We start from the raw sequence: 288,358 nt of genomic DNA, 5'->3' as shown, positions 1-288,358 counted from the left end.
TTATATAGAAAGGGGAGAGCAGTCTACGGTCACCTGGGACTATGGTGACTTTAGCTATCTGTAAGTGACAACAATCTATTGCAGATTCATGTCCTCCCTGCCTGAACAATACACCTGTTGACACCCACACTACCCAGACTAGGCAGCTTCTCTAACCACTGAGAAAATAGATGCGAGATCAAATTCATCCACAAAGTATCTCATCACTATTTTGTCTGCGAATGAGAATATTTACTGTGAAAATACAGCGCTGCCATGGGGCTGAGCCTGGACCCAGCACCTCCTGAAGGACTATTATTTGCCCAGGTCATGCTGCCTGCTAGGAATAGGCTGCAGCAGTGCACAACCTCCACAAGATGTATTGTGTAGGTTGGAGCAGAGAAGCCACAATCACAGTACAGCGAATGTTAATAGAGAGCAACTAATTATATAATTATAGAATGAAATGACACAGAAGGAAACCAGTTGAGAGGAAACTGGTCGGGAGGCAATAGCGTATAGTATTGTCATTGAACTACCCAGGGTAATCCTCTGGGGACCCGGGTTCGAATCCCACCAGAGCAGATGGGGAAATTTGAATTAAATAAAAATCTGGAATTAAAAGTCTAATGATGACCACGAAACGATTGTCGTAAAAACTCATCTGGTTCACTCCTTTCTTTAGGGAAGGAAGTCTCCCGTCTTTACCTGGTCTGGCCTACATGAACGAATAAAAATTAAAACCGACACATTGTGACCTTTCGAAACAACTATCCAATTAGTCTCATTAACCATTGCCTGCAATTTCTTTTCCTGTCAAATATTTATCCAACTCCCTTTTGAAATTACTTTTGAACCTGCCTTGACCACCCTTGCGTTTTCAAGATCTGAACAAAAAATTATTAATTTCCCCTCATGCTCTTTTTTTAAAAATCCTTCAATCTGAGTCCTCTAGTTACCAATCACTGGAAACAGTTTATTGCCATTAACTCTCAATATCTTTCATGATTTTTGAATGCTCTATCGAATCTTTTCGTAACCTTCTCTGCTGAAGATGAATAAACTATGCTTCATCAGTGTAATATCCTAACTATGTTAGGTGTTGTGGGTTTTAAACAAAAAGAAAAGATATGGTTTGCACACGTATTCAAACTAACACCAAACAGATTTATTCTCTGCCCTCTGACCTGTACAAAGTACAAACTGAAGCGAAAACCTGTGAAACACCCAATAACCGCACGATCAAGTCATGTGACCTGCTCTTAAAGCAATTATACAACTACTTCAGTACATAACTTTCAGTATCTCCCATGAATCTGAAGTCCCACTTACATGATGTCATGATGGTGTAGCTCCCCTGGACTCTTGCTAAGGTCTTAAAATGTTTCCCCAAGGATCCTCAGGATCAGACACAATACTGCTGGGGGCTGGTCAGTGAACTATAAAGTGAATTGTAAAGGTCAGTTTCCATTTTCCCCTCTGCCGTCTGAAAAGGATCTGATGCTTCCTCAGAGTCTATTACCATGATCTTCCAAAAGCCTTTCGGTACCTTATCCATAAGGCCATTCTTCATGGGTGGCAGGTCGCGCCGTAGACTAATCCACCCCAGCCGATGTCATCAGCAATTACAATCCTGTTGTCAGCTGCCATGCAAGAAAGAAAGGGTGAAAGACTTGCATTTATATAGCATCTTTCATAATCTCAGGATGTCCCAAAGCGCTTTAGAATCATTTAAGTACTTTTGCAACATAATGACTGCCGTAATATATGGAATGCAGCAGCCAATTTGTGCACAGCAAGCTCCCACAAACAACAATGTGATAATGGCCAGATGTTTTGTTTTAATGATGTTGATCGAGGGATAAGTATTGACCTGGATATCCCCTGCTCTTCAAAATAGTGCCATGGGAGATGATGGCCTAGTGGCATTATCGCTAGACTATTAATCCAGAAACTCGGCTAATGTTCTGGGGATCCAGGTTCGAATCCCGCCATGGCAAATGGTAGAATTTGAATTCAATAAAAAATATCTGGAGTTAAGAATCTACTGATGGCCATGAAGCCATTGTCGATTGTTGGAAAAACCCATCTGGTTCACTAATGTCCTTTAAGGAAGGAAATCTGCCATCCTTACCTGGTCTGGCCTACATGTGGTTCATTGAGGTTTACAGCATGGAAACAGGCCCTTCGGCCCAACTTGTCCATGCTGTCCTTTTTTGAACCCCTAATCTAGTCCCAATTGCCTGCATTTGGCCCATATCCTTCCACACCCATCTGGCCCATGTAACTGTCTGAACGTTTTTTAAAAGACAAAATTGTACCCGCCTCTACTACTACCTCTGGCAGTTTGTTCCAGACACTCACCACTCTCTGTGTGAAAAAATTGCCCCTCTGGACCTTTTTGTGTCTCTCCCCTCTCACCTTAAAACTATGCCCTCTAGTTTTAGACTCCCCTACCTTTGGGAACAGATATTGACTATCCAGCTGATCTATGCCCCTCATTATTTTATAGACCTCTATAAGTTCACCCCTAAGCCTCCTATGCTCCAGAGAAAAAAGTCCCAGTTGATCCAGCCTTTCCTTATAACTCAAACCATCATGTCTCGGTAGCATCCTAGTAAATCTTTTCTGCACTCTTACTAGTTTAATAATATCCTTTCTATAATAGGGTGAACAGAACTGTGCACATTATTCCAATTGTGGCCTTACCAATGTCTTGTACAACTTCAAAAAGATGTCCCAACTCCTGTATTCAATGTTCTGACCAAAGAAACCAAGCATGTTGAATGCCTTCTTCACCGCTCTGTCTACCTGTGACTCCACTTTCAAGGAGCAATGAACCTGTACCCCTAGATCTCTTTGACCTATAACTTTCCCCAACGCCCTACCATTAACTGAGTAAGTTCTGTCCTGGTTCGATCAACCAAAATGCAACACCTCCCATTTATCTAAATTAAACTCCATCTGCCATTCGTCAGCCCACTGTCCCAATCGATCAAGATCCCGTTGCAATCCGAGATAACCTTCTTCACTGTTCATTATGCCACCAATCGTGGTGTCATCTGCAAACTTACTAACCATGCCTACTAAATTCTAATCCAAATCTTAATATAAATGACAAATAACAGTGGACCCAGCACTGACCCCTGAGGCACGCCGCTGGTCACCGGCCTCCAGTTTGAAAAACAACCCTCTGCAACCACACTCTGTCTTCTGTCATCAAGATGTGGAGATGCCGGCGTTGGACTGGGGTGAACACAGTAAGAAGTCTCACAACACCAGGTTAAAGTCCAACAGGTTTATTTGGTAGCAAATACCATAAGCTTTCGGAGCAGTACTCCGAAAGCTTATGGTATTTGCTACCAAATAAACCTGTTGGACTTTAACCTGGTGTTGTGAGACTTCTTATTCTGTCATCAAGCCAATTTTGTATCCAATTGGCTACCTCACCCTGGATCCCATGAGATTTAACCTTATGCAACAACCTACTAGTGTTACCTTGTCAAAGGCCTTGCTAAAGTCCATGTAGACAACACCAACTGCACTGCCCTAATCTACCTTCTTGGTTACCCCTTCAGAAAAACTCAATCAAATTTGTGAGACATGATTTTCCACTCACAAAGCCATGCTGAGTGTCCCTGATCAGTCCTTGCATCCCTAAATGCCTGTGTATCCTATTTCTCAAAATACCTTCTAACAACTTACCAACTATAGATGTGAGGCTCACCAGCCTGTAGTTCCCAGGCTTTTCCTTGCAACCCTTCTTAAACAAAGGCACAACATTTGCCACTCTCCAACCTTCAGGCACCTCACCTGTGACTATCTATGACTCCAGAGCCACAGCAATGTGTTTGATGCTCAACTGCCCTCGGGCAACTAAGGATGGGCAATAAATAAGAACATAAGAACATAAGAAATAGGAGCAGGAGTAGGCCATCTAGCCCCTCGAGCCTGCCCCGCCATTCAATAAGATCATGGCTGATCTAAAGTGGATCAGTTCCACTTACCCGCCTGATCCCTATAACCCCTAATTCGCTTACCGATCAGGAATCCATCTATCCGTGATTTAAACATATTCAACGAGGTAGCCTCCACCACTTCAGTGGGCAGTGAATTCCAGAGATTCACCACCCTCTGAGAGAAGAAGTTCCTCCTCAACTCTGTCCTAAACCGACCCCCCTTTATTTTGAGGCTGTGCCCTCTAGTTCCAGCTTCCTTTCTAAGTGGAAAGAATCTCTCCACCTCTACCCTATCCAGCCCCTTCATTATCTTATAAGTCTCTATAAGATCCCCCCTCAGCCAGCGATGCCCGCATCCAACAAATGAATAAGTTAAAAAAGCTGCATTTGCGCATTTCCTTGCATTGTGATCAGGAGTCTGGCAGCCCATTCGAATGTCTCCATTGAAACCAGGGTTGAGATCGATTCACTAAAGCCAGGAATCAAACCTCTGACTCATTTTTTTTCCCAGCTCAATCCAGATGAATAATTACTTTGTCTCTTATTCAGGTCAGCACAAAATTGCTTCAGTGTTGGATTACTCATGGAGATAGATACAAACATACAGATTAGGAGTAGGAGTAGACCACTCCTCAGCTCTCTCTTAAATGGGCAACAACTTATGTTTAAACAATGACGCCTATTTCTAGATTCTCCCACAAGAATCCTCTCCACATCCACCCTGTCAAGAATCTTCACAATCTTATATGTTTCAATCAAGTCGTCGCCTACTCTTCTAAACTCCTGTGGATACAAGCCTAGATTCTCCAACTTTTCCTCATAAGGCAATTCAAGGTTTGAGCTTCCTTAAACAAGGAGACAAGTACTGTACTCAGTGTTCCCAACGTGACCTCATCAATTGCCAGTAAAAGTGAAGCATGACCTCTCTACTTTTGTAATCAATTACACTCACAATAAATGATAATATTCCAGCAGCTTTCCTAATTACTTGCTGTGCCTGCATACTGGAGCGGCACCGTAGCACAGTGTTAGCACTGCTGCCTCACAGCGCCAGGGATATGGGTTCGATTTCCAGCTTGGGTCATGTGTGCAGAGTTTGCACATTCTCCCTGTGTTTGCATGGGTATCTTCCGGGTGCTCCGGTTTGCTCCCACAGTCTGAAAGACCTGCTGGCTAGGTGCATAGAGTCAGAGAGTCACAGAGGTTTACAGCATGGAAACAGGCCCTTCAGCCCAACTTGTCCATGCCGCCCTTTTTTTTAAACCCCTAAATTAATCCCAGTTGCCCGCATTTGGCCCATATCCCTCTATAGCCATTGTATCCATGTAACTATCTAAATGCTTTTTAAAAGATAAAATTGTACCCGCCTCTACGACTACCTCTGGCTGCCTGTTCCAGACACTCATCACCCTCTGTGTGAAAAAATTGCCCCTCTGGACACTTTTGTATCTCTTCCCTCTCACCTTAAACCTATAACCTCTAGTTTTAGACTCCCCTACCTTTGGGAAAGGATATTGACTATCTACCTTGTCTATGCACCTCATTATTTTATAGACCTCTATAAGGTCACCCCTCAGCCTCCTACGCTCCAGAGAAAAAAGTCCCGGTCCATTCAGCCTCTCCTTATAACTCAATCCATCAAGTCCCGGTAGCATCCTAGTAAATCTTTTCTGCACTCTTTCTAGTTTAATAATATTCTTTCTATAATAGGGTGACCAGAATTGCACACAGTATTCCAAGTGTGGCCGTACCAATGTCTTGTACAACTTCAACAAGACGTCCCAATTCCTGTATTCAATGTTCTGACCGAAGAAACCAAGCATGCCGAATGCCTTCTTCACCTCTCTGTCCACCTGTGACTCCACTTTCAAGGAGCTATGAACATGTACCCCCATATCTCTTTGTTCTGTAACTCTCCCCAACATCCCACCATTAACTGAGTAAGTCCTGCCTGGTCCAATCTACCAAACTGCATTACCTCGCATTTGTCTAAATTAAACTCCATCTGTCATTCGTCAGCCCACTGGCCCAATTGATCAAGATCCCGTTGCAATTGGCGATAACCTTCCTCACTGTCCACCATGCCACCAATCTTGGTGTCATCTGCAAACTTACTAACCATGCCCCCTATATTCTCATCCAAATCATTAATATAAATGACAAATAACAGTGGGCCCGGCACTGATCCCTGAGGCACACCGCTGGTCACAGGCCTCCAGTTTGAAAAACAACTCTCTACAACCATCCTCTGGCTTCTGTCAAGAAGCCAATTTTGTATCCATTTAGATACCTCACCCTGGATCCCATGAGATTTAACTTTCTGTAACAACATTGGCCATGCTAAATGCATGGTGGCACAGTGGTTAGGGTGACATGGTGGCACAGTGGTAGCACTGCTGCCTCACAGCGTTAGAGACCCGGGTTCGATTCCCGGCTTGGGTCACTGACTGTGTGGAGTCTGCACCTTCTCCCCGTGTCTGCGTGGGTTTCCTCCAGGTGCTCCAGTTTCCTCACACAGTCCAAAGATGTGCGGGTTAGGTGGATTGCCCATGCTAAATTGCCCCCTGGTGTCAGGGAGGTTAGCTAGGGTAAATGTGTGGGATTATAGGGATACGTCGTGGGTGGGATTGTGGTTGGTGCAGACTCGATGGGCCGAATGGTCTCCTTCTGCGCTGTAGGATTCTATGATTCTATGACATTCTCCCTCAGTTTCCCTCAGGGTGTGGTGACCAGAGGATTTTCACTGTAACTTCATTGCAGCATTAATGTAAAGATATTTGTGACTAATAAAAATACTAATCTTTTGTGATTCGTGCTTAAGGATTAGATCAAAATGGAGCAAGAAATAAATCAAAGTTTACTGTTTAGCAAGAAGTAGTTACCGTGGCATGTTACAGACGGGCCTTTTAATGGCTGGAATTGTTACTTTAATGTCAAATCCAATTACTCATTTACTGCTGAGTCAAAAACTGCATTTGAAAGCAACAGGTTAGGACATGTTGCAAATAATATTCACTTCTGGTCCCTTCGAAGCTTTGATATCAGTCCACCTTGAAGAATGATTTCCTCTCTGTTAAGGTCAAACTGTTTTGTCGTTATACTGTAGAGTGCTGCATTCCATCCCACCGCACGAAAGGAATATCGGCCTTGGAGTGTTTAAAATGCAGCGTTAGACACTGTGGATAAGATAGTTAAATTGCCAGAACATTTGACATAGACTGGGTTTATAAGGGGTGATTCTCCCATCCCACTGCACTGATTGTTTAGCGTGATTTACTTCAGTTTTCACACGAATTCGACACTTAGAATTCTTTTGGGAGAATTGCTCCCGTCGTCTTTCGAATATAGAAAATAATGGGGCGATCAAGTTGAAATGCTTTAATAATTAAAATTACTGATAGGGTAGAAAATAGCTTCAGGGACTGAATGGTCTACTCCCATTCCTATAAGTGCATCTATTGAGTTGAATTACTGTGTCTGGTAGAGAGACTCACATTCCAGTCAGTCACTGAGTAAGAAATTTCTTTTGTATTTTTTATTGAATTTATTAGTAACCCTTATATTTATGACCCCAGTTATAATCTCCTTCACAGGTAGAAACATCTGTTCCTTGTTGACTCCATCAAGCCCTTAGCGACCTCTATCAGGTCACATTCCAGGGTTTCCAGCCTTTCACGCTGGATCTTCCAGTCCCACCGACGGTGCACCCTCGTCATAGGTTTCCCGTTGATAATAGCGGGACAAAAAGATCCGTCGCCAGCCAATGGCGGGCTAATGGTTGTGTGGAAAATCCCACCTCAAGTATTTTCTTCATGAGATAAAATCAAGCCAGTCTGTTCAATAACCAAAAGAGAAAATGCTGGAACATCTCAGCAGGTCTGGCAGCAACTGGAAGGAGAGAAAAGAGTTGACGTTTCAAGTCCAGACGATTCCAGTCTGTTCAATCCTTGCTGATCAATGAAACCTCTCAGATGTTGAGTGGTCTTGAATAGTACCTCCTAAATCTGGTATCAAATCCACTTGGGGACTCACATGACTACATGGTTGCACATCAAGACAAACATCTCCTGCTCCTGGTGAGCTATCAGCTCAGCGCGAGTGGCTCTTCAGCTGTCCAAATTTGCTGGTCTTCAAATGAAAAGAACAATCAACAACTGAGTTGAAGGTCCAGAAATACAGGTTGAGGAATACATTAAATATTGGGACAGACACCGCTACTGATCTTACTTGATTTCCGAGCAGAGATTGGAAACTACAGGTCCCGACAGGCCCCCGGGTGTTTCCGCGGAGGAATTGGGAGTGGGCTGCACATTCAGGCTGGGAATAAGTGCCCAGTGGCCAGGCAAGCAAAACTACAGCACAAAAACCCAAGGATAGGAGCCAGGAGTTGGGGCCATAACACAAAGGAACCCTGGGACAGGGACAGGAAGAAGGGACAAGGGACAGAGAGAGGGGTCAGAGAGAGGTCCCAAAGAGAGAGAAAGGACTGGGAAAGGAGATGACCAGGAGGGAGAGACCACTGGGAAGAGGAGACAACCTGGGGAGGGGGCAGGGCAATAGGAGGAGACCTCTGGGGAGAGTAACCACTGGGAAAAGAAGCAGAGAAGGAGGCTTCAAGGAGAAAAAGTGCTGCGGTTGAAAGGCTCCCAGTAATAAGAGCTCAGGAAAAGTCCTGGAGATCTGAAAAGGCGATGGAAGGTTGGTTACTCCCAAGATACAGGCTGTTGAGGTGAAGGTAAGCCTTTGGAAAAGTGGGCTGGAATTCTCCCATTCCGCCCGCCACTGGAATTTTAGCGGATGGGTTGTGGACAATGGGCCCAATTTTACCAAAATTTTGCGCCCGTTTTCGGGCGCGAAATCATGGTAAAGTTGGGCGTCGGGCCTAAAACGCAGTCCAGACCCGACCCAAGGCCAATCGCGCCTTTACCAACGGCCGATCCATGCATGCATTTAAATCGGCATAATGAAGCCCACGCCCAACTTACCCAAGGATTCCCACTTTACGAGGCTCCGATCCGATCGGCGCCCGCGCATTTACCGTGTTGCTGAGTTCAAGTCCGATAGGGCTCCAACTCAGCAACTGAACCGCCGAATCGCCCCCAACCACCCTTCGCGGACCGCCCCCAGGAACCACTCCGGCAGCCCACCCCCAGATGTGACATCTCTTCTCTGAGGGGGGGATGTCGGGGGGGGGGGGATCTGAATTTCGTCCCTGAGGGGTGGGGGGGGGCGGGGTTAGGGGGGATCTGACGTCTCTTCCCTGAGAGGGGGGGCTAGGAGGGGGATGTAATGTCTCTTCCCTGGGTGGGGGGGGGCGGGGGGGAGCGCGGCGGGGGGGGGGGGGGGGGGGGGCAGAGACGTCACATATCCCCCACCCCCCCCCCCAGGGAAGAGACGTCAGATCCCCCCCCACCAGGGAAGAGACGTCACATCCCACCCCTCCCCCACCCCCCCCACCACCCCCCCACCAGGGAAAGTCAGAGGCAGCGCAGATAGCAGTGCTGTCAGCACTGCCTTTGACTTTTGCGCTCGGGCGCGCTGAGTGCTGTCGGCCCCGAACTGCGCATGCGCAGGTCAGTGCTCCGACAGATGCAAATGCACTAGGCCCCGCCCACTGGACCTGCGCTGAAAAAAGTATGGGGGCGCTGGAGCGCGGCTGCCGGGCGCGGGTCTGATTTACGACCGCACCCGGCACTTAGAGCCGATTTGGTAAAATCGGCCCCTATGAGAAACCCCACTGACAATCGGGCGGGAATTTCCGGCTTTTAGACCAGCGCGGCTGGAGAATTCCCCCAGTGACGTTCTCTTCAGCATGGTTGAAGGGTTGAGGTTATGCCTGTGGGTTGGTGCTGCAGTGCAGACAAGGAGATCTAGGGAAACATAGTCTTGGGAGATGAGATTGAAACCCCAGGAGGGAAGCAGTGGCTGAGACATTCCAAATCAGAGCAACTTTGAGGAAATTCAGGAACTCCATCTTTGACAGTGAAAAATTTGGAATCACCCATGAGGGAGAGAGAGTTTTAGTGAGATTACTTAACTCTCAGTGAATACTGATGTCTTGGTGGGTTGCTGTGAAATCCATGGCAGCTGTCTCAGTCACATCTGCCAATTACTGTGCAGTGTGGTGTGTTCCATTACGATTTAATTCACATGTGCCTCATGTTGATTCTGAAAGCTGGAGTATAAGATAGTTATTGTAAATTGCTTTACTTTTCTGATTGTGTTAAGTAGTTTATTTTGTTTGCTCAAATATTGTGAAATCTTGTGGCTTCATTCTCTTAGCAAATAACTGGGATCTCAAACTTGACTGTCTTAAACAAAAGTTACTTGCCCTTAGCCAGATTGGAACATAAATTTGGGGCTCTGGTCCCGGATCATAACATTGCAAAAGCTTAATAGGGAAATCCACAATCTAACATCTTGCCATCAATGTACAGGGGCTGGAATCTGTGGAACTGTATGCATCAGAAAATGTTTGACACGTCCAAAGATGTGCGGGTTAGGTTGATTGGCCAGGTTAAAAATTGCCCCTTAGAGTCCTGGGATGCGTAGGTTAGAGGGATTAGCGGGTAAATATGTGGGGGTAGAGCCTGGGTGGGATTGTGGTCGGTGCAGACTCGATGGGCCGAATGGCCTCCTTCTGCACTGTAGGGTTTCTATGATTTCTATGTAATGCATATTGTAAATCTAACCTGTAAGTGTGAGTGTATTGAGGCATCTCAGAGTATCACATGCTGTGCTGAAAGAAACTGGAATATGTTGCATTTCAGGCAATGTCAAATTCGAACTGTTACATAATGTGTGTTTGCAGAATTTGGTGAATAAAGTATATTTTTCTTCTGCAGCTGTCTCCAGGTTTTGTGTAGGTCCCAGAATTATGAGTCCTTCTACCAACATATGAACATAGGAATTAGGAGAAGAAGGAGGCAAGTTCAGCCCTTCAAGCCTGCTCCGCCGTTCAATCAGATCATGGCTGATCCCTCCCTGGTCTCAAATCCACCTTCCCACCTGTTCCCCATATCCCCTTATCCCTTTTTTTTATTAGGAATATATCCATCTCCCTCTTGAAATCATTCAACGATTCAGACTCCACCGCGCTATAGGTGGAGAGTTCCACAAATTTGCCATCCTCTGCGAAAAATAGTTCCTCCTCATCTCAGTTTTAAATCTACCGCCTCGCAATCTATACCTGTGACCTCTTGTTCTATATTACTAAGCTTAAAGTTTATTTATTAGAGTCAGAAGTAGGCTTACATTAACACTGCAATAAAGTTACTGTGAAAATCCCCTAGTTGCCTCACTCTGGCACCTGTTTGGGTACACGGAGGGAGAATTTAGCATGGCCAATGCGCCTAACTAGTACATCTTTCGGGCTGTGGGAGGAAACCGGAGCACCCAGAGGAAACCCATGCAGACACAAGGAGAACATGCAGATTCCACACAGACGGTGACCCAAGCCAGGAATCGAACCCGGGTCCCTGGTAGTGTGAGGCAGCAATGCTAGCCACTGTGCCACTGTGCCACCGTGCAGCCCATCCTGATTGCCCCACAAGAGGAATCATTTGGACTACATTTACTTTATCAATCCCTTTTAAAATTTTATACAGCTCGATCAGATCCCCTCTAATCCCTCTAAACTCCAGTGAGTACAGCGATGCTCTCCTACATCTCTTCACTCTAGCATGTCCTAGAGTGACAAGATGGCAAGCCCCCTCGCACACACAGCAGCTTGCCTACCTCGCCAGCCATTAAATAACTCTACATAATTCCAATATTTGCCCACAATGGCATTTTCTACCCTTACATTTATTGTGGTAACCCTTGGTTAGCTGCTTTAATGTGTTTCCTAACAGAAAGACTGAGAGCTGCTGAGAAAATTGGTGAAGCCATTTTGAAGGCTGACACAAAGGTTTGCCTCCACATGGGGTCACTTATCTCCAATAAGTGAGCAGATCTTTGAAGAAGAGGCACCAAATATTTCAACACAACAGTGCTCACCAAAATTCCACACAGGGTCAGAACAATTAATGCAACTTCTAACACAAGACACCCATCAGAATGGATCTGAATGCCTCGTCAAAGATCTGATCATGACAAGTTCTCTTTCACTTTACTGGGCACTTTCACTGAATAGGCACTGATCAAACCCAAGTCCTTTACTGACACTTCTAGCCCTGCCGACGTGTGATAATATCGTTGAAAGAAACCTTTCTAATTGTTCAATCAGTTATTTTGTGGTTTTATGATCCCAGTCCCTCCCTGTTACTTTATGTCTCAACGATACACATTTGGCCATGTTAATTCACAGCTCACAGCAGCATAGATTCATTATGATGTGACAATGCCCAGTCATCCATGAACCAGTCAGTCGCATCCCTTCGCACACCATCCTACTAAAGGCTGAGAGATTTTCTGATCTTCATGAAGACACAATATCCAAGTTTGCCTTGTGCAGCAAAATAGGTCTGGAGACACACGATTAGATCTTGACCTTACTGCATGGATAGTAATCTGAAGAGCAGATAGTTAAAGTTTTAAAGTTTATTTATTAGTAACAAGTAAGGCTTACACTGCAATGAAGTTACTGTGAAATTCCCCACAGTCCGGCACCTGTTCGGGTCAATGCACCTAACCAGCATGTCTTTCAGACCGTGGGAGGAAACTGGAGAACCCGGAGGAAACCCACGCAGACATGGGAAGAATGTGCAAACTCCACACAGACAGTGACCCACGCCGGGAATCGAACACGGGTCCCTGGCGTTGTGAGGCAGCAGCGCTAACCATTATAGGAAAGATGTGGAAGTGTTGGAAAGGGTGCAGAGGAGATTTATCAGGATGTTGCCTGGTATGGTGGGAAAATCGTATGAGGAAAGGCTGAGGGGCTTGAGGTTGTTTTCGTTAGAGAGAAGAAGGTTAAGAGGTGACTTAATAGAGGCATACAAGATGATCAGAGGATTAGATAGGGTGGATAGTGAGAACCTTTTTCCTCAGATGGTGTTGGCTAGCACGAGGGGACATAGCTTTAAATTGAGGGGTGAGAGATATAGGACAGATGTTAGAGGTAGGTTCTTTACTCAGAGAGTAGTAAGGGTGTGGAATGCCCTGCCTGCAGCAGTGGTGGACTCGTCAACGTTGAGAGCGTTCAAGTGGTTATTGGATAAACATATGGATGATATTGGAATAGTGTAGATTGGAGGGGCTTTAGATTGGTACCACTGGACGGCGCAACATCGAGGGCCGAAGGGCCTGTACTGCGCTGTAATGTTCTATGTTCTATGTTCTAACCACTGTGCCACTGTGCCACCCACAGCCCAGATAGTCCAGCCATTATAGAACCTACCCCATTTTCATTCTACTCACTTCAATGGAATGAAAATCACAACGGACTAGTGATCAGCTCCGACTGATTACCATCCAGATTGTAACAGTGAAACTCTGCCCAATGCCGACTGAATTATTCACATTCTCACCTCCCCCACTCCAGAGAATTAATCATAAAATCTGCGCTGACTGTTGTGGGGCCTTTATTTGCTGTTCGAGCTTTTAGATTTAGTACAACTTTGTTCCCTTTAAGTAGCCAGACCAAGCCACAGAGTTTTCCAAACAGCTGTTTATAATGGGGGCAGCACAGTGGCACAGTGGGTGGCATTGCTGCCTCACAGCGCAAGGGACCTGGGCTCAGTTCCCAGCTTGGGTCTGTGTGGAGTTTGTACATTCTCCCCGTGTCTGTGTGGGTTTCCGCCGGGTGCTCCGGTTTCTTCCCACAGTCCGAAAGACATGCTGGTTAGGTGCATTGGCCATGCTAAATTCTCCCTCAGTGTACCCGAACAGGTGCTGGAGTGTGGCGACGAGGGGATTTTCACAGTAACTTCATTGCAGCGTTAAAGTAAGCTTACTTGTGACTAATAATTAAACTTTAATGCGAGCTATATAGCAAGGACCCTAGAATGCCAGCTAGTGGCCAGCCAGAGTACAGGGCACATATTTACACAAGCAGATATAATTTCCGATTCAATTACAAGTAGTTAACATATACCAGTAATTAGCAAGTTTGCAGATGATACTAAGATTGGTGGAGTTGGGGATAGTGATGAAGATTGTCAGAGAATACAGCAGGATATAGACAGGCTGGAAAATTGGGTGGAGAAATGGCAGGTGGAATTTAATCTGGACAAATGCGAGGTGATGCAGTTTGGTAGATCCAATTCAGGTGGGAGCTATAAAATAAATGGCAGAACTATCAGGAGTTTAGACACACAGAGAGACCTGGGAATACAGGTCCACACATCCTTAAAAGTGGCAGCACAGGTGGAAAAGGTGGTGAAGAAAGCATACAGCATGCTTGCCTTCATCGGATGGGGCATCGAGTATAAAAGTTGGCAAATTATGTTACAGTTGTATAAAATTTCAGTTACGCCGCATTTGGAATACTGTGTCCAATTTTGGTCACTATATTACCAGAAGGACATGGAGGCTTTGGAGAGAGTGCAGAAAAGGTTTACCAGGATGTTGCCTGGTATGGAGGGTATTAGCTATGTGACGAGATTGACTAAACTGTGATTGCTCTCCCTGGAAAGATGAAGGCTGAGGTGCGACCTGATAGAAATCTATAAAATTATGAGGGGCATAGATAAGGTGAATAGTGGAACTTTATTCCCAGGGCAGAAATGACAATTACATGGAGGCACAAATTCAAGGTAAGGGGGGAAAGGTTCAGGAGAGATGTGCAGGATAAATGTTTTACACAGGGGGTGGTGGGGGCCTGGAATGCGAGGTGGTTGAGGCAGACACGTCAGCGACATTTAAGACTTATCTGGATCAACACATGAACAGGCAGGGAATAGAGGGATTCTGGCAGTTGGTCTAGATAGGACAATGCGATCAGCACAGGGTTGATGGGCCGAAGGACCTGTTCCTATGCTGTACTGCTCTTTGTTCTTTGTTCAGTCAAGGTATGGGAGTTTTCTCTATCCACTTACAACTATCGATTAAGATTACATCATGCATAGGATACAAATGTTAAAACCAGTCACAACCATTCCACACCTGTTTAATTATAGTATCTAATCTATGTAAAGGTTTGAAAATGTTAGCTGACTTAACATATTATTATTCCAAGTTGTCCTTAACATCCCATCTTTTTTAGGGCATCTGTAGACATCAATTAACTCCCATGTCCGGATGTCTGATTTAATGATTTTTTTCAGACTGAGCCATGGATAGATAAATAAACTGAGGGAGTTCCACTCCCTGTATTATTTGAAGGCCACATCTACCATTTGGATAGGCTCTCATTGCCTCCTTGTGAGATTTCTGTGTGAAAACAAACAGTCCACAGTTTGGTGCCCTGGTATACATGTCTTGCACTTTTCTGTGCTCGACAGTATCTTTTAATCTTTCTCTGAGGATGATCATTAATATGGCTACTCATCCCTTTCAAGACGCTCTCAAGTGCAGTATAAAGGGAATGCTGAACTGTTGGAGATGCTCTTTTTTACTGATGAGACTTTACACCAAGGCCCTGTCTGCCCTTTCAGGTGGATGTGAAAGGCTCAATGGCAGTATTTGGATCAAGAACTTGGAATTTTCCACAGCATCCTGGCAAGTATTTAATCCCACCACCAACGTCACTGAAACAGATCTGGTCATTGCCATACTGCCGATGCCAAAACATTGAATGTACTCAAGAGGCGGCTAGATATAGCACTTGGGGCAAATGGGATCAAAGGTTATGGGGAAGAAACAGGATTAGGCTATTGAGTTGGATGATCAGTAATGAATGGCAGAGCAGGCTCGCAGGGCCAAATGACCTCCTCCTGCTCCTATCTTGTTTGTTTCTATGTTTCTATGCTGCTTATAAGAGCATGAAGTGTATAAATTGGCTACAGTGTTTCCTACATTACAACAGTGGCTACACCTCAAAAGGCAGGTTATTGGCTATATTGGCTTTGGGCTGAAGGAAGGGATGAAGGGATGAAGAAAAGAAGGAAGGCAGGAAGAATGGAGGGAATAAAGGAAAGACTAGATAAATGTGACAGCTAATTAGCATACAGCAGGCATGCCTTTCCTCCGGGTGCTCCGCTTTCCTCCCACAGTCCGAAAGATGTGCTGGTTAGGTGCATTGGAATTGTGAACTAAATGGTATAAACGAACATGATACACCACAGGAACATGAATTTGGGGAGAAGGCATTAGGTTGATGATTGCTCTTTCAGAGAGCCAGTGGCTACATAAAGGGCCAAATGGCCTCCTTCTGTGCTGTGATTCAATATGGTTACATTTAAATTTTTTTAAAACATTTTAGTCCATTCTTTCAGTTACAAAGCCAATGCTCAGAGTGGACCAGGCAAGCCTGAATCCGTCACGTTAAAGTTACTGTGAAAATCCCCTAGTCGCCACACTCCGGTGCCTGTTCGGGTACACTGAGGGAGAATTTAGCCAGGTCAATGCACCTGACCAGCACGTCTTTCAGACTGTGGGAGGAAACCGGAACGCCCAGAGGAAACCCATGCAGACACGGGGAGAACTTCCAAAAACGAAATTCAAATTGAATCCAATTCAGGGTCCCCACAAGAGAGAAACACAAGATCCAAGCTGACAAGAAAAGGCATTGCACCTGATCTTGGATTTGATCTGATGCTTGACCTCAGCCAAAAGGCCGAGAAGTGATTCCCCTGCCAACTAAGTATCATTGAGTCTCTCCTGGCAGGTGGGGCCATTTGCATTAGTGTGTAATGATGGTGAATAAGGCAAATAAGTTATTGACTTCAAATGTGCGTGGAACAGACAAAAACATGCATCAACTATCAGAGATTTTGAAGACCCTAACATTAACTGAAAAAAAAATCAAAGTAAAAGTTGCAGAATTCCTAAAATATATTCAGGAGAACATTTTATCCAGTTTGTAATAAACCCAACAAATCAAAGGGATGAACCATTGAACCCCTAAAGAGCAGAGGGAGGTAATTCGGCCCATCGAGTCTGCATCGAATCTCTGACAAAGCATCTTTACCCAGGCCCACCCCTGCCCTACACCCATAAACCCCACACATTTATCCCACTCATCCCCCGAACCTACACATCTTGGAAGACTAAGGGACAATTTAACATGGCGAATCCACCTAACCTGTACATTTTTGGACTGGGGGAGGAAACCAGAACATCCAGAGAAATTCCTCGCAGACACGGGGAGTACATGCAAACTCCACACAGGCATCACCCAAGGCTGGAATTGAACCCGGGTCCCTAGAGCTGTAAGACAGCCGTGCTAAGCACTGTGCCACTGTGCCGCCCTAAAATGTTTAATGTTGGTGTCCCCCATGGCTTTTGTCAACCTGACTACTCCCCTTCTCGAGGCCACATGAACCGTGACTTCTCCCAAGACCACACTCCCATGAAACCCCCACACCCCTGCATGAAACCATCCAATGCCTCCTTGACTTTACAACTCCTGATTTACATGATACAGTTGCCCTCTCCTCACTGTGAATGTGCCATCTGCCTCCCAGTATAAGGCCTCCAACCTCCAAGACCAAAATCTCTAATGAGTGACCATGCTGTGCACACCATACTGTGCATGACCGTCATTGTCCAGAGAGGTCTTCCCCATCCCTGGGAACAAGGCAGGCGTGCCACGCAGAACCCTTTAACATGGCTCATTCAGCCCCAGGACAGTCTCTAGAATCAGCCCCTGACAATGTGCCTTCAACTGCAGGACAGCTCCTCAGACAGTCCTAGGATGGTCTTACTCTGCTCTGTTCCTTTAACAACCCCCTCCACCCATGCAGTCATGTCTTGTTTCCCCCCCCCCCCCCACCCCTCGCCACCCCCCACCCCTTCCCTCTGGTCTTGCCTGACGGTGCTGGCTTGGTGCTGAGTCCAAGGAGCAGTGATATAGGGAAGCATCTCTGTGAGGGGTAGGTCAGAGCAAAGTCTCCAAACCCCAAAGTCACTGGTGAAGTGAAGGTCAGCAAGATGACACCACTTACCAATGGTCAGGAAGAAGACTGGTCTAATAATCCGCTGGCAGGTCATTTAATTTGGAAGGTGGAATGTGATTCCCGGGAGTTGGCCTTTTAATGAATATGAATGATATGAAAATGAATGCAACTGTAGGCTCCCAACATTGATCAATAGGAAAGTCTACCAGGAAAGTTGGGGGGGGGAACAAAATTCCAAACCAATTTCCCACTGGGGGGAAACTGACCTTTGCCATTTCACCAAGTCCATGCAGTGTGAGATTCTCAAGGCAAATATAGTTACCACATTGTTTTATCCAGAGGTGAGATAAAGGAACCTTCAGACCAGTGATAGGGTCTTACAGCATCAATGGAAGCATGTAACATGCTTCATTCAATGGACATTGATGAATGGCGAAAGAGCATCTAATCATTGGTGATGTGCAAACACAATAATAGATTGCAGGAGTTCTCAGAAGTCATATTGTGCCCAAATCTCCCACAAGTTCCGTGGAACTTACCTGAAAAAATATTTGAACACTGAATCTTCAAATTGCTTGCAATGTTTTTGGAAAACCAGGCAATCTCATAAATCCTCATCGGATGAATCAGATGTCCATATAACCATAGAAATGTACAATGTAAAGCAGCTGAGTCAGCCTATCATTTCTAAGCCAGGTCCTTTCTAGAACATTCCAAAACTAATTTCACTGCCCAGCTCTCTCCCCATAACTTTGTTTAATATACGTCATATAATATTTATCAAATTTCCTCTTAAAAGATGTACAGTCTCTCTACCTTGGTCACTCCCTATGATAAAACATTCCATGCTTCAACAATCCTCTGTGTAAAGAACTTTCCCCTAACTGTTCTCCTCATTCTAAAATTGTCATGGCAATTTTCAGTTAATGAACCGCTCAACAGAGGTGAATTTACATTTGACTGCCCAAGGCAGAAAGTGAAAAATTCTAAAGTAGAAGAGGTCTCAGGACAGTTTTCTTTCCGATCACTAATTATCCACAAGCCTGGAATCCTGGATGAATATAGCTTAATGGAGCTGTTAAAAAACATTGCCATGGTGGGATTTGAACTTGTGTTGGCTGCAGGGTTCACCCAGTTTTCTGAATCATTAGTCCAGTAACATTGCCAACCATCCAGTTACCTAGGTTGGAAATACTGGGTGGTTGTTTATATAAGACCCGGTTCAGGCAGATGGCCAACTGGACCAGACAAGCCTGTCAATGATGTTGTGAAGTTGAGTAGAGTAATAGTAGACTGCTGTTGGTAAAATTGTGAAACGCCAGGAAAAAAACATTGCATGGTCCCTTTAAATGGTGGTGCTTTTTCTGTGCTTAGAGAGTTAAAAAAAAATGCAAGTACATAAGGAACCCAAAATGAAACATTTGTATCGAAAGGCCAAGCAGCAGTGTTACCAAGGCAACATGCTTTTAGGCTTTTAGAATTTTCCAAATGCAACCAATCAATTTGAATTAGGCACTTAGATACCAATAACCTATTAAATTTAAATCTGATGTTTTTGGCAACCTATTGTGGGGGATATTGATATGTCATCACAGGTATAAAAAAAGAGGGCAGTGGGACAAGGACAGAGAGCAACTACTGCCTGCCACAGGTCAGGGCTCTTAACTCAAAGCCTCATCTAGATAGCAAAGAAGGAAGAAAAAAGAAGAATCAACAGAGAAGGCCCAGAATATTCCGTGAGACACAAAACCTGGTTGTAACTTAGAGAGTGACTAAGATTCTAGTCTTTAGTGTTAATAAGTGGGAATTGTATTTATCTGAACAGCGTTCCATTAGAATCATGTTTTATTCAGTTTGTTAATAGTTTAGTTAAGCTGTTCACTGTTAGTTGGATAAATAAAGTGTTATTTGTTGATTTTAGAGAGAGTGTCAGGGAGTTATTTTGATTTAACCACTATAAGTTGCTGAAGAGAAGATGGTAGGGAGGCCATGGAACCTTTACAGATTAAAGGGGAGGAGGTGCTCGCTGTCTTGAGGCAAATCAGAGTGGATAAATCCCCAGGACCGGACAGGGTATTCCCACGGACCTTGAGGGAAGCTAGTGTTGAACTTGCAGGGGCCCTGGCAGACATATTTAAAATGTCAGTATTCACGGGGGAGGTGCCGGATGATTGGAGGGTGGCTCATGTTGTTCCATTGTTTAAAAAAGGTTCCAAAAGAAATCCGGGAAATTATCGGCCAGTAAGTTTGACGTCGGTGGTGGGCAAGTTATTGGAAGGTGTGATAAGGGATAGGATCTACAAATATTTGGATAGACAGGGACTTATTAGGGAGAGTCAACATGGCTTTGTGCGTGGTAGGTCATGTTTGACCAATCTATTAGAGTTTTTCGAGGAGGTTACCAGGAAAGTGGATGAAGGGAAGGCGGCGGATGTTGTCTACCTGGATTTCAGCAAGGCCTTTGACAAGGTCACTCATGGGAGGTTAGTTAGGAAGGTTCAGTCGCTGGGTATACATGGGGAGGTAGTAAATTGGATAAGACACTGGCTCAATGGAAGAAGCCAGAGAGTGGTTGTGGAGGATTGCTTCTCTGAGTGGAGGCCTGTGACTAGTGGTGTGCCGCAGGGATCGATGTTGGGTCCATTGTTGTTTGTCATCTATATCAATGATCTGGATGATAATGTGGTAAATTGGATCAGCAGGTTTGCTGATGATACAAAGATTGGAGGTGTAGTGGACAGTGAGGAAGGTTTTCAAAGCTTGCAGAGGGATTTGGACCAACTAGAAAAATGGGCTGAAAAATGGCAAATGGAATTTAACGCAGACAAGTGTGAGATATTGCACTTTGGAAGGACAAACCAAAGAAGAACGTACAGGGTAAATGGTAGGACTCTGAAGAGTGCAGTTGAACAGAGGGATCTGGGAATACAGGTACAGAGTTCCCTAAAAGTGACGTCACAGGTGGATAGGGTCGTAAAGAGTGCCTTTGGTACATTGGCCTTTATAAATCGGAGTATTGAGTATAAAAGTTGGAGTGTTATGGTAAGGTTATATAAGGCATTGGTGAGGCCGAATTTGGAGTATTGTGTACAGTTTTGGTCACCTAGTTACAGGAAGGATGTAAATAAGATTGAAAGAGTGCAGAGAAGGTTCACAAGGATGTTGCCGGGACTTGAGAAGCTGAGTTACAGAGAGAGATTGAATAGGTTGGGACTTTATTCCCTGGAGCGTAGAAGATTGAGGGGAGATTTGATAGAGGTGTATAAGATTTTGATGGGTATAGATAGAGTGAATGCAAGCAGGCTTTTTCCGCTGAGGCTAGGGGAGAAAAAAACCAGAGGGCATGGGTTAAGGGTGAAAGGAGAAAAGTTTAGAGGGAATATTAGGGGGGGCTTCTTCACGCAGAAAGTGGTGGGAGTGTGGAATGAGCTGCCGGATAAAGTGGTAAATGCGGGGTCACTTTTAACATTTAAGAAAAACTTGGACGGGTTCATGGATGAGAAGGGTGTGGAGGGATATGGTCCAAGTGCAGGTCAGTGGGACTAGGCATAAAATGGTTCGGCACAGACAAGAAGGGCCAAAAGGCCTGTTTCTGAGCTGTAATTTTCTATGGTTTCTATGTACCGCTTCACACTCTCTTTTTCCAGATTATAGGGCGAGGTACTCCTCTTTGAGTGGTTAGGTGTTAGTTCTCAGAGGGGGGATCAACCTCTGCTTTATAACAGTGGGGACTAAACATAGCATGTGCAGAATGAACATTCATTCATGCTGTTATTGTTGTTATTTGTCCATCCTTCAGTATTGAAGACCATCTTCACTTGTCATCCAGGCATTGGCCTGTTCCCTTGTGGGTGCGAATGTGGCTGATGAATCCTACCTTAGCACAAAATGTTCTACTGCAACGGGCTCAGGACAATGAGGCTGGTAGGTAGCTGATGAAGGGCCATCCTGACTCAAAACGTTGGCTCTATTCTCTCGCCACAGATGCTGTCAGACCTGCTGAGTTTCCCCAGCATTTTCTGTTTTAGTTTCAGATTCCAGCATTTGCAGTGTTTTGACTTTATTTAAGTAGTTGGTGGCAATGCTCTCATGGTGTTTACGTGCATTGCATTTGTTTTGGGCTGACACTATCCGTTACTCTTCGTCTGCTGATCCGCCTGCCTTTGGCAATTGCACTCCTCCAGGCTGAGCGATCCTGGATTGACACTTGATGCAGTGTCAATTTTACAGTCCTTGAGGGAGGTTATCAGGATATCTGTGAAGCATTTCTTCTGGTCGCCATGAGACCACGCTCCGTTCTGCTGTTCAGCGCAGAATATTCACTTCGGGAGTCAGTTGTCAGGCATTCTGGTGGCATGTCCACCCATCGGAGCAGTTTTTGTTGTAAGATTGTGAAGATGTTGACCATGCTGGTTCTCCTGAGGACCTCTGTGTCTGGGACTTTCTTGCCAGTTGATGTTGAGGAGCTGGCAAGGCAGCAAAGGTGGAAGCAATTGGTTTTCCTTGCGTATCACTGGTGGACAGTCTAGGTCTCACCGCATGGAGAAGAGTAGAGAGGACGACTGCTCAGTAAACCTTGAGCTTGGTTTTTCAGCTTGCCGCTCTACATTCCCATACTGAACAGCAAAGTCGTTAGAAGGACACACTGGCCTTGGTCATTCTGGCATCGGCCTCATCATCAATATGAACATAGCATGAGACAGTGCTGTCTCGGTAAGTGAACTGGTCAGCTTCTATTCATTTACTCCAGCTATCGGCTCCTAATAGTGCTTTCCTGGGGAAGGTTGGAACAAGGCTTCTGTCTTCTTTGTGCTAGTGGTGAGACCGAATGTAATGTCCTAACTGGCAGTTGTGGATTTTAAACAAAAAGAAAAGCTGTGATTTACACACATGGATTCAAAGTAACAGCAACAGGTTTTATTGAAAGAGATATTCTCTGCTGTGCATGGAGTACAAACTGAAAATAAAACAGCAACATGTGGCAACATCCTAATGACATCGCCATCAAGTTATGTGATCCGCTCTTAAAATAATTGTTCAAGCCTTTTAAATATATAACAGCAAAGTTATCACAGGTTACAGAGAACAGGTCTATAATGTGCTGCATGTCTACCTCACTTCCAGTGCTTAGCATGCAATCATCAGCAAATAGAAAGTTACGTTGTCTATCAGCGATACATACATACAAACATATCCATACACACATACATACATATGTTCACACAAATTAAGACTCTGCTTCCACCATCTTTTGAGGAAGACAGCTCCAAAGACTCACAACCCTCTGAAAAAAACATTTTCTCTTCATCTCTGGGAGACCTCTTAATTTTAAACAATGATCCCTAGTTCTAGATTCTCCCATAAGAGGAAACATCCATCTATCAAGACTCCTCAGGTCACCTTTTACTCTTGTCAACTGAAATGGTAAAAGCTTAGCTTATCCAACATTTCTTCATAGGACAGCCCAGTGTCAGTGTGATGCTAGGTATCCAAAGATTAAATCAAACAGCATGTCACTTCTGCTCTATACAACAGGTAAGATATAGACTGTACCCAACTAACGCGTGCTTGTAAAGCTCAAAACACTGTCCAAAATTACATGCAATTCTGCGATTGGACAACATTTGCTAAATAATCCTCGTGTGCTAAAAATTACGCTGACAACCAATTTAAGATTATTAAACGAGTTTGTAGTGTGGCGACTCTTAATGTACTGGAAGCTGCATGTATTAATGCACAGGGCCCTGTCCTTTGCAGACAGAAAAAACAGGTATACACATTGCACCTGTTTCAGCTGAACAAAAACAGTGACAGTAATTCACTGGTCCATTCCTCAGGACAATGTTTTGACCAATCAGAGTCAAGCTGCCTGGTTTAAATTTCAAACAATCTTTGCCAGTTAACCGTCAGTCACCATCAACTGGTGTATACTTGATGGAAATGCCCCTACCAATTTGGAGAACATTTTGCCAACCAATCAGCAGTCTTTCCTTGTACACTTTAAACTTGTTGATTTCTCTTAAGTTGTCCTGATGAGTGCGAGATGAAAAGCTTTGACAAATGATGTCTCTTTTTTTCCTATTGATCTTTGTGTCACTAGTAAATTTATCTAATTTGGCCCCTTTATCCAAATCATTTATATGAATTCTAAAAAGTTGAGGTTCCAGCACTGATCCTTGTGGCATACCACTCACTGCATCTTGATAATAAACCTAAAGAATATGTATTGATGTGCAAAATAAATTATTGCAGCTCTCCTAACCACTATAGAAGCTGACTACTAGCAGAAAGTAATGACTTATTAGATTTAGTTGTTGATCATACAGGTATATGCCCCACAGTTTTCATGTCACAATTCTCTGCAGTCTAACCCAGGGCTATTGTGAACAGTGCCAAGAATGTATTGTGTATTTATTAATTAATATAAGAAGTGTGTGTTGAGGGCAGCACGGTGGCACAGTGGTTCGCACTGCTGCCTCACAGCGCTAGGGACCCAGGTTCAATTCCAGCCTCAGTCATTGTCTGTGTGGAGTTTGCACGTTCTCCCTGTGTCTGCGTGGGTTTCCTCCGGGTGCTCCGGTTTCCTCCCACACTCCAAAGATGTGCAGGCTAGGTTGATTGGCCATGTTAAATTGCCCCTCAGTGTCAGGGGGCTAGCAGGATAAACAATGGGGTTACGGGGATAGGGCCTGGGTGGGATTGTTGTCCGTGCAGGCTCGATGGGCTGAATGGCCTCCTTCTGCATTGGAGGGATTCTATGATTCTATGACTCTAATAAAATATATTGATCAGATGATTAGATGTAATTGGTTTTATGACATTAGTTGAGGGTTGCATGTTGGCCAGGACACAATCAGAACTTCCCTGTTCTCCTTCGGAAAGTCATGATATGGAGATGCCGGTGTTGGACTGAGGTGGGCACAAGTAAGAAGTCTCACAACACCAGGTTAAAGTCCAACAGGTTTATTTGGAATCACAAGCTTTCGGAGTGCTGCTCCTTCTGAAGTGGATTCACCTGATGAAGGAGCAGCGCTCCGAAAGCGTGTGATTCCAAATAAACCCGTTGGACTTTAACTTGGTATTGTGAGACTTCTTACTTGTGCCTTTCGGAAAGTGCCACCTACCCTTTGCCACCAACTTGAGAAGGCAATCAAGACTTTGATTTAAAATTTCATCCAAAAGGCAATACCTCAGAGAGTGCAGCACTTCCTCAGTGTCAGCCTGTGCCTCAGTTACCGGAACGGGACTTGAACCTATGACTTTCAGAATCAGAGGTCAGACTGCCCCGGTCAGACAATGCTGGTATTTAACTATGAGCATGTATTTCAATTTGTACTTCAAGGGTTACTGTTTACGTGTCTGCAAATTGCCATCAAACCTGGTGAGATTAGAGTAAGTTTGCATATAATTGGACCCGCATAGAACAGAGTGAGGATGACAGCTCAGAATTATAGACAGCATTCTAACACTTGCCCCCAAAGTTCATGCAGATATAACGGCTGGTAGGGACTGACCGTGGACCCACAAGGATTCTACCCCGTCCACAATGGGAGGAAGTGGGGGAGAAGGTAAGACAGTAAACGGATAAGAAGTGGTTCAGACGGAGCTTTACCGAAAGCATTCCCTGGCTTGGCACTGGCTCGCCGTGTCCGTTGAACTGACATGAGGTTTTCTGGGAAATCAGGATGCGGTGAAGGGCAGTGTGCCAGTGATGATGGTTTAAATAGATGTGCACACGATGACAGGTACTACTGCCAGTAATCAGCACCGTGGCTTCCGCTAAAACAGACTGACTGGCGGCCCACAACAAAAAGCACGTTTAACTCAAGTGACATTTTCTCAATGACCGAGTCTACTTATGTGGTGACTTATTTTGACGTGTCAGTTTACACAAAGGGCCACAATCAGACACATTTACATTTCACATAAATGCTTCTTCTGAACCCTTGACATGCAAGCTGTGGCGATTGGGGAAAATCCTTTCTCCTTCGCTACTTTATTTTCACTTGCAACAACCGTAGCCTCAAAAATTTATTTATATCCATCGTCTGCCGTTTTGAAAGTGTGAGACATATTTTGGAAATACAGCACCGCACAAAAGATTTTCCACTCAGATTTTGAGAACATAAAAATGTAAGAAAGGACAGCCAGAGTTGGCCGTTTGACCCTTTGAACATTCTCCACCTTTCAGTGAGACCGTGGTTGATCATCAACCTCATTTTCACTATCCTGTACCATTCCCATATCCCTCCATTTCCTTTCTGGTGGAAAATCATAGAATCATAGAATCCCTACTGTACAGAAGGAGGCCATTCAGCTCATCGAGTCTGCACCGACCACAATCCCACCCAGGCCCTATTTCCACAACCCCACACATTTACCCTGATAATCCCCCAACTCTAGGATCAATTTTAGCATGGCCAATTAGGCCCAAGGTCCGAAAGACCACAGTGCCACCGTGTCACTTATAACAGATTTCAGAGGTAAGAACCAGTACAAAAGCTTTTTGGGAAAAAAGGAGTGTAGGGATGTTGCAGTAGCTTGCGGATAAGTTGAGAGTGGGCTTTGAGGAAAGGGGTGACAACAACAGATTGGAAAGTGACAGATGATGGTACCTGAGGAGAGAGGCTTTCAACATGGCCTTGAACGGTTAGCACTGCTACCTCAAAGCGCCAGGGATCCGGGTTCGATTCCCGGCTTGGGTGACTGTGCGGAGTTTGCACGTTCTCCCCGTATCTGCGTGGGTTTCCTCCCACAGTTTGAAAGGCATGCTGGTTAGGGGCATTGGCCATGCTAAATTCTCCCTCAGTGTACCCGAACAGGTGCCGGAGTGTGGTGACTAGGGTATTTTCACAGTAACTTCATTGTAAGCCTACTTGTGACACAAAAAATGAACTTAAACTTAAACTGAAAGGAAGATGGGGGTTGAGGGAGCAGGCAGAGAGTCGTGTCGATATGGTGAACCTGGAGAGAGAATTCCAGGAGGTGGAAGAGAAATTAGAGGGTTAATATAGAGAGGGCCCCAGCAGGACGATTTGCTTTCTGAGCAAGGGTAAGGGGAAAAGGCATGTGCCAAATAGGCTCATGAACCCCTCCCCTGTAGTGCTGGAGGTGAGGTTGGAGGAGGTGAGGGAACAGAGGTTCAAGGAGATAATTTGTTGTGGAGAAAAGCTAGGAGTTTATCTTTGCTCTCCAGGATGGTTCGAAGGTGATAGTCATAGAGTCAGAGGGCGGGATTTCACGACCTCGCTCATCCCGAAACTGTAAAATCCTGCCCAAGGTCAACGGACCTTTCCAAGGTCCGCCCCTCACCGCTCCAATTTCCATGGCGGGCAAGACACTAAAACTTTAGCCATAGAGTCCTACAGCACAGAAGAGGCTCTTTGGCCCATCAACTCTGCACTGACAATATCTACCACTGAAGGTGTGCTAATCCCATTTTTCTACACTTGCCCCACATCCTTGAATATTATGATATTTCAAGTGCTCATCCAAATATGTTTTAAAGGTTGTAAGGTTCCCAGCCTCCACTACCTTCCCAGGCAGTGCATTCCAGGTTCCCACCACCCTCTGAGTGAAAAACCTTTCTCAAATTCCCTCTGAACCCCCTGCCCCAGTACAGCATGACGGCACAGTGGTTAGCACTGCTGCCTCACAGCGCCAGGGACCGGGTTTGATTCCCGGCCTGGGTCACTGTCTGTGCAGAGTCTGCACGTTCTCCCTGTGTCTGCATGGATTTGCTCCGGGTGCTCCGGCTTCCTCCCATACTCCAATGGTGTGCAGGTTAGATGGATTGGCAGTGCTAAATTCTCCCTCAGTGTACTCGAACAGGCGCTGGAGTGTGGCGACCAGGGGATTTCCACAGTAACTTCATTGCAGTGTTAATGTAAGCCTACTTGAGGCACTAAACTTAAACCTTACCCTAAAGCTATGCCCTCTCGTGATTGACCCCTCAACCAAGGGGAACACCTGCTCCCTGATCACCTTGTCCATACCCTTCCTAATCTGATACACCTCAGTCATGTCCCTCCTCAGCCTTCTCTGCTCTGGAGAAAACAAGATGTGGAGATGCCGGCGTTGGACTGGGGTAAACACAGTAAGAGGTCTCACAGCGCCAGGTTAAAGTCCAACAGGTTTATTTGGTAGCAAAAGCCACTCGCTTTCGGAGTGCGGCCCCTTCATCAGGTGAGTGGGAGTTCTGTTCACAAACAGGGCATATAAAGACACAAACTCAATTTACAAAATAATGGTTGGAATGCGAGTCTTTACAGGTAATCAAGTCTTCAAGGTATAGACAATGTGAGTGGAGAGAGCGTTGTGCACAGGTTAAGGAGATGTGTATTGTCTCCAGACAGGACAGTTAGTGAGATTTTGCAAGCCCAGGCAAGTCGTGGGGGTTACAGATAGTGTGACTTGAACCCAAGATCCTGGTTGAGTCCGTCCTCATGTGTGCGGAATTTGGCTATCAGTCTCTGCTCAGCGACTCTGCGTTGTCGTGTGTCGTGAAGGCCGCCTTGGAGAACGCTTACCCGAAGATCAGAGGCCGAATGCCCGTGACCGCTGAAGTGTTCCCCAACAGGAAGAGAACACTCTTGCCTGGTGATTGTCGAGCGGTGTTCATTCGTCCGTTGTCGTAGCGTCTGCATGGTCTCCCCAATGTACCATGTCTTGGGACATCCTTTACAGCAGCGTGTCAGGTAGACAACGTTGGCCGAGTTGCAAGAGTAGGTACCGTGTACCTGGTGGATGGTGTTCTCACGTGAGATGATGGCATCCGTGTCGATGATCCGGCACGTCTTGCAGAGATTGCTGTGGCAGGGTTGTGTGGTGTCGTGGTCACTGTTCTCCTGAAGGCTGGGTAGTTTGCTGCGGACAATGGTCTGTTTGAGGTTGTGCGGTTGTTTGAAGGCAAGAAGTGGGGGTGTGGGGATGGCCTTGGCGAGATGTTCGTCTTCATCAATGACATGTTGAAGGCTCCGGAGAAGTTGTCGTAGCTTCTCCGCTCCGGGGAAGTACTGGATGACGAAGGGTACTCTGTCCACCGTGTCCCATGCTTGTCTTCTGAGGAGGTCGGTGCGGTCTTTCGCTGTGGCGCATCGGAACTGTCGATCGATGAGTCGAGCACCATATCCTGTTCTTATGAGGGCATCTTTCAGCGTCTGGAGGTGTCTGTTGCGATCCTCCTCATCTGAGCAGATCCTGTGTATACGGAAGGCTTGTCCGTAGGGGATGGTTTCTTTAACATGTTTAGGGTGGAAGCTGGAGAAGTGGAGCATCGTGAAGTTATCCGTGGGCTTGCGGTACAGTGAAGTTCTGAGGTGACCGTCCTTGATGGAGATGCATGTGTCCAAGAATGCAACCGATTCCGGAGAGTAGTCCATGGTGAGTGTGATGGTGGGATGGAACTTGTTGATGTCATCATATAGTTGTTTCAGTGATTGTTCACCATGAGTCCAAAGGAAGAAAATGTCATCGATGTATCTAGTGTATCACATCGGTTGAAGGCCCTGTGCGGTGAAGAGGTCTTGTTCGAAACATCTTGTTGAAGATGTTGGCATATTGAGGTGCGAATTTGGTCCCCATGGCTGTTCCATGTGTCTGGATGAAAAACTGGTTGTTGAAGGTGAAGACATTGTGGTCCAGGATAAAGCGGATGAGTTGTAAAATTGCATCTGGAAACTGGCAGTTGTCGGCGTTGAGTACTGAGGCAGTTGCAGCAATGCCATCGTCGTGGGGGATGCTGGTGTAGAGTGCTGAGACATCCATTGTGACGAGGAGTGCTCCTGGTTCAACTGCTCCATGTGTGCTGAGTTTCTGTCGGAAATCCGTAGTGTCGCGACAAAAGCTGGGGGTTCTTTGTACAATGGATTTCAGGATGCCCTCGACGTAGCCGGAGAGGTTCTCGCACAAGGTCCCATTGCCCGATACGATGGGACGGCCGGGTGTGTTTGCCTTGTATATCTTCAGGAGGCAGTAGAGATCTCCAACGTGGGGACTACGTGGGATGAGAGCACAGAGGGTGCTCTGAAGGTCCGGATCAAAGGTCTTGATCAGTCTGTTGAGTTGACGGGTGTGTTCTTTGGTCGGATCTGCGGGTAATTGTCTGTAGTGTTCCTCGTTGTTCAGTTGTTGGTACACTTCTTTGCAGTAATCTGTTCTGTTCAGTATGACGATGGCCCCTCCTTTGTCTGCTGGTTTGATGACAATGTTGCGGTTGGTCTTGAGAGCGTGGATGGCATTGCGTTGTGCTTGGATGATGTTCGGGGCTGTCTTGTGAGTGCAGCTGATGAATCTAGTGTTGACACACCTCCTGACGGCTTGGGCATACCTGTCAAGTCGAGGGCAGCGGCCTTCCGGAGGAGTCCAATTCGACTCTTTCCTCTTAGGTTGCTGCACTCCGGATCTCTCTGTCAGCTGTTCTGGTTCATTGGCTGTCTCATTGTGTTCACTGTTGGCCTCTTGGGGTTTGTGGAAGAACTCCCGCAGCCACATTCGCCTGATGAATTTCTCTGTGTCCGCTGCGAGACTGATGGGGTCTATTTTGGTGGTGGGGCAGAAATTGAGCCCTCGGCTGAGAACTTCGATTTCATCTGGTTGAAGTGTGTAGTCGGACAAGTTGACAATGGACTTCCCTGCAGTGGTACTGTTTTCTACTGTGGAACCGGGGGAGGCTTGGTTGCTGCTGGTGGTGATGCCGAGTTTCTCAAGTTTCCTGTTCTTGGTGTGCATGTAGATGGTGTAGTTCCTTTGTCTCGTCTGCTTGGCAGAGTTTCGCAGCTGGTCTGCGTCCTGAGCGCAAGTTGAGAATATGGACTCTATCTTGGTTTCCAGGCTGCGGCGTTTGCTGTGGAGCTGGTGTATGAGGTGATTGAGGAGTGTGAGAGAAATGCGACGACAAAGTCTCTCAGCGTAGTCTATGTTATAGGTTGACCTGAGTGGGTTCGTGATCTGTAGTCCTTTCGGTATCTTGTCTGCTTTCTTGCATCTTTGTAGAAACTTGATGTCTCTGTCAATATGCACGATCTTCTTGGAGATCCTCTCCACTTGAAGCAACTTAGTGGACAATCACTGAAACAACGATATGATGACATCAACAAGTTCCATCCCACCATCAGACTCACCATGGACTACTCTCCGGAATCGGTTGCATTCTTGGACACATGCATCTCCATCAAGGACGGTCACCTCAGCACTTCACTGTACCGCAAGCCCACGGATAACTTCACAATGCTCCACTTCTCCAGCTTCCACCCTAAACACGTTAAAGAAGCCATCCCCTACGGACAAGCCCTCCATATACACAGGATCTGTTCGGATGAGGAGGATCACAACAGACACCTCCAGACGCTGAAAGATGCCCTCATAAAAACAGGATATGGCGCTCGCCTCATCAATTGACAGTTCCGACGTGCCACAGCGAAAAGCCGCACCGACCTCCTCAGAAGACAAACACGGGACACAGCGGACAGAGTATCCTTCATCATCCAGTACTTCCCCGGAGCAGGGAAGCTATGACAACTTCTCCGGAGCCTTCAACATCTCATTGATGAAGACGAACATCCCATCAAGGCCATCCCCACACCCCCACTTCTTGCCTTCAAACAACCGCACAGCCTCAAACAGACCATTGTCCACAGCAACCTCTGCAAGACGTGTTGGATCATCGACACGGATGCCATCATCTCACATGAGAACACCATCCACCAGGTACACGGTACATACTCTTGCAACTCGGCCAACGTTGTCTACATGATACACTGCAGGGAAGGATGTCCCGAGGCATGGTACATTGGGGAGGCCATGCAGACGCTACGACAATGGATGAGTGAACACCGCTCGACAATCACCAGACAAGAGTGTTCTCTTCCTGTTGGGGAACACTTCAGTGGTCACGAGCATTCGGCCTCTGATCATCGGGTAAGCATTCTCCAAGGCGGCCTTCACGACACACGATAGTGCAGAGTCGCTGAGCAGAGACTGATAGCCAAGCTCTGCATGAGGATGGCCTAAACCAGGATCTTGGTTAATGTCACACTATCTGTAACCCCCATGAATTGCCTGAGCTTGCAAAATCTCACTAACTGTCCTGTCTGGTGACAATACGCATCTCTTTAACCTGTGCTTTACGCTCCCTCCACTCACATTGTCTGTACCTTTTGAGACTTGATTACCTGTAAAGACTCGCATTCCAACCATTATTTTGTAAATTGAGTTTGTGTCTTTATATGCCCTGTTTGTGAACACAACTCCCACTTACTTGACGAAGGGACAGCATTCCGAAAGCTAGTGGCTTTTGCTAAATAAACCTGTTGGACTTTAACCTGGTGTTGTGTGACTTCTTACTGGAGAAAATAATCCAAGCCGATCCAATCCCTCCTTCTAGCTCAAATGCTCCAAGCCAGGCACCATCCTTGTGATGGACCGACAACAGTACATGAAATGATCAAATAGCATGTCACACATGAAAAGTTGCCAACTGGTACGTGTAGCAGACCGGTCTGGCCACGATGAACCTTCGCAAGATTCAATATTGGCAGGAAAATTCAACAGTCCCCATCTAATTTTGTGATACACAGAAATGAACCTCTAATGTTCTCGGATAATTTTATTCTGCCTGGAAGCTAATGAAGGCTATCCACATTCCTTGCTGAGTACAATGAACTGGAATGAACTCCACAGGTATCCTTAGAGTAATTTATGCACAAAAACTGCTGACATAGATCGATCGCTCACAGTTCATATCCAGATTTGGGTCTGCCCTCCCACAATGATCACAGGTAAAGCTCCATGTCTGGAATATGAATTGATAAAATTGCCTCCATTGTCCCAGGCTGCACATCTTGTCAGAAACATTTATGCAGAAGTAAAATGAACACCAACAGGGCTGAACCACTGCCGAGAGAGATCAGTGATGAAGTGTTTGATGCAAGTTAAGGTTTGCATGAGATAGACACGTGGCAGGGATCTGAAACATCCAGTCTTCCCTTCATTGGGGGATACCACCGCTGCGGCATGTACTGTCCACAGGAATGGTGTCGCGCGCAAAACCCAGAGAGAGCCAGAAAACGCGATTCGCGGCGGCGAGTTTCCGCGTTCCGATCTTCCCGGCCCCTCGCTGTTGGAGTGACATGAAACACTGTGCTGCAGAACAACTGAAAGCTCATTTGAATACATTATCATGTCATTAGCGGGCACATTTCCTGGGACGTCCCCTCTCATCGGACATAAACATGAATCTGGCGCCTTCGCTTCTGAGGCGGATTTCGGATGTGAACGCTCGGGAAGCCAGTACCCTCCACAGTGCTCCCGGACCAGAGGGCACCGGAGAGTACAAAGAACAAAGAAAATTATAGCACAGGAACAGGCACTTCGGCCCTCCAAGCCTGCGCCGACTGTGCTGCCCGACTGAACTAAAACCTCCTACCCTTGCGTAAGGCTGTGAATCACATTTAACAGTCGAAGAATATAGATCACAACCAATTGGTTAGGAAACCAATTACAAAAACTGGCTGCAAAGCCGCTTTGGTGTCTGAGAGCTGGGTTTGGCCAAATTAATGTATCTGTCTGGCTGGAGAGGTCCAGATACTCGATACCAAAATAAGGCCATTGGTTGAAAGAAATTCTTGCATCTTATCATGTTACTGAACCAGCTCAAAGAATTTCAGTTACAATGAATTACTTTGAGTATTGCTACAGAGACCAACAAGAGATGCAGCATGAGGTAGCCAGGCAGCATGAACAGATGAATGGGCAGTTCACCCTATATTTTGGTGGTTTTGGTTGGGGAGTTAGTTTGGACACATAGAAGCACAGAAACTAGAAGCAGGTCCTTCGAGCCTGCTCCACCATTCAAAGGACAAAGAACAAAGAAAATTACAGCACAGGAACAGGCCCTTCGGCCCTCCAAGCCTGCACCGACCAAACTGCCCGACTGAACTAAAACCCCCTAACCTTCCGCGGACTTTATCCCTCTATTCCCATCCTATTCATGCATTTGTCAAAACGCCCCTTAAAAGTCACTGTCATATCTGCTTCCACTACCTCCCCCGGCAGCAAGTTCCAGGCACCCACCACCCTCTGTAAAAAACTTGCCTCATACATCTCCTTTAAATCTTACCCTTCGCACCTTAAACCTATGCCCCCGGGTAATTGACTCTTCTACATTGGGAAAAACTTCTGACTATCCACTTTGTCCATGCCTCTCATAATCTTGTAGACTTCTATCAGGTCGCCCCTCAACCTCCGTCATTCCAGTGAGAAAAAACCAAGTTTCTCCAACCTCTTCTCATAGCTAATACCCTCCATACCAGGTAACATCCTGCTAAATCCTTTCTGTACCCTCTCCAAAGTACGCGGGGGACACAGGGAAATGCAATACAGGGCCGGGGTGGGGGTCGCACAACCACCATTTTGGGGAGAGGGGTCAGGGATGGTCACTTGCAGGCCTTACCTCCCTTTATGTCATTGCTCTAGAGGGATTGTGAAGGCTGGTATGCGGGCAGCACTTCCTGTTTCCTCATCCTGGGTTCCTGTGCATATCACAGCTGAGGGAGGGCTCTTCGTTAGTGGGGACTGGCCAGAAGATGGGAGGGCTTGTAAACAAGAGGCTCAGCATTGGGGATGATTGTGAGTTACCCAGCAGGGGCCCCATGAGCGGCCGGGCTATCAGGGCCGAGGGTATTCTGATGTCGGTCATCATACCTGCAGATGGCAGAGGTGCAGTGTCGTAGAAGGCTGTGCCTGTCCCAGGTGATGGTGGACCACCTCTGCCAGACCCTGCAAGAGCTGGCACAACACCCATTGCCTGTAGTCCTTAAATGCACAGCCACTCTGAAATTCTATACAAGTGGCTCATTCCAGGTTGGCATGGACGACCTGTGGGGCATCTCCCAGTCAACCACACACAAATGTACCCGGGAGGTTACAGATGCCCTTTGTGCGAGGGTTCACATGTATATAAAATTGGACTGGGACCAGGCAAGCCAAGATGCCAGAGCGATGGCCTTCGCCACCTTAGCAGGCTTGCCCCAGGTGGAAAATTTGATTGACTGCACCCACGTGGCTCTGTGCTCTCGATGGTGCTACATAGCACCATTCATGAACCATAAGGGATACTCCTCCCTCAATGTTCAGCTCACCTGTGACCACACAATGCACTTCATGCAGGTGTGTGCCCATTTCCCAGGGAGTGTCCATGACAGCTACATGTTGGGGCGCCCTCAGATTCCAGTCAACTTTGAGGGAAAGCATAAAAATTATCGCTATAAGGCATAAGATTCTGCCCGAAAACACGTCAGCGCCATTGGCAGGGAAGACCCGCTGGGACCAACATCCTACCATTTTTTGGTAAGATCGCCCTCAACACTATTAAAGCAGTAAAATGTTCCAAGACAAGTTTACAGGAGTGAATATCAAACAAAACCTGCCATTGAGCCACATATAGTTAGATTAGAGCAGATGATCAAAAGCACAATCAAAGGGGCCTCACAGTGCCAGGGGCCCAGGTTCAATCCCAGCATTGAGTCACTGTGATGTGGAAATGCCGGCGTTGGACTGGGGTGGGCACAGTAAGAAGTCTCACAACACCAGGTTAAAGTCCAACAGGCTTATTTGGAATCATGAGCTTTCGGAGCGTTGCTTTTTCATCAGGTGAGTGGAGAGTTTGTGAGGCACCTGATGAAGGGGCAGCGCTCTGAAAGCGCGTGATTCCAAATAAACCTGTTGGACTTTAACCTGATGTTGTGAGACTTCTTATTGGGTGACTGTCTGTGTGGAGTTTGCACGTACTCCCTGTGTCTGCGTGGGTTTCCTCTGGGTGCTCCGGTTTCCTCCCACAGTCCAAAGATGTGCAGGTTAGGTGGATTGGCCTTGCTAAATTGACACTTAGATGGGTTAGGGGGCTTAGTGGGGTAAATATGTGGTTTTATGGGGATAGGGCCTGGGTAAGATACTCTGTCAGAGACTCAGTGCAGACCCGATGGGCCGAATGGCTTCCTATGAAGAGACGTCAGAATTGGAGGAACACATATCTTGGGGAGTTGGCATATTGAAGATTACAGAGATAGGGATGGGTAAGGGAAAAGAGGGAAGGTAAGAAAAGAGAGGATAGACATCAAATATATGGATCTGACTCGGGATGGCATGTACAAGCCAAAGTAGGTTAGTAGTGTAGCAGTCAGTCAGTGTTGTGGGTATACAACACATGATATATCTGTTCATTGTTGACAGCTTTGGCTGTATCTGTTTGTACATCACTGGGAGTTTTAGTTGCTTTCAGAATTCAGTCATTCCAAAATGTAAAAGCTTTACTAGCAGTATGACTACGATTTTTGTGCTCTGACTTTGAACTGGATTTTCCAAAATATATGAATCATGGCGATTCATTTAAACAGAAACTTTTACACATAACTGACTGATCACAGATAATTTGGCAAATTGTTAACCGATACAGCTACTATGTGGATTTAAATTAGACAGAGCGCAAAGAGGCCAGAAAACAAAAGCAGCAGAGAGAGGAAGAGAGACAGTAAGTAGCAGAGACAGGCCAAGAAAAGAAAGGAATGGGGAAAACAAGAGTGTTCAAATGAAGAGAAAAAGGGGCAGAGGCAACGAGACAGTGTGGGAAAGAAAATAGCTAAAGAAAGAGAGCAGAGAAAGTGAAAGGAGGACTGATAGAGAAAGAAAAAGAGCAGAGAGATAAAGGCTGGAATTTTACCATCCCGCCCACCACGGGAGTCGGAGCGGGCGAGGGGCGGACCATGGAAATGTCTGTTGACCTTAAATGGGATTTTACAGTTTCGGGAAAAGTGAGGCAGTAAAATTCCGCCGAATGAATTTATTTATTTGTGTGGAGAAACAGGCCTTGCCCTGTTTCTCCACACAAATCTCATACCTTGTCCTCAATTGACCCCACCATACATCTGCCAGCCATTTTACTACATTGGGCTGGATTTTCATTCCAGAGGCGGGTGAGTAGGATTCGGGAAATTTCCTGACTTGTCCTGCAAAGTATCGATTTTCATTCTGGCGGGAGGAGTCGGGGGGATATTAACAGGAGTCGGGGGCAATCACAGAGCTGCTGGGTGTGGAGGCATGCTGTTTGAGAGCTCCACCTCTGCTGAATCTGGAACCTTGCCCCTGTTACAATAAAAATAACCGAAAACAACTCTCTAGCCCTCACCCCTCAAATACCCACACCTTCCCCACTCAATTCCCATGCCAACCCATGCTATGTCATGCTCCCCTACCCACCCCAATGTCCCCTCATACCCTCCATATCAATCTAGGGCACTTCAATGTCCATTTACCCAGGATACACCCTGTACAGAATCAATCAACTCAATCGCGACAATGTCTTTAAAAACTAATCATTCATTCATAACTTTCTTACAAGAAAACCTTTTGCTACATCCCTATAAAAGTGTATATAAACCAGCCGTTTAACCTATCAATAGCAGAAACAGCAAGCAACTGAATCTTCTTCATCTTGTGTAATTAAACATTGCACAATTAAGAAATATTTGATTTGCTTTATTGATTTGATTTGATTTATTATTGTCACAATCTTACTAGGGTAAGATTAGGGCCAGTCAAGGACAGTAGTGGGAAGTTGTGCGTGGAGTCTGAAGAGATAGGAGAGGCACTAAATGAATATTTTTCGTCGGTATTCACACTAGAGAGGGACAGTGTTGTTGAGGGGAGTACTGAGATGCAGGCTGTTGGACTGGATGGGATTGATGTTCATAAGGAGGAGGTGTTAGCAATTCTGGAAAGAGTAAAAATAGATAAGTCCCCTGGGCTGGATGGGATTTATCCTAGGATTCTCTGGGAGGCTAGAGAGGAGATTGCAGAGCCTTTGGCTTTGATCTTTGTGTCGTCATTGTCTACAGGAACAGTGCCAGAAGACTGGAGGATAGCAAATGTTGACCCCTTGTTCAAGAAGGGGAGTAGGGACAACGCTGGTAATTATAGACCAGTGAGCCTTACTTCTGTTGTGGGCAAGGTATTGGAAAGGATTATAAGAGATAGGATTTATCCTCACCTAGAAAGGAATGATTTGATTAGGGATAGTCAGCATGGTTTTGTGAAGGGTAGGTCGTGCCTCACAAACCTTATTGAGTTCTTTGAGAAGGTGACCAAAGAGGTGGATGAGGGTAAAGCAGTTGATGTGGTGTATATGGATTTCAGCAAAGCGTTTGATAAGGTTCCCCATGGTAAGCTTTTGCAGAAAATACGGACACATGGGATTGAGGGTGATTTAGTGGTTTGGATCAGGAATTGGCGAGCTGTAAGAAAACAGAGGGTGGTGGTTGATGGGAAATATTCATCCTGGAGTTCAGTTACTAGTGGTGTACCGCAAGGATCTGTTTTGGGGCCACTGCTGTTTGTCATTTTTATTAATGACCTGGATGAGGGCGTGGAAGGATGGATTAGTAAATTTGCGGATGACACTAAAGCCGGTGGAGTTGTAGACAGTGCGGAGGGAAGTGGCAGGTTAGAGAGGGACATAGATAAGCTGCAGAGCTGGGCTGAGAGGTGGCAAATGGAGTTTAATGCGGAAAAGTGTGAGGTGATTCACTTTGGGAGGAGTAACAGGAATACAGAGTACTGGGCTAATGGTAAGATACTTGGTAGTGTGGATGAACAGAGGGATCTGGGTGTCCATGTGCATAGATCCCTGAAAGTTGGCACCCAGGTTGATAGGGTTGTTAAGAAGGCGTACGGTGTGTTAACTTTTATTGGTAGAGGGATTGAGTTTCGGAGCCAGAAGGTCATGCTGCAATTGTACAAAACTCTGGTGTGGCCGCATTTGGAGTATTGCGTACAGTTCTGGTCGCCACATTATAGGAAAGAGGTGGAAGTGCCTGGTATGGTGGGAAAATCGTATGAAGAAAGGCTGAGGGGCTTGAGGTTGTTTTTGTTAGAGAGAAGAAGGTTAAGAGGTGACTTAATAGAGGCATACAAGATGATCAGAGGATTAGATAGGGTGGATAGTGAGAGCCTTTTTCCTCAGATGGTGATGGCTAGCATGAGGGGACATAGCTTTAAATTTAGGGGTGAGACAGATGTTAGAGGTAGGTTCTTTACTCAGAGAGTAGTAAGGGTGTGGAATGCCCTGCCTGCAGCAGTAGTGGACTCGTCAACGTTGAGAGCATTCAAATGGTTATTGGATAAACATATGGATGATATTGGAATAGTGTAGATTAGAGGGGCTTTAGATTGGTTCCACTGGTCGGCGCAACATCGAGGGCCGAAGGGCCTGTACTGCGCTGTAATGTTCTATGTTCTATGTATTAGCATACTGTGAAAAGTATTGTTTTTTGCACACCATACAAACAAAGCATACCGTTCATAGAGAAGGAAAGGAGAGAGTGCAGAACGTAGTGTTAACAGTCATAGCTAGGGTGTAGAGAAAGATCAGCTAAGATCAACGAGATCTAAGAGAGAAAGCAGTCAACCCAGCAATGTTTCATCTTGGGCATAGCTGTTCCAAAAATCTAATGTAACACTGGGCTCTTAGCCAAGAATACAAAATTAGGCTTGACTTAGATCCCAGACATCCATTCACCTGTTGAAACATTTATCGCTCATCCAGTTGAATATTTTGATACATAATTTTCTAAATGCTTCCCTATGACTAAAATACAGAAACAGTACTGACCATAATTGTCCAATTCCCCTTGGATATGGGGCTGGTGCCAAGAGGACTAAACAATAGAAAATATTCAAAAAAGGACAAGGATAAACCCAACAACTACAGGCCAACCTGGTGGTGGGAAAGCTTTCAAAACCAATAATCCAGGGCAAAATTAATGGTCACTTTGGCAAATGTTAATTAATGAAGGCAAGCTAGCATGGATTTATTTAAGGTAAATTGTGTTTGACTATCTTTTTTGGGTCACCAACAGAGAGGATTGATGAGGGTGATCTGGTTAATGTAGACTATGTGGACTTGCATAAGGTGATTGATGAAGTGCTGCATAATGGGATTGCCATCGAGTCAGTACTGACCACAATCTCACCCAGGTCCACTCCCCATAACCCCATGCATTTACCCTAGCTGGTCCCCCTGACACTAAGGGGCAATTTAGCATGGCCAATCTACCCAACTCATACATCTTGAGAAGAAGTTGAAGCCCGTGGAATTTTTTTTTCATTAATTCGTGGGACATTGGCGTCACTGACTGGCCAGCATTTAGTGCCCATCCCTAGTAAAAAGGGCATTTAATACAAAGTTGGTTGGGTGACAGGAAACAGAGAGTTGTATCAAATGGTTATTTTTCAAAGTTAATGAAGATGCACAGTGGGCTGGAAATTCCCGGGGTTATCGAACCATTCAATGGTTCCCATCAAACTTTCAATGCTGCCCGTGACGATTTCCATGGTGGAGCCCCGATCTCAGTGCAGCCAAGCTTTGCCAGCTGATTCCGGGAATGGTGGAACTGATGTATGAGGAGAGATTGACTAGGTTAGGATTGTTTTCGCTGGAGTTCAGATGAATGAGGGGGGAATCTCATAGAGACTTATAAAGTTGTAACAGGACCAGACAGAGTAGACGCAGGGAGGATATTCCCAATGGTGGGGGAGTCCTGAACCAGGGGTCACAGTCTGAAGATTCGGGGTAGACCATTCAGAATGGAAATGAGGAGACATTTCTTCACCCAAAGAGTGGTGAGCCTGTGGAATTCATTAGCACAGGAAGTAGTTGATGCCAAACCATTTAATGTATTCAAGAGGCGGCTGGATATAGCACTTGCGGTGGATGGGATCTAAGAGTATGGAAAGAAAGCAGGATTAGGCTATTGAGTTGGACGATCAGCCATGATCATGATGAATGGCAGAGCAGGCTCAAAGGGCCAAATGGCCTCCTCCTGCTCCTATCTTCTATATTGATATGTTTCTATGTTTAGGTCCAGCCAACCTACATGACAGCGTGAAACTAGCCGACCTGTTTTTTTTGTGACAGAGTGTAGGAAGGACTGGAGAGAAAACCAACCTGTTTCTCTGGAAAGAAATATACTGTTTTTCTCACCGGAACCAATACTTTGCCATTTTTTGGTAAGATTCCCCCAGCATGTTTTACTTGCCCCCACTTCATTCCACAGAAGTAAAACCAGTTCTCCTTTCTTTCTCTTGGGCTGGTAGCATGTTAATCAAGAAAGTTCCCTTCTAAACTTTTCAGAAATTCCTCCTGCTCTTTTGCTATGCATGGTTCTTTTTCAGAGACGCAATAGAAGAATTGGAATCCCCACTATCATTACTCTAAATGAATTCAAGATTAAAAACGTCAATAAAAAATTGTCACTTTTTCAGCAATACTCTAAAGCTCTTGCATCTTTCTGTAATTTCCTGCAAATATACTTCTCTATTCTCCTTCCCATTATTTATTTATTTATTATTTAGTGTCACAAGTAGGCTTAGATTAACACTGCAATGAAGTTAGTGTGAAAATCTCCTAATCGCCACACTCTGGCGCCTGTTCGGGTACACTGAGGGAGAAATTATCATGGCCAATGCACCCTAACCAGCACAGCTTTGGACTGTGGGAGGAAACCGGAGCACCCGGAGGAAACTAACGCAGACACTTTGATTTGATTTGATTTGACTTATTATTGTCACATGTATTGGCATATAGTGAAAAGGATTGTTTCTTGCGCGCTATACAGACAAAGCATACCGTTCATAGAGATTCTCTCCCTCAATGTCAACAAAATGAAGGAGATTGTCATTGACTTCAGGAAGCGTAAAGGAGAACATGCCCCTGTCTCCATCAATGGGGACGAAGTAGAAAGAGTCGAGAGCTTCAAGTTTTAAGGTCTCCAGATCACCAACAACCTGTCCTGGTCCCCCCCATGCTGACACTGTGGTGGACTTCAGTTGTGCCTTTGTCCTGCCTGGACCACCGTTGTGTGTTTGTTATGCCTGGACACATCCCCTGCCGGCTCGGCTCCTCACCTCGTCACCTAGTATAAAGGTGGCTGTCTGCTCCCCCTTGTTCAGTTCGGGTCGGTTACCTGTTGGGATGTGCTCCTGATTCTGTATGAATAAAAGCCTACAGTTGTATTGGCACACAAGTAGTCTTTTGCCTAATTGATAGCGCATCAATTTTATTCATAACATTTGACCGACATGGAGCAGCTTTTAAAACCCGACAAGTTAACATTAGACCCTCAAGAGGTCGGAGTCTCTGATAAATTTGACCATTGGCTCGACTGCTTTGAAGTATTCATCGCGCCGCTGCGGCCGTCGACTCCGACGGCGCTAAGCTCCACGTACTCCGCGCCTGGGTAAGCGATGCAGTCTACGGTATCTTCCGGGACGCTACTACATACGCAGACGCTATAGAACTCTTAAAAGGGCAGTTTCGAAAGAGCCCGAACGTGGTCTACGCCAGACATCTCCTGGCTACCCGCAAGCAGCAGCCAGGAGAATCGTGCACCCAATTTCTGCGCGCCCTGCGGGTCCTAGCTCGAGCTTGTGACTGTAAGGCGGTTTCAGCAGCTCAGAACACGGAGGACCTGATCCGGGATGCCTACGTTGCGGGCGTTGAGTCTACTTACATTCGGCAGCGCCTGCTTGAACAGGATGGCCTGGATCTCCAAAAAACGGCCACGATAGCTGAATCGCTAGAAGCGGCCTCTCGCAACCTCGGGGCCTACCCCGCGTCCCGTTCCATCGACGGTTCCACCGCGACGGCTGTTCCAGCGGGGCCCAAATGCTACTTTTGTGGCCTATCCAAGCACCCTCGGCGTCGCTGCCCGGTGAAGGATGCGATCTGCTCCGGATGCGGTAAGCTAGGCCACTTCGTTAAAGTCTGCCGGGTGAAGCCGATCCCGAAGTCTCGTGGCGCCACGTGTGTTCCGCGGGCGCAGCCATCTTTAATGCAGTCGGCAGCTGCGTGCGAATCGCCATCTTTAATGCCGTCACCGGAAGTGCGGGAGTCGCCATCTTTGATGCGGTCACCGGATGTGCGGGAGCCGCCATCTTGGATGCTGTCATCAAGACGTGCCGAGCAGGAAACTTTATCCGTGACGTCATCAGACGCGGACGAAGAGGGATTCTTCCTGGATTCGACGGTGGCATCGATTTGCCTGGACCAGTCGCAGCCTCACCAACTCTCCAAGTCAATAATGGAGATCAAGGTAAATGACCATGCAGAAAACTGCCTGTTCGACTGTGGGAGCACAGAGAGTTTTATACACCCTCGCACAGTGCGTCGATATGCCCTTCCCGTGCGACCCTGGAGCCAGACTATCTCCATGGCTTCGAATTCCCACTCAGTGGAGGTCCTCGGGTGCTGCTTGGTGACACTGACGGTACAGGGCACAGTCTACGAGCGTTTTCGGCTCCTCGTGCTGCCGCGACTCTGTGCAGCTGTACTGCTGGGGTTAGATTTCCTCACCCATCATAGGAGCGTCACCCTGCAGTATGATGGCCCTTATCCCCCGCTCTCTGTCTGCAAGGCGCCGTCACTGCAGCGCCCCCCCGCGCACCACTTGCAGTCTCTCGACCCTCAAGATTACCCCCCCCTTTATTCGATAATCTCACCCCGGATTGCAGGCCGATAGCCACCAAAAGTAGGCGCTATAGTGCGGAAGACCGGGCCTTCATTCGGTCCGAAGTACAACGTTTGCTCAAGGAAGGGATTATCCAGGCCAGCACCAGCCCCTGGAGGGCGCAGGTGGTCATAGTTAAATCGGGGGAGAAACACCGCATGGTGATGGACTATAGCCAGACCATAAACAGGTATACGCAACTAGATGCGTACCCTCTTCCCCGCATCGCGGAAATAGTCAACCGCATCGCGCACTATAGGGTTTTCTCTACGATTGATTTAAAATCGGCTTACCACCAGCTCCCTACCACTCGGAGGATCGCCCATATACTGCCTTTGAGGCGGACGGTCGCCTCTACCCAGTTCCTCCGAGTCCCCTTTGGTGTCACCAATGGGGTCTCAGTTTTCCAGTGGGCCATGGATCAAATGGTGGACCAGCCCGGGCTACGGGCCACTTTCCCGTATCTGGATAACGTCACCATCTGCGGCCATGACCTGCAGGACCATGATGCCAACCTACAAAAATCCCTCCGTACGGCCACTCTCCTGAATCTGACATATAATGAGGCGAAGTGTGTCTTTCGGACACGCCGCTTCGCCATCCTTGGGTACGTGGTAGAAAATGGTGTCCTTGCTCCCGACCCAGCCCGTATGCGTCCCCTTATGCAGCTTCCCCTCCCTACTACTCTCAAAGCATTGAGGAGATGCCTGGGCTTCTTCTCCTACTATGCCCAGTGGGTTCCCTGTGATGCGGATAAAGCCCGTCCGCTCCTAAAATCGACCTCTTTTCCCCTGGCGGAGGAGGCCCGTCGGACCTTCGACGACATCAAAGCGGACATCACGAAGGCCGCTGTGGATGAATCCATCCCATTCCAAGTGGAAAGTGATGCATCTAACTTTGCCCTAGCCGCCACCCTTAACCAAAGGGGCCGTCCGGTGGCCTTTTTTTCCCGGACCCTACAAGGCCCTGAGATTCGACACTCCTCGGTTGAGAAGGAGGCCCAGGCCATCGTGGAAGCCGTCCGGCACTGGCGCCATTATCTTGCGGGCCAACGGTTCACCTTAATTACGGACCAGCGGTCCGTTGCCTTCCTGTTTAACACCAGGCAGAGGGGCAAGATTAAGAATGACAAGATCTTGCGGTGGAGGATTGAGCTCTCCACCTACAGATATGACATCATGTACTGGCCTGGGAAGCTCAATGAGCCCCCAGACGCCCTGTCCCGTGGAACATGTGCCAGCGCCCACCTGGACCAGCTACAGTCCCTCCATAACGATCTCTGTCACCCGGGTGTCACCAGATGTTTCCACTTTGTCAAAGTTCGTAACCTGCCCTACTCCCTCGAGGAAGTCCGGACGATTACCAGGCAATGCAGGGTCTGCGCAGAGTGCAAACTGCAGTTCTACCGGCCAGGTGGGGCGCACCTTATAAAGGCCACTCGCGCGTTTGAGCGCCTCAGCATTGATTTTAAAGGCCCCCTCCCTTCCTCTAACCGCAATGTTTATTTTCTGAATGTCATTGATGAATACTCGCGTTTCCCTTTTGCCTTCCCCTGCCCAGACATGACCACGGCTACAGTGATTCGGACCCTGAACACGCTCTTCACCCTGTTTGGCTTTCCATCCTATATTCATGAGTGACGGGTGCGGCAGTACCTGCTCACCAAAGGCATTGCCTCCAGCCGCACCACTAGCTATAACCCCAGGGGTAATGGTCAAGTAGAGCGGGAGAACGCAACCATCTGGAAGGCTGTTCTATTAGCGCTACAGTCTAGAGGCCTTCCAGTCAGCCGTTGGCAAGACGTCCTCCCGGACGCATTACATTCAATTAGGTCACTCTTGTGTACAGCGACCAATACGACCCCTCACGAGCGGATGTTCTCTTTTCCCAGAAAGTCCTCCTCGGGTACTTTGCTCCCAGATTGGCTGATGTCCCCGGGGCCCGTTCTGCTTCGGAAGCATGTCCGGACCCATAAGGCAGATCCCTTGGTCGAGGAGGTCCAATTGCTCCACGCTAATCCTCAATACGCTTATGTAGCGTACCCTGATGGGCAGGAGGACACGGTCTCTGTCCGTGACTTGGCACCCGCGGGTGCCCCTGAGGCCACTAAGTCCTTCCGCCCCACTGTCCCTTGTGTTGTCCACTCAGAGACAGCTACGCCCCTCCCCCCTTCAGTCCCAGTCTCCCATATTGTGCGCCCAGAGCCGACTACGGCCCTCCACCCCCCAGCTCCAGTTCCCACTGTTCTCCATACACCACCAGGGCCACAGCTCGCTCCTCTCACCCCTATGTACAGCTCGCTTGAGTCGCCGGAGCCGTCGCCACGCAGTACCCGACTACTGGACGGGACGATGGATGGGTCAGCCTCACACCACCTGGCGCCTCCTCTCGATGCTCACTGCATGGAGCCTGGGCTGACATCGCTGCCTGCTCGGACAACTCTGCAACCTGCCCTACGACGATCGCGACAGTGGATCAAGCCACTGGTTCGTCTGGACTTGTGATATTGTTTCCGCTTCACCCCGTATTGTTTTCTTAAGGAAGGGTGAATGTGGTGGACTTCAGTTGTGCCTTTGACCTACATAGACCACCGTTGTGTGTTTGTTATGCCTGGACACATCCCCTGCCGGTTCGGCTCCTCCCCTTGTCACCTAGTATAAAGGTGGCTGTCTTCTCCCCCTTGTTCAGTCCGGGTCGGTTACCTGTTGGGATGTGCTCCTGATTCTGTTATGAATAAAAGCCTACAGTTGTATTGGCACACAAGTAGTCTTTTGCCTAATTAATAGCGCATCAGACACTATAGTTAAGAAAGCCCACCAACACCTCTACCTTCTCAGAAGACTAAGGAAATTTGGCATATCCGCCACGACTCTCGCCATTTTTTACATATGCTTCATAGAAAGCATGCTTTCTGGTTGTATCACAGCTTGGTATGGCTCCTGCTCTGCCCAAGACTGCAAGAAACTACAAAAAGTCGTGAATGTTACCCAATCCATCACACAAACCAGCCTCCCATCCATTGACTCCGTCTACACTTCCCGCTACCTTGGAAAAGCAGCCAGCATAATTAAGGACCCCACGCACCACGGGCATTCTCTCTTCTACCTTCTGCCATCGGGAAAAAGATATAAAGGTCTGAGGTCACGTACAACTGATTCGAGAACAGCTTCTTCCCTGCTGCTATTAGACTTTTGAATGAATCAACCTTGCATTAAGTTGATCTTTCTCTACATCCTAGCTATGACTGTAACACTACATTCTGCACTCTCTTGTTTCCTTCTTTATGATCGATATGCTTTGTCTGTATAGCGGGCAAGACATAATACTTTTCACTGTATGATAATACATGTGACAATATTAAATCAAGTCAAATCAAAAGGTCCTGGGTTCCTGAGGTGAAAAGACAACATCCTACCAATCCAAATGAAAAGAAGAAAGACTTTTTCATGACCTCAGGAGATCACAGAGAATATTTTAGCCAATGAAATGCTTTTAAAAACTTGTCATTCTTGCAACGTAAAAAAAGAGACAGCCCTTTTGTACACAGCAAGAACCCACAAACAGCAACCCAATGATGAACAGATGAGCAGGTACAGAATCTTCAGCTGAGAGGGGGAGGGGGTGTAAAAGAGGTGGTGTCGCAATATTTATCAAGGAGTCATTACTGTCATGAGGAGGGATGATATCTTATCAGGCTCCTCAATTGAGGCCAAATGGATGGAACTTAAAAGCAAAAAGGAAGGAATCACTTTGCTGGGAGGGCAATAACCATGGGGCATAGATTTAAGATAAGGGGCAGGAGATTTAGGTGGGATTTGAGGAAAGACCTTTTCACCTGGAGTGTGGTGGGAACTCTGCCTGAAAGAGTGATAGAGGTGGAAACCCTTACAACATTTAAGAAGCATTTTAATGAGCAGCTGAAACACCATAACGTACAAGGCTATGGACCAAGTGCTGGAAAATGGGATTAGAATAGATAGGTGCAGACGCAATGGGCCGAAGGGCCACTTTCTGTGCTGTAAAACTCCATGACTCTATAAACTGATAAGAGTCTTGTCAACCAATCGTACTAAGGGATGTGATGCAAAGACAGGTGCATGAAGTTAACTTGCATATCAGCCATGATCTCACTCAATGATGGAACAGGTCCAAGGAGATTAATGGCCTACTCTTGTTCCCATACGGAACATCTTTTTTTCTTCATCACTTTGTTGTGCGTTTTCAAATTTCAACAGTTTGGGATGGCAATCTTTTCTATTTAATTAAGAATAGTTTTGATGCATTCTTGCAAGTCATTTCTGTTACTTAAGATAAAATAAAAAGTCACACATCTGTAACCTCTTTACATCTGTCACCCTTTGCCTGCGTCCCATACTTAGTAGCTTCTTAAATTTAGTTACCTTTAGATTATTATCTCAGGAGAGACTTTACTCATCTTCTTCTAAAATAAATCTATGTTGAAGTTCTAAATTCTATGTTCTCTAACTACTAGAGATAAAAGATAAGAAATCCTTGAATGAGGTGCAGTTCCTGAATTAGAATCTATATGGTTTGAGGTGAGAAACAAGAAGGGAGCAGTGACCTTGTTTGGTATTTATTATAGATTTCCAAATAGCGGGGAGAAAGTAGAAGACAGCATTTATAGGCAGATTATAGAAACTTGCAGGACAAGTAGGGTTGTAATAGTTGGAGATTTCACTTACCCTAAGGTAAGTGCGTGCAGGAGAACTTTCTGGAACAGTACATTTCCAGTCCTAACAGGGAGGAACCTGTGCTGGATCTGGTCCTAGGAAATGAGCAGGCCAGGTAGAGAACATCAGAGTGGGGGAGCAGTTGGGAAATAGCGATCATAATATAATAAGGTTCAATATTAAGTTGGAAAAGGATAAAAACCCGTAACGGATTAAGATCCCAGAGTGGAAAAGGGTAGATTTTAGAGGTCTAAAAATTGAACTGGGGCAGGTTGATTGGAAACGCATTTTGGTGGATAAAACAGTGGATGAAAAATGGGAGACTTTCTAAACGAAAGGTGACTAAGGTGCAAGCTAGGTACATACCCATGAGAAATAAATGCAGAGTACCCTGGATGACGTTGGATATTGATGAGAAAATAACGAAGAGAAAAAGAGGCCTTTTTTTATTAATTCGTGGGACATGGGCGTCGCTGGCTGGCCAGCATTTATTGCCCAGCCTTAGTTGTCCTTGGAGGGCAGTTGAGAGTCAACCACAGTGTTGTGGCTCTGGAGTCACATGTAGGCCAAACCGGGTAAAGACAGTGGATTTCCTTTCCTAAAGGACATTAGTGAACCAGATGGCTTTTTCCAGCAATCGACAATGGTTCATGGTCGTCAGTAGCTTCTTAATTCCAGAAATGTTGCTATTGAATGCAAATTCCACTATCCACCGTAGCAGGATTCGAACTCTTGACCCCAGAATATTAGCTGAGTTTCTGGATTAATAATAGTGATAAAAACACTAGGCCATCGCCTCCCCAAATGACGCATGCCGGAATAATGGTGGCAATAGAAATCAGGAGATTATCTGAAATGCAGGAGAGAGACTAAGGCTGGAATAAGGAAAGCTAAGAGGAAACATGAGGAAAGGATGGCAGGCTGCACTAAAACAAATCGTAAAATGTTCTTCAAACATATTAATGTTAAAAGATTAGTGAAGGATAGAGTGGGGCTCATCAGGGTCAAGCAGGGTAAACTGCTGACTGAAGCAGAGGGTATGGCAGAGGTACTAAATGAATACTTTGTTTCTATCTTTACCAAATTAGAAGATGGTGACAATAACCCAGCTGAACAGGTAGGTGTTGAACAGCTGAGCAGTATAGTGATAGATAAAGAGGGGCTAAAAAGGCTGGTAGCACTCCAGGTAAAGAAGTCACCAGGCCCTGATGGGATGCATCCTCGATTGCTGAGAGAGGTAAGGGAGCGAATTGTAGAGTCATTGACAAAAATTTTCCGGGTCTCTCTGAACACGGGGACTGGAGGATTGCAAATGTTGTTTCAGAAAGGATAACTCAGGAAATTACAGATTTGTCAGCTTGACATCAATAGTGGGAAAACTGATGGAGGACATAATACAGGATAAGATAAAGACACACCGAGAGAAAAATAATTCAATACTAGACAGCAAAAATAGCTTTGTCAAGGGCAGGTCATGTATGACAAGTTTAATAGAGTTCTTTAATAAGCTGACACAGGCAGAGGGTAGTGCCATGGAAGTTGTATATTTGGACTTTCAGAAAACATTTGACATGGTGCCAAATGGCAGGTTAGTTAGCAAATTAGAAATGTTTGGAATTGATGGGTCCTTGGCAACATAGTTTAGAAGTTGGCTAAGTGACAGGAAACAGAAGGTAGGTATAGATGGGCATTCCTCAGACTGGAGACGAGTTGAAAGTGGTGTTCCCCAGGGATCAATGTTGGGACCCTTGCTTTTTCTAATTTATATAAACAATTTAGAGATGGGTGTTGAGGGCAAAATCTCTAAATGTGCAGATGATACTAAGCTAGGGAGAATATTGAATTGTGAGGATGATGCTGAGCAACTTCAGAGAGACATTGCCAGGTTGGTCAAATGGACAGGCACCTGGCAGATGAATTTCAATGCAGCGAAGTGTGCATTAATGCATTTTGGTGGAAGAAACATGGGGAGACCATCCAGGCTCAATGGTACAACTTTGAGGGGAGTACAGGAACAGAGGGAGCTCGGGGTTCAAGCACTTAATTCTCTGAATGTGGCCAGGCAAGTTGAAACAATTGTTAAGAAGATTTATAAGGTCCTTGGGTTTATAAATGGAGTAAGAGTTTTAACAACACCAGGTTAAAGTCCAACAGGTTTATTTGGTAGCAAATGCCATTAGCTTTCGGAGCGCTGCTCCTTCGTCAGATGGAGTGGATATCTGCTCTCAAACAGGGCATACAGAGACGCAAAATCAAGTTACAGGATACTGAATAATAATACTGAACTTTATAAATGGAGGCATGGAGTATAAAAGCAAGGGAGTGAATCTACACCTCTACAAATCATTGGTCAGACCACATTTGGAGTATTGTGTTCAGTTTTGGGCACCTTATTTAAGGAAGGTTGTTAAAGTCCCAGAGAAAGTCCAAGGGAGATTTGCTAGAATGATACTAGGAATGAGGAATTTTAGATACAAAGAAAGATTATAGAAATCGGGCATATTCTCTTTGGAGCAGAGAAGATGAAGAGGGGATTTTATTGAGGTGTTCAAAATGATGAACAATTTTGAAGAAGGATATTCTGTTTTTTCTAGTTGGTATGTCAGTGACTAAGAGGTCACAATTTCAAGATAGTCAGCAAGAGAGCTAGGAGTGAGATGAGGAGTAACCTCTTTACTCACAGAGTTGTTGGGATTTGGAATGCACTGCTGGGGAGCGTGGTGGAGGCGAATTCCAGAGGAGGTTTCAAAAGAGAGCTGGATGCATATTTGAAAGTCTTGATTTTGGAGGGCTACAGAAATAGGGCTGGAGAATGGGACTAGCTGAAAAGCTCTTTCGGGAGCCAATGCAGACTCGATGGGCCGAATGGCTTCCCTCTGTGATATAACCACAGGAGACAGACAACAGGTCTGTGGGCATCTGAAAAAAGTGTGGGTGAATATTTCGGGGCAGGGTGCATGCAACACTTCAAATACAGAATCAATGTTGGAAACCCAAAGCTCTTCCATCTCTGTTCGGATTTCTTGGTCCTCATGGATTCATGCAACATGAATAGGAGGCCATTTGTACCTGCACCTACCCATAGAAAGAACTATCCAGGTGGTCATTCCCCTATTTCCCAGTCCTGCAAAATGTTACTATTTCAGGCCCAGAGGCTGTGAATTTATCATTAGACAAAATGAAAACTGCTAGATTCCTATTCTGAAAGAATGAGATGAAATCATTCCAAAGGACTTCTTCATCGGATGTGTCTTGTGATCTAACTTTGATCCTGCCCATGATAATTCTCACCTCACAGTCGCATGTTGTCGTGGAATTGTCAGTTTAGATCTGAGACAGTTTCACTCCTTTTACTCCCAGGATCTGTGTCTCATATTTTGCTTTTTAAATGACTGTTAGTGGGCTACATGAGAGTGTTCTCTCTCCCCCCACCCCGAGTGACTTTCCCATTGAATGCTTCTTCTGTCTTCTTTCCTTGAGGTGAGGACTTGCTTCGGATGGAACATGGGTCACACATGGAGTGAGGGAGGCTATCCATGGCAGCAGGATCACTCTATGGACTCTGGATGAAGGTAATGGATTGAATGGTCACTGCTCCCTCTGACCTTTCTGACATTCCTTTGATAATATAGCTGTACTGCCCTGCTTGTACCTACTCCTACATGGAGATCTGTCGTCATGGTATGTTACCTGGGGACCTGGGGTGAAGGCTACTGCATGTAGCAGTCCCATACAAACGTAAACTGCAGTGGTTCACGGGCTCCCAAGAAACAAGCCCTTTTTGCGATGTTGCAGAGTCTGTGGTCCATGGCTACGTTACATCTTTTAGGCTGCAGTCCCTTTTCAGTTATTTGAAAAATCATTTATTAATATTTTGTTTGCACTTCAGTCCCACGTTCCTGATCTATGGGCACCCAGCGCAGAGTGTGGGGAGGTGGGGAGGGGGGGGGGGGGGGTGGTTAAGGAACCTGCTCCTGGGCCTGGCCAAACTTGCCATAAACAGCGGGCACAACCGAGGGAGTCGTCCAACCCGGCTGTCTGCCCCTCTACCACGGCTATAGGTGTCCCTGGAGAGGGACCATACAGTGTCCACAGGCACTGTTGGGGCCTTCTGTGCTTGTTGGTCTCCACAGGGAGTGGGGTGTATTATCAACCCCTTTAATCACATTTTGGTTTAACGCTTTAAGTTTCCTTTACGCTTTGTTTTTTGTTTTGGTCGGTTTCTCCCCTTTTGGGGCCACCCTCCTTGCCTTATTCCTTAGCTTGTTTGCTTTAGCTTAATGGTTTTACCTGAAAAGAAAGCTGTCATGCTGTATCAATAACTTTCCATGGACAGCTATTGAGCCTAATCTGCATGAGATCTCAGACTTTCCACAGGTGACTAGTCACATGCCTTACTAAACGTCTTCATAGAATTATAGAATCTTACAGTGCAGAAGGAGGCCATTCAGTCCATTGAGTCTGTACTGACCATAATCCCACCCAGGCCCTTTCCCCACAACCCCCCTTGCTAGTCCCCCTGACACTAAGGGGTGATTTAGCATGGCCAATCCACCTAATTTACACACCTTTGGACTGTAGGAGGAAACCGGAGGACGAGAGGAAACCCATGCAGACATGGGGAGAATGTGCAAACTCTACACAGACAGTGACCCAAGCCAGGAATCGAACCTGGGTCCCTGGCGCTGGGAGGCAGCAGTGCTAACCACTGTGCCACCATGCCATCTTGACAGTACACCAGCTGTGTCACATACCGAGCTGGTCTCTTCTTCTGAGCCATTATCCTACTGACTTGCTCCAATCTTCTGGTTCAACCACAGTTGCCAATCTTCATGCACTTAGAAGGGGTGACATCGTTACACCATACCAATCAAAGATGGTGGACCCCTCATTTAGTTTTGAATGACTGTCGGGTCAGGATAGCTGGGTATGGGGCGCTGCTGTGTACAACCACATCCCTGGCATCTTAAGTGAGAGTTGTTGGGTTGTGGGACACCAGTTTCCCAACACACACACACACACACCCCTTTTGACATGAGTGTGTGGCCTGGCAGGGGATTAATTGTACTAGCCCCCACAATCATCTTCCATATGTGCAGGTTAGGTTGATTGGCCAGGTTATAAATTGCCCCTTAGAGTCCTGGGATGCGTAGGTTAGAGGGATTAGCGGGTAAATATGTGGGGGTAGGGCCTGGGTGGGATTGTGGTCGGTGCAGACTCGATGGGCCGAATGGCCTCCTTCTGCACTGTAGGGTTTCTATGATTCTATGATTCTATATACCTTAATAATTGACCATATCATGTAAAACAGGACAGGCTACTTCACCGTGTGAAGAGAAATAGAATCAAAGGACACAGCGTTTTATAAATATTTATTCCAGGGCTTTGAGCATCTCTGCCCATCTTGAATTGCCCTTGTAAAGGTGGCAGTAAGCTACCATGTACCACTGCAGTTCAGACTGTCATCTGAAAGAGAGGAAAATTCAAAACTAGCCCACCGACACAGTGGCTGGGGTTTTCCAGCCCAACACTGACACAGTTGTTAAAAGTCAATGACTCTCCGAATTTACCCACCCTACCCGGGACGATCTCTGCCTGTGCCAGGGCCAGAAAATCCTGGCCAATGCCTGGAATATTGCCAACTGCAGCGTGGGCACCACCGACAGAGCCAAAAGCGGATCCCACACCCTTACGGACAGGCTGGGCGGCATTTCCCAGCTGAGGATGACAGCCTACCTCTCAGAGTTGAAGTCAGCCCAATCGAAGGGCGAGCAGTTCAGCAGCACCATCAATAGAGGCGATTGCGGCTGCACAGAGAAGAAGAGAATGCCTCCAGGTTTGGGGCCCTCAAAGGATAGGTGAGTTCATCATTTAATGTATCGGGGTCAGGCACAGGTGGAGGGTCTGTCCCGACATTGACAAAATGCTGACGGATCACATCTGGCACCTTACAAAGTGGCCTTTTCATTTCTGGAGTTCGGAGATGTCTGTCAACACAGTTCACAGTTGAACTGTGGGAGGTATTATAACTGAACCTGATGCATCTTTGTTTGCTGCTCTCACACACAAAAGGGTTACTACACAAAATGAGAGCTCATGGTTTAAAGGGCAACATGTTAGCATGGATAGAGAATTGGTTAGCTAACAGGAAGCAGAGAGTAGGGATAAATGGGTCATAGAATCATAGAATCCCTACAGTGCAGAAGGAGGCCATTCAGCCTATTGGCCACAATCCCACCCAGCCCTTATTCCCATAACCCCACATATTTACCCTGCTAATCCCCCTGACACTAGGGTCAATTTAGCATTGCCAATCAACCTAACCCGCACATCTTTGGACTGTGGGAGAAACCGGAACACCTGAAGGAAACCTACGCAGACATGGGGAGAATGTGCAAACTCCACACAGACAGTGACCCGAGGCCGGAATTGAACCCAGGTCCCTGGCACTGTGAGGCCGCAGTGCTAACCATTGTGCCACCGGGCCGCCCAATTCCATTTTGGAGTTGGCAGGATGTGACGAATGGAGTGCCCGATTCGAACTTTTATGGAGCATGTTTGTTTTGCGCTGATTCTGGATGAGCGAATGCAGTGGTAAAGGGGGAAGTGCTGGTAAAGTTGGGTGTGCAGCCCATTAAGTCAATTTAAATGCATGCAAATACATTTAAATGGCCGTCGTGCCCGTTTCAGCCGCGATCCCGATCGTGACCATTTTCAGGCCTTGGTAAAGAGGGAACCGATGCGGAGGCTGGTGCAGATGGCACTACTCGCCTCACGCCTGACTATACCAAGTTTTCATGCCTGAAAACAGGCACAACGCGATGGTAAAATCGGACCCTTTGGTTCTAAGTGCTGGGCGGGCTTGAAACTGGGAGTGTTTCAGATCCGACTTTTAGACCTGTTCTCAGGCACCCCCATACACACTGTACCTGCAAAAATATCAGCCAGTCCGAATCGCGCTGCAGCAGCCCGTGGGCGGGGCTTAACGCGCCCGAAACCCTGCCGCTCCGATCAAAGCCTCCAACTGCGCATGCGCAAAAAAAAGATTATAGAATGCGGCTCCCCTGCCACATCGCTCCCGGGCGGGATAACGCCTCTCCCTGGCCCCCATACACATTGCCCCACCCCCATAACATTATTAACCTTCTCATCCCCCACCCCTTCCGCCACCCAGACCGATCGTGGGCCGCTCTCTCCCTTCCCCCCACCAATCTCAAGCAGAAAGCCATCGGATGCTCAGTACTTACCTCCTCACTAACTGGAGCGCCCAAATCGGACTTTTGTGGAGTATGTCTGTTTCGCACCAATTCTGGATGGGCGAACGTAGTGGTAAAGGGGGCAGTGCCAGTAAGTTTGGACACGCAGCCCATTAAGTCAATTTAAATGCATGCAAATGCACGACTCACATCATGCCTGACTTTACCGAGTTTTCGTGCCCGAAAATGGGCGTAACTTGATGGTAAAATTGGGCCCTGCGTGTTATGTCTGCAATAGGAGGGTGCACAGCCTACCTGAGGACAACCAAAAATAATTCCGATCCCAGTACACAGCGCTGAGGATAATCCTGAAAAAGATATTCCATTTGTAACAACAATCTTCTGTACCTTCACACTAAATTACACTTGAAATGTGTAGTTGATGTTGAAGCATAGGAAACCACAGCTAGGCCCTTGCATTCCAACCCTGTCCACTGCCGGGATCTTCTGGTCCCACAGAAAGTCAAGGGACTTTTAGCTGGCTCACTGCATCCCCCATGATGGGTCCTACCACAGAGGGACTGGAAAATCCCAGCCCTCGTTCCTACAGCCAATGACTAGTTAATCGATTGTAGTGATGCTGGTTGAATGATTAATATTGAAGACAAGAAATGGGAGCAGGAATATACCATATGGGCTGTCGAGTGTGTTCCACCCTTCGATATCATCATGACTGATCTTGGGCTTCAACTCTACTTTCCTGCTCGCTCCCCATATCCCTTGATTCCTTGAGACCAAAGATCTGTCTATCTCAGCCTTAAATATAGTCAAAGATGGAGCACTAACAACCCCCTGGAGTAGAGAATTCCAAAGATTCACAGCCCTTTGAGTGAACTCATTTCTCCTCATCTCAGTCCTAAATGATCAGCGCTTTATCCTGAGACTGCCCCCACCATCCCCGTGCTATTGCTTCCCCAACCAGCGAGAACAATCTCTCAGCGTCCACACTATCAAACTCGCATGTCAGTGCAGACTCGATGGGCTGAAGGGCCTCTTCTGCACTGTATGATTCCATGATAAACCCGCCTCGGAATCTTGTACGTTTCAATGGGATTCATTCTTCTAAACTCCAGAGAATATGGGCCTAATTTACTTAGTCTCTCATCACGCGATAACCCCATAGGATGTTAGCCAAGACTCCAGGGATAACGCCCCCGCCTCTCTTTTGAAATATTTTCATAAGACCTTTTACGTTAACCCGAAAGGACACAGGGCACCGTGGCTTCATGTCTCAACTGACAGACAGTACTCCTGACATTGCAGCACTCCCTCAATGACGCATTGATGTCTCAGCCTAGATTTTGCATGAAGCAAGGCAGTGATAACACCTCATCTTATAAACATAGTATCTCACATTGAATTCCATAGAAATGTCTTAACAACCAGCTAGACTTTTCTTTTCAATGATCCCAGCTCTGAGGTAATGGAACAAGCCCGATGGGCTAAATGGTTTCCACCCGCTTTCCTATATTTCACTTTCGGTTTAAGTACTTAGCACCGATATCAGTGCGAAGCAGAAGTGAAAGTTATATAATTAATCATGGGCTCGCAGCTTTGCGATCAAGCTGTCAGAATGGTGCAGCAGTGTTTTTTTGGGGTATTTCCAAAGGTGCAGCAGTATTCGACACACCAGACACGAAACAAGTATCGAATGTGGCGTTCCAGAGAGGGGAAATTAATGTGTGTAAAACGGTAGAATTAGGGATATTCCCACACCCAGAAATCTGAATATTTGTCACTTTCACATCCTACATTTTAACGTAAATGTTTGCCACCGCATGCAAGGAAAGCAAATATTTCCCAGCCACTAAATCATTAACCCTGTACATCTCAACCAGACACTGGCGTGAAACTTTTACTGGCATGAGGGGGCTTGCAAAACAGCAAAGGGCAGTGTCAGGATGGCACCCCGCTGCTGGGCCGTTCTACCAACACCTGGAATGGCAGCGGCTTGTTCACCCACTGACTGCCAGCAAGAGGACCCCCTATTCCACCCCTGCCACATGGCCACCAGCTACTTGGAGGTCTCCACTCAATGGCCTCCTGTAGGGACCCATTGCATAGGGGAGGCAATGGCATAGTGGCATTGTCACTGGATTAGAAATCCAGCTCTGGACATGGGTTCGAATCCCACCATGGCAGATGGTGAAATTTGAATTCAATAAAAACAAAATCTGAAATTAAGAATCTACTAATGACCATGAAACCATTGTCAATTGTCGGAAAAACTCACCTGGTTCACTAATATCCTTTAGGGAAGGAAATCTGCCGTCCTTACCTGGTCTGCCCTACATGTGACTCCAGAGCCACTGCAAAGTGGTTGACTCTCAACTGCTCTCCAAGGGCAACTAAGTTTTTAGAGTTTATTCTTTAGTGTCACAAGTAGGCTTACATTAACACCGCAATGAAGTTACTGTGAAAATCCCCTAGTTATCACACTCCGGCGCCTGTTCAGGTGCACTGAGGGAAAATTTAGCATGGCCAATGCACTTAACCAACACATCTTTTGGACTGTGGGAGGAAACTGGAGCATCCGGAGGAAATCCACGCAGACAAGGGGAGAACGTACAGACTCTGCACATACAGTGACCCAAGCTGGGAATCGAACCCGGGTCCCTGGTGCTGTGAGGCACCAGTGCTAACCATTGTGCCATCATGCCGCCCGACTAGGGATGGGCAATAAATGCTGGCCAGCCAGTGACGCCCATGTCCCACGAATTAATTTTTAAAAATTCTTGTTAGCTTGCTTTGTCATTCGTCTCCCTCCACCCAACCCTCCCTCCCTCACTGGCATCCTGTTGACAATCCAACCAAGAAGGGGGCCACACTAGATTTGGTATTGGGGAATGGGCCAGGCTAGGTGATAAATATTTCATTGGGGGAGCATTTTGGGCTTAGCAAACATAATTCCATAACATTTCGTGTAGTCACGGAGATGGATAAGGACAAGAATGGCCTTTGGGTGAAGGTGCTTAATTGGGTGAGGGCCAGTTGTATCCAAATTAGACAGGAACTGGGGAATGTGGATTGGGAGCAGCTATTTGAGGGCATATCCACATCTAGCATATGGGAGGCTTTTAAAGACCAGTTGATTGAAGTGCAGGACAAGCATGTTCCCGCAAAAATGAAGGCTAGAAATGGCAGGATTCTGGAACCATGGATGACAAGGGAAATTGTAAGCTTAGTCATGAGGAAAAAGGATGCATGTGATAGATAGGTCTAGGCATCTAAAAACTGACGAAGCCCTTGAGGAATATAGTGAAAGTAGGAATGAACTTAAACGTTGAATTAGGAGGGCTAAAAGGGGCCATGAAATGTCTTTAACAAACAGGGTCAAGGAGAATCCTTGATTAGGAGCAAGAGGGTAGCAAGAGAAAGAGCAGGCCCACTCGCGGACAATGGAGGGAGGTTATGCGTAGAGCCACAGTAAGTGGGTGAGATCCTTAATGAGTACTTTGTATTGATATTCACCAAGGAGAAGGACATGACGGATGTTGAGGTAAGGGATAGGAGTGTGAACGCTCTAGAGAATGTCAATATATCGAAGGAGGAAGATTGAGTATCCTCAATTGCATTAAGGTAGACAAGTCCCCGGGGCCAGATGGGATCTATTCCCAGGTTACTATGGGAGGCAAGGTTCATTCAGGAAGGCATAAAACACATCGAAAGACTTTGTTGGGATTACTCAGAGGACAGGTTGAGGCATTGGAGAAAGCATACAAACCTCCAAACACCTCATCTACCCAACTCTTCAAGCAGCACCTGCCCATCCCCCATGTGGTAAAGTGCTATATATTGTAAACCAATATATCTCTGTGTAGTATGTCACATGATTACATGTGAGACATTTGGGAGATTTTCCCTCTCTTCCACCTTGGACTGCAAGCAAGCTACACTTATCTAATAAAGTTCCACAAACTGGTTAAGTAACCAACTTTACTTTTTATTCTTTTATCTTTGCTGTTAAACTGAATTGATCACTTTTGTATATCACACAAAGTCTACAGATAGTGCATTGGACTTATCAACCATCGCAGAACCCTTTGAATCAGAGTGGATGAAAGGCACCCTCAATCAGGGGGGACTGCCTAAGAAAAAGAAGGTTGTGGCTCTCAGTAAGGCTTAAAACTTAGCCACTTGATGAAAGAAAAATTGGATGAAAGACAGTTTTGTATTAGATAACCCAAAGTCAATAAAGTACCATGGAAGCAAAATGTTGCAATCCCCAATGAGCTCAATAACTTCAAACAAAAGACATGAATTCCCGAGTTGCCAACAGAAATGACCAAAGGGTAAAATTTCATGTTTTAAGATTTTTACTGCAACAAACCAACTAAAATCAATGAAGACTAAGCATTGCTTATAACTAATACACCAAACTAAAGAAACAGTACTTCCCCATTAGCTAACTAGCGCAACCAAAACACTTTTTTACTTTACGGCACTTTTCCAGCAGATATGTAACCTTTTTAGTTCCAAGTTCCTCTGACCTTTTCAGCGTGCTCCCTTGTCTCTCATGCCAAGGGGAGTCTTCTAGTGTCCTTGAAAATCATTCCACTCATCCTTTTATGTGTAATCCCAAACTGACTTCCAGTAGAAAGGCCCACTCTGGCAATACTTTTTACTTAAATCTCTGCAAGACCCATCTCCTCAAATAGAAAATCATATCTCATCATTGTCCTACCCAGTTGCTAACATAAAATAATATTTTCCTCTGCTCTTCACAGCAGATGTTTATCTCTGCCTCTCTCTCTCCCACCCTTTGTGTCCATGAGCCTCTGTGTCCAGAAAAACAGCTGTCCCTCTTATGTGTCAAGGTGTGAAAACTGTTACTTGATTTTCAATAGTTTTTGTTAAAGATCACATGATCTTGTCCGTGGGTAGTATTTGGTATGATCACCACCCCCTTATTCAGGACATTCTCTTTCATCTTAATTAGTAGAAACAGTTTAGAGCATAATCATCTAATAAAGTCCCACTTTAATTCCAACAGTCATTGCTGTATTGTTAGGAAACATAGCAATTAGTTGTTTAATTGTCCACCACAATTCACCACTGGATGTGGCAGAACTGCAGAGCTTAGAGTTGATCCATTGGTTATGGAATCACCTCGTTCTGTTTATCACTTGCTGCTTATGCTATTAGGAGTGCAAGTAGCTTCACCAACTCGGCACCTAATTTCAGGTATGCCTGGTGCTGTTCCTGGCCAACATCTGACTCCAGACACACAGCAATGTGGTTGACTCTCAAATGTCCTCTGAAATGGCTGAGCACTCAGTTCAAGGGCAATTAGGGATGGGCAACAAATGCAGCCCAGCCAGTGAAACCCATATCCCCTGAATGAATAAATGTTTGCTTAAATCTAGACCTTCATGTCTTCAGAACTGCAATTGGATCCTATTTGTCAAAGCGAAGTACCATGAGCAAATTCTGTGGATGCGAAAAGGTGGAGGAACTTGCAACCTAATAACACCTCAATAATGGGTTGTAACCATTTGAACTTCCATATATCCCTTTGTGGTACAAAAGGAGGCGACATATTTATGTTTCGAACTGAATGGCTACTCAGGCCATTTCAGAGTCAATCACATTGCTGTGGGTCACACATAGTGTGGAGATGCCGGGGTTGGACTGGGGTAAACACAGTAAGGAGTCTCACAACACTAGGTTAAAGTCCAACAGGTTTATTTGGTAGCAAACGCCACTAGCTTTCGGAGCGCTGCTCCTTCGTCAGGTGGAGTGGAAATCTGCTCTCAAACAGGGCACAGAGACACAAAATCAAGTTACAGAATACTGATTAGAATGCGAATCTGTACAGCCAACCAGGTCTTGAAGATACAGACAATGTGAGTGGAGGGAGCAATGTGAGTGGAGTGGTTGTAGAGATTCGCATTCTAATCAGTATTCTGTAACTTGATTTTGTGTCTCTGTGCCCTGTTTGAGAGCAGATTTCCACTCCATCTGACGAAGGAGCAGCGCTCCGAAAGCTAGTGGCGTTTGCTACCAAATAAACCTGTTGGACTTTAACCTGGTGTTGTTAGACTCCTCACTGTGGTCACACAGAGGCCAGACCAGATGGCAGATTTCCTTCTCTAAACGACATTAGTGAACCAGATGGGATTTTATAACAATTAATGATAGTTTCGTGGTCACCATTATTGAGACAACTTCCAATTCCAGATTTAGTTAATTGAATTAAAATTATACCTGCAGCTGTGATGGGATTTGAACCCATGCTCCCAGAGCATTAGTCTTGGCTTCTAGATTACTAATTCAGTGATATGATGCAACCATCTCCCCACCCTCCCACCCCCGCCATTGACAACTATATTCTTGATGTAACAATGGTTCAATGGTTAAATAATTGCTGTAATCTTAATTGCAGTTCAAGTGTCTGACTATCCCATTGTGTTTCTTCTCAAATAATTTAGCATTGAAAGGACTTCAGAGATAAGTTATTTCTATTTTTTTACTCAATCAGATTCAGTAGTTAGAAGGGCAGGTAACTAGAATCATAGAATCGTACAGTGCAGAAGAGGCCCTTCAGCCCATCGAGTCTGCACCGATACATGAGGCACACCTCACCTACTTACCTAACTACCTTACACCCTTTATTCTCACAAAACGCACTGTTGAATGTGCGCAAAATGTGGGCCGTTTCCTTCATTATAACGCTTTAACGAGAAAACAGAATGCTGCATTGGTGGAAATCCGAAACAAAAATAGAAGATGCTGGAAACACTTTGCATATGTGGAGCGAGAGAAAAACACAGCTGGAAACAGCGCTGTGATTTTTTAATTCTTTCCTGGGTCGTTGGTGTCGCTGGCTCGGCCAGCATTTATTGCCCATCCTCAATTGCCCTTGAATTGAGGGCTTTTAAGAGTCAACCACTTTGCTGACGATCCAGTGTCACATGTAGGCCAGACCAGGTAAGGAATGCAGATTTCCTCTCCTGAAGGACATCAATGAACTAGCTGGGGTTTTTTTTAATATGGTCATCATTAGACTTTTTAGTTCCAGATTTTTAATCAATTCAAGCTTTACCCTGGAATGAATAGTCCAATGACAATACCACTACACCACCACCTACTACACCACCAAATGAAAAGATCATTAACCTGAAACAATGGCTAAAATTCTCACATCCCGACCACCGTGGAAATTGTTGCGGGCGAGCCAGAAAATGCCACAGACCATTTAAAGGTCCGCTGAGCTTGGGCAGGAATTTCCTGTCTTGGAGCACGGGCAGACGGAGAATCCCGCCCATTAACTCTGTTTCTCTTTCCACAGATGCTGCAGAGGTGGGATTTTCCAGCCGTTCACGCCAGCGGGATTCCCCCGTCCTGCTGCAGTGAACAGAGATTTGACTGAGCACCAAATTCTCCATCCTCTCTTGCAACAGCAGCGGGGCATGAACAGCCGGGGAATCCTGTTCATGTTTAGCACTTGCAGCACTTTCTGTTTTCGTTCCATCTTAAAAGTAGTTCACTGGCTGTGAAGCACTTTGGGACGTTCAGAGGCTAAATTTTATTTATTAGTGTCACAAGTAGGCTTACATTAACACTGCAATTAAGTTACTGTGAAAATCCCCTAGTCGCCACACTCCGGCGCCTGTTTGGGTTACACTGAGGGAGAATTTAGCATGGCCAACGCACCTAACCAGGATGTCTTTCAGGCTGTGAGAGGAAACCAAAGCACCCAGAGGAAACCCACGCTGACACGGGGAGAACGTGCAAACTCTGCGCAGACAGTGACCCAAACCGGAAATTGAACCTGGGTCCCTGGCGCTGTGAGGCAGCAGTGCTAACCACTGTGCCACCATGCCACCCGCTGTGAAAGGCGCTATCTAAATGCAAGTTCTTTTTTCCTTCCTCCTTTCAATAGAATTGATGGTGTAAAATTTGCTCCACGTGCTTCATTTAGCACTGAAGGTGAAGTGAATATACAGTGAACCCTCCCCTCCAGAGTTTCAGCACGTCATTAAAGATGATCTCAATACTGAACTGAGGGAATGCTGCATTGACAAGGGCGTTATCTTTGGAAGGAGTCATTAAACCATGACCCAACCTTCTTTATGCCTGGCAGAAAGTACTGAATGGGCTGGGACTCTTTTCTCTAGAAAAGAGAAGTGTAAGGTATGACCTAATAGCAATCTTTAACATTATGAAAAGCTTTGATAGGCTGTGTGTGAGAAAATGCTTCCACTTGCGGGTGAGATCAGAAGCAGAGGCCATATATATATATATATATATATCAGTCACTAATAAATGAAACAGGAAACGCAGGGGAAACTTCTTTACCCAGAGAGTGGTTGGAATGTGGAACTTGCTAGAAGGAAAAACCAGTTCAAAATTTTCAAATACCAGTAAGGTCAGTAAGGGGGAGGCAATGGCTTAGTGGTATTGTCACTAGACTATTAATCCAGAAACTCAGCTAATGTTCTGGGGACCCAGGTTTGAATCCCGCCGCAGCAGATGATGGAATTTGAGTTTAATTAAAAACTATCTGGAATTAAAAATCTACTGATGACCATGAAACCATTGTCAATTGTCAAAGAAAAAACCATCTCGTTCACTAATGTCCTTTAGGGAAAGAAATTTGCTGTCCTTACATGGTCTGGCCTACATGTGACCACAGTAATGTGGTTGACTCTTAACTGCCCTCCAAGCACAACTAGGGATGGGCAATAATTGCTGGCCAGCCAGTGACGCCCATGTCCCACAAATGTCTCACTCAGTAATACTGGAGTCTATTTTAAGATATACACAACCAGTCTGGACAAGTTTCACCAGTTTTCCAAGTTTTAGAAGCCAATAAGGTCATGGGGGGACAGTGGGGGAAATCATATAATCACTGAACCCCACAGTGCAGAAGGAGACCATTCAGCCCACTTGAATCTGCACCGACCACAATCCCACCCAAGCTCTATCCCCATAACCCTATGTATTTACCCAGCTAGTCCTCCTGACACTAAGGGCAATTTAGCATGGCCAATCAGCCTAACCTGCACAGCTTTGGACTGTGGGAGGAAACTGGAGCACCCAGAGGAAAGCCACGCAAACTCCACACAGGCAGTGACCCAAGACCAGAATTGAACCCAGGTCCTGACGCTGTGAGGTAGCAGTGCTAACCACTGTGCCACCGTGCCAGAATAGAAGAATGTGATGGGGTTAGACGAAGAAAGGTTTTAGGAGACTCGCGTGGAACAGAAACACCAGCACGGATCTACTGAACTTAACAGATTGCAACTTTGCAATCTGCCATTCAATCATGGCTGATATGCTCCTCATTCCCATTTTCCTGCCTTCTCCCCATAACCCTTCAACCCATTACCAATTAAAAATCTGTCTAACTCCTCCTTAAATTTACTCACTGTCCCAGATTCTACTGCATTTTGGGGTAGTGAATTCCACAGATTCACAACCCTTTGGGAGAAGTAGTTTCTCCTCAACTCTGTTTTAAATTTGCTGCCCCTTATCCTAAGACTATGACCTCTCATCCTAGAATGCCCCACAAGAGGAAGCATCCACTCCATGTCTATTTTTTCCATACCTTTTACCATCTTTTATACCTCAATTTGATCTCCCCTCATTCTTCTACGCACTAAAAATGCCTTGCCATTATTGGAATATAAGGGACAAATCCTCCTGATGCCTTGGACAACATTTCTTGCTCAACAGGCATCCAGCAATTTATTTGCTGATGACAGGTTTTGGGATATCGCTCTGTGCAAAATGTTTGACATCCGTCGTCTCGTAAGAGATTCCGCAGTCTTGCAGCCAGCTTGTTTGTCAACCACTATAAAACATTTCAGTGGAAACAAAAAAAGTGAAGGCACCGTACGAATGTGAGTCTTTTTAACATTACCCTGTGTGCTAAACTTAGCATCTGCAGGAGGCTTATTTCTTTAACAAATGGTTCTTTCATGTATGGTATTGAGGAAAATTCTGAATAAATGCAAAAAAATACAGATGATGATAAGCACGTAAAACTGAAACCCAATGTAATTTTTTTAATTAAAAAAAGATTTATTTCAACCAACTCAATGAGTCATGCTAGTTTTGTTTAGAGGAAAGCTGTCAATTATATCACTGAAACTTCCCCACCTACACGTTGCCCTTTTCTATCTCATCCCTTTGCCCTAGTGGTGTAAAGAATTGGCACCATAGGGAAAGATGGCTTCCTTTATGAATACATTGCTGGTTGTGCAAAGAAAATGGGTAGCACACCAATGGGATGACTCTTGGAAAATAGTATGGGGCAAGAAGAACAAAGAACAAAGAACAATACAGCACAGGAACAGGCCCTTCGGCCCTCCAAGCCCGCGCCGCTCCCCGGTCCAGGATTGAATCCTGAATCCAGGATCCCCGCCCAATTTTCCAGCCTATCTACATACCAATATCCTATCCACCGAGCTGTCCCTCACAGCTACGATGCTTTGTTCATCACAAGAGAAGACTGATGTCTGGAAGTCCATTAATTCCCCATGATATGGCATGAGGTCAAGTGAGTTCTTCTTTGCTTTAACCTTTGTTGAGGTATTGCCGGGGTCAATAACCTTTGTTGAGGTGTTACCGGGGTCAATAAAAAGCAAGCAGAAAATTGTAATCAATACAAATTATTGCCATACAGATGAGAATTACGATTAGAGCATGGTTACAATGCCACTTTCACATTGACACAAAAGGTATTTTTGTGTATGAGTTCAAAGGGCGACTGTGTACCCCAGGCAACTATTAAACCCTGAGTTGTGCCAGGTGTCACATCCACCCACTCTGCCCACCTTCAGACGACTGCCTCACACCCATTTGTGCTCACATCGCATTTGATATAAAAGCTGCCTCAGCTCGGAATCTCACTGCATGAACACTGGTACCAGAGGAAAACCCCTTGCTTTTGCTTTTCAACAGATTAAAGAGACAAGAAGTTCCGATAAAACAACTGTTCAATGGATTTCTAGATGCACGCTCATTAGTACAAGGCTTGAATTCTTTATGGAGCATGGGAAAGTTAAGGTGAAGAGAAATTATTTCTCTGCCTAAATGAACATTGATTCATCAGCCATTTTCCTCAGTAAAGGTGCTGGCAATACAAAATGGAAACAGTCGGGTCACTGACTTCCAGCATTATTCCACATTTTAATGTGATTATGAATTATGTGAGGAGTTAAACAATGATTTTTATTTGCAAGCACAGGCCTGAAAATTGTCAGGGCTACACTCTGGCAGCATAAGTGACGAATTGCCAAACTCGTCCTCACCAGGCCCAAGATCCTGAGGGCAGGGCCACCCCCCCCCCCCCCCACCAGTCCAAGTGAGGCCGTAAGCCCCTGCAAGGGCAGATCAGAATTTTCCCTGCCCTCTGCCAACCCGTTCTGCCCTTCTGAGGTGGGACTGCATCTTGCCACACTGCCCAAAATGGCCAAATGGGTTTAAAGTTTAAAGTTTATTTATTAGTGTCACAAGTAGGCTTACATTAACACTGCAATGAAGTTACTGTGAAAATCCCCTAGCTGCCACACTCCGACGCCTGTTTGGGTACACTGAGGGAGAATTTAGCATGGTCAATGCACCTAACCAGCACGTCTTTCAGACTGCGGGAGGAAACCGGAGCACCCGGAGGAAACCCACGCAGACATGGGGAGAATCTGCAGACTAGTTTATTATCAAGTCGCTGCTGGCATGAGTTCTGCTGAGGACTTTCACAGGTATAAACACGGGAAAAACCCAGGAGCAGCCAGGAATGCTCCCCATACCCCTGCCCTTTCATGAGTAAGGTGACAGGAAGAATGTCCACCCATGGCCAGCCCCACTTGAATTTAATGTCAGTTTCGAGAAAACTAAAACTAAAATATTCCCAACCAAGGTGGAGTTTTTGAGTTATTTGTCACAGGGTGTGGACTTCGTTGGCTAGGCCAGCATTTATTGTTCTTCCCTAGTTGTCCTTGAGAAGATGGTGGTGAGCTACCTTCTTGAGCTGCTGCAGTCCCTGTGGTGTAGGTACACCCACAATGCTGTTAGAGAGGGAGTTCCAGGATTTTGACCCAGTAACAGCGAAGGAACGGCGATATATTCCCAAGTCAGGATGATGTCAGAATGCCCACCAACGCCTCTACTTTCTCAGAAGACTAAGGAAATTTGGCATGTCAGCTACGACTCTCACCAACTTTTACAGATGCAGCATAGAAAGCATTCTTTCTGGTTGTATCACAGTTTGGTATGTCTCCTGCTCTGTCCAAGACCACAAGGAACTACAAAAGGTCATGAATGTAGCCCCATTCGTCACGCAAACCAGCTTCCCATCTATTGACTCTGTCTACACTTCCCACTGCCTCGGCAAAGCAGCCAGCACAATTAAGGACCCCTCGCACCTCGGACATTCTCTCTTCCACCTTCTTCCTTCAGGAAAAAGATACAAAGGTCTGAGGTCACGTACCAACCGACTCAAGAACAGCTTCTTCCCTGCTGCTGTCAGACTTTTGAATAGACCGACATCGCGTTAAGTTGATCTTTCTCTACACCCTAGCTATGACTGTAACACTACATTCTGCACTCTCTTGTTTCCTTCTCTATGAACAGTATGTTTTGTCTGTATAGTGCGCAAGAAACAATACTTTTCACTGTATGTTAATACATGTAACAATAATAAATCAAATCAAATCAAATCAAAATCGAAGTGTGTGGCTTAGAGGGGAACTTGCAGGTGGTGGTGTTCCCATGTGTCTATCATCACCTGAGACTATGAAATAGCAGAAATAACAGAGAGCTGGCTGAAAGATTTTGAGGATTGGAACTTGATGTTCCTAATTGCAAAAGTGTTCAGGAAAGATAGAAAAGGATAGAAAGGGAAGGGTATTGATCAAATAAACAAATACAGCTCTTGGAAATGGTTTCGTTGACGGATCAAAGAAAGAATCTCATCTGGTTACAGTTAGGGAAGAATAAAGCCATAAGACCATAAGATATAGGAGGAGAGATAGGCCATTCTGCCCATCAAGACTGCTCTGCCATTCAGTGAGATCATGACTGATCATATCCTCAACTCCACTTTCCCATCTTATTCCCAAGATTCCCACAAAACAACCATAAAGCATAGGACTATTAAGCTGCAGAGTGAACACTATAGATCATCAAATTATGTGAAGGAGTTAGAGAACCCAGTATCTCGACAAATTACAGAAAGACTCAAGAACTATAATGGGGACTTTCAATTATTCTGATATAGACTGGCAAAGTTGGGGAGCAATTATTGAAACATGTACAAGAGAATTTTCCTGATCACTGTATTGCCAGATCAACAAGGAAGGAAGCTGTGCCAGATCCAGTTCAAGGGAATAAAGTGGGGCATTTTCAGTGGATGGCATTTGGAATAAAGGAATCAAAATATCATCAGGTTTAGAGTCATTATTGAAAAGGAGACAGGAAATTCAGGTGTAAAATACTTTAGAGAAGGAAGGAACAGGGTTCTAGGCAAAATAGCACAGGTCAAAAATAGTACGATGGGAGCCCTTCCAAGTGGAGATTGTTTGGACACATTCCTGCCGCGGGAAAAGGAAGGACATCCAAAGCTAAAGTCCCTTGGGTGACTAAAGATGGGAAAACACTGATCAAGGAAGATCTCTTGTACACCTTTCCCCTATCTGTCCCATGACACTGTTATTTTCCCAGCCTTTATTGAGATAACTGAAGCCTCTCATCATCACCACTTAACTTCCTTCATCTTTCTGCCACTTACCCATAAAATTGCTTCTCTATCTCCTTCCCATTATTTGGCAGCCTAGAATATACAGCCAGCAGTATAATATCTTTGCTATTATTCCTTCATTCTAATCAAATAGATTCCATCCTCAAGCACACTACATCTTTTTGGTGCTGTAACAGCACATCGATCATTACTACCAACCACCTTTTCTATTTTTTCTCCTTGTCTATCTCTTCCATCTTAAATTCAGGGTCTACATGGAGTTTCTTTAGATTTGCCAGTTACCCGAAGGATACCACCATAGACTGTTATTCATAAAAACCATTCTTGCTTATTTACAGATCTATGTTCATCGCTATGATGTTGAACTTTTGCTTCCCACCAGATCACAGATTCCAAGTTGTGTGACATTGCCTCATTGTTACATCAATACTTACATCTGCACTATCTCCAAGATGCACCGCAGAAATTCACCAAAAATCCTCAGGCAGCACTCTCCAAATCCACGACCACTTCCATCTAGAAGGACAAGGGCAGCAGATACCTGGGAACACCACCACCAAGGGCAACTAGGGATGGGCAATAAATGCTGGCCAGCCAGTGATGCCCATGTCCCACGAATGAATACAAAAAAAACATCAATGTCAGGTGCGCCTGATGGTTACCCTTTATACAATCTTTTCTGAATGCATTGTAGCCATAAACAATACGTTTGCATTCCTCCCACTGTTTCAGTCATGTTGACATTGTTACACTTGATCATAAGTCCATTTGCCCTCTGTGCCAGCAATTCATCAACCTTACCATGTTCTATGCATTTAAACACATGCATTCAAAAATCTTCTTTGTCTGCCTAAGGCTTTCTACCATAGAACCATAGAACCATAGAAAATTACAGCTCAGAAACAGGCCTTTTGGCCCTTCTTGTCTGTGCTGAACCATTTTTTGCCTAGTCCCACTGACCTGCACTTGGACCATATCCCTCCACACCCCTCTCATCCATGAACCCGTCCAAGTTTTTCTTAAATGTTAAAAGTGATCCCGCATTTACCACTTTATCCGGCAGCTCATTCCACACTCCCACCACCCTCTGCGTGAAGAAGCCCCCCCTAATATTCCCTTTAAACTTTTCTCCTTTCACCCTTAACCCATGCCCTCTGGTTTTTTTCTCCCCTAGCCTCAGCGGAAAAAGCCTGCTTGCATTCACTCTATCTATACCCATCAAAATCTTATACACCTCTATCAAATCTCCCCTCAATCTTCTACGGTCCAGGGAATAAAGTCCCAACCTATTCAATCTCTACCCTTCTAACTCAGGACTATTCTTTATTCTAATACTACTTGTCTCCCCATTCCTCTGTGCACCTAGTATCTAGCACCCTAAACCTTCCTCCCACAGTATTAATCAGCCTCACCGCGAGATCAGCGGTCCCAGCCCTGTTCAGTTGTGGTCTGTCCACCCCAGTGTCCCAGGATTTTGAAACCTTCCCCTTCCTGCTTCATTTCTCTTATATTAACTTGACTTATCTCACTGCTCCTATACTCACTAGCACATGACACTGGGAGTAATCTAGAGATGATTACCCTTGAGGCCCCGATCTTTACCTTCATCCCTAGCTCCTGAAAATCTGTCTCTAAGCCTTCAATCCTTTTCCTGCCTATGTCTGAAATGGATCACAACGATGCTGCGATTATTGGTCCCCACATTCTTTGCCCATCAGATAACACAAAGTTTTCCCAACAATTATACCGATTCAAAACTCTTTAATAGCAAAATGTCATGTATTATGTTACAGTAAGAAGTAAATGTAATATCACATATTACAGTTAGTGCGAGTCACTAAAATGGTGCTAAATCTCATGACTAAGTCTAGTCATTTGTAATGCGATTTGCTATCAGAATCTCACTGTGCTGAACATTATACATTTAGATGCTATTACAGCATTTGCCATATAACATACTACGGATCATAGTGGAATTCCTAATAAGAGTTATTTTTGGTGACACTCAGCACCATCAAATCATGAACGGTACCATTATCATCCATGGATAATTGTATTTTACAATGTATTTTATACGAGAATGCATCAATTATGCATCAATAATATATGTTCGATAACACATAATGCACCACGATTTCCTTTGCACAATTATTGGTGACCTTGGCTTCAGCTGTTAAGGCGTTAGATTCTGGAATTCGATCCCTAAACCTTCCAGTCTTTCTTTTCTCTCTTCCCTTAAGTTGCTCCTTATTACCCACATTTTGAACCCAACTTTTGATTCCCAGTCCTAATATTTTCTTTCACATGTGTTGCATAAAGTTGCTGTTTCTCCTGACATTGCAAATTCTGCGATTGTCCTGATGAGTGTAATACAAAAAACTTCAACAATGTGTCTTTTTTCAGCAATGCTCATGTTCTGTACTGCCAATCGACTATTAATCATTTGTTCTCAGGATGTAGTTCTGTTGGCAAGGTCAGCATTCATTGCCCATTGATTAGTTGCTCTTGAGAAGGAGCTGGTGCATCTTCTTCTTAAACCTCTGCAGCTGTCGTGAAGGTACTCCCTTAATGGCATCAGGTAAAGCATTTCAGCATTCCACCCAGTGACAATGAAGGGATGGCTGTGTGGTATTTCGAAGTCAGGATGGTGCATGACTTAGAGGAGAACTTGGAGATTATGGTCATAGAACATTATGGTGTTCCCTTTGCTCCTCTCTGTTGGAAAATACAAATGAAAAAAGGTTGGGGTGAAGCCCCCTTGCAGTCAAATAGCCTTCAAGCAGTCACCTGAATGTGTTCACACCTGAAGAGTAGTCACTAAGGTAAGATGGGAAGATTATCGATGGTTGGCAAATTGTCCAGTGGACATTTCACTTTCATTCTGTAAACTAAGGAGACCTGCATTTTGTAATGTGTTAAGATGATTTGTATATTGAAATGTTTGTAATTGCAGAATCCTTTTATTATTTTATATTTTATTTTTAGTTTAATGATTGGCTATAACTATGTTATGATTATAAAAAAAAAGAAAAACTACAGCACAATACAGGCCCTTCAGCCCACAAAGTTGTACCAAACATGTCCCTACCTTAGCAATCACTAGGCTTATCTATAACCCTCTATCTTACCAAGTTCCATGTACTTATCTAAAAGTCTCTTAAAAGACCCTATGGAATCCACCTCCACCACCATTCCATGTACCCACCACCCTCTGAGTGAAAAACTTACCCCTGACATCTCCTCTGTACCTACTCCCCAGGACATTAAACCTGTGTCCTCCTGTGGCAACCATTTCAGCCCTAGGAAAAAGCCTCTGACTGTCCACTCGATCAATACCTCTCAACATCTTATACACCTCTATCAGGTCACCCCTCATCCTTCATCTCTCCAAGGAGAAAAGGCCGAGCTCACTCAACCTATCCTCATAAGGCATGCACCCCAACCCAGGTAACATCCTTGTAAATCTCCTCTGCACCCTTTCTATGGCTTCCACATCCTTCCAGTAATGAAGTGACCAGGACTGAGCACAGTACTCCAAGTGGGGTCTGACCAGGGTCCTATATAGCTGCAACATTATCTCACAACTCCTAAACTCAATTCCTCGATTGATGAAGGCCAGTACACCATACACCTTCTTAACCACAGCCTCAACCTGCACAGCTGCTTTGAGCGTAATATGAACTTGGACCCCAAGATCCTTCTGATCTTCCACACTGCCAAGAGTCCTACCATTAATATTATATTCCGCCATCCTATTTGACCTGCCAAAATGAACCACCTCACACTTATCTGGGTTAATTATGATTACTTGTTTTATTTGTTTTATCATCACGACTTGCCAATTTTTAAATTATCTATCTATCTATATCTATCTCTCTCTCACTATCTATCTCTCTATCAATCTATCTATCTCTCTCGGTCTGTCTGTCTGTCTGTCCATCTGTCTGTCAATCTATTCATCTGTCTGTCTGTCTGCTTGTCTATCTGTCTGTCTGTTCGTTTAGCTGAGTTTGAAGTTTTAAAGTTTATCTATTAGTGTCACAAGTAGACTTATGTTAACACTGCAATGAAGTTACTGTGAAAATCCCCTCGTTGCCACACTCCAGCGCCTGTTCGGGTACATTGAGGCAGAATTTAGTATGGTCAATGCACCTAACCAGCACGTCTTTCGGACTATGGGAGGAAACCGGAGCACCTGGAAGAAACCCACGCAGACACAGGGAGAACATGCAGACTCCGCACAGATAGTGACCCAAGCCAGGAATTGAACCCAGGTCCTTGGAGCTGTGAGGCAGCAGTGCTAATCACTGTGCCACTGTGCCACTCTATCTAGGATGGCAGGGAGAAATCCCCTGCTCTTCGTAATGCATGGCATCCTTTGCATCTATCTGAGAGGGCAGACAGGGGCTCAGTTTACTGAGGAAGCAACACTCTCTCATTACACATTGGAATATCAACCTGGATGTTCTGCTCAAGTCGCCAGGGCCAATACCCAGCGCTCTGAAAGGAAAGGTCTAATACAGATAGGAAATATACAGTAAATGGCAGACTGGTGCAGAAGGTGAAGTCGCATGGGATCAGAGTTGAGCTGGCAAGGTGGATACAAAACTGGCTCAAAGAAGACAGAGGGTAGCAGTGGAAGGGTGCGTTTCTGAATGGAGGGCTGTGACAAGTGGCGTTCCTCAGGGATCAGTGCTGGGACCTTTGCTGTTTGTAATATATATGTAATTTGGAGGAAAATGTAACTGGATTGATTAGTAAGTTTGCAGACGACACAAAGGTTGGTGGATTTGCGGATAGCGATGAGGACCATCAGAGGATACAGCAGGATATAGATCAGTTGGAGACTTGGGCGGAGAGATGGCAGATAGAGTTTAATCTAAATAAATGTGAGGTAATGCATTTTGGAAGGTCTAATACAGATAGGAAATATACAATAAATGGCAGAACCCTTAGGAGTATTGATAGGCAAATGGATCTGGGTGTACAGCTACACAGGTCACTGAAAGTGGCAATGCAGGTGGAGAAGGTAGTCAAGAAGGCATACAGCATGCTTGCCTTCATCGGCCGGGGCATTGAGTTTAAAAATAGGCAAGTCATGTTGACACTTTATAGAACCTTAGTGAGGCCGCACTTGGAATATAGTGTTCAATTCTGGTCGCCACACTACCAGAAGGATGTGGAGGCTTTGGAGAGGGTACAGTATAGGTTTACCAGGATGTTGCCTGGTATGGAGGGCATTAGCTATGAGGAGAAGTTGGAGAAACTTGGTTTGTTCTTACTGGAGCGACAGAGGTTAAGGGGTGACCTGATAGAAGTCTACAAGATTATGAGAGGCATGGACAGAGTGGATAGTCAGAAACCTTTTCCCAGGGTGGAAGAGTCAATTACTAGGGGGCATAGGTTTAAGGTGCGAGGGGCAAGTTTTAAAAGAGATGTACGAGACAGATTTTTTACACAGAGTGGGGTGGGTGCCTGGAACTCTTCGCCGGGGGAGGTATTGGAAGCAGATACGGTAGTGACTTTTAAGGGGCGTCTTGACAAGTACATGAATGAGATGGGAATAGAGGGATATGGTCCCCGGAAGGGTAGGGGGTTTTAGTTAAGTCGGGCAGCATGGTCGGTGCAGGCTTGGAGGGCCGAAGGGCCTGTTCCTGTGCTATAATTTTCTTTGTTCTTTGAAAATGAGGGAAAGGGCGAACAGAAAATTGTGAAGATTATAGAAAAAGGCAAGAAGTTAAAGTGACAGTTTATTGTTTCGCTAAAGGTATAGGGTGAAACCAGCAAAAGTAAAAGTAAGATATTGTTATCCTAAATAGGTTTCCACCGAGGTTTATAGAATTGTACAGTATGATAGTGCAGTGGTTATATTACTGGATTTTGTAACCCACAGCCTAGACTAAGAGTCAGAAGATGTAGAATCAAATCGCTCCATAGCATCTGGGAAACTAAAAATTCTATTAACTAAATGTGGAATTATAAAAGCTAGATTGTTATAAGAGTGGTCTGGTTTGTTAATGCCCTTGAGAGAAGGAAATCGACTGTCCTTACTTGGTCTGGCTTCACAGCAACGTGATTGATTCTTAATTGCCTTCTGAAATAGCCTCATAAACCAATAAAATCAAATAGGCAGCTCACCACCCCCTTCTCAAGGGCAATTAGGGATGTGTAATAGATTCTGTCCTTGACAGGGACACTCATGGAATGTGAATGATTTCTTTTTAAATGTCAGTAAAGAGACAATTCAACAATTACAGGCTCAAACCTTCCTAACTTCCAAACTCCTTTGAGTTTTACCAATCTCCCTGAGATATTCCTGGCTTCTTGTCCAGGGCCATGTCGAACACTTGTCTGAATCCCGAGGTCATGAGCTTCGGAGGACTATTCAACTGCACAGCACCTCACAGCCAAGTCGATGCTGCCTGCACCTGACCTCCCCCCCCCCCCATCAGCTTTCACACAGGAGTCCTTGAACCATACCCAAAAAGGGACGTCATATTTTTGACCAACCACCCACCCCATTCCAATCTAGGCCACGCTTAGCCTTACCCAGTCCTGCAGTGCTGAGGTTATTTGTAATGCTGACCCCTGATCTGCATGAGACTAAAGTTGGATAATCATATAAACGTAAGCATAGAAACTAGAAGCAGGAGGAGGCCATTCGGCCCTTCGAGTCTACTCCACCATTCATTTTGATCATGGTTGATCATCAAATTCAATATCCTGATCCCCCTTCCCTCCCAAATCCCTTGATCCCTTTAGCCCAAGAGCTATATCTAATTTCTTCTTGAAATCAGACAACGTCTTGGTCTCAACTACATTCTGTGGTTGTGAATTCTACACATTCACCACCATTTGGGTGAAAACATTTCTCCTCACCTCAGTCCTAAAAGGTTCATCCCATATCCTCAAACTATGACCCCCAGTTCTGGACTCCCCCACCATTGGGAACATTCTTTCTGAATCTACCCTATCTAATCCTGTTAGAATTTTATAAGTTTCTATGAGATCCCATCTCAATCTTCTAAACTCCGATGAATACAATCCTAACCTATTTAAGAAAGGATATATTAGCTTTGGAGGGGGTACAGAGAAGGTTCACCAGGTTGATTCCAGGGATGAGGCGGTTAGCTTATGAGGAGAGATTGAGTAGACTGGGCCTGTACTCATTGGAGTTTAGAAGGTTGAGGGGAGATCTTATAGAGACATATAAGATAATGAAGGGGCTCGACAGGGTAGAAGCAGCGAGGTTATTTCCACTTACAATGGAAACAAGAACTAGGGGGCATAGCCTCAAAATACGGGGGAGTCAATTTAGAACAGAGTTGAGGAGGAACTTCTTCTCCCAGAGGGTAGTAAATCTTTGGAATTCTCTGCCCAATGAAGCAGTAGAGGCTACCTCGTTAAATGTGTTTAAGTCACAGATAGATAGGTTTCTAACCATTAAGGGAATTAAGGGTTATGGAGAGCAGGCGGGTAAGTGGAACTGAACCCACTATCAGATCAGCCATGATCTTATTGAATGGCGGAGCAGGCTTGAGGGGCTAGATGGCCTACTCTTGCTCCTATTTCTTATGTTCTTATATGACAGACCTCCCATCCCAGGAATCGAACCCAGAATATTTCTTCCTCCATCCTCCTTGGTTAAAAAAAGTCACATATTACATTTCTGTCAACCCCCTTGGAAAGGCTTCTCCAGTAGGCCATTCAGCCCTTCCGGTCTGTTCCATCACCCTGTTAAACCATGGCTGACCTGTATCATAGCCCCATTTACCCAGGCTGGTTCAGTAGCACTTTAATGCCCTTGTCTAATAAAGACCTATGACAATTTTCCATTGGCCCACAGATTCAACCAATTCTCAGTGAACATGAGCCAGTAACCTCTTTGCAAAGAGAATGGAATTTATTACCCCGCAAACTTTTAAAGCTGCCCTTTAAAAGAGGGCCAGGCTGGCAGCGTTGTAATTTGTGTTAATGCTGTTACGAGACCAAACAAAAAAAATAGGAAAAACAAAATGGAATTCACGCACTCGGGTGCAATCTGTTTCTCGATAAAACCCACTCTCCTGATGCTTCTGAGAATCCTCTCCGTCTTCACGAATGACTCATCGCTGCTGCACTTTGTATAAAGCGAGGCCAGTCATCTGGGAGAAGCTTTGCTGGTTGGCTGCCGTCCCTCGCTCTCCACTTTAACTGGAGCTGGCAGAGCTCGCGTGGGGACAATCTCACCACTGTCGCCAGATTGCAGTGATGCCATGCTCCAAAACAAAATTCCGTCCCATCGTTCAAAGCCAGCTGAGGGACTGACGGGGCATGAATGCAAGAAGGCTGACCAGTAGAGGTAAGTTTAGCATTGCAGGGGGTGACGGGTGAGGGAGAGGGAGGGAGGGAGGGGTGTTTGGTGGAAATCCAGCAGGGAGTCATCTCCAGAGGTAGTGCCGAAAGAATCTGATTGCATGCTGTGCGAACTCTTCTGAGCAGAAAGTTTGTGATGTGAATGTAGTTTCTCCGATCTATTTTAAACTGCATCTTAAGTTATTTCAGGCTGTCACTGACAATTGAGAGGAATAGACAGGCTGACAAACAGTCAGGGGTCCACGCAGGAAGCAGCATGTTGCGGTGGGTTGTGAGAGCAGAGTTGGGGGACAGGGGGTGGGGGGGGAGTGCACTGACGCAATGGAAGCTTAGCAGATGCCCAGCAACTGTGGCTTTTTACTTCTCTGCTTAAGATATTTCTATTAACACTTATGTGCTGCAGTAGGAAATCGTGTGGTTACTGTGATGCTTCCTGACACATTACACGTTAGTTTGAAAAACTCACCAACAAAGTGAAGTAGGATCAGTTTGAAGGAGCAATAATATAAATTAAGGCCACTTTTTCACTAAAGTGCATTTTGCAATTACAAGGGGATGGGCCGAATGGCCTATTTCTTACGGACTCATTTTCGAAAATATGCTTATTTAACTTTTACTAGGTATTACAATGTAGCTACAGCACAGGATCAGGCCAATCAGCAACTCAATTCCACTGCTAATGTTCTACACAAGCCTCCTCTCACCCTTTATTGAACACTTTAAGCATTTCCTTCTATTCATTTCTCTCTCATATGCTTATCTAACTTCCTCTTAAATGCACCTAGAACTATTCGCCTCAGTGACTCGATGTCCTAGCTACTCTTTGAGAGATGAAGTTGTTGCTGCTTTGGAATTTTTAGTGGTTGGTTAATATTCACGGCCCCTAGTTCTGGTCCTGTCCACATATGGGAATGTTTTCTTTTAGTCTAACCTATCAAACCCTTTCACGATCTTAAAGACCTTAAATCACCCTCCCTTTTCTGAAAAAAAAAGACAACAGCCAAGATTTAGTTACTCTCCATCAATCTGTTTAAGTTGATGTAACTCAGGCTGGGCGGAGGGTAGATCTTGACTTGCGTGAGTGTAAATGTATAGGGGGTGTAGGAATAGAGTTAAGAGAGAAATCAGGAGGGCAAAAAGGGACATGAAATTATTTTGGCAGATAGGGCAAAGGAGAATCCAAAGAGCTTCTGCAAATACATAAAGGGCAAAAGAGTAACAAGGGAGAGAGTAGGGCCTCTTAAGGATCAACAAGGTCATCCATGTGCGGATCCACAAGAGATGGGTAAGATCCTAAATGAATATTTCTCATCAGTATTTACTGTTGAGAAAAGCATGGATGTTAGGGAATTTGGGGAAATAAATAGTGATGTCTTGAGGAGTGTACATATTACAGAGAAAGAGGTGCTGGAAGTCTTAAAGTGCATCAAGGTAGATAGATCCCCAGGATCTGATGAGGTATATCCCAGGACGTTGTGGGAGGCTAGGGAGGAAATTGCGGGTCCCCTAGCCAAGATATTTGAATCATCGATAGTCACGGGTGAGGTGCCTGAAGACTGGAGAGTGGCAAATGTTGTGCCTTTGTTTAAAGAGGGCTGTAGGGAAAAGCCTGGGAACTACAGGCCAGTTAGCCTCACATCTGTGGTGGGTAAATTGTTGGAAGGTATTTTGAGAGGCAGGATCTACAGGCATTTAGAGATGCAATGACTGATTAGGGACAGTCAGCATGGCTTTGTGAGTGGAAAATCATGTCTCACAAATTTGAGTTTTTTGAAGGGGTAACCAAGAAGGTAGTTGAGAGCAATGCAGTTGATGTTGTCTACATGGACTTTAGCAAGGCCTTTGACAAGGTACCGCATGGTAGGTTGTTGTATAAAAGTTAAATCTCACGGGATCCAGGGTGAGATATCTAAATGGATACAAAATTGGCTTCTTGACAGAAGCCAGAGGGTGGTTGTAGAGAGTTGTTTTTCAAACTGGAGGCCTGTGACCAGCGGTGTGCCTCAGGGATCAGTGCTGGGCCCACTGTTATTTGTCATTTATATTAAATGATTTGGATGAGAATATAGGGGGCATGGTTAGTAAGTTTGCAGATGACACCAAGATTGGTGGCATAGTGGACAGTGAAGAAAGTTATCTCCAATTGCAATGGGATCTTGATCAATTGGGCCAGTGGGCTGACGAATGGCAGATGGAGTTTAATTTAGACAAATGCGAGGTGATGCATTTTGGTAGATTGAACTGGGGCAGGACTTACTCAGTTAATGGTAGGGCGTTGGGGAGAGTTACAGAATAAAGAGATCTAGTTGAAGTTGTACAAGACATTGGTAAGGCCACACTTGGAATACTGTGTGCAATTCTGGTCACCCTATTATAGAAAGAATATTATTAAACTAGAAAGAGCGCAGAAAAGATTTACTAGGATGCTACTGGGACTTGATGGATTGAGTTATAAGGAGAGGCTGAATAGACTGGGACTTTTTTCTCTGGAGCGTAGGAGGCTGAGGGGTGACCTTATAGAGGTCTATAAAATAATGAGGGGCATAGACAAGGTAGATAGTCAATATCTTTTCCCAAAGGTAGGGGAGTCTAAAACTAGAGGTTATAGGTTTAAGGTGAGAGGGAAGAGATACAAAAGTGTCCAGAGGGGCAATTTTTTCACACAGAGGGTGATGAGTGTCTGGAACAGGCAGCCAGAGGTAGTCGTAGAGGTGGGTACAATTTTATCTTTTAAAAAGCATTTAGATAGTTACATGGATACAATGGGTATAGAGGGATATGGGCCAAATGCGGGTAATTAGGATTAGCTTCAGGGTTTTAAAAAAAAGGGCGGCATGGACAAGTTGGGCCGAAGGGCCTGTTTCCATGCTGACTATGACTAAATCTGAACAATAATGAATGAGCGGGCTCTCCAGATAATGATGTAGGTTGAAATGGGGAAGTGTTTGATTCTCCAAGTCCTACCATCCTGCAGAGGGAAGAATTAATGAAACAGTGCACAAAAGGTGGCATCATGGGGGAATGAGACAGCTGGAAGAAAAGTGGGTTCAAGCAACAAGGAGAAAGAATTCCCGATACAGTCTCATGCGCGATGTCAGCAGGGTAGACGCTGAGAGGTTGGTTCCCCTATTTGGTGAGTCCAGAACTAGGTGGCTTAGGGTCAAGATTGGGAGGTTGTCCATCTGGGACTAAGATGAGGAGGAATTTCTTCACTCAGAGGGATGTGACTCTTTGGAATTTTCTACCCCAGAGGATCGCGGATGCTCAGTCGTTGAGTATATTCAAGGCAGAGACTGATAGGCCTTTAGATTAAGGAATTTGGTGATAGGGCGGGAAAGTGGAGCTGAGTAGATGATCAGCCCTGTGCCAGATGATTGACAGAGCAGGCTCGAATGGGAGGCTGTACTCATGCTCCCCTTTCCTGTGCGCATGTCCTACTTTTGAAGGTTGAGTCACAAGCAACCTTCTGCTGTGGTTGAACATTACTGAAGAGGTTGAGATTGAAAATGTAACAACCCACATGATATCAGTTTGCTGGAACACCTCATCTTTTTGAAGTTCATGTAATGGCACATGCAAGTCTAGGACTAGCATCTTTGACAGTTATCCTAGAGCAGGCCAATCAGCGAGGCAACATCACCTTAAGTGTGGTTTTGTTGCAATCTGACTCCCGGACTCAGGGATGTGAGAAATGAGGAATGCCTGGAAAATCCTGAATTGTTCAGCTAGGCAAGAAAAGAATCTGAGACTTGTTCATATAGAGGGATTAAGAGGTGTGAAAAATGAACTTGGAACATTACTTTAAATGAAAGAAATATAATAATACCAGGACACGCAGGTTTCAGCTGGAGAAGAGACTTTTAACATAAAAATTAGGATCTTCACAGTGACCAGTATGTGAAATAAATTTCCCATTAGAATAGTGGAGGCAGAAACCATGGAGTCTTGAAATGGATAGGTCCAAATTAAAAATATGGCACAGTTTGAATAAAGTATGTGGATTCAAGCCCACTCATGTGCATAGGTCCAGTTTGAAGTAGTCAGGCCTAGACCAAAAGGATAGGCCTATCCCAAAGTGTTTAAGCCCAGTTCAAACCTCAGCGGGTTAAAAACAATGTTTTCCCTTACTTACATTTGTGATTTCGAACATTTATGGGCGCAGTTAAATTATAGTGTAAACCATCCTTCTGTAACATGGTCAGGGGTATTTGCTGACAGTTCAAAGTGGTTTCATTGGTTTTAGTGGTAGCGAGTAGAGTTTTAACACTTCAAAATCTTTCCCCCGCAGCCCTCACTCTCTCTTCACATGCACCCTGTGATACAAATTAAGGGATGGGTTGAGCAGTGGGAGTTCCCGCCATGAATAAACGCTTCTTATTTTCCTCAAACTGAGACAAATCCTTTCTTTTCAAGTCCAATCCTGCAATGGCCATTCCTGCCTTGCTTTTCTTGCTCTCAAGCTATAGGTACAACATCATGAAATCCCATAGAATCCCTACAGTGCAGAAGGAAGCCATCTGGCCCATCAAGTCTGCACTGACCTTCAAAAGAGCAGTTTACCTAGGCCCACTTCCCTTCCCTATCCCCATAATTTACCATGATTAACCCAGCAAATCTGCGCATCCCTGGACACCAAGGGACAACTTAGCACGGCCAATCCACCTAACCTGCACATCTTTGGACTGTGGGAGGAAACCGGAGCACCCAGAGGAAAGCCACGCAGACACGGGGAGAACATGCAAACTCCACACAGACAGTGACCCAAGCCGGGAATCGAACCCGGGTCCCTGGCGCTGTGAACATCCTTCATACAATTGTTCCTCCCAGCAGCCTCATGACAATTCATCTCCTACTGTAGCTCATTCTTGCTCACGGTCTCCAGCACTTTGGAAGTTACCTCAATCTTTCCTTCCCAACACAGGAATTTTAGAGTTCTTGATGTCAGTTGACTTTACGCAGTGGTTGTGGTGCTCTCCAATCAAAGGTATAGTGAAATGGCATGAAAACCCCATAGAAATTCACCCCTTTGTAATCACTATCCATCACCTCTTGATTTTATATTATTCCCCTTTTCTTACTCTTTTCCACCTTGACAGTGTCTAGCTCTTTGGATCTTGATACTTTGGCACGCTCACTGGGTCTTGAATCTTCATCCTGCTCCTTTGGCCTTGACTCTTTGTCCTGCTCTATGGGCGTTGGATCTGCCGAGGCTCCTGGCTAACTCAGTTGTGCTACCCGTCAAGATAATATTCGCACAGGCGAAACATCAACTGACAGGGAGGGCACTGGATTTCACAGTCTCTGTCTACCCCTCAGATCCATCCAACTGAGACAGAGGGGTGGTGGAGGGCTGCTGTCTGCTCTGTGCCTCTCTCCAGCTGGAAGGCTGAAGAACTGGAGTCCAAGGAGAAAAGGATCAGTTCTGGAGCAAACGACTAACATTCCATAATAAATAGTCAAGATCCATAGAACAGGCGCCTGACCACTTACGCAGTTGGCCATTTTTCACAGCAAACTGACAGAGACTGAGGAAAGCGTGAGTGCTGGAGGTGGGGAGAGGTGTCCTGCTCATTAACCCAAGGGAGTATTCACACAAGAAACCAAGAACTTAATGGTAGATCTCTCAAAGGGAGGAGTTTGAAGAAAACATGTTTTTAGAAAAATGCTTATTTAAAAATTAAAATAGAATAATTCTGGTACTATATATAATAACTTCCTATTTGTAGAATTACCCACTTCCCATTAAGAGAAACCGCACTTTTTGTTTTCCTATACACACAAACGTTTAACTTCACTTCATAATTTCCACTATGCCTTTAGTAAGAAGCAATATACTACTCATCTTGGTGTGCACTCATTATTATTTGGTTACCATGGTAATGCGAAGGCAGGTGCAGCCTGAGTTTCAGATGGTCAATTCCTGTTCAGTGTTTTCCTTCTCGACAATCATCAATGAACTCAGTCTCTACTTCCTGCTGCACCAGAATAGAAAACAGATAAGGTCTGAATGCTTCTGTCCCCATTAAAGAAGATAGTAACAACAATAAAACTATAGCAAAGACTTCCGAGCTAGCTCTGTGAGTAATTGCGCTGTGATACAGAGCCGTTAGTGTCAGCTGTGGCTCCATGGTTAACACACCAGTTTCCTCCCACAGTCTGAAAGACGTGCTGGTTAAGCACATTGACCACGCTAAATTCTCCCTCAGTGTAGCCAAACGGGTGCCAGAGTGTGGCGACTAGGGGATTTTCACAGTAACTTCATTGCAGTGTTAATGTATGCCTACTTGTGACTGATAGATAAACTTTACTTCACTTTACTTTACATGTATGTGCCTTTGAAGGAGGAGGCTGTGTGTCCAAGTCCTGAGTATGAATTAAAATTCCTAAGGGAATGCTGCGCTGTTGGAGGTGTTTGTTAAAGTTTATTCGTTATTGTCACAAGTAGGCTTACATTAACACTGCAATAAAGTTACTGTGAAAATCCGCTAGTCGCCATTCTCCGGCACCTGTTCGGGTACATTAAGGGAAAATTTAGCACGGCCAATGCACCTAACCAGTGCGTCTTTCAGACTGTGGGAGGAAACCAGAGCACCCGGAGGAAACCCATGCAGACACAGGGAGAACGTGCAGATTCCACACAGACAGTGACTCAAGCTGAGGATCGAGCCCGGGTCCCTGACACTGTGAGGCAACAGTGCTAAGCACTGTGCCACCTTCACCTTGGAGATGTTAATCTGAAGCCCGGTCTCCCCTCTTAGTTAAATCTCTTGTTACAGTTTCAAAGAACTGGGCAGCTCTCGGTCAATTCGTAAAGGATCCTTCAAAAAGGGGTGGCACAGTGGTTAGGACAGCTGCCTCACAGCAGCAGGGATCCCGGTTCGATTCCGGCCTCAGGTGACTGTGTGTGTGTGTGTGTGGAGTCCGCACGTTCTTGTTGTGTCTGCGTGGGTTTCATCCGGATGCTCCGGATTCCTCTCTCAGTCCGAATCTGTGCAGGTTAGGTGGATTGGCCATGGAAAATTGCCTCTTTGTGTCCAAAGATGTGTAGATTAGGGGGATTAACAAGATAAATGTGTGCATTTGCAGGGACAGGGAAAGTTTATTTGGAATCACGACCTTCTGAAGAGTGGTGTAGACTCAATGGGCCAAATGACCTCCTACTGCACTGTACGGATTCTATGATTCTATGAACATACATCACTGAAAACTGGTCAGTATCACATTGCTGTTTGTGGCAGCTTGCCATGCACAACTTGACTGTAGTGTTTCCTATATTCCAACAGTGACAGAAGTACCTCAGTAGCTGCAAAATGTTTTGGGATGGCTGGAGGATCTAAACACAGTAAGAAGTCGAACAACACCAGGTTAAAGTCCGACAGGTTTATTTGGTAGCAAATGCCACTAGCTTTCGGAGTGCTGCCCCTTCATCAGGTGGAGTGGGAGATGTGCTCACAAACAGGGCATACAGAGACACAAACTCAATTTACAGAATAATATTCATTATTATATTCATCATTATTCTGTAAACTGAGTTTGTGTCTCTGTATGCCCTGTTTGTGAGCACATCTCCCACTCCACCTGATGAAGGGGCAGCGCTCTGAAAGCTAGTGGCATTTGCTACCAAATAAACCTGTTGGACTTTAACCTGGTGTTGTTAGACTTCTTACTGTGTTTACCCCAGTCCAACACCGGCATCTCCACATCATGGAGGGTCTAAAAACAGCTCAATATAAGCAATTGAGGAGGGTCCCAGGTCTGATCGAGTGTACTGAGTGAGGTGACGATTGGCTGAGTTGCTATTGTTCCTTTCAGCGTCTTGGGGTGGGGACTGGGAGACATCCTCTGGTTAGCGTTTGTTGAGGGCAACGTAAGTAAGGCAGGAAGATTTCTTTTGTTCACTATTTCAACTGAAATGGTTAAGCAGCCACGTGTTTGGTCTTGCAGGCTTAGGAAGGATTCAAACCCAAGTCTATATTGATTGACCTGGCCTTTCCAAAAGGAGAAATTCAAGATGGCGCCAGAGTGAGGCGACCTCTTGCAAGCTGTGCCCAGCATACCCTCTAATTATGTCTTTTACTCTTGTTCTATGTTTCTAAAACTCTATTCTAATTCTTTTAAAGTTTATTTATTACTGTCACAAGTCAGCTTACATTAACACCACAATGAAGTTACTGTGAAAATCCCCTAGTCACCACACTCCGACGCCTGTTCGGGTACACTGAGGGAGAATTTAGCATGGCCAATGCACCTAACCAGCACGTCTTTGGACTGTGGGAGGAAACCGGAGCACCCGGAGGAAACCCACGCAGACACGGGGAGAATGTACAAACTCTGCACAGACAGTGACCCAAGCCGGGAATCGAACCCAGGTCCCTGGCGCTGTGAGGCTGCAATGCTAACCACTGTGCCACCGTGCCACCGTTTCTAACAATGCTCTATTCGCAACACTCTAGCTATGACTGTAACGCTACATTCTGCACTCTCTCCTTTCCTTCTCTATGTACGGTATGCTTTGTCTGTATAGCGCACAAGAAACAATGTTTTTCACTGTATGCTAATACATGCAACAATAATAAAATCAAACCAAAATAAATAATGACAGTCTTTAGAGCATAGCAATTGATCTGCACTTGCCCCAAGGAACTGGGAGGGGAGGCAGGTGGGTTGAAGTGAGGAGACAGATTTCCTGGGTAGTTGGATAATCCAGTTGGTGGGCATAATCTGCAGATGCCGGCGTTGGACTGGGGTGGGCACAGTAAGAAGTCTCACAACACCAGGTTAAAATCCAACGGGCTTATTTGGAATCACGATCTTTCGGAGCCCCTGCTCCACACTGACCTGATGAAGGAGCAGCACTCCGAAGGCTCGTGGTTCCAAATAAACCTGTTTGGAATTTAACCTGGTGTTGTGAGACTTCTTACAGTTGGTTGGGGGGGGGGGGGGGGTGGTTGGCATGACAGGGGTGCCTACCACTGCCAGTGAAACCATACCCCACCATGAGATGCCACCTGCCAGATTGAGCTGATAAGGTAACGAGTATGATACTGCAGTGTGTTTATTGGAACGGCGATTGATAAATAGCAGCTAACACCTGCCTCACAACAGACGCTCCTACAAATGTAGTTTATTATTGAGTCATTCAGAAAAAAAAAAAAATTTCAGTCCAGCTGCTTGTTTTCCCCCTCTGTTTGGTTGCCTCCGGGAAAAGTTCAAACCACTAAATTCGACATTAAAAACCAGCATTTTTGTCAAAAATTTTTCCTCCGCCCCTATCTTTCAGGTTAGATATTTTTACTTTAACAGTGACTCAAACGGCAAGAATCTTTTTGATCTATTTCTCATTTTCGAAACGAGAAAAAAACCTGACCGCACACACAAATCACGGTGATTTCCCTTTTTGCCTCCCTCCTGCTCCCGCAATGATATCACAGAAGTATCTGTGTTGAAAGGGCACATTGTCGATACAACGATGCCTTGTAAGGAGCACTAAAGTTAGAAACTTCCTCTCCCTTTCTTGCTTTCTCTCTCTCTCTCACCCAGTTTGCCCTCTCCAACCTGAATATCTATATTACATCAGTTGGGTTATTTCAAACAAGAACATATCAAAACATGTGTCAGCAAGGGAGAGGAATAGGCACACAGAGTGTTTTCCTCAAACAATACTGTGAATCAGCACACAGACAGCTCATGGGGAACTCCATGGTAGATGCCCAATTGTAAAAATCCCTTCCATTACGGCAGTCACCCCCTCTCTTTATAAAAAGTAGGACTTCTAACTTTCAACAGTGGCACTTCCAGCCTCACACTGAAACAGGAGTGCTTGTTTCAGTCGTTCAACATTGCAGTGTTTGTTGTCTGTGGGTCCTTGCGTGAACAATACTTTCAAAGTGCAAGAGCTGGAGGAGGAACTTAGCTTTTACGAAAAAAGGTTGTAAGTATATTGAACAGATTGTCAACACTATGAGAGGAACTAGAAACTTTAATGAATTGCAAGACGGAACTAAATAATTCCTAGTTTGAGCCCAGAAATGGGATTCATGGTTCATAGAATTACACTAAAAAGAATGTTGTGAATAGGTGGACTAGGTCTTTGGTAGATACATTTCTTTCATTAAAATTTTTGCGATGCAGTATATGAGTAACTTGTGACATGATGTATGGTAAGTGTAACAACTTTGGAACAAGTAAATTTGCGGTGGCACACAGGGCTAGTAATCCAGAGACCCAGGGTAATTCTCTGGGGAGCTGGGTTCAAATCCCATTAAGGCAGATGGTGAAATTTAAATTCAATAAAAATCTGGAATTAAAAGTTGAATGATGACCATGAAACCCATGGTCAATTGTCATTAAAACCCCATCTGGTTTTCCCTCAATGCCCTTTAGGAAATGAAATCAGCTACCCTTACCTGGTCTGGCCTGTACATGACACCAGATCCACAGCAACGTGGTTGACACTTAAATGCCTCTGAAATAGCCTAGCAAACCAATCAGTTCAAGGACAATTAGGAATGGGTAATAATGCTGGCCCAGCCAGTGATGCCCACACCCCCTGAAATTTAGACTTAGGTTTCCAAAGTTCATCATCACCGGTGATTTTCTCACTTCATGTATGGGTCTGTTGTAGACTAATTGGTGGAGATTGATAGCTACGATTGTCAACAACTCCTTTGTTGTTGTACCAGGCGACTGCCACGATGGTAGAAAGTGAACTAGTTGGATGCTTGTTTGAGTTTCATCTGGCAATTCTTATGAACGGTCTTCTCCCACCTGAAACTGTTTCTACGCCGCAAAGGTGACCCCAATCTTGTAGGTCAAAGGAAGGGTCATGTTTGGCCTCAATGATGGGGAAAGGAAATAATTCAGGGAGCCAGGGGAGAAAATCAGCCCTGGTTCTTGCTGACAGTTAGCGCAAATGTATGATGATCAGGGCAGGGCAGAACTGTACATCCTCAGGATGTCCTCCATACTCAAATAGTTTGCAGACACAGGGTTGAGACACTGTGGGCATAAGCGCTAGAGATCTGGGGGAAACTCTGAAGCCAACCCCCAGTGAGAGACTCGGCAATTAATGCTGGGTGATACGAGAGATGAACCCTGTCCTGTAATCACTCAACATCCAGAGGCTTTCTAGCAGCACGCTCCTTATATAATGACAGGAAGTTGGAGCTTGCTTCACGTTCCAACCCCCTCTTTCATCCTATTGGACTTACAATCCAAACTGAGAGGTTGAGTGGCTGATAGTGAGTTATAGACCAGAATATAACAAGAGTCATGCAACAACAATCAAATTGCCAACACTGGATTCATAACCCATCGCACACCTCTTTCTCTTTTTCTGCAGGCACCGCACTTTCAAGGAGTGAGTGGGGACGGCTAATTCTTCCTACTGAAGTCTTTACGGACTTAATGCTAATTGTGATAGGGGTTTTGAGTTCTGACCAGCTCCTACATATTAGCATTAGCTCTGTGGTGTGACTGCAGTCAACAGCTGTGCCTTGGTGGAGGAGGGGGAAGTCGCACGGAGACCAGTGGGAGGACTGGGTGGAAAGCAATGAATCAGAGTTTCTGGGAACAGTACTCAGCCACCACACAGGAAACATGCAGCACGACAAGGAGGGCTGTATTGAGAATACAAGACTCATAGACACCTGTGCACAAAAGATGAGATGAACGCCCACTCGTAATGCGGATGCTTTTGGGCTTCCATACTGTGTGATATCACGAGAAACTTTAAAGGTGCATTTAAGGTTAACCGACCTCAGGAAGCAACATAAAAAATAGAAGCAGGAGTAGGCCATCCGCCCCTTTGAGCCTGCTCCGCCATTCATTTTGATCATTGAATTCAATATCCTCATCCCCCCTTCCCCCATATCCCTTGATCCCTTTTGCCCCAAGAGCTATGCCCAATTTCCTCTTGAAATCAGACAATGTTTTAGCCTCATCTACATTCTGTGTAATGAAATGCACACATTTATCACCCTCTGGGTGAAAAAATTCCTCCTCACCTCAGTTCTAAAAGGTTTACCCCTTATCCTCAAACTATGACCCCTGGTTCTGGACTCCCTGACCATTGGGAACATTCTTTCTGAATCTACCCTGTCTAACCCTGTTAGAATTTTATTAGTTCCTATGAGATCCCCCCTCACTCTCTAAACTCCAGCGAATATAATTTTAACTGACTTAATCTCTCCTCATATGATAGACCTGCCATCCCAGGAATCAGTCTGCTAAACCTTTGCAGTACTCCCTTTATCGCAAGGACATCCTTCTTCAGATAAGGACACCAAAACTGCACAAAATATTCCAGACTTTGCCTCACCAACACCCTATACAATTGCAGCAAAATATCCCTATCTCTATACTCAAATCCTCTCGCTATGAAGACCAACATACCATTTGCCTTCTTTACTGCCTGCTGTACCTACGCACTTACTTTCAGCGACTGATGCACGAGGACTCCAAGGTCTCGTTGAGTATCCACCTCTCTCAATTTACACCCATTCAAGTAATATTCTGTCTTCCTATTATTGCTACCAAAGTGGATAACTTCACATTTATCCACATTATACTGCATCTGTCATGCAGATGTCCATGTACTCAGCCTGCCTGAATCACATTGAAGTATCACTGCATCCTCCACACACAAAGAATAAAGCATGCTGTAAACTTTCTAAATGAGACCAGACTCTGATGCCCTTTGGTCATGAAATAAAAGTGAAAAGTATTTCCTCTTCCCTGACCACCACCGCCCCCCCCTCCCCCCGTCGCCTTTCAAATATAGAATAACGAAGGGCGGCACAGTGTCAGGGGCCAGGGTTCGATTCCCAGCTTGGGTCAGTGTCTGTGCGGAATCTGCACATTCTCCCCATGTCTGTGTGGGGTTTCTCCCACAGTATGAAAGATGTGCTGGTTAGGCATTGGCCATGCTAAATTCTCCCTCAGTGTACCCGAACAGGGGCCAGAGTGTGGCGACTAGGGGATTTGCACTGTAACTTCATTGCAGTGTTAATGTAAGCCTACTGGTGACACTAATAAATAAACTTAAACTTTAAACTTTAAAGAAAAATCCCAAAAAGGAGCAGCTGATGCCAGCTTCTTGCCAAAGGAATGCAGCTGGGCAAATACCTGCCACAATGCTGAATTTAAGTCCATCTTAGCTCACCCCCACCCCCAGCCCTAATGCATTTGGTATCTTGTTATGATGGATGGAGAAGGCTTCCTGTCTGAGATCTGTTGATGGAAGAACACTTCAAAGCAGCATGTAAGAGTCAAAATGTCTGTGCGTGGCTGGCAAATCATTTGTTGACGAGAAAGGTAGTATAGTGTCACTGAGATCCATTGAGAAACCAGCATTTTCACTGCATCTGTGACATTTCATACACAAAATTTCAACAGGGGCAACAGAACGCAGGGGACAAAAAGACAATTTGCCCCGTCCAGCTCAAGCCAACTGGAATCTATGTATGATTATCAGATCAAGTGAGGGGAGGACATCATTCAGCTTCTTAATCCTGTTCCCATGATTGTTAATCTGTATTTTAACCATTTACCTACCTGGGTTCCATAAATCTTATGGACATGTCTATCAAAAATCCCACCATGCCTGTTGAGTTCCTAGTTTAAGTAACACAATGCGCAAGCATGGTGGTATTGTCACTGGACTAGTAATCCTGAGACCTGGGACAAAATCCAGGGACCCAGGTATGAAACCCACCATGGCAAATGGTGAAATTTGAATTCAACAAAAAGAAAAATCTGGAATTAGAAATCTAATGATGACCATGAAACCATTATCAATTACAAAAAATCCACCTGGTTCACCGACGTTCTTTAGGGAAGGAAATTTGCCATTCTTACCCAGTCTGGCCTACATGTGACTCCAGATCCACAGCAATGCGGTTGACTCTCAAATGCCCTCTGAAATGGAAGGCAAAGGTGGGCAGTAAATGCTGGCCCAGCCAGCGAATAAAATAAATGCTCATTGCTCTCCCACCCCTGAAAGTAAGGTTGTCATTATCATCTCTACAACTCTAATTGCTTTTCTCAGCAATATCCATCCAGTTCCCCTTTAAAGCTAGTCAGTCTGAGCCAACTCATATGAACATACAACTAAGGAGTAGGATTAGCCCATTTGGCCCTTCGAGCCTGCTCCGCATTTAATAAGATCATGGCTGATCTGATAGTACCTCAAATCTCCATCCCACCTAACCCCACTGATCTATCACCCCCTTGCAAACCAAGAATCTGTCCACTGTGGCCTTAGAAATATTCAAAGGCTCTGCTTCCACCACCCTTTTCAGGAAGTGAGTTCCAAAGACTCACAGCCCTCAGAGAATTTTCTTTTCCCTCATTTCGGTTTTAAATGGGTGACCACTTATTTTTAAACTGTTCTAGATTCTCCCACAAGAGGAAACATCCTCTCAACATCCACCCTGTCAAGACCCCGCATGATTGTAACGCACGTCGATCACATCAGAAGGCAGGAAGCTGCAGCCCCCACTATCAGTCATCACATACTGTCCTTTCACACTCCGCGGTAATGAATCACACACTGTCCCCGCGCACAATCCCCATTGATCGGTTCACATGACCCTTAAAGGGTATTTTTTGTATTCAATTATATGTTTCAATACAGTCGCCTCTTACTTTTTTAACCTCCAGTGGATTCAAGCCTAACCTGTCCAACCTTTCCGCATGAGACAACACACCCATACCAGGTATTAGACTGATAAACCTTCTCAGAACTGTTTCCAAAGCATTTACATTTTTCCTTAAATATGGTGGCCAATTCTACACACAGTACTCCAAATGTGGTCTCGTTCATGTTTTGTACAAATGAGTTCCTACAAAACTCATCTCCAAACTTAGTGGCCTGGGGCTTGGCTCCTCCCTCTGTGACTGGATCCTGAACTTCCTAACTCACAGACTACAATTAGTAATGATAGGCAACAACACCTCCTCCACGATCATCCATGACATCGGTGCCCCACAAGGCTGTGCCCTCAGCCCCTTACCAAACTCCTTATATGCCTATGACTCTGTGGCCAAATTCCCCTCCAACTCGATTTTCATGTTTGCTGAGAACACCACCATAGTGGGTCGGATCTCAAACAATGACGAGACAGAGTACAGGAATGAGATAGAGAATCTGGTGAACTGGTGTGACAACAATAATCTCCCCCTCAGTGTCAACAAAACAAAGGAGATTGTCATCGACTTCAGGAAACGTAGAGGAGAACATGTCCCTGTCTACATCAACGGGGACAAAGTAGAAAGGGTCGAGGGCTTCAAGTTTTTAGGTGTCCAGATCACTAACAACCTGTCCTGGACCTCCCATGCCGACACTATAGTTAAGAAAGTCCACCAACACATTTACTTTCTTAGAAGACTAAGGAAATTTGGCATGTCCACTACGACTCTCACCAACTTTTACAGATGCACCATAGAAAGCATTCTTTCTGGTTGTATCACAGCTTGGTATGGCTCCTGCTCTGCCCAAGACCGCAAGAAACTACAAAAGGTCATGAACGAAGCCCAGTCCATCACGCAAACCAGCCTGCCATCCATTGACTCTGCCTACACTTCCCGCTGCCTCGGCAAAGCAGCCAGTATAATTGAAGATCCCACGCACCCCAGACATTCTCTCTTCCACCTTCTTCCGTCAGGAAAAAGATACAAAAGTCTGATCAGAACAGCTTCTTCCCTGCTGCCATCAGACTTTTGAATGGACCTACCTCGCATTAAGTTGATCTTTCTGTACATCCTAGCTGTGACTGTAACACTACATTCTGCACTCTCTCGTTTCCTTCTCTATGAATGGTATGCTTTGTCTGTATAGCGCACAAGAAACAATACTTTTCACTGTATGTTAATACATGTGGCAATAATAAATCAAATCAAATCACAATAACTGAAACCTAATTTTCCTACTTTTGTATTCAATTGCCCTTGCAATAAATGATAACATTTTATTAACTTTCTTAACTATCAGCTGTATCAGCACACTAGTCTTTTGCAATTCATGCACTAGGACACCCAAATCCTTCTGCATCGCAGAGCTTTGTATTCCCTCACCATTCAGATAATATGTAATCATTGATTCTTCCTACCAATATGGATAATTTCAAATTTTCCCACAGTATACTCCATTTTCCAGATCTTTGTCCACTCACAAGCTATCTATATATTTTTGTAGCCTCCTTATGTCCACTTCATGATTTATTTTCTTATCTATCTTTGTGTCAGTAGTAAATTTGGCAACCATACCCTTCATCCAAGTCTTTTATATAAACAGTTTGAGATTCCAGTACTGATCCCTGGCACTCATTGCATCTTGCCAACCTGAAAAAGTCCCATTTATGCAAACTCTCTTTCCTGTTAACCAGCCAACCTTCTATCCATGCCAATATGTTACTTCCCTACCATGAATTTTTATTTTCCACAACAATATTTGATGAAGTACTTTATCCTTCTGGAAATCTAGGTAAAGTACATTCACCGGTTCCCCTTTATCCACAGCACATGTTACTTCCTCAAAACCTCCAATATGTTGGTTAAACATGACTTTCGTTTCACAAAACTGCTTTGGCTCTGCTTGATTATCTGGGTGCCCTGTGATAGCATTTTTAATAATAGTGTAGTAGTTGGCTCCTTTAAGGGTCATGTGAACCAATCAATGGGGATTTTGCACGGGGACAGTGTGTGATTCATTATCGCAGAGTGTGAAAGGAGAGTATGTGATGACTGGCAGCGAGGGCTGCAGCTTCCTGCCTTCTGATGTGATTGACGTGCTTTGCAGCCTTGCGGGTCGATAATATAAGATACTGGGCCAGTCTTTCGAATCGTCTGACCAGGAAGCCAAAATGGCCCCATCATGGTTCCGGGCAAAAACCAAATCATTCGGGTCAAAAAAACAGCTGTAAAAGCGGTGCCATTTTTAGAAACAATTCCTTCTGGAACGCCACGAATTGTGAAAATTTGCCACAGCTTGTCTGCGGCAGCTGACGAGGTCGTGGAGTGCATGATTTGCACATCAGGCCACTTCGAGTGGGCATCCACCAGCATCAAAAACATCAGCTCCATGAAAGGTGAGAAAACTCAATGTGGAGCCTTGTCCCAGGGTGGCCAGGGCCACCCCCAGGGAAGTTTACTGCAGGCAAAAGGGTCCACTGCGTTTACGGATACATAGAAACTAGGAGCAGGAGGCGGCCATTCAGCCCTTTGAGCCTGCTCTGCCATTCATTTTGATCATGGAATTCAATATCCTGATCCCCCCCTTCCTCCCATATCCCTTGATCCCTTTAGCCCCAAGAGCTGCATCCAATTTTTTCTTGAAATCAGATGATATTTTGGCCTCAATTACATTCTGTGAGAGTGAATTCCACACATTCACTACCCTCTGGGTGAAGAAATTTCTCCTCACCTCAGTTCTAATAGGTTTACCCCTTATCCTCAAACTATGACCCCCTAGTTCAGGACTCCCCCACCATCGGGAACATTTTTTCTGAACCTACCCTGTCTAACCCTGTTAGAATTTTATAAGTTTCTATGAGATCCCCTCTCACTCTTCTGAACTCCAGTGAATATAATCCTAACCGACTTAGTCTCTCCTCACATGACAGATCTGCCTGTTTTGAGCCTCTCGGTTACTGTAGAGTAAAGGCGACACAAGTTCTGTTTCTTCATAAAGTACTTTCATTTCTTTGATCCACACACAATTCTCCACCAACAGAATAGTGCCACCTGTGACCCCTTTATATATCAGTGACTTCTATTGAATAATTGACATCAAATTAGGACTTAATTGCAAGGTCTGTTAACCCATTCCTAACAGTGTCCCCTTCTTTGGAGGAAAAAAATATTTTGATGAATATTGGTTTTCCACAGAAAACACAAAAAACACTATTTCCCCTTTCTCTCTCTTTTTAAATACATTTCTTGAAGAAAAGAAAATACTTTCACAGAAAGAGACGCCCTTCCTTAATAATGTCCAAAAGTTTCTTTGAACTAGCCCCTATCTTAGTAAAACAGTCGGATAACTGGTATCGACCCACTTAATTTTTGATATTTCCCCTTTGTCCAACATCTGTTTTAAGCTGGCTATGTTGATCCTTAACCTTTTCTCATTTACACTTTTTGTGGAGTGCACATTTTCCCAAAGGGATTTATTGTCAATGTGACACTCAATGGGTATTTTACCCGAATCCCCTAATCAGAACATTTCTGTTAATATTTGAGATATATAAAAGGCCATATCCACTGCCTCTACAAGTCTACAATTTACACCCATTCAAATAATAATCTGTCTTCCTATTATTGAGACCAAAGTGGATAACCTCACATTTATCCACATTATACTACATCTGCCATGCAGATGCCCACAAATTCAGCCTGTCCAAATCACAACGAAGCATCTCTGCATCTTCCTCACACATCACCCTCCCACCCAACTTTGTATCATCTGCAAATTTGGAGATAATACATTCAGTTCCCTCTTCCAAATCATTAATATATAATGTGAACAGTTGGGGTCCTCGCACAGATCCCTGCGGAACCTCACTAGTCATTGACTGCCAATCAGAAAATGACCCATTTATGCCAACTCTTTGCTTCCTATCTGCTAACCCAGCTTTCTATCCATCTCAATACATTACCTGCAATCCCATGTGCTTTAACTTTACATAGTAGTCTGTTATGTGAGACCTTGTCAAAAACCTTTATCTCCTTGTCAATTCCTGGCCACTAAATGTAGCTCCTGGCCAACACTTTGCAACTCCTGGAGAAGCAGCTGTCGCCCAGGGGTGGTACTTACGCTTGTCTCTGCCACAAAAGCACCCCGTCTTCACAATTGATTTCATCCCTACACTGCAAATAGGGCCGGACTTGCTCCGGTTTGTCAAATTGCCAGCTGGTTGAAACCATTCTCTTAACTTTTGAAAGGACTGGATTCCTTCTGGGTCCACATCTTGATGTGGGCCGACGAAATGGGCAGAGTGTCCAAAAGATTCAGAGCAAGGACTATCTCCTGTGGAACAGGAGGCAAAGAGAGGTAGGAGCTAAGTTAAAGCATCGGCAATGGAGATCTGTGTCCCTGGACTGTGCTGAAACGTGTAGCTGTACACAGCTAACAGCAAGGCCCAACCGATGCAATTGGTGGGTCTGGTTTGTCTTCACGGAATAGCCCTAGCAACAGCTTATGATCTGAAGTGGCAGCCATACACATACTGATGAAACTTCTTAACAGCGAATATAACTGCTCGACTCAATCTGCGAATACCTCTTTTCGGCATCAGACAAGGTCCTGAAAGCAAAAGTGACAGGCCGCTCCGTGCCATCTTCCGTCGTATGGGGAAATACAGTCCCTATGCCATAAGGTGATGTATCACACATCACTATGATCTGTTTGCCTGGGTTAAAATGAACAAGGTAGATGATCGCAGGGCCTGTTTTATTTGTGCAAAGGCTTTCTTCTGGGCATCTTCTCATTGCCAACATTGATGTTTTTTAGAAGATGGTGCCAAAATGGTAGACAAGTTGGGGAAAAAATCGGCCGTAATAGTTGACCATCCCTAAGGACTTCAACTCTGTTACGTTCTTCAATGGAGGCACCTCTTTTACTGTCTTTACATTTTCTTCTGGTGGGTGAAATCATTTTGCATTGACTCAGAATCCAGAGTACCTGCCCGCAGTACATTTTTCTCTTTTCAGGCGAACAGCTTCTTTGAATCTTTTGAGGACTTCCTCTAAATTGGCCCTGTGCTCTTCTCGTGACCCCCATCATTGAGACATTGTCCAGATTCACGGCCACTCTAGCGACCCCTTGCAGGATTCTTTCCAAGAACGATGACGCAGATGAAATGTCGATAGTCTCATATATTGGAATTAAACCTTTATGCGTATAATGGTGACACATTTCCTCGAGTCTTCTTCCAGCTCAAGCTCTTGTTATGCAAGAATTAATCCAATTTAATGTACTTAAGGCCTCCTGCCAGTTTATCCTAGGGATAGGATGTCTATTTAAGCAGCTTTGTTTACGGTCAGCTTGATCGCTGCAAATCCTCACTGTTCAGTCTGGTTTTAGCACTATTGGCACAACCTTCAGCTTTAATAATCTCTAGGTCTTCCAATCTCTTCAAGTCCACCTCAACTTTTTGATGTAGGGCATAAGGGACAGGCTGTGCTCTAAAAATTTTGATTTGATTTGTCACATGTATTAGTATACATTGAAAAGTATCGTTTTGTGCGCGCTATACAAAGCATACCATTCATAGAGAAGGAGAGAGTGCAGAATGTAATGTTACAGTCATAGCTATGGTGTAGAGAAAGATTAACTTATTGCGAGGTAGGTCCATTCAAATGTCTGATGGCAGCAGGGAAGAAGCTGTTCTTGAGTTGGTTGGTACGTGTCCTCAGACTTTTGTATCTTTTTCCCGACAGAAGGTGGAAGAGATTATGAGAAAATGTTGTCGTTGACACAGTGTTCACGTAAATTGTAGCCTTTACTCCCTGTATGCAGCTCTCTGAAAAACTTCTTGATACGTACACAAGAGCTCTTGGCAAACTCCATCGGTGATGCTGAATATTTCCAGCCAATTCAACTTCATTTGCTTCAACTAGTCTCATTCCAAAAGGTTGGGCTTCTGTCCTTTCACTACCATCTGCTGAACAGACTGGTGCTGGTAAGACACTGGTGTTGATGACATGCCCAATAACTTCAGCCCCCCCCCTCGCCCCCATATAGGTTGCTAACTTTGCCGAGGTTTTGCTGAATCTCATATATTGCAGACCCACAGCACCATGGCACGGTGGCACAGTGGCGGGCATTGCTGCCTCACAGCACCAGGGACCCAGGCTCAATTCCAGCCTTGGCTGACTGTGTAGGGTTTGCACATTCTCTCCGTGTCTGTGTGGGTTTCCTCCGGTTTCCTCCCAGAATCCAAAGATGCGCAGGTTAGATGGATTGGCCATGCTAATTGCTCCTTCACGTCCATCTGAAACAAATTTGCATCTGTCTTGGGGATGGTCTCCCCTACAACAATAACAATCATCAACCCTTGTGGCTTGCAATTACTCTTTCTTCTCTTGGTATCCACTCAATACTGGCAATCCAAGCGGCCACCGTTTCCCATCAAATTTTGTGCACGGCACCCTGCATGCCTTGTAATTAAAAAGCGCTTTGTTGAGCACACTCAGGCGCTTGAGCCAATTTATCCAGGGAAATTTTAGTTTTACAAGCAGCTTCTTTTGAGTGTTCAAACTGTTAATCCCACTTATGAGATGATCATGTTAACATGTCACTTGAGGATGGACCTAACTCTCAGCGTTTGGCCACAAAAGCAGAAACTGTCTCCCCTGCATCTCTAATAGCTGAGTGGAATTTATACCTCTGGATAATGGAGGTTCGGGGATTATGGTGGTCCCTGTGAGCGACTAGCTGGTCAAAGGATTTCATACCAAATGCCTCTGGAGATGCAAGGCTTCTCACAAGATTATGTGTGCCTGCAAACCGCGAGTAAAACAACTTTGATTTTCTTCAGATGTTATTTCATTGGCTGTGAAAAAATACCAAAGTTTCTTGACATACTGGTCCCAGCCTCTGGATTAAATGGATTAATTTTCCCGAACAGTGGCATTGCTACTCAACCATGGTTCGTACAACAACTTCCTACGTCCCTTGCACGTTTTTCTTTCAGGGACTCACCCTTCCCCCTCCAGCTGTTTGTGTGTTAGCGACTGTAGGCCGACTTAATCTCGCCACCAGTGTAGTAGAGTGAGGTATCATGATGAGGAAACCTTGAATTACAACAGTGACTGATTGAAGGGAAGGTAAACCATATACAAGTTCCCCTCCAAGTCATTCACCATCCTGACTTGGAAATATATCGCCGTTCCTTCACAGTCGCTGGGTCAAAATCCTGGAATTCCCTCCTGAACAGCATTGTGGGTCAACCCACAATATGTGGACCACCAGCTTCTCAAGGGCAACTAGGGATGGGCAATAAATGCTGGCCAGCCAGCGACACCCATGTCCCACGAATGAATAAAAAAAAAGCTCAATGCAGGTACAGGTCTAGTTCCACTGACCAAGCTCTCACTCAAGATTTCCTCCTACCAAGGCCCACGCCTTAACACCCAGTGGTGACAGTTTTCATGCTTCCTTGTGATAGGCTCCAGAAGCTTCCCGTGACCCATGAACACCCACCCCTTAAAGGGGCCACACTACCCAACCTGCCATTTATGGAACATCAGTTGTGGCTTCCCAAGGTCGAACAATTCCGCCTGAAAGCCAGGCAAATATCTGTGCTTACATTTCTGATTTGTTGGTTTATTCTGATTGAATTTTCTGAGGCTTGAGGCTTGTAAAGAGATGGTTTCAATGTAATTGGCTATGTTCATGGAACACTGTTGCCTTGAAGGCAGAGGGTTGGGGGTTCAGGTTACACTCCAGAGACTTGAGATCAAAAGTCTAAGCTGCCACTGCACAGAGCATTACACTGTCGGCAATACCATCTTTCAGATAAGACATTAACCCCAAACCCTGTCTGCCCTGTCAGGTGGTGTGACCCCACGGCACTATTTTAAAGAGCAGGGCACCTCTCCCCAATGTTCGGGCCAATAGTTATTCCCCATCAAACATCACTAAGAAAAATATATCATATTGTCTTTGTAGGAGCTTACTGTGCGCAAATTGGCTGTTGTATTTCTTACATTAAAACAGTAACTAAATTTCAGAAGTACTTGATTGAATGAAAAACACTTTTAAAATGTCCTGAAGTTGTGAAAAACTCAATAGAAATGTAAGTCTTTATTTCTTTATCATCTGACAGCAGAAGATCACTTCTTGTTTCTGATTTCCAGAATATTTCATTAAGACATAGGAACAGAATTGGGCCACTTGGCCCATCGAGTCTGCTCCACCATTCAATCATGGCTGATTTTTTTCTCATCCCCATTCTCCTGCCTTTTCCCCATAACCCCTGATCCCCTTATCAATGAAGAATCTGTCTATCTCTGCCTTAAAGACACTCAATGACCTGGCCTCCACAGCCTTCTGCAGCAAAGAGTTCCAGAAATTCACCACTCTCTGGCTAAAGAAATTCCTCCTCATCTCTGTTTTAAAGGATTGTCCCTTTAGCCTGAGGTTGTGCCCTCTGGTTCTAGTTTTTCCTACTAGTGGAAATATCCTCTCCACGTCCACTCTATCCAGGCCTCGCAGTACCCTGTAAGTTTCAAACCCTGAAGCGATTCAGCAGTTTAATTCTAACATGAGTACAAAAGCAGGAACACAAAAATAAAATCAAGGGACCTTACTTTACACAGCAGAAATAGAGAGTGTTCCTCTCAACTGCTCACACTCTGTGATAAGAATCTTAGAAAGTCACAAAGCAGATCCCAAAGAAGCTTTTGCATACAGGTAGTCCTGATCAATGCTATTCCAATTTACTCTGAAAAATGCAAATTCAGACCAGCTGCACAATTCGGTCCGTTTTAAATGGTTAATTGTCCACTACTTGCAACCTCCATCAACCAGCCAAGTAATAGGAATCCTCTCTGAGCTCATCACCCAAAGTGTTAATACATTTCTTTCTCAAAAGGCAATATGGATGAAGACATCAAAATTATCCACATCTCACTGGGTTTATCATTTAATTGAAATGTGAAGGAAATTAATTAAAAGTCTGTGACATTTCATTCATGTTAATAGGGGTCAAGGAACTGAATGGTGTAATGAGATAGTGAGACTGCCATTGAACCTTAGCGACAGTGGACTGAATACTGACAAAGATCTCCTTTTCCGATTTGCGATAAATGCAAAATGAGTTGGGGTAGCTTTAGGAAGCACGACACAAACTAACCTAACTTGATACTAAATTGTCATTTCCAGACCAGATTATGAGGGGCATGGATAGTGTAGATAGGAAGGCACTTCTTCCATTAGCAGAGGGGTCAATAACCAGGGACGGAGATTTAAGGTAAGAGGTAGAAGGCTAAGAGGGGAGTTGAGGAGAAACTATTTCACCCAGAGGGTGGTGGGAGTCTCACTGCCTGAATGGATGGTTGATTCAGAAACTCTTGTAACATAAGAACATAAGAAATAGAGGCAGGAGTAGGCCATCTAGCCCCTCAAGCCTGCTCCGCCATTCAATAAGATCATGGCTGATCTGATAGTGGGTTCAGTTTGCGGACGACACAAAGATTGCTGGAGTTGCGGATAGTGATGAACATTGTCAGAGAAAACAGCAGGATATAGATAGGCTGGAACATTGGGCGGAGAAATGGCAGATGGAATTTAATCCAGATAAATGCGAAGTGATGCATTTCGGTAGATCCAATGTAAGGGGGAGCTATACAATAAATGGCAGAACCATCAGGAGTATAGACACACAGAGGGACCTGGTTGTACAAGTCCACAGATCCTTAAAGGTGGCAGCACAGGTGGAGAGGGTGGTGAAGAAGGCAAATGGCATGCTTGCCTTTATTGGACGGGGCATAGAATATAAAAGTTGGCATATGATGTTGCAGCTGTATAGAACGATGGTTAGGCCACATTTGGAATACTGCATCCAGTTCTGGTCGCCACACTACCAGAAGGACGTGGAGGCTTTGGAGAGAGTACAGAGAAGGTTTACCAGGATGTTGCCTGGTATGGAGGGTCTTAGCTATGAGGAGAGATTGGGTAAACTGGGGATGTTCTCCCTGGAAAGACGGAGGATGAGGGGCGACCTAATAGAGGTGTATAAAATTATGAAGGGCATAGATAGGGTGAACAGTGGGAAGCTTTTTCCCAGGTTGGAGGTGACGAACACAAGGGGTCACGGGTTCAAGGTGAGGGGGGCAAGGTTCAACACAGATGTCGGGGGACGTATTTTACACAGAGGGTGGTGGGGGCCTGGAATGCACTGCCAAGCAAGGTGATTGAGGCGGACACGCTGGGCTCGTTTAAGACTTATCTAGATAGCCACATGAACAGACTGGGAATAGAGGGATACAAACGAATGGTCTAGTTGGGCACATGAGTGACGCAGGCTTGGAGGGCCGAAGGGTCTGTTCCTGTGCTGTATTGTTCTTTGTTCAGTTCCACTTACCCGCCTGCTCCCCATAACCCTTAATTCCCTTAAATGGTTAAAAAATCTATCTATCTGTGACTTAAACACCTTTAATGAGGTAGCCTCTACTGCTTCATTGGGCAGAGAATTCCAAAGATTCAAGAAATATTTAAATAGGACAGGAAGGAGGGGGGTGCGGGGGGGGGGGCGGGGGGAGCGTGCGGGGCACTGCAGCAGAAGAGTTATTCTTAATACATCAACAAGATGCTATACAATGACCGTTTAAAATAAAAAGGTATTGCACAGACTCTCGGCAAACATTCCGAAGGTATCCACCTCTGACAGCGATGCACTCAGTAGCAGCATAAATGAGAAATCATGTTCTTGCAAAATTAACTGCACAGATGACTAACTTTACAAGTCCTGGAAACATGACGATTCATTAAGCACAGTCCCAAACGACTCAGTTGAAAGGATGCTGACAATTATTCTCATTGCCCCTCATTTCTGACACACTATATCTTACGAGCCGTCCACTGTAATGGGAAATACCTGTCCCAGGTGAGATATACCAACCTGATTGACTTGGCTTCACCAGAACGGTTCTGATGAAAAGGTCAGTGACCTGAAATGACAACTGTCTCTCTCTTCACAGATGCTGCCTGACATGCTGAACCTTTTGGGCATTTCCTGTTTTTATTTTATAAACAGACGCATTGAAACAAAAATAAGGAATCGTGAAACTTGTTAGATTACTGGCTTGGCCTCGATTAGAGTATTTTGTTCAATTCTAGCATAACACTGTGGCAACAATGTCAAAGGTTTTGAACAGTGTGCATAACAGATTCACGAGAATGATTCTGGGACATGGGAGAAGCTGGGGACTTGTGTCTTTAAGGAAGATTTGATAGAGGTCCTCAAAATAATGATGGGTCTGGAGAGAGTAGAAAGGACTGATGAACAAATTTCAGAAAAATAAGGTTTGACCCAACGTTAAACGTGAATATCAAAGAAAAAATGTCACATCTAAACAATAATTTGATCATTTCTAAAAGGAGCATTTCATAAAAATGACATTAAAAAGGGCCAAGCAACAGATTGAACTAACAAAACCCCTTTTGCTTTAAGAAGCAGTGCTTGAGAGACGCAGGCTAGGCCCCCACTCTATCACCCTCTCCCACTCCCCAAGTCCTGGTCAACAGGGATGAGGTGGGAAGCAGGGCCAAGCTAAGACGTTGGGTTTAACTAACACTGACCTTGCGTTCTCCTCAGGCTGACACACACCTCAATCTGGCCTCGATGGAATTTAGCAATTTCTAGAGGTGGTCACCCTGGGGCTCTTTAATGTGCAAGCAAAGGAATGGGTGACTATCAGGCAATCAACGAGGAACAGGCAGATTACCCCCTTGCCAGGTGCATCTCACTCTCGAACCAGTTTTCAGGTTGGAATGTTGATGATTCCTCTAGGTAATGACATCAGAGCCTATCTATACTCTAGGGAACACGGGCCTTGTCTGTGCAATGTGTCCTCATAATTAACTTTTTTGGCCCTAGTGCAAACTGGTGCTTCAAACCTCCAGAACCAATACATTTTTCCTGAGGTACAGTTTGACTTTTATCTAGACGGCTGAAATATATTATCAAGAAAGCTCTCAATGCCGGCACTCTGAGACAAGAAGTGCAAGTAAGCTGGTTAGTATCTGAAATGCAAGAGGTAAAGTTAATGAATGACACAGTCATTGAAACATCAAGTTGCTCTGTACTAGCACCACTTTGTTTTAATCTAAGTAAAGCAAAAATGTTCTTAATCATTGTTGTAATTTATTGCACTAATATTCCAATTTTGAATGGTTTCTACTCAACTTCAGCGAGCGAAAGGTTTGAGAAAATGTGCTGTAACTTAAAAAGGAGATATCAATAAAACATTCTAAAGTATTTCTCTTATTTATTATGTTCTAAGATTGTAATTACTACTCCCTCTAGCATCGTACAGTCAACAGCCTTGTGACAACCATGAAATATTAAATTTTCCCAGTGCCAAGTGCTGATTTTTGGACCAGATGTACCTCAGATTTGATAACTGGCCTTACAGGATAATATGATATCAATCTAAGGGATCTCTTATCAACTTTGTATCATTTGGGCTAAGAAACAGACTACTAATTGTTGCAAGATTTGGGAATAATTCAAAAACATGGTTAGTCATTAGGAGAACATGCCCCTGTCTGCATCAACTGGGATGATGCAGAAAGGGTAGAGAGCTTCAAGTTTTTAGGTGTCCAGATCACCAACAACTTGTCCTGGCCCCCCCATGCTGATACTTATAGTTAAGATAGCCCACCAACGACTTTCTCAGAAGACTAAGGAAATTTGGCATGTCAGCTACGACTCACCAACTTTTACAGATGCACCATAGAAAACATTCTTTCTGGTTGTATCATAGCTTGATATGGCTCCTGCTCTGCCCAAGACTGAAAGGAACTGCAAAAGATCGTGAATGTAGCCCAATCCATCACGCAAACCAGCCTCCCATTCACGGACTCTGTCTACATTTCCCACTGCCTTGGCAAAGCAGCCAGCATAATTAAGGACCCCACGCATCCCGGACATTCTCTCTTCCACCTTCTTCCATCGGGAAAAAGATACAAAAGTCTGAGGTCACGTACCATCCGACTCAAGAACAGCTTCTTCCCTGCTGCTGTCAGACTTTTGAATGGACTTACCTTGCACTAAGTTGATCTTTCTCCACATCCTAGCTATGACTGTAACACTACATTCTGCACTCTCTCATTTCCTTCTCTATGAATGGTAAGCTTTGTATAGCGTGCAAGAAACAATTCTTTTCACTGTATGTTAATACATGTGACAATATTGAATCAAATCATTCTCTGAACAAAGTATTCTTCTGTTCCATTCTGATTCTGCAATGACACATAATTATAACTCCCAGATTCACTTAGCTCTGCCCATCCATCCTTCAGTGCCAAAGGTCTGCTTGCGCTGACGAATGAGACACAATAATCTACTGACTTGATAGATTAACCTTCTCTCTTCCACACTAACCTTTCTTCATCATCGTAGCAAACCTTTATAAGACCTTATCAGAAATTGGAGCAGGAGTAGACCATATGGCACCTCAAGCCTGCTCCACCATTCAATGCAATCATGGCAAATCTTTTGCCTCCGCTCCATTTACCCGCCCACTCTGGTGATTCTCTTGAGGGACCAAAAATCTGTCCAGCTTAGCCTTAAATATTCAATAATGTACCATCCACAATACTCTGGTGTAGAGAATTCCAAAATATTGCAAACCCAATGAGTGAAGAAATTTCTCCTCACCTCAGAACTGATCGGCCCCTTACCATAAGACTGTGCCCCCGGTGCTAGATTCCCCAGCTAGGGAAAACCGCTCTGCACATACCCTATCAAGCCCCTTTAGAATCTTCAATTCATTCAGAATCTGTCACTGATTGTGTCTCTGAACTTCCTGTCAATGTTTATACAAAAGCACAATCCCTCACACTTTACTGCCTGTACCTTTGCTGCACTGAAAAGTCATCTCAGCCTCCAGACTCCTTCCATCCCTTCAATCTACATGGCTTCAAACCCAAACTTAATATCAAGCCATTACATCCTAATCTAGCAAACTTTCACTCATTCCTTACAGGATTCCATTCAATAACACATGGACTCTCTCCCTTCATCCCCATTGCTTAATCATATTAAAATAGATGGAACATACTTGCTTTAGAGTCATCAAATAGGAAGCCATTGACATATCATTTCGAACTCATCCAGCATTTAAATGAGACATTATGCTCTCAAATACTTCATCACCATGATTTTAACTTGTCTTCTTCGTGACCCTCAAAACAAGAAGAAGAACTGAGAAATTCAATCATTAACCTTTCAACGATTGTGCACATGCACCACTGGAGATGCGCATTCAGAAGACTCCAAATGGAAGTTTCAATGCTGACATTTTCTCTAAAATGAACAAATTGCCCTCTTAGTGTCATGCAGATTATTACGCACATTATTTCACGCATCAAACAAAAGTCAACAGATGTGCGTGGGAGTAGCTGAAGTTTTTGACATTTTGAATTTGCATAGCCATCCTGAGTAGGTAGTCAAGGTTCTGAATCCTCCACTGTAGGTTGGCTTGCTGCCAACACTTCTATAGGACCCCAGCCCAAATCCAGCCCTGTGATCCAACAGCAGGGACAGGAACTGACAGCAGCATCAACTGCAATGCTGTATAAGATGGAATAGAGAAGTGATTATTAATCAACAATTGGCCCAAACTGAACGCATGGAATTCAGTTTGTTGTCCAATGTTCCCCATACTGTGTGGAAATTTCAGAAATAGGCCCAAGAGAACCAGGTAATTGCTGCACTTATTCTGATATACTTGACAACCATTGGCAGCATCTTCACAAACAAATCAGCTCAATGGAAGGAACAGTACGAAAGTAAGAGTGAAAGAAGGTGGCAAGTTCTTTTCAGATCAAATCCTGAAATATCTCAGCTAGGGGAGCAATCAAGACACTACAGATGACCAATAAGTCTGCAAACTTCCTGCTCACAACTGTATTTAGAGCACTATTGTTGGTACTTGGGTCAGCATTTTTGGCTTGTTGGGAGGGGGTGGAGGAGACGTGGCACAGAACTCAAATTAGCAATGGTCCTACACTTAATCACTATTCAGTAAAACCAGCTCCAAGTGACCCCATATAACATGGAGGATTAGAGGACAGCCTTGGGCTCCGCTTATTATCTGCTCTCTAATGGAACCCGATTATCCTTCCACATGAGAAGAATGGGGATTGAGAGAGACTGGAGGTCATTCAGAGCATGATGGAAAGTGTTCTAAGAATCAATGCTTTCAAGGGACAAGATACCTTTAGAGATGCATGATAGCATTAGCTAACCACAACCCATACACTGAACCCAGAAGTCAAACAGCAACCAATTCAGAGACATCAACAGCTGCTTGGCTGAATGGCCCAGACAACAGTCAGAAAACTGTCTTTCCAAACTCAGCAGATAATGGAACACACCACCAGGTATTCCTACAGACCACTCACAATTTCTACCATATGTACATAATTTACATGAAATACTGTGCTGAGACTTAGAGAGTAAAAATCATACTTGGGTAGGGATAATAAACAGACTGTAGCACATTTTCCACTAGTCATTCATCCAGTCCAAATATCTGCCTGTTTTGCATCCCTAAGGGATGGGCAGAGATGAAGAGTTTTTTTTAAACTCAGGGATGTGAACCATTGGAGCTCCCAACCCAAGGGCTTTGGAAGCTCAGTCACGGAGCACGTGTAAAGTAGAAATTGACAGATTTCTAAAGGCCAGTGACCTAAAGGGATACATGGATAGTGTTGGAAAAATGCACTGAAGTGGATGATCAGCCATGATAGTGTTGAATGCTGGAGCAGGCTCGATGGCCTCCTACATTCCTACAGTTTATAAACAGAGCAGCACGATAGTTAGCATAGGATAAAAGCAAAATACTGCAGATATTGGAATCTGAAACCAAAAGAGAAAACGCTGGAAAATCTCAGCAAGTCTGGCTGCATCTGTAAGGAGAGAAAAGAGCTGACATTTCGAATCCAGATGACCCTTTGTCAAAGCTAAAAGGCATAGAAAATAGGAGATATTTATACTGCAGGGTGAATGAATGAAAGAGAGTCACAATGCCTGGCACCCGAGTTCGATTCCCGACTTGGGTCACTCTGTGCGGAGTCTGCACATTCTCCCCGTGTCTGCGTGGGTTTCCTCCGGGTGCTCTGGTTTCCTCCAACAATCCAAAAGACGTTCTGGTTAGGTGCATTGGCTATGCTAAATTCTTCCTCAGTATACCCAAACAGGCGGAGTGTGGCGACTAGGGGATTTTCACAGTAACTTCATTGCAGTGTTAATGTAAGCCTACTTGTGACACTAATAAATAAACTTAAAACCTTAAACAAATTGCATTTATGTAGCGTCTTTTGCAATCTCATGGATCCTCAAAGCACTTGACAACTAAGATAAGGAACAGGTAGCATGCTAGAAGGACATGCATATTAAAGACAAAGGAAGTTAAGACGCTGCTCAGGAAAAAGCAGAACATGAAATGAGCAAAGCAAGGGAATATTAAAATAAATATCATTCATTTCTAGATCTTCACAATAATCCAAGAAAACAAAGAAACAGTGGGGTCAATAAAGGATTCCAACAATGACATTTCAAATGATCGAGGGATAGCAAACATACTATTTATTTTCTAGGTTGCGACACTTGTACAACTGTTGAATGTCCAGTAAAGGGGACAAGCGGAGGAAGCACTGAGGCAGGCAGAAATTTTGGATAAGCTGGGCGGTTTTAAAGACAGAAGGTCAAGATCTGGTGGACTTCATACAAAGGTTACCAAGGTCAGCAAAATAAATCAAGTCTTGGTTGCTAATCTTTAGGGAATCATTAAGAATTTTCAGGTCTGACGGAAGGCGCCCAAGTGAGGAACCAGAGATGGGTCAATACCTAAGGAACCATGCTGACTCCTTCAGGACTGGAGGGGAAAGTGTGGGTTTGAGGATTCCCTCTCCTTCCCACCGTGCTCTATTGATAGTGTATAGACAGCAAAATATTCTGACTATTATAAATTACAGTGGATATTATTTATTCTCTAGTCTAGAACGAAAGGCTTCAACTGTGACCAAAGTTACAGTCAATATCAAACCTGCCTTGAAAATCATTTAGTCTCAGAATGCATTGTGTAATTACCGCAAGTATGTGTGGGTTACACTAAATCCTGTTTCCTGCCTTACTTCTATTTCTACGCTTGCTTTATCCAACTCAAAAAAACTTCTACCTAGCCTCGGGGAGTCTGACAGCGTACTGTACAACATTCAAGGCAGAAGTTAATATTCTGCAATCCCTCACTTGGGAATTCAAACAAAAGGGCTTGGCATTGATCTAGCACCTTATCACATCACCTCAGGGCTCCTAATGGATAAATTGTTTTGAAGTGGGGTGACTTTGGGCATCGACACCAAAATGGCAGCTATTTCACACAGCAAGAGACTGAAGTTATTTTCTCTAGAAAAGCAAAGGTTTAGTGGGTAATCGAACTGGCAACTTAAAAATTATGAAGGGGTTTGACAGGGTAAACATAAGAGAAATGTTTTCTCTCGTAGAGGAGCCCAAAACTAGGTGCCAATAGAATAATCACTAATAAATCCATAAGGAGGTCAGGGGAACCTTTTTTACCCAGAGAATGATTAGAATGTGGGGCTTGCTGCCACAAAAAGCACTTGAGACAAATAACATAGATGAACTTAAGTGGAAGCTAAATAAATAGGTTAGAGGGAAAAAGAACACAAGGATGTGGCAATAGAGATAAATAGGTAAGTATCGTAGGAGGTTTATGTGGAACATGAACACGAATTTAGACCTGTTTCTTCAATTCTACGGTCAGAAATGAGATGGACAACTAATTTAATATGGCGGTGATAGTGCTGGTTGATGGAAGAATGTTGCCAGGGCAGGAGTTCTTCTTCAAATTGTATCGAGACATCTTTAAAAGGATTTAAAAGAAAAAATAGTATGTTTGCTATCCCTTGATCATTTGAAATGTCATTGTTGAAATATATTATTGATCCCGTTTCTATTTAACTTGGATTGTTGTGAAGATCCAGAAATGGATGATATTTATTTTAGTATTCCTCTGCTTTGCTATTAACACAGATTTACCAAAATAATTCCTGAACTCCAAGGAATGTCATTATACACATTGGTGGAAATGACGTAGATAGGAAGAGTAGGGGGATCCTCAGAGAGCAATTCAGGGAGTTGGGAAATAGGTTAAAAAGTAGGGTCACTAGGGTGGCCATCTCTGGGCTGCTCCCAATGCCTCGTGCCAGTGAGGCTAAGAATAGGGAGTTGGTACAAATGAATGCCTGGCTAAAGGACTGGTCCAGGAGGGAGGGCTTCATTTTCATAGATCAATGGGAAGTTTTCAGGAGAGGATGGCACCTGTACAAGAAGGACGGGTCACAACTAAGTTGGAAGGGCACAAATATCCTGGCTGGGAGCTTTGCTAGTGCAGTTCGGGGGGGTTTAAACTAGTATGGCAGGGGGGTGGGGATCAAACTATTAGGTCTATAAGTGTGGAGGCTGGGGACGAGCTTGGGGCTGGGACAAGGCTGGCAAAGAAGAAGAGCACTCTGGGGGAGGACGACCTCACTGAGCCTGGAGGTCTGGAGTGCTTATACTTCAATGCAAGGAGCGTAGCAGGTAAGACAGACGAACTTGGGGCCTTAAGCGCACGAGGAATTTGGATGTGGTTGCGGTGACAGAGACTTGGTTGAAAGAGGGACAGGACTGGCAGCTGAATATTCCAGGGTACAAGTGTTTTAGGCGAGACAGAGGAGGGGCCAAAAGAGGTGGGGGAGTAGCGGTATTAGTTGGAGAGCATATTACAGCGGTGCAGAGGGAGGACAATTCAGAGGGGTCGTGTAACGAGTCACTCTGGGTGGAGCTTAGAAACAGGAAAGGCGCAGTCACTATGTTGGGGGTGTACTACAGGCCCCCAAACAGCCCAAGGGAAGTGGAAGAATGGATATGTCAGGAGATACTGGATAGGTGCAGGAAAAATAAGGTTGTTGTAGTGGGAGACTTCAATTTCCCTGGTATAGACTGGAAATCGCTGAGGGCAGGGACTCTGGATGGGGAGGAATTTGTTAAATGTGTACAGGAGGGTTCGTTGGAACAATATGTAGACAGCCCGACTAGAGAGGGGGCTATACTGGACCTGGTACTGGGGAATGAGCCCGGTCAGGTCTTCAAAGTTTTGGTAGGGGAACATGTGGCAAATAGTGACCACAATTCTGTTAGCTTTAGGATAGTGATGGAAAAGGATGAGTGGTGTCCCAAGGGTAAGGTGTTGGATTGGGGGAAGGCTAACTTTATTGGGATCAGGCAGAAATTGGAAGCTCTTGATTGGGAGAGGCTGTTTGAGGGTAAATCCACATCTGGTATGTGGCAGTCTTTTAAGGAACGGTTGTTAGGGCTACAGGACAAGCATGTGCCTGTAAAAAAGGATAGGAAGGGTAGGATTAGAGAACCGTGGATAACCAGGGAAATTGAGGGACTGGTCAAAAGAAAAGAGAGGCGTATGTTAGGTCCAAGCAGCTAAAAACGGAGGGAGCTCTGGAGGAGTACAAAGAAAGTAGGGAAGTACTCAAACGGGGAATTAGAAGAGCAAAAAGGGGTCACGAAATGTTCTTGGCAGACAGGATTAAGGAGAATCCCAAGGCATTTTATTCATACATTAGGAACAAAAGGGTTGTTAGGGAAAAAATCGGACCTCTCAGGGACAAAAGTGGGGACTTATGCTTGGAGCCCAAAGAAGTAGGGGAGATCCTAAATGAATACTTTGCGTCGGTATTCACAAAGGAGAGGGATGTGGTGACTGGGAGTGTCTCTGAGGGGAGTGTTGAACCGTTGGAGAAAATCTCCATTACAAAGGAGGAAGTGTTAGGTTTGTTAGAGAATATAAAGACTGACAAATCCCCAGGGCCTGATGGAATCGATCCAAGGCTGCTCAGGGAGACAAGAGGTGAAATCGTTGGGCCTCTGACGCAAATCTTTGTCTCGTCACTGGACGCAGGTGAGGTCCCAGAGGATTGGAGGATAGCCAATGTGGTCCCGTTATTTAAGAAGGGTAGGAAGGATAACCCAGGTAATTATAGGCCGGTGAGCTTGACGTACGTGGTGGGGAAGTTGTTGGAGAAGATTCTTAGAGATAGGATGTATGCGCATTTAGAAAGGAATAAACTCATTAACGATAGTCAGCATGGTTTTGTGAGAGGGAGGTCATGCCTCACTAACCTGGTGGTGTTTTTTGAAGAAGTGACCAAAATGGTTGACGAAGGAAGGGCCGTGGATGTTGTCTGTATGGACTTTAGTAAAGCGTTTGACAAAGTCCCTCATGGTAGGCTAGTGAAAAAGGTTGGATCTCATGGGATAAAGGGGGAGGTGGCTAGATGGGTGGAGAACTGGCTTGGTCATAGAAGACAGAGGGTGGTAGTGGAAGGGTCTTTTTCCGGCTGGAGGCCTGTGACTAGTGGTGTACCGCAGGGCTCTGTATTGGGACCTCTGCTGTTTGTGATTTATATAAATGATCTGGAAGAAGGAGTAACTGGGGTGATCAGTAAGTTTGCGGACGACACAAAACTGGCAGAACTTGCAGATAGTGAGGAACATTGTCAGAGGCTACAGAAGGATATAGATAGGCTGGAAATTTGGGCAAGGAAATGGCAGATGGAGTTCAATCCTGATAAATGCGAAGTGATGCATTTTGGTAGAAATAATGTAGGGAGGAGCTATACGATAAATGGAAGAACCATAAAGGGTGTAGAGACGCAGAGGGACCTGGGTGTGCAAGTCCACAGATCTTTGAAGGTGACGTCACAGGTGGAGAAGGTGGTGAAGAAGGCATATGGCATGCTTGCCTTTATAGGACGGGGCATAGAGTATAAAAGTTGGGGTCTGATGTTGCAGATGTATAGAACGTTGGTTCGGCCGCATTTGGAATACTGCGTCCAGTTCTGGTCGCCACACTACCAGAAGGACGTGGAGGCTTTGGAGAGAGTACAGAGAAGGTTTACCAGGATGTTGCCTGGTATGGAGGGGCTTGGTTATGAGGAGAGATTGGGGAAACTGGGGTTGTTCTCCTTGGAAAGACGGAGGATGAGGGGAGACTTAATAGAGGTGTATAAAATTATGAAAGGCATAGATAGGGTGAACGGTGGGAAGCTTTTCCCCGGGTCGGTGGTGACGTTCACGAGGGGTCATAGGTTCAAGGTGAAGGGGGGGAGGTTTAACAGATATCAGAAGGACATATTTTATACAGAGGGTCGTGGGGGCCTGGAATGTGTTGCCGGGCAAGGTGGTGGAGGCGGACACACTGGGAACGTTTAAGACTTATCTAGACAGCTATATGAACGGAGTGGGAATGGAGGGATACAAAAGAGTGGTCTAGTTTGGACCAGGGAGCAGCGCGGGCTAATTGTTCTTTGTTTCTCGTTTCAAGGCTTCATTCTATGATCATCTTGCTGGTGCCAGTACAGAGCGAGACTGCGGATAGTTGGGAACCTGTCTCGGGGGCAGGGAATTCAGATGGTGTTCGTAAAGCAGAAGTGGAAATGAATAGGGTTGGGAAGCATTTTCCGATCAGGGCCAGTGTGATCTCCTGGACTCGTTTCGATTGCCTCAGGGGGTCGGAGAGGAATTTCCCAGATTTTTTTCCCCCATATTGGCCCTGGGGTTTTCACTCTGGGTTTTCGCCTCTCCCTGGAGATCACATGGTCTGGAATGGGGGGGTGGGGGTGAGTTAATAGGTTGTGATGAACAAAGCATCGTAGCTGTGAGGGACAGCTCGGTGGACAGGATATTAGTATGTAGATAGGCTGGAAAATTGGGCGGGGATCCTGGATTCAGGATTCAATCCTGGACCGGGGAGCGGCGTGGGCTTGGAGGGCCGAAGGGCCTGTTCCTGTGCTGTATTGTTCTTTGTTCTTTGTTGTTCTTTAATTAAACTACTTGAAGAGACCAGCTAACGGAGGGTTGTTGTTCTCTGAAAGTTAGGGGTGATTTGATCAGTTTCCAAGATACTAAGGGAAATAGATAGGGTGGACAGAGAAAGTATTGCTGCTGGTTGGGGAGTTTAACATGAAGAAGCAAGAGTCTAAAATCTGAAGCCCATCCTTTTACAAGTGGCACGGCGGCACAGTGGTTAGCACTGCTGCCTCACAGCACTGGGGACCCAGGTTTGATTCCTGGCTTGGGTCGCCGTCTAAGCGGAGTCTGCACATTCTCCCCAGATGCTCCGGTTTCCTCCCACAGCCCAAAAGACGTGCTGGTTAGGGTGCATTGGCTACGCTAAATTCTCCCTCAGTGTACCCGAACAGGCACCGGAGTGTGGCGACACGGGGATTTTCACAACAACTTTGTTGCAGTGTTAATGTAAACCCACTTGTGACACTAATAACTTTAAAAACAAGTGAAATTAGGAAACATTTCTATACACAATTGGTGGTGGAAACTTGTAGCACTTGTCTGAAAATGATAATTGAATTTAAATCAGTTGATAATTATAAATGGGATTGAGATTTTTGTTAACCAAAGTTATTGAGGAATATGGAACAAAAGCGAGCATATGGAATTAGTTCACCGAACCAGCATAATGGAACAGGCTTTAAATGACCCACTCCTGTTTCTATCTTAAGATCAGTAAGAAGTCTCACAACGCCAGGTTAAAATCCAACAGGTTTATTTGGGTAGCACGAACTTTCGGAGCGCTGCTCCTTCATCAGTTGAGTGGTAAATTCTCACCTGATGAAGGTGCCGCGCTCCGAAAGCTCGTGCTACCAAATAAACCTGTTGGACTTTAACCTGGTGTTGTGAGACTTCTTACCTACCCAGTCCAACGCCGGCATCTCCACATCATATCTCAAGATCTATCTGAATCAGCAAAACAGGTGGATAGGATGTCAGCTTAATGTCTCTCAACCTCTTGACAATGTGGTGGTGCTCTTTGCATGTTGCACTGGTGGGTCATCCCAGATCATGTTTTGAAGTGGAGCTTAAACCCATTGAGCCAAGCTGACAAATCTCCCCATTAGTTAACCTTGGGACAAAAACTATCCTTGTAATGCTGTAACCATTCAGTTAGTGACCAGAGAATATATAGCGTCACATCTTACACAGGATTAATGGGTAAAAAGACTTATTAAAAAAAAATTTTGATTTAGCCAAAGCACCCGTGAAGAAATTAATTTTTTATAAATATCTAAAAGTTGCAATTAGGAGAAATAAAAAAGCTCTGACCCCTTACGGGCAGATTTCTTTCTCTGATTCTGACTAACACAGGGCTATTTAAGGATGCTTTTGTGCCTTAGGAGGGCATCATAGCCAAATCCAACATCACCTTTATCTAAGTTGAGCAGCCAGTTCACACTCACGTTCAAATTTTCCACCTTGGAGCACACACAGAGACATGTGGCTTTTCAGGGCTGGATACCCAACAACTACCAGCCCCGTGGAAATGTAACCTAAAAGATCAGCGTCTTCATAAAAGTTGAGAAAATATAATGCAGTCCTGACAGATTTTGTCTTAATCCCTCATGCATACGTCTGCTAACCAGTTAGTCCCCGTCTCTATTCTGCCCCTGGAGCCCAACCGATTTCTCCTTCTCAAATATATATATATCCATCTTCCTTTTTAAAAGTTAGTAGAGAATCTCTTTCCATCAGCCTTTACACAGTGCATTCCAGATCACAACAACATGCTACACACATCCCTCTTCAACACAACAAACTCATTGAGGGTGATATTTTATATTTTACTGTGTACATAATTAGCCCATTTACTTATATTACAATAATTATTTTTAAAAGCCAGATGGTTTATGTTCCCTGCCCCGTCTCCTTGTGCAATCTGATCACGATGCTCTTCCTTCCAATGTCTCTGCAGGACTTTTGTCTTCTGTGATCTGCGGAACACAGAGGAAACGGTGAAATACAACATTTCTTTTCCCCATAGTATACCAAATAGCAACAAAATTAAAATAAACCAATCTTTAATAATCACCCGTGCAAAGTTAAAATAAATACACAATTAAAGGTGTTAAACTGAACTTTTTCAACTCACCAGTTTTTGGGATCTCTGCCTTAACCTTTCCCACACAGCGAAAAGGGTCTATGGAAAGGGAATGGGAATAAAAAAGTGGGTTATTAGGAATTGAAGAGGAGAAATAGAATTAATTAAAAGGATCAAATTGCAACGTGAACCCTTCATTATTGTGCAACACTGAACCATATGGTCCTCAGAAGAAAAAGAAAATTGATATTTTTCAATAAATAACAAAGGGCTTTGACAAAGGGTCACCTGGACTCGAAACGTCAGCTCTTTTCTCTCCTTACAGATGCTGCCAGATCTGCTGAGATTTTCCAACATTTTCTCTTTTGGTTTCAGATTCCAGCATCCACAGTAATTTGATTTTATCCAGTGTTTAACTCACTGCCACATCTTTTCCAGGAATGCCTACCCTGAAGAAGTACTGCTCTTCTCTCCGACAGGATTTCCGTATGTCTCTCCCTCCCACTATCCACTTTCACCACTTTCCATTTCTCTCTTAGTGTTGGACAAGATATTTACCAAGACTCGCTTCCACAGCCACATTTTCTCCCTCAGTAACTGTCTTCGTCTCCGATTTATCCCACGTGAATTTCAACTCAAATTCCACCCCGCATGTAACCTCCAGGATCAGGTACTTCCAGGATATACAACATTCTTCAAACTGCTGTTCTTGCTGCATCCTGAAAGCTTTACAGTGCCATGTGCAGCCACATGAAGACACTCAACATCTCTCTCCACAGCACCGCCTTACTCTGTCTCAAAGCTGTCCCTGTCCCTAGTTTCACTTCATCCTCTGCATCATTTGACATCTTAAAAAGAAATATTTCCTGTTTCTTGCAGATGTTAAGGAATGCAAGCCTCAACAACTCATCAACACCATTGCCCATCCTAGGCCCTCCATCAGTACCAATCCCTCGAACCCCATCTCTTCTAGCTCCAGCCCTTGCCTCTCTGAGGCTGAGCGTGCTGTTCTCAGCAAAGGGCTTTGACAAAGGGTCACCTGGACTCGAAACGTCAGCTTTCTTCTCTCCATACAGATGCTGCCAGACCTGCTGAGATTTTCCAGCATTTTCTCTTTTGGCATCTTTCAATACTCTCAGGATGAAGGTTTGTGCAATCCACAGCCCATGGGCTGGTTGTGGCTCCCCGAGGCCTCTGGACTTGGCCTGCCAAACTTGGACATTCGACTGATTTATATTTGAAGAATGCAATGAAGCTGTTCATCCAATTTCTCATTTCTCACGGTCACTAGCTTCTGTAGCCAATTACTTTAAATCTGTGTCCTCTTGTTCTCAATCCTTTTCATGAGTGGGAATAATTTCTCCCCATCTCCTTCTTCCAGGCCCTTCATGGTTTTAAAGACCTCTATCAAATCTCCTCTCAGTCTTCCTCACTCCAAGGGAAACAGTCTCCCGCCAGAGGTAAGCAGAGGCATTGAGCATTGTCACTGGACTAGTAATGCACCCAGGTTCGAATCCCACTATGACAGAAACTTAGTTAGGCCGCACTTGGAATATGATGTTCAATTCTGGTCACCACACTACCAGAAAGATATGGAGGCTTTGGAGAGGGTACAGAAAAGATTTACCAGGATGTTGCCTGGTATGAGGAGAGGTTGGAGAAACTTGGTTTGTTCTCACTGGAACGACAGAGGTTGAGGGGCGACCTGATAGAAGTCTACAAGATTATGAGGGGCATAGACAGAGTGGATAGTCAGAAGCTTTTTCCCAGGGTGGAAGAGTCAATTACTAGGGGGCATAGGTTTAAGGTGCGAGGGGCAAGGTTTAAAGGAGATGTACGAGACAAGTTTTTTAAAAAACACATAGGGTGGCGAGTACCTAGAACTTGCTGCCGGGGGAGGTAGTGGAAGAGTTTGAAGGGGTGTCTTGACAAATACATGAATAGGATGGGAATAAAGGATATGGTCCCTGGAAGGGTAGGGGGTTTTAGTTCAGTCGGGCAGCATAGTCGGTGCAGGCTTGGAGGGCCTGTTCCTGTGCTGTAATTTTCTTTGTTCTTTAGATCGATCAATAAAAACAACCTCGAATTAAAAGTCTAATGATGACCATGAAACCATTGTCGATGATCGTAAAAAAAAATCAAGTTCACTAATGCCCTTCAGTGAAGGAAATCAGCCTTCTTTATCTGGTCTGACCTACGTTTGACACTTAATTGCCCCTTTGGCCTAGCAAGCTACTCTGTTCAAAGGGAATAAATGCTGGCCCAGCCAGTGACATTCACATCCAATGAATAACAAAAAAAAAATCTATCTTCATTACTCAAGCTCCTCATCATTCTCATCTGCACTTTCTCCAATGCCTTCTTCCGAAAATGTGGACCCTAAAGCTGAACACAATACCACAGCTGGGGCCAAACCTCCTTGTATTCTATGAAACCTGCAATTTTTTTCCTTTCAAGTATTGATCCAATTCCCTTCTGAAAGTTATGAAGTCATTATGTACTGTGGGGGAAAAAAGCCACCTCGTCCATCCATTCTTGTGTACTTGAGGCTTTTAATTTTGTTTGCGATCAGTTGGTGATTTTTTCACATTCAGCAGACAGAGTGTAATGTCTGCAATGAAGGATTAAATCAGCAAAGAACTAATTCCTGCAGCTTTATCAGTAACAATGGAACGTAATAACCAGAGGGTTACTTATTGATGATGAACCAATTCAGTTTACAGTCAACAAAGTTTTACCCACTGGTGTCAAGGCCACCTGTTCCTTGCCCTCGACCAGTGCCATTCTATAACCTGACCATGTGTGGACCAGGAGACTGATCCTTCTCCAATTGTTCTCTAATGGGGATAGGGCCTGATCCAAGTTCTTACCTCCTGAGTCAGCCAACACTGGGATGTTTCAGTCACTGACATGTCACCATTCTACAGTTGAGCTGTGACTGATTTTACCTCCTTCCTCAGTTATTGGTGGCATCCTAATCCATAATCGGGTAGATCAGCAGAGACTAGTTATTGAAGCTGGATACGCTAACCTACATGACTATCACAAAATACCAGACAAAGCCACTGCACTAGGACAGAGAACATATTACTAATCACACATAGGCTAAATAAGGCAGAGTGCTCCCATTTCGAGCGATTCAAACACCTTGTCTGCTTACCTTCAGGCGAAGGGGCAAAGAGATTCCCTGGAATCTCCGCACCAGTCCAGACTGGGTTGTGTTCAGCTTGTGGGCAGCAGTAATCTCATACTGCGAGCAGACACTGGTCCTGGAAATGTGCGGTCCATTGCTGACATCTACAAAATCCCCGCACCTACAGAGACAGGCAGAGATCGAGGGGCTCACATTCTGGTGTAAGGGAACATTCTGTTCATATTCAAATGCAAAGGAAAGATTAGTTGACGAGATTCAGGCCATTCAAAGTACTTCACCAGTATTATTACCAGGTTCACGCCAAAGATCTTTACTGCTGGGCACTTGAGTTACTTCAAATCACTTGCATACTTTAACACTAGTCGGATTCATTTAAATCCTTGCACACGTTTCAGAATTTTTAACCATTCAGTGGATGGTTTTTCAGATCCAAATGTGAAAACGCGATGAAAATTTCACACCCACCATTACAGCTTACTGAAATCCTAATGATCACATTGCACCACACCATTCAAGTCCGGGGTGGCATGGTGGCACAGTGGTTAGCACTGCTGCCTCACAGCGCCAAGGATCTGGGGAGATCTCCCAGCTTGGGTCACTGTCTGCGTGGAGTTTGCACGTTCTCCCTGTGTCTGCGTGGCTTTCCTCCGGGTGCCCCGGTTTCCTCCCACAGTCTGAAAGGCTTGCTGGTTAGGTGCCTTGACTCGAACAGGCACCGGAATGTGGCGACTAGGGGAATTTCACAGTAACTTCATTGCAGTGTTAATGTAAGCCTTACTTGTGACTAATAAATAAACTTTTAACTTTAATTCAACAGTTGGCTGTCCCCATCATAATAGCATACAGAAAAGTTCAATTCGGGACTTACTGGATATCCTAAATTAAATGTTAAATGACTGCAGGATATCCGAATGACGAATCGTATAACTCAGGAGCCCGAGAGAAAGGGCAAGACACATGTCAGGTGTGTGATCCAATACTCTTCACTTGCTTAGGTTGATTACAAAAAGAGCTACAAAAATGCTCAAGAAACTATCTGGGACAAAAGGAGTTTGCTTGACTCACAGCCCACCCTCCAGCTTACACATCCACACCCTCTATCACCATTTCCTAAGATCAATGCTGATCTTTCCCACCCAATCCACATATTCCTCAATTCCCTAAGCATCTAAAACTCTTAATGATCTTAGCTTCAATCTCAATGACTGAGCATCCAGACTCTTCAGGGTACAGAATTCCAAAGATTCACAACCTTCTGAGTGTCGGAATATCTGCTCAGTTCACTCCTAAGTTGCTGACCCCTTATCCTGAGGTTATGACCTCTAGTTATAGATTTACCAGCTGGGGAAACAACCTCTTAATTAAATCACTTCAAGTTGCTCCCACCACCGGCACTTCATGCGAGTTTGACAGCTCTAAACACACTCTCCCAATCCAACATCCAAGTTCAGCGGGGCAGAATCTATACTACCAGGTGCTCTTCAAAGTTCTGGAGGACTTGCTACAAATGGACACCTCACGCTCACCTTTACAGAGGTTGTAGGGTCAACAATGCAGAAGATTGTTCTCCCCATATATATTCCCTATATATTCCACATTTATACGCAACAGATTCTGTACTGAGGTAGACAGTATCACAGACTAGTTAAAGCAATTCTCACCTGTACAGCTTTACAAGTTTATTGGGATGGAGGGATGCCTGCTCTTCAATCGCAGCTAACTTGTGCCTGTGAAGAGGTTTAGGCATGTTAGCGTTCTGTAAAGATTGCCGTTGCATATATATTTTGTCACATTTATCACAATATGGCAACGTGTCAAATGTGCACTTTCACACCCATGAAGCCACATCAGGACACAGAAATTGAGCGTGCAGCATATTCATTGTCTCCTTGCCGGAGAGAGACACAATTACTGAATATACTCACGCCACTGACAATTGTCAAGTGCAAACGTAGACACACACACACAACAATTCATTAACTCAAAAGAAAACCATCAAAAACATGAACATACTTATGCAACGCACAACAGAGTAATCACCTCAGCTTCCCAATCACCGTTTATATCATTCTCTTTATACAACCACCTAAAACAGTAGGCAGTCACACAGCCCAAATGGTGGATAGCACCCTCTCTGAACTGGGACACCAAGTATTTTGGAGGGCCGAAGGACCTGTTTCCTGTGCTGTACTATTTCCCCAAATGCCTGCCCCAAGGTGCAACATCACCACTTTGGATTTTCATTCCCAAATGAGATGGGGGATTCCTCAATGTGCACATGTCCCAGAAAAACTGACCCACTGATACCCTTCTTGGAGGAAGGAGGATTGAGCTAGCTTGTTTATGGAATAGCAGCTACACAAGTCAGCCCTGGACGTCAGTCCGGGACGCTGAATACAACCTGAACACATTCAGACAGGCTGCTGAAGCTATCAGACCAGACCAATCACAGGCTAAATGCTTCCCTACAATAAACATGGAAGTGTAATAAGTGTAAAAATGGAGTATCTGTGGAACACTGGGGTGCAAAAGTCTGAACCGATGGTCAGAGCAGCCCTTGGCCAACCTATAGATCATTCCACCTTCCTTCCCCCACCTTGTGTGTAGAGGAATTAATTCATTTAGAAAATCAATTCACAATGAAAGCAGAAATATTAAAGTTCTCTGACACTCCATCCGGAGTATGCCAGATATAATCCCAGGTCAGTTTGGCTATTCACACTAGAACGATAGTACAGGAGCTACTAGAAATCCAAAATGGCAGGGACGTGAAGAACACATCAGCCAGAGTTCCCACTCCTGATCAGTAACATTTGATGGCAGGAGAGCGAGTACAAGCATGCATCCCTGGGAGAGCTGGCTGTTTTTTTTTTTAAACGATAAACTGTGAGACTGAACACTCTATCCAAAATTCACATATCAAGAACAGTCATGGGGCAAGGGACTGGAAGACTGTCAGAACCTACGGAATTGCATCCCAGTATCTTTAGGGTGGAAGAAAAAAAGAGGGGGCGGGGGGGGGGGGCTGTAAGGGGAAACGGGGGGGGGGGGGCTGTAAGGGGAAACAGAGATCAATTAAACAGTAAGATGTACTGCACTGTGTAACTGTCTGATGAGCAGCACAGCAGCTGTCCGGGTCAGTTGGAGCTGTCCAAAAGTGACCACTCCGATATCTTCATGCTTACTTGTTTTCCGCAAATATTTCCACTGCAACCTTGGGTGCCACCTCCAAAGATTCAAAGGGCAAGTCTTTATGAATAAGCCGGTGACCCTCTTTAGTGAGTGAATGCAAGTTCTCCTGCAATACACAAGACAGAAACACAAGGCTGAGAACATGGCTTATACACCAAACCAAATCCTATCCTTAACCACCTAAAGTGGAGGCTGGCAGGTCTGCATCCAAAGATATGATGTAATGTTAACCAAGAAACAAGAACATACAAGGATGAGGGAAGTTTGCAGGACAAGACTATTCATGCAGACTATTTTTGTATCCATTTTCTTTGCGTGACGAGAGTTTTTTTTAAATTTTGGGATCTTGTTGGTATTTAGTGCCAGTAAAGAAAGCCACTTGCGTGTTCAAGGTTAATTAAACAGGGTGAAGGTTATTAGAGACAAGTTGTCAGTGAGGGCCAAAAGAAGAAAGGTTAAAGATGTTAGGTTGGTTCATTTGTAATGAGAGCTTATGGTGAGTTTGAGTTGCAAGTAAATAAGTTGGATCTAAAGTTTGCGTTGAGAGATAAGTGAGGAAACTTGGTTTTTCAGCTGTTGAATTTCAAAAGAGAGTTCAGAGGTTTTTTTATTAACCCAAAGGTAGAGGCAAATTTCTTTTAAAAGCCATGAAATATTTTTATATTCAGAGAAGCTGAGTTTAAGAGGTGTTCGGGGACCATGTAACCCAAGATGAAGGAGGAAAAAAGATATTTAAGAAAGGACGTTAACCGAGTTCTGGTGGCTGTGGGAGAAAGCGCTGAAAGACCAATCCTTTTGTGCTGAGAAGCTGTGAAAGTTTAGAATTAGAAGTAGCCACACTGTGTTAAGCCAGAAGGGCTTTTGAAAAATAGTTTGTTTCTGAACCTTTTTTTTTGGAATTCCATACCAAAGTGGAAGTGTTTGCAAAGTGATCCGGCATTTCTTTAGACAACAATTCCTTGACTTTGGTCATATTACTGGATCATTATGGTTACGAAACTATCAGAGGGCTGTTACCAAAAAGCCAGTTTACCTTGTTTTTGGTGCCGGGGCGGAAGGGAGAAGGTGTTTTCTGCAAGGCTGTTTTAACTGTGTATCTTGCATGCTTAGGAATTTTTTTTTAAATAAACCTTTTAATTTTTAAAATTCTAAAAGGTGTTACTGGAGTTCTATGCAAGCAGTTGAATTGGGTTTGGGGGACATTCTCTATTTGATTTGATTTATTGCCACATGCATTGCTGTACAGTGAAAAGTATTGTTTCTTGCAGGCTATAAAGCATACCGTTCATAGAGCAGGAAAGGAGAGTGTGCAGAATGTAGCGTTACAGTCATAGTTACGGTGTAGAAAAAGATCAACTTAGTACGAGCTAAGTCCTTCAAAAGTCTGATGGCAGCAGGGAAGAAGCTGTTCTTAGGTCGGTTGGTACGTGGCCTCAGACTTTTGTATCTTTTTCCCAATGGAAGAAGGTGGAAGAGAGAATGTCCGAGGTGCATGGGGTCCTTAATTATGCTGGCTGCTTTTCCGAGGCAGTGGGAAGTACAGACAGAGTCAATGGATAGGAGGCTGGTTTGCGTGATGGATTGGGCTTCGTTCATGACCCTTTGTAGTTTCTTGCGGTCTTGGGCAGAGCAGGAGCCATGCCAAGCTGTGATACAACCAGAAAAAATTCTTTCAATGGTGCATCTGTATGGTGAACTGAATTGCTAACTGCTGGGCCTTCTGTTAGAACCCAAGTCAGACTTTCTCTATTGATAGAAGAAGTCTGAAAAGTGTTGAGTTTGGGGAAATTCTGAACAAGTAATTAATCCTCCCCTTTTTCAGATTCCCAAATCACCAATTTCCATCCCCAATAACAGAATCGGAAAGTACTGGCCTCTGTGTCAAAGTGGAGTAGCCCTTGCAACAATGTTTGCCGAACTGCAAAAGTAATCGATTGGATGAAAAACTTTGGGATGTTTCAGGAATGTGATATCAATAGAAGTGTATATTTTGGAATGCATCTCCCTTCGATCCTCACTTCCCATCCTAACTGAAATCAAAAATGGGAACGCGATAGGAGTAGGCCATTCAGCCCATCAGACCTGTTCAATTAGATCACAGCTGATGTATACCTCAACTTTCTTTGCCCACCTTAACTCCATGTGCCTCGATATCCTTACCAAACCAAAATCTGTCTCAGTCTTGAGAACTCTAATTGCCCCAACATCCACAGCCTTTTGAGGAAAAGATTTCCACGGTTTCTAGTGGCTAGGCAAGTGCGTCTTATGACCAGTCTTGCACTCTCTCCAATGTCCAAGAGTACAGATACAAGGAGCACAGGAGCACACAATTTTACAGCACAAGAGGAGGCCATTCGGCCTGTTGCATCTGTGTTGTCTCTCTAAAAGTGCTGTCAAATACAGTCCAACACGCCATAAATCTACAAGTTAGTTCCCTGCAAATAAATATCCACTTGTTTTTTGAAAGCTTCTATGAAATCTTGTTTCTACCACCCCTACAAGTAGCGTGTTTCAGATAACAACAGAAATTTCTCATCCTGCCTTTACTTCATCTTCCATAAACTGCCCCTCACACACGTTATAAGAATTCAACTTCACTCCATCCAAGTATCAACCACACCACCCCCACCCCCCCCCCCCCCCCCCACTCAAAACAAGGAGGTAAATACTCCAGATAAAGCTACTTGTAAAGCCTTTGAGATAAAGCAGCTGCCTTGAATCTTTCACTCCTTACACGTTTCTCCAGGCCTGAACAGAGCTTCCTATCATTTTATAGAGGTCGCACTGTGGCTTTAGCCGAGATCACCATTTGATATAAAAGGCATTAACGTTAAGTTTACAGCTCACTGTGAGCAGGGTCTTCACTCTGCCTCCAGGCAATGAACTTCAAGCATTGCAGTGATGGAGGCTGCCTCTCATTCTCACAGCTGTCAGGAGATTCACGGCAGTTTTGCGAGGGAATGTGACGAGGGTGACACCATGTGGTCAGAACATTAAACGACACCTGGGAAAATGAAGCCTTTTTGTTAACAAAGGGAAAGAATCCAAGATGCACTATTAAAATCACACCTGGTAAGGGAGAGCAACTTCCATGCTCTGTTACCATTCTCCACTATGTATAGGGTATAATGCCTTTTTCTCCTTCTTAAGCAGTCCCTCGGGATCAAGAACTTGCTTCCACTCAGGTTCATCGAGTTCGGGATGTCTGATAAGACCAATGCACGAACTGCGGTCTCTGCCATACGAGGGGCGGGTGGTGTCTGAAGAGTCCAGCAGTTTGGAGGCTTGTGCCCTCTCTCCAACACCTTGACTTTGCATGCTCGTGGCAAACTTTCTCAGTTGCCAGAATTCTACCGCTCCGCCCACCACAGAATCGGAACAGGCGAGAGGCAGACAACGGAAATGTCTGTTGACCTCAGACGGGAATTTCCTGGCTTGCTCAAGCAAGGCTGTAAAATCCAGCCCAATGTGTTTGCTGCCTTCCCAAATAAATAATCTCAATTTTGGTCAGTCACAAGTCCGAGACTCCCACAAGTCCTCAATCAGCCAAGGGTTGAGCTGGCACATTGGAGACAAAGTTGCATTTCACCTTCTGCCTTCATCGCAAGATAGGGAAAATGATCCACATTTTCCAGGATCCTGCCAGCGCTTTGAACATAGCACAGGTATCAGGTACAAAGGATAAGTGTGGCATTCACACCTGGCAGATAGATTTGATATGTAGAACATGATCTACAATAGCTTCAATTCCAAAATGGTCAAGTTCCTGAACTTAAAGGAGATAGAGAACGTAGGGTTTGCTTCAGTTATCTACCCGCAATGCACCTCACAGTGAACTGCCCCGACAAGTGTAGGAAACAAGCAGGAAAATCCCACCTCAACTGCCAGACTGTGCTTAATTGGCTGTTCTCAGCTGTGATGAACATTTTATTCCCAAGTGATCAATGGGTCATATTTTGCATGTGTCTTCAGCTCATTTCTGGATTGCATGATTCAATCTGCTCCCAACAGGCCTATCTCAGTATAGACGGAGACATCACATGGCAGGTGACAGGTTTTAAAATGGCACATATATTTAGCTCCTGCGTTTTCACAACGAGCGGCATATTACAATAAGCCCAGCTATGGTTATATTGTCCTGAACAAGATCAACTAGTTGCTTTTATATAGCAGGCTTTAGCCCTGCAAAGCACCTACAGCATTTCACAGGAGTCTTAGCAACCAAAATTGTGACACCAAGCCATGCAAGGTGATATTTGGGCAAATGACCAAAACCTTGTCCCTGGAGCATCTTCGAGGAGGATGACCATAGAATCCCTTGTGTGCAGAAAGAGGCTATTTGGCCAACAAGTCTGCACCGGCTCTCAAAGAGCATCCTGCCCAGTCCCTCCCGTCTGCCCTATTCTTGTATCCCCACCCATTTACCACAGCTAATCCACCTAACCTACACATCTTTGGACACTAATGGGCAATTTAGCATGGCCAATCCATCTGACCTGCATATCTTTGGACCGTGGGAGGAAATCCACACAGACACAAGGAGAAACACAGTCACCCAAGGCTGAAATCAAACCTGGGTCCCTGGCGCTGTGAGGCAGCAGTGCTAACCAATGTGGCACCGTGCCACCCTGGAAGGAGGGAATTAGAGTTTAGACCCTAGGCTGCTGAAGGCAGAGGCAGTAATATTGGAAGATTAAAACTGGGATCTGCAAAAGATGAGGATAGGAGGAACACAGTTAGCTCAGAGGGTATAGAGTTGGAATAGATTACCAAGAAGATTAAGTAGTTCACCAGAACCTGGAAATCTACAAACTTCCCTCACCAATGGCAATTAACCTCTAGCTGAGCTTGAACCTGTGCTTATTTGTGGCCACAATTAACCATTATCTGACACTGATCATGCTTACTTGCATTACGTTTTATGGCCTTAAAAGGGCATACTAATGCCCTACCTTCAAGCTACCTACAAGCTACCTTGTAGATTTATGGACTGTATTTGACAGCACTTTTAGAGAGGCAACACAGATGCAACAGGCTGAATGGCCTCCTCTTGTGCTGTAAATGGCTCTACCTTCACAGCAGGATAATGGTGTGCAAATGATGCATCATAATATGATTATTTCACCCCCCATCCCCTGGCGTATCATGAGCAATCCCACAGCTGGTATTTCAACTCCCAGCAGTCAGGGACAATCTTTCTTGTGGTCTGGACACAAATATTGGAAATTCAGTCACAGTCTGCGGTGTGCAGAGGAAAGGGAGATTGGGGGAGTGGAGAAGTCACACAATAAATTAATTATGGATGCTCTAAGTGGGGATGATCAATAACAGCACACTTACCACTGAGGGCGTCCAGTCATCTAGCCGTTCATCCAGTATCACGTCATAACAGAAAGCTCCAGAAATCACTGCGACAGAAAGTAAATCTTACACTGTAATAATCTCAAAATGGAAAACACAACGTTACTGATGACAAGGGGCAATGCCTTTCTCAAGCCCATGAATCCTTACCCGTTTAGGGCCATCGCATTCATGTTGGGGAGACAGTGAACACTAACAATCAGGGGAATGCCCAACTGGATGAGAAACATGCCATGATTACATATCGCCTATCAGTCTATTCCAAAACCATATAGGAGGAATAATAGCGTCCCCACACCTGCTCTTCAGCTCAATGTCACATCAGGCTGAGGTTACCCATTGCCCTAACATAGAATCCCTACAGTACAGAAGGAGGCCATTTGGCCCATCAAGCCTACACTGACAACAGTCCCACCCAGGCACTATTACTGCAACCCCAATTATTTACCCTGCTAATCCCCCTGACACTAAGGGGCAATTTAGCATGGCCAATCCACCTATCCTGCACATCTGTGGATCATAGAATAACACAAGATGTACAGCACAGAAAGAGGCCAATCAGCACAACACGACAATTCTTAGAGTTCTTAGAAACCCTACAGCACAGAAAGAGGCCATTCGGCCCATCGAGTCTGCACCGACCACAATCCCACCCAGGCCCTACCCCCATATCCCTACATATTTACCCACTAACCCCTCTAACCTACGCATCCCAGGACACCAAGGGCAATTTTAGCATGGCCAATCAACCTAACCCGCACATCTTTGGACTGTGGGAGGAAACCGGAGCACCCGGAGGAAACCCACGCAGACACGAGGAGAATGTGCAAACTCCACACAGACAGTGACCCAAGCCGGGAATCGAACCCAGGTCCCTGGAGCTGTGAAGCAGCAGTGCTAACCACTGTGCTACCGTGCCGCCCAATGTTAATGTTAATGACAATGTTAATGTTCTACACAAACCCCCTTCTTGTCACTCTTCGTCGAACCATATTACCATATCCTATTTCTTTTGCCCTTGTGTTCATCTCACTTCTCTTTAAATGTGCCAATACTATTCTCCTCAAGTACTCCAAGTGGTTGCTAACTTCTACATTCTCATCACTTCCTGGAAGCCTAGAGAATGGTAAATTGACAGTTGGGTTAATCGGGTCATAACTAAGAAAATAGGACAATGTTAAACTCAGTTTCCTTTAAAAAAAAAAGATACACAGTACCTGGTACATCTGGTGCTCTGATCAGTTCAACATGGTACTCATCTTTAAATGCTGTTTCAAGGACATACCCCATCATCATAGCACATGAGCGCCAGTAAGCCTGTTAAAAAAGAAAAATGCAGAATAAACATTAAATCACATCTTCACAAGCACCACAAAAATAGGAAGGTGATGGGAGAGCTTATACAAAATCTTCAATTCGCCCTCAAAATAAATTAAAGTATACACTCGGATTCTTCTTAATCTGTCCATTTCATTTTTCTCTGTGTTTGCCCTATATTTGGGATCACACCTTGATCCCACATTTTAACTGCTTGCTGGAGTCTCAGCAAAAGCTGCTCCATAATGAGCAAAGGGCACAGACAGTTTCACTGGATCAGCATCTCACCATTGTTTCTGGAACTTTGTAAGCAAAGAACTGCTTTTACACTCACCCCCATATAACTGCCAATGCCACGAGTATATTGATGACACCATTTTGGTGACATGACACGGGTACAACAGAAAAGAGTCTTTTTCTTTTAAAAAGCTTTGTTTTCTGATAATCAGGAAGTTTGCCCAAAGGGGAAAGCTGAGAGGAGATGGGGGGAGGGAGGGGATGAGATACTTTGACAAAAAGCCCAGACTCACATCATCCAATTTTGTCCCTAACTCAATCAGTTGATGAAACCCTCATCCAGTGCTTTATCAACTGTTTCAATGCTCTCCATGCCAGCATCCAATTCTGCTCCCTTCATAAGACTTCAGCTTTCCCTAAACTCAAAATCCTGTATTCTGTCTCGCACCAGGTATCACTTGCCCATCTCCCTTGTCCTCACTGACCTATATTTGCCCGCACTTGAAACACCATAGCATACAAGGCTACAGACCAAGTGCTGGAAAATGGGATTGGAATAGATAAGTGTTTGATGGCCAGTGCAGACACGTCGGGCCAAAGGGCCTTTTTGTTGCACTGTACAACTCAATGAAGCCTCAAATTTGAAATTCTTGTACGTGTGTGTAAACCCTTTCATAGCCTCACTGCTCCCTTTCCCTTAACCTCCTCCAGTCCAACAGCCTCTCACCACAACCCTTCCAGCGCACAGTGTCATCTGACATCAGATCAACAATACCAACATAAACCAACATTTTGGAGTTCTGTCTCTAAACCACACTGCCGTCACCATCTCTTTGAACATAGAACATAGAACAGTACAGCACACGATTTGCTTTCCTAAAACCAACTTGAATCACACATACAGTCTCCCAAAATTGCCTTCTAAGCTTGGCATCCAGTTTTGGATTACACTTCTGCAAAAACGTTTTGATCCGTGTTCTCCACTTCAAACATTTTGTATAATTACAAGTTGCTGTTGTCACAGCTGCAATAGTGCAGAACGAAGTTAAAAACAGCCAGAAGACGACCAGGTAAATCAGGGAGCAGTGATTTGATAGCACCTGATTAAGTTCTATAAGACTGCGCGAGGGGAGAAATTCTACAGTTTCAGCAGCTTGTTAATAGGTGGTGTGAAAAGCTAACATAATGAGGTTGAATGGTGGAAGATGATGCTGCATTCAGAGCTTTGAATGAACATGGACAAATAAACATAAACGTGCAGCACAGGAGCAATTATAGTGTGAGGAGAAGACATGGGCAATGAACAAATAGAAAGATGTCTTCATAAGTCATCACTTGTTTGAATGTAGAAGAGTTGACAAAGATATGACTGGGTACGTGGTAAGAAGCATCTGTTTAAAATTGTGACACTACAAGAGGACTGTTTAGTGGATAATTCAAGTTTCTGGACATAAAAAAACTATTTTGAAGTATAGAAAGTACATGAATTTTTCATATATTGCTCATTTCAATTGTGGAACCATAAATTGTAGATACGTTCTTCCCAACTTGGCTTATCTAGAGGTGACATTTTGGTCCGTACTTGTAGTTACAAGTTTGTTACTGGTGGCGGCTGTAGTGAGAATGATTTGTCATGATGAATTAACAGCAACACGTGATAACTGGCAGAATGTTTCTGCTGCCTTCTTTCATTAAGCTCCCTTTCTCTCTCTCAAAAGAAACCAGGTTATAGCTGATGGGCTCGTCATAGAGGGGGCAGGGTGCAGAGTGACAAACGAGCATCTTTGCCACAGTCTTTTTCTGCCAAAACACATCCAGAAATTACAGTTGGACAAATTGGTTTTGTGGCAACATCCTTCCCCCCCGCACAACTGACTAAAGCAGAAGAAAACATTCCCCAGTTACAGCACAATTTAGAGAGGCAACCACAAGTATGGAATTGAGCCAGGAGGATCTCAAGTACAATTCCTGCCTGTGGAGCTGGGTCAAGAAGAAAGGTAAAGCTGTAAAATTCTGTTCCTTCTCCCCACTTTGCCACCTCTGTCCACACTAAGGTAGGGTGTTTACCTTATTAACCTCGTCAGGGTTCTCATCCTTGAAAGTCAGGAACTGGATGTCGCAGGATTTGTTGAGGGGCTTATACATGTCCCAGATTTCCCCATCCACCAATGCAAGTATAGAACGCTTTACACACCATTCACTCATATCTGTGCACAGGGATAAGAAACAGTTGAAGAAGTTACAGAATCCAGCAGTTCGCATTTCTAAAAGCACAGAAATTTTACAAACACCAACAACTGCGCGCATTTCTATAGCTCCTGTGGGATGGTGAAACATCCCAAGACGCTTCACATGACTTAATCAGAGCAAAATTTGACACCAGGCCATTTAAAAATATATTTGGGCAGCTAACGAAAAGCTTTGCCAAACAGAGATTTTAAAAAGTGCTGGTTAAAGGAGAGAGAGAGCGAGTGGGAGGGCTGGAGAGGCAGAGGATTAGGGAGCGAATTCTAGAGTTTAGGGTCCAGGCAGCTTAAGATGCAACCGCAATGGTGCAGCAATGAAAATCAGGGGTGCGCAAGAGGCTAGAATTGGAGGAGTGCAGAATTTTCAGGGGCTGTAAAACTGGAGAAAGTTACAGAAGTTACAGCGATGGATGGATTTGCTAAGAAGTGAGATTTTAAATTGAGGCATTGCTGGAATAGGTCAATATCTCTCTGCTGCCTTTGACTCAATCAACATCAATCCTCCTCGAACATCTCTGCCCCGTTGTCCAGTTCAGTGGCACAGCTCTTACTCAATTCCACACTCACCGCTCAAACCAAAGTCCCAAGAATTTCCAGCAATGACTTCTCACCATGTCCCCACACTGTGACTTCAAGTACCTATACTTAAGCCCCTACTCCTCTACAAATACATAACTCAGGGCCTCATTAGATATGGGGCCAGGTTGCAGATGTACAATGGCAATATTCAGCCCCCCCCCTCTCCATCATCACTGTCCCCTTCACTGTAAACTACTTTACTGAGTAGTCTGAGCTTAGCCATAATTGCCTCCAGCTGGACATAAAAGACTAAAGTCTTTGCTTTCAGCCCCAGTCACAATCTTCATTCTCTGGGCAATGATATCAAACCCCTCTTCAAACCACCGCCTCTCCATTATCAAGGCCGCATCACATCCATCCCCATTATAACAGTTTCCCACCTACAATATCGGCTGGTAAGATTCTCACCTATGCCATTAGCACCTTCAGTCTTGACTATTCCCATGCTCTCTTGAGTGGCTTCTCATCCTTCACCCTCTGCAAACTTCAGCACATTTAAAACTCTCTGTTCAACCACACAGCAAGTCCTGCTCCACCATCACACCTCTCCTAGCTGACCTATAATGAACCTAGTTTATCCCCGCTCCAATATAAAATTGTTTCAATCAAATTCTTTCATGACCTTGCTCCTCCTTCTCTGTAACATTGATGGGACCTCTCAAAGCCTAAACTACCTACTAATTTATCGAGCACCTACTTACGCATGGCACAGTTGTAGGGGGTGGAAAGGTCCTTGTTCATGATGAAGACCGTTCCGGTATCAGGCGTTCCCACATGTTTAACTTCAATTTTCTCAATCCGCGGGACCAAGGCTCGCTGTCTAACCTTCTCCTTGTCAAACAGCTCACTGCGCCTCAGAAGCCGCTCTGTGCTTGCCAAGTACGATTCTGAGGAAGTCGAAAGAAATCCTGGACAGGAAACAACACAAAAAAGCTGGTCACAGAAGCCTGCGGCACAGAAAGTCATTTGTTCCATCACGATCTTTGAAAAGTTAGCCAATTAGTTCCACTCTCCCACTCTTTCCCCTGCAAATTCTTCCTCAAGTACATTTCCAATTTACTTTTGAAAGTTACTATAGAATCATAGAATCCCTACAGTTCAGAAGGAGGCCATTTGGCCCATCTAATCTGCACTGACCACAATCCCACCCAGGTCCTATTCCCGTAATCCCACATATTTACCCTGCTAACCCCCTGACACTCGGACAAATTTTGCATGGCCAATCAACCTAACCCACACATCTTTGGCCTGGATCTTTGAATCTGCTTCTACCACCCTTTCAGGCAGTGCATTTCAGATCATAACAACACGTTGCTGAAAAAAAGATTCATCGCCCCTCTAGTTCCTCTTCCAATTGCCTCACATCTGTACTCTCTGGTCTCTAACCAGTGGGAACAGTTTCTCACCATCTCCCTATCTATCAAACCCTTTAGTGTAAGGTGCCACCCTGTTATTGCCATGACATAGCGGAGAAAGCTTCCTCCACATTGTTGCATCAAACGATATAGGATGCAACAAAATAGGTTAAATGCAGGGAAAAGGTTCGTCTACTCTGTCACATCAAGCTTGGTAGTGCAGCAGCAGCAATGGCCATAGAATTTTCTTTCTACCATCCCAATGTTAACCAGAACTCAGCAAAGAAACCCCAGAATGCATGGTTTAAAATTACACCTGCACACCCTCGTTCAATTAACTCCCACTCTCTGACCTTACTTTTCCATCTCCATTATATAAATTCATAAGCTGACATTTAATTGGAAGTTGCCCATGTAGACCTGTCATAATAAAATTATACAATCTGCCTGCAGTGACCCTATAACAGCTGCGCTAGCAAGAAGGAGTAATGGCAATAAAGGAATCAGAGGTTCAAATAAACAGAAAAAGCAGGTTAATGACAAATGTCAGATCCAGAATACAGCAGAAAACCAGACAGAATGAGTGCAGGGAGAAATATCAGCAAGCAATATAAAAGGAAAAATAAGGAACAAAGGAATTGATTAGGAACAAGAATGCAAAACTGCTTGCGGGGGAAGAATATACAATGGAGATACTGAACAAGTACTTTGTATCTCTCTTCACAAAAGAGGATGAGTTAACGTCACAGTAGAAGGAAAGCAGAGATATTAAATAACATCTTTTCCTTTATTTTTATCCCAAGTAAGTTGGTATCATTCAAACTGCACAAGTCATCCTATCGAAACAGGATGCATCGAAGGTTGTTAAGGGAAGGTGGGATGAAAGTCACAGATGCTCCAGCCACACTCTTCCAATGCTACTTGGATATGGGACTGGTGCCAGAGGACCAGAGAGTTGCAAATGTTTTACCACTTTTCGAATAATGGGGCAGGGATTTAATCTGATTACTTTAGCCACTCAGTTTGACATTAGCAATGGATAAACTAATGGAGGCCAACGTCAATGACAAAATTAACTCTCCTTTAGAGAAGTGTTAGTTAACAAGAGACGGTCAGGTTTGAGAAAGGCAAATCATGCTTGACTGACCTAATTGAATTTCTTTGATGAAATAATGGAGTGGGTTGATGAACGGAGCAGGGGGTGATAACCTGGCTCTGTAATTGAGTAAGGCACTGGAGGCAGAGATTTGGTGAGGATAGGTGGTTTCCTAACAGAATTATAATGTAGTGAGATTCCCAGGGGCCTGACAATTACTTTTCTTGTTATGTAAAAGTGGCTGAGATTTCGGTATAGGGAATACAGTTCAAAGTTTGTGGCTGATACAAAATTTGTCAACATAATAAATAGTGAGGAAAATAGAACAAACTTCAGAGCATTGACAGATTAGTGAAATGGTTAAACTAACTTAATGGGGATAAATTTCAAGTGGTGTACTTTTGGAAGTAAAACATGGAGAACCAGCATGACAACAATGTTCTGCATTTATATAGAACCTTGAACAAATCATCCCAAGTCTTTTCACAGGAGTGTACACAAATTGATGCATGGATATATTAGGCCAAGTAACAAAGAACAGGTACACTAAATAGCATCTTACAAGAGGAGAGATTGAGAGACCGAGTAAGGGGATTCCAGAGCTTAGGGCCCAGGCAACTAAAGACACAGTAGGAGGACAAGGTTACATAGATAGGTATAATTTTATCCACACAATTTTGTGGGAGCTGAAAGAACAGAGAGACCAAGGTGTGCATGTTAACAAATCTTTAAAGATAATAGGGCAAGTTGATAAGGCAGTTAAGAAAACATGTGGAATACTTAGCTTAATAAATAGGGGCACTAAATAGAAAGACAAGGAAGTTATGCTAAACCTCTTGTACAAGTTCCTCTGGAGTATTGTGAACATTTTGGGGCAACACATCTCAGGGCAGTAATAGAGGTCACATGTTTAAATAATTGGCAAAAGAATTTGAGAGATTAGAAAACGTTTTCACATCATGCTGCTATGACCTGAAATGCATCAGCTGAAAAAAAAGAGTGGTAGAAACAGATTTAATAGGAACTTTCAAGAAGCAACTGGACATGTACATGATGGGTAAACATGAGTTGGAGATGCCAGTATTGGACTTGGGGTGGGCACAGTAAGAAGTTTCACAACACCAGGTTAAAGTCCAACAGTTTTATTTGGTATCACGAGCTTTCTGAGCACTGCTCCTTCATCGGGTGAGTGAAGGTTCTGAATGCTCATGATTCCAAATAAACCTGTTGGACTTTAACCTAGTGTTGTGAGACTTCTTACTGTGAAGGGTAAAGGCAAAGTACATGAAGGGAGCTAATTTGCAGGGTTCTTGGGGGGGGGGGGGGGGAGTGGGAAGAGGAATGAGAGAGGTTCTAGAGAACAGAACTAAAATTGGACAACTCTTTCAAAAAGCCAATGGGCAAAATGACCTCTGCTTGTGTTACATAATTCTATGATTGTGGATTGTATTGTTTTGTGGGTTATGTTGTATAATAAATAACTATTTCACATTGCTGATTGCATCGTACTGCATACTATAGCTCGCACTGAATATTATAGATTATACTGCCTGTGGTAAATTTTTAAGAAATTCTGAAGTGTCAGAAGGATATAACAGTAGGCGGAACCAAATGTCAGATACTCACTCCCACACGGACCCAAAACCCGGCGAACACAACCAGCAGCCATAGTGCTGAAGTTGGGGGAGGGGGAACACAAACCGATTCGCGGTCAAATAACCAAAATAGTCTTATCGGCCGCACCACAATGAAACAAGAGATGGCTACCAAACAGCCTCTCTGTCACTAGCCGAACTCAGGGCGCCTAAAGATTGTTTAAATCCGGCCCCGCCTTTCCGCGGACCCGGCAGCTTCACGTCAACTTGACATGCACGGCGGCGTGACGCCAGGGCCACGTCGGTGCGCGGCTGACGTCACTGGGGCCGCCCATTGTGCATGTTCCTCTTGGACTGGGCGGGGCCACTTGGTCCTCAGTCAGGATCCAGAGCAGCTTCACTCTCGAGGGAGATTTACCTTAAAAGGATGTTTTTTCTCTCTGCATCTTTTCAGTGTATAATTTGAGATAAGGCCACACTGAAGTTAATCCCACCAACAATCAGTTTATAAAGTTTATTTATTAGTGTTGCAAGTGGGCTTACATTAACACTGCAATGAAGTTACTGTGAAAATCCCCGAGTCGCCACACTCCAGCGCCTGTTCGGGTACACTGAGGGAGAATTTAGCATAGCCAATGCACCTCACCAGCACGTCTTTCAGACTGTGGGAGGAAACTGGTGCACCCGGAGAAAACCCACATAGACACGGGGAGAACGTACAAACTCCACACAGACAGTGACCCAAGCCAGGAATCAAACCAGGTCCCTGGCACTGTGAGGCAGCAGTGCTAACCATTGTGCCACCATGCAGCCTTAAAATTCTGCAGATGCTGGAATCTGGAACAAAAACAAAATGCTGGAAAATCTCAGCAGGTCTGACAGCAGCTGTGGAGAGAGAATAGAGCCAACTTTTCGAGTTTGGATAACCTTTTTGAGTCAGACAAAGGGCCATCCTGACTTGAAACATTGGCTCGCTTCTCTATCCACAATCAGGTAATGTCAGTTTAACATTGTTGGTGGGGAAGCTTCTGGAAATGATAATTGAGGACAAAATGAATAGTCACGAGGGCGCATGTGGGTTAATTTATAGAATCATAGAATCCTACAGTGCAGAAGGAGGCCATTCGGCCCATCGAATCCACACCGACCACAATCTCACCCAGGTCCTATCCCCATAACCCCATGCATTTACCCTAGCTAGTCCCCCTGACACTAAGTGGCAGTTTAGCATAACCGATCCATCTAACCCACACACCTTTGGAGTGTGGTAGGAAACCGGAGCACTCAGAGAAAACCCACACAGACACAGGGAGAACGCGCAAACTCCACACAGACAGTGACACAAGCTGGGAATCGAACCCAGATCCCTGGCACTGTGAGACAGCAGTGCTAACCACTGTGCCACCATGCCGCCAGAATTAAGGAAAGCCAACATGGGTTTGTTAAGGGGAAATCACATTTAACTAATTTACTGGAATGTTTTGATATTTAAGGAACAAATGTATGCATTGCAACAATTATAAATTCCTTTCCAGTGCATAAACACAACAAGAAAAGCAGACCAATCGTGGCTTACAAAATAAATTAAGGACAGTGTTAGTTCCAAAGAGGAGTCATATAAAGTTGCTAGAAAAAAGTAGCAAACCTGAGAATTGGAAGCAGTTCAGAATTCAGTAAAGGAGGACAAAGGGATTAATTAAGATGGGAAAAATAGAGTATGAGTGTAAACTTGCAAGTAACATGAAAGCGGACTGTAAAAGCTTCTATAGGTATGTGAAAAGATTAGAGAAGACAAATGTAAGTCCCTTGCGGTCTGAAATAGGAGAATTTATTATCGAAAACAAGGAAATAGCAGAGCAATTAAACAACCACTTTAGTTCTGTCTTCATGGAGGAAGACACAAATAACTTCCCAGAAATGCTAAGAAACCAGGGGTCAAGTAAGAAGGAGGAATTGAAGGAAATTAGTATTACTAAAACATACTGCTGGAAATATTAATGGGACTGAAAGCCAATAAATCTCTGGGGCCTGATAATCTATATCCCAGGACACTAAAGGAGATCCCATGGAAATATTGGATATGTCTTCCAAAATTCTGTAGATTCTGAAACAGTCCCAGCCAATTGGAGGGTGGCAAATGCAACCCCACTAAAAAAGAAGAGAGATAAAACAGAGAATTATAGACCGGTTAGTCAAACATCAGTAGTAGGGAAAGTGCTAGCATCTATTCTAAAAGATGCAATAACAGGACACTTAGAAAGTATCAAAGGATTAGATGAGGTCAACATGGGTTTTTGAGGATGTAACCAGAAGAATAGGGAAAGGTGAACCAGTGGATGTGGTGTATTTGCATTTTCAGAAAGCTTTTGATTAAATCCCACATAAGATGTTAGTGTTCGAAATGAAAGCACATAGGATTGGGGGTAATATATTGGCATGTATTGAGAATTGGTAAGCAGACAAGAAACAGAGTAGGAATAAATGGGTCTTTTTCAAAGTGGCAGCTAGTGACTAGTGGCACCCTGCAGGGATCAGTGCTTGGGCCCCAGCTACTCACAATATGCATCAATGTTTTGGATGAGGGGACCAAATGAAATATTTTCAAGTTTGCTAACAACACAAAACTTGGTGGGAATGTGAGTGCTGAGGAGGATGTTTAGAGGCTTCATGGTGATTTAGACAAGTTGATATAATGGGCAAATTCATGGCAGATGCAGTATGGTGCGGATAAATGTGAAGTTATCCACTTCACATTTATCCATGGACAAACAGAATAGCAGAGTATTATTTAAATAGTGATAGATTGGGAAATGTTGGCATAAAGATGGACCTGGGTATCCTAGTACACCAGTCACTGAAAGCAAGCATTCAGGTACAGCAAGCAGTTAGGAAGGCAAAAGGTATGTTGGCCTTTGATACAAGAGGATTTGAGTAAAGGAGCAATGGTGTCTTACTACAGCTGTAGAGGGCCTTGGTGAGACCACACCTGGAGCATTGTGTCCAGTTTTTGGTCTCCTTACCTAATAAAGAATGTACTTGCCAAAGATATAGAGAGAGTGCAGCAAAAGTTCACCAGACTGTTTACTGGGATGGCAGGTTTTGCCCTTTGAGGAGAGATTGGGTCAGTGGGCCTGCATTCACTGGAATTTAGAAGAATGATTTGATTTGATTTATTATTGTCACATGTATTGGTATACAGTGAAAAGTATTGTTTCTTGCGTGCTATACAAAAAAGCATACCATTCATCGAGAAGGAAAGGAAAGGGTGCAGAATGTAGCATTACAGTCATAATTAGGGTGTAGAGAAAGATCAACTTAATATAAGGTAGGTCCATTCAAAAGTCTGATTGCAGCAGAGAGGAAGCTGTCTTGATTCGGTTGGTACGGGACCTCAGACTTTTGTATCTTTTTTCCAACAGAAAAAGATGGAAGAGAGTATGTCCAAAGTGCGTGGGGCCCTTGATTATGCTGAGGCAGCAGGAAGTGTAGACAGAGTCAATGGATGAGAAGCTGATTTGAGTGATGGACTGGGCTACATTCACAACCCTTTGTAGTTTCTTGCAGTCTTGGTCAGGGCAGGAGCCATGCCAAACTGTGATACATTCAGGATCTAATTGAAACACATAAAATGCTGAGAGGGCTGGACAGACTGGATGCAGGAATCTTGTTTTCTCTGGATCAGGGCATGTAGAACATGCCCTGATCCAGAAGTCTCAGGATATGGGGTAGGCCATTTAGGACTGAAACGAGGAGGAACTTCTTCACTCAGAGGGTGGTGAACCTGTGGAATTCTCTACCACAGAAGGCTATGGAGGCCAAGTCACTAAATGTATTTAAGAAGGAAATAGATTTCTAGTCTCTCAGGATACCAAAGGGTTTGGGGGAGAGTGCAGGAATATTTTTTGAGGTACAGATAAGCCATGATCATATTGAATGGTGAAGCAGGCTCAAAGGCCAAATGGCTACACCTGTTCCTATTTTCTATGGGTGAGATCAGCGCTCACCATCCTGAGAGTCAGCATGTAACTACATCGAACTCCCACTGCCACTTAACACTCACTTGTGCGTTGATTGGTGGTGGGTGGGACTTCCATCCACCCTTGAAAGGAAGTCCAGCCTGTGAGAGTTGTCAGCCAATCAGATTTGCCATCAGCTCTTCAACCCGATCAGGCACAGCGCTGCAATGGCCAGAATCAGTACGTGATGTGGAGATGCCGGCGTTGGACTGGGGTAAACACAGTAAGAAGTTTAACAACACCAGGTTAAAGTCCAACAGGTTTATTTGGTAGCAAAAGCCACACAAGCTTTCGGAGCTCCAAGCCCCTTCTTCAGGTGAAGAATCAGTACTGCAGCACTCTGCCTGGAATTTACACTCCTCCCCTCCCCCCACCCCTCCGCATCCCCCAGCTCAGAAGCCGCCTATATTTCAGCACATCCCAAGTCACTGTGAAGACATTAAAATCTAACCACTTGGTGTCAGACTGGAACCATGTGTCAGCTGTCAGTAGGTGTGGCAAGTTTCCCTTCTCTGATGGGTATTACTGAACCAAATTGGTTCTTACAATGAACAAGCAACTTTCAGATTAATTTTCTGTTGCGAGTACACAAACTAGAAGAGTTGTGGAATTTTTTTCATAATGTGTAGGTGATTAGTCCAAAATATAGCCATTAAGCTGTTGTACCCTTTGTATGGGATGATCACTTATTGCCACCTGCACGAAGATTTGCTATTAGCAAAAATATGAACACAGTTAAGATGGAAATCTTAAGTCCACCAAATGAGCAGCAGGAGGCAGCCAAGGGCCGTTAATCACCTTTCTTCTAAATGGAAGAATAGAAAATAGGAGCTGGAGGCCCTTCGAGCCTACTCCACCATTCATTATGATCATGGCTGATCATCCAACTTAATAGCCTGATCCCGCCTTTTCCCCATATCCTTTGATCCCCTTTGCCTCAAGGCTTATATCTAACTCCTTGAAAACATACAATGTTTTTGCCTCAACTACTTTCTGTGGTAGCAAATTCCACAGGCTCACCACTTTCTGGGTAAAGACATTTCTCCTCATCTCTGTCCTAAACCACCTACCATGTATCCTTAGACTGTGACCCCTGATTCTGGATATCATCTTCTTGCCTTACATATGTGTTATCTTGGATTGGTGCAAGGCTTTAACTATAAATTTCAATCTGTAATAATGATCAATGGAGTGGTTGAGAATAACATATGTGCATTTAGGGGGATGCTATATAAATACATGAGAGGGAAAGGAAGAGAAGGACATATCAATATATATATATATAGATGAAGTAAGGCGGATAGAGGCTTAAATGGAACATAAACACTTTCATAGATAGTTGGGGCAAATGGTCTGCTCCTGTGCTTTTTGAAAACAATTTTGTTTAATTGTTAGTATAGCAGAAGTTGTTTCCTGCATTACAACAATAACTACAGTTCAATGATATTTCACTGGCTATAAAGAACTTTGGAACATGCTGAGGTTGTGAAAGATGTTATATTAATGCAAGTCATTTTTTTCTTTTTAACAGTAAATCAATGAGGCATCTGAAGGCCAATGCCAAAAGTTAAGAGGAAGCAATTGAAAGTATTTTTAGATAGTTTTCCTACAATGACATAATTTGTGTGACTAGGAAGCCATCTGGGAGGGAGGAAAGAAGATCTATATTCATCTGAGTGTGGAGAACTGCTTCTCAATCTCTTCAAGTGCAGTCAGTCCTTAGAGTACCTGAGGGACATTTTGCCAAGATATGACTGCTTGGTACACAGGGACCGGTGACACAATCTTATCATCTTTAGTAAGGTGTATCATAAAATCATAGAAAGTAGCAGCACAATAAGAGACCACTTGCCCATAATGCTTATGTTGGCTCTTTGAAAAACAGGCAGATAGTCCTGCTTTCTGTCCAGAACTCAATCAGTTCTTCATTGCCTGGTTCCTGCTCATCTCCCTTTTATAGCATCAACTTGTGCTGCCTTTTTAAGTAGTGTTCCAAATCCCCACCACCTCCCTTCATGAAGAAAATTCTCCTCATTTCTATTCTAGATCGTTAACCAATGATTAACAAAGGAAGACCTACTTCTTGATGCCTCCACCTGCATTGCATTTATCGTTGTCCTATTTTGAAGTTGATGAGAAGTCTTGATGTGCTTTACACAATGTATTAGGTTTCAAAAGGACTGGGATATGAAGGCAAATTTGTTAGCAATGTGTTCTATTTAAAGCAATGTGTGCCAGCTTGTTCCACGATGCAACAATGTGATGAATGGATCAGAGTGTTTTTAAGTGTATCAATTTGAGGGCTGAATGGCCTTCTCCTGCTCCTAAGTCCTGTGTTGGTCAGGGCACCAGGAGATTTCCCTGGTCATCTTTACATAACATTACTGTAAAGTGTCTATTATGGCCCAATTGGTAACACTCTGAACCAGAAGGTTTTGTGGTCAAGTCCCAGATCTTGAGCACTAAAATCTAGGCTGCTATTCCGTGGCAATACTGAGGGAGTGATGCATAGTTGAAGATGCTGGTCAAGTTTAGATAAAACACCCCATATTACTCTTTTGAAAAAGGGCAGGGGAGTTCTCCCAAGTGTCCTTTTTATATTCTTATGAGAGGAACATAGAAACTAGAAGCAGTTCAGCCCTTCATGTCTGGTCCGCCGTTCATTTTGATCATGGCTAATTATTGAATTCCAGATCCTGATCCCCTGCTTCCCCCATATCCCTGATCCCTTTAGCCCCTAGAGCTATATCTAATTTCTTCTTGAAATCAGACAACATTTTGTCCTCAACTATATGCTATGGTAGTGAATTCCCCATATTCATCACACTCTCCTCACCTCAGTCCTAAAAGGTTTACCCCTTATCCTCAAACTATGACCTCTAGTTCTATACTCCCCCACCATTGGGAACATTCTTTCTGACTCTACCCTGTCTAACCCTGTTCGAATTTTATAAGTTTCTATAAGATCCCCTCTCACTCCTCTAAACTCCAGTGAATATAATCCTAACCAACTTAGTCTCTCCTCATATGACAGACCTGCAATCCCAGGAATCAGCCTGGTAAACCTTCACTGTACTCCCTCAATAGCAGGGGTATCCTTCCTCAGATAAGGACACCAAAACTAGACACAATACTCCAGATATGGCCTCACAACACCCTATACAATTGGAGCAAAACATTCTTATCCCTATACTCAAATCCTCTCACTATGAAGGCCAACATACCATTTGCCTTCTTTACTGCCTGCTGTACCTGTGCACTTACTTTCAGCGACAGATGCACGAGAACACCAAGGTTTCACTGAGTATCCATCTCTCTTCATTTACACCCATTCCAGTAATAATCTGTCTTCCTATTATTGTTACCAAAGTGGATAACTTCACACTTATCCACATTATGCTGCATCTGCCATACAGATGCCCACACACTCAGCTTGTCCAAATCACGCTGAAGCATCTCTGCATCCTCCTCACATCTCACCCTCCCATCCAACTTTGTATCATCTGCAAATTTGGAGATGATACATTCAGTTCCCTCTTCCAAATCATTAATATATAATGTGAACAGTTGGGGTCCGAGAACAGATCCCTGCGGAACCCCACTAGTCATTGACTGCCAATCAGAAAAGGACCCATTTATGCCAACTCTTTGCTTCCTATCTGATAACCAACTTTCTATTCACCTCAAGACATTACCTGTAATCCCATGTGCTTTAACTTGTCAAAAGCCTTCTGAAAGTCTAAATATATCACATCCACTGGTTATCTGGTTCTCCTCAGACAACTCTACTAATTACATCCTCAAAGAATTCTAATAGATTCATCAAGCATGATTTCCCTTTTGTAAATTCCTGCTGACTTTAATTAAAGCACTGCCTTCCAATTGCTGAGTTATGAAATCCTTGATAATGGACTCTAGCAACTTCTCCAGTACCGACGATGTTAGGCTCACCAGTCTTTAGTTCCCTGTTTTCTCTCTACCTCCCTTTTTGAATAGCGGGCTTACATTAGTCACCCTTGATGGAAGACAGGCATCAATGATAAGGTCAGCATTTGTTACCCATCTCCAATGCTAGACTATTTCAGAAGGTAATTAAGAGTCAACTATATTTCTGCAGACTTGGAGTCACATGCAGGCCAGACTGGCTTAGTTGAAGCGTCAGTCATAAATAGACAAATGTTCAAGGTAAGGGGCAGGAAGTTTAGGGGAGATGTGAGTAAAAACGTTTTTACTCAGGGGGTTGTGACAGTCTGAAATGCGCTGCCTCGGAGAGTGGTGGAGGCAAGTTGCCTCACATTCTTTAAAAAATACCTGAATGAGCACTTGGCACGTCATAACGTTCAAGGCTATGGGCTGGTTAATGGGATTGGGTGGGAGGTCAGATGTTTCTCACGTGATGATGCAGACTCGATGGGCCAAAGGGCCTCTTCTGCACTGTATGATTCTATGATGGCAAATTTCCTTCCTTCAAGGGACATTAGTAAACGAGATGCATCTTTAGAAGAATTTATAACAGTTGCATGGTCACTATTACTGAGCGTAGCTTTCAATTCCAGATTATTATTCATTGAATTTAAATTCCACCAGCTTCATGCTAAGATTTGAATCAGTGTCCCCAGAGAATTAGCCTGGGATTCTGGATTACTCATCCAGTGACATTACCATTGTCTCCCAGTTTCCCAGCTGAATTTTTCTCCTTTAAAAACTAAAATTTCTAATGTCCAAAAAAACTTTTTAAGAAAAATCGAAAATTTATAAATTTCACAGTAATATAATTCATGTTATTCATTGAATTGGTTTTGCGACCTTTGTTCATTAAAGTTTTTACTTGTAGCGATCTCCACCGAGACGCAGGCAGTCTGTTAGGATTCAAGAGAGAAAGCAATTAAACATTAAAAGTCTGTATGGTTCATCATGCAGGAGTGCAGGTGAAAGCTTGTGTTTGTATTGCAAAGACTAAATTCACAAAGAGTTAAATGAGACTGTAAGATTTTTCTCACTTTAGCTAGAGGGAGAAGTTTTCACCGAAAATAATTTGAAACAAGAAATTCAAACTTTCAGTTAATAACCAAAAAGATAGTACAGCAAGATTTCATGTTTTAAGACATTTACTGAACAAAAAGTCTAGAAGCACTATTCATTAAATAGCAACCTTGTAAGCAACTTACAATTTAAACAACAGAACAGTACTTTAAACACAAGCAAAAAGATACACTCCACAGGTATGCTTTACACTAATCTTTAAATAGACATTCAATTCTCCTAGATAATTGATCATTCTTAGCTCCTGACGGTTTGATTCCAATATTTTCCTTTTCAAACTTGGCAAATTTTTATCTCCAACACTGCCCTTCATGGTGAGACTTTCCCGGAAACATCCCCCTCTCGCTAAGTGAGGAAAATCTTATGGTCTCATTTAACTCTTTGTGAATTTCGTCTTTGCAATACAAACACAAGCTTTCACTTACACTCCTGCATGATGAAGCATCGAGACTTCTCGAATCCTAACAGACTGCCTGCATCTGTAGTTTTCAGGATATCTTAAAACCCTTTTCTCTCTCAAAGCCCATTTTCCTAGCAATGTGAATCACACGGGTCTTGTATCCAGGTAGAAATGCTGTCCTTGAGAGCCCAAATCTCTTTCATGTTGAAACTAAATGGACAGTTTAAAGCACAGCTGTTTAGAACCCGACATTCTCAATGCTTTTTTTCAAGGACTTTGGAGATTCATTATCCACTGTTAGCACACAGGCATCTTCCATTTTCTCCAGGCATAAGTACTTTGCACCTTCTACCCAGTGAAACCATCTGGACCCTCTTTAATCTCGAACAATCAAACCATTTAGGCTGACTATAAAAAAGCAAAATACGGCAGATGCTGGGATCTGAAACAAAAACAGAAATTGCTGTAAAATTACAGCAGGTCTGACAGCATCTGTAGAGAGAGAACGTTGAGTCTATTCTCTCGCCACAGGTGGCTGTCAAACCTGCTAAGATTTTCCAGAATTTTCTGTTTCACTCAGGCTTACTGTCAGGCAGACTTCAGACTTCATGCTTGATCCCAGCCTGTCTGCCGCAGATGCAGGTGCGACAGTATCGGTCAGAGTGACACTGCACTGTCCTTGTGGAGACAAAGTCCCATCTTCACAATGGGGATGCACTCCATCGTGTTGTGTAGCACTACACCATGTTTTAAACAGATATAACAACTCAAGACTGGTCAACTATGAGGCACTGTGGAGCATCAATCACAATCTGTAACCTCATGACCCAGCATATTCCCACTCTTCCATTACCACCAAGCCAGGATCAACCCTGGTTCAGTGGAGAATGCAGGAGGACATGCCAGGAGGATACCTAAAAATAAGGTGTCACTCTGGTGAAGCTACAACACAGGACTACTTGCATGCCAAACAGCTTAAGCAACATGTGATAGAGCTAAGCGATTCCACAACTAATGGATCAGATCTACTCTCTGCAGTCCTGCCACATTCACTTGTGAATGATGGTGGACAATTTTAAAAAAACTCACTGGAGGAGGCACCACAAACTTTCCCATCCTTAATACTGGGGGAACCATCAGTGCAAAATATAAGGCTGAAGCATCCGCAGCAATCTTCAGCCAGAAGGGCAGATTGACTGATCCATCCCGGCCTCCTCCAAAGTTCCCCGTGCATCACAGATGCCAGTCTTCAGTCAATTCAATAGACTCCATGATATCAAGAAATGGCTGAAGGCATTGGATACTGCAAAAGCAATGGACCCTGACAATAGTACTGACAATTTGTACTCCAGAACTTGCCGTTCCCCTAGCCAAGCTGTTCCAGTTCAGCCACAGCACTGGTATCTACCCAGCAATGTAGAAACTTGCCCAGGTATGTCCTGTACACAAAGAGCAAAACATATCCAACCTGGCCAATTGCCATCCTGTCAGTCTACTCTCAATTATCAGTAAAGTGAAAGAGATCATCAACACTGCTATCAATTAGGTTTCCGCCAGGGTCACTCAGCTCCTGTCCTCATTACAGTCTTGGTTCAAACATGGACAAAGTAGCTGAACTCCAGTGGTGAGGTGAGAGTGACTGTCTTTGACATCAAGGCCGCATTTGACCTGGTGTAGCATCAAGGAGCCCTAGCAAAACTGGAGTCAATGGGAATCAGGGGGAAAGAGTTCCATTGGTAGGAGTCATACCTAGTATAAAGGAAGATGGTTGTGGATGTTGGAGGTCAGTCATCTTAGCTCCGGGATATCACTGCAGGAGTTCCTCAGGGGAGTGTCCTAGGCCCAACCATTTTCAGCTGCTTTATCAATGACCATCTTTCCATCATAAGGTCAGAAGTGGATACATTCACTGATGATTGTACAATGCTCAGCGCCATTCGCAACTCCTCAGATGCTAAGTCTATATCCAAATGCAGCAAGATCTGGACAATATCCAGGCTTGGGCTGACAAGTAACAACTAACATTTATGCCACACAAGTGCCAAGCAAGGACCATCTCCAGCAAGAGAGAACCGATTGTCATTCCTTAACATTCAATGGCATTCCGTGATTCTCAAAATTAGTATCTGTATACCACAACTGATTTCTCAGCCATCGAGGGAAGCTGTTTCCTAACGATAGGGCTATTTACACCTGATTCTGTCTGGATGCCTGCTAATCTCATTACTGGGAAATGTGGGATCTCATCATCCCCTTTGAATGTTGGCTACTGCTGTCACTAGACAGGTTTTTATCTGTTGCTGGGCAGATTACATCATACCATTCCTTGTTAAATTCTTGTTCCTGATGTTACTAGGCAGATGCATAGCACAATGTTCACAGATATAATGGCCATGTGTCTATGTAAACTTGTCATGTTGTAATAAAACACTGCAGCACCACCACTGATGAGAAGATGTAATGACAGTGTGGTGCATTTACCTTTGATTTTTTAATTTGATTTATTATTGTCACATGTATTCGGATACAGTGAAAAGTATTGTTTCTTGTGCGCTATACAGACAAAACACACCGTCATAGAATACATAGGGGAGAAGGAAAGGAGTGGATGCAGAATATAATGTTGCAGTCACAGCCAGGGTGTAGAGAAAGATCAACTTAGTATAAGATAGGTTCATTCAAAAGTCTGATGGCAGCAGGGAAGAAGTTGTTCTTGAATCACTTGGCACATGATCTCAGACTTTTGTATCTTTTTCCCGATGGAAGAAGGTGGAAGGGAGTATGTCCGGGATGTGTGAGATCCTTGATTATGCTGGCTGCTTTTCCAAGGAAGTGTAGACTGAGTCAATGGATGGGAGGCTGGTTTGCGTGATGGACTAGGTTACATTCACAACCCTTTGTAGTTTCTTGTGGTCTTGGTCAGAGCAGGAGCCACACCAAGATGTGATACATCCGGAAAGGATGCTTTCCATGGTGCATCTGTAAAAAATGGTGAGAGTCGTAGCGGACATGCTGAATTTCCTTAGCCTCCTGAGAAAGCAGAAGCGTTGGTTGTCTTTCTTAACTATGGTGTTAGCATGGAGGGACCAGCACAGGTTGTTGGTGATTTGGACACCTAAAAACCTGAAGCACTCGACCATTTCCACTTCATACCCATTGGCGTAGACAAGTGCATGTCCTCCACTACGCTTCCTGAGGTCGATGACTACCTCCTTTGTTTTATTGACATTGAAGGAGAGATTATATTATTGTCACATCATTTCACCAGATTCTCTATCTCTCTCTCTACACCCTAGCTATGACTGTAACACTACATTCTGCACTCTCTTGTTTCCTTCTCTATGAACGGTGTGCTTTGTCTGTATAGCGCGCAAGAAACAATACTTTTCACTGTATACTAATACATGTAACAATAATAATCAAATCAAAATCAAAATCTTTCCTGTACTCTGTCTCATAAGAACATAAGAAATAGGAGCAGGAGTAGGCCATCTGGCCCTTCGAGCCTGCCCCGCCATTCAACAAGATCATGGCTGATCTGAAGCGAATCAGTTCCACTTACCCGCCTGCTCCCCATATCCCCTAATTCCCTTATCGATCAGAAAACTATCTACCCGTGATTTAAACATATTCAACGAGGAAGCCTCCACCACTTCAATGGGCAGAGAATTCCAGAGATTCACTACCCTCTGAGAGAAGAAGTTCCCCCTCAACTCTGTTCTGAACCGGCCCCCCCTTATTTTGAGGTTGTGCCCTCTAGTTCTGGTTTCCCTTCTAAGTGGAGAGAATCTCTCCACCTCTACCCTATCCAGCCCCTTCATTATCTTATATGTCTCTATAAGATCACCCCTCATCCTTCTAAACTCCAACGAGTACAGACCCAATCTGTTTAATCTCTCCTCATAAGCTACACCCCTCATTGTTTGAGATTCAACCCGCTACGATGGTGTCATCAGCAAACTTGAATTTGCAGTTGGATCGGAATTTAGCCACACTGTTACCTTTGTAAATGACGGTTTGACATTTATGGCAGTTATCTTTATAAATGTAGGCATAAGAATTTCTATTGGAATCTGAAATTTAAGGACTGACTGTAAGTCTTCACAATGGGGAAATGAATAATGCCTGCACACCTTTGTTCAATTAACCTTTGACTTATAACCTTGTTTCACCCTAAGACTGCATTTGGATTACCCATGGACAACAGTGTGGAAGACAAACGAGTTATGCATTAAAGGCCTTGGTGTGAAGTTCAAATCCGACTGACTCAGACATGAGAACTGATATATGTACAGAGTATAAATAGTCCCAACTTTTAATCCTGGCCTGTGCTGAATGAGCTGCTGACTTTGAATGGAGCTACCTTATATTAAGTTGATCTTTCTCCACACCCTAGCTGTGACTGTAACACTACATTCTGTACCCTCTCCTTTCCATCCCCACTATGTACTCTATGAACGGGATGCTTTGTCTGTATAGCGTGCAAGTAACAATACTTTTAACTGTATACTAATATATGTGACAATAATAAATCAACTCAAAAATCAGACAGTTAGGGAAATATTGGAAGGGGCAAAATTAGCCTGAGTGCCCCCCCCACCAAGTTAGGGCAGAACAATTAACAGCTTTGGTTGCCGCTGGAAAATGTGGACCTTTGGGCATCAAGGTGAGTGTTCAACACTGGTGCCCCTCCCCTACATTCATCTTTAAAGATTCTGAATGGACAGGAATCAAATCAGAGCATTTAATGATTCAAGAAACATTCAATAGGATAAAACATCTTTTCCTATCCAGATGTTGACTGGCCTGTTGTTTATTTCTGGCATCTTTCTCTTTTTATTTCAGATATACTATATCCGCATATTCCCTTTTGAATCTGAAGTCAACAACAGCTGCTTAACAGGGAAGGAAGTAACACATTACCAGAGCAATATTCTATCACTGACTTAACCATTTTTGGTGGATCTGACGTGACACTCTTCAGCAGAATGTTGTGACCAAGTATAAGTTGGCTGAACACAATAGTCAGGGTGTTTCTCTGCTACTTTTCCTGTTGCTGAAGGAAAGACTTCCGGGCATTCTTAGCGGTGCCTTCCGGCTAATTTTCAAGCTTTTCCAAAAGGCAGAATTTTAAATTTTATTCAGAAGGTGTAGCCAACAACTTTCTCTTGATTACCTTCTTAATCAAAGACTTGTACAGCAGTGGCCAGTATGGATTTGGGGATTCTTCTCCCTCTGAGGTGGTTGTTAATGAGTCCTGAAGAAGAAAGCACAGTGTCTCCCCAGTATCCTGACCAATGTTTATCACCCAACCAACATTACTAAAACCAATTATCTGGTCGTTATCACATTGCTGTTTGTAGAATTGTGCTGTACACAAATTCTGACTATTGTGTTTCCCACATTGCAACATTGATAAATTCAAAAGTACTTATTTTGCTGTGAAAAGCTTTTGGATATCGAGGGAGGTGAAAGGGGCGGCACGGTGGCACAGCAGTTAGCACTGCCGCCTCATAGCACCAGGATGTTTTCTCCAGTAAGAAGTATCACAACACCAGGTTAAAGTCCAACAGGTTTATTTGGCAGCACAAGCCACTAGCTTTCGGAGCGCTGCCCCTTCATCAGGTGAATGGGAGTTCTGTTCACAAACAGGGCATATGAAGACACAAACTCAATTTACAAAATAATGGTTGGAATGCGAGTCTTTACAGGGTAATCAAGTCTTAAAGGTACAAACAATGTGAGTGGAGAGAGGGTTAAGCACAGGTTAAAGAAATGTGTATTGTCTCCAGCCAGGACAGTTAGTGAGATTTCTGAATAAATTTCTAAATAAATTCTAGATAAATCTCACTAACTGTCCTGGCTGGAGACAATACACATTTCTTTAACCTGTGCTTAATCCTCTCTCCACTCACATTGTCTGTACCTTTAAGACTTGATTACCTGTAAAGACTCGCATTCCAACCATTATTTTGTAAATTGAGTTTGTGTCTTTATATGCCCTGTTTGTGAACAGAACTCCCACTCACCTGATGAAGGGGCAGTGCTCCGAAAGCTAGTGGCTTTTCCTACCAAATAAACCTGTTGGACTTTAACCTGGTGTTGTGAGGCTTCTTACTGTGTTTACCCCAGTCCAATGCCAGCATCTCCACATCATGGCAAATGTCAGGAGCCATGGTGAGTTGGACTAACATAAAATTTTAAGTATCTATTGGAGATTTAATTATATTATTTTTCTTATTCATTCATGGGACATGGGCATTGCTAGCTGGCCAGTATTTATTGCCCATTTTTATGATAAAACACTTTAATGATAAAAACCTATTCAATATAGTTAAAACCCTTCAAATACTTAGTCCCTTATAAAACCATTTATATTCATAGCCAATCCCTTTATAACCACTTGGAGCTGTTCATCAAACTATGAATTTACAAGTTCCCCACCGTGATAATGCTAAGTTGAGGAAGCAGTCAAGCAGTACTAATACTATAATGGAACACTCAGGCCTATGTCAACAAACAATTACTGAAATTGCAAGCACTGATTTTTTTTTAACTGGAGGCTAATTTTATTCTGAATTTAAAGAGCAGTGGATTTAAGTGAGTTGATGCCTTATCCATTTTTTATGTACCAATACCCAAAGGGGTACCTGACTTCTCCAAACAACTTTGGCAGACTTAGACTTTTTTTCCCAAATTTACGAACTGCAGTTGGGTGAAATATGGCCTGCCCTCATTTAACCCTCACAACCACCCCCCACCCTTGGAGATAATTGTCTGGGGATGTCGGAGAGTAACTCCTCAGAACTTTATCTGCAATTTGGTCTGTATTGTTATCTCTCCCAGGAGGTTACATGACTTTCAGATGGAGTGGGGAAAGTCTACATGGAAAGTATAAGATCAGCAATTATTTCATTGAAAGCCTTGAAAGGCCAGTATGGTCTACTCCTGCTCCTATTTCTTAAGTTTCTATGTTCTATTGTGACACACATGGTATCACAATTGCATGGATGAAGAATAATGCCTTTCCCTCTCCCTCACTGCTCAGACATCTTGAAGTAAAGACTAGCATCACTACATCTCAATTTCTTTCTTCCTCTTTTCAAATTTGATGGAGTTCTGCACCTCAAGCTTTGCCGCTACCGCTGTGGTGCATCAATTTTACTTTTCTAAATGTCTCATTCGGCCTCAACCGTATTGTCCAATTTTGGGCACCACACTTTCAGAAGGATGTGAGGGCACAGAAACTATTTACAACAATGGTTGATGGAATGAGGGACTTCAGTTATGTGGAGGATTGGAGAAGCTAGGGCTGTTCTCCTTCAAGAAGAGAAGCTTAAGAGATTTGACACAGGTGTTCAAAGTCCATGAAGGTCCTGGGCAGATTAGTTAGGGAGAAACTGTTCCAATTAGCAGAAGGGTCGAGTACCAGAAGCACAGATTGAAGGTAATTGGCAACAAGAAACATTGGCTACATGAGGAAAAGCTTTTTTACGCAGCAAATGGTTAGGATCTGGAATGCACCGATGGAGCATGTGGTGGAGGCAGGGTCATTCGAGGCATTTGATAAGAAATTATGGGGGGAATTGCAGGGAAAAAAGAGGGGCCTAGAGAAGGTCTTGGGTGAGTTATCCTTAGAGAGGGAAGGCACTGTGGGCGGCACAGTGGCAAGCACTGCTGCCTCACAGCACCAGGGACCTGGGTTTGATTCCCAGCTTAGGTCACCGTCTGTGTGGAGTTTGCACGTTCTCCCCATGTCTGCATGGGTTTCCTCCCACAGTCCGAAAGACATGCTGGTTAGGTGCATTGGCCATGCTGAATTCTTCCTCAGTGTACCCAAACAGGCACCAGAGTGTGGTGACTAGGGGATTTTCACAATAATGTTGATGTAAGCCTACCAGTGACACTAATAAATAAACTTTAAATGATGGGCCAAATGGTCTCCTCCCTGTACTGTAGCCATTCTATTAAGGCAGACAGGAGCAGCTCTAGGTAAGGCGGGAAGGAGCCCCAACATTTGGAGCTGGCTGGTGTACAGGCGAGGTGGGTCCAGCTAATATTGCAGGATAAGTGGCCCTGCTGGAAGCGGCGGGCGCTAGGACCCCGCGTGCGTCGCTGCCTGGATAGCCGTGAGGCTGAAGCGATCTTGAGAGGCTAAGAAGCAGCAGCAGCAGCAGCAAGAAGAACAGGTCAGACATTCCCAGCTCTCATCCCACTGCACACAGGCTAACAACCACTCAGACAAACTCCCACAAAACTCCTGGAGCAACTTTGCCTCTTGTTTTGAAGGGGCTGCAACATGATGAGAGTCTTTCTGTATTCCTTCAGCCTGCTGGAACTGAGTAAGTATTTCCACAGAGTCCCTTTAACTTTGTATTGCGTCTTGTAACTTTGTATTCAGAGCCGCTTCCTTCCACCACCTCCTCCCTCCCCCTCCCCAAACCCTGCTCTATTGTTCCAACGGTTTCCTCTGGCTAGAGTATGTTCATAAAGTCACCTTGAAGCTGGAAAATGGGCTGTCTCCTTATCCCTTAACAGTTGGCAGCTCCTGGGGTCTGGGATCAATCCTTAATGTTTCTAATTCCCCCCCCCCCCCTTCCCCTCAAAGTATCCTGGAGGACAGAAAGAAAGAAAGAGTGAGAGAGATCTTTAGTTTGGGCTAAGGGGTTCTGTCTGGTGGAAGGCAGTAAACTTTTTTTGTTCAAAAGTTTTACAGTTGTTTTTAAGGCTCGGGTTCCCTCTCTGCAGCTGTCAAAACATGGAAGGTGATGGGGGGGTGGGGGGTTATGAAGGAAGGGTGCATGGGGTGATTGGGAGGGGGAGGTTGCGGGTGTGCTGTGTGCAGTGGGTGGTGATGGAGATTTGCCAAGATTGGAAATCTAAAGTAAAAGTAAAGTCTATTTATTGGTCTCAAGTAGGCTTACATTAACACTGCAATGAAGTTACTGTGAAAATCCCCTGGTCGCCACACTCTGGCGGCGCCTGTTTGGGTACACGGAGAGAGAATTTAGCATGGCCGATCCACCTAACCAGCACATCTTTCGGACTGTGGGAGGAAACCGGAGCACCCGGAGGAAACCCATGCAGACACGGGAAGAAGGTGCAGACTCCACACAGACAGTGACCCAAGCCGGGAATCGAACCCGGGTCCCTGCCGCTGTGAGGCAGTAGTGCTAACCACCGTGCTGCCCCAAACCTGGAGTCAAAACATAATTTTGGAAGGATTGTCAAAAAGACAACCCTTTGTCAGAAATATGCACCTCTGTTCAGACTGAACATCTCCTCCCTTGCGATGAGAGGGGTTGGTGGGGGTGGGTGAGGTGATTCTTGAACCCTTTGGAGGATGGGAGATAATAACTGTCAGCGAGAGATATATTCAGGGGCTGAAGCAGAAGCTACGGAAATGAATGTGAAGATATAGTCAAAAAAAGAGGAGTTTGTTGTCTATTAGAAAGGCGATGCAGGAACGGTCTAATCTGTCTCATAAAATGCTGATGGACTTGTGTGTTTCCAGCATTTTCTGTTTTAAAACCTGGGGATGACTTGTGTTGCCCAGCGCCTGATTAAATAATGCAATTCATTGTTTTTCTTCCTCCTGAGAGTGTTTCTTCCATGAAACTGGCAGTTGTCCAACTCTGGCCTATTCACTCTGGATTCGCAGAATATGTCTTAAACTAACTAATGCCGTGAAGCAATCCTGGTATAAAGGCAGCAACTACAGACCAGGCAATGCCCCAGATTTTATTGTCCAGCAGAGCAGGAGTCAGCTGATCCAAGCCAAGGCAGTGATTGGATAATGCCATTGACCTCAGTACTCTTAAATTAGAGGGAGGGGGAAGAATATCCAACAACTGACCCAGTCACCCTTAAATGAATACGTTGGGTGAGAAGAGGTTTCCATGACTAGGCCATGCCAGAGCAACTTGGGCTCTTAAACCTTGAAAGGGGGTATATGAGAAAGAATGTTATAAAGTTTGTGTTGTGATGCACAAGTGTGTGGGATGGGCCGATATGTCTCTCTCGTAGTTGATACGTTCATATAAATGTCAACAAGATTATAAGGAAGAGCTAAATTTGGGATTTGAGCACAAGATCCAAACTGGTACTCCAGTGTAGCACTGAGGAAGTGCTGCACTGCCAAAAGTGCCATCTTTCAGATGAGATGTTGAATCAAGGCCCCGAGCGCTCTCTTGGGACATAAAAAGGGTCAGGGCACTATTTCGAAGAATCTCTGGTGTCCTGGCCATTATTTAATCTCTGGTGTCCTGGCCATTATTTAATCTCTGGTGTCCTGGCTATTATTTATCCCTCAGTCAACATCACAAAAAGAGAATGTTTTGGTCATTAGCACATTGCTGTTTTTGGGTGTTGTTGGCTGCAAATCGGCTGCCCTGTTTTCTGCATTAACTACATCCAAAAAAGGCGTAATCAGTTTTTAAAGCACTTTGGGATGTTCTGAGATTGTGAACGGCATTGTGTAAATTAAGTTGCTTTTGTTTTTGGCTGATCCATGGACTTGGAGTAGCAAAAGGTGGATTTAGGACCAAGATCAGGATGTTTCGCTTCTCTTATGAATGGGTTCCCAGAAAGAACAGTGGTAATGAAAATCCTGGTATCTTTTAAATACCCAGTGGGATGCTTTAGTGAGTGGAATTTTAGTATCCACTGCATATATGCATTGACCATGCTAAATTCTCCTTCAGTGTACCCGGACAGGTGCCGGAGTGTGGCGACTAGGGGATTTTCACAGTAACTTCTTTGCAGTGTTAATGTAAGCCTACTTGTGACAATAATAAATAAATAAATGTGCACTAGATAGATCAAATGACCTTGCTCATTCCATGATTGGTATGGATTGGCTCCAGCCATTCAATCTAGGCCCATGAATGATGACCTCCTCTACACGGCACAGGCAGGCTGGTGGGGAACAGGATCACAGAACATGAATCCCTGGGGAAAGGGTGGGGGGGGGATGGTATGGAGGGGGGTAAAATCAGAAAGGTTGGCAGAGAAATAGAAGTAAAAGAAACCTAGATCTCAGGCAGCTGAGATGCGGGGCATGGTTGCTGTCTTCGATTGCTAATAACAAGGCAGAGTCTGGTGGATGAGCATCCAAATGAGGATAAACGAATGTCCGAGACAGTCACTTTACTGCCCCTTCACTTCCTGTTTATCATCCTGTAGTTGGGTGGGATTGGCGCAAGTGATTCTGCTGCTCTAATTATTCTGAGATAAGTGATGGACACCAAGAAAAGATCAGGAAATCATAAGACCATAAGACATAGGAGCAGAAGTAGGCCATTCACCCATCAAGCCTGCTCCACCATTCAGTTAAACCATAACTGCTCTGATGTGATAACTCTAAACTCCGCTTTCCCGCCTTATCCCCATAACCCTTGATTCCCTTACTGATTAAAAATCTATCTCATCCTTGAACAAACTTAATGACCCATCCTCTACAGCCCTCTGCGGTAAAGAATTCCACAGATTCAATACCCTCTTGGAGAAGAAATTCTTCCTCATCTCTGTCTCCAATGGGTGACCCCTTACTCTGAGATTATGTCCTCTGGTCCTAAACTCTCCCACAAGGGGAAACAACCTCTCTGCATCGACCCTGTCAAGCCCCCTGAGAATCTGATATGTCTCGATAAGGTCACCTCTCATTCTTCTAAACTGCAAAGTGCACAGGCTCAACCTCTCCTCAAAAGAAAATCCTGCATACCTGGGATCAAACCAGTGAGAACCCTTTCTGGAATGCCTCCAATGCCAGTATATTGTTACTTTAGGTAAGGAGACCAAAACTGTTCACAGTATTCCAGGTGTGGTTTGACTAGTGCCTTGTATAAGTTTAGCAAGACTTCTCTATTTTTATACCTTATTCCTTTTGAAATAAAGGTCAGCATTCCATTTGCCTTCCCAATTATCTGCTGAACCTGCATGATTTACCATAGAACATCCTAGTTACCATTGAATCTCTACAGGTTTGATTTGACTTATTAGTGTCACATGTATTAGCATACAGTGAAAAGTATTGTTTCTTGTGCGCTGTACAGACAAAGCATACTGTACAACGAGAAGGAAAGGAGAGGGTGCAGAATGTAGTTACAGTCATAGCTAGGGTGTAAGGAAAGAGCAATTTAATATGAGGTAGGTCCATTCAAAAGTCTGATGACAACAGGGAAGAAGCTGTTCTTGAGTCAGTTGGTAGGTGTCCTCAGACTTTTGTATATTTTTCCCGACGGAAGAAGGTGGAAGAGAGTGTGTCTGGGGTGCGTGGAGTCCTTGATTATGCTGGCTGCTTTTCCGAGGCATCAGAAAGTGTGGACAGAGTCAATCGATGGAAGGCTTGGTTACGTGATGGACTGGGCTTCATTCGCGATCCTTTGTAGTTTTTTGCAGTCTTGGACAGAACAGGAGCCAAACTGTGTTCTGTTACAACCAGAAAGAATGCTTTCTATGGTGCATCTGTAAAAGTTGGTGAGAGTTGTAGTGGACATGCCAAATTTCCTTAGCCTCCTGAGAAAATAGAGACGTTGGTGGGCTTTCTTAACTGTGACATCGAGGGAACAGGGAAGGTTGAAAGTGCAGTGTACTTATCGTTACAGTGTGGAAAGAGGACATTCTGCCCATCGAGTCTGCACTGACTCTCCAAAAGAGCACCCCACTCAGACATCCACCCTTGCCACAAGCCTACTCCATGATCAATCCACCTAACGTACAGATCTTGGGACACTAAGGGATAATTTAGCATGGCCAGTCAACCTAACCTGCACATCTTTGGACTGTGAGAGGAAATTGTAGCACTCGGAGAATGCGCAGACCTCACACAGTCATCCAAGGCCAGAATCGAACCCAAGTCCCTGGCACTGTGAGGCATCACTACTAGCCACAGTGCCACCTCTAATTTGATTTAAGTATGAAGACCCCCAAATCCCTCTGTCCTGCAGCTTTCTGTACCTTCAAAGTGTCATACAACACAGGCAAAATGGGCTGAATGGCCTCTGTCTGTACTGTACCCTTGTAGTGTAGTGATCCAAGGTGGGACCTTCCTAATCTGTGCCGCTCAGCTACTCACTGACTAAATTTGTTGCAGTATTGGGACTCTTATTAAGGACCTGAGAGAATCGAAGGCTATTCGGCCCATTGTGTCTATGCTGGTTCTTTGATAAAGTTCTTCAATTAGTTCCACGCTTCTGCTCTAGCTTTGTAAATGTTTCCCCTTTCCCTTTTTAATGTATTATTTTTCTGAAAAGTTCCTTGAAGAATTTTTGTTTTTTTTTAAATCCCTGTTAGCCTGACTCTCTCTCTCAACTTTAGCAGTCAGTCAGTCAGTACAGCAGTAATGACATTAGTTCCAGTACATGGAAAGCAACACATACTTTATATATTGCCTCCCTGTATTGGCTGCAGTCCATGTTCTTCTTACTGTCTAGTGGTTTTCACACTTTTTAAAGAAAAAAGGCCAAAAACATCTTGTATTTATGGAGTGATGCATTTTGTAAGGAAAATAAGAAGAGGCAAAATAAATAAAATTTTAAAGGGGTGCAGAGGAAGAGAGATGTTGGGAGTGGTTGTACGCAAACACTGAAATTGTTCGGACAAATTGGGAGAGATACCAAAGGCTTTAGCTTTATATTTGAAGGCATAAGGTACAAAATCAAGGAAGTTATGGTAAACCATTATAAGTTAGGCCCCATCTGGAGGATTGCAGACAATTCTGTGCATCATCATTTCAAAAGGATGTCAAGGCCTTGGAAAGAGTGCAGACAAGATTTACAAGAGTTAGTGTTGCCAACTGTAAGTTAATATATTCATGGAGATTTCGTCACATGACTTGGCCCCATCTTCCAGCCATTTGTTGGCCAACACATCCATCCGTGTGACGCACTGCCTTCTCACGCCAATTAGAAAGCAAATTGACTCATTACCCAAATTAATGATGTTTGACTGTCAGCCGTACAGCCTTTTTTTTCATTTTCAGTGATTTTATAAATTGCAACAAAAGTACTTCATTGCTCTGAAGTGTTTTGGGATAGTCTGAGGTCATAACAGGTGCAGTATTAATGTAGGGATTGTTCAACCCATGCTCCCCCATCACACTCCATCCTCTTAAGAGTTTTTCCTGACAGTAATGATTCATACTGGGGTGTGGTTCTGACAGTCCTCATGCTGCATGTAAATCATTGTTGTTCTTCTTCATATATAGTCCAGGAAAGCAAGTGTTGCAGAGGTTGTAATATTGATATACATTGCCTCCATAACATCCTGTTAGGGGTTGTGGGTTTTAACAGAAAGAAAAGGAATGTGGTTTGCACATGTAGATTTAAACTAACACAGAGCAGGTTTTATTGAAAGATGTTTTCTGCACTGCATAGAACACAAACTGAAAGTAAAACAGCAACCTCTGCCAACACCCTAATTACATCACTGTCATATCACGTGCTGAGCTCTTATAGCAACCTGCAACCCTTTTAAATATATAACAGCTACCCAGCCTGATCCTGTTCCCTCTGATGTCTTTGTGTACAGTCACAAGTACTGTCGAACTTTATCTGATTTTTTTTTCCCTTCTCTAACACAAATACAGAAACTAGTTGTCACTACCACATTGACTAAGGTTAGTAAACTTGGTGCTGATGTGAGAGGGAGCAGTGAGCTGGAACCTACCGGCTCGCTGTGACTCAATGCCATATTGAGTATCCTTCACCACAGAGCTACAAGTGGAGCACATAAAACTCATTCTTGACTGTGGAATTCTGCTCAGCTGCTCAATTTGAGAGACATGTGTCTTCACAAAGACAGATGAGAATGCAACAAACTCTTGTTTTGGTTTCCCCTCTGTGAGAGTTTGGAATTCTTCGGTACGGTGGAGCTTATGCTAGTCAGTGACCCTCCTTTTCCATTTTCGTTTATAACTTATTTTGTGTGTGTTTCTTTGGCCTCATTAAGCTGAGGGAAGTTCCTGCACAAATTACAGCAAAATGGATGCAGAATAAAGGGAGAGTGACTTTACCCCAGTAAAGTGCTAAAACCTGCTGAATGGGTGATGTGACTATGCCCATTCCACATGCCATCCTGTGATCTCCCAGAGTCAGTTGCCAAATTTTCTGAACAAAAGATTTGTTCTGTAGACTTACTCCCATTTGAAGATGGATTGAAATTGCTGTCCTCTTCCTCTTTGGTTCTATTACCTGTGGCTCACTCTTTTGCCTCTGTGAAAGATGGCTGAGGGTTCAAGTCCCACTCCAGTGCCTTGAGGATAAAGACTAGACTGGTGCTTCAGTTTTACTCCACGACAGTTAGTTCAGCTCACTGCTCGATCTCGCCACCTATCCCATCTCCCTGAGAAGTCGAACTGAGACACCATCTACCCTCCTATAGTGGACGTGAAGAAAAGCAGGGAAGTTCTTCCCTCTGTCTTGGCCAAGATTTACCTTTCAACCAAAGACACTAAAAACAGACGTAATCACACTGCTGTATGAGGGAGGCTGCTGTATGAGGGAGGCTGCTGTATGAGGGAGGCTGCTGTATGAGGGAGGCTGCTGTATGAGGGAGGCTGCTGTATGAGGGAGGCTGCTGTATGAGGGAGGCTGCTGTATGAGGGAGCCTGCTGTATGAGGGAGCTTGCTGTACACAAATTGGCTGCTGTGTTTCCTCCATTACAGTGACTTTTTTCTGTTTGGATAACTTTTTCTGACATCCTGACGAGGTCACAGGGAAATGTTGTATAAATTCAGGTCTTCCTTTCCTTTTCCCCCGGATCCATTCATGATCTTGTGGTGGCAAATCAGTAGCATCAGCCCCTCCCCTGTAGCATTTGATCTGCCACTCATGAGGGTGTTGCCTCTCATCCCTATCATAGGGTGAGTTCAGCAAAATCAATCGGACACCATTTATTAACCATAATGTCCACAGTTCTTCAGGGGTGGACTACTCTGTGATTTTTGCAACACGTTCCAAAGTCATCAGGAACAGAGGGAAGGATGAGAAATTGACATTGGGACAGCTCAAACAAATCTGTAGCCGCCAGAGCATCCTCTCAGAAACGGAAAACTCTGCATCTCCTTACTTCAGCTTGGGATTCCTTCCTCTGTCAATTTATCAGCTTTTAAAAACCAAGCCTTTCCTATTTTGACATAAGCCTTTATCCAAATTCCACAGGCAACCTAATAACAAGAAGTGACATCCGAAATGAACAGTGCCCTGTCTTTTTCTCATTCCTTACTAATCATCATTCTCCGATGTCTTGCTCCCAGCTATCTGCCTGTCTATCTGAGTGAAAGATGAATATGTGACCCTTTTAACAATTTCTCTCTCTACCCTTTTTTTCTCATGTACTTTCCAGCTTTTGACAGCATGGCTGTGATGTGTGATTCAGCATGTGGGGAAGAGCGAAGCATAGCCTGTTAAGGCAACTCGCTTTGCGAAAGCAGTGGAAGTAGGTTTTAGAAATGGACTGTGGCATTCACCTCTAAGAGGTTATAATACGTCTAAAATTGTTCATCATGACAGCGCTCCAGATACCTCTGCCCAAACTGTACTGATCATTAAACAAACTAGATCAGACAGAGCGGATTGCAATATTACTCTTGAATAAAGTTTAATTTAATTCCTACTTGCCAGACTCATCAATGATGAAGTCAGGCACAGAGCTGCATTAACCAACATTATTCTATTTAACGTCTATAATGAAATTATAACCATTACAGGGTTGAATACTGAGAATGTCAACCGGATAAGCCTAAGTCATCAAAAATTGAGTTTGGGTTTTCAATTTGCTCTTGAGTTGTAGACAATGTTGGAATTCCAATAATAATTCCCAATCCCAGAACTAAGAGTGAACCCTATACCATACAACTGGAGTTATGTCTAGGTGAGACTGGACAAAGTGGCGGCGGAGGTCATTATTGAACCGGTTGACATCTTGAGACAATCTGGCACTGTTTCCATACTAATTTTCTCGAATTAGTCCATGAACCGCCAGACTGACTGAACTCAATCTCACGACACTCAATGATAGCATTTGAACTCATGGGGCAGAATTGTATAGTCCCAAAACAGCATATTGACAGACAGGGGAGCTGGTAAAATTCCCTGGGTGGTCTTCAGTCCCACCTCCAACATGTCCACAAATTCAAAGGGTCAGGCGAGACTGAGGCCATCACTTATTGGCCACAAGGGTTGCTTCCTGACCAGCCTCAATTTTGAGGCCAAAGGAACAAGTTGAGGGATGGATGATGGGGTGAGACCACTCTGTGTGGGCCTCCGACAGGAAAGCTTCCGCTACTGGCCCCTCTTGAGACCAGACAGTCCCCAGGTTCTAAGGGCTGGATTTTTGCTCCCCACTGTCAGGTGTGAAGATGGGGTAGGGAGCTACGTAAAATCCAATGTGCTCTTCCCACTGTCTATCTGTCAGCCCCAATGTGTCTGAAGTTTAATGAGGGGGGTACAGGTGCATGGGAAACATCAGGCAGACCATCCTTGATCCCACTGAGGCCTGCAAGTGACCAAATAATGGCTGGAATGAGGCCATTAATAGGGCCCAAAGACAGCTGTAGGCAACTTCAAAGCAGCTAAGTGCTCTCAGATCCTCCTTTGTATAAACATTGCAGTTAGGAACAGGGGCAGGAGCCTAATTCAGATGCATTCAACCGTGAAAGGAAAGATAAACATTGCATGCTGTGCATAAACCATTAGACCAGCAATCAAACGCTTGTTAAGCTGCACTATTAAATTGAATGATAGAGAAGGTTTTCAAAGGAAAGGCTTTGAAGGATTTTCAAGGATTTGTGCTTTCTAGGAAGGCTCAACGTCTAGGAATAAATGCAGTCTTTAAAAAATGGGACTGAGTGAGCAGCTGTGTAGAAGGGAATTCCTCCTACCCCCAGCCCCATGAAAGTGACTTCTCCTGTAGTCAGAGGACTTGAAAGGGGTCTTCTCACACCTGCACCTTCTGAAAGAGATTAATGTGACCAGCCCACTTCAAAGTTTTCACAATCCTCAGAACAGAATGGAGACTTTAATCAGACAGATGCCTGAAATCACCATGCCAGGAGTGATGTTCAGGTTTCCCTGGGCTAGAGGGGGCAGCCTAGTGACAAGACCCTCATCCTGGGGGAGTACCAAGGTCAATCCCTTGTGCCAAGCCCACCCAACACTCAAGGCTCTTGGGGGACCCTCCCTCTACAGCCTGGCAGCAGCGGAAGGGCACATGGGCACCGCACTTACTTCTTTGAACACCCCCCTCCCCCCTTGGAGTACAAGGTGTCAGGGCATCACTACCAGGGAGCAGTGAAAGTTTAACATTGGGGATCCTGAGAGGAGAGTCCTGAGGGGGTGTTTCTCTTGCGGGAGGGTGGGGCTGAGGCCTCTGGTTGGGGGATTGGGGGGGGTTGTTGGGTAACCCTCATGTCTGTGAGGTGTGGAGGGAGGATGTCCCTCTGTGCCGAGGGGTTGAAGGTGCTGCCCTTGCCAGTAAAGCTCACCGTTTCCATTGTGGGGGTGAGTGGACCTGTCTGTCAGCATGGAAATTGGGGTGCACTTTAAAAACAGCGCCCCAATCCCTAAACGGCCGGCCTAGCCAACATGGCTCCCGTGATGCATAAATTTGCATAGTTCAGGTGGGAAAATCCCACCTGAGAGGCGCTGCTAATGCCAGCGGGAAACGACCCCACTTAGAGATACTTCAGGAGAATCGCACCCAGTATGCCTGTCAGTGATATGAATATTATACTCTTTCATCAACCAATAAAATATACAAATAAGCTAATTAAAGTGACCACACCTTAAAGGGACACTGTAACAAAAAGCACAAACTTTTAAAGGAAACTTATCTAAATCAAAATGTTGTTCCCGAGGCTCGTGAAGCACCAGTTATGCAGTGCCGCAAGTGTACCAGTGGACTCCTGGGCGTGAATGTAACGGCAGGAGAGAAGGAGACAGTCAGGCCGTGCGACCATCTCAATCAGTCACTGCCTGGACTTATTAAATGGCCACTTTGGCCAAGCCCAGATACAGGCTTACAAAGAGGGTCTCTGCCCTGCCTGCACTGGAAACCAAAGATCAGGAACGTGGGGGATATGAGTATTATATTTGCATCTTCTACTTCTGTGGTAGAATGAGCAACGTGATGTCGGATAATTCTGACTTCTTTTAAATTATCTGACTTCTTTTAAATTATCTGGCTTCCTTTCTCTGGGTACTTATAATGGAACATCGTCTGTGGTTCTTGTCCTTTTTTCTCTATACTTCGAGCTTAAGCTGATTTTTCACATTCCATTTTTTTCATTGTACTTTCTCTCTGCTCCCAATGATTTAGGGCAGAAATTCGACCTCCCCATATCGGAGCAAGAATGTGGGTGTGCCAGTGCCAGGCAGCACGGTGGCGCAGTGGTTAGCACTGCTGCCTCACAGTGCCAGGGACCCGGGTCCAATTCCGGCCTCGGGTCACTGTCTGTGTGGAGTCTGCACGTTCTCCCCGTGTCTGCACGGGTTTCCTCCGGGTGCTCCGGTTTCCACCCACAGTCCAAAGGTGTGCATGTTAGGTTGATTGGCCATGCTAAATTGATCCTCGTGTCAGGGGGATTAGCAGGGTAAATATGTGGGATTATGGGAATAGGGCCTGGGTGGGATTGTGGTCGGTGCTGACTCGATGGTCTGAATGGCCTCCTTCTGCACTGTAGGGATTCTATGAATTCACAATGCTGGCCAGCTTGCCAGCACCATCCTGCCCTCTGGTCATTTTCCCAAAACTGGGGCAGGAGCAGAAGGGCCACCCACCCACAAACAGTTTATCCAATTAATGTTAGCCAAATAAGACCAATTCTCAAAAGCCACTTGCCTCACCCCTTCCCCACTCACATTGGGAACTAAGGGGGGTAGCCTCCCAGCAGCAGAAGGGGTGAGGAACATCACTCTAGACAAGCTCTGAGGCCCTCCCTACCTGGCCAGTGGATATAGAGTAATCACTCTTGCATGTCACCCAACGTGAGGTCAACTTTCCATTTACATCCCATTGAGGGTCATATCTTTCTAAATACTTGCACAGATAAGGGAGTCCACAAGACACAAGACGCCAGCCTAACAGCTTGGGAATATTGACTTGGAAGTTTGAACTAAGACTGATCAAGCTGCTTAGAAAATCCTACAAAGTACAGGAAAACACCTGTTTAATAAAGACCCCAGTTTCTTACACCATCTAACCTACCAAGAGATCAACAAACTGATAGCTACTTGATTTTTCAAACTTCCACACCCTCCGAATGCTGTTTTCTCAACTCTGGCATCCTATCCATCCCTCACTCTCTTTGCCCCACCATTGGAGTCCATGCCTTAAGTCATCTAGACCCTATTTGGAATGCTCTCTCCAAATATACAAATTAGGAGCAGGAGTAAGCCACTCGGTCCCTCGAGCCTGCTCCACCATTCAGTTAAGGTCATGGCTGATCCGATTGTAACCTCAACCCCACAGTCCTGCCTACCCCATCACCTTTCACCCCTTTGCTTATCAAAAATCTATCTAGTTCTGCCTTTGCTTCCACAGCCTTTTGAGAAAGAGGGTTCCATGGACTCTGAGAGAAAATATTTCTCCTCATCTCTGTCTTAAATGAGCGAGCCCTTATTTTTATAGTGACCCCCCCAGTCATAGATTGTCCCACAAGAGGAAATGTTCTCTCCATATTAACACTGCGAAGGATCTTAAAGGTTTCAATCAACGTCCCCAGATGCCTACCCTTCTTTTTGATACCTTCCTAGAAAATCTTAGGAGATTTTCACAATAACTTCATTGCAGTGTTAATGTAAGCCTTCTTGTGGCACTAATAAATAAACTTTAAAACTTCTTTAAAATCAAGCATCTAGCTGCCCCCCATCACCACTCTAATATCCTTCTTTGGTTCAAAATGACAAAATTAGTTTTTACCCATTTTCTTTTAGTAGCTATGCTTCTATGAAGTGTTTTGGGACATTTTCCAACATCAACGTTGTTATCTATATTCAAGATGTTACTGCTTCATCGACCACATGAACACACAGTGGGGTTATGTTTTTGTGTGTTCAGCTGCTTTTATTAAAAGAAAACTCTTGCCTCTAATTCATTTTGGAGACAGCAGGCGCAAGGCCGCAGCAGATCCTATGACTGCATGTGGTGAGATTCCAGTTCTTCAAACTGGGCTGAATTTGAGTAGTGTACAGCAAGTGAGGAGTCTGCGGAGGCTGACACATTTCTCTGCTGCGGAGAAAGCAGTCACCCAAGAACATTTGCACGCTCTAACAGCCATCCAGCCAGTTTTACTTTCCGAACACACAGCTAAAAAGCTCAACAGAGCCTTGAGGACTTGCATAATTGCCTGCTGAGGAAAAATGGCAAGAGTTCAATTCTTTTTTGTTTCCTTTCAGTTGCTTGAGAGTTTGAACTTGAGTGAATATTTCACAGAGTCTCCTTGAAGTATTTCTACCGAAGGCAGAGAATTCACTTTACTTCCCATCGCTGCCTCCCCCACCACCCTCCCCAGACAGCAGAACATGCTGTTGTGGAGGTTAATTTGTACCATTTTGCTTTTTACTTTTCAGATTTTCAGCCTCTCTCGCCTGAAGAGTGGGTGGGGGGGTGGGGGGGGGGGGGGGGAATTGACTTTGTTTCGATCTTTTCCTCAGGTGGAAAAATGAGAGGGGCCAAAAATGTGGCCAAGCTCCGCCTATTTGGATTAGGCAACTTTTAAGATCAGCTTGTATTGATTTGATTTGATTTATTATTGTCACATGTATTAGTATACAGTGAAAAGTATTGTTTCTTGCGTGTTATCAAATACAGTTGACATAATGAATGGAGATATAAGGGCAGATAATCAAAAGCTTGGTCAAAGAGGTAGGTTAGGGGAGATGGAGAGGTTTAGATAAGGAGTATTAAATGTTTGCAAAGGTGTTTGTAGATGAATTGGAAAAATTGACTGGGTGGGCAAAAATCTGGCGGACGGAGTATAATGTGGGAAAATGTGAAGTTGTTCACTTTGCCAGGAAGAATAAAAAAGCAGAGGATTCCTTAAACGTGATAAGAGTCACAAAAAACTAGTTTGCAGGTATGGTACATTATCAGAAAGGCTAATGGAATGCTATCCTTTATTAAGATATTAATTGAACGTAAAAATAAGGATATTACACTTCGGTTATGCAAGGCATTAGTGAGACCATAACTCGAATACTGTGTGCAGTACTGGTCTCCTTATTTAAGGAAGGGTCTAAATTTGTTGGAGGTGGTTCTGAGGAGGTTTATGAGATTGATACCAGGAATGAGCAGGTTGTCTTATGAGGATATGTTGGACAGGCTGTTACCTAGAAGAGGGAGGGGTGACTAGGATGAAGTATACAAGATCCTGACAGGTATCGACGAGGTGGGCATTGAAAGGATGTTTCCTCTTGTGGGTGAGGCCAGAACAAGGGGGCACTGTTTTAAAATTAGGGATCGCCCTTTTAGGACGGAAATGAGGAGAATTTTGTTTCTCTCAGTTGGTGCGACTTTCAAATACTGCCTCAGAAGGCGATGGAGGTGGGGGTCATTGAATATTTTTAAGGAGGAGCTAGATAGATTCTTGTTAGGCAAGGGAATGAAAGGTTATCGGGGGTAGATGGGAATGTGGAACTCAACATAAACAGTTCAGCCTTGATCTTAATGAATGGCAGAATAGGCTCAAAGGGCGAATGGCCTTCCTCTACTCCTATTTCGTATGATAATTAAGGGCCTGTTGCCTATTTTAGGGTCTCCAATGTTGAATTGGGTAAAAATTATCAAGGTGGAGCATATGATGTGCACTGCCAGCCTTATTAACCAGCCTTCATGTGGAACCAGTAGCAGCTGGGACATTCAACTTGTTGCTACAGCAATACTGTGGGCAGCTATCAGCTTGCCCCTAGTAGGAGAGGGCACCTACCCTCCTCCTGGAACAATCTACAGGTGGGCCCAGCGACCAGGCCAGCTGATGTTCAGAAGTACCGAACCAGTGATTTGCAACGGGATGCTTGATAGGCAGCTCGCTAGAATAATGCGGGTGAGTCCAGTTTAGGGTGAGACTCAGACTTTGAGCCTCCGTTGTTGGGTGCATTTTTTCATAGCGCTGCCAATTTTCTTGCCATTTTCACCCAAAAAAAACCCCAAGGTCTCCCAACAATTGCTTTGATGGTTTGTACCATTTGGAGACGACCCACAACATTCTAGCACTGCACCAAATAGTCAATCTGCAAATCAGTCCAGGACATATGGTGGACATGTGGAGCTTCCAGCAGACCAATAGCAGAAGCCCTGACTCTTGTTTATTTCCCTGACTCACTGAAGAGAGCTGTTGACAGTTTTCATAACTCTGCTTCTGGTTCAGCTGAGATCAATTTACTCACCATAAACCTTCTGCTTATATAAAGCCTTGCCATCTCTCTCTCTCTCTACCAATCATCCCTATAAGCTTCAATGAATATACTGTGAAGTGCGTTAATTGAGTGTAATTTAGATGAATGCAGCAACCCTGAAACACAGTTTCAGCTGCTTCTGAGGGCACAGATCTTAGAAATCATAGAAACCCCACAATGCAGAAGGAGGCCATTCAGCCCATCGAGTCTGTACCGACCACAATCCCACCCAGGCTCTATCTCCGTAATCCCTCATATTTGCCCCGCTAATCTCTCTAACCTGGGATACTAAGGGGCAATTTAGCATGGCCAATCAACCTAACCCACACATCTTTGAATCTGAAGGAGGAACATTAACCTGGACAGCTGTCTTCTCCTTTCCAAACCTTTCACTTCCCCACAGACTACCAGAACACAGCAACAGAGTTTCACCTGAAGACAATGCTTCTTTTGCAGTATGGCACTGAAGTCCAATGTTTACACCGGGGTCAAAATAGCCATAGGGAAGGCATTTGGTTCACTTTTCTCCCCCCTATTAATGTGAGGAGAGACATCCACTAGTAAGGCACTGGTGAGAGAAATAAAGTAAAGTTTATTTATTAGTCACAAGTAAAGCTTACATTGACACTGCAATGAAGTAATGGAAGGATTGTCAATGGGGTGAGTCTTTGGGAGAATGGACTGGGGTTTAGGTGTCTTCATTGGGCATGTTGTTGGTGGGATACCACGTAAAATAGGGTGAGTCACCGGCCCACTGTCTTCCCACTGACCCTCAAGCTCACCCCCGTAACAAAGCAGACACCAAAATCACCAGCCCGCCTGTTATGATTGAAAAAAGTAATTCGGGGTCAATTGAGCTTGTTAACAAGCCAGTTGATACTGATAATAAACTGCCCATGCCATAATATGGTTGGTGGGAAAGCCTGGTTGGACACGCCATTTTAGTTTAATAAAAAAGCATCAGGATCACATCCCAAAAGATAGTACACCCCTCTCCTCCTGCTCTCAAACCCACTGCCCACTTCCCTCCCAAAGGCTGGCCAAACTCCCTCCCCCAAATACCCACGGACTACGTTGCATCACTCTGGGATTCTTTGGGCCGCCTTCTTGGGACTGCAAACCCAACAGTGCCCACTAATAAGATCTTGGGAGAAAATGCTGGAAAATCTCAGCAGGTTTGGCAGCATCTGTAAGGAGAGAAAAGAGCTGATGTTTTGAGTCCAGATACCCTTTGTCAAAGCGGATGATTTGCAGCAATTTGCTTTTATTTAATAAGATCTTAGTCCTAGCTGAGCGGTGGAAGCTACCAGCAAATAAGATTGGGTATTCGATAAGGTCCCCCATGCAAGACTTCTCGGGAAAGTGAGAGGGCATGGGATCCAAGGGGCTGTTGCCTTGTGGATCCAGAACTGGCTTGCCTGCAGAAGGCAGAGAGTGGTTGTAGATGGGTCTTTTTCTGAATGGAGTTCGGTCACCAGTGGAGTGCCCCAGGGATCTGTTCTGGGACCCTTGCTGTTTGTCATTTTCATAAATGACCTGGATGAGGGAGTGGAGGGATGGGTTGGTAAGTTTGCCGACGACATGAAGGTTGGTGGTGTTGTGGATTGTTTGGAGGGATGTCAGAAGCTGCAGCGTGGCATAGATAGGATGCAAGACTGGGTGGAGAAGTGGCAGATGGACTTCAACCCGGATAAATGTGTAGTGGTCCATTTTGGCAGGTCAAATGCGATGAAGGAGTATAATATCAAGGGTAAGACTCTTAGCAGTGTAGAGGATCAGAAGGACCTTGGGGTCCGGGTCCATAGGACTCTTAAATCGGCCTCGCAGGTAGAGGAGGTGGTTAAGAAGGCGCATGGTGTGCTGGCCTTCATCAATCGAGGGATTGAGTTTAGGAGTCAGGAGATAATGATGCAGCTTTATAAGACCCTTGTCAGACCCCACTTAGAGTACTGTGCTCAGTTCTGGTCGCCTCATTACAGGAGGGATGTGGAAATGATTGAAAGGGTGCAGAGAAGATTTACAAGGATGTTGCCTGGATTGGTTGGCATGCCTTATGAGGATAGGTTGAGGGAGCTCTGTCTTTTCTCCTTGGAGAGACGAAGGATGAGAGGTGACCTGATAGACGTGTACAAGATGTTGAGAGGTATAGATCGGGTGGATTCTCGGAGGCTTTTTCCCAGGGCTGAAATGGCTGCTACGAGAGGACACAGGGGAGTAGGTACAGAGGAGGTGTCAAGGGTAAGTTTTTCACTCAGAGGGTGGTGGGTGAGTGGAATCGGCTGCCGTCGGTGGTGGTGGAGGCAAACTCGATAGGGTCTTTTAAGAGACTTCTGGATGAGTATATGGGACTTAATAGGATTGAGGGTTATAGGTAAGCCTATATATAAGCCTAGGTAGGTAGGGACATGACCGGCGCAACTTGTGGGCCGAAGGGCCTATTTGTGCTGTATTTATTCTATGTTCTATGTTCTAACAGATTTCGAAGGTGGGACTTCCTCCCCAGTGAGGGGTGGAAATTCCACTGTTAGCCCATTCAGTCCCTCCACAGCACATGAAGGCTGTGGGGCTGACTTGCACGGAGCAAAGCCAACTTTCCTTCTGGGTGCTGCGGGGAGTGGGATGTGTACCTTTTACTGCCTGACATTCAGAATTCCATACTGCAGTTCAAAGCTACTTTTAGAATAACTGATCCATCCATGTGAGGCTTGTACCAGTTCAGCATTCTGGTGTTTTGCATTTATTTCAATTGGCAACAAACTAGATAAGATGTGGCCTGTGTGTTTGACACAGTATCACTGGAAATGGTCAGGGAACTTCCTGTACTGAACATGGGTTCAAAGTTACACAACAATTGATACTGCCTTGTTTCTAGATACAAACCCAAGAATTCAATGTGGCATTATCTGCTTGCTACATTTCTTTAAATATAAAGAAATTGGAGTGCAATCTTTAGGCACTTATAAAGATCCATTTACAGAGATGTACATTACAAACATGCACCTCCCAACCAACAATCACAGTTTCAATCTGCTCCAGTTTACTCTTTTAAAGAACTCATAAATAATTAAGTGCCACATTTGAAAGGGGAATTGTAACCCACTGGAATAAAACCAAACCAAAACTTCAAAGGAAGGTTAATAACTTAAATTAAATTGTCATTCCTGGGGGAGATTATAGACTCCTGCAGCCCCGATGGTCATGGAAAGCCTCCAGCATGCTGGTAGACAATGCGTGGTCCCTCTCCAGGGGCACCCAGGTGAGGACATATCACGGAAAAGAGGTAGGCTGTCTGGTTCACCAGTGTCCTTTAGGGAAGGAAATCTGCCGTCCTTACCTGGTCTGGCCTACATGTGATTCCAGAGCCACAGCAAAGTAATTGACTTTCAATTGGCCTCGAGCAACTAGGGATGGGCAATAAATGCTGGCCAGCCAGCGACACCCATGTCACACGAATGGATAAAAAAAATTGACTCGTTGCCTGGACTTATTGATGGCTGCCTTAGCTGGGCCCAGGAGCAGTCCAACAAGGAGATCCCCTGGTCTGCCTGCTGCCTCCCCGCCCCGCTGCATCGGTTGGCCAAAGGTCAGGAATGTGGGGCTGATGTGCAATCAGTAATTGAGGAGCAGCCATTTTAGATAATGGAAGAGGGGCTGCAACCCCCTCACACTCTGTAAATATGGATCATGGCCTCTTCCAGAGAGCCGAAGAACCTGTGAATCGACTGAACAGTCTATTGCATGGGACTGCTGCATGTCACATCCTCCACACCAAATCCCTGATGGAGGACTCCTGCATAAAAAGCCTCTCCAGAGACAGGAAACAATGCCACGGTGTGCCCAGGCAATCTGTAGGAGTGCAAGTGAATCCTTAATCCAAATAAACACAACATAAAGCACTTATAACATCACTTACTGATCTGAATGCAAGCGTGCCAAGGGTATATTTTAAATTAGAATCATAGAAAAGAATCATAAAATCCCCACAATGCCCATGAGCTGCACCGACTCTCTGGAATGTCTTATTCAGGCCCTTTCCTCTGCCCTACCCCTGTAACCCCACACGTTTCCCATGACTAATCCATCTACCTACACATCTTGGGACACTAAGGGGCAATTTAGCATAGCCAATCCACCTAACCTGCACATCTTTGGAGTGTGGGAGAAAACCGGAGCACCAAGAGGAAACCCACATAAATAAGGGAAGAATGTGCAAACTCTGCACAGACAGTAACCCAAGCCAGGAATTGAACCCGGGTTCCTGGAGCTGTGAGGCAGCAGTGCTAACCACTGTGCCACCGTGCTGCAGAATAATAGAATAAATTCCATTATTTAAAATGTATTCCTTTTACCTGCGTGTGCTTCATTCCAAAATATTTTGTGTTCCATTTTTGCACAGCATTGCCACCTATCTATTCATCCAGTCAGTTCATCTGTTTGTCCTGCAGTCTCTCGCTGTCCCTGTCATCATTTGCCATAGCCACATTTGGATATGCTACTGGATTAATAATCCAGAGATGAGGACACCAAATCTAGGGTGACACTTCAGTGCAGTATTGAGGGAGTGCTGTACTGTCAGAGGTGCCGTCTTTTGGATGAGACATTTAACTGAGGCCATATCTGCCTTGTCAGGTGGCTGTAAGTGTAAAACATCTTGGTGCGTGATTTTGAAGAGCAGCAGATGAGTTCTCCCCGACGCCCTGTTTATTAACAAAAAACTTTTTCTGGTCTTCATCATGTTACTGTTAGTTGGAGCTTGCTGCGTGTAAATTGACCGCCACCTTTCCAACTTACAACAGTGACTATACTTTCATAGTATTTCATTACTTTAAAACACGTAAGGATATCCTGAGGTCCTGAAAATACACGTTCTTTATCTTTTTCAATTCTGAAATGCAAATCGTTAATCTACGTAGTAAAAGTAGATATAGCCTTAATATAGCCTCTTATAGGACATCACTCGCTCATCTTTTCAGTCGATGGAACTATTTTTTAGTTTTAGTTTATTTATTAGTGTCACAAGTAGTTTTACATCAACACTGCAATGAAGTTACTGTGGAAATCCTCTAGTCACCACACTCCGGCACCTGTTCGGGTACACTGAGGGAGAATTTAGCCAATGCACCTAACCAGCATGTCTTTCGGACTGTGGGAGGAAACCAGAGCACCCGGAGGAAACCCACACAGACAGGGGGAAGAACATGCAAATTCTGCACAGATGGTGACCCAAGCTGGGAATCGAATTCGGGTCCCTGGTGCTGTGAGGCAGCAGTGCTAATCATAGTGCCACCATGAATCCCTGCCTTTTTGCTTTCTGCTGTCAGAAAATGTCTAAATTACTTTTGTAATCCATTAATACATTGTATCTCCATTAATATATTGATAAAGTTCATTTTTAGATGTGCATGGTGCTGCTCCTGGTTGAACCAGGGTTGATCCCGTGGCTTGATGGTAGGATATGCTGGGAGGATATAGATCGTAGTCAAGTACAATTCCACTGATCTGTTTGAAATCTATCCCATTGTGCACGGTGGTAGTGCCACACAACACAATGGAGGGTATCTTCAATATGAAGGGACGGTAAATTTTGTTAGTGAGCCAGATGGGTTTTTACCACAATCGACAATGGTTTCATGGCCATCATTAGACTTTTAATTCCAGATATTTATTGAATTCAAAGTACACCATCTCCCATGGTGGGATTCAAACCCCAGTCACCAGACCATTATCCTGGGTCTCTGGATTACTAGTCCAGTGACAACACCACCACACCACCACCACCTCTGATTATAAGATGGAAAACTATATTGATATATCTGCAGTCGAGTGAGTCCTGAAGGAATGTGATAGTGGTGGTGTTACTGAACCACAGAACAAAGGATACTGGAAATACTCAGCAGGTCTGGCAGCTGTAAAGAGAGAAAGCAAAGTTAATGTTTAGAGCCTTTTAGGCTCTTCATCAGAACTGAAGAGAGGGAGAATGTGTTAGATATTAAAGTGTAGCTGTGAGAGATTGCAAGAAGATATAGCAACTTTAAGAGAGAGATAGATGTCTTAGTATGGAAGGGAGAGTGGGGGCAGGGTTTGCATTGAGGCATTACATGTATAGGATATTTTTACAAAGGGGGTTTAAGATGGAGAGGAAAGGTCACAATCTAAAGCTGTCAAACTCAATGTTGAGCCCCAAGTGCTGCAACTTGCCCAACCACAGACCTGGTCTAGTAATCCAGAGAAGGTGAGTCCATAATCCCAACAGGCAACTTGAGAGTTTAGCAAATCTGGTATCATAAAAGTGGTAAGAAGTTTAACAACACCAGGTTAAAGTCCAACAGGTTTATTTGGTGGCAAACGCCACACAAGCTTTCGGAGCTCCAAGCCCCTTCTTCAGGTGAGTGGGAATTCTGTTCACAAACAGAGCTTATAAAGACACAGACTCAATTTACATGAATAATGGTTGGAATGCGAATACTTACAACTAATCAAGTCTTTAAGAAACAAAAGAACATGAGTGGAGAGAGCATCAAGACAGGCTAAAAAGATGTGTATTGTCTCCAGACAAGACAGCCAGTGAAACTCTGCAGGTCCACGCAACTGTGGGAGTTACAAATAGTGTGACATGAACCCAATATCCCGGTTGAGGCCGTCCTCGTGTGTGCGGAACTTGGCTATCAGTTTCTGCTCAGCGACTCTGCGCTGTCGTGTGTTGCGAAGGCCGCCTTGGAGAACGCTTACCCGAATATCAGAGGCCGAATGCCCGTGACCGCTGAAGTGCTCCCCAACAGGAAGAGAACAGCCTGTTCTCTTCCTGTTGGGGAGTACTTCAGCGGTCACGGGCATTCGGCCTCTGATATTCGGGTAAGCGTTCTCCAAGGCGGCCTTCGCAACACACGACAGCGCAGAGTCGCTGAGCAGAAACTGATAGCCAAGTTCCGCACACACGAGGACGGCCTCAACCGGGATATTGGGTTCATGTCACACTATTTGTAACTCCCACAGTTGCGTGGACCTGCAGAGCTTCACTGGCTGTCTTGTCTGGAGACAATACACATCTTTTTAGCCTGTCTTGATGCTCTCTCCACTCACATTGTTTTGTTTCTTAAAGACTTGATTAGTTGTAAGTATTCGCATTCCAACCATTATTCATGTAAATTGAGTCTGTGTCTTTATAAGCTCTGTTTGTGAACAGAATTCCCACTCACCTGAAGAAGGGGCTTAGAGCTCCGAAAGCTTGTGTGGCTTTTGCTACCAAATAAACCTGTTGGACTTTAACCTGGTGTTGTTAAACTTCTTACTGTGTTTACCCCAGTCCAACGCCGGCATCTCCACACCACCTGCAGAGTTTCACAGGCTGTCTTGTCTGGAGACAATACACATCTTTTTAGCCTGTCTTGATGCTCTCTCCACTCACGTTGTTTTGTTTCTTAAAGACTTGATTAGCTGTAAGTATTCGCATTCCAACCATTATTGATGTAAATTGAGTCTCTGTCTTTATATGCCCTGTTTGTGAACAGAATTCCCACTCACCTGAAGAAGGGGCTTGGAGCTCTGAAAGCTTGTGTGGCTTTTGCTACCAAATAAACCTGTTGGACTTTAACCTGGTGTTGTTAAACTTTTTACTGTGTTTACCCCAGTCCAACGCCGGCATCTCCACATCATCATAAAAGCGTCCAGGAAAGTTGTAGTAAAGACATAATTGGTTCAGTAATGTCCTTTTGGAAAAGAAACCTGAAGTCTTAACCTTGTCTTGCCTATAGTAACCCCAGCCCCACCCCAACATTGGTGATTCCTAACTATACTCCGAAGCCACTCGATGAGGGATGGGTGCTAAATGTCACATTCGCCAGCAAACTTCCACATCCAAAGAGTGAACATACATTTTTAAAAACCAGTCCAGTGCTGAAACTTGAATCCGTAATGATGCTGCTACCTGTGACTGCTCAGCACTTTCGAGTGGTTAATTAAACCCAGCCACTCCCGGCACTCTTGGTGATGACGTTGCAAATGAATACCTAGACAAGGATGGAAGACCCTTTGTGGAGAAAACGCTGTCCGATGATTTAATGAATAGGATCACCCTCTGAACAGGGTGACACAGCCAACTTACAGAACTCGTCAACAAGAGAGCCGCCATGGGCAGCCTGAAGAACAACACCAAGGCTTGCTTTCAAAGCCCTGCCATAGGAGTGTGGAGGACAGTTACAGGAGCTCTGTTCACTCTCGATCAATGACGATGCTCAAGCTAATGAAATGTCACCAAAATAGCTTTATACCTAAGGAGGAAAAGGAATGTATATAAGACAGTAAGAGGACAGTGCTCTGAAACTGCTGTCCCAACACAGCAGTCGATTTGTCGCAGTCCCTTAGTTGCTGATGTGGCTGAGTTCAAAATTGTTTAAGTGGAACCAGGTTTCCTCGTCAGCTGGTTTCTAGCTTTGGTTTTATTCATGTTACCAAATGGCTCTCTTTCCCTCATCACAAGAAGTTAGCAATAGGAGTAACCCATTCAGCCCCTTGAGCCTGTTCCGCCATGTAACTGGAACACGGCTGATCTATGACTAAACTTCATTTATCCACCTTTATTCCATATCCCCTTGATAAACTTACAAAAAAATACTTATTGATCACTGTCTTAAAGGCTATGGTGCTAACTTTATTATTTTCTATGCATTCTTTCAGCCTATCTGTGAGTCTCAAAGCTTTAAAAATGGCATTCTGCAGTAACTGCAATAGATCTTTTGTGAAATACCAGGCTCTCTCCAACCCTAATTCCACCTGTCTCTTATCCTGCAGTGTAACAAATGATTTTTCAAATCCTATTTAAACCACACTGACTGACTGTGTTCCCCTTGCCTGGCTCAGACCTCACTGCGCATGTGGGACATGTTGAATCAGCGCAGACCAAACACAGTGATCTCACGACAGCTTGGTGTAACACTTTTAATGATGGAAGGAGCTTGCCACACTGCATTCGGAAAGGCACAAGTTAGGGAGAGTGAGCCAGACAAAGAGTATACAACACTGGAGTCCATCAACATGATAAGTTATTGACTGTCAGGAATATTTATTTGAATGGCAGCCAAAGAAGCAGATTAAATTGAGCTGTTCTTTATAAGGAGTTTTATATTGTTATCTTTGATTTACTTTCCATTGACTGGTGGGTGGGGGAAGAGGAGGATTTTCTATATTATACATCCCTTTCCTCTACGTGTTGTTTCCTTTCCACCTTTCCTGACTTATTTTTTTTCCCTTCTCCCCACTCGAATGTATAAACACCCATCAGCCATGGCTCAGTTGGTAACACTTTCGCCTCTGAGTTACAAGCTTTCAGCTGTAATCCAGAGATTTAAGCCAGTAATCCATGCTGGCGATCTAGTGCAGAACTAAGGGAGTGCTGAACTGTCGGAAATGCAGTCTTGTAGTCGAGATGCTGGGTTTCCTCCGGGTGCTCCGGTTTCCTCTCTCAGTCCAAAAGATGTGGCTGGTTAGGTGCTTTGGCCATGCTACATTCTCCCTCCCGAATAGGCACTGCCGGAGTGTGGCCACTAGGGGATTTTCACGGTAACTTCATTGCAGTGTTAAGTTTACTTGTGATATAATAAATAAACCAGAGCTCCTTCTGTCCTCTCGAGTGGACCTAACCGATCCCATTTTGAAGAAGAGCAGTGAAGTTTTCTGTGGTGCCCCTGTCCAATATTTATCCCTCAGACAACATCAGAAAAAAAGATTATCTGATCACTATAATATTGCTGTTTGTGGGAGCTTGCTATGCACAAATTGGCTGCTGTGTTGCCTACATTATGACAGTGAATGCACTTTTTCATGAGCTGTAAGAGACTTGGGATGCCCTGAGGTCAGGAGGAATGCTGGATAAAGGCATCCATCTTTCCTCATCAGAACTAAGCATGAACTTTTCCTTACGCAACAGCCACACATACTCTCACTTTCCACTGAATAACACTTAGAGTGGTAACTATCCTTGATTTACCTCCAAGTGGTTTATTTGCCAGTTAAGCTGCTGGGAGAGGAAGGAAAAAACAGAGAAGAGATTTCCAGAATGCTTTGGCCTTTATTTCTCACCCCAGAGATCACATGACTTTTGGGTGAGGTGGGGAAAGTCTATATGGAAAGTGTTGGGCCTTAAGATCAGCAGTGATCTCATTGAAAACCTCAATGGGGGGCACATGGTTTACTCCTGTTTCAATGTTCTATTGTAATGCACAGGGAATCACACTTGCGTGGAACAGACTGGATGGAGCAGAGTACCTTTCCCTGTCTCGCTGCTCGTATGTTCATAAGTAAAGCCGAGCATCGATACATCTCAATTTCATTCCTACTGCTGAAAAAAAAGACATTCTATCAAAGCTTTTGGTCCAGCACTCATCAGGACAGCTCGCACGAAATTAACAACAGTAGTGGGGAACTACAGTTTATACTGCATGGGAAGTGAGAGCAATGCCTTGACCAATCAGAGTCAACCTGCCTGGTTTGAATTTGAACAAAGGTGGGCAGTTAACTCTTCCATGCTGCGTTCTCCATCATCAGAGTCTACTTGCCAACCAATCAGCTCTCTCTTCTCATTGTTCCCCTTTATTGTTGGTAATTTCTTGCAAGCTACCCTGATGAGTACAAGACAAGAAACTTTGATTGCATATCCCTTTTTTAGCACTACCCAAGTTCTGCACTACAAATGATTATTCTTTTCAAATGTAATGCTGTTCCCGAACTTGAGGTTGGTTGCTACCCATGTGGTGTATCTGTGTTATTTTTCTGAATGACTCATTTGGCCTCCACTTGAGAATGGTGTCCAATTATGGGCACCACACTTTAGGGAGGATATGAAGACTTCAGAGAGGGTGCTTGAAAAGTTGCCTGACAATGGTTCGGCAAATGAGGGACTTCAGTTATCAGGATTGACTGGAGAAACTGGGGCTGTCCTCCTTTAAGAAGAGAAAATTAAGAGGAGATTTGATTAAAGGTGTTCAAAATCATGAAGGTTCTGGACTGATCAGGTCGGGAGAAATTGTTCCTGCTAGCCGAAGGGTTGAGAACCAGAGGGCGTTGATTGAAGGGCAAAAGAAACAGTGGCAACATGAGGAAAAGTCAGTTTATGCAGTGAGTGGCATGGTGGCACGGTGGTTAGCACTGCTGCCGCACAGCGCCAGGGTTCAAATCCTGGCTTGGGTCATTGTCTGTGTGAAGTCTGCACGTTCTCCCCGTGTGTGCGTGGGTTTCTTCCAGGTGCTCAGCTTTCCCCCCACAGTCTGAAAGACGTGCTGGTTAGGTGAATTGGCCTTGCTAAATTCTTCCTCAGTGTACCCGAACAGGTGCCGCGACTAGGGGATTTTCACAGTAACTTCATTGCAATGTTAATGCAAGCCTACTTGTGACACTAATAAATAAACTAAAAAAGAGTTCCATCGACTGAAAAAATGTGAGAGTGATGGCCCATAAGAAGCTATATTAAGGTTATATCTATTTTTACTATGTAGATTATTGATTTGTATTTCAGAATTGAAAAAGAACTTGTATTTTCAGGATATCCCTAAGTGTTTTAAAGTCGAACAGACACCGGAGTGCGGCAACTAGTGAATTTTCACAGTAACTTCATTGCAGTGTTAATATAGGCCTACTTGTGACACTAATAATAAAAGAGAGTGGTTAGGATCTGGAATGCACTCCGAGTGTGTGGTGGAAACAGGTTCAATCAGGACATTCAAAAAAGAATTGGACAATTATTGAGGGGGAGGAAATAAATTTTAAGGCTGCAGCAAAAAAGCAAGGCCGAGAGTGGGACTTGGTGAGTTGTTCTTGCAGAGAGAAGGCACTCGCACGTGGCCTTCGCCGTGTTGTAACACCCTATGATTCTATGATACAAAAGCTTCGAGTCAAATTGATGATTTAATCGAGTGATTCATAGCAATTTATGCCTTTGCACCAGAACAAGATTAAGTAAGGAATCAACATCATATCTGTCAGAGTTGAGCGGGGGGGTTTTTCATTACTCAACCATAAAACACCACCTGATTAAAGAAAGAAACTACTCATCAAACATTAAACAATGAAGTTTGCAGAAAAATAATCCATTCTGCATTCTTCAGCTAAGCAGCAGATCCCAGCTATGGCAGTACAGTTTAATTCTGCTGTGTTGGACTGGGAAGGTTTCCTGTAGAGTTCTGTCTTTTTTTTAAATTCATTTGTGGGATATGGGCATTGGTGGCTAGCCAGCATTTATTGCCTATCCCTAGTTGCCCATGGAGGGCAGTTAAGAGTCAACCACATTGCTGTGGCTCTGGAGTCACGTGTAGGCCAGACCAGGAAAGGATGGCAGATTTCCTTCCCTAAAGGATATTAGTGATCCAGATGGGTCTGCTGGTTGTTGTACAGTGAGCCCTGTGGGAAGTGAAAACACTGGCATGACGAGACAGGGTCAGGGCTCATTTACTCTGCTTTGTGCAGTCAGATAAGGGGCCAACACACATGATCAATGTTCACCCAAAATAAAGAAGGAAAATCGGAATTTGCATTTGTGAAACATCTTTCACAAACCCAGAATATCTCGGAGCTTTAAAGCCACTGAAGTTTATCTGAAGTGTGGTTGTAGGAAATGTCTCATCTGAAAGTTGGCACTTGCAGTAGTGCGCACCTCTACAGTGCTGCCCCGTGTGCACCCCCTCAGTATTGCACTGTATGTAGCCCCTCAGTACTGCCCCATGTGCAGCTTAGGTTTTGTGCAGAAGTGAGTAAAAGTTGAACTCAAAGCACTCTTGCCTTTGAATCAGAAGGTTATCAGATGTGTTGAACCAGCCAACTCTGACATCCACCATCTGAACTAAGATCTGGAGAATGATCCGTATCAGGGGTCTACTGGCTTCTGTAGAACGATGATAGGAAAATTCAGCCCGTCGAACCTGCTCCAACATTCAATACAAGCATGGCTGATTGGATACTTCAATGCCTTTTCCACACACTATCCCAATAACCCTTTTACATTATTGTTAATCAGAAATCTATCAATGGCTACCTCAATGACTGAGCTTCCAGAGCACTCTAGGGTAGAGAATTCCAAAGATTCACAATCCACTGGATAAAGAAATTTCTCCTCATCTCGGTCCTAATGGCATCCCCCTTGTTTTGAAATAGTGCCCCTTGGTTCTAGATTTCTCAAAAAGGGAACCTTTTTATCTACATCTACCCTGTCTGTTCCTTCACGTTGTTTGTAGGTGTCAATGAGATCACCTTTCATTCTTCAAAACTCTAGGGAATACAGGCCCAGTTTGCCCATTTTGTTTTCAGAAGACCATCGCACCATCCCCGGAATAAGCCTGGTGACTCTTTGTTGCACTCCCTCTATGGCAATAATATCCTTTCTGAGGTAAGAGGACCAAAACTGTACACAGTACTCCAGGTGCAGGTTAACCAAGGTTCTATACATTTGAAACAAAACTTTGCTACTCATGTACTCAAATCCTCTTGCAATAAAGGCCAACATATCATTAGCCTTCCTGATTGCTTGCTGCACCTGAATGTTTGCCTGAAGTGGCTTCTGGACAAGGACATCCAAGTCTCTTTGTACATCTACACTTTCTGATTTCTTGCCATTTAGGGAAAACTCTGCACATTTGCTCTTTCAACCAAAGTGGAATATCTCACAATTTTCCACATTATATTCCATTTGCCATGTTCTTGCCCGCTCATAAGTCTGTTCCAATCCTCCTGTAGCCACTTTACATTTTCCTCACAACAACCTTTGTATCATCCACAAACTTGGAAATATTACATTTGGTCCCCACATCCAAATCATTGATCTATTGTGAATAGCTGGGGCACAAGTACTGATCCTTGCAGTACCCCACTGGCCACAGCCTGCCAATGTGAAAATGACCCGTTTATTCCTACTCTCTGTTTTCTGCCTAATAGCCAATCCTGATTCCATGCAGTACTTTGCCTCCTATCCCATCTGCCTTTGTTTTGTTGGCAACTGCTGACCTCCATTTTAGAAAATTGGGGAGTACATTTTTTTATTTCAGAACTTAAGATGTCAATGATCCACACGAAACTGCTGAAACATTAGCAATATAATGTCTTTGCTGAAAATAGTGGTCGTTTCTTAAACCACTACCAACCGGAGCCTTTTTCTGAAATGGTTTTATGACAATTGAGTATGGAATACATTTTCCCCTTTTTAAGTATCTGATGACCTTGGGTGATGGGGAGTTGGAGGAAGAATGGTGTTGAATGGTGCAATTGTAAAATGTTAATTGAACACCAAATTGAAAATCCTTCCACTCGAGCTAAAGGTGAAAACATCAAACGGGTGCTCAGAACAAATAAAAATGGTGTCTTCTGCAAGTTCAGCAGTACTTGTCAGAATTGATTATGTCTTCCGTTCTTTTTGAAGGATCCAATTTTCAGATTTCACTTTTACGGCAGATTCTTTTCCCCCAGCCTTTTGTTAACCACTCACCCCACTCAGGGAAAGGGGGAAGGTAGGGTTGCTAGTTAACTTCCTCCAGGGTCTGTGCCAAAGCTCTTGCCTGATCTGAGGCTTGAAGCAACGGGCTGGCACTCTGTCCATAGCTGTTCAGTGCTCATGTACAGACATTGGACAGAGGAGACACAATTGAAGTGAATTGTTCAGCCAGTCTCACTGACAGCCCTTCAAATTGCTTGTTCCAATAGTCATGTCCGCGTGCCAGTGAGTGAAATATTCATCTGCAGTTCTGGGAAAACAAAACTTATGGAGCTTCCATTTTCTGGTGGGAGTCGCACACCACTTGACCGTTTATGAAAGGGATGGCTATTTCTGTTCATTGCCACGGGGTTATTATTCGGCACGTCAACAGTTACACAATGGTCATTGACGCGCCTTGTATTGAGACAGCCATCACTGTATGAGGCATCTATGCTTCTTCAATTACCTCCTTAATGGAGCAGTGAACTGCAAAGTGGCTGTCTCCTGCAAGGGATCCTATGATATAGAAATGTAGAAACATAGAAAGTAGGAGCAGGAGTAGGCCATTTGGCCCATCCAGCCTGCTTCACCTGCTGTGGATGGCAGGGTGGCACAGTGATTAGCATTGCTGCCTCACAGCGCCAGGGACCCGGGTTCGATTCCCAGCTTGGGTCACTGACTGTGTGGAGTTTGCACGTTCTCCCCGTGTCTGCGTGGGTTTCCTCCAGGTGCTCCGGTTTCCTCCCACAGTCTGAAAGATGTGCTGGTTAGATGCATTGAACCGAACAGGCGCCGAGTGTGGCGACGAGGGGAATTTCACAGTGACTTCATTGCAGTGTTAATGTAAGCCTTACTTGTAACTAATAAATAAACTTTTACTTTACTTTCAACATGATCATGGCTGATCATTTCTCTCAAAGTCATATTCCCGCTCTCTCTCCTTGCCCCTTGATGTCTTTAGTGTTTAGAAATCTATTTCTTTCTTAAATACATTCAATGATTTGGTCTCCGCAGCCGTATCTGGTAGAGATTTCCACAGGTTCAACACCCTCTGAATGAAGAAATTTTACTTCATCTCAGTTCTCAATGGCCTACCCTGTATCCTGAGACTCTGACCCTTTGTTCTATGCTCCCCAAGCCAGTGGAAACATCCCTGCATCCAGTCTGTCCAGCCCGGTCAAGAATTTGTGTTTCAATGAGATCTCCCCTCATTTTTCTAAACTCCAGTGGATAAAGGCCTAGTTGACCCAATCTCTCGTCATACGACAATTCGTCCCCTCTCAGGATTCAGTCAGGTGAACCGACGTGATAGAAGTCTACAAGATTGAGGGGCATGGACAGAGTGGATGAGACAAAGTCAGAAGCTTTTTCCAAGGGTGGAAGAGTCAATTACTAGAGGCATAGGTTTAAGGTGCGAGGGGCAAGGTTTAAAGGAGATGCACGAGGCAAGTCTTTTACACAGAGGGTGGTGGCTGCCTGGAACTTGCTGTGAGGGGAGGTAGTGGGAGCAGATACAATAGTGACTTTTAAGGGGCGTCTTGACAAATACATGAATAGGATGGGAATAATGGGATATGGTCCCGGAAGGGTAGGAGGTTTTAGTTCACACGGGCAGCATGGTCAATGCAGACTTGGAGGGTCGAAGGGCCGGTTCATGTGCTGTAAGTTTCTTTGTTCTTTGTCATTGAATTCCCTCTATGACAAGTATATACTTTCTGCTGTAAGGAGACCAAAAGTGCACACAAAATTCTCAAGTGTGGTCTCACCAAGGCCCTGTACAGCTGAAATAAGATGTCCTTGCTCCGGTACAGTGAAGGCCAACATACCATTTACCTTTGTAACTGCTTGCTGTGCCTGCATGCTTGCTTTTAATGACTGGTGTAGAAAGGCACCCAGGACCCTTTGTACATTAACATTTCTCAATCTATCACCAATTATATCATAATCACCCATTCTGTTTTTCCTAACGAAGTCCATAATTTCACACTTATCTGCATTGTACTGCACCCGACATGTATTTGCCCACTCACTCAACTTGTCAAAAACACCTTGAAGCCTCTTTATTTCCTCCTCCACCGCTTACAGTTCCAGACTTGGAAACATTACATTTGATTCCTTCCTCCAGATCTTGATACGTATTGTGAATTTATTGAGGCGGAGGTGGCACAGCGGTATTGTCACTGGACTAGTCATACAGAGAGGCAAGGTCTGGGGATCTGGCGTTCAAATCCCACAGCAGATGGTGAAATTTGAAGTCAACAAAAATCTAGACTTAAAAGTCTAATGATGAACATGAAACCATTGTCGATTTAGAGAAGAGAATCTGCCATCCTTACCTATTCTGGCCTACATGTGACGCCAGATCCACAACAATGTGATTCACTCTCAAATGCTCTCTGAAACGTAGGGTATTGAAGGATGAGCACCAGATGCTGCCCAGCCGGTGATGCCCACATCACGTAAATTATTATTTTTAAATTTTAGCTGGGACCCCAAGCAATAATCCCTCTGGCACCCACTAGTAACCACCTTTCACTCTGAAAAAGATCCATTTATTCCTACTCTCTTTTTTCTGTCTGCTAACTAATTCTCAATCCATGGCCAGTATATCACCCCCAATCCCACGTGCTTTAATTTTGCACACTATCCTCTTTTGTGGGACTTTCTCAAAAGCTTTCTGAAAATCCAAATTCACCATCTGTTCCTTAGCTCTTCTACTGGTTATGTGCTCAAAACACTCCAGGAGATTTGTCAAATATGATTTCCCTTTCGTAAACCCCATGTTGATTTAGCCTAATCCTGTTGATATTTTCTCAGTATCCTGTTATCACGTCCTTTATAATAGACGCTAGCATTTCCCCTACTACTGATGTGAGGTTAGCTGGTCCCTGTTTTCTCCCTCCCTCCTTTTTAAATAGTGGGATTACATTTGCCACTCTCTCCGATCTGCCGGGGCTGTCCCAGAATCTACAGAATTCTGGAAGATGACAACCAACGCATCCACTATTTCCATGGCCACCTCCCTCAGTACCCTGGGAGTTTATTATCTTTCAGTCCCATTTATTTCACCAGCACTATGTTTTTAGTAATGCTAATTTCCTTCAATTCCTCCTCCTCACTAGACCCTTGCTTCCCAAGCATTTCTGGGAAGTTACTTGTGTTTTCTTCCGTGAAAACAGAACTAAAGCCATTGTTTAATTGCTCTGCCATTTCCTCCATTATAAATTCTCCCATTTCGGACCTGCATTTGCCTTCACTAATCTTTTGTTTTTACATACTTAGAAAAGCTTTTACAGTCCGCTTTTATGTTACTTGGACGTTTACTCTCATACTCTATTTTTCCCCTCTTAGTCACTGGTGACTTAACTTTTATCGACTATCTGTTACATTATGCAAATGGCTAACAGTTACTGCCTATGGACTAAGTCAATCAAACCTCAATCATGCCATGAAACAGGAAACTACCCTGTAACAGGAGGGGAGAAATTTGTATTTTATAGCACCTTTCACAATCTCCAGTTAGTTCAAAGCACTTTACTGCCAATAAAATGGTTTTACAGCCTAGTCACTATTGTTTTTTTCACTCATTTATGGGAAGTGGGCATTGGTGGCTAGGTTGGCATTTATTGCCCATCCCTAGTTGGCCTTCAGAAGGTGGTGGTAGTCTGCTTTCTTGAACTGCTGCAGTCCCTGAGATGTAAGTACATCCACAGTGCCTTTAGGGAGAGAATTGCAGGATTTTGACCCAGCGACAGTGAAGGAACGGCAATATATTTCCACGTCAGGATTGGTGAGTGACTTGGAAAAAAGCTTCCATGTGGTGGTGTTCCCAGGTATCTGCTGCTCTTGTCTTTCTAGATGGTAGTCATTATGGTTTGGAAAGTGCTGTCTAAGGAGCCTTAGTGAGTTGCAATGCAGCAATCAATTTATGCAGAATGAGTTCCCACAAACAGCAATGTGATATTCTGTTTTGGTGATATTGGTTTAGGGATATATATTAGCCAGGACACTGGGGAGAGCTGTCCTGCTCTTTTGAAATAGTGCCATTAGATATTTTATGTCCACCCCAGAAAGCAAATGGAGCCTCAGTTGAATGATTCAAAGAGAAAGAAAGCACCTCCGACTATGCAGCGCACCCTCAGTCAGCCTAGATTTTCTGTTTCAATCTTTGGATAGGTGCTTGAATCCACAACCTTGCTTAAAGGCCACCAATGAAGCCAAACTCTGGTATTTGAGTGCTGCACTCACGCTCTGAAATCTTGTATTATTTTATATAACTATCTGGAGTTCCTTGCTCACCGTTGTTTGCGCACTACCCCCACCTCACCTCGCCACCCCACACCCATTTCCAACTCCAGTATTGGCATTGGCCTTTAACAAGCCTTGAAGAATATAAGTCACTTATTTTCAGCAACCATTTTGGATTGGAGCAATTCTCAGATCCATAGATAGTGATTTTGTTTCACTGAGGAATGCATCATCTTCATACAAAAGGGAAATGCAGCCCTTAAATTCCCAATGGAATATTGCTGTCAAGTTTCTCTTAGCTCCCCAGAAGCAGTAAAGCAAAACACAAGAATGCAGATCTATCCTCACTTGTCAAATTACACACATCATTAATTCCTCATTCCTTGGCATTAAACCATTCCAAAAACTCTGCAGCAAAGGACAAGGTAAGTTTGTTTGGGAGCTAACACTGATGCTGACACTAAGTTCATTTTTGTGAATCTGAAGAGTAAGCTTATGGAACTGCCTGCCTAATTGCATCTCACTAAATCAAAGGCAGATAAATGGAGATAAGGTACAGATGAGCCACAATTTAAACTGAACTGTGAAGCAGGCTCGAGAAGTTGAATAGTCTGCTCCTGTTCCGATGTGAAACTCTTCAGGATGCCTTCCTCCACGTGAGGAACATTATAGTCCTGCAGGTTGTCTTCTTAACTAGAGGCAGGAAGCATAGATGAAGGTGAAGATACATTAATGCTTCAACTGTAGCATTGTGTCCATTTCTGGGCATCACAAGGATATAAAGGCATCAAAGAAGGTGCAGAAAAGATTTGCGAGAATGGTTCCTGTGAACCATTTAATGGTTCTTCCCTGCTGCCAAGAGACTTTTGAATGGACCTACCTCACATTAAGTTGGTCTTTCTCTACACCCTAGCTATGACTGTAACACTGATTGTATCACAGCTTGGTTTGACTCCTGCTCTATCTAAGACCACTAGAAACTACTACTGAATGAAGCCCAGTCCATCATTCAAACCAGCCTCCCATCCATTGACTCTGTCTACACTTCCCACTGCCTCGGAAAAGCAGCCAACATAATCAAGGACTTCACGCACCCCGGACATTCTCTCTTCCACTTTCTTCCTTCGGGAAAAAGATACAAAAGTCTGAGGTCATGTACCAACGGACTCAAGAACAGCTTCTTCCCTGCTACCATCAGACTTTTGAATGAACCTACCTCGCACTAAGTTGAGCTTTCTCTACACCCTAGTTATGACTGTAACACTACATTCTGCACCCTCTTCTTTCCTTCTCTATGTACAGTATGCTTTGTCTGTATAGTGCGCAAGAAACAATACATTTCACCGTATACTAATACATGTGACTATAATAAACCAAATCAAATCAAACGATGAGGAACTTCTGCCATGTGAATAGATTGGAGAAGTTGAGGGAGATTTGATAGAGGGATTCAAAGTCATTAGGGGCCTGGACAGAATAGATAGGGAGAAACTATTCCCATTGGCAGAAGAGTTGAGAATCGGAGGACAGACAGAGCTGATCAGCAAAAAAAGTAATAGCGACATAAGAAAAAACTTTTTATATTGAGTAGTTAAGATCAGCCTGAGGCTATGATGAGATCCAATCAAGATATTCCCCTTGAGAATTGTGCTCGCAACTGTGGCAAGGTATAAGAACATCTGGAGTTGAGTAAATGATGTGAAAATTGGGCATGTTCTATAAGCGTGACAATTATCACAGAGGGCCAGGTTTAAAACTTATTCCAGAGATCATAGAAAATCAAAGCTGGAGTTGGCCATTCGACCCCTCAAGCCTGCTCTACCATTCATTGTGATCATGGCTGATTATCCAACTCAGCGACCTGTCCCCACTTTTCCCCAATATCCTTTTATCCCTTTAGCCCCAAGAGTATTACTGACTCCTTCTTGAAAACATACGATATTTTGACCTTAACTGCTCTCAGTGGTAGAAAATTCCACAGGCTCAGCGCTCTCTGGGTGAAGAAATTTCTCCTCTGTCCTAAATGGTCTACCCTGTATCCTCAGACTCTGACCCCTGGTTTTGGACTCCCCCACCATGGGGAACATCCTTCCTGCATCTATCCTGTCTAGTCCAGTTAGAATTACATAGCTTCTCATTCTTCTAAACTCCAGTGACTATAATCCTAACTGACTCAGTCTCTCTTCTTATGTCAGTCCCACCATCCCAGGGATCAGTCTGGTAAATCTTTGGTGCACTCTCTCGATAGCAAGAACAAGAATATTCCTTGAATAAGAAGACCAAAACTGCACACACTATTCCAGGTGTAATCTCACCAAGGCCCTGTATAAATGTAGCAAGACATCCCTGCTCCTGTACTCAAATCCTCTCGCTATGAAGGCCAATATAACATTTGCCGCCTTCACCGCCTGCTGAACCTGCATGTTTACGTTCAGCATCTGGTGTATGAGGACACCCAGACCTCGTTGCACATTACTCTCTCTCAATCTATAGCCATTCAGATAATCTGCCTTCCTGTTTTTGCCACCAAAATGGATAACCTCACATTTATCCATATTATACCGCATCTGCCATACATTTACCCACTCACTCAACTTGTCCAAATCACACTGAAGCATCTCTGCATCCTCCTCACAGCGCATCCTCCTCACAGCTCATCCTCCCACCCAGTTTTGTGTCTGTCATCTGTAAATTTGGAGATATTATATTTAGTTCCATCATCTAAATCATTAATATAACATTGTGAATAGTTGGGGTCCCAACACCAATTCCTGCGGTATCTCACTAGTCACTGCCTGCCACTTGGAAAAAGACCCATTTATCCCTACTCTTTGTTTCCTGTCCATCAACCAGTTTTCTTTCCATCTCAATATAATACCCCCAATCCCATGGTACTTTAATTTTACACTCTAACCTCTTATGTGGGACCTTGTCGAAAACCTTGTGAAAACCCAAATGAACCACATCCACTGGCTCCCGCTCATCAACTCTACTAGTTATATCCCCAAAAATTCTGGCAGATTTGTAAAGCAATACTTCCCTTTCGTTGATCTATTCTGAATCAGTCTGATCATTCAACTGTGATATCCTTTTTAAGTCATGTCTGAGTTAAGCATATCAAATTCTGTCGGCAACTGTGGATGAAAATGGACTGTAGTTAATGATGGGCCATAAGTTCCTGGCTCCCCAGCATCATATTTGGAGGGTACCCCACTGATGAGCTGGGGAATCCCTCTTGGGAGTTCCTGCGTAAGGTTTAACCTGGCAATTGTCCAGAAGGGCTAACTTCCCCTCGATAATTGCGCTGGGCTGGGAACCATGCAATAAAGCGATTTTTAAATCACTAACACCAGAGGTGGCACGGTGGCAAAGTGGTTAGCGCTGCTGCCTCACAGCGCCAGGGACCCAGGTTGAATTCCAGCCTTGGGTCACTGTCTGTGTGGAGTTTGCACATTCTCTCCGAGTCTGTGTGGGGTTTCCTCAGGGTGCTCTGGTTTCCTCCCACACTCCAAAGATGTGCAGGTTAGGTGGGTTGACCGTGCTAAATTGCCCCTTAGTGTCCCAAGATATGCAGGTTAGAGGGATTAGTGGGGTAAATGCATGGGGTTACAATGCTAGGGCGGGGTTTGGGCCTGGTTGGGAGGCTCTGTTGTAGGATCGATGCAAATTCAATGCCAGATAGCCTCCTTCTGTACTGTGGGATTCTATGAACTTCGGATGCTTCAGCCTCATAGTTACTCTGAAAGAGTTAGCAGGAAACAAAGCACTTCCAACTTCAGAGTAACTATTTTCAAGACCCAGACCGAGCCCCACACGGGACAACCCTCATACCCGACCCCCACAACACCCCCACCCTCCTCCTCCGATGTCTGAACTCCCACTGCCACATCCCATTAACTTTGAAACTTACCTTCTCCCTTTCAATGCTCCCTTTAAATTCACTTGCTTTGCAGCAGCTAGTGGCAGGAAAAGGGGGCGTATCCTCCTTCGCTGTGCTCCTCTTACACCTGCTGCTGTTACCTCTGAGCTGCGTCGCTGTTTCAGTCTCACCCGGCCTGCGTCAGGAAGGCCTAGCGAGACAAGGACTGTGGAGTGAAGGTAAGTCGCAGCGGAGTGGCAATCCACCACTGATTAACACTCCGAGGAAATTACAGACTGATGTGCAAGATGTCCAAAAGATAAATAGCAAAGTAGGAGGAGGAGTAGATGGTTGTCATGATGTAGAGATGCCGGCGTTGGAGGAGGATTGGCAGGCCATTAATCACCTACTAGATTATTGCTGATCAATATATTAATGTCTTTCACTTGTCCTGGTTCCATTAACAGCACAGTGGCAGAGTGGTTAGCACTGCTGCCTCACAGCACCAGGGTCCCGGGTTCAATTCCGGCCTTGGGTATCTGTGTGGAGTTTGCACATTCTCCCCGTGTCTGTGTGGTTTCCTCCGGATGCTCCGGTTTCCTCCCACAGTCCAAAGATGTTCAGGTTAGGTTGACTAGTCATGCTGAATTGACCCTAGAGTCAGAGGGATGGCGGGTTAAATGTGTGGGATTATGGGAATAGAGTCTGGGTGGGATTGTGGTCGGTACAGTCCCAATGGGCCAAATGGCCTCCTTCTGCACTGTAGGGATTCTCTGATATCCCTGAACACCCTTACTTAACAAAATTCTGTCAATCTCAGTTTTGAATTGGTCCGCAGCCTCCACAACTTACTGGAGACCTGACTCTTCATTTTGTGCGATGGCCGGCATGAAAACAAAATGACTCCTGAAGTGTGTGTTGCTTAGCAACCATAGCCTCGAGCTAGGCCGACCTCCAGACAGGAGAGAATTGCCAGGGCTGCTGTAGAAATAAAGTAAAATAAAGGTTGCATGTTTCACAACTTCAGGATGTACTGAAATACTTCCTGAAAGATAATTAATGCTGCACTGTCGGGAACATGGCAGCCAATTTGCACGCAGCATGATCCCACCGACAGCAACCATGACAATAACCAGATCATCCATTTCCTTTTCATGATGTTGGTTGAGGGGTCAATATTGGCTAGGACAATTGGGAAAATCCACTGTGTCTTCTTTGAAATAGCATCTTGCGATCACTTATGTCCACCTGAGTGGGCAGATGGGCCTTGGTTTAATGTCTCACAGTAAGAAGTTTAACAACACCAGGTTAAAGTCCAACAGGTTTATTTGGTAGCAAAAGCCACACAAGCTTTCGGAGCTCCAAGCCCCTTCTTCAGGTGAGTGGGAATTCTGTTCACAAACAGAGCATATAAAGACACAAACTCAATTTACATGAATAATGGTTGGAATGCGAATACTTACAACTAATCAAGTCTTTAAGAAACAAAACAACATGAGTGGAGAGAGCATCAAGACAGGCTAAAAAGATGTGTATTGTCTCCAGACAAGACAGCCAGTGAAATAATAGAGGTATACAAGGTTATGAAGGGTATAGATAGGGTGAACAGTGGGAAGCTTTTTCCCAGGTCGGAGGTGACGATCACGAGGGGTCACGGGCTCAAGCTGAGAGGGGCGAAGTATAACTCAGGCATCAGAGGGACGTTTTTTACACAGAGGGTGGTGGGGGCCTGGAATGCGCTGCCAAGTAGGGTGGTGGAGGCAGGCACGCTGACATCGTTTAAGACTTACCTGGATAGTCACATGAGCAGCCTGGGAATGGAGGGATACAAACGATTGGTCTAGTTGGACCAAGGAGCGGCACAGGCTTGGAGGGCCGAAGGGCCTGTTTCCTGTGCTGTACTGTTCTTTGTTCTTTGTTCGTACTCAGTTTATCATTCTCTAAACCCTAGCTATAACTGTAACACTACGTTCTCCAATCTTTCCTTTCCTTCTCTATGAATAGTATGCTTTGTCTGTTTAGCACGTGAGAAATAATACCTTTCAGTGCATACTAATATATGTGACAATATAGCAAATCAAAAAAAGAGGGCACCTCCTAGAGCCTAACACACCCTTAGTACTGTAGTTATGATCTCTAAAACAACCAATAGCTGTTTCATGAGAAATTGGAACAATAATATTGAAGCAAATTACAGCCAATGCTGGAAATCTGAAATAAAAACAGAATATGCTGGAAAAAAACTCAGCAGGTCTGGTAGCCTCTGTGGAGAGAGAAACAGCGTTAACATTCCAAGTCTCCATGACTTTTCAGAGCTAAAGAGAAGGAGAAATGTGATGGATTATATGCTGCATAAGAGGGGGTGGAGCAGCTGGAACAGCAGGTCAGTGATAGGTGGGGGAGGTGAGATTGCAACAAAGATGTGTAGGGCATGAGACAGAGGAAGTGTTAATGGCAGGAGAGGGACTATAAAAGTTGCTGATAGTGACATGAAGGTAAGACAGCAGAATGTGTTTGTGGAAGAATAAAGGTCTGTGCTCAAAACATTGGGACAAGTGACAGTGGCCCAGGAGGGGAGGGGGAGGGTTGGAGTTTGCCTTTGGCCAAAAAAAAAGTTTGGGATTTTTAAAAAAGGGTCAAGGTGGAGGGGAAAGGTCACAAAAATGAGGTAAAATGAAAACCATCTAATTCTTGCCCAGGTCTTTATCCAAGTCGTTCTTTGTGGCATCCAGGAAATCAGTAGTGTTCACCGCGTGCTCATTCAATCGTACATGACTGAGGCCGTGGATACAACCAGCCAAATCCTTAGTCATGACACCACTCTCAATTGTTTCGACACAGTATCTGAGCAAACATGATGAGGTCTTGTTTGCCATCCAGCCTTCTACGGTGTTCAAGGCCTCGAGTCCAAGCAAAAATACTAGCGATGGGGTTAGTACTAGTAGGATTGCCTTTCTGATGTTCTCTGTAGTGGCGTGTAACTGTGCCATGGGCTGCCTCTAAAGTTGTTGAACTCCGTGTTGAGTCCGGAGGGCTGTAACGTACCTTAATCGGAAGATGAGATGCTGCTCCCCCAGTTTGTATTGGGCATCACTGGAACATTGCAGCAGGCCAAGGATGGACATGTGGGCATGAGAGCAAGGTGCAGAGTTAAAATGGCAGCAGCAGGAAGGTTGGGGTCATCTTTGTGGGCTGAAGGAAAGTGTTTCTCAAAGCTGGGTCACCCAGCCTGAGTTTAGTCTCTCTCCAGTGTGGCAGAGACCACATTGGGAGCAGTGAATACAGTCAAGCAGATTGAAAGAGGTGCAAGTGAAATGTTGGTTCACCTGAAAGGAGTGTTTGGGATCTTAAACGGTGAGGAGAGTGGAGGTAAAGAGGCAGGTGTTACACCTTCTGCAATTGCAAAGGGAGGTGGCATGGGAAGGGGATAAGGAGCTGGGGGTGATGGAGGAATGGATCAGGGAGAGAGAAGTCCCTGTGGAATATTGACAGGGGGTCGGGGCTGGGGGTAGGTGGTGAGAGAAAGATGTGTTTCATGGTGGCATCATTTTAATTTGATTTGATTTATTATTGTCACATGTATTAACATACAGTGAAAAGTATTGTTTCTTGCACGCTATACAGACAAAGCATACTGTTCGTAGAGAAGGAAAGGGGAGGGTGCAGAATGTAGTATTACAGTCATAGCTAGGGTGTGAAGAAAGATCAACTTAATGCATTCAAAAGTCTGACAGCAGCAGGGAAGAAGCTGTTCTTGAGTCGGTTGGTACGTGACCTCAGACTTTTGTATCTTTTTCCTGCTGGAAGAAGGTGGAAGAGAGAATGTCCGGGGTGCGTGGGGTCCTTAATTACACTGGCTGCTTTTCTGAGGCAGCGGGAAGTGTAGACAGTTCATGTGAGAGTTAGTGGAAATGGCAAAGGATGATCCTTTGAATGTGGAGGCTGGTGGGGTGAAAAGTGAGGACAAGGAGGACCTTATCATGGTTCTGGGAGGGAGGGGAAGGAGTGAGGGCAGATGTGCTGGATATGGGTTGAACCACAGTGTGGGGGGGAAACCTGGTTAAGGAAATTGGAACATCTGGTTATTAGCTGAAAAATGACACATCAAGATTTCAGCACATGGTAACATAACTTTTACTGCATCAATTACAAAGACAAACTTCCTAACTATTAACCATAACTTATACTTTAAGCTACCAAAAAGAGTCTGCCACTTTCTACTTTTCATGACAACCAAAAGCTCCAATTTTGTTACATAACTCCGTTTCTTAATCTCCTGAAACTAATCCAGAGTATTTTGTAGCAGCCAAGGGTTTACTTCCGTTCTTCTCCTTTCCAGTACAATCTTCCACCATGAGATTTTTTTCCTGGGGAATCTTTTTTCTGGCTTCAGCTAGGCAAATCCTCCAGCCTTGCTTTAACACGTCATGAATTTTATGTTTTTCTGTCTTCCCTTTCAAATCCCTTCTTAATTGTAAAGACCGTCATTGGGTCACCTCTTAGCTTTGCCTTTTTGGAGAAAAGAATCCCCAGTTTTCTCTGATCATTTAAACCTTACAATTCTGATATCATCCTTGACAATCATTTTTGCACTTTCTCTGCTGCTTCTACATCCTTCTTGTAATATGAAGGCTGTGTATGAATAATTTTATAATATGACCCATACAGAGACGACAGTAGAAGAAGGAGAGGGAAGGGAGCAAGGCATGGCTAGCAGTAAGAGGGGTGGAGACAGATGCTGAAATGAGCTGCTGATAGGTTCATTGCAATTGGCTTTGGTGTCTGCAGATTAGCTGGTATGCACAGGAAGAAGTCTCACAGCACCAGGTTAAAATCCAACAGGTTTATTTGGAATCACAAGTTTTCGGAGCGCTGCTCCTTCATCGGGTGAGTGGAGAGGTGAGTTCATAAACACAGCGTATATAGACAGAGACACAATTGCAAGATAATGGTTGGAATACGGCATCTTCACAAGATTAGCTGATAGGGAGGGGAGCTGGAATAAGTCCGGGTCACTGCTCCGGATCGCCACTCTCTGACCCCTGCAGTTAATATGGATGTTATGATGTGGAGTTGCCGGTGTTGGACTGGGGTGGGCACAGTAAGAAGTCTCACAACAGCAGGTTAAAGTCCAACAGGTTTATTTGGTAGCACGAGCTTTCGGAGCGCCGCACCTTCATCAGGTGAGTGTTGGATATTGGCTGAGGATGGGATGGCAGACAGTTGGAATGTCAATGGTATAAATTAGTCTGCCCACTCACAGTTCAGGCTTGCATGTGAAGAATGGCTTGGGTGCCAAGTGAGAAACTTTATACCACTGTTCATGGCCATGTCCTGAGACATCTAGGCTTTAAGCTCTGGAATTCCCTCCTCAAACCTCTTCATCTCACCAGTCCTCTTTTCTCCTTTACACTACTCCTTAAAATATAGTGCTTTGCTCAGGCACCTCCTATATTAATGTCTCCCTATGTGGCTCAGTTTTTCACATGATTACTTTCCCGTGAAGCATCTTGGGATTTTTCCCTATATCAAACCTGCTAATATAAATAAATGTAAGTTGTTGATTTTGTGTACAAATCGAGAATGACTTGGCCTCTATAGAATGGGAAACAGATAGAGGACGTAAACATTGTATGTCTTTTTGAAATGTACTGGAGATGGAACCGTGTGTTGGAATCACTGGGTGAAAGGTTTAATTGGAAATGGGAATGAGTCCGCCTTTGGACTAATACACACTAAGGTTACAGCTTGTAATACTCAATGCAACTTGACTGAATCACTTCTTTTTATCTGCTTTCAGTTTATCAAAGCCACGGAGTCACAGTCACATCCTCAAGTCGTAATGTTGAAGTGAAGGAATTTGAAAGTAAGCGTTAACTTTTATTTGTGCTGCCTCTCGCATGTCCCCAACTTCCAGCTTCCAGCTGCCGAGGCCCTAAGCTTCGAAATTCCCAATCTTAAGACCAGAGTTTTGCCGTCCCGCCCACCACGGGAATTGTAGCGTGCAGGGCCGGACCGGGCAAATGTCCGTTGACCTCGGGCGGGATTTTCTGAGCTTGGGGTGAGTGCGGCAGGACAATCCTGTCCTAAAGCAAAGAATCCCTACAGTGCAGAAGGAGGCCATTCGGCCCATCGAGTCTGCACCAACCACAATCTCCCCCAGGCCCTATCCCCATAACCCCATGCATTTACCCTAGCTAGTCCCCCTGACACAAAGGGGCAATTTAGCACGGCCAATCCACCTAACCCGCACATCTTTGGAGTGTGGGAGGAAACTGGAGCACCCGGAGGAAACCCACGCAGACACGGGGAGAACATGCAAACTCCACACGGACAGTGACCCAAACCAGGAATTGGACCCAGGCCCCTGGCACTGTGAGGCAGCAATGCCGCCACTTCTCTCCACCTAATCTCTCCACTTCTTTTTCCTTCCTGCAAACCTCCATCTTTGGTCACCTGTCCTACTGTCTCTTTCTTTGGCTCAGTGTCACACATTGTTTAATAGCCCTCCTGAACATTGCCTTGGGTTCTTTTACTACATTGAAAGTGTTATATGCTGTGACTGTAAAGAAAGGTGACTTGCTGGTTTCATTTACTTCAAATATGCAAAGAATTTAAAAGATGAAAATGTGCTGTGTGATGTTTGTCACGAACATTCATGTGAAATCCACCTACCCATTATTGAAGCAGATGTGTGGACTTGTTTGGGGTGAGTGGGTTCATTATTTGTTTTAGAATCATAGAATCACTACAGTGCAGAAGGAGGCCATTTGGCCCACCGAGCCTGCATCGACCACAATCCCACTCGGCCTCTATCCCCATAACCCCAGGAATGTACCCTGCAAATCCCCCTGACCTACACATCTTGGGACACCAAAGGACAATTTAGCACAGCCAATCAACCTAACCCGCACATCTTTGGACTGTGTGGGGGTGCTTAACAATAAGGAAAAGCAATGTGTTTGTTATTAATATCGCACAGCATGATTCCAATAGCTCATCTATCCTTAATTGAATTAGCAGCCACTATTTCTCAATTAATGAATATTATGCCTCGTTTTGTTGTGTGGGTTGTGTACATACCCGTTGCCCACCCAATGCCACTGGCATTTTACCAGCGATGATGGGAGGCATTGGGCAACCTTATAAGTTCATAAGATATAGGAGCAGAATTTGGTCATCCAGCCCATTGAGTCCGCTCTGCCATTCAATCATGGCTGATGTGCTCCTGCCCAACCTTGGGCCCATTGAGGATATTATGGCTACTTGAGGACCTCTTCCAGTCGCCTCTGGTATTTTATCAGACCGCGTGTTGTGGCTGCCAGGTGAAATCCAGTGGCCTTGTTCCAGGGTTGAAGGCGGGGAGTGAGGGGGGTGGTGGGGGGAGGGGGGGGCGGTGGGGGGGGGGGGGGTAGCTTCCATAGGGTGCAGGCTGCTCACATCTCCCCTCCCCCTAAGGTGTCTTCCCTCATCAATCTGCTAAACCCGTCCTCCACCTCTCTCGCTGGGGCCTCACGGCGAAACTCCCAACTTTTCTCAGCCAGCTTCATAGCTCCTCAGGTTTAATTTAATGGGCGGCATGGTAGCACAGTGGTTAGCACTGCTGCTTCACAGCTCCAGGGTCCTGGGTTCGATTCCCGGCTCGGGTCACTGTCTGTGTGGAGTTTGCACATTCTCCTCGTGTCTGCGTGGGTTTCCTCCGGGTGCTCCGGTTTCCTCCCACAGTCCAAAGATGTGTGGGTTAGGTTGATTGACCAGGTTAAAAATTGCCCCTTAGCGTCCTGGGATGCGTAGGTTAGAGGGATTAGCGGGTAAATATGTGGGGGTAGGGCCTGGTTGGGATTGTGGTCGGTGCAGACTTGATGGGCCGAATGGCCTCCTTCTGCACTGTAGGGTTTCTATGATTTCTATGATTTCCTCGTCATTGGGAGCAGTGGTTGCAGTTCCAGCTCTGAACACCGCTCCTGGTGGAGCTGCTGGGACGAGACAGCTTCCAGCCATTTGATTGGCCAGCAGCAGTCAGGTGGGACTTCTCCCCAGATGTGGGCGGAAGTCCCCCCTCTGAGGCAATCTGGGTGTGATGGGGGAGGGGGACAGAGGAAGTTACTGATAGTTGTATTTATGCAAGTACTTTTTAGGATGTACAGCTCAGAGGCAGCAAGCAGTTAAGATGCTAGTGAGCTGGCTTTGATGTTGTTTTCCCATCGACTGTAAATAACAGGCAGTTCATTGTGCTGTCTTAGAAATGAAATGTACCTCACACCCAGTGCGTTGGATAGCATCCAATCTGTTTCTGACCAAACACAGCCAAATAGGGGATGAGGAAACAGGCAATCAGCCAGGTTTTTAGAACAAAAGGCTATGTGGCAGTCATCCCAGAAAAGGCTGAAGAGAAGCTTAAAATGAATGAGGGAGTGGTTAGAAATGTATCAATTTAAGTCGAGCACGATATCTTCCCGCAATGCAGAGGTGGAGCTTTTTTAATGTTTTGTATCAATACCCGGACACCAGTCGCACTGATTTCCATTGTGTGGTCTTGCTCTGTATGTTGCATTGCCTGCGAACCTGAACTCAAATCTCTGCTGTCCGAATTCCAACATCCACTATCCCTGTACTCACTGGCCCCCGGTCCAGCAACACATTGATTTTTAAAGTTCTCTTTTGTTTCCAATTCCTTCAACACCTCATCCCTCCCTACCTCTCTAATCTCCGCCAGCCCAACAACTCTCCAAAATATCCGTACTGCCATAATTCTGAGCTCTCGAGCATCCCCGATTTTAATCACTGCACCACTGATGGCCAAGGCCCCAGCTTTGGAATTCTCCTCCCTACCCCTCTCCACCTCTCAACCTTTCTTTCCTCCTTTAAGACGCTCCTTAAAAACCTAACTCTTCAACCAAGATTTTGGTCATCTCCTTACTTGACTTTGTGTCAAAGTTTGTTTGATAACACTCCAGAGAAGGATCTTGGGATGCTTTACTACATTAAAGGTGCTATATAAATGCAAAGTGCTTGTTATTGTTGTTCACTTGATGTAGAACTAAAGCAGGTCATTAACTCATGTCTGACCTCTCACTTAAGTGTGTGGTTGGAAGGTCGAAGGACATGTATATCCAGTTCAGATCACAGAGACATCCTATTGTTGATGCAACTGTATAGTTAGATAATGGGCATTAAGGACATTCCTTAAGACACAAGGCCTTTGCGTCACTAGGGCTGTAGGCCCTGATATTCTGATTAGGGGCCCAGCTAGCCTAGAGAACAAGTTTCAGCACTATTGTCAGAATGTCAGTAATTGCAGTGCCTTCTGACATTTATCACATGGAGTGAATCAAATTGGATGGAGACTGGCATCTGTGATGCTGGGGATCTCTGGAGGAGACTGAGATGGATCATCCACTTGACACTTCTGGCTGAAGATTGCTGTAAATGCATCAGCCTTATCTTTTGCACTGTTGTGCTGGGCTCCTCTATCATAGAATTATACAATGCAGAAGGAGGTCATTCAGCCCATCGAGTCTGCACCGACCACAATCCCACCCAGGTCCTATCCTCAGAACCCCATACATTTACTCTGTTAATCCCCCTGACACTAAGGGACAATTTAGCATGGCCAATCCACCTAACCCGCACATCTTTGGACTGTGGGAGGAAAACGGAACATCTGGAGGAAATCCATGCAGACACGGGGAAAATGTGCAAACTTCACACAGACAGTGACCCAAGCCGGGAATCGAACCCGGGTCCCTGGCGCAATGAGGCAGCAGTGCGAACCACTGTGCTACCATGCTGCCCGTTACAAAGGGATCTGGGTGTACAGGTCCACCATTCCCTAAACGTGGCACCACAGGTGGCCAACGTGATTAAGAAGGCATATGGCATGCTTGCCTTCATCAGCCGGGGTATTGAGTACAAGAGTTGGGAAATCATCTTGCAGCTATATATAACCTTGATTAGGCTGCATTTGGAGTATTGTGTGCAGTTCTGGTCACCACACTACCAGAAGGATGTGGAAGCTTTGGAGAGAGAGCAAAGAAGCTTCACCAGGCTGTTGCCTGTTCTCGAGCCCGTTGACCATGAGGAGAAGTTAAATCAACTTGGACTGTTTTTACTGGAAAGACAGAGGCTGAGGGGAGAACTGATAGAGGTCTACAAAATTATGAGAGGCGTAGACAGGGTGGATAGTCAAAGGCTTTTTCCCCAGGATGGAAGTGTCAATTGCAAGGGGGCACAGGTTCATGGTGAGAGGGGAAAAGTTTAAGGGAAATGAGTGGGGGAAATTTTTCACAGAGAGTGGTGGGTGTCTGGAACGCGCTGCCAGAGGAGGTGGTGGAAGCAGGCACAATAGCAACATTTAAGAAGCATATGGATGAGTACATGAATAGGGAGGGAATAAAGGGATACGGACCGAGTAAGGGCAGAAGGTTTTTTAGTTTGGCTAGGGCATGGTGATCGGTGCAGGCTTGGAGGGCCAAAGGGCCTGTTCCTGTGCTGTATTTTTCTTTGTTCTTTGTTTATTCCCACTCTCACTATTTTAAGCTTGTTGTTTGCAGTGGCAGAACTCTCCTGCAACTACCGAATGGAAAGAAAGGGCAAACCTCGGCTGGAGTGGAAGAAAATCGTAGGAAATGATGTCTCCTTCGTGTACTTTGATGGTTCACTCACCGGTATGTTTGATATCGCAAGCGAACTGCTCTATCTCACCGCCCCCCCCCCACCCACCCCCCCCCCCCTGCCGGCAGAACAAAATTGAGACGACACAGGTTGGGAAAGATTGGATGGGATGAGCACAGGTTGGGAGAGATCGGACTCGAGAGATGGTATTCGGGGATTGAAACGGAAGGATGTCTTTTAGGGAAGGAAATCTGCCATCCTTACCCGGTCTGGCCTATATGTGATTCCAGAGCCATAGCAATGTGGTTGACTCTCAACTGCCCTCCAAGGGTAACTAGGGATGGGCAATAAATGCTGGCCCAGCCAGCGACACCCATGTCCCACAAATGAATAAAAAACAATGGGTAGGAATGAGTTGGAGAATTTAACTGATAGGTTTGGCTGGGGAAGGGATCGTGCTGGAGGGGAAATGGTTGGAGGGAGGATTCTGTCAGTTCAGCAAGAGGACATGAGGGAAACAAATGGTCACGGGAAAGGTTGTTTGGGAGAGCCGAAACTAACTGCAGCGGTGCTGCAGATATAAAGAGTAGCAATGTCATTATTGGAACAGCAGCGGGTGTCTGAGAAGCACTGAGAAAGCCTTTTGAAAATCTGCAAAGGATTTGGGGGAGTTCAACCAATGCACCGGCTGAAGATGGAGCTCGGGGAGTGTGGTAAGGCTGGAGTGGTGGGGAACACAAGCGTTTCTTCACAGGCGGGCCCTGGAGACAGTCTAAATGGGCAATGTGATGGTGATGGGTAAAGGCAGCATTGGTGTAGACCCACCTCCAGATAGAATCATAGAATCCCCACAGTGCAGAAGGAGGCCATTTGGCCCATCAAGCCTGCACTGCCAACACTCCCACCCAGGCCCTATCCCCATAACCCAACGTATTTACCCTGCTAATCCCTCTGACACTAAGGGGCAATTTAGCACGGCCAATCCACCTAACCAGCACATCTTTGGAGTGTGGGAGGAAACCGGAGCACCTGGAGGAAACCCATGCAGACACGGGGAGAATGTGCAAACTTCACACAGACAATCATCCAAGGCTGGAATTGATCCCAGGTCCCTGGCGCTGTGAGGCAGCAATGCTAACCACTGTGCCACTGAGAAGTTGACCAGAGGAGCCTGGTGAGACCAGGGGTGATGAAGAAACAGGTCACAGCAGAATCTATGAAAGCCAATTCTGTCTTTTGGACAAGACATTGAGTATGGGATTTACTCTCTCAGATTTTTGTAGAAGATTCCAGTGCATTATTTTGAAGTCACAAGGAGATCTCCCCTGCTCTTCTGCAAAATAATGCCACAGGATATTGTACACCAATCAATGGCTGACAATTGATCTCATTCCTTGCTATATATGGGAGCTTCCTGTGCACCAATTGGCTGCCCAGTTTGCCAACAAATGTAACTCGCTGGTTGTGAAAGCTGATGTGTGAATGCACTTTTTATTTCCTTTTAATCTTTTCAAACATTTATTTCTCTGTCTCTTATCCCTCTTGAAGAGAAATATATCGATCGGGCAGAGGTCAGAGATTCCAGCATCAGACTGCATAAGGTGACCCGGGCAGACATGGCAACCTATCGCTGTGAAGTGGCAGCCAAGGAGGACAAGGTGGTCTTTGCAGAAATAGATATCAAACTCTCTGTCCTCGGTGAGCAGCGATGGTCCGCGCAGGGTCAAAGGTTATTTTGTTTTTTAAACAAGCAATCCAGAATTTTCCAGTCAGCATCTGCATACAGGTGGCCTGGTTGTCAGAGAGCCTTGCTTCTTTTTTTGCCCAACAAAAATATGATTTATTTGGCATTTATCAAGAATATTAACCACAATAACTAGGTTGGAGTTTATTAACACCAGCAGAAATAAGAGTCCACTGAACATGTCTTAATCCTGGATGTGATTCACAGCAAACCCAATCACTGCAGCTACTTGTGAACTCACTGGTGTCTAAGCAAGGTGAACGAGCGGTTAAATCCCTCCCCACACTGGGAGCAGGTGAATGGTCTCCCCAGTGTGAACTCGCTGTCGAGTTTCCAGATGTCTGTCCACCTCCCCCTTCACACTCCTCTACAAACTCACCGGCAACCATGCCGAAACCATCTTAAGCCTCAGAATCATCGAAACCCTACAGTGCAGAAGGAGGCCATTTGGCCCACCGAGTCTGCATCGACAACAATCCCACCTAGGCCCTATTCCCATAACCCCACATATTTGCCCTGCTAATCCCTCTAACCTATGCATCCTGGGACACAAAGGGGCAATTTAGCACGGCCAATGCACCTAACCCGCACGTCTTTGGAGTGTGGGAGTAAACCAGAGCACCCGGAGGAAACCCACACAGACAGGGGGAGAATGTGCAAGCTGCGCAGTCAGTGACCCGAGCTAAGCTGGGAATCGAACCCAGGTCTCTGGAGCTGTGAGGCAGCAATGCTTACAACCGTGTCATTGTGAACCCCCCCCCCTCACAATCCAGCTCACTTACCATGTTTTTGTAATCAGAGGGGACAGTTTTGAGAAAATCACCAAAGAAACCAGAGGGAACAGGAGGAAATTGTAATGACTTTTACAATGTCCACAATGTGGACCTCTTAGAATATGAGCTCCCAGATTAAGGCAGTAATGGCTTGCCCAGTCAGGGAGCCCTGCCTGTGTATATGGTGTGGAGTGTTGCTGACACTCTGGGTTTATACTCTGTACGAGGAAGTACCTGTCTGAGTGTTGCTGACCATATAAATAAACCTTAGGTTTGGTGAAGAGACACTGGCCTCGGAGGAGTTATTTCAGAGATTTGTTTTTAATGCAGTAAGTTGCTATGACCTGGAGGCAGAATTAATTGTAATTCTTGGAGGGAAATTGGACACATACTTCAAAAGAAATACATTTGCACTGATTTGGGCACAGAACGGGAGGGATAGTTCTTTCACGAAGACATGATGGGCCAAAAGGCCTCCTCCTGTGCTGTGTGATTCCAAAAACTTAAATGTAAACAAGTGAAAAATAAGTTTAAGACATTTACATATAATAGGAAGAAATTATTTGGCCAAAGTGTGTGACATACTACAAGAAACCTTACAGGGAGAGTGTTGGCAGTAAAATCGCTGGGGTGATTTAAAATGCGGTCGGACTGTGTGACGTGGTCAAGTGGTCAGCGATGTTCTCATCTGTGGTGCTGCACTGTCCTCTGCTGGTGCTGAAATGGCACTGCACCCAATCCCTATTTCTGGCTTTAATACAATTTAGGGTAGGGTGAGGGTGGTCATTTTCAGCCTCAGTGGGGTAGATCAACCACAGGCTACACCATCTGCCTAATCTCACCTACTCTCCATTATTCTCTGGGTAGCCCATCCAGTCCCATAACCACGAGGCTCTCATACCCAGCCTCTGTGAGTTTAGATTGTGATTTAATAGCTTAACAATGTCTTAATAGCTTAACAATATCAATGGAAGCAGTTTTTCAGTAGGTTTAGTCTGCCCTTCAGGTGAAGTGTTGCACCATGATCTGATTCCATGATTCAGGTGATCACCTGAATCATTCCTTTACACTATTGGAAGGAGAGCTGAGGGTTCTCCCACTATCTTGGCCAATGTTCTTCCCTTAATAAACCCTACCAATATCAGGATCATACTGTTCATAGTGGCTGCTTTCAAAAATAGTTCAGTGGTTGAAGATGTTGTTCAGAGGTGCTGGGAAAATGGTGCAGTGAAGAGGTCCAACCATCTTCAGCTGCTTTATCAAGAGCTCCAGAAATGGGAGCAGGAGTGGACCAGGCTGCCCTTTAAACCTACTCCGTCATTCAATATGGCTGAACCTGGACTTCAGCTCCATTTTCCTGTCCATTCCCCATATCCCTCAACTCTCTGAGAGACCAAAATTCTGTCTGTCCTATTCTCAAATATATTCAAAGATAGGGTATTCAAAACCCTCAGGGATGGAGAATTCCAGAGATTCATAACTGCCTGAGTGAAGTAATTTCTCCCCATCTCCTAAACCCTGAGACTATGCCCCTAACTGACGGAAACAACCTCTCAGCATCTACCCTCACAAGTTCCTTCAGAATTTTTAAGTTTCAATGAGATCGCCTCTCATTCGTCTAAACTCCAGAGAATATAAACCAACTCAGTCTCCATCATAGGACAAGCCCCTCGTTCCAGCGGCCAATCCAATCAACCTTCGCTGTACAAAGAAAAGAAGAACAAAGAAGAACAGTAGAGCACAGGAACGGGCCCTTCGCCCTCCAAACCTGCGCCGATCACGATGCCTGTGTAAGCTAAAACCGTATGCACTTGCAGAGTCCGTATCCTTCCATTCCCATCTTAGTCATATATTCGTCCAGTTGCCCCTTAAATGCCGCTATCGTAACTGCTCCCACCACCTCCCCGGGCAACGCATTCCAGACCTTCACCACCCTCTGTGTAAAAGAAAACTTGCCTCGCACATCTCCTCTAAACTTTTCCCCACGCACCTTAAACCTATGTCCCCTAGTACTCGACTTTTCTACCCTAGGAAAGAGCATCTGACCATCCACTCTGTCCATGCCACTCATAATCTTGTACTGCCTCCAATGCAAGTGTATCCTTTCTTAAATATGGAGACCATAAATGCACACTGTATTCCAGATGTGGACTTTCCCTCCTTCATAAGGATGTTTGGAATAAGGGGCCTTTTCAGAATAAAGGCTTTCCATTCATAGTGAAGGTGTGGAGGAATGTTTTCTGTCAAAGGGTTGTTAAATCTTTGGAATTCTTGACTCCAAAGAGCGATGAAGGTTGGGCCATTGAATATATTCAAGGCTGAGTTAAGACAGATTTTTGTTCTGAGAGAGAGTCGAGGGTTATAGATGCCGGCAGGAAAGTAGACACAAGGCCATGGTTTCTGGCCAAACCTTTGGTCATCTGTCCTGTATATTTTTATGTAGCTTGGTGGCATACTTTGATGACAATGTTCCTCTGAATCACGTTGGGACATTTACAACATTCGGGGTGCTATTTTTCAATTCTTCCTTTATGGGATGTGGGCATCACTGGAACGGTCAAATTTTATTGTCTGTCCCCTATTTGCTCTTGAGAAGGTTGTCGTGAGTCACATTCTCAAACTGCTGCCATCCACGTGGCATTCATTTATTCCTGTGTGTTTTGCCCAGAGACAGACCCCTAGCTTGTTCATCATTAAAGCTTCATTCTGAAACGTTTCCTTGGCAGTTTTTTGCCAGTGGTGATTTGCCGCTGCCTTCCAGTCTCAGCAGCAAGGCAAGGAGGCTGGCCCCAAATCCACCTCAGCCAGAATGAGAACTGAGCCCATGTTGTTGGTGATACTGTGAACCACACGCTAGTCGTCTAGTCAACTGACCCCCCCCCCCCCCACCTCCCACCCATGTGGTTATAGATAACACGCATTAAGCCGTCCTGGATTTTGACTATGTGACAATGATGGAGCGGCGATACATTTCCAAGTCAGGTTGGTGAGTGGCTTGATGGGGAACTCACAAGTGGTGGTGTTCTCATGTATCTGCTGCTGTACCTCCTTTTAGTTGGTAGAGGTCGCAGGTTGGGATGGAGCCTTGGCGAGTTGCTGCGGTGCTTCTTGCACTTTGTACACACTGAACTATTTTAAACACATGTATAGATTTTTGGTGACTTACGTGGCAATGCCCACTTCATCACTACTCTCTTGTTACCAGTGCCGCCAGCTGTTCCCACGTGTAAAATTCCGAGCTCTGCGATGTCGGGGTCCAGGGTGGTGTTGACCTGCAAGGAGTCAGAGGGGTCGCCTCCGTCCGATTACACCTGGTACAAAGACAACAAAATACTGCTGGAGCGTCCTGCTAAGGATTTGGCCTTCATCAACACATCCTACACAGTGAACCAAAAGACTGGAGTTCTGGTAAAGGGAAACATTTGGGGAATTGAGTCAAGTTCTGGGCACCCTGTTCCGGTTAATAGAGATGATGTGGAGATGCCGGCGTTGGACTGGGGTAAACACAGTAAGAAGTCTCACAACACCAGGTTAAAGTCCAACAGGTTTATTTGGAATCATTAGCTTTTGGAGCGTTGCTCCTTCCTCAGGTGATTCATCACTCACCTGAGGAAGGAACAGCGCTCCGAAAGCTCGTGATCCCAAATAAACCTGTTGGACTTAAACCTGGTGCTGTGAGACTGGTTGATAGAGAGGCTTAAAATAATTATCTCACTTGTTCTTGCTTTGATTGAATGTGGTTGAAAGTTTAAAACATCTGATTTTTGGGAGGAGATGGTGACATCACTGGACTAGTAATCCAGAGGCCCGGGCTAATGCTCTGGCAACATGGGTTTGAATCCCACAACAGCAGCTAATGGAATTTAAATTTAATCAATTAATTCAAAAAAGATCTGGAATTGAAAACTTGTCTGAATAATGGTGTCCACGACGATATCATCAATTGTTGTAACCGCCCATCCGATTACACTGATGTGCTTCTTGTCTTCCTTACCCGGTGAGACTGCAGACCCACAGCAACGTGGTTGCCTCTGAAAAGGCTGAGGAAGCCATTCAGTTGGGTCAAACAACTACAGGAAAATCAAACCAGATACACCGCAGCAATTCAGGAGGGTAGCTGACCACCTCAAGGGCAATCGGACAACTAAATGCTGGTCATGTCAGTGACCCTCACATCCCTGAATGAATAAGAAAAATATTAGGGAGCACTCTGCTCTGGAGGCGGCAGCATCTACGGTACTGAGTTGATGCTGCACTGTCAGAGGTGCCAGCTTCAGACCCCTCCGCAAAATAAGATGCGGCCTCCGTGGTGCCATCTCATCCACCCCGATCTGTCCAAAGCTTTACAAGAGGCCTGGGGCGGCCTACCCTCCCTTGCCCCTATTGAAGCCCTTTAATGATCAATTGAAGGGTACTTCCCACCCCACCTCAATTTTGAGGCCAGCAGGAGGAGTTGAGAAATAGGAGGGGGGGGGGAACAGGGTCGGTGTGGTGGGGGAAACCTGGCAGGTCACTCTGCTTGGGCCTTAGGCAGGAAGGGTTGGGACGTTGGCCACTTTGCAGGGATGTTTTGATGCAATTGTATAGGGCGTTGGTGAGGCCACACCTGGGGTATTATGTGCAGTTTTGGTGTCCTTATCTGAGGAAGGATGTTCTTGCTACAGAGGGAGTAGAGCAAAGGTTTACCAGGCTGATTCCTGGGATGGCAAGTCTGTCATATGAGGAGAGACTAAGTTGGTTAGGATTATATTCACTGGAGTTTAAAAGAGTGAGAGGGGATCTCATTGATACTTATAAAATTCTAACAGGGTTAGACAAGGTAGATTCAGAAAGAATGTTCCCGATGGTGGGTGAGTCCAGAACTAGGGGTCATGGTTTGAGGCTATGGCATAAACCTTTTGGAATCGGTGCTGGGTCCACTGTTGTTTGTCATTTATATTAATGTTTTGGGTGAGAAATTAGTAGGCATGGTTAGTAAGTTTGCAGAGGACACAAGATTGGTGGCATAGTGGATAGTGAAGAAGATTATGTAGGATTGCAACGGGATCTTGGTCAATTGGGACAGTGGGCTGACGAATGGCAGATGGAGTTTAATTTAGATAAATGTGAGGTGATGCATTTTAGTCGATTGGACCAGGGCAGGACTTACTCAGTTAATGGTAGGGTGTTGGGGAGAGTTGTAGAACAAAGAGATCTCGGGGTAGATGTTCATAGCTCCTTGAAAGTGGAGTCACAGATGGACAGAGTGGTGAAGAAGGCATTCGACATGCTTGGTTCCATCAGTCAAAACATTGAATACAGGAGTTGGGACGTCTTGTTGAAGTTGTACAAGACATTGGTAAGGCCACACTTGGAATACTGTGTACAATTCTGGTCACCCTATCATAAAAAGGATATTATTAAACTAGAAAGAGTGCAGAAAAGATTTACTAGGATGCTACCGGGACTTGATGGTTTGAGTTATAAGGAGAGGCTGGATAGACTGAGACTTTTTTCTCTGGAGCGTAAGAGGCTTAGGGATGAACTTATAGAGGTTTATAAAATAGAGGGGCATATTTCAGCTGGATAGTCAATATCTTTTCCCAAAGGTAGGGGAGTCCAAAACTAGAGGATATAGATTTAACGTGAGAGGGGAGAGACACAAAAGGGTCCAGAGGTTCAATTTTTTCACACAGAGGGTGATGAGTGTCTGGAACAAGTTGCCAGAGGAATAGTAGAGGCGGGTACAATTTTGACTTTTAAAAAGCATTTGGACAGTTACATGGGTAAAATGGGTATAGAGGGATATGGGCCAAAGGTGAGCAATTGGGACTAGCTTAGGGGTTAAAAAAGGGGCGGCATGAACAAGTTAGGCCAAAGGGCCTGTTTCCATGCTGTAAACTCTATGACTCTATAATTGAGGTGAGGAGAAATTTCTTCACCCAGAGGGTGGTGAATGTGTGGAATTCACTCCCACAGAATGTAGTTGAGGCCAAAACGTTGTCTGATCTCAAGAAGAAATTAGATGTAGCTCTTGGGGATAAAGGGATCAAGGGATATGGGAGGAAGGAGGATCACGATATTGAATTTGATGATCAGCCATGATCAAAATGAATGGCGGAGCAGGATCAAAGGGCCGAATGGCCAACTCGTGCTTCTAGTTTCTATGTTTCCAGATCGGGTTACACTCCCTCCCTGAAGTTTGCTCCTCCCCCAAGTGCTCTATCCTGACCTGCCTTTAACATCAGGAAGCCCACCCTTTCCCTGAGGGGCAGCCCTGGATACATTCCCCACTGTCTCTCTGGGCGGCAGTACTGTGAGACAAGAATTTGTAATTCTATCAGAGCTCTAGTGCAGGAATACATCTCAAAGTGCTTTATATTGGAGAGTGAAAAACAGTGAGGGATAAGTTTTAAAAATAATGAGTAGGTTAGGAAAGGAAAGACATAGTGGAAGAGGACCAAGCACCGATCCCTGCGGCACTCCGCTAGCAACCTGGAGGCAGGTTGCTAGCGGAGTGCCGCAGGGATCGGTGCTTGGTCCTCTGCTCTTTGTGATTTTTATTAATGACTTAGAGGAGGGGGCTGAAGGGTGGATCAGTAAATTTGCTGATGACACCAAGATTGGTGGAGTAGTGGATGAGGTGGAGGGGTGTTGTAGGCTGCAAAGAGACATAGATAGGATGCAAAGCTGGGCTGAAAAATGGCAAATGGAGTTTAACCCTGATAAATGTGAGGTGATTCATTTTGGTCGGACTAATTTAAATGTGGATTACAGGGTCAAAGGTAGGGTTCTGAAGACTGTGGAGGAACAGAGAGATCTTGGGGTCCATATCCACAGATCTCTAAAGGTTGCCACTCAAGTGGATAGAGCTGTGAAGAAGGCATATAGTATGTTAGCTTTTATTAACAGGGGGTTGGAGTTTAAGAGCCGTGGGGTTATGCTGCAACTGTACAGGACCTTGGTGAGACCGCATTTGGAATATTGCGTGCAGTTCTGGTCACCTCACTATAAGAAGGATGTGGAAGCGCTGGAGAGAGTGCAGAGGAGATTTACCAGGATGCTGCCTGGTTTGGAGTGTCGGTCTTATGAGGAAAGGTTGAGGGAGCTGGGGCTGTTCTCTCTGGAGCGGAGGAGATTGAGGGGAGACTTAATAGAGGTTTATAAAATGATGAAGGGGATAGATCGAGTGAACGTTCAAAGACTATTTCCTCGGGTGGATGGAGCTATTACAAGGGGGCATAACTATAGGGTTCATGGTGGGAGATATAGGAAGGATATCAGAGGTAGGTTCTTCACGCAGAGAGTGGTTGGGGTGTGGAATGGACTGCCTGCAGTGATAGTGGAGTCAGACACTTTAGGAACATTTAAGCGGTTATTGGATAGGCACATGGAGCACACCAGGATGGTAGGGATAGCTTGATCTTGGTTTCAGATGAAGGTCGGCACAACATCGTGGGCCGAAGGGCCTGTTCTGTGCTGTACTGTTCTATGTTTTATGTTCTATGTTCTAGAAGTGTTTTAGAGAGCCTTTTTTGTTTTTAAAAAACAGATCGAGTAGAAAGAACTGAGTTGGGACTGTCTTTGTTGAATGAGGAACCATCATAGAATCCAAAAAGTTCTGAAGAGACCATTCAGTCCATCGAATTTGCACGAGCTCTCTGATCGAGTATCTTACCCAGGCTCCTAACCCTAACCACCGCGCCCCCCCCCCCCCCCCCCCACCCCTCATCCCTGTAACCCCACACACTTAGCATGGCTAATCCATCTAACCTACACACCTTGGGACACTAAGGGCCCATCCACCTAACCTGCACATAATGAAGACTGAAGAAAAGTGAGAAGCTTTGGTGTTAGAGGATTAAACAAAACATGCACACATTTGAAAATTATGACAAAGAATTAATCCAGCTCTCTCGGGCTTCTGTAATGTCTGAGCTGATGGAGAACGGCAGGTTCCAGTCTGATCCAGGTCTCCATCGCGAATAGCAGAAAAATGTAAAAGATTTTGCTCTCCTCTCTCAAGATCATGGGGAGCCTGGATTTGACTGAGAAATCATGTCTCTCATGATCAGTTCACAAGAGTTGGCGTGTCTGGGGATGACACAGGCTGAGTCACAAGTTGCTATTATCCATGTGAGAGGCTTAGTCACAGGCTAATGTATCCACAGAACTGCAGCAGGCTTGTTCATTCCTGGCACATCCCCTGGAATTTGAGAAGCTCCCAATTTCAGCAACAGAAGAGCTGTTTTCCTGCTCTGCCTACAAGGACCTCCCAAAACCCGACTTTGCAATCTGACATTGATGAGTAGTCTGTGTCAAGTTTTGGTCTCCTCACATTGTGGGTGATGTGGAAACCTGAGGAAAGGTCCACCAGGTTGGCACTTCACCTCAATAACCATGATGTGCCAAGAGATCTGGGCCTTTTCCCTTCATTATTTCCACAATCAAAACTCAAAGGGATTAGACTTTGAGTGGATGAACTATTTGAGCGAGATAGGGGTGGCACGGTGGCACAGTGCCAGGGACCCAGGTTCGATTCCCGGCTTGGGTCACTGTCTGTGTGGAGTTTGCATGTTTTCCTTGTGTCTGTGTGAGTTTCCTCCGGGTGCTCCAGTCCAAAAGACCTTGCTGGTTAGGTGCATTGTCCATGCTAAATTCTCCCTCAGTGTACCCGAACAGGTGCCGGAGTGTGGCGACTGGGGGGTTTTTACAATAACTGCATTGCAGTGTTAATGTAAACCTACTTGTGACACTAATAAATAAACTAAAAAAATGATTAGGGAGGTCAAGAGACATGACTGTAAGTTACGAGCATAGAACCAGGTTAGAGGATAGAAGACACTACTTTCCGGAGATGGGTATCGACCTCTGAAATACATCGCTGGCACATCAGCGGCTGCAGTTTCCCTACAGGTGTTAAGAAACTTATCTGGTTGAGTGTCCATCATACCTACTGGTGGGTCATTGGGGTGTCAATGAGAAATTGCTGTCTCCAAGAGCTTAAAGAAAAGCAGAAAATGCTGGATAAACTCGGCAGGTCTGGCCGCATCTGTGGAGAGAGAAACAGAGTTAACGTTTCAAGCCCATATCACCCTTCTGCAGAGCTGAAGAGAGGTAGAAATGTGATGGTTTATATAGTCGGAGAGGTGGGTGGAGGAGGTCGGGCAGAATAGGAGAACAGGGATAGGTCAGAGCAAGGAAGAAATTGACAAAGATGTCACGGATATAAGACAAAGGGGGATCTCCTAGAGCTTGTTTGATTGCTTTTGGGTCCAAGAGGCAATTTCGTGGAATACCACAAAGAAGGAGGGCGTTGCCAGGGTGACCTACATGCCAAGAACAGTTTTTACAATTTTGCTTCATGGAGTGTGAGTGTCGCTGGCAAGGCCAGCATTTGGTACCCATCCCTAATTGCCCTTGAAGTGAGTGGCTTGAGAGAGCAGTTAAGAGTCAGCCATATTGCTGAGGCTCTGGAGTCACATGTCGGTCAGATCAGGTAAGGATAGGAGATTTCCTTCTAATGAACCAGATGGAGTTTTACAGTAATCGATAGTTTCAGCATTACTGATTGACCAGCTTTCAATTTAAATTCCACCAGCCGCGATGGGATTTGAAACCTGGGTTTCGAGTCCAGTGACATTACCACTACACCACCATCTCCCCCGGTTGATAGTGACTGTCATCCTTGAGATTGAGTGTTACAACTCAGATAGCAAGCAGTACAGGGTGCACTGGAGCCTTTATACAATGTTTTATTTACAGAGACGCACTTTATATATCACAAAACTCCAGCCCCACAACAACAGTGTCGATCTGTTCCCAAATATAGGAACACAACTGAATCTCCAGTTAAGACCCACCACCTGAATACAGACAAACACCCAAAAAAACACCGGGGCAGCATGGTAGCACAGTGGTTAGCACTGCTGTTTCACAGCGCCAGGGGCCCAGGTTCAATTCCCGGCTTGGGCCACCGTCTGTGTGGATTTTGCACGTTCTCCCTCTTTCTGTGTGGGTTTCCTCCAGGTGCTCCGGTTTCCTCCCACATTCTGAAAGACGTGCTGGTTAGGCGCATTGACCCAAACAGGCGCCGGACTGTGGCGACTAGGGGATTTTCACAGTAACTTCATTGCAGTGTTAATGTAAGCCTTACTTGTGACTAATAAATAAACTTTAAATAATATACAGTTCACCCTGGGTGTCCACTTATTGCCCAGTCCCTAGCCTGTATCTTATGGTTGAGTGGGAGGAGGGCGGGGGCGGGGTTTGGGGGAGGGGGGGGGCCGGTTCTGTGCATTATGAAAACAGATCTGCTTTCACAAGTGAAATTTTTAAAATTAAAATCCTGCTCATACTGTCCAATCATAACTACTAAAAATTATGCAAAGTCTAGGAACCCAGCACTAGAACAGTGGCTTCCCTCCCCCCTTGGGAACCCGCTCTCAATGCAATGGAAACCAGGTGAAGATGATACCCAAGCGACTATCTTCATTCTCTGTGTAATTCTTTCTTTTAACTTTGACAGACATTTAACCCTGTCAGAAAGACTAACAGTGGATCATACCATTGTGAGGCGAAAAATAAGGCTGGTGGCCCAAAGAAATGTTCTGCTCAATACATGCAAATCAGTGAGTGCTGTCGCTTTTGTACCTGAATCGTCCATTTCCCTTTATCTTGTACCGCGGGTTAAAGAAAGAAAGTGGTTCTTTGTCATGAACCCAGTCGAACAAAAGATTTTTTTAATGGGTTGAAATTACACTACAATGATCTTTTGTATCTTTTGCTTGTCAGCTTGACTCAGTTCGAAGTATTTTAGCATCTAAATCAGAAATTACATAAAATTGACAGAACAGAAGCAGGCCATTTGGCTTGACAGATTTGTGTATGTATATGCTCCAAACAATCCTCTTCCCACTAGCTTCAACTCATCCTATCAACATGTCCTTCGATTCTTTTCCCCCTCGTGTGTTTATCCCGATTCCCCTGGAGTGCCTCCAGATTATTACTCCATAAGCTCTACATTCGCACCACATTTTTCTTCCCCTGAACTCCTTCTTCGATTTATTGGCAACTATCTTGTATTTAAAATCCCTAGACTCTCCCACTATCACCCCAACAACAAGCATCGAGAGCAACCGAGGATAGAGAGAGAGTTTGCAGCAGAGGAGAAGACCTTTCAGCGTCTGTGTTGGCTCTTTATGAATAACCCACTCTCCTGCTCTCTCCTATTGCCCTTGCGACTTCTTCTGTCTGCTTTATTTATCTCCCGTATAGATACAGTGGCCTTTTCCTTAACCAGACCCTGTGCCAAAGCACTCCACCCACCCACAACCTACTGGGTAAAGAATATTCCCCTAATTCCTCTCCCCACCCCCTCCTTTAACAACAGTGATAACTCAATGTCACTGACTCCCTGATCATAGAAGATAAATTTTCCCTATTCACCATATCAGAAACCTTTGTAAATTTACAAATATCTATTTGTCGCAAATCCCATCTTCACTATTTCAGTACGTAACTGTCAGCGGTGTGACAGCTCAGTAGACATCGCCCTTGTTTTTGAGTCAAAAGGTTGTGTGTTTACGCCACCCCAGAGACTCTAATACAAATCTAGGCTGACACTTCAGTGCAGTACAGAGGGAGTGCTGCATTCTCAGAACAACTGTCTTTTGGATGAGGTATTACGTCTGCCCCCTCAGGTGGATGTAAAAGATCCCTTGGCACTATTTCAAAGTACAGCAGGGGAGTTACCCCTGGTTTCCCGGCCATCATTTTCCCCTCAACCAACATCAGTGTAAACAAACGGTCAGGTGATCTGGGTAACATTACATTGCCGTTTGTTGAACCTTACCGTGCGCAGATTGGTTTCCTACACTAAAACAATTACTATACCACAAAAGCGAGGTGCAAAGGAGTGGCACAGCGGTTAGCGCTGCTGCCTCACAGCGCCAGGGGACCCGATTCCCAGCTTGGGTCATTACCCGTGAGGAGTCAGCACGTTCTCACTGTGTCTGCCTGGGTTTCCTCCGGGTGCTCCGATTTCCTCCCACAGTCCGAAAGACGTGCTGGTCAGGTGCGTTGGCCATGCTAAATTCTCCCTCAGTGTACCCGAACAGGCACTGGAGTGTGGTGACTAGGGGATTTTCGCAGTAACTTCATTGCAGTGTTAATGTAAGCCTACTTGTGACACTAAAGAACAGACTTTAAACAAAGCTTTAAAGCATTGGAGGTGGAAAGCACTAATAACTGTGTATTTTCATTTTGAATGAGTTTATACTTAATATTGAAGTTCGCCACCTTCTATTAAGAGTATTCATAAAGTTGTGATAAAACACCTGTTCAAGTAACTCTGGGGCATTGTGAGGTTGTGAAAGTCATTATACCAATGCGCATTCTTCCTTTTTTCTTCATATTGTCCATTTTTGAGACTGATTCAAACTCGCCCTCCACACTTGTTCACAGATGATCTTGACGTCGGTGCAATCGTCATCACCGTAATAATCATCGCCTCGGTGCTGTCGCTGTGTGGTTTTGGAATGTACTACGCCCACAGAAAGGGTTACTTAGGGAGTGAGTAATGTCTTGTTTCCTGGGTCTGTGGAGGAATGTTAAGATATGATTCATATCCTGCGAGCTTGACGTGGAACTCCTATGCAAATGGGTTGGGTTGCACTGACTTCCACAGTCAAATCGCCAGGTGATGCCAACTCTCACGCATGGAGGATGGCCAGTGAGACCAGACTAATGAAGTCCATAGAAGCACACTGCCATTGAGAGACCAGGCATTGAAGGGAGAATGGGGAAAGATTTAAGCTGGGGAAGAGGAAGTGTTTGATGCAGAAAGCTGGTTAAATGAGCTTTGTTACATATTGTGATGATTTTTCTTGTGCATTTTTTTCATCAAACAACATCCCCTCTAGAAATGAAAAATATAAAAAGGAATAGTCGGCATGGATTTCAAGAGGAAAATTCTTCCTTGATCAACCTAATTGAATTTTTTGAGGAGGTAATGTAGAGACTAGACAGTGGTAATGTAGCAGATGTAACTCATCTGAATTTTCAAAAGGCGATCTATAGGATACTCCATGATAGACTAATGAATAAGGTCAGAGAATGTACAGCCAAGCGACAAGTAGCAGAATGGATTGCTACACTGGCTTCAAGACAGAAAGTAGAGTGTGTGAGTAAAGGTAGTCATGTTTCTCCAGGGTGTGGAGTTGCCAGCTTTGGACTGGGGTGGGCACAGTAAGAAGTCTCACAACACCAGGTTAAAGTCCAACTGGTTTATTTGGTAGCACGAGCTTTCGGAGCACTGCTCCTTCATCAGGTGAGTCACACTCATCTGAGGAAGGAGCTGCACTCCGAAAGCTCCTGATTCCAAATAAACCTGTTGGACTTTAACCTGGTGTTGTGAGACTTCTTGCCATGTTTCACCAGGATCAATGCTGGAACCACTGATGTTCACAATTTGCATTTCTAAATTTATGGATGACGCCAAATTGAAGGGGTTAGTCAGTACTGAGAAGGACTGCAACAAATTGCAGGAAACGTTAATAAATGTGCACAATGGATAAATAATTGGAAAATTAAGTTCAACACAGATAAATGTGAGGCTGGTAGGAAGAATAAGGAGGTCACTTATTACCTGGAAGGTGAAAGGTTCAGTGGGGTAGAGGGACAAAGGGATCTTGAGAATAAATGCAGTGATCGCTCAAGGTTGCACCACAGGTTAGCAAGGTCTTATAAAGAAACAAGCACTCGACTTGATTTCTGGAGGGATAGAATTGAAAAGTCAGGAAGTTATGCTCAAACAGTGTGGAACCTTGGTTAAACCTAACTTACAGCACAGTGTGCAGTTCTGAACACCATATGGGTGGCACAGTGGTTAGCACTGCTGCCTCACAGTGCCAGGGCCCAGGGTTTGATTCCCAGCTTGGGTCACTGATGTGTGGAGTTTGCACGTTCTCCCTGTGTCTGCTTGGGTTTCCTCTAGATGCTCCAGTTTCCTCCCACAGTCCGAAAGATGTGCTGGTTAGATGCATTGGCCGTGCTAAATTCTCCCTCAGTGTACCCGAACAAGCGCTGGAGTGTGGCGACTAGGGGATTTTCACAGTAACTTCATTGCAGTGTTAATGTGAGCCTACTTGTGACACTAATAAATATACTAAAAAATAGTTCCATCGACTGAAAAGATGTGTGAGTGATGTCCTATAAGAGACGATATTAAGGCTAAGAAATAAACTTTAAACTTTATTATAAAAAGAATGTAGAGGCATTGCAGAGAGTGCAGAAATGATTGACAGGAATACACCAGAAACATGTGGGTATATCTCTCAGGAAAGGATATGTATATATCCTTATGTATGTGTATACTTAAAGAAAATGGGCCTTTTCTCTTGAGAAAAGATGGCTGACGGGTGACATCATAGAGGTCTTTAAAATTATGAAAGGTTTTGATGGAGTGGATATAGAGAGCAGAACGAGAGGTCATCAATATAAGATGGTCACCAAGAAATCCAATTGGGAATTCAGAAAAAAAACTTCTTCAACCAAAGAGTGGTAAGAATGTGGAGCTCTATACCACAGAGAATGGTTGAAATGAATAATATAAATGCATTTAATGGGAATCTAGAGAAGCACATGAGGGAGAAGATAATAGAGGGTTACAATGGTAGATTTAGATGAGGAAACCTGGGAGGAGGCTTGGGTGGAGCATAAACACCAGCATGGGCTGTTTGGGCTGAATGGCCTGTGCTGTGTATCCCATGTAATCCTATGTAAGAGCATTCCTTCTCCTTGTATTTAGTTGTTTAGTTTATATCTGTTCCAATGCATGTTGGAGTACAGATATATTTCCCATTCATAATGTTATCTGTGTCTGTCACATATTAATTTTAGTTTGTTTCTCTATTCGCAGATTCGAGGCCATCCAAGTAAGTAACTGTGTGTTTTTCCTTAACTGGCCTCTGAAATGGCTGAACATGCCACTGAGTTCAAGGGCAATTAGGGAAGCACGGAAGGAGGCCACTCTGTCCATCATGCCTGTGCCAGCTCTTTACTAGAGCAACTCAAATGTTCATCCTACATGCGGAGATGCCGGTGTTGGACTGGGGTGGTCACAGTAAGAAGTCTCACAACACCAGGTTAAATTCCAACAGGTTTATTTGGTATCACAAGCTTTCGGAATGCTGCTCCTTCATCAGATGAGTCACACTCACCTGATGAAGGAGCAGCGCTCCGAAAGCTCGTGCTACCAAATAAACCTGTAGGAGTTTAACCTGTGTTGTGAGACTTCTTACTGTACATCATCCTACAGTTCCGCTGCATTGCCATAACTTTGCTTCGCTCCATCCAACTTTCTCTCCAAGGACGCACTTCCCTCTCTCCTTCAACCCTGTGACAAAACTTTGCACACTCCAACAATCCTCCGCAAAAGGAAATGCCTCCTCATCCCTCTCCTCACAGTTCTAAATTGATGGCCTTGCCATAGACACCCCAATCAGAGGAAATAGCCTTTCCCCTTTCACACTGTCAAAACCTTTGATCTTTAAAAAAATCTTTCCATTCAACGAGTTTTCTCTGCCCCAGTGACTTGTGAAGAGGAAGGTAAGGGACAACGAAGCAAATAAAACATGAACACTTTATGGAGTTTGGGGAAGTCATATGACTGATCCATAGTACGCCTGAAAGGAAACTTCATCTACTTATAATGGCTGGCTGCTATAATGAGATTACCTGCAATTGCATTCCCACTAAGCTACACGCATGTGACCGCACAACAATCAGAAATGTGCCACATGGACAAGCAGGCCATGAAAAAGACCATAAGATATAGGAGCAGAACTAGGCCATTCAGCCCATCAAGGTTGCTCCCCCATTCGATCATGGCCGAAATGTATTTGATTTATTATTGTCATGTATTAGCATACAGTGAAAAATATTGTTTCTTGCGTGCGATACAGACAAAGCATACTGTACATAGAGAAGGAAAGGAGAAGATGCAGAATGTCATAGCTCGGGTGTAGAGAAAGGTCAGCTTAATGCGAGGTAGGTACATTCAAAAGTCTGATGGCAGCGGAGAAGAAGCTGTTCTTGAGTCGTTTGGTACATGTCCTCAGAATTTTGTATCTTTTTCTGATGGAAGAAGGTGGAAGAGAGATGTTCAGGGTTCGTGGGGTCCTTGATTATGCTGGCTGCTTTTCCGAGGCAGTGGGGAGCGTACACAGTATCAATGGATGGGAGGCTGTTTTGAGTGATGTACTGGGCTTCATTCACGATCCTTTGTAATTTATTGCGGTCTTGGTCAGAGCAGGAGCCAGACCAAGCTGCGATACAATTGGAAAGAATGCTTTCTATGGTGCATCTGTAGAGGTTGGTGAGAGTCGCTGCTGACATGCCAAATTTCCTTAATCTCCTGAGAAAGTAGAGGTATTGGTGGGCTTTCTTAACTATAGTGTCGGCATGGGGGGACCAGGACAGGCTGTTGGTGATCTGGACACCTAAAATCTTGAAGCTCTCGACCATTTCTACTTCATCCCAGTTGATGTAGACAGGGGCATGTCCTCCACTAAGCTTCCTGAAGTTGACGATTATCTCCTTCGTTTTGTTGACATTGAGTGAGAGATTATTGTCAATGCACCATTTCATCAGATTCTCTATCTCTTGCACTCTGTCTCGTCATTGTTTAAGATCTGACCCACATTGGTGATGTCAATCAGCAAACTTGAAAATCGAGTTGGAGGGGAATTTGGCCACACAGTCAAAGGTGTGTAAGGAGTATAGTAGAGGGCTGAGGACACAACCTTGCGCAGCACCAGTGTTGAGGAAGATTGTGGAGGAGTTGTTGTTGCCTATCTTTACTGACTGCTGTCTGTGGGTTAGGAAGTCTCGGATCCAGTTGCAGAGGGAGGAGCCGAGCCCTAGCCCACAAAGTTTGGAGATGAGTCTCATAGGAACAATGATGTTAAAGGCTGAGCTGTAGTCTATGAATAGGAGTCTGACATAGCTGTCTTTGTTATCTAGGTGTTCCAGGGTTGAGTGCAGGGCCAGGGTGATGGTGTCTGCTGTGGACCTGTTGCAGCGATAGGTGAACTGTAGTGGATCCAGGCAGTCTGGGAGGCTGGAATTGATTTGTCATGACTAACCTTTCGAAGCACTTCGTAATGATGGATTATGAAATGAACTCAACCCCATTTTCCCACCTTTTCCCCATTACCTGTGATCCCATTACCAATCAAGAACCTATCTGTCTTAAATACACTCAATGACCTGGCCTCCACAACCTTCTGTGGCAATGTGTTCCATAGATTCACCACCCTCTGGCTGAAGAAATTCGTCCTCATCTCAGTTCTAAAGGGTGGTCCCTTTACTCTGAGGCTGTGTCCTCAGATCCTAGTCTCTCCTCTGAATGGAAACATCTTCCCCACGTCCACTGCATCCAGGCCTTTTAGTATTCTGTAAGTTTCAGTCAGCAGCAGTCTTTTTAAGATGCATAGCCAAGGGGCAATCTTAAAAGGACTGCACAATGCAACAAACGGTCCACACACAGCGAATGGAAGTTTGCAAGCCACACACATAGTCACATTGCACCTAATTAATTGCATGTGAGCTATTTTCAAACATCCTGAGAAGGTGATAGAATGAAACTGCATTTAGATATTGCCTTTCTCTTTGCCTCCACTTTATCTACATCTCTTTCTTTACCAGATTCACAAAGGAAAGGTTAGGGAAAGAACTTCTGGGCCATCAAGCTCATCCCATCCAGATGTGGCACATTTATTTGCTCACGAAATGTCTGTCCTGAAACAATACATTTACACATATTTGTTAAAGTAAAAGATCACATTTCCAAGAAGGGCCAACCGTGACCTCCCTCCAGGTATCCCAGCCATTCCTCCATTGGCAAATATCTCTGATAAACAGATGACCTGGTCATTGTTACATTACCTTTGTGAGAGGTTGCTGTGTGCAAATTGGCTGCCACGTTTCCAACATTATAAGAGTGACTACTCTTCAAAAGTGTTTCACTGACTGTACAGTGCTCTGGGACATCCTGAGATTGTGAAAGGTGCTATATAAATGTAATATTGTTATTTCCTCTACACTGTTGGTTTTCCTGATTCCTAACCCAAGAATTCACCCGCTATTTCCATCCCCACCGCCTCCACTTAGACAATGCTGTACTTACCTGTTGTTTGTTTCCACAGGGGAAAAGCCACCAAGCACAATACTGCTCCTCCAGTTAATGAAGTAAGTTTGAAATAATGTGATGTGCAGCTGTTTGTATGGGAGGATTTGTTGATTTGCAAAAGGCATTCGGTGGGGTGCAGCACAAAAGATTAATAGGCAAGATAAGGGCCCAGAATTGAGTGCAATGTATCATTACAGATGGAGGATTGGTTAACAGCTGGGAGTCAGCGAGTGGGCATAAATGGGGCTTTGTCATGTTGGCAGGCAGTGAATAACCACAAGGATCAGTACTGGGGCCTCAAGCTATTTACAATCTATATTAATGACTTAGATGAAGAGACAGAGAGTAATGCATCTAAGTTTTCTGATGATACCAAGTGAGGTAGAAAGATAAGTTGTGGGGAGCACACAGAGAGGCTGCAAAGAGATTTGGACGCGTTAGGTGAATGGGCAACAAGATGGCACTTGGATTATAATGTAGGGAAGTGTGAAGCTATTCCCTTCGGTCATCAGAATAAAAAAGCAGAATATTTTTTAAACGATGAGAAACGTGTCGATGTCAGGTCTGCTTGTGAGAAGGAATATTGAACGTTAACATACAGGTGCAGCAATTAGGAAAGCTAATGACATGATGGTCTTTGTTGCAAGGAGATTGGAGTACAAGAATAAAGAAGTTTTGTTATATATGTACAGGGTTTTGTTGAGACCACATCTGGAGTCCTGTGTACAGTTTGGTTTCCACATTTGAAGAAAGGATATACTTGTATTGGAGGCAGTACAGTGCAGTTTCACTAAATTGGTACATGGAATGAGGGAGTTGTCCTATAATGAGAGGCTAAATAAATTGGGCTTACATTCTCTGGAGTTTAGAAGAATGAGGCAAACTCATTGCAACCTACAAAATTCTGAAAGGGTTTGATAGGATAGACACTGAGAGCTTGGTTGGGGAATCTAAAACACGGGGGTACAATCTACATACACCTCACTCACTCACCAGCAGCCAAATAACCTTGCATTTTCCTCTGCTTGGAGGAGTTTTATGTTGCCCTCACCCTGTCCTTCTAATGGCTGCAAGTAAGCACATCCTGAGGCCAGTCAGTTGTTGGTGAGGGGAGTTTACAAATTGGACAGGTCTCTAATTTTCAGGTCAGAAGAAACCAGCATGAGATGACTGCTTCCTTGTCCTCTCTTATTCATCCAAATACTTTTCTTTCTTATGTGATTATGAACTTTACAGAAAATATGACACACATTTGTTTTTCTGATTTTCTTTTTCTCTTTATTACAGCAGGATTTCAAACATACCAAATCTTTTGTTATCTGAAAGCAGAGGAAAGGACAGTACATCTGTGAAGAATTCCAAACCACTATTCATATCCGTAAAAAGTATTTGACTTGTATTTAGGACAGTGGAGTAGAGCTTGACTTTGATCCTCCGATTCTGGCCTCTTGCGCATCCCTGATTTCCCCACCACTGGCGGCAGGACCTGCAGCTGCCTAGGCCCTAAGCTCTGGAATTCCCTCCCTAAACCTCTCTGCCTCCCTCAAGGTGCTCCTTCAAATATTCAGATCATAGAATCCCTAAAGCGCAGAAGGAGGCCATTTGGCCCATCGAGTCTGCACTGACCACAATCCTACCCATTCCTCTGTAAGTAGCCTGCCTTAATATTGCCTCCTATGGCACAGAGTCAATTATTGTCTAATGTTCCTGTGAAGCACCTTGGGTCGTTTTACTATGTTTAAGTCACTTCATAGATATAAGGTGTTGACAGCGAGTCAGAAATCTGTTTTACATCTCTACAGTTGTCTTTAATGGGGAGGCGATGGCCTAGTGGTATTATCGCTAAACTATTAATCCAGAAACTCAGTTAATGTTCTGGGGACCTGGGTTCGAATCCCCCCCACGGCAGATGGTGAAATTTGAACTCAATAAGAAATATCTGGAATTAAGGATCTACTGATGACCATGAAACCGTTGTCGATTGTCAGGAAAAACCCATCTGGTTCACTGATGTCCTTCAGGGAAGGAAATCTGCCATTCTTACCTGGTCAGGCCTACATATAACTCCAGAGCCACAGGAATGCAGTTGACTCTCAACTGCCCTCCAAGGACAACTAGGGATGGGCAATAAATGCTGGCCAGACAGCGATGCACATGTCCCATAAATGAATTTTTTTAAATGGAGATGGAGAGAGATGTAAAATGGACTGCCAACTCTTATCACGATCACCCCTTCCATGATATTACATAAAGTCAAGATTTACCCCAATGTCTTATACTCAAAATAGCTTTGAATCATCTGACTCAAAATACGTTCCTACACGTGACACTTGAAGGTAGTATTGGCTCATGTCTATGCACATAAACCACCACCCATTTTTAAAAAGGTAAGTACGTAGCTCCATGTAACAGGGTCTTGGCACAAAACAAAAAGGGATTTCTATTAAATTAGGGTCTTTTTTAAAATAAAAACAGAGAAGGAAAAGAACAGCAAATGCTGGAAATTTTAGAATGAGTCAGGAGTTCTGCTTTAAGTTACCTAACCTAATCTGGACAGGAAATTCTTCCAGTGTCCTGGCCAACGTTCATTCAGCATACATCACTAAAAAAGAGATTAGGTGGTCATTCAACATGTTGCTGTTTGTGGGAGCTTGCTGTGCACAAATTGGCTACCGTGTTTCCTTACACTATAACAGGTAGCCACACTTCAAAAGTACTTAATTACTGTAAGTGCTTTCGGACATCCTGAGGTCATGAAAGGCACGATATAAATTCAAGTTCTTTTCTTTAGCACCTACTCATTTTCTTCACTCATATAAACGGGGTTGGTTTGCAATCCAGCTTTTAAAACGCAGGCAGCTCTGACCTATCAGTGCTGACGTTTATTTAAAACTAGTTTCTCCCCCCCCCCCCCCCGCATTAATTTGCATATTTTTCAAATTACTGATATCCTGATATTCTTAGGAACTGTCCACCAATCAAGAAGGATTTGCCTTTTACAACCTCAGAACATCTCAAAGTAGACCACAGGCAATAACATACTTCTGAAGTGTAACCACTGTTGTAATGCAGGAAACTTGGCAGCCAATTTATGCACAGCAAGCGCACACACTATAATGTCAGCATGTGTTGATTCAGTGATGTTGGTTAAGGGTTAAATATTAGCCAGAGCAATAGTTAGAAGTGTTCCATGTAAATCTTTAACATTGAGCCATGGCCCCATCAGATCTTTATGTCTCACCTGAAAGACAGCACCTCCAACAGTGCAGCACCCTCTCTTTACAGCGCTGAAATATCAGATTAGATTTCGTTCCTGGGTGGAACTTGAACCTACGACCTTCTGACTCATAGACAAGAGTCTTACCCACTGAGCCACAACAAGGAGACAACAGCATTAAGAACAGACGTCTCCAAACTCCTCAGATATATAACACTAAAACAGGTTTCATGAGTGGATATCTAAGGGTCTGCAAGCAGCAATCGCAAGACTTATAGATTCTATATTTTTCCTCATATTTGTTGATATTAATGTCTGAGTATTAATGAATATTTTTTGTACAATGATGACACTGATTTCCTTCGCATGGAGAGACTAAATGGGAAAGGCCTTGGCACTGTGGGGATGTGCGAGGTCATCCATTTTAAATCTTGAATCTGGGGATAACAAATCAGTCAGTTTTCTTAACGTACCGGGAAACTCTAGAGACTGTGGAGGAGCAAAGGGATTTCTGCATCCATGCAAACAAATCACTAAACCACTGCCCAGGTTTAAAAGAAAAAGCTCATGGAATGTTGGTCTTTAACTCAGCTGCAATGCTGCAGTTTTACAGGGCTTTGGTCAGACCCCAGATGTATTTTGTTCTGTTTTGGATAACACACTTCAAGGGGGATCGACTGGACTTGGGAAGTGGCACAGCATGGATTCATCAGAACTACAATGAGGATTAAAGGGTTTGATGACATTGCATAAACCTGGTTTGCATTCCCTTGAGTTTATATAGTTTATATAGTTGAGGGATGATCTAATGGTGGTCTTTAAAATGGAAAGTTATTCAGGAGGGGTAGAAAGGGACTATTTCTTCTGTGGGGAGCAATAAAGAATAAGGGGACATCTTAAAGTTAGAGCTAGGCCATCCAGGAATGAAACGAGAAAGCACTTTGCCACACAAATGTTAGTGCAAATCTGGAATTCACTCCACCAAAAGGCTGGGAATGTTTGGATCAATTGCAATTTAAAAGGGCAGGTAAATGGTGTTGTAATACAGATCACCTGTGGCCAGAATTTTGTGGCCCCTCTCATGCAGTGGCATATTATGGTCCCACTGTCCCATTGAAGTAAAGTGAAATTTAAATTAGGGGAGGCAGTGACATAGTGGTATTGTTGCTGGACTAATAAGCAAGGGTAATCCTCTGGGGACCCGGGTTTGAATCCCACCATGGCAGATGGTGGAATTTAAATTCAACAATACATCTGGAATTAAAAATCTAATATGACCAAGAAACCATTGCCAATTGTTCATAGAATCATAGAAACCCTACAGTGCAGAAAGAGGCCATCTGGCCCATCGAGTCTGCACCGACCACAATCTCACCCAGGTTCTACCCCCATATCCCGACACATTTACCCGCTAATCCCTCTAACCTATACATCTCAGGACACGAAGGGGCAATTTTAGCATAGCCAATCAGCCTAACCCACACATCTTTGGACTGTGGGAGGAAACCGGAGCACCCGGAGGAAACCCACGCAGACACGAGGAGAATGTGCAAACTCCACACAGACGGTGACCCAAGCCGGGAATCGAACCCAGGTCGCTGGAGCTGTGAAGCAGCAGTGCTAACCACTGTGCTACCGTGCCGCCCAATTGTTGTAAAAACCCATCTGGTTCACTAATGTCCTTTCGGGAAGGAAATCTGCCTTCTGGCCTACCTGTGACTCCAGATCCATGGCAATGTGGTTGACTCTTAAATGCCCCCTGAAATAGCCTAGCAAGCCATTCAGTTGTATTCAACCGCTAGAAAGAAAACACAAAGGAATGAATCCCCCACTATCAACATCCTGGGGTTACCATTGACCAGAAACTGAACTGCACCATCCCCATAAAAACTGTGACTACCAGAGCAGATCCAAAGGCTAGAAATCCTGCAGTAAGTAACACATCTCCTGACTCCCCAAAGCCTGTCCACCACCTACAAGGCACAAGTCAGGAGTGTAATGGAATAACCTCCACTTACCTGGATGAGTGCAGCTCCAACAACGCTCAAGAAACTCAACACCATCCTGGGAAAAGCAACCCGCTTGATTGCTACTCATTCCAGAAATATTCAATCCGTCCATCACGAATGAACAGTGGCAACAGTGTGTACCATGTACAAGATGCACTGCAGGAACTCACCAAGTTTCCTCAGGCAGCACCTTCCAAACCCATGACCATTACCATCTGGGGCAAGAGCAGCAGATATCTAGGGACACCAGCACCTGGAGGTTTCCCTCCAAGTCATTCGCCGTCCTGACTTGGAAATATATCGCTGTTCCTTCACTGTCACTGAGTCAAAATCCTGGAACTCCCTCCCTAACAGCACTGTGGGTGCATCTGCACCTCAGGGACCGCAGCAGTTCAAGAAGGCAGCTCACCACCAAATTGCAGAGAGCAACGAGGGATGGGGCAATAAATGCTGGCCTAGCCAGCAAATCCCACATCCTGTAAATTAAGTTTTTAAAAAGTGACCAGCTGCATCAATCGGGAGGTGGGCAGTCTATGGTGGGAACTGTAAAATCTTCGCCCTTGATCTGATTGATTGGCAGAATAGGCTCAAGGGGCTGAATGGCCTACTCCTGTTTTTACAATAGATTATCTCTCAGGAAATTGGGAGAAAAGGTGCCTCGGAACACCTGACTAGATCAGTATTTGCAGAGGACCACAAGAATTTTTAAACTATTGATCCTGAAGAGTATATCGGTATTAGCAATGAGGGTGCCCATGAATGTAATCAATAGTTTCAGGGAGAACCCCAACTGTTTACAAATATTTCTAGATGGGTCCCATAAATGTATCAGTATTTGCAGGGGGAAATCATTACAGTGCAGCAATATCGGTAGGATTTTCCCTGGAATTTATCAGTATTTGCAGAAAAGTTTGAACAGTTGCTACAAGTGTTTGCTCATCTCCTAGATTTATCAGAAAAGGACCGGTCAGAAGCGTTTTTTAGATGCTAATGTCTGTCTTTTTCGATGCTAATGGATCGTATGTATTTCCAGCATTTCCTGTTTTTGTTTTTTTTTGAGTTGAAACTAGTGCTTTTTACATGCTTTTGTTTCCTAGCTGCTTTGAGTTACATAACTTGAATTGATGCAAAAGAACTTTGCTATGTATAATAATTTTAAAAGGAAAAAAAACTTCTAACAGAACGTCTTTTAATTTTAACTCATCTGTTAATAACTGGAGTAATGTCAAACCTAAGGTTCTGTATTGACAATATAATGTTTTTCTAACACTGATTAAACAGTTTGTGAAACTTTCAATTGTTAGTGTAAAGCTTTTTTGACCCTGACCAAGCCCCACTCCCCAGTACAATTTCATTATTTGATTATTAGTCTAGCTGCCTGAATTACAAGGCCAGTAAACCACACAACCCAGTGAATCACTTTGCATACTGAAGAATCACAAAATGATGACCCAGCCCATTACCAACTCAACATTTGGATCTTTACCTGAGACATTACTGCCTCCGATAACAGCAACAGTATCTCAGTACATTACAACAATGGCCCATTTCAAAGGTACTCCATTGGCTGGCAGAGTACTCTGGGATGACCTCAAAGGTGCTATATAAACGTATGTCTGTCTTTATTGGGAGGATACATTTCCTCAGGAGCTCACCCATTATTCTATCAGTTACTGGGAATTTCCAATGTTCTTCTAAAACAAAGTTTTAGCATACGAAATGAGGGCACCCTTGGAGAAATTCACCCACACTATCAATCTATGCTCCAGAAAATTATTTGAGTGGGGAAGTGGTGTTGGTGTAGAGGTATTGTCACTGGCCTCATAATCTAAAAACCTTAAGAGGGACCGGATTCAAATCTCACCACGGCAGGTGGTGAAATTTGAATTCATTTGATTTGATTTATTATTGTCACATGTTTGGGATAGTGAAAAGTCTTGTTTCTTGCGCGCTATACAGACAAAACCTACCATTCACAGAGTATGTAGGAGAGAAGTAAAGGAGAGGGTGCAGAATATAGTGTTATGGTCATAGCTCGGGTGTATTGAAAGATTAACTTAATATATGGTAGGTCCGTTCAAAAGTCTGACGGCAGCAGGGAAGAAGCTGTTCTTGAGTCAGTTGGTATGTGATCTCAAACTTTTGTATCTTTTTCCTGGTGGAAGAGAGAATGTCCAGGCTGCATGGGGTCCTTGATTATACTGGCTGCTTTCCCGAGGCAGCGGGAAGTGTAGGTGTAGTTAGTCGATGGGCAGCTGGTTTGCGTAATGGACTCGGCTACATCCACGACTTTTGAGGTTTCTTGCGGTCTTGGTCAAAGCGGGAGCCATATCAAACTGTGATAAGTCCAGAAAGAATGCTTTCTATGGTGCATCTGTAAAAATTGGTAAGAGTTGTTGTGGATGTGCTGAAGTTTCTTAGCCTCCTGAGAAAGTAGAGGCATTGGTAGGCTTTCTTAACTTTAGCGTGCATGGAGGAACCAGACTGGTTGTTGGTGATCTGGACACCCAGAAACTTGAAGCTTTCGACCATTTCCACTTCATTGATGTAGACAGGGCATGTCCTCCACTACGCTTCCTGAAGTCAATGACTATCTCCTTCGTTCTACTGACATTGAAGGAGAGATTATTGTCGTTGCACCAGTTCACCAGATTCTCTACCTCTTTCCTATACTCTGTCTCGTCATTGTTTGAGATCCAACCCACCACGGTCGTGTCCTCAGCAAACTTGAAAATGGAATTGTTCTTTGTTCTTGGAGCAGAATTTGGCCACAATCATAAGTGTATAAGGAGTGTAGTAAGGGACTGAGGACACAGCCTTGCGAGGCACCAGTGTTGGGGTTAATTGTGGAGGAGATCTGGAATTAAAAGACCACTGTTGATTGTCGTAACCATCTGGTTCCCTAATGCCCTTTAGGGAAGGAAATCTGCCTTCCTTACCTGATCTGGCCTACAAAGGACACTTAAATGCCCTCTGAAATGACCTAGCCAGTCAATTCAGCAGTAACTAGGGATGGGCAATAAATGCTGGTCCACATCCCATGAATTAATATAAAAGGTCAGCAAAATATTATTCCTTTGGTATACACACAGGGTATTTATAAACTTCTTGTGCAACTTTTTCCTTTAATTTTGGGTGTACATATAAATAAACTGTAAATGCCAGATGAAAGCATAATTCATTATATTTTAATCTTAAGCACTACAGTTGTTAGCCCTAACATTTCATTTTTTCCTACTCAGCATTTCACTCAGTTTCAGTAAATGAATGAAATTAACATTAAAGCAGCATTACTGAAACTTTGAATGCTTTCATGTACTATCTACAGTTTGCTGACACAGTTTCAACTAATCATAGTCATAGAGGTTTACAGCATGGAAACAGGCCCTTCAGCCCAACTTGTCCATGCCGCCCTTTTTTTTTTAAAACCCCTAAGCTAGTCCCAATTGCCCACATTTGGCTCATATCCCTCTATATCCATCTTACCCAAGTAACTGTCTAAATGCTTTTTAAAAGACAAAATTGTACCCGCCTCTTCTACCTCGGGCAGCTTGCTCCAGACACTCACCACCCTGTGACAAAATTCCCCTCTGGACCCTTTTATATCTCCCCTCTCACCTTAAACCCATGCCCTCTAGTTTTAGATGCCCCTACCTTTGGGGAAAGGTATTGACTATCTAGCTGATCTGTGCCCCTCATTATTTTATAGACCTCTATAAAATCACCCCTCAGCCTTCTACGCTCCAGAGAAAAAAGTCCCAGTCTATCCAGCCTCTCCTTATAACTCAAACCATCAAGTCCCGGTAGCATCCTGGTAAATCTCTTCAGCACTCTTTCGATAATAGGTGACCAGAACTGTACACAATATTTCAAGTGTGGCCTTACCAATGTCTTGTACAACTTAACAAGACATCCCAACTCCTGTATTCAATGTTCTGACCAATGAAACCAAGCATGCTGAATGCCGCCTTCATCACTCTGTCCACCTGTGCCTCCACTTTCAAGGAGCTATGAACCTGTATCCCTCGATCTCTTTGTTCTGTAACTCTGCCCAACGTCCCACCATTAACTGAGTAAGTCCTGCCCTGGTTCAATCTACCAAAATGCATCACCTCGCATTTATCTAAATTAAATTCCATCTGCCATTTGTCAGCCTACTGGCCCAATTGATCAAGATCCTTTTGCAATTGGAGATAACCTTCTTCACTGTCCACTATGCCACCAATCTTGACGTCATCTGCAAACTTACTAACCATGCCTCCTATATTCTCATCCAAATCATTAATATAAAGGACATATAACAGTGGATCCAGCACCAATCCCTGAGGCACACCGCTGGTCACAGGTCTCCAGTTTGAAAAACAACCCTCTGGCTTCTGTCATCAACACCGCTCGACAATCGCCAGGCAAGACTGTTCTCTTCCTGTGAGGGAGCACTTCAGCAGTCACGGGCATTCAGCCTCTGATCTTCGGGTAAGCATTCTCCAAGGCGGCCTTCACGACACACGACAACGCAGAGTCGCTGAGCAGAAACTGATAGCCAAGTTCCGCACACATGAGGACGGCCTAAACCGGGATGTTGGATTTATGTCACATCATCAGTAACCCCCACAGCTTGCCTCCTGGACTTGCTGGCTGTCCTGCCTGGAGACAATACACATTTCTTTAACCTGTGCTTAATGCTCCCTCCACTCATTGTCTGTATCTTTAACATCTGGTTGGCTGTAGGGATTCGCATTCTAATCAGTATTCTGTAACTTGATTTTGTGTCTCTGTGCCCTGTTTGAGAGCAGATTTCCACTCCATCTGACGAAGGAGCAGCGCTCCGAAAGTTAATGGTATTTGCTACCAAATAAACCTGTTGGACTTTAACCTGTTGTTAAAACTCTTACTGTGTTCACCCCAGTCCAACGCCGGCATCTCCACATTTTGTCATCAGCCAATTTTGTATCCATTTAGCTGCTCACCCTAGATCCCGTGAGATTTAACCTTGTGCAACAACCTACCACGTGGTACCTTATCAAAGGCCTTGCTAAAGTCCATGTGGACAACATCAACTGCACTGCCCTCATCTACCTTCTTGGTTACCCCTTCAAAAAACTCAATCAAATTTGAGACATGATTTTCCACTCACAAAGCTATGCTGACTGTCCCGAATCAGTCCTTGCGTTTCTTAATGCCTGTAGATCCTGTCTCTCAAAATACCTTATAACAACTTACCCACTACAGATGTGAGGCTCACCGTCTTGTAGTTCCCAGGCTTTTCCCTGCAGCCCTTTTTAAACAAAGGCACAACATTTGCCACCCTCCAATCTTCAGGCACCTCACCTGTGACTATCAATGATTCAAATATCTCTGCTAGGGGACCCGCAATTTCCTCACTTGCTTCCCACAATGTCCTGGGATACACTTCATCAGGTCCCGGGGATTTATCTACCTTGATGCACTTTAAAAAGTTGCACAGGGTCTTTATAAAGTGGATGGCAAAATTCTATTCAAGTGCTTTTTTTAAAAAGCACATTACTGCTGGAAATCTACACTTCACCTCTCAGACAAATGCAAGCAATCATGCTACATAAATTGATGTTTATCTCATTTACTTTTCATAGGAGTCGAACCTCCAAACCTTTTGCCTTATTCATGGATACCAAGGTGTCTTACTATTCGCAAGTTTCATACAAATGAGGAGGAGCATGGATTTGGACCTTAAATTCATTGCCTCATGAGCAGATACACCTCTGCAGCGGAGAATCTGCGAAGGGGAAACAGATCCCTCTATGGTACATCCTAATCCAGTTGATGGATTGGATCCAGCTTCCCATTTAAAAATAATTGCCCAACTCTTAAGTTTTGCCCTCTTTTTAGGACGGGTGCAGCTTTCACAGCCATTGTTGCCGTCAGTGGGTGAATCTATAGGACGGAAGAGGAATGTATGCTCACACTGACCCAAAGCAGCTTTCACAATATCTACAAAGGTTAGCATTTGAACAAGAGTCTGAGGAGGATTGTAGGGTGGGTAGGGACAGATGGGCAAACCAACTAACTCATCCAGGCACTTGTGTAGGATACATATATAGAACAGACACATCCAGTCCACGGGTATGTAATCAACACATCAAAAAAAGTGCTTTAATCCAATGGAATTTATTAAATTACAATTTTACAGTCCCAGCAAACATGAATGAAGAACAGACAGTCCCATGCTTTCTGAAGATCGTAATCACTTGCTGATTTCATCAAATTTTGGTTCTGAACAAAAAAAAAGAAATTTTATTTGAAATGAAAGTTTTTATCTTTAATACACGTCATGATTATTCCAAAGTCACTCCCTCAACAGAGCCTGATCTTCCAACCCCTGTGCCCCTACTACTCTGTGTTGCTCAGAGCAAATCGGAGGAAAGATGTTTTTCTACTCTATCTGCATTTAAAGCTAAGACAAGTGACACAAGTCATATCCTTATGGTTCAACACTGCAGAGGCCAATTAGAATCTGCCTCAAAACAGCCCAACACCAGGCAACTTGTATATCACTGTGAAATTAGTGAATTAAATATTTTACAAAGCCTCACTGTAATTTCACATTACACAGCACTGCTGAATATCTGCGTTACGTGGGAGCCTCCAGTGGAGTCAGCATTGTCGTAAAGGGCTCAAACCCACCAGGGAGCCCAGAGCCACATCTTTAAAGGACTCCTTTGCTTAAGAGTTTGCATCTTTCAGAACACCTTACCCTCAAATTTAAAATCGGGGAATTTGGTCAGGTCTCCTCCCCCATAGAGCCGTTGCAGTTTGGCAATCTCCTCATCCATATTCTTCTTGTACTCTGGACCAACGTCAACAGGACCGCCTGCTTTCCTGTTTTTATAGGGAAGGGAAGAAAACGCTAAGACTTATGTCAAAAACCTCACTTTCTCATTTACCCACTGCTGTAACAATTCAGAGCCAAAGCAATCCGGCCAATATCATTACCAAACATTAGATTGAAGCAACACCTCTTTGGTTCTTTATGGTCATGCATTCAATACCATCCCCCACCTCCACCTCACCCTATTTGACTATCATACAAGTTAATTTATATATATTTATATTTTAATCACATACCTCCTCGTGCCTCACTTTGCTGTTTCCTATTGGAACTAATTACTTCCCGCAACTTCTCAACAGGGAATTGCCTTACCTCCCTCAAACTGTACAGTGAAAAACAGGATCTTACTGATCGAATATGGGAATTGAATCAAGTGTAAACCACATTCTTCTAGAATCCGATCCAAAGCAGTCTTCTTCCCCTTAGAGACCAGATTTAAGGTTACTTGACCACTCCTTCTAAATTTCTCATTTCTTCACCTGCTTCTCAGCTTGGTGCTGTCTTAATGGTCTGTGGTTTCAATTGAAAAATAAAAACTCCCTGTTGCTTTGTTGTTTTTCTCTTCCCTACCCTCTGGCTGAGCAGAAATGAGAAGTTCAGCCTATAGCTTCACAAAAACAAGCAGGCGGATTCTCTGGACTCTATAGCAACACTGATTGAATTACCACAAGGAGACTTTCAAACAGGGAAGCTTTAAATGCATGGCATCATCCTTATGGAGTGAACTCATTGCTGCTCTGTGTTGAAGTAGTTAACTGGGTCTTGGGCACAAGAAGGAGCATTACAAGTGGCCTCCTTAGGTGGGGGGGGGGGGGGGGGGGGAGAGGGGGGGGCAGAAAACACAAACAACATTCTCATTCCAACCTGTTATCCGATATCTTGAGACAGACTGCACAGCACCCATAAAGTATCTGCATTTAAATAGCACTTGCAGTGTCAGCTGTGGCTCAGCTGGTAGCACTCTCACCTCTGAGTCCGAGCTGGTGAATTCACGTTCCAGGCAGTTTGATAGGATCTTTATGTCCAGTCGAGCGGTGAGACCCTAAACAGAGGTGGTCCTCCCAGGTGGATGTAAATGATCCCATTGTAACATTTTGAAGGGGAGTTCTCTACTAGCCAGTATTTATCCCCCAAGCAACAACACCGAAAGAGATTATCTGGTCATGATCACACTGCTATGTGCTATGCACAAATTAGCTGCTCTATTTTCTCCAATACCAGCAGTGAACTACTCTTCAAAAGTACTTCATGTCATGAAACGCACCATATTTTGGGTACTTACTGGCTCTTACTGTTGTAGTCACGGATCTTATCTACAAAGAGTTTCTGGATGGGGTCAAGGCTCTTGGTCGTATTAAACACCACCGCCGTGAACCCGATGTTTCGCCGGAGCTCAACGGAAAGGGAAGATCGCAGAATGGTGGAAAACCGGAACAAGCGTTGCAGAATCATGGTGGCCTGGTTAAACAGGGCAAAGCTAACACTGTGAAAAGCAAAAGAAAACACAGGGTATAAAACCTCAAAGACAAACACTCACCCATCCACAAAACCTGCAAACCTCCTTCCCTTTCTCCCAAAGAGAGGAAACCAATTGTAGCACCAAGCAAGATCAGTTAGCTCAAACCTGCAACTTTCCTACTCTGTATAATCCTCCACAGGAAATTTGGCCCCATGAGCCTGCTCTGCCATTCACTATGATGGGATATCTTCAACCTCAAATGCATTCTCTCCATGTTCCTTAATTCCCTTAGTACCCAAAAAATCTTATTGTCTTCAGTCTGGGATATGCTCACTGACTGAGCATCCACAGCTCTCTGGGGTAGAGAACTCCAAAGATTCACAAGCCTTGAAATGAAGAAATTTCTCATCTCTTGTCCTAAATGGCTGTGACTGTTGCTCCATGTTCTAGATTCCACAGCCAGGAGAAACATCTTCACAACATCTACCCTGTCATGGAGTAGGAAGCCTCCTGCTGATTACCACCTAGCGTCCTCCCTCAGCTGATGAATTAGTACTCTTCCGTGTTGAACATCACTAGGAGGAAACACTGAGGGTGGCAAGGGCATAGAATGTACCTGGGCCGGGACACACACGCACATTGATATTCATGTGGTAGCACATTATACTGAGCTGGCTGAGTTTTAAAGGAAAGCAAGAGGAAACTATAAAAAGGGAAGACCTACCTGGCCTCTTCCTCACCAATCTACATGTCACAGATACATCTGTCCATGACAGTACTGGCAAGAGTGACCCTTGAGGAGATGAAATCCCGTCTTCAAAGGGAGGGTACTCGCCATTGTGCTGTGTGGCACTACCACCGTGCTAAATGGGATAGATTCAGAACAGATCTAACAGCTCAAAACTGGGCATCCATGAGATGCTGTGGGCCAACAGCAGCAGAATTGTATTAAACCACAATCTGTAACCTTCTATCCTGGCATATCCCTCGCTTTACCATTAGGCCACGGATTAACCTTGGCTCAATGAAGAGTGTAGGCGGGCAGGCCAGGAGCATCAGGCATATCTAAAAATGGTGAGTCAACCTGACACACAGGACTACTGGCATCGTCAAACAGCATGCGACTGAGTAACAAGTAAAGGATATGATCTGCACTCTTCTTGTCACATCCAGTCATGAATGATGGAGGACAATTAAATAACTGGAGGAGGAGGCTCCACAAACATCCCCACCCTCAATGATGGGGAAGCGCAACACATTAATATAAATGACAAGGCTGAAGAATTTACAAACAATCTTCAGCCAGAAGTTCCAAAGGAATGATCGATCTCGATCTTTCAGCTAATTTGATTAATTCCACGTGATATCAAGAAACAGCTGTATGCTGTATAGGCTATGGACCCTGACAATATTCTGGCAATAGTAACAAAGACTTGTGCTCCAGAATTAGCCAAGCTGTTCCAATACAGCTACAACACCCAACATCTACTCAACAATGAGGGGAACTGCTAAAGTATGACCACAAAAAGCTGTGGCGCAATGTGACAGCAGCGTGTACCATGTACAAGGTGCAGTGCAGCATCACGCCAAGGCTCCTTCAACAGCAACTCCCAAATGCACAACCTCTGCCAATGAAAAGGACAAGCGCAGCAGTTCGTGGGAACACCACGGCCTACAGCAGTTCAAGATAGTGGTTCACCACCATTTTCGTAATTAGAGATGGGCAGCAAGTACTGGCTTTGCCAGCAATGCTCACACCCCGGGGAAAAGTGAAAAAAAAACACTGCCATCTTGTAGCCCTCATTCTCCTTTCCGAGTTTGAATACCGATATCTCCTGAAGTATTAACCCCATGCACAGAATGTTCTACACATTCACCACCAATTGGGTAAAGATGTTTTACATAACCCATTTATTTTTTGGCCCTCCAGTCTATGTATTTTTATTCCAACTTTACAGTAATTTTTATTTAAAATGCAAACGTTGCTCACTCACACCCTCACCCAAGGATAGTTCGATTGACTAATGGATGCCCGAGTACAGAGTCATACCAACAAAGGAGGTTCTAAGCATAATCCATGTGCACCTCCCCGTTGCAGTTTGTACAAAATTATCAAGAGCATAACCTGAATATACACCAATTTTTATAGATGCACTATAGAAAGCATTCTTTCCAGTTGTATCACAGCTTGGTATGGCTCCTGTTCTGTCCAAGACCGCAAGCAACTACAAAGGGTCCTGAACAAAGTCCAGTCCATCGCTCAAACCAGCCTCCCATCCATTGACATTGTCTACACTCCCAGCTGCCTCGGAAAAGCAGCCAGCATAATTATGGATCTCACACAGCCCGGACATTCTCTCTTCTACCTTCTTCCGTCAGGAAAAAAATACAAAAGCCTGAGAACACGCACCAACCGACTCAAGAACAACGTCTTCCCTGCTGCCATCAGACTTGTGAATGGACCTACCTCGCATTAAGTTGATCTTTCTCTACACCCTAGCCATGACTATAACACTACATTCTGCACTCTCTCCTTTCCTATGCAAGTATGCTTTGTCTGTATGGCGCGCAAGAAACAATACTTTTCACTGCATACTAATACATGTGACAATAAATCAAATATTAGTGGAGATGCTGCAGTTGCTTTTAATGATACCACATTCGTAAATCACAAAAGCCTGCCCCCAAACACCAGCCTGTGCCCCAAACACTTTCCTGTGCCCCCATAAACCATTGAAGCATAACCACCATCCCAAACCCCAATGACTCCTAACCACTGCCCAAACTCCAGTGTCCCCTAAGCGCTGTCTCAACCGCAGTGTCCCCTAACCAATCTCCTCCTAAACTCCAATATCCCCTAAACACCCCACCCCCCAAATCCACTGGGCGTGTGTAATAATAGCAAATAATAAGAGCATTAGCTCCAAATCCCAGTGCCCTCTTGTCCAACAGGCCCTTAGTGGTGCCTGCCCCGCTGCCCTCAACCTCAGCTTCATTCTCTCGCCCAACCTCAGGGTTCAGGAATCCTGGGGGGGATCCCAGATGGAGTCTGGGTCAAAGAGCCGTACTCCTGCTTCTAGTTTCTACGTCTCTCTCTCCGCCCCCACCTCTCCTGAGGCGCTCACTCTCACTGGGATGGGGGGTGTGGGGGAGGTGGGGGGGGGGGGGGGGGGTGTTTGGGTACCTGGGCCTCTGGGTGTGGATCTGTCTCTCTGGGTGGGGTGGGATGGGATGGGGGTCTCTCTCCAAGACACTCACCTTGTCCTGTCTGGCAGGGGGGGGGGCGGGCTCACTGGGTCTGGGTCTCTCTTACCTTGTCTTGTCTGGCGGGGTTGGGGTTGGGTGTGTGGGTCTCTCTCTCTCTGTGACTCTCTCTCTCTGTGACTCTCACCTTCTCCTGTCTGGCAGGATTGGGGTTGGGGTCCCAGGGTCTGTGTCTGGGGTTAGGTGTGGTCTCTGACTCTCACCTTATCCTGTCTGGCGGGATTGGGGTCCTGGGTCTCCGAATGTGGGGGGGTTAAGGTTAGGTGTGAGTCTCTCTCTCTGTGACTCTCACCTTGTCCTTAGCGGGGTTAGGGTCCCGGGTCTCGGGGGGGGGGGGGGGGGGGGGGGGTTGGGTGTGTGTAGGGGGTCTCTGGGTGTAGGGTGGGGGTTAAGGTTAGGTGTGAGTCTCTCTCTCTGTGACTCTCACCTTGTCCTTAGCGGGGTTAGGGTCCCGGGTCTCAGGGGGGGGGGGGGTGGTTGGGTGTGGGGTGGGGGTCTCTGGGTGTGGGGTTAAGGTTAGGTGTGAGTCTCTCTCTCTCTGTGACTCTCACCTTGTCCTTAACGGGGTTAGGGTCCCGGGTCTCTGGGGGGAGTTGGGGGGTTGGGTGTGTGTGTAGGGGGTGGTTGGGTGTGTGGGTTGGGGGTCTCTGGGTGTGGGGTGGGGGTCTCTGGGTGTGGAGTGGGGGTTTAGGGTGAGGTGTGAGTCTCTCTCTCTCTGTGACTCTCACCTTGTCCTTAGCGGGGTTAGGGTCCCGGGTCTCTGGGGGGGGGGGGGGAGGTTGGGTGTGGGGTGGGGGTCTCTGGGTGTGGGGTGGGGGTTTAGGGTGAGGTGTGAGTCTCTCTCTCTCTGTGACTCTCACCTTGTCCTTAGCGGGGTTAGGGTCCCGGGTCTCTGGGGGAGGGTTGGGTGGGTGGGGTGTGGGTCTCTGGGTGTGGGGTGGGGGTTTAGGGTGAGGTGTGAGTCTCTCTCTCTCTGTGACTCTCACCTTGTCCTCAGCGACTGCAGCAAAGGATGATGGGAAAGCGAGCGGGGCCCGGATTAAAAACCCGCGAGCGGCTCAAAGATAAACCCCGAATCGAGCGGAGAGACTGGAAAAGACCCGGAGAGACTGGAATAGAGCCGGAGAAACCGTCCCGCTGCAAAAAAACACAATCAATCCCGGAGTTTAATCCACACAGACCGTCAACCGGAAGTGTTCTCCCGGAGACTGGCAAGGTCAAAGCGTCAGTTATTGTAATAAATTCACCAAATCCCGCGGGGTTTACCCGGGAGACTCAGGCCGCCCCGCAACAGACTGCTAATAAATAAATCAATTCATAAAAAATAATAATTAATTAACTGGGGGATCGGGGCTTGACCTCCGGGGCTGACCCCTGACACCGGAAGTGGAGGATGGACTTCCGGTTGTGGCGAGCGGGCTGGTGTGAGAGAAAGCAGGAATAAAACTTCCCGGCGGAGAGAGAGAAACCCGGGATAGAGAGAGGGAGAGAGGTGAGTGAGGGGGGGAGAGGCTTCGGCCCCGGGGCTCGGTGTCTGTCTAGACGGGGAGACTGTCCCCCCCCTGCCTGGGGCTAAGTGTCTGTCTGGATGGGGAGATTGTTCCCCCATCGCCAGGGCTCAGGGTCTGTCCACAGGGGGACTCATTTGTTTCAGTCTCTCCAGTTCCTGGACTCACTGCAACGTGTTATACACAGCTGTGTGATGTTGTCGTCCATGCTCCTGAGATTAAAGCTCTGCGTAGGTAACTTTTTATTTTTAGATGCTGGGATGAATCACGAAGGGGGTGAAGTGCCTGAACTGGAGATACTCGCTGTTCTCTCCTCGCAGCACAAGCACCTAATTGGCAGCTTTGACAGAAAAATGGAAAACAGCTTTGTAGCTTAGCCACGTAACAAAACCCAACGGCCAAAGCCACAACTGGCTTCAGCTCCTATCCAGACCAAGGGCTAGATCGCCCAGGATTCCTCCTGCTATCCATTTGAAGGTATGCTGTGTGAACATTGAGTGCAGCGATGACTGCGATAGACTACAGAGCAACTTAGCACACAAAGGATCAGAATAGTTAGGTGGTTTGTCTTTCACCAGCACAGATGCGAAGGAGTGACAGGCCTTTTTCTGAGCTGTATACCTCTGTGACTCTATAAGGATAGTTACTTTGGTGAGATGTAGAGGTTGCCCCAGCACCAGTAGAAACATTCCTCTGAAAGTGTTACACCTTCAAGGAAGGGATAAACTTGGAACCTACATATCCAAGCCATCTTTACCTGATTTAATCCAGGATTGAATGGGCAGATGGACTTGTGGCAGAAGTAAAGAGCAAGTAGCGAGGGTTTGGCCAGACACTGGCATTTTGCTGCAATTCCTGAAGGGTTTAGCCTGACTGTGATATTTCTCTACCGAAACCCTCATGAGAACTTGAGAAGTGATCAGTGATTAGGTCAGCCTGATGCAGGACATACAGATCTCGGTCGTGGCAGGAGACTCCCACGAGGGGAGAGAAAAGACTTTTAGGATGTTGTCAAAGCATTGCCGAAGAGGCCAAACTTCTGCGCTGTCTGATGGAAGATCTTGGTTTGTGACTGACCAAAATAGAGAAGGCGCATTCAGGAAGGCACTGAACACATCGAGAGACTTCATCAGGAACTCGCGTGTGGGAGCACACAAACCTCCAAACAACTCACCCACCCAACCCTTCATGCACCACATGACCCACATGTGGCAGTATCTGCATATTGTTCATTGGACTTATCGGTCATCTCAGAACCCATTGAACAGGAGGAGAGGCAAGTCATGCTCGAATCCAGGGAACTTCCTAAGAACAAGACAGGACATTTGTATCTGCATCTCTGTTGCATCAAAGTAGAATGGATGTCAACAGCTACACACAACTATAGAGGAAATTCTGAGACTCAAAAGATTGTTATGGGGAAAGCATTGCCAGGAGGAGGGGTATAAGCAAACCTGTTTGTATAACCAGGGTTTGGTGCCTGCATGACTTTGTTGCAAAGCAACAAGCGGATATTGCTGAAGTTCAGCACCTCCAGCTGTGAAACTGCTGACAGTCTAGGTATGGTGTGTGTTCATGCACTGATCAATAAGTTGTCTTATGGTGAATGATGGTGTGAACCAAGCCACTTGAGAGTAGTTTCTGTGTATCTCACAGCAGATTAAATCTACACATGTTCTTCAGGATTAAAAATTATATAGCTGGCTCTGAGATGACATGTTTGGCAATGGATGGTTTAAACTGGGTCAACCCTCTGTGGGCGATTTGATAGTCTGGTGCTTTAGCCAGGTAAGTCCTTGGGACTCTGCAGGCCACCAGCAGCTTGGCTCAGTAACAAAATTCATAGGAACGTAGAAAATAGAAGCAGGATAGGCCATCCAGCCCTTCGAACCTGCTCCCCCCCCCCCCCCCCCCCCCCCCCCAATATCTCTTGATCCCTTTAGCCCCAAGAGCTATATCTAATTTCTTCTTGAAATCACACAATGTTTTGGCTTCACTACTTTCTGTGGTGGTGGTTTATGATAGCATCACTGACATTGTTAATACTTCCGTGACCAAAAGCTACAATTCAACTGATAGAATGGCCCTGACCTAGGTGGTAAATGAGTTGTTGTAAGTGCTTTATAGTTTCAGCAGATTAAACTCATGCACACTTTGCAGAGAGACTATGACTAAGTAGTACTGTCACTGGACTAGTAATCCAGAAGCCAAGGCAAATTCTCTGGGGACAGGGGTTCAAACCCCAACATAGCAGCTGCTGGAATTTAAATTCAACTAATGAAACGATCATCAATTGTCATAACTCATGTGGTTTACAGATATTCTTTAGGGAGAACAGTCTATCATCCTTGCATGGCCTGGCCTGGCCTACACGTGGCTCCAGATCCACAGTAATGTGGTTGACTTTTAACTGCTCTCTGAAATGGCCTCACAAGCCACTCAGTTCAAGGGCAATTATGGATGGGCAATAAATGTTTGCCCAGCTCGCGCCGTCCACATCAAATGAAATAGTAAATTTTTTAAAAGCCAAATGCTTGGGTCTTGCAAACTTAAGATAAATCTAGAGAATTTAATTAATCAAGAGTTACAGGGAAAGGGCAGGAAAACGGGCGTGAGGAATGTCTGATCAGCCATGATCCTATTGAATGGTGGAGCAGGCACAAGGGGCCAAACAGCCAACTCTTATTCCTATTTCTTATGGTCCTATTTATAAAGCAGAATATGCATGTGATGAGCAGAAATTACGACAAAAGAGCATAAATAGCAGGAGTAGATCTTGTGGCCCATATGACCGTGGGCAACATGTGGCACAGTGGTAAGAACAAAGAAAAGTATAGCACAGGAACAGGCCCTTTGGTCCTCCAAGCCCTTACCGATTATGATGCCCTAACTAAACTAAACAAAAACCTTCTGCCCTTACTCGGTCCGTATCCCTCTATTCCCTCCCTATTCATGCACCCATCCTCTTAAATGTTGCTAATGTGCCTGCTTCCACCACCACCTCTGGCTGCGCGTTCCAGGCATCACCACTCTCTGCATGAAAAACTTGCCCCTCACATCTCCCTTCAACTTGCCCCCTCTCACTTTGAACCTGTGCCTCCTTGTAATTGACACTTCCACCCTGGCAAAAAGCCTGTGACTATCCACCACTATCTATGCGTCTCATAATTTTGTAGACTTCTCTCGGGTCTCCATCTTTCAAGAGAAAACAGTCCTAGTTTATTCAACTTCTCCTCATAGCGAAAGCCCTCGAGACCAGGCAACATCCTAGTGAACCTTCAATGCATTCCCTCCAAAACTTCCACGTCCTTCTGGTAGTGTGACAACCAGAACTGCGCACACTGCTCCAAATGTAGCTTGACCAAGGTTTTATATGGCTGCAGTATGATTTGCCAACTCTTATACTCAGTGCCCTGACTGATGAAGGCAAGCATGCCATGTGGCTTCTTAATCACCTTGGCCACCTGTGTTACCACTTTTAGGAAACTGTGGACCTGTACACCCAGATCTCTCTGCTAATGTTCCTAAGTGTTCTGCCATTTACAGTGTAATTCACACCTAAAGTTGATCCACCAAAATGCCTCCCCTTGCATTTGTCCAGATTAAACTCTCTCTGCCACTTCTTTGCCCAAGTCTCCATGTAACTATATCCTGTTGTATCCTCTGACAGTCCCTGGCACTATCAGCAACTCCACCAATCTTCATGTCATCCGCAAACTTACTAATCAGACCACCCACATTTTACTCCAGATCATTTTTATATACTACAAGCAACAGAGGTCCCATTGCTGCCTCACAGTGCCGGGGACCCAGGTTTGATTCCAGCCTTGGGTGACTGTCTGTGTGGAGTTTTCATGTTCTCCCCATGTCTGCGTGGGTTTCCCCTCACAATCCAAAGCTGTGCGGGTTAGGTTGATTGGCTATGCTAAATTGCCCCATAATGTCAGGGTAAATCCATGGGGTTATGGAGATAGGGCCTGGGTAGGATTGTTGCAGTTGTAGGCTCGATGGACCGAATGGCCTCCATCTGCACTGCAGGAATTCAATGAGCCTGGTCTACCACTCAGTACGATTAAGGCTGATTTTTGGGCTTCAACTCCACTTTCCCATTTGCTCCCTATATTCTTCGATTCCCCGAGAGACCAAAAATCTGTCAATTCGAGCCTTAAATGTATTGAACGATGGAGCATCCACAACCCACTTGGGTTGAGAATTTCAGAGATTCGCAACCCTTTGAGTGAAGTAATTTCTCCTCATCCCAGTCCTAAATAATCGTCACTGTGCCCTGTGTTCCCCAGCCAGGGGCATAAACCTTAGTGTCTACCCTGTCAGGTCCCTTTAGAATTTTGTATGTTACAATGAAATCACCTCTTCTTGTAAACTTCAGAGAATATGGACCCAATTTAATCAGTCTTCCATCATAGGACAACTGTCCCATCCCCAGGAATAATTGATTGAACCTTTGTTGTACTTCCTCCAATATATGTATATCCTTCCTTTTAAATACGGAGATGAGAACTGCACACAGTATTCCAGGTGTGTAATCACCAAAGCCCTATGCAATCATAGCAAGACTTCTTTATTCCTGTACTCCAATTACTTTGTTAATTTAATGTGTTGCAAAAAATAACATTGTTTTAAAATCAGTTGAAAAATTGCGTTAAATTTGATATTGCCATCTGGTGACAGACCTACCTAGTGGTAAGGGGGCAAAGACCTGTTCTGCACAGGAACTTCGAGACATCACTTTTGCACAAGTTCTTGGCAGTCATGGAGTATAGAAGGGTATGGGATGATTTGAATGTGATTTATATGATTTTTGAAATGAGTTAATCGGGTAGCTGGGGAAAAGCTTTTTATGGGGCCCTGGGCTTTAATGAATAAAGGCATAGAGTAATAAACCGATATAAAACACTGCTACCTATGTTGGAGTATTGCATCCAATTATGGGTACCACACTTTAAGAAAGAAGAAAGTGAACTTGGTTTGGGCAGAATGGTGTGAGGGATGAAGGATCGAGTTACCTGGTTAGATTGGAAAAGCTGGTTCTGTTCTCCGTGGAGCAGAGAAAGCTAAGAGGAAATTTGGTAGAGGTGTTTCAAACTCATCAAAGATTTAGATAGAGTAGGTAAAGAGAAATTGTTTCTAATGGCTGAAGGTTCAGTAACCAGAGGCACGGAGTAAGGTGATTGGCTAGAGACAGTGTGAAAAACATTTAGGCATAATCAGAGTTTAGAATTTGATGGATTCAATATTACCTTCAAAAGGGAATTGGATAAAACGGTGGAGGAAAGCTTGCAGGGATACGGGGAAGGAGCCAGAGCATTGGAGAGTCGGATTGCACTTCAAAACAGCTGACAAAGACTCAATGGGTTGAATGGCCTTGTGTGCTGCACTACTTTATAATGTTATGTGGAGCTAAACTTGGTAGATAGAGTTGGGGTACAGCTCAGTCACGATCTCACTGACTGAACAGGCTCAAGGGACTAAATGACACCACCTGTTCTTATTACTGTGTCAGGATGCATTACAGCTGATTCATGAGTGCTTGCAGCTTTCGTTCACCTGTAGAAGCCATTGTTTATTTGTGGTTCATATTGATTTGTGCCATAGTTCAGTCTATTAAAACCCCAGAGTGAATTTCCCTGAGGCCTTGGTGGGTAACTGCATTATCTGGTGTGATACTGAGCTGTTACAGCCTTGGACTCTGGCCTCCCTCAGCTCAGGCGGCAGTAGGTCAGCTCCTTTGGACGAGAGGATTCCCAGTCAGAGTTTGCTCTTCAGATTTCTGTTACCTCCACTTGAAGGTGACGTTGACCAGACTTTGGGTGGTATCAGTGAGAAGGCGGGCTTTGAAATTTGTGCAGCCATATTGCTGCACTGTTCTGTGCCTCATCCACCTGCTGAAGATAATGGACATGTAGAAAACCCAGTGAGGATGGGGTAGCTTCACGTGGTGTACTTTTGCTGATGGCTGGACAGACCAATCCGAGAGATGTAGGTTCTGCCTCATGCTGCATATGAAGTGGTTATCAGGTGTTATTGTGGATTGTTCGGTGTTGGCACCTATTGCCATACCACTGTAGCCACTGGCCCACACATGAAGTCGCCATTTTTCTCTCTCATCAGCTCCTAGGTATGCAAATTGCTGTTTAGGGCCTTCATGTCATACTTGCAAGCATCCTTGAAGTGGAGCTTTGGGCATCCTACTGGTCTTATGTTTCCGGCTACCCTTCCATGCAGAAAATCCTTGGTTATGTGGCCATTTTCCATCCTGCGAACATGTGCAAGCCAGCAAAGTCACCTCTGCTCAAGGAGCAGCAATATCTTTGCGGGTTTTGCCTTTGAGAGGACAGTTGCATTTGTGATTTTTTTTTTCTTTCCATGAGATGCCCAGAATACGCAGCAAAAGCGAAGTTGGAAGTTGTTGAGCTTAAGTTGTCCATGTTTCACGAAGTACTAAGAATACATGACATTTAGGTTTAGAGGTTTACAGCAAGGAAACAGGCTCTTTGGCCCAACATGTAGCACAGTGGTTCTGTAGCACAGTGGTTAGCACTGCTGCTTCACGGGTCCTGGGTTCGATTCCCGGCTTGGGTCACTGTCTGTGTGGAGTTTGCACATTCTCCTCGTGTCTGCGTGGGTTTCCTCCGGGTCCTCCGGTTTCCTCCCACAGTCCAAAGATGTGCGGGTTAGGTTGATTGGCCAGGTTAAAATTGCCCCTGAGATGCGTAGGTTAGAGGGATTAGCGGGTAAAATATGTGGGGGTAGGGCTTGGGTGGGATTGTGGTCGGTGCAGACTCGATGGGCCGAATGGCCTCCTTCTGCACTGTAGGGTTTCTATGATTTCTATGTTCATGCCACCCAGTTTTTACAGCTAAGTTGGTCCCAATTGCCTGCATTTGGCCCATATCCCTCTATACCCATCTTACCCATGTAACTGTCTAAACACTTCTAAAAGACAAAATTATATCTGCCTCTACCACTGCCTCTGGCAGCTTGTTCCAGACACTCACCACCCTCTTGGGTGGAAAAGGTTGCCCCTCTGGACTGTTTTGTATCTCTCCCCTCTCACCTTAAACCTATACCCTCTAGTTTTAGACTCGCCTAACTTTGGGAAAAGATGTTGACTATCTACCTTATCTATGCCCCTCATTATTTTATAGACCTCTATCCAGCCTCTCCTTATAACTCAAACTATCAAGTCCCAGTTGCATCCTAGTAAATCTTTTCTGCACTCTTTCTAGTTTAATATCCTTTCTATAATAGGGTGACCAGAACTGTACACAGTATTCCAAGTATGGCCTTACTAATGTCTTGTATAACTTCAACAAGACATCCCAACTCATGTATTCAATGTTCTGATCAATGAAACCAAGCATGCCGAATGCCGCCTTCACCACCCTGTCCACCTGTGACTCGACTTTAAAGGAGCTATGAACCTGTACTCTTAGATCTCTTTGTTCTATAACTCTCCCCAAAGCCCTACCATTAGGCCAGTAGGTCCTGCCCCGATTCGATCTACCAAAATGCATCACCTCACATTTATCTAAATTAAACTCCATCTGCCGTTCATCGGCCCACTGGCCCAATTGATCAAGATCACGTTGCAATGCTAGATAACCTTCTTCACTGTCTACTATCCCAGCAATCTTAGTATCATCTTCAAACTTACTGACCATGCCCCATAAATTCTCAACCAAATCATTAATATAAATGACAAATAACAGTGGACCCAGCACCAATCCCTGAGGCACACCGCTGGTCGCAGGCTTCCAGTTTGAAAAACAACCTACTGCAATCACCCTCTGGCTTCTGTCATCAAGCCAATTTTGTATTCAATTGGCTACCTCACCCTGGATCCTGTGAAATTTAACCTTATGCCACAACCTACCATGCAGTACCTTGTCAAAGGCCTTGTCAAAGTCCATGCTGACAACATTAGCTGCACTGCCCTCATCTACCTTCTTGGTTACCCCTTCAAAAAACTCAATCAAATTTGTGAGATATGATTTTCCACTCACAAAGCCATGCTGACTGTCCCTAATCAGCCCTTGCCTCTCTAAATGCCTGTCGACCCTGTCTCTCAGAATGCCTTCTAACTTATCCGCTAGACATTAGTCTCACCAGTCTGTAGTTCCCAGACTTTTCCCTGCAGCCCTTCTTAAACAAAGGCACAACATTTGCTACCCTCCAATCTTCAGGCACCTCGCCTGTGGCTGTTGATGAATCAAATATCTCTCCAGGGAACCCACAATTTCCTCCTTATCCTCCCACAACAGCCTGGGATAGATTTAATCAGGTTCCGGGGATTTATCTACCTTGATGCGCTTTAAGACTCCCAGCACCATCTCCTCTGTAATATGTACACTCCTCAAGACATCACTGTTTATTTCCCCAAGTTCCCTAACATCCATGCCTTTCTCAACAATAAATACTGATGAGAAATATTCATTTAGGATCTCACCCATCCCTTGTGGTTCCACACATAGCTGACTTTGTTGATCCCTAAGAGGCTCTACTCTCTTCCTAATTGCTCTTTTGCCCTTTATGTATTTGTAGAAGCTCTTTGGATTCTCCTTTGCCTTATCTGCCAAAGCAATCTCATGTCCCTTTTTGCCTTCCTGATTTCTCTCTTAACTCTACTCTGACAACCTCTATACTCTTCAAGGGATCCACTTGATCCCAGCTGCCTATGCATGCCATATGCCTCTTCTTTTTGATCAAGGCCTCAATATCCCGAGTCATAGGACTGAACATTGCAGTGGAGAGGAGGGAAGAACTCAGGGTATCTTGGACATGACTTTCTCTCCTGGAGTGCTGCCAGTTTTTTGTCACTGCTCTTTTCCGCAAACCCGTCCCCATCCCCCCTCATCTTTCAAAACTGGCCTGGGTGAGAGAACAGGATCTGCAAGAACCCCCAACTCCTCTCCCAAGGGATGATGATGCCATGAGGTATCTGTGGCAATTCCCATCCCCCCTGTAAGTGTCAGCCATGGCTCAGTGGGTAGCACTGTCATCTGACTCAGAGCGTTTTGGGTTCAAGTCCAACTCCAGGGACATGGAACGCACAAATCTTGGCTGACACCCCAGTTCCATACTGAGGGAGTGCAGCAATCTCAAGAATGCATTGTTTCAGATGAGGCATTAGACAGAGATCGCATCTGTCCCTTGGGTGGATGTAAAAAATGGTGCACAATTTTGGGAAAAAAAGAGTTCTCCCAAAGCCCTGGCTATTAATTATCCTTAATATTATTAAAGCAGATTATCTGTTTGCTTTTATGTTGTTTGTAGGAGTTCTGCTCAAACTGACTTGTGTTTCTTGCTTTACAATGGTGACTATGGTTCTAAAGTACATCATTGGTTGTGTAGCACTTTGAAATCAAACATGGTCCTGAAAGACACTACCATTTTCCCATTTCAACCAGATATTTGGGAGTGCTTTGAATGTTCCGGTGTTGGACATTACTCTAATTCTACCCCATTTCCTCTGTTTGTGACAGTGATTAGCTTACTATGTGAAAAGTCCCTTTTTTTTCCCATTTCCTCAAGCTCTAAAGAGGGGAGAATCGGCTTTGCGTTTGTAGCTTTCTTATACTGCAAGATTCAGCAAGGCATGAAAAAATGATCAGTTCAAAAACAGCTCCAGCAGAGGCCTCAGTACAGACCACCCACTTGCTTTCCTCTTCACTGGAGAGCGAAATTAAATAAAGCAACAAGCCATATATTTAAAAATGATGTAATTCCTTTTAGTTAGTCACAACAGCGAGTCAATGGCAGAAAAGTTCCTGCTTTGTAACAGAAGCCAGAAGCATGCTTTGCAGTAACACTGTAACGTCTGAGGCACATTTTGACCACCTTGCCCAACATGTTTCCTGTGTGTGGGAGTGGTGAGCATGAGTTGGAAGCTTTGTCACTGAAAGGCACCAATTGCAGCAGTCACACAATCTGAGTCAGTGCTTTAATAATGTTCCTATCTCCGTGTAGTGGGAGCATATTACATCGAAGTAGAACTAACTGTAACATGGAAATGTTTGTCAAGACAGGACTGTACCAGTTGATTAGTTTGATAAGTTGAACTTGCCCGGTTATACAGATGGTTAACACCTCCATTTGTTAACATGGGTTCTTGTGCACAGTAATTAAAATGCAGTTCTGCAGTGATTTGTTATTTAGATGTGGATGTTGCATCTTGTGCTAATGTACTGTAGCACTGCATTTCGATGTGGCACAGGGATTTGTGTCTGTGTTCTTGCTAGATGTGTTTTGAATGTTTTCAGCACAGCATGTTATTGTGAGCTGTCACTATCTGAATAGTACCAAAGCAAAATAGTGTGGATACTGGAAATTGAAATCAAAACATTGGCTATATCCTGTCACTTAAGCCAGCAACTGAAGACTGGAAACAGCTGCTGGGTTGTGGGTAAGATCAGGAAGGGAGGTGGAATATGGCCACAGAACAGCATATAGGATTAACTGTCACGTAGAAAGGCATGGACTTGTTAGGGATGGTCAGCATGGATTTGTTAAAGGAAGGTCTTGCCTCAAACTTGATTTTGATTTTGTTATTGTCACATGTATTGGGATACAGTGGAAAGTATTGTTTCTTGCAAAGCATACCATTCATAGAGTACATAGGGGAGAAGGAATGGTGAGGTGCAGAATGTAGTGTTACAGTCATAGCTAGGGTGTAGAGGAAGATCAACTTCATGCAAGGTAGGTCCATTCAAAAGTCTGATGGCAGCAGGGAAGAAGCTGTTCCTGAGTTGGTTGGTACGTGTCCTCAGACCTTTGTATCTTTTTCCCAACGAAAGAAGGTGGCAGAGAGAATGTCCGGGTTGAGTGGGGTCCTTAATTATGCTGGTTGCTTTTCCGAAGCACTGGGAAGTGTAGACAGAGTCAAGGGATTGAATTTTTTGAGGAAGTAACAAGAAGGGTTGATGAAGGTAGTGCAGTGGATGTTGTGCAGATGGATTTTAACAAGGTGTTTGACAAGGTGCTGTGTGGCAGATTGGTCAAAAAAGTAAAACCCATGGGGTACAGGATAATATTGCAAACTTGATTAAAAAGCTGGCTTAGTAACAGGAAATAAAAGGTCATGGTCGATGGATACCCTTCCGAATGGAAAGTTGTTTCAATTGGTGTTCCATAAAGCTCAGTGTTGGGACCCTTACTGTTTGTGTTTATATATTAATGATTTGGGAGCGCGATTGCAAAATTTGCAATGTCACAAAAATTAGCTAAGTAGTGGATAGTGTAGAGAATAGCTATAATCTGCAAAATGATAGTGATGGGTTGTTGGAGTGGCTGGTGAAGTGGCAGATGGATTTTAACATTGAGAAGTGTGAGGTAATGCATTTAGGGAGGTCAAACAGTTATAGGGAATACACAATAAATGGGAATTTACTAAGTCGGGTAGATGAAGTCAGCGATCTTGGCATACAAGTACACAGGTTCCTAAAGGCAGCAGTTCAAGCTGACAGAGTTGTAAAGAAGGCATTTGGAATGCTCTCCTTCATTGAACAGAGGTATAGATTATAAAAATAAGGATCTAATGTTTGAATTGTATAAAACACTGGTGAGACCACAACTGAAGTATTGTATGCAGTTCTGGTCACCATATTTCAGGAAGAGCATAATTGCTCTGGAGATACAGAGAAAGTTCACAAGAATGTTGCCAGGGCTAGAAAAATGTAGTAAGAAGTCACGCAACACCGGGTTAAAGTCCAACAGGCTTATTTGGTAGCAAATACCATGAGCTTGCGGAGCACTGCTCCTTCGTCAGATGGCGTGGAAATCTGCTCTCAAACAGTGCAAACAGACAGAATCAAGTTGCAGAATACTGATTAGAATGCGAATCCTACAGCCAGCCAGGTCTTAAATGTACAGACAATGTGGGTGGAGGGAACATTAAACACAGGTTAAAGAGATGTGTATTGTCTCCAGACAGAACAGCTAGTGAAATTCTGCAAGTCCAGGAGGCAAGCTGTGGGGGTTACTGATAATGTGACATAAATCCAACATCCCTGTTTAGGCCGTCCTCATGTGTGCGGAACTTGGCTATCAGTTTCTGCTCAGCGACTCTGCGCTGTCGTGTGTTGTGAAGGCCGCCTTGGAGAACGCTTACCTGAAGATCCAAGGCTGAATGCCCGTGATTGCTGAAGTGCTCCCCCACAGGAAGAGAACAGTCTTGCCTGTTGATTGTCGAGCGGTGTTCATTCATCCATTGTCGTAGCATCTGCATGGTTTCCCCAATGTACCATGCCTCGGGACATCCTTTCCTGCAGCGTATCAGGTAGACAACGTTGGCCGAGTTGCAAGAGTATGTACCGTGTACCTGGTAGATGGTGTTCTCACGTGAGATGATGGCATCCGTGTCGATGATCTGGCATGTCTTGCAGAGGTTGCTGTGGCAGGGTTGTGTGGTGTCATGGTCACTGTTCTCCTGAAGGCTGGGTAGTTTGTTGCGGACAATGGTCTGTTTGAGGTTGCGTGGTTGTCTGAAGGCAAGAAGTGGGAGTGTGGGGATGGCCTTGGCGAGATGTTCGTCTTCATCAATGACATGTTGAAGGCTCCGGAGGAGATGCCGTAGCTTCTCCGCTCCGGGGAAGTACTGGACGACGAAGGGTACTCTGTCCACCGTGTCCCGTGTTTGTCTTCTGAGGAGGTCGGTGCAGTTTTTCGCTGTGGCGCGTCGGAACTGTTGATCAATGAGTCGAGCGCCATATCCTGTTCTTATGAGGGCATCTTTCAGCGTCTGGAGGTGTCTGTTGCGATCCTCCTCATCTGAGCAGATCCTGTGTATTCGGAGGGCTTGTCCGTAGGGGATGGCTTCTTTAACGTGTTTAGGGTGGAAGCTGGAGAAGTGGAGCATCATGAGGTTATCCGTGGGCTTGCGGTACAGTGAGGTGCTGAGGTGACCCTCCTTAATGGAGATGCGTGTGTCCAAGAATGCAACCGATTCCGGAGAGTAGTCCATGGTGAGTCTGATGGTGGGATGGAACTTGTTGATGTCATCATATAGTTGTTTCAGTGATTGCTCACCATGACGCCAAAGGAAGAAAATATCATCGATGTACCTAGTGTATAGCATCGGTTGAAGGTCCTGTGCGGTGAAGAAGTCTTGTTCGAACCTGTGCATGAAGATGTTGGCATATTGAGGTGCGAACTTGGTCCCCATGGCTGTTCCGTGTGTCTGGATGAAGAACTGGTTGTTGAAGGTGAAGACATTGTGGCCCAGGATGAAGCGGATGAGTTGTAAAATTGCATCTGGAAACTGGCAGTTGACGGCATTGAGTACTGAGGCCGTTGCAGCAATGCCATCATCGTGGGGGATGCTGGTGTAGAGTGCCGAGACATCCATTGTGACGAGGAGTGCTCCTGGTTCAACTGCTTCATGTGTGCTGAGTTTCTGTAGGAAGTCTGTAGTGTCACGACAAAAGCTGGGAGTTCTTTGTACAATGGGTTTCAGGATGCCCTCGACGTAGCCGGAGAGGTTCTCGCACAGGGTTCCATTGCCTGAAACGATGGGACGGCCGGGTGTGTTTGCCTTGTGTATCTTTGAGAGGCAGTAGAGATCTCCAACGCGTGGAGTACTTGGGATGAGAGCATGGAGGGTGTTTTGAAGGTTCGGATCAAAGGTTTTGATCAGAGTGTTGAGTTGACGGGTGTGTTCTTTGGTCGGATCTGTGGGTAACTGTCTGTAGTGTTCCTCGTTGTTCAGTTGTCGGTACACTTCTTTGCAGTAATCCGTTCTGTTCAGTATGACGATGGCCCCTCCTTTGTCTGCTGGTTTGATGACAATGTTGCGGTTGGTCTTGAGAGCGTGGATGGCGTTGCGTTGTGCTTGGGTGATGTTCGGGGCTGTCTTGTGAGTGCGGCTGTTGAATTTGGTGTTGACGCACCTCCTGATGGCTTGGGCATACATGTCAAGTCGAGGGCAGCGGCCTTCCGGAGGAGTCCAATTCGACTCTTTCCTCTTCGGTTGCACTGCAGATCTCTCTGTCGGCTGTTCCGGTTCATTGGCTGTCTCATTGTGTTCATTGTTGGCCTCTTGGGGTTTGTGGAAGAACTCCCGCAGCCTCATTCGCCTGATGAATTCCTCTGTGTCCGCTGCGAGACTGATGGGGTCTATTTTGGTAGTGGGACAAAAGTTGAGCCCTCGGCTGAGAACTTCAATTTCATCTGGCTGAAGTGTGTAGTCCGATAAGTTGACAATGGACTTTCCTGCAGTGGTACTGTTTTCTACTGTGGTACCGGGGGGGCTTGGTTGCTGCTGGTGGTGATGCCGAGTTTCTCGAGTTTCCTGTTCTTGGTGTGCATGTAGATGGTGTAGTTCCTTTGTCTCGTCTGCTCGGCAGAGTTTCGCAGCTGGTCTGCGTCCCGAGCGCAAGTTGAGAATATGGATTCGATCTTGGTTTCCAGGCTGCGGCGTTTGCTGTAGAGTTGGTGTATGAGGTGTTTGAGGAGTGTGAGAGAGGTGCGACGGCAAAGTCTCTCAGCGTAGTCTGTGTTATAGGTTGACCTGAGTGGGTTCGTGATCCGTAGTCCTTTCTTGCATGTTTGTAGAAACTTGATGTCTGTGTCGATATGCGCGATCTAAAATGTAGCCTTGGGGAGAGATTGGATAGGTCAGGATTATTTTCCTTGGAACAAAGAAGGCTGAGGAGTGATTTGATAGAGGTGTACAAAATTAAAAGGGGAAAAGATAGAGGGAACAGGATAGTTTTTTTTCCCCCTAGTGAAGAATTCTAGACCCATGGGACATAGATTCAAGGTAAGAGGCAGTAGGTGTAGAGTGGACACAAGGAAGAACTTTTTTTTACACAGAGGATGGTGGGTGTCTGGAATTCACTGCCTGAATTGTTGGTAGAACAGAGACCCCAAACTCATTTGGATCTGTACCTCAAGCGCTGTAATCTACAGGGCTAATAGCCGGGTGCAGGAAGATGGGTTTAGAAAGAGCACCTCAGTATCCACAGGCTGGCATGGACAAGTTGGGCTGAATGACCTCCTTCTGTGCTGTAACTTTTCTATGGTTCTATAAATGCTTCCCCTATGTATTTATATAGTCTGACTTTGTTACCCAGCCTCACACCAACATGATTTTAATTGCGCTCTGAAGCTGCCTTGCACCACTCTCTCAGAGCAACGAGGAATGGGCAAGGCTACATCCCCAATAATGAATGATAGGAATGACTCTGTGCTGGCTAGATTTCTGGATGTTGATTGTGAAGGAAGTGGTATCTGTGGTTATCCAGGGAGTTTTAAACCAATGTGGAAGCAATTTGCAGCCAGTGTCCAACTTGCAGCTATTTCCCTCTTTTGAAGTGGTTTTTAATTTTTAAAGCGAGGTGGAGCTTGCAGTCTACTGGGTGACAGTGCTGCCAGGAGAAAAGCCTTTTCTGGTTTAAAGATCTTTAAAATTTGCTTTTCATTGCGCCATTGCCAGTAGCCCTCCGGCATCACATCTGAATATGATCTTGGCTGTGAAATTTGATATTGTGTAGTTCCTGTTCATGATGCAGTGTTTTCAGGTAGCCACGGTCCTGTACGTCAGGTAATAGTTTCCAGTCTTCATTTGCTGGTCTACTTTTAAACTTTGCAGTTGCCATTTATGTCCTAATGCAGTAGGTTACTAAGTTGACTTTTGGCTCTACAGCTTGTCCTGTGCTATTTAGTCCGTCTGTGATGAATTAACCAAAGAAGCAGCCATGCACCAAAATTTGTCATAGACACGCAACAAACGTATGAGCAAGAAATGGTTAGAGTGACGTGAAGAAATTTTATGGGTTAGACTTCAAGAGTATTTTAAGTGAAGAAAATAACCAACTTGCATGACAAGTTTACAATTTATTTAAATTTGGACATTGATTTTTAAATGAAGTAATTTAATCAAGTTTGATTAGCATTGCTGACTCTCAGCGCCAGGGACCCGGGTTCAATTCCGACCTTGGGTCACCGTCTGTGTGGAGTTTGCACGTTCTCCCCGTGTCTGCGTGGGTTTCCTCCGGGTGCTCCAGTTCCTCCCACTGCCCAAAGATGTGCGAGTTAGGTTGATTGGCCACGCTAAATTGCCGCTGAGTGTCAGGGGGACTAGCAGGGTAAATATGTGGGATGGGGCGTCGGTGGGATTCTCTCGGTGCAGGCTTGATGGGCTGAATGGCCTTCTGCTATGATTCTATGAAGTTTCCCTGGATAATGGAATTATTTTATTGCATTAAAAACACTGCATGAATGAAAGTTGTTGATGTGATGCTTAAATTTGTATGACTTTAGTTTCCAGAAATATTACTGGAGCCATTTTCGAACGCTTTTCCGAACTGGACAGATCAAAGTCCCAGCTTGACATGTAAGTCTCCTATACAGAATTCTGTTGTGTAACCTTTGTGTTTATAATGGCATTTGTGAAATTTGCTTATGCTTCATGAATGTGATTATAGACATCTTATTACTGGAGCAGGTGATTTATGAGGATATCAAATCCCATAAATTTCTGCATTTAATTTGCGTAGCTTGATTTTCTTCCCAATGTTGCGGTATTGCATCAAAATGCCCATGCTACAGCTAAAATCTGATTTTGCTAAGTGCTCATAAATCACTTGCTCTTGTTATTCCGCCTCCTCGGGTCTAGATGGCAGTCCTGGCTTCAATAGCACTTCCAGTTTGCACTAATTGCAAAACACCTTTTGGCCCCTTTATTGTACAAAATTATCTGTAGTTAGGTAGTTCTGTAATACATATTTTCTCGGGTATTCTGATAGTGTTGAGTTTTCACTTGATGTTGCCTTTAGGACGTTTGCGACAAGCTTAAACAGATCGACTCTCTCACTTCCTCTCACTTTTTCATGTTTCTGGTGATCGTTTCTCGGTGACGAGAATGCAGGCACCAAAAAGGAGCATTCACACAAGTGGGCTGAAGATATAGCCTGATAGTGTCAACTTGTACCAACACTGCCCCCACAAGTTTTGGAGGAGCATTTGGATATCACCTGGGACAGCAGCAGCTCATTGATATTGTCATATTGTTGCCCAAGTCAAGCCTGCTATTAGTAATACAGTGATATAAAATTATGATTAAAAATACAATGGTATCTGATGTAAAAGTTGCATATCTGTGATACCAAACTGTTGAACAAATGATATTATTTTATATTCACGATCTCGTGTGCAAGAAAGCATATTTAATGAGGAAAGCGCTGAGTTCAAGAAAATTACAGTCATCTGATGGACAATTCATGGCTCCTGATTTTTCTGACATAATCAGTGTGTTGTGGTTAATGGTCCTCTGAAGTTCGTCAGAGGCATAAACGCAACATCCTTTGTAATATATCTCTTGTTTGCATCTTCACTGTTGAAAACACGATTCATGTGCTGAATTCTACGTGAATATAAAATAAGTGAATTATCTAGGCCAATATTCCAACAAAGCAGCAAGAGTACTTTGTTATTGGAGGTGCCATCCTTTGGGCAACATATTAAATTGAGACACTATCTGCTTGAACCGGCTGTTAAAGATCCTTGACCTTATTTGAAGAGCAGGGAGTTCTCCAGTTTCCTGGCTAACAATTGCTCCCTCAAGCATCAACAGATTAACTACTTGCTCATCACACAGCTGCTTACAGGGCACCAGCCTTCACAACAGTCAGCGTGTTCCTTAAATAATCAATTTCACGATCAGACATTTCAGTACAAAGCATGCATCATTATAAATGCATATACTGCAGCACTAGCTTGGGCAGAGGTGTGGCAACTGTGCATCGTTGTACTTGAAAAGAAATTTGAGCACAAATCATGACAATGAAAAAGCGAGGCAAGCAAGGAAAAAGTGTAGGAAAAAAGTGGAAGATGTGTGAAGTGCACAGTAGGGCAATCCGTTTTGGAAAGAGAAAGGGAGGTTAATGATTCCGGTGAGGAATCTAAACTTGTTTCTTTCGCTGGGAGTTCCAAATGTTGGAAGCATTTTCCCAGTTCCGGTCTTCCCTAAAAGCAAAATGCTGCAGATGCTGGAAACCTGAAATAAAAACAGAAAATGCTGGATAAACCCAGATGCTAAAGTTTAAAGTCTGCATGACTCCTCTTCAGAGTTTATCCAGCATTTTCCGCTTTTATTCCCTTTTAATGTTAGCATCGCCTAATCACCAGATCCTGATGTCGCTCCTCTTTTATCCTTTCAACCTCGATCATGCAATGCCCTTTGACCCACAGAGTCCTTTTTTTTTGGTGTTAAAGCCTGTTCAGTTGAACGCAGTCTCACATGTTAGGATGTAAAGAGTCAGATAATCTTAGGACTGTTTAGTATGTGTGCGCAACACACAAAGAGCAAAGAATGTGCTTTACATTTCTTGCTTGGGTAGTACAAAGGACCTAAAAGAATCATCCTACGGTTTTACAGTTATGGTTTTACTAGGACATGAGCTGCTGGAATCCGTTGGAGGAAACCTTGCACTTCAGCTGTTATTGTGCAGCATGTCTCCAGTGTGACATTTAAATTCATTACTTCCAATCACTCGTACCATCGCCTTAACACCAAGTCGTTTATCATTGGTTATGCAGCTCAGAATAATGTCTCCAGGCACTGTCCAAATTTGCCATCAGAAATTCTATCAAAGTGTCCTCACCGGAATCATTAACCTCCCTTTCTCTTTCCAAAACGGATTGCCCTACTGTGTGCTTCACACATCTTCCACTTTTTTCCTACACTTTTTCCTTGCTTGCCTCACTTTTTTATAGTTATGATTTGTGCTCAAATTTCTTTTCAAGTACAACGATGCACAGTTGCCACACCTCTGCCCAAGCTAGTGCTGCAGTACATGCATTTATAATGATGCATGCTTTGTACTGAAATGTCTGATCGTGAAATTGATTATTTAAGGAACACACTGACTGTTGTGAAGGCTGGTGTCCTGTAAGCAGCTGTGTGATGAGCAAGTAGTTAATCTGTTGATGCTTGAGGGAGCAATTGTTGACCAGGAAACTGGAGAACTCCCTGCTCTTCAAATAAGGTCAAGAATCTTTAACAGCCGCCGGTTCAGGCGAATAGGGTCTCAATTTAATATGTTGCCCAAAGGATGGCACCTCCAATAACAAAGTACTCTTGCTGCTTTGTTGGAATATTGGCCTAGATAATTCACTTATTTTATATTCACGTAGAATCCAGCACAGAAAGAGGCTAATAGACCTAAAATGGATCTTTACTATTCGCCTCAACTGCCCAGTGTGATAGCAACTTCCACATTCTGCGTTCCCTGTTGAACCTCTAGGTGCTATCTACTTAACGTTGGCTGTCTGCTGACTTTAAGCTTTGCAAATAAACATTACACAATGCTCTTTATTTTTCCCTCTTTCTCCCAAAAGTAAATTATCTCTGCAATGCAGGTGAATTAGCTTCAAGTGGCCTCGAAGCTAGAGGGGGAAAATGATAGTGGAACCAATTGACTTTAATTTAAAAAAAATCAATGCCATTTATCAGCTGAGGTTGCTGCAGTGACCTCAGGTCCCCACTAGATTGGGGTTATTTCAGAGGATTTAAATCAGCATGTGTGTAAGGATACCTAAATTTGGCTTGTAAATGGAAAAAAGTTGCTGCAAATTTAGATAAACAGTTTTTTTTAAAGTTTATTTTATTTCTATTAGTGTCACAAATAGGCTTACATTAACACTGCAATGAAGTTACTGTGAAAATCCCTCAGTCACCACACTCCGGCCCCTGTTCGGGTACACTGAGGGAGAACTTAGCATGGCCAATCCACCTAACTAGCACATCTTTCGGACTGTGGGAGGAAACTGGAGCACCCGGAGGAAACCCACACAGACACTGGGAAAACGTGCCGACTCCTTACAGACAGTGACCCAAACAATGAATCGAACCCGAGTCCCTGGCGCTGTGAAGCAGCGGTGCTAACCACTATGCCACCACGCAATTTGTGATTATTGAAAAGATGTGCATGAAATGATTAGATTGGGCATGGAGGTCATGCAGCCCCTGTTCTCCCCATTACCCTAATTGAATTGTGTGTGCCCAGCTATGGTGAATAACTTGTGCTGCTAAATGCTGACATCTCCCATAGGGGAAATTGTAAACTGTGAAGTGCGACCCGTTCTATCATCTGACGCACTCTTAGGAGACCCTTTGTTCAGGTTTGCCAGAGAGGGTGTAAATTTCTTTAAGGAAATTAGGACTCTTATGGGTAGCTGGCCACAGGTATATCAGAACATAGGAATTAGGAGCAGAAGTAGGCAATTCAGCCCTTTGAACCTGCTCCGCCATTCAATCCGATCATGGCGAATCTCTCCCTGGTCTCAAATCCAGCTCCCCGTCTGTTCCCCATATCCCCTTATTCCTTTTTTATTAGAAATGTATCTATCTCCTCCTTGAAACCATTCGACGATTCAGACTCCACCGCGCTATGGGGCAGCGAGTTCCACAAATTCACCACCCTCTGCGAGAAGTAGCTCCTCCTCATCTCAGTTTTAAATCTATCACGCCTCAACCTATTCCTGTGACCTCTTGTTCTAGATTACCCCATAAGGGGAAACAATTGGTCTACATTTACTTTATCAATCCCATTTAAAATTTTATATACCTCTATCAGATCCCCCCCTCATCCTTCTAAACTCCAGCGAGTACAAGCCCAAACTGTATAATCTCTCCTCGTACATCAACCCTTTCATCCCCGGAATCAGTACAGGTGCTTAACCTTGCGTCCTATCCATTTGAGCAGTATTGATCCTTGTGCTCACCGAGCGTGCACTTTCTCTTTGGGATCAAGAAATAGCAATCGGAATTTGGAATACTATCTGCTTTCTCCCCCCTGACCAACCCCCCTCCGGTAAGTCAGCTATGTTGTGGTTCATTATAGTGCTTGTGCTGTCAAAACGTGCTAGTATTGTAGTGTAGAGATCAAACCTGTGTCTGTCTGATGTGTTACTAAGCTAAACACTGGATAAACTAAATGCAGCAGCAAGGAGCCTGGAGTGATATTTTTTTCCCTAATCAAGTGGCATAATGATTCAAAACTGTTTTCTGCACCAGAATTGAACATTTCTGCTGATTAGAGACCTGGGGGTATCTAATTTGTAAGAGGACGCATAAAAGTTATTAACTTGTAGATGTGAAACCAAACTGGCAATCAGGTGGATTTGTTTTTTTCAGTCATGGTTATGCATTTTGCAAAACAAGATTATGAGATTGGTGTTGAAGGTGCAGGTTGTTGGTAATCAGTAAAAGGTCTTTACAGTCATTAGTGGAGATGTTAGATGTATGGACACATCAGTATCTATTTTTTTATTAAATAGCGAGGCAGCCTTTCTGTTCATATCAAAGTGTTGGAGATTTGAAGTTTTCGCGTATTTATGTCTCCCTTTCTACCCCCCCACCGTCTCGTTCTTTGTGCTGGGAATACGTCACCATACCTGAGTGGTCATGTTTTTAAACCTGTAAAGCTAAAAGTTACGGTAACCGAGCAGTTACAGTACTGAAATAACAAACCAGACACTTGAATACTTAAATTTCCACTTGCCTACCCACATCAAGTAATGAAACTGAATTCTGTAAATCTAGTAATTTCTGAGCTGGCATCAGATAAAAAGTTGTGATGGCTGCTGGATTGCTATTTAATAAAATAACCCATTCACTAATTACCCCTACCTGATCTGCCCCCTGACTGCAGTCTCATGTTATTATCCTTGGGGCAATTAAATAGGTAATATGTAATACCTTATTAATGTTGCCAACACCTCCAAGATGGATTTTTTTTCCATAGATGGTGATTTGAAAGTGGATGTTTGGGGTGTTCTCACTGCATTTAGATTTTTTGGTTCTAGCAGACCAAATTGATAAAATCCTAGTTTACAGTAACCTTTCAGTTTACACTCTGCAGTCTGCAAACCCTTTGAAGTTTGACTTGTTTTGAAATAGGCGTAAGATGGCCACATTTGTGTGTACTTTCAGAAAGTTAGCACTCAAGAGATAAGACTCTCTACTTTGCAATTGGGGCAAATTTAATACGATTCACTTTTCCTTCCCTAATTCCAGAGAAATTAATCCAGTTGAAGTGTCCCCAACTGCTGGCCTAGTTAAAGTTGTGCAACTTGCCATGGACCTAGATGCACCTACTTGATCTGTGTGATTGAGTGCTGTACTCATTGGAGTTTTTAGACAGTGAGGTGTTGGTAGATCCTAAAACAATTTTATTTTAACCCCTTGTGGCAAACCAGTTGCTGATAACATTTTGGTAAGCTGCCTTATTAATCACCAATTTAGCATGTAAAAGAGAATGTTTTGCTTAAAGTAGATCCAAAAATATGTACAACAGCAAATAATGTGACCACTTTGAAATGCCTCAAGCATTTCCCTGCACACCAGCATCTCCTCCTCCCCCCCCCCCCCCCCAAAAGTCTAGGGCACTGATTATAGCAATGCTTTGTTCAAATTTGCGGAAATGTAAACAGTTGCCTTTGTCTGAAAATATCTTTGAGCTTCTGTTTTCTCTCACCTCCGCATAACTCCCACTCCTGTGAATAAGTCAGTGCGCGAACACACAGTGATCCAGTGCTAAATAATACAAACCTTAAAAAGACCGCAGTTATTTCCAAATCGAAAAGAAAGACTTGCATTTACATAGCACCTTCCATGACCTCCGGATGACCCAATGAAGTATTTTTGAGGTGTAGTCACCGTGATTAAAATGGGAAACACAGCAGCTAATTTGCACTCGGCAAGGCTTTGATGTGCAGCGATGTGATGATGGCCGGGTGACCTGTTTTTGCGATGTTGATTGAGGGATAAATACTGGCCAGGACACTGGGGAGAACTCCCCAGCTCTGCTTCGCAATAGGATCTTCAATTTAACATCTCATCTGAAAGGTGTACATGAATAGTCATGCATGAATAACAGACACCAAAGAGTGCAGCCTAAACTGAACATCAGTCAGCACCTTCAAGATGAGAATAGAATTGGGGAGAGGCAGGACATTGAAACAATATTGTGATAAGGAAGCTGTAAGTTGGTCATTTTGACAGACAGTACATTTCATTCTGCAGCTTCCCAACCATGTCATACGTGCTTTATTTTTCAAAATAATTACACGGAACATTCTTTGCTAAAAGATGTCTTTCTTTACTTTAAATGCAGATTGTGAGTTCCAGAGCCCACAACCATGACGAAGAGATCAGCAGAAATAGAAATAGAAATAGATGGCGAGGAGAAGCGGCATTGCACAGAAGAGAGGTACACTGGAAAATGTTTCTACAGACTCCGCACTCTCAATGGGTGTATTGATTAGTGCAATTGATTGAATGTTGTATGGGTTCTTTTTGCTCAGTGATATTGTTTAATTTGTGTATTTTTTTTATGAACGATTTTTTTCGTTGCATGGAGAGGAATCATCTGCTGCTGGGAAATGGGGTATTTTTATCAATGGGGTAACAGCAAGGACAGAGCAGGTACAGTTAGATGAAGAGTGAAGCTCCTTCTCTACTTCCAACAATGATCCTTTACCATAATCTCAAAAGTGTGCCTCCAGTCAGGGTAGGAATATTTCTGTTTTTATTTCTAGTCTCTTGATTTCGAATACTATTTCAGTGTGCAGTTTAGAGACTATTTTATGCTGTGAAATTCAAATACACCTTTTTAGTGATGGTCCTTTTAATGTCAGTCCAATATCTTCATGTGATGATGACTCCTATGGTGTGAGCAATATTCCTTGTCGAGTTTATAAAGTCCTTCACTTACCTGCTCCCACATCTGAAACTTTGGCTTGTGTTCCCTTGCATGTCGAAGATTGAGGGTTCATCTGATGTAGATGTTAAAAATGTACGAGTATTCAGTAGGGGGAAGGTGCAAGGAAGTGCCCGCGCTCGCCCCCGCACTGCCATTTTCCCCCAACCACCCACCCATGGGGAAAGTCAAGAACAAGAGATCATAATAAAATAACATCTCGACTGCTCAGGAGTGAAATCAATAAGCACTGTCTCATGCTACAGAACATTAAAAATCCGGAATTCTCTTTCCCGGGAGTCTGTGAATGTGGGGGAGGGCGTGGTCAAGGGGTAGGTGGGGGTTAGAGCAGATTGGGGCAGCAGTTGGAATTTACAAAACTGCGATCGATAGATTTTTGTCAGTTAAGGGTCTCGAGCGATATGAAGCAACAGTGGGTAAATGGAATTGAAAAACAGACCAACCGTGATCAGTTTGAATGGTACAACAAATCGAGCAGCTGAATGGTCTACTTTGAACAGGTGAGGGCCGAAATGAATGTTTTCCATCTATCATATGGATTGCATGCAATATAAAATGAAAGAAGTCCAATCTCAGTTGTTCTTTATAGAACAATTCAAATTGTGGACAAGAAAAAGCTTTTTAAAAAGCTTCTTATTCCTTTTTATTTGCTTTTCAGCATTGCAGAGCAGACAACCATCACCACAGCAGAGTTTGTGAGCCAGTCCATAGACATCAATGAGCCCGTTGGCAACCTCAAGAAGCTCTTAGAGCCACGTCTTCAGTGTTCTTTAGAAGCACACGAGATTTGTCTCCAAGATATTCTGGTAAAGAATAAGAAGATTTGATTAAAGTTTTCTCGGGAGCCCCATATTATTTTTTGAGTATTGCATGCTGTGACAGTGGGGAGGATATGGCTGTCCAATTTCCGACATTGATGGGCTCCTAGTTCATTCTGCGGCATTTTGTATGCTTGGTGTTCTTCAGCAGGTGCTTCCAATGGAGTTATTCTTGGTACTTTCCTGATATTTTACTTCCAGGGGTTTTGGAAGCACAATGATTAGCACTGCTGTCTCACAGCTCCAGGGACCTGGGTTCAGTTCCGGACCTGGGTTCAGTTCTGGGCTTGGGTCATAATCTGTGCAGAGTTTGCACGTTCTCCCCGTGTCTGCATGGGTTTCCTCCGGGTGCTTCGGTTTCCTCCTAAATAGAATGTCATGTGGGAAATGTTACAGGCTTGACCAGTATGGGAATCTGATGCTCATAGATCCTGTTATAGGATCATAGAATCCCTACAGTGCAGAAGGAGGCCATTTGGCCCATCAGGTGTGCACCAATCACAATCCCACCCAGGTCCTATTCCCGTAACCCCACATCATAGAATTATAGAATCCTACAGTGAAGAAGGAAGCCATTTGGCCCATCGAGTCTGCACTGACCACAATCCCACCCAGGCCCTATCCCCATAACCCCATGCATTTACGCTAGCTAGTTCCCCTGACACTAAGGGGCAATTTAGCATGGCCAATGCACCTAACCCGCACGTCTTTGGACTGTGGGAGGCAACTGGGGGAAACCCACGCAGACACGGGGAGAACGTGCAGACTCCACACACAATGTCACCCAAGGCCAAAATTGAACCCACGTCCCTGGCGCTTTGAAGCAGCAGTGCTAACCACTGTGCCAGTGTGCTGCCCCTTATGCTGCCAAAGCATGTCCCTTACTAAGTTTTAAATTCCAAACACCCCATCTTCACAGTCTTCCACTGACTCCTTCTCTTCCCAGCACATCTATTCCTGAATCGTCAACATCATCATCCCTATCGAGCCCCTTTAAAAGTTTCTTTCACTTCCGAAATGACCCAAACTGTGCTTTCCCTCTGCTACAATATCGGAGCCTGAGACTTCCGCCATAACATTATAGGGGGAATGGTGGCTTAATAGTAATGTCACTGGATTAGTAATCCAGAGATGCAGGCTAATGCTGTGGGGACAGGGATTCAAATCCCACCATGGCAGATGGTGGAATTTAAATTCAATTAATAAATATGGAATTGAAAGCTAGTCTCAGTAAAGGTGACCATGAAACTATCATCATCGTGATTGTTGTCAAGCCCTTTTGGTTCACAAATGTCATTTAGGGATGGAAATCGCCACTTTTACCTGGTCATGGCCTGCATGTGATTCCAGATCCACAGCAATGTGGTTATCTCTAAAATGCCCTCTGAAATGGCCGAGCAAGCCACTCAGTGCAAAAGCAATTAAGGATGACCATCAAAATGTTGGCCTTGCCAGTGATGCTTACGTCCCATGAAAGAATATTATTTTTTTAAAATCCCGATATTCCGCCTATATCTTTTGGAATCTCCTTCAGCAGCTTCAGCAATTCCTCAAAACTTGATTCTTTGATTGAGGTTTGTTACCTCCCTTAAATTCTACCTTTTAAAAAAAAGTTTATTTATTAGTCACAAGTAAGGCTTACATTAACACTGCAATGAAGTTACTGTGAAATTCCCCGAGTCGCCACGCTCCGGCGCCTGTTCGGGTCAATGCAACTAACCAGCACGTCTTTCAGACTGTGGGAGGAAACCAGAGCACCCGGAGGAAACCCACACAGACACGGGGAGAACGTGCAAACTCCACACAGACAGTGACCCAGGCCGGGGATCGAACCCAGGTCCCTGGTGCTGTGAAGCTGCAGTGCTAATCACTGTGCTACCATGCCGCCTGCTTACTTCCTACTCTAGTCCTACAGCCCTATCTTAGCTCATTCACCCACAGGCTGGCAAGGCCAGCATTCAATGTCCAAACTTACACAACTGAGTGACTTGTGGTCTGGAATCACATAAAAGCCAAACTAAGAACAGGAGATATCCTTCCCTGAGATATAAAAGCGAATAGCAAAGGACTGTGGTTAGTGATCAGGGATTATCAATTTAAAATTGATAGTGAAAAGAAATTTCAGGAGAAGTTTTACACGAGGGTTAATGGACCACACGATTGGGATTGTGGTCGGTGCACACCTGATGGGCCAAATGGCCTCCACCTGATGGGCCAAATGGCCTCCTTCTGCACTGTAGGGATTCTATGATCCTATAACACGATCTATGAATACACCATTCCATCTTTTAAGGGAAAAATGAATAAATGTTCGAAACAGCAGAGGGTTATGGGGAGAGAGCAGGGTAGAGAGGTTAACATGGAATTGCTTCACCAAAAAGCTAGTGTTTGCACAATGGGCAAAATGGTCTCCATCACTGCTATAAACTTGAATGCTTCCAATTATTAAAGTAAGAATTCTTCATTAAACTTGTCTGTTGCTGGGTGGAGGTAGGAGAAAAGGTAACAGCAACTTGTTTTATGTGTGAATATTTGTTTTAAGAAGTTTATTGTCCCTTTTCCAGCAGAGAACACACCACCAACAATTGATTTGCACTGTGGATAGTAGTTCTCTGCCTCAGTTTATTGCCAACATCAACTTGTATACCGGGGCGGCACGGTAGCACAGTGGTTAGCACTGCTGCTTCACAGCTCCAGGGTCCCGAGTTCGATTCCCGGCTTGGGTCACTGTCTGTGTGGAGTTTGCACATTCTCCTCGTGTTTGCGTGGGTTTCCTCCGGGTGCTCCGGTTTCCTCCCACAGTCCAAAGATGTGCGGGTTAGGTTGATTGGCCAGGTTAAAATTGCCCCTGAGATGCGTAGGTTAGAGGGATTAGCGGGTAAATATGTGGGGGTAGGGCCTGGGTGGGATTGTGGTCGGTGCAGACTCGATGGGCCGAATGGCCTCCTTCTGCACTGTAGGGTTTCTATGATTTCTATAACTATCAGCTTTCCCTTCTGCCGTAGAATCATATCTAATGAATTGGATTTGGAATGGCCTTTGAATCTAATAACGTTTCTTGCTTTGTCTATCGTCTGTTATAGCTGGATCCTAACCGCAGTCTATTTGACCAAGGAGTAAAAACTGATGGCTCTGTTCAACTCAGTGTGGAAGTCATTTCCAGACAAGGTAAGTTTGGTCTAAATCTTAGAACAGCTTGACCTTGCATTACGTGCTGTGTTCAAGGCCTAAGAACAGACATATTTTTCCTATTCAGGAAGCATGACCTAACCAGACTGATTGAAGGAAGCCTAATCAGAAATTTATTGGCATGTTCCCAGATTATTATTTTTTCTTCTTCTTTTAGTTCTTTGCTCTCTGCCTCCTCATCACCCACCTCCCTCCAGCTGTCAGGAGCATTACTGGACCTGTATGAGGAGCGTGATCAGAATTGCATCCTAACCTGCCTATAATCCTGTATAAATAGGACACTGGTGCCACTGCTGGTGACAGCCCCAAGTTAAACTTGCTGGGTTTGCCAAGGCTGGTCGCCAGTAAGACCCAAAAAAAAACATGACGGCACTAACAACAGATGTAAAAGCAGCTTTCCAGACTTTTCCCTGTAGGCTATAAATGTGTTTTACAATCACCATTTGTTTAGTCTCCCACTGCTTAGCCCAGGAGCACTGAAACAATAGCAACTCTCCGACAGGAGCCCTGGATAAGATCAGTTAGTTTGGCCTAGATAGGAAACTGAGCTCGGTGCTTTCCTGGGATAAAGCGGCACAGTGGTTAGCACTGCTGCCTCACAGCGCCAAGGACCCGGGTTCAATTCCCGACTTGGGTCATTATCTGTGCAAAGTCTGCACATTCTCCCTGTGTCTGCGTGCGTTTCCTCCGGGTGCTCCGGTTTCCTCCCACAGTCCGAAAGGCGTGCTGGTTAGGTTGATTGGACATGCTAAATTAACCCTTAGTGTTCCAAGATGTGATAGGTTAGAGGGATTAGTGGGGTAAATATGTGGGGATAGGGCCTGGGTGGGATTGTTGTTGATGTAAACTCAATGGGCCGAATGTCCTCCTTCTGCACTGTAGGGATTCTATGATTTACTGTTCTCTGATATAGAATATACAGAATGGAAACAGGCCATTCAGCCCCACTGGTTAATAAGAGCCTCCTGCCAATCTTCTTCTTCTAAGCCTATCATTATATCATATTCCTTTATGCTTATCAAACCCTTTCATAATTCTGAACACCTCTTATCAGATCACCCATCTGTCTTAAGGGGAAAAGAGGCCCCAATTATTCAGCCTTTCCTAATGTATATGAAACCACTCGGGACTGGTATCAACCTTGTCAATCTTTCTTGCGCTTTCTCCAGTCCTTCTCTATCATTTGTTTAATATAAAAACTAGAACTGTTAGACCATTCAAAGTGAGTTCTAACTGAGGTTCTTTACAAGTCTAATCCACCGCTCTAGAAATGATTCCCTAGTCTTTGTTATTTTTATGACCTTATTAACTCATGTCACTATCTTTAATGATTTGTCCTTCTATGCTCCCAGATTTCTTTCATAGATAGAGATTTACAGAATGGTAACAGGCCCTTTGGGCCAACTTGTACATGCCGCCCTTTTTTAACCACAAGGCTAGTCCCAATTGCCCGCATTTGGCCCATATCCCTCTATCCATGCCAACTTATCCATGTAACTGTCTAAATGCTTTTTAAAAGACAAAATTGTACCCACCTCTACTACTACCTCTGGCAGCTTGTTCCAGACACTCACCACTCTCTGTGTGGGAAAAATTACCCCTCTGGACCCTTTTGTATCTCTTCCCTCTCACCATAAACCTATGCCCTCTAGTTTTAGATTCCGCTACCTTTGGGAAAAGATGTTGACTAGCTGATCTATGCCCCTCATTATTTTATAGACCTCTATAAGATCATCCCTAAGCTTCCTATGCTCCAGGGGAAAAAATCCCAGTCTATCCTGCCTCTCATAACTCAAACCACCCAGTCCCAGCAGCATCCTAGTAAATCATTTCTGCACTCTTTCTAGTTTAGTAATATCCTTTGTATAATAGGGTGACCAGAACTGTACACAGTACTCCAAGTGTGGCCGTACTAATGTCTTGTATAACTTCCTCCCTTATCCCATTTAGATTCTTATTTTCCAAAGAGTACAGAAGCTACTTATTCTTCCTGCTAAACTGCATCGCCACAGACTTTTCTGGGTTAAAATTTGTCCCCAGTTACATGTTCATTCTGCAAATTGATAAATATCGTCCTGTAGCTTGGCTGTTGTTTGTTTGACTATCTCGTTGCTGGGGAGGAATGTGTGTCTTCCGCGATTACGTTTGTTTAAGCGTTGTTATTTTTAGCAGGAGTGGAACCAAAGTTGAACATCCTCGAGATTGTTAAGCCAGTTGAAACGGTTGAAGTCGTAATTGACCCAGATGCAGCACATCAGGCAGGTGCTGAGGCCCAGCTTGTGGAGGAAGCACAGGTGATAACGTTGGATGGCACAAAGCAACTGACAGCAATGCCAGATGAGACGTCTGAGCAAGTGACGCGATGGGCTGCAGCCCTCGAGGGTTATCGGAAAGAGCAGGAGCATCTTGGAATACCATATGGTACGGAACTGACTTTACTTCTGGTTACATGGAACAGAAACAGGACTCTCGGTCTGTTTGATTTATCCAGTAATTATGTTGCACATGGGTCTTCTTCCACCGTACTTCAGTTCACCCTATTAACCTATCCTTCTATTTCTCCCTCAATACTTCTCCAGCTTCCCATCAATGCTATCATCTCAACTACTCCATTATTCTTGAGATGTGTTAATTTTTTTTCTCATGTCCTGCTGGATCAAGCGGAGAGATGTCAATTGCTGGGGATGGAAATCTTTCTGTTTTGAGGATTCAGTGTCTGATTCGAGCATTCCAAATCGGATACCGCATATTGTGATGTTGAGGTAGACCCAGCATATAAAAGGACCTCGTTTTTTTGAGTAAATAAATGGAAGTTTAGGTCTATATTCATGTTGGGAGTTGGCCTCAATTTTTCAGCTGGGGGATCCATATTTAGGGTTATACTTGCCTTGTGTGTTGATGCATATGATACAGGCCTGTTTCCGAAGTGATACATGGGAGTTTTAAGAAGTGTGCGCACAGAGGAAATCGTGCATGGTGATCTGCAAATAGAAATGCGCCCTCCTGCATCTACATTGGCGGTTCACATTTTATACTCTGCATGTTAGTTGATCCCTGTTTTTGGAAAGATTTTAAAGCTTCAAAGGTCAACTTATATGCTACGATGTACAAATAACTTTCACACCACACAAGTCCCAGACAATGACCATCTCCCAACAAGAGAAAATCTAACCATATCCTCTTTACATCCATGGCTCTACCGTCACTTAATCCCCCACTGTCAACATCCAGAAACTGAACTGGACCAGCCATACAAATACAATGGCTAAAAGAGCAGATCAGAGACTGGGAATTCTGTGACGAGTAATTCATCTCCCCAAAGCCTGTCCACCATCTACAAGGCACAAGTCAGGAGTGTGATGGCATGCTCTTCACTTGCCTGGATGAGTGAGGTTCCAATGACAATCAAGAAGCTCAACACCATTCAGGGCAAAACAGTCCATTTGACCAACACCCATTTCACCATTTTAAACCTTCACTCACGAGGCACCGTGACATCAGTATGCACTGCAGCAACTTACCAAGCCTCCTTCAACAGCACCGTCCAAATCTGCAACCTAGACGGACAGGACAGCAGGTGCATGGGGCATCCAGAACCTGTAAATTCCTCTCCAAGCCACATATCATCCTAACTTGGAACTACATTGTCGTTCCTTCACTATCGCTGGGTCAAAGTCCTTGAACTCCCTCCCTAACAGTACTGTGAGTGTTCCTACGCCACAGTGATTCAATGAGGCAGCTCCCCATTTCCAGCTTCTTGAAGGCAATTGGGGATGGACAACATATGGTGGCCTAGTCCACAGCACCAGCATCTAAAAATAAACCAAAAAAATAGAGCTGCCTTTACCCTTATAATGTGAGCATTGTTCCCATGGTGTGAAAACCTCCTCCTAATATATTAGTTTAGCAATGTTCTATTTCCAATATCAGATGTGCAGGGGTTTGCTGAATAAAACTGATAATTCGGAGGTAGTTTCATGCTGTGAAGCAGGCCTGAACCTATTCATAGTCCTTTAGAGCAGAACCTTACAACTAACAGACACTGTTTTTCACTTTGACATGTTCTTGGCAATATTTAGAAACTTTGAATAAAATACCAGAGCAGCAACAACTTGTATTTAAATGCCGCCTTTAATGTAGTAAAATCTTGATTACTAACTGGCGACAAACATTTTACAAGAGGCAATTCATATGTCAGCTGATAGTTAGTCATTTATGATCACCGTTATAATTTTTTTTTGTAGATTTCTCTTTCTTTCCTCGTTTCTTCCTCTTGCTAAATTCATGGCGTTTCCTTAGCCAAGGGAATTGGTTAGAAATCTGTTCTCTTGCCACTGCCCCAAGTGGTGACTAACGGACAATGAAACAAACTGACTCCCAATTTTAGCCTTCTGTGGGAAAACACCCATCTTTCACTTCCAACTGTATCACAACATCCGGGTTGAGGTCAGGAACTCACAGCCTAGTGGGAAATGCAGCATTAATCCATATCCTGGAACTCCAGCCGAGTGCATTAGTGTCGAAATCTTTTCTGCACACCCCCCAAGTGTTGTTTACAGAGCTGGCTAGCCATTAAACAGGGTTGAAATGCTTCCTTTGCTCTCATTGTCCCAGACTCGGACCAGAAAATGTGCACGGGTCTCGCTTTCACTCACAAGCAAGCTACTGCCACTGAAAGTGCATTTGAGGATATGATCAAGCTCTGCTGTGCAGTCTCTCCTAGTCAAATGGCCTCTTAACACTCTGAGCCGAGGCGCACACATAATGACCAGTTGAGTGTGGTATGAAATGACTGCTGGTGTTGGCTCCCTGGGTGTTAGTGAGTCAACCACTTGGCAGGGGATTCAAGCCAAACCATCAATTTGGAAAATGCTTGTTTTGGTCCACTTCTCTTTCTAAAAGCCCTGTAGGAGGTTTCAATAATTTATTCTCACAGTGACTCATCAGCATCGGTTGCATGTCCTAGACCTCTATAACATGACCTACCTCTCCAAGTGTAACAGTGCCTGCGCCTGGTCTGTAATGATGGAAATTTAGCCAGTTTTGTTTCCAGTCTCTGACCATGCATATATTTTTTATCCAAATGTTGTTAAGACTCAGAGATAAAGTCACAAGATGATAACAGTCCAGGCCAGAATACAAAGTTCTCACTCAGAGTTTAGGGGGAGGCAGTGACGTAATGGTATTGTCATTGGACTAGTAATCCAGAGACTCGGGGCACTGCTCTGGGGACCCGGGTTCAAATCCCACCACGGCAGATGGTGAAATTTGAATTCAATAAAAAATTGCAATTAAAGGTCTAATGATGACCATAAAACCATTGTAAACCATCTGGTTCACAAATGCCCTTTAGAGAAGGAAATCTACCATCTTTACCTGGTCTGGCCTACTTATGACTCCAGATTTGCATCAATGTGGTTGACAATAAATGCCCTTTGAACTGGAGGCAGTTATGACTGGGCAATAAATGCTGGCCCAGCCAGCGATGCCCACATCCCATAAAATGAATAAATAAATAAAAACTTGCTAAATGACTTGCTGTCTTGCTTTCCAGTAAGAAGTTTAACAACACCAAGTTAAAGTCCAACAGGTTTATTTGGTAGCAAAAGCCACACAAGCTTTCGGAGCCCCAAGCCCCTTCTAGATCCTCTCCACTTGGAGCCAGCAGTTTGCGGTGTCGATGGTAGTCATGATGTGGAGATGCTGGCGTTGGACTTCTTGGGGCTCCGAAAGCTTGTGTGGCTTTTGCTACCAAATAAACCTGTTGGACTTTAACTTGGTGTTGTTAAACTTCTTACTGTGTTTAAGAACATAAGAAATAGGAGCAGGAGTAGGCCATCTAGCCCCTCGAGCCTGCCCCGCCATTCAATAAGATCATGGCTGATCTGAAGTGGATCAGTTCCACTTACCCGCCTGATCCCTATACCCCCTAATTCCCTTACCGATCAGGAATCCATCTATCCGTGATTTAAACATATTCAACGAGGTAGCCTCCACCACTTCAGTGGGCAGAGAATTCCAGAGATTCACCACCCTCTGAGAGAAGAAGTTCCTCCTCAACTCTGTCCTAAACTGACCCCCCTTTATTTTGAGGCTGTGCCCTCTAGTTCTAGTTTCCTTTCTAAGTGGAAAGAATCTCTCCATCTCTACCCTATCCAGCCCCTTCATTATCTTATAGGTCGCTATAAGATCCCCCCTCAGTCTTCTAAATTCCAACGAATACAAACCCAATCTGCTCAGTCTCTCCTCATAATCAACACCCCTCATCTCTGGTATCAACCTGGTGAACCTTCTCTGCACTCCCTCCAAGGCCAATATATCCTTCCGCAAATAAGGGGACCAATACTGCACGCAGTATTCCAGCTGCGGCCTCACCAATGCCCTGTACAGATGCAAGACATCTCTGCTTTTATATTCTATCCCCCTTGCGATATAAGCCAACATCCCATTTGCCGCCTTGATCACCTGTTGCACCTGCAGACTGGGTTTTTGCGTCTCATGCACAACGACCCCCAGGTCCCTTTGCACAGTAGCATGTTGTAATTTCTTTCCATTTGGATAATAATCCAATTTGCTATTATTACCCCAGTCCAACGCCGGCATCTCCACATCATTGCTTTCCAGCAGGTACTCCATCTGTTGGCTAAAAAGTCACAAAAATTCAAAATGCTGTTAGATTTACTTATATTATTTTTATTCCTTCTGGGGATGTGAACATCACTACCAAGACCAGCATTTAGTGCCCATCCCTGACTGTCCTTTAGATGGTAGTAGTAAGCCACCTTGAACTGCTGCAGTTCATATGGTGTGGATGCCCCAACAGGGTAGAAGTTAATGCCCTCCCCTGCTGCGAGTAAGGAGGTGAGGGAGGGGCCGTCATCTTTCTACCTCTGCCCCAATTGAGTCCAGCGTGAGAAGATTCATGTGCAGTCTCCACATCTTGTTGAGCTCCTTAATGCCCACATAATGACCCTAACCTGGTCCTTAAGGCAGGGTGTGGGACTTCGGTCAAAGGCACTGTGATTGAGGGACACAATATTGAAAAGTGGGGTCCCTGTTGAGAGCTGTGTCCCTGCCTTTTCTTCTCACCCTCCCTGGCCCCACAACGCCCATCTTGTCCTTGCTCATTTTTGGCCAGGAGACCCTTGTCGATCCAAGGCCTCTGGTGAGTGCGTAACTGTCAGCTCCCACCAGTGGTTGAGATCCCAGTTGTATGGATTAAATTCCACTCTGTGTTATTGCGGAAGGATTACTGACCACGCATAGTGGTGAATTAATTCTGAAGTTGGAGGCAGGAGATCACTTGTGTGGGAGGGAAATCCTTCGTGAATCTATCTTCAGTTTTAGGCAAAGATCACTTCTGACAGTCTGACTTTTTAATGTGGAATATATCTGGTGTTACTGCTATAGCCTTCCTTTTGATTTCATCAAAAACTTTCCCACTCATGGGAAAGCCTTTGCTCTTTGAAATCGATATTTCTATGTAGTTGATTTAAGAAGTTTTTTTTTTTCGCTTCCCACTGTATATAGCGCTTCACTTGAGCTCTGCTCTGCTCTGTTCTGCCCTGCCTTTCTCCTCCCTCTCTCGCTAACAAAGCTTTCAACAATTACACTCACGATGTCTCCACAGTTCCTGCCATTATTGGCTATTCTCTGAGCTGTGAGACAGTTGCAAAAGTTATGTATGAAATAACTCCTCCTTTAAATAGAATATTCTGAGAATTTACATCCTTTGCATGCATTTCACCTGGTTGTGTGTCTCCTTTTTTGCTCTAGATCCAATTCAGTGGTCAGTGGACCAGGTATTGCATTGGGCAGTGTGGGTAATGAAGGAGTTTGCCATGATTGATGTGGATGTGAAGGATCTGAACATTCTGGGAAAGGACCTGTGTGCCCTCAGCCAGGATGAATTCCTGCAGAGAGTACCAAAAGGAGAAATTCTGTGGAGCCATTTGGAATTGCTGAGGAAGTGTGAGTAAATCTGTGTAACAAATAAATCTAAAGTGTAATGAATGTGTTTGCCAGATGACTGAAGATTAGAATTTTGATCATTGAACTTGTTTTGAAAGAGAGTGACATTGTGTCACTCGTAATAAAACTGACACAGACCCCAAGTTAGCTAAATCTGTCCTTTTAGCCACAAACATGGTTTATCTCTACTTTTGTCTCCAGTTTGTTTCCATTATGTTTGGAATTTTGTTCACTGTCTGTTTTGTCCTGTTTTTTTTTTCCTTGCTCTGTTGCCCACTGTCCAACAATTAGTTTTCAATCATTGGTTTTTCCCCTCTCTCGCATACAAACAGACAAATTAAGGGCAGGAGTAGGCCACCCAGCCCCACAAGCCTGCTCCGCCGATCTTAGTATAACTTCAGACCCACCTTCCTGCCTTCTCCCGATTTAAAAATACTGCAATGAAGTTACTGTGAAATTCCCCTAGTCGCCACACTCCGGCACCTGTTCAGGTCAGTGCACCTAACCAGCACGTCTTTCAGACTGTGCGAGGAAACCGGAGCACCCGGGGGAAACCCACGCAGACACGGGGAGAATGTGCAAACTCCGCACAGACAGTGACCCAAGCCGGGAATCGAACCCAGGTCTCTGGCGCTGTGAGGCAGCAGTGCTAACCACCACGCCGCCCTAACCTTTCACCCCCTTGTTAATCAACTCTACCTGAAAGTCCCTGCTTCCACTGCCCTTTGAGGAAGAGAGTTCCATAGACTTGGTGACCCTCTGAGAGGAAAAGGATTTTTTTCACCTCTGTCTCAAATGAACAACCCCTTCTTTTTAAACAGTGTCCCTAGTTCTAGATTCTCCCACATCCACTCTGTCAAGACACCTCAGGATCTTTTGTAATCAATTCCCTTCACAATAAGTAACATTCTATTAGCTTTCCTAATTACTTGCTACACTAGCCTATTGTGATTCATGCATGAGGACAGCAGATCCCTCTGCATCTCCGCTCCGTAGTCTCTCACCATTTAGACAATAAGCTTTTTTTATACTTGCTGCCAAAGTGGATAGTTTCACATTTGCCCACTTAAATACTCCAATTGCCAGATTTTTGCCCACTTACTAAACCTATCTATGTCCCTTTTGGCCTCTTAGGTCCCCTTCACAATTTTCTTCCCTATCTGTCTTTGTATCATCAGCAAATTTAGCAACCATACCTCAGTCCTTTCATCCAAGTTTTTATATGAATTGTAAAATGTTGAGGCTCCAACACTGATCCCTGTGGCACACCACTTGTCACATCCTGCCATCCAGAAAAAGACCAATTTATGCCAACTCTGTTTCCTGTTAGCTAGCCAATCTTTGCCTCCTGGAAAGCTAAGTACATTACATCCACCGGTTCCCCTTTATCCACAGCACATGTGAGCCTTCAAAGAACTCCACTACATTGGTTAAACATGATTTCCCTTGCACAAAACCACGTTGACACTGCCTGATTGCCTTGAATTTTTCCCAAGTGCTCTGCTATAACAACTTTAATATTGGCTTCTAACATTTTCCCTGTGATGGATGTTAGGCTAGCTGGCCTATAGTTTCCTGATCGTGGCAAGAAGAGAGGCCATGATATATCCAGGTGTTGCAACAAAGCCTGTCCCAGCTCAGTAGCCACACACACTTATATGCTTGGATTTTGGTGTTCTCCCTACCAAAACCCCGAACTGCATTTTGTAGCCTGACCATTGTGTGTGGATAGCATCACTGCTAATCCCAGTCCTGCCAGACATGCATGCACTATATATAGGTTTTGAATTCACCCTTGCAGATTGGTTGTGGCTGGCAAGGTCAACATTTATATCCATCCCTAATTGCCCTTGAGAAGGTTGTGATGAGCCACTGCAGTCAGTATGGTGAAGTTCCTCCCATACTCATGACTAGTTAGACAGCTCCAGGAGTTTGAGCCAACGACAATGAAAGAACAGTGATGTTTGTCCAACTCAGGTACTGTGACTTAAAGGGGTCCTTGAAGCGATGGTGTTCCAAGATGCCTGCTGTCCTCGTCCGTCTTGGTGGTGAAGATCACGGGTTTGGGACACCTGTCAAACAGATGCGAGTGCCCCAAAAAACGTGCATCTCCCTCTGCAGTGGCCCTGACTGGTTCTTCACCTCCAAAATCCCTGCTGCCCTCTAGCACCAACCCTGCCCACTGGGGTTATGGAGCCTAATTCCAGCATCTCGGTCATCCCTGCTGAGCATCTTTTCAGCACAGAGCTATGATTGAGGCTAACACTTAGATTGATTGAATAAAATCTTGTATCCATAACATAAACTCTGTATATGAGGTATAGTGAAATACTTTGGCAGATGTTTCTATAGAATAGGATTCAAATGCTTTGGTGAATGAATGAATGAATGAAGCCTGTTCCTGCCTTACAGACGTGTTAGCGAGCCAAGAGCACACCGGTGAAATAGCAACCGTTACCATTGACCAACGTGAGTACTTAACTCTAAGTACAGCCTTCCGCATGAGGAAGAGAATATATGTGTATCTGTTGTTGTAACTCCTGTTTAGCCCCCTTTCCCCTGCTCATTTGGCCAGTGCACAGCCATGTTTTACAATGGTTCTGTATTGATTTTCACAATCTTTCAGCTACTATCAGCCGCATAAATGCCTCTCTTCAAGAAGCTTTTAAATTTGCTATGTTTTTGATGAGCAGGTGATTTGTTCATATCTGGTTCACAGTTTTAAGTCTGTATTGTGTTTTTATTGTAGTCGGATTTGTGAGGTATTTTGGGTACGTTTGATACATTATGCATTTCATAGAATCCCTACAGTGCAGAAGATGACCATTCAGCCCATCGAGTCTGCACTGACTCTTACCTGGGCCCTATCCCCATAACCCCACCTATTTGCTCTGCTAATCCCCCTAACCTATATATCTTGGGACATGAAGGATCAATTTAGCATGGCCAATCAACCTAACCTGTCCATCTTTGGACTGTGGGAGGAAACCAGACACGGGGACATACAAACTCTACACAGTCACTCAAGGCCGGAGTCAAACCCGGGTCCCTGGTGCTGTGAGGCAGCAGTGCTAACCATTGTTTAGCCCAGCGTGTATGTGGTGACAAGAGTCTAATTTGTGTTGCACACGATTATGGTATTTCTGGTGTTTGTGAGGAACACGTTAAATTTGTCCTTTCCGTTTCTCGTGAAAGCCAGAAATCTAGGCTTGGGTTATTGCTGAAGCAAGGTATTTGAACCCAGTTGCAGCTGTGGTATATAGGTGGAAATGGTCGGGATGTCGTGCCTCAGTGATCCCTTGCGATGGTTATTTATATCCACTGAAAAGGAGTTGAGACTAGTTTCACGGGAGGAGACTTTCATCCCATCCGCCTGGCCTGGATTCAAGCTGTTGTTGCTTTTGCATATTGTTGCAGTCAGCAAGTTTCAAAGCGCCGGGATCCTCCCCTTGTGGGATGCTTCCAAGTGAACCTTTTACAATGAGTAATGGACACTTGAGTAGTGCTATTTTTCTTTTGATAAATTGCAGCCTAGTCTTAAATTTTGCGTTTTAAAAAGTTAAACGAATGTTCTAGTATAAGTCAAGTAAATCCATTAGCTACGGAGAGTATTTACATTTGTGATGAAGAGCAGAACTAGTGCCCATCAGAATAAGATAGCCACCAAGAAATCACTTGGGGAATTCAGAAGACATTTCTTTACACAGAGCATGGTGAGAATGCATAACTTGATACCACGGGGAGCAGTTGAGGTGAATAATATAGATGTATTTAAGGGGAAGCAAGATCAGCACGAGATGGAAGGAAATAGAGCATTATGCTAACAGTGAAATGAAGAAAGATGCTGAAAGGCACCAGCATGGACCAGCTGGGCTAAATGGCCTGTTTCTGTGCTGTATGTTGCATGGGGTAGCAAAGTGTGCCATTTAAGTGGAAGCTGGATGAAAGTGTGCAAGTCAAAAAGGATTAAAAAGGTATGTTGTTGGGATGAGTTGAGGGAGGAGAGGAAATAAACACCAATACAGAGCATCTGAACTGAAAGGCAAAAATACCTTGCAGCAATACTCGGAGTGTGATATACAGTTTATAAAAGAAGTGTTTTACTGTATAGCATACAATACATTATTCTGTTAGAGTGAACCTGTGTTTAATGTGTCCTATGCCTTTAACGTCTAGTCTACTTTCTGTAAGTAATTAAATCCTGAGGTCAGTCAGGCTTTGATTGCTCTTTAGTGAAAAAAATGATTGGAAGGTGCTTGTAAATCTTTAGCTGCAGGTCACAGGAACACTTTTTCATTCTTTACAAGTGTGACAGACATTGTTGATTTTAACAGAGCGCTGCTGAAAGGGAAAGAGCTATTGGAATTTAAGCATCTTTATCAATTGTTCATGTAGTGAACAAACATTGTTCTGTAAATTATAGATTTCATTTTGTGAGCTGAACATTGCCAGGAACAGTAGAAGTGAGGCTCTGTGCACCATCTGCCTGCTGCAGCTCATTTAAACCTGATGCTTTCTTTTCAGCTGTCCAAATAATTCCTGCAACTGTGCAGTCATCAGCTCCCACCACCATCAAAGTCTTCACTGGAACACCCAAGTCTGCCAAAGTCCCACGTGCTCCAAGGATCTCTGGGGAAGACAGAAGCTCACCTGGGAATAGAACGGGTAAGGAGATATTATTGCAGCGAATGGGTTTTGATGATAAAGTGATGATCCTAGAGCAATATCAGGATACTACAGTGTTAATCGTAGCAATAGTCGTCTGTTCAGCCCCTCGTACGTGCTTCGCCGCCATTCAGCTGGCTCATGACTCAATTTGCAAAAGTTTCTCTTTTCTTTCCTGCCTGAATCTACTGGTGCTCCATAGGAAATAGGAACAGGAGTAGGCCATTCGGCCCCTCAAGCCTGCTCCACCGTTCAACAGGATCATGGCTGATCCGACATTCCTCACATCCACTTTTCTGTCCTTTCCCCGTAACCTTTGACTCCATTACTGATCAAAAACCTACCTCCGCCTTAAATGTACATGCACAAGGACTCTGCCCCCAAAGCTCTGTGGCAAGGAGTCCCAAAGGCACTCAACGCCCTGAGGAAAGAGATTCTTCTTCGTCTCAGTCTTAAATTGGCACCTCCAACTCCGGGCTTTGTGCATTTGCTCCTGTCACTATTTCATTGCCACACTTTTAATGGCAGAGCCTTTAGGCAACTGTTCCCCATCTCCTACTGAATCCACTGATCTTCAACCTCTGGTCTTTTGTTCATCGAACGCACTCCCCCTCTCCAATTGATGGCAGAACCTTCAGATGCCTCAACACCTTATCCTCCTCACTTCAGTCTTAATCTTTAAATATATTCTTGGGGTTCATCTTTTTGAATAGACTCTTGTACACTTTTCCTACCTTTTATACTGTGGCTTTTTGCATCTGTCCCTTTATGCCATTCAATTTCCCCTCTCCTTCTGTAAAACTTCCTGGACGTTTTCTATGTTGAAGATGCCATATTAATGCAAGGTGTACTTTTCTGTATCCTATAAAATATTTGGAGCCCAGAAAAGCATGATGGGCAGAATGGCTGCCTCCTGTGCCCCACAAAGGTTGATAGACAAGGTGAGGGCTGTGGAGTTGAGGTAATACATCAGCATGATGGAGAACGGGTTAACAGACAGGAAATAGCGAGTAGAGATAAGTGGGATGAAAGTTTTCAGGCAGTAACTAATGGATTGGTACTGGGCCTCCACTCCTCACAGTCTATATTAACTTAAAGACACTGAGGGGAAGTCATCATTCTGGAATTCGCTCCTTGACAGCACTGGATGTACAATACTGAGTCCATACAGACTGCAGCAGTTCAAGGCTGCAGCTTAGCACCCCCTCCTCAAGGATAATTAGGATGGGCAATAAATGCTGGCCTAACCCATAACTCCCACATTTTGTAAATGAATGAAGTAAACACCCATTTGGCGAACAGCCCAGCGATAACGAGTTCAACTCCTACAGCAATTTAGGAAATTAAAATCAACAAATTTGGCAATTGGCAGGCAAGCACCAAAGAAATGTCCACACAAAGCCGCTTGATTAAAATCCTGAAGGGAATTTGAAGTACGTGTAGCTCAAATCCACATTACACAGTTGGCTCTTAGTGCCCTCTGGATGTTAATTGTCCATAGAATCACAGAATCCCTACAGTGCAGAGGAGACCATTCGGTCCTTCTTTTAAAAGAACATATTACCCACGCCCATCTTCCCACCCTATTCCCGTAAACCCCCACACTTACCATGGCTAATCATCTAACCTACACATCTTGGGACACCAAGGGGCAACTTAGCATGGGCAATCCACCTAACCTGCACATCTTGGACTGTCGGAGGAGTCAAGAGCACGCAGACACGGGGAGAATGTACAAACTCCACACAGTCACTGGAGGCCAGCGTTGAACCTGGGTCCCTGGCACTGAGAGGCAGCAGAGCTAACCACTGTGCCACCGTGCTGCCCATGTTTGAAGAGCTAATAGATATACATCTAAAAATGCTAAGATGATACTCTGTATATAGTAATGCAGAAATGTGTGTGATAATGAGTTGTTTGCTGTGTTCGCCTTTAGGTAACAATGGGCAGATCCAGCTCTGGCAGTTCCTCCTGGAGCTTCTGACAGACAAGGATGCACGAGACTGCATTTCATGGGTTGGGGACGAAGGGGAGTTCAAGCTGAACCAGCCAGAGTTGGTAGCCCAGAAGTGGGGTCAACGCAAAAACAAGCCCACCATGAACTATGAGAAACTGAGCCGGGCACTCAGGTAAATTCTTCACCCCTAATCTAGTTATTGCAGGCCATTCTGCCCAATGGGATTGTGTGTTTCCAGATGGCTTAACAGCTGTATGGCGCAGCGTACTATTGACTTGAGATGCCATTGTCATGTATTAAATGTACATTTTCTTCTCTCTGCTGACTTGTTTTACCATCGTCATCCAGTGCCTGTCTTGAGTGTTACTCCTTTGCATTTGACCCTAAACAGTTAATGACAGCAAGCTATCAGGTCATGGTAGGCTTTATAGCGGAGCATAATCCTGTCCTTGGCTGATATCCGGGCAAGTGGACCCACACACACAGACTTTACATCTACGGATGCTGGAAATCTGAAATAAAATCAGAAAGTTTGTCAGCATCTGTGAAGAGGGAAACATACTAAATGTTTCAAGTCCAATATGACCTCTTCCGAAGAGGGGTCACATAGGAGGCAAAACATGTTTCTCTCTCCACAGATGCTGCCAGACTTGTGGAGTTTCTCCAAAACTTTGTTTTTAATACATCGGTGATTATTAGATTTGGAATAGGAAAGTTGCCATCTTTATTTTTCTCTTCTTCATCCCACCCACTGTCCCCCACCGCCCGGTCCCACCACAGGAAAGTGTGCTGAGGTCAGTTATAACAACTGATAACAGCACCCCCAACCTAGACCGGGAATACAGCTGAAGTTGCTTTGCCATCAAAGGCTCCCTCACACGTGTATCACTCACTCCCTCGTACGTGAGCTGGCTTACTCATTCCCTCACGTGCGGCCTTGCACGCTCCCTCACGGGGGGGGGGAGGGGCGGGGAGACTGGCTCACTCTCTCGCGTGCGGGCTCGCTCCCTCACAGGTGGGCTGTCTTGCGTGCGGCCTTGCTCGCTCCCTCACGGGCGGGCTGGCTCGCTCTCTCATGTGCAGGCTAGCTTACCGTCTCCTTATCCCCACTGGTTGGTTTATTCCTGAAACTCGTAGCCTCCTTTTGCCTTTTAAATCTTGATCATGCCCATTGGTATTTGCTCCTGCTTCACCAGATAGAAAACAAATAACAAACACCACTCTACTCATCTGCCTCCTCCAGTTATAGCTTCCAACTGTTAATTAATGCAGTGTGCTGTACAGTTGTCTGATCCACGACAATCTTTTATACTAAGAGCATTAAGTGAAATATGCCATTTTGCACATGACCCTTTTGTCCTATACTGACTGATTTATGTTATGTTCTACAATTACCTTTTTCTGCAGCACTTTCTGTGCTGTTTGCTGTCTCCAGTTTTTGCTTGAATATAGTCTCGTGTTCTTCCATCTGGTATTCAATCGTAACCTTTAATGCTCCAGTGAGTTCTAGTTTATAAATATGCAGCTTGATTCATTAAGTAGGTTTTAAGAGGTTGCAGTTACTCTTCGGCTGTCAGACGAGCAGGTTTCCGAGTCAGTGGACAAGTAAGGAATTGAATCTGAGATGAAAAGATCATTTCCAGCATACATACTTCCTACCAACAGAAAATGGTTTTTTAAATTCTTTTGTCATGCTTACAACGTATCCTTCATCCCACCTTATTGGATTGGAGCACATTCAGCTGCCTACTGCAGCCGTGACCTCTTCTGGGCTACAAGTCTAATTCCTGTAAATAACATTGCCTACGTTTAGAAGATAATGGCTGTCTGATGTAGCAAGTTTTCATGGTTTCGTGGTGGAAGTTTGTGTGAATTTCTGGCACCATGTCAAAGAGGGAATCTAGAATGACCCAGAAGCTTATATATGGAAGTTTCTGCTTTCTATATCCCATTTCCCGTTTTCTTCCCCCCCAAATTTGTTAACGTTAGACGGTGTAACTCTACACGGAGAGGAAAGGGGTTGATAGAAATCCTCATCTCATCGCAAGAAACAATACTTTTCACTGTATCCCAATACATGTGACAATAAATCAAATCAAAAATCTCAGCTAAGATTATATCCAAACTTTTTGCCCCACTGAGCTACATGAAAAGCATGTTTTTACATATGAAGGGTGGGAGGGTCAGGGATCTCTTTGGAATGAACAGAGAGCAAAGGGTGGGTGGTGAGATGGAAGTAGAGGGGAAGGGATTGTAATTTCAGGTCAGAGGATGGGGAAAAGTCATCAAGTCTCCGATGAGCTTGCCTGGAGTGTACGTTTTCAGGAAGAAGAGGTGTGCCTGTGACACCGAGTGCCAGCGGTTCCAATGAACAGTGCCTTTCAGCTCATCGGCCCACTCCCAGGTCACCACAGTCTTCCTGTCGCACATAATCTGACTCACTGAATCAACAGTCAAACCCTTGCTTACCCAAGGCCTGCAACTTTGGTTTAGAACACTAACACCGCCACTTGGTCACCCACCAAGTCATTCTCCCTATCCAGAGAAAGAGGGGAGTGATGATAAAAGAGAGACTCGGGGCTTAATGTTGTGTGGTCTGATTTAAGACAGTTATCACCCCTGTTCTAATCTCCCAGCTGTTCCGAAACTCATAAAGCTAAAAAAATAGAAGCAGGCCATTCAGAATGTTCAATGTTTCAATAATATCACCTCATTCTTCAAAAGTCTAATGGGTAAAGGTCCAACCTGCTTACTGTTTCCTCATAAACTAACCCCTTCATCCCAGGAATCAGTTGAATGAACCTCCTCTAAACTCCTCCTAATGCAATTATATCCTTTAAATAAGGAGACCTAAACTATAGACAATACTCTGCATGCAGTCTCACCAAGGCCCTAGACAGCAGTGGGCACGCTTCTGTACTTTATACTCAATTCCCCTTGCATTAAACATAAACATTCCATTTGCCTTCCTAATCACTTGCTGTATCTGCATACTAACTTTTTATGATTCATGTATCAGGGCACCCAGATCCCTCTTTACTGTAGAGTTCGGCAATATCTCTCCATTTAAATAATATACTACTTTACTATTCTTCACGGGTGGCACAGTGGTTAGCACTGCTGCCTCACAGCTCCAGGGACGCACGTTCCATTCCGGCCTTGGTTGACTATCTGTGTGGAGTTTGCATGTTCTCCCCAATGTGTAGGTTAGGGAGATTAGCGGGGTAAATACATGGGGTTATGGGGAAAGTGTCTGGGTCAGATGCTCTATTGGAGAGTCGGTGCAGACTCAGTAGACCGAATGGCCGCCTTCTGTACTGTAGGGATTCTATTCTTCAAGTTCATGTGTTCCCACATTATATTCCATCTGCCAGATTTTTTGCCCACTCATTTAACCCATCCATATCCCTTTGCGAACTCTTTGTGTTCCCTTGACAATCAATTCATAGCGGCAGTGGTGGCAATTTGGTGATTGCTTTGCCCAGGAAGTAATGCATTGGGTTTCTTCTATCTCAAGAAACGACATGCAAAGGCGATGGTTCAGAAGCAAGCTGACGATAAAAGAGAGAAATAGCCAGCAGTTGATTTCAGGCTTTGGTTTGTAAAGCTTGTAGGTGGTCGAAGGGAGAAAGGGCTGAGCAGATAGTTTCGTTTTTCTGCACTGTTTAATTTCTGGTCCTCTTTCTTGTCCAGATACTATTATGATGGAGACATGATATGCAAGGTCCAAGGGAAGAGGTTCGTCTACAAGTTTGTGTGTGACTTGAAGACGTTGATTGGCTACAGCGCAGCAGAACTCAACCGCTTGGTCACAGAGTGCGAGCAGAAGAAACTGGCCAAGATGCAAATTCACGGTATGGGGGGACAGTCGGTGACCACAGTAACGCTGGCTGCGGCCTCCCTGCAGAGTGAGAAAGACAGTTGAAGAACCCCGCCTGAGGGCTGAAGCTTGGCGTGTTGCGAGCTGCTCTTCTCCCCCAACTTTGAACGGCGCCTGTCCTCTGGTATCCCGGTTGGGTCGAGTGGCTTCTTCCTCCTTCAGCTTCTGGGACTGTACAGTGTAAACGTAATGAGCTGCCTCAGAGGGAGGCCGAGGCAGGGACTCTCTGTCCCACTGTCTATGTGCACTGCGTCAGCAGTGTCAGAATGGAGCAAGCATTAGCAGCAGACTTCATGGTATATTAAAAAAAAGTGTACCTGCTTCACCTTATTCTATCAAATTTTTTGAGTTATTTTTGCAGATATTTTTACCCTTATGTGAATTTTGAATAAAAAAGGTATACTCCATTCTCCAGGTGTGATTAATGTCCATGCAGTTATAAATGCTATTATTGGGTATTCTGAAAGGTCACCCCTATCCTTGCCAATTGAATGTTTTCTCAATCACCTGAAGGCAGGTATCAAATTTTGGTTTTGAAGAACTTTGAGTAAATATTCTCTCTTCTTTTCCCTATTTCTCATTGGGTCAGAAGATTGTAGGTTCAACCCCCACTGCAAGACTGGAGGACATGACTTGGGCAAGGGAGGCAGTGGCATTGTGATATTATCACTGGACTACAAATCCAGAGACCCAGGGTGACCTGGGTTCGAATCCCACTGTGGCAGATTTTGAAATTTGAATTCAGTTTAAGAAAAAAAATCTGAAGTTAGAAGTGTAATGACTACCATTGTCATGTCTTATGGACTAAAACCCATCTAGTTCACTAA

At 44.6% G+C, this 288,358-nt stretch overlaps 4 protein-coding genes across 14 annotated transcripts; 2 read left to right on the top strand and 2 right to left on the bottom strand.

The window, feature by feature from the left end:
* Positions 1–115,850: 115,850 nt before the first annotated feature.
* Positions 115,851–136,582, bottom strand: mrpl39 (mitochondrial ribosomal protein L39). Its single transcript, XM_078233037.1, has 10 exons — positions 136,308–136,582; positions 132,932–133,138; positions 131,473–131,612; positions 129,069–129,168; positions 127,831–127,898; positions 122,484–122,596; positions 120,960–121,025; positions 119,305–119,458; positions 116,196–116,243; positions 115,851–116,037 (listed from the first exon to the last, which is right to left on the bottom strand). The coding sequence occupies exons 1-10, from the start codon at positions 136,348–136,350 to the stop codon at positions 115,987–115,989; spliced, it is 990 nt and encodes a 329-aa protein (XP_078089163.1). The 5' UTR covers positions 136,351–136,582; the 3' UTR covers positions 115,851–115,986.
* A 17,282-nt stretch (positions 136,583–153,864) lies between these two features.
* Positions 153,865–225,354, top strand: jam2a (junctional adhesion molecule 2a). Of its 2 annotated transcripts, none has more exons than XM_078233038.1 (10): positions 153,865–154,077; positions 197,486–197,551; positions 202,239–202,352; positions 203,848–203,997; positions 208,022–208,224; positions 215,324–215,426; positions 217,261–217,368; positions 219,716–219,731; positions 223,005–223,047; positions 224,276–225,354. In XM_078233038.1, exons 1-10 carry the CDS (start codon positions 154,035–154,037, stop codon positions 224,309–224,311), a joined length of 882 nt encoding a protein of 293 aa, XP_078089164.1. In that variant the 5' UTR covers positions 153,865–154,034; the 3' UTR covers positions 224,312–225,354. The 2 variants fall into 2 exon arrangements, with proteins under 2 accessions (XP_078089164.1, XP_078089165.1); XM_078233039.1 differs by having other exon boundaries at positions 153,892–154,077; positions 224,279–224,444.
* Positions 225,355–234,338: 8,984 nt separating this feature from the next.
* On the bottom strand, positions 234,339–241,012 carry atp5pf (ATP synthase peripheral stalk subunit F6). Of its 8 annotated transcripts, none has more exons than XM_078233025.1 (4): positions 240,789–241,012; positions 236,362–236,562; positions 234,945–235,069; positions 234,339–234,463 (listed from the first exon to the last, which is right to left on the bottom strand). In XM_078233025.1, the coding sequence occupies exons 2-4, from the start codon at positions 236,529–236,531 to the stop codon at positions 234,435–234,437; spliced, it is 324 nt and encodes a 107-aa protein (XP_078089151.1). In that variant the 5' UTR covers positions 236,532–236,562; positions 240,789–241,012; the 3' UTR covers positions 234,339–234,434. The 8 variants fall into 8 exon arrangements, with proteins under 8 accessions (XP_078089151.1, XP_078089159.1, XP_078089154.1 ...); XM_078233033.1 differs by having other exon boundaries at positions 240,984–241,012; XM_078233028.1 differs by having other exon boundaries at positions 239,797–240,797.
* Positions 241,013–241,165: 153 nt separating this feature from the next.
* gabpa (GA binding protein transcription factor subunit alpha) lies at positions 241,166–287,951 on the top strand. 3 transcript variants are annotated; one of them, XM_078233024.1, is made up of 11 exons: positions 241,166–241,294; positions 257,589–257,661; positions 264,446–264,541; positions 265,710–265,857; positions 268,953–269,037; positions 271,231–271,479; positions 276,835–277,029; positions 279,442–279,498; positions 281,554–281,694; positions 283,631–283,823; positions 287,345–287,943. In XM_078233024.1, the coding sequence occupies exons 3-11, from the start codon at positions 264,471–264,473 to the stop codon at positions 287,574–287,576; spliced, it is 1,371 nt and encodes a 456-aa protein (XP_078089150.1). In that variant the 5' UTR covers positions 241,166–241,294; positions 257,589–257,661; positions 264,446–264,470; the 3' UTR covers positions 287,577–287,943. The 3 variants fall into 3 exon arrangements, with proteins under 3 accessions (XP_078089150.1, XP_078089148.1, XP_078089149.1); XM_078233022.1 differs by having other exon boundaries at positions 241,174–241,294; positions 271,228–271,479; positions 287,345–287,951; XM_078233023.1 differs by lacking the exon at positions 241,166–241,294 and adding an exon at positions 243,055–243,098 and having other exon boundaries at positions 271,228–271,479; positions 287,345–287,940.
* Positions 287,952–288,358: the final 407 nt, after the last annotated feature.

Source organism: Mustelus asterias, chromosome 17 (genome assembly GCF_964213995.1).
Source record: "Mustelus asterias chromosome 17, sMusAst1.hap1.1, whole genome shotgun sequence".
Taxonomy (NCBI): Eukaryota; Metazoa; Chordata; class Chondrichthyes; order Carcharhiniformes; family Triakidae; genus Mustelus; species Mustelus asterias.
The sequence above is the reverse complement of the archived record's forward strand: the minus strand, read 5'-3'. Positions and strand labels throughout refer to the sequence as shown.

Bases quoted from the DNA above. Each gene is read 5' to 3' on its own strand.
- mrpl39 (XM_078233037.1), bottom strand. From the start codon at position 136,350: ATGGCTGCTGGTTGTGTTCGCCGGGTTTTGGGTCCGTGTGGGA. The intron at 119,459-120,959 runs GTGAGAATTGCT...CTGTCTCTGTAG, and splicing joins AAACTTGTAAAGCTGTACAG to GTGCGGGGATTTTGTAGATG. The intron at 116,244-119,304 runs GTAAGCAGACAA...CCCTTTCCATAG, and splicing joins CTTTGCCCCTTCGCCTGAAG to ACCCTTTTCGCTGTGTGGGA.
- jam2a (XM_078233038.1), top strand. From the start codon at position 154,035: ATGATGAGAGTCTTTCTGTATTCCTTCAGCCTGCTGGAACTGA. The intron at 154,078-197,485 runs GTAAGTATTTCC...ATCTGCTTTCAG, and splicing joins CTTCAGCCTGCTGGAACTGA to TTTATCAAAGCCACGGAGTC. The intron at 202,353-203,847 runs GTATGTTTGATA...TCCCTCTTGAAG, and splicing joins CTTTGATGGTTCACTCACCG to AGAAATATATCGATCGGGCA.
- atp5pf (XM_078233025.1), bottom strand. From the start codon at position 236,531: ATGATTCTGCAACGCTTGTTCCGGTTTTCCACCATTCTGCGATCTTCC. The intron at 235,070-236,361 runs GTAAGTACCCAA...CTATAAAAACAG, and splicing joins GACTACAACAGTAAGAGCCA to GAAAGCAGGCGGTCCTGTTG. The intron at 234,464-234,944 runs GTAAGGTGTTCT...TTTTTTGTTCAG, and splicing joins CCCCGATTTTAAATTTGAGG to AACCAAAATTTGATGAAATC.
- gabpa (XM_078233022.1), top strand. From the start codon at position 264,471: ATGACGAAGAGATCAGCAGAAATAGAAATAGAAATAGATGGCGAGGAG. The intron at 264,542-265,709 runs GTACACTGGAAA...TTTGCTTTTCAG, and splicing joins CGGCATTGCACAGAAGAGAG to CATTGCAGAGCAGACAACCA. The intron at 265,858-268,952 runs GTAAAGAATAAG...CGTCTGTTATAG, and splicing joins TTTGTCTCCAAGATATTCTG to CTGGATCCTAACCGCAGTCT.